Here is a 288,358-nt window from a genome sequence, read left to right as displayed (position 1 = left end):
ATTTAACTAATTGTAATTTCTCGTGAATTACGTAACAAATGTAAATAATATTTACATGAATGGGGAAACACTTGAAGAATTTCTAATAATAAATATAAGATCTTTTTGATATTTTATGAATGCTATAAAGTTTTGTGTGTTGTTCTGCTTGGCGTTTGTTCGCCTCTATACTTGGGCTGTTGTTACGAGTTTTCCATTTATTATCTGAGAATTGTAATGACTCAATAAGAGTGTTATACTTGCAAAACTTTTATTTGATACTTTTTTTTTAATATGCACATACTCATAAAAATTTAATAAAACTGTACATAATGATTAGACTAAAAGTATACGGTTAATAATTTTACTTTAGGTTTTCGACAAAATGATTGTGGTGGTTGTGTACACACAAATTTAAAAAAACTGAACCAATGTTAAATGATTTGTAAGAGTAAAGGCAAAATGAGTGTTTCACGATAACGAGGGGAGGCGAGTTTTGGTATCATCATTTTTTTTAAATCCTCGCCCGAGGTAGAATGTTCATTATCTGGCCTCGTCTCACTTCGGCCGAGGTAAAATTTTTTTGACTTAATTTTCATTAATGTACATAATATGGTAAAAAGAAACTTGTTTGAAAATAAATGTCTTAAAACACGGAATATAAGTTGCTTATTCTCAAAATTTATAAGACCCCTGGAATGAAAACAGAAATTAAAAAAAAAAAATGGATTAACAAAATAATAGTAACAAGCATAGTCATATATGCGGCTGTGGTATCTAGATTAAACTCCCTTTTTCTGTCTCATTGTTTCTGTCTCTTTTTATTATAAAATCTCAATCATGGAGGTTAGAGAGAAGCTACGCTACGCGCTAAAGCACTAGCGCGTCTGTCCCTGAAAATTTGTAGAATTTATAGTTCATTTTTCAGCCACCAGCCGCGCTGTCGTCGGTAAGTAGTATCTGCGAAGTTAGCTGTTTATGAGTACAAGTAGATGAAGTTAGTACCATTCAAATTTATAAAGTAGAATAGATAATTTTTAATTTATTCATTAGTAAATAATAATAATAATTAATTATAATTTCATTATTTGTTTTTTTTTCCTTTGAATGATATTATATACACGTATATTAAACGTTGAAAGATCATTTGAAATTAGCGCACAACAACCCGTTTTTAATGAGACAACTTAGCGATCCCAGCGCCTCACTTATTTTTTCCATATTTTGGGGACAATATTTTCTATAGCGATCGTTCTCCTTCTTTATAACCTCCATGATCTCAATACTAAAATGATATTAACTTTTGAATGAGATATTGAAATTATGAGAATAAACAACAATTCTAATTTGTTTTTTCTGTACATATTATTAATTATATTATTATAATATGATAATATATAATTAAATTAAATTATATTTTATTATAAAATTATAAAAAAAAAAAAACAATAATTAAAAAATTTTCTATAGTATTTATTAATTTTTATATCATGCATAATTTATTTATTATTTTCTATATAATTTTTAATATACCTATAAATATTTTGCTAAAATATTAAATAAAATTTAGAGGCAGGGGTTTTTGGGACAATTCACCCCGCCTCGCCTCGGTTTATGGAACAATGAACCTCGCCTCACTTCGGTTAGTAACGAGGCTTAACATTTTGAACCGTTCAACAAGGTTATATTTTGAACATTGCCGTAACCGAGACTGCCTCGTAGCCTCGATGAAACACTATGCAAAATTGGGGAGTCTGTATATTTAATTGATAAACTTTTTAAATTTATTCAAATGATAGAGTATCAAATTAAAATATGGATTTCTCTCTACGTTTCCGAGCAAAACATATTTTTAAGGAACTCATTACCCTCCTAAATGATGCTGGGGTATTTTGCATAAGGAAGGTGCTTTTTTGGTATGTTATTTGGATTCTTAGGGGAGTGTGTTTGCCTAGGTAAAAAATACCAATTTTTGATTTAAATATACTCAATGTTTTTGATTAGATGCGTTAAAGTATTAACAAAATATGTTTTTGTCTACTTTTTTCTGATCCTAAATTTTTCAGAACCCATTTCCAGAGTATAACTGAACACAATTCTTACTAAAAATTATGATTATCGTTGAGAACTCTTTATTTTTTCTGGTTATATAAGAAACTCTATTCATAGAACGAAGGTTAATAAATTATTTTTGTAAAGGTTTTGAATTATTTGAATAAAGGTTTATGGTTATACAAGCCGCTAATATATCACACCAAAAAGTTTTCGTAAACCATCTTACTAATTCAACGTATCCGAACTGAATATTTTACTTAGAATTCGTATATAGAATTTATTAAGTATTCAATTCAGAATACCGTATGGTCTGTTTTCATTTTAATCATAACTATTTTACAAACTAGAAAGTTTTCAACTTTTTCACCTTTAATTCGTACTTTTATACTTTTATGCTGACATAACCTTGAATAAATCACTTTTAGAAAAACTTTTTATTTTAAAATAAAGTGATACCCACCCGCTTCGCTGGGTTTAAAAGTAAAGATTGATAAAGATTGCTCTTGCTTATCCCTTTTCTATAAAACTCGAAATAATGGTAAGGATGGTTTTACACAGGTAAAACATATGTATGGTTTTCTATTTTTTTAAATATATAATAGTAACTAGCTGACCCGATGAACTTCGTATCACCGGCAACTTATTTTTTTACAACTTTTGGTTCGTGATTATGTCAACCTTTAGACTCGACATATAGTTGTCCATGCGAGAAGCATGGAAATTCTAAATTAATCCCGCAAACTTCCAACGACTGGAATTGCGATTTGTTTATGGTCATCGCAAAGGCCAGGCGCACGGGTATGTTAATAAACATACACAATATAAACAATATGGGAATAAACAAAAGTAATGACAAACATTCTTCTTGAGTTTCTTCTTGAAATTTTTGGTTATGTTTTACAAACTGAATATAGATAAATAGTATAACTTCGCAGTATACTTGTACGCATCTTCCTATATATTGAACAATTTTGGTACACTCTTGCAATCTTGAGGATCAAGCGTAACAATAGCGATTCCGATAATAAATTTTGATTTGACTCACAGCCACACCCACACCCACACTCACACGCACACGCACACGCACACGCACACGCACACGCACACGCACACGCACACGCACACGCACACGCACACGCACACGCACACCTACACCCACACCCACACCCACGCCCACACCCACACCCACACCCACACCCACACCCACACCCACACCCACACCCACACCCACACCCACACCCACACCCACACCCACACCCACACCCACACCTACACCTACACCCACACCCACACCTACACCCACACCCACACCCACACCCAACCCAACCTAACCCAACCTAACCCAACCTAACCCAACCTAACCCCGCCTAACCCAGCCTAACCCAGCCTAACCCAGCCTAACCCAGCCTAACCCAACCTAACCCAACCTAACCCAACCTAACCCAACCTAACCCAACCTAACCCAACCTAACCCAACCTAACCCAACCTAACCCAACCTAACCCAACCTAACCCAACCTAACCCAACCTAACCCAACCCAACCCAACCCAACCAAAAATTACAAAAATTGTGATTTTTTGGATTTTTTATGATTTTTTCGATTTTTACAAATTGTAAAAAGTGTAAAAAAAGTTTTTGTTTCCGATTTCGATAAAACTAAGTTTATAAGGTAATTTTGACCCGAAAATAACAAAAATCGTGTTTATTTGACCATTAAATGAGTAATTTTCGAGATATTTTATGAATCTGACTGTAGAGCCAACATTTTCATTCCGTTCAGTCTCTAAAATTATTCCGCATTGAATCTAATTATTCCGAAATTGTCCTTTTCATTTCAATTACGATTCATTACTGTTTCGGACACACAGTAATAAGTTGGACAAAGACCCAAGATATTTGTTATTTCTATAGATATATTAGGCTTTGATCTGACTAAAAAAACAGACCTATAAATGAAATATAATATACTTTCCCTTATATTTTATTTTTATTAGAGATCGGATTTGATGATCTCGCAATGGAAAACGAGAGATATCCTGAACCTTTTCTCATATTCGTAACGTAAACTTTGTTTAAGGTTATATAATTATAGCCAAGTCTCTAAAAACATACATATATGTACACTATTTGTGACAACAGTGTACAACTGTGTGTACTTCTGTTGTCTTTATCCGTCCTCTAGTTATAAGCAGAAGTTTTGAAATTGAAATCGAATTTCTATTAATGATAGAAACGGGCCTATACCTGTTTATTTTTGAAAATTGATGAACCACCGCTGACAATTGAAGGGGTAAACGATCAAAATGAATCCCTTCAGTTGAAAGTATGACTAAATATTTACAAAAAAATGGTAAAATCAATTTTTTAAATTTACTTTCCAGACAGTAATAGCAGAATTTACATTGGGGCCTTTTTCAATAGTTTTTCCAAATTTTAGAAACATGCAGTTTTATAAAGTTTTAGATTTTTAATTTTTTTAAATAATTAGCGTGATCCGTACTCTTTCTGTAAAAGTACGGGTAGGTAGGTAGGAAGGTGGGTTATAATGGCTGTCCTCGAAGGACATACTTGTGATACCAGTATAATAGTAGGGCTATAAAGCCCATTGTGATACCATATATATGTTTTACCACCTTTCCGCTGATGATTTCATTTATCAGCTCCTCAATTTCAGAGGGTGAGTCCACCTCCTTCATGCATATACATGCACTACACCAGTCCATCATAACTATTAATTAAATTAATTTTGTTTCGAAGGCGGGAATCGAACCCGCTACCCTAAGCATACCGCGGACGGAATTGGTTACACCTTAACTAACTGAACTAATAGGGCGATAAAAGTACGGGTCTCGAATATTCTTTTTAAAAATCCTACGTTTACAACTCAATGTTGAAAAACTGTCCGTTTCAGAATTGAACGAACCGAATTCCTAATTTGCTCGGACTATAATTCTAGAATACTTATAACGATAACGATATTTTTTCCAATTATAAATATGAAGAAATCATTGTATATGAAATATTATTGATTATAATAAAACTTCTCGTTATTTATCAAACTTTGTATTCAAAAGACAGCACGATTCCTGCTTTATTAAATTAATTTAAAAAAAAAGTTGTATATCGTGTCAAACAAAAGCGCAGAATGTATTATTACATACAGTTCGATTTAAATGATTGAATACGATATTCAAAAAACACTGCAAATGATTTCACTCCATTTTTTATCACCATGCATGTCGATAGAAATTGCTTGACTTTAATTTCCGTCTTGAAGTTGACATTCAAGGGTATTTAAAAAACAATTTGTGGCTATTTTTTTTTTTTAATTGAATAATCATTTATTTTTATTATCTAAGGTTAGGTTAGCGTGACTGTCTTAAAGCGGGACACATTGAGACTATAAGATCCGTTCTTGGCTACTACCTTATGAACTATTTGAAAAAAGCCACAGAAATGTTGAATTAAATAGGTCCGACTACTCATGACAAGAGCTGGACAGTGGCAGAGAAGATGAGACTACGTTTGCTCCTCTTCCACACTGTGGCAGCTTCTGTAATAATCATGATGCGCTTGAAGGTCGTTTAGCGTTCCTGTCGCCTAGGCAGTGTTCTGTGATAATTGCAATGATTGTACTCAGACCATATCTGTCTTGTAGTATCACAGGTGTGTACCTCCCTCCATCTAAGATTGATCTTTCTTGAGATTTCCACATTCAAGAGTCATGTTCAGTTCGCAAGCGGAACTCTCGGATGCCTACTGATTTTTGTGCTCGACAGCCTTTCCTTCCCTACAATTCTTAGGAATGTTTCTGTGTCCTGGTATGCATATCAGGCTTACATTCATTTGTTCTTAAGCTTATTTAAGGATATTCGGCAGTCCTATGATACTTTTGAAAATAGACAGACTGAACTTAAGGATTTTTGCGAAACTTGGCTGTCGGTAAGGATAGTGATGTCGCTTTGTAAGTGTTGCCCCCTATCCCCTGTCCTGAGACATTCTTTACTTTTGCTCCCTAAATGTATAATACACTAGCTCTGCTCGACGGAGACGGAAAACGTCAATCAAACAAACTCCCCTCCGACTCCGAGTTGTTTTCTTTTGTTTTACACTAATCGACAACAAAATATAAAGAGTTTCTATTTGAAATTTTGAAGTTGATTTCCAAATAGCCTTCCATGGTTATTTCAAGGTCGTACTTGCTTTTGATCCTTGAAACACTTTCCAAAAAAATATCTTCTCCTCTCTGGAATCTAATATACTATTTCTGCTCGACGACGTTCAGTGGACAAAAATTTTACTTTTGAATTTTTAAGTTTGAATGTACGTTTTAGCATGAATCAAAATTTGAGGGGGTGTTTTTTCCTGAATTACAATAACTTCTATTTATCATTTTTTTGCAAAAATTATATTAGTATAATTTTTTTGATCAATATTTTTATTGAAACTCTTTTTTTTTTTTTTTTTTTTTTAAATGGAAAATGTATAGTCGAATGAAAAATGTAAAAATAAACGTAAAATAAATTTATGATAGCACAAAGGAAACTATTTTCGTTTGCTCGTTGAATTGAGGCGTTTTAAAAGTACATACAAATTCCTAGAAAATATTCTATTTTACATGATTGTATAATTTTGTTAGTTGATACGAGTATTTATTTTGTTGGGTATATAAAATATCATAATGTTTGCTTGTTTGAAGCTGGTAAGTTCAGTATTCTCAACATTTTGTGAATAGGGTATTATCGTTAGTCAAAAATAAATTATGAAATTTGAAAACAGTTGAAATTTATGCAAAAATATACTTAAATATTCTGATTTAATCTGTAATTTTTAAACTGTATATCACGTGACCTACAACGCGGGAAAGCCCTGATGTGATGTCATATCGGTATGAGCCATAGACCATCAGTATGTTCAGTGTAGACAGCGGGGTATAATATATACATATATAATAAGTATTTATATTTATTATAATCAGATGTCTATGAATAATATGCATGTCTATGAAATGTCTATGAAAGGTATGCTAAGCTTAGCCCCAAGTTTGTAACCTCTAAAAATATTGATGCTGCCAACAAAATTTTGGTATGCGTGTTCATAAAATCACCTAATTAGTCCATGTTCGATTCTCTGTCCATCTGTCTGTCAACACGATAACTCAAAAACAAAAAAATATAAAAAGTGGGGTAGTGTTTATAAATGAGCAGCTTGGGTCTACTGGGTCTTGTAAACAACTTTTGTTTGAAACATCACTGTTTGCTCTTGAGGACGCAAATCAGGTACAAATTATATAGTATGTATTAAATGGGAATATCAGTTCTGTGTGGCTATCTAAGAGTGACTATCTTTCTTTACCCACATGACGTACAAAACAATCGATTGCGTAGTCAAAACTGTTTATTCATGGTAGTTTAACAATTAACTCAGTCAATTGTTCGTTTTTACTTGTTTTAAATGATTTTCTTAAAAAATTTAATGAATTTAATATAAATTATTATAATAATATTTCTGAATGTTTTTCATAACTTTGTATTGAAATACAAAAAAAAAATTACAAATACATTTAACAGTCACGTCACTGTTGGCATCGAACTTTTGTTCTGGAGCACTTCTGACAGCTCTTATAATCAATAACTGAAACTTTTGGTTTCCCTTTTCTTCGTTGAAATTTCGACGAAGTAAAGACTACTTTGAGAAAAATATTATCTTTGCAACAAATTAGTTTTCTGTTATTGTAAATTCAAAATACAAATCATAAATATTCGTTCTCTATAAATAATTTGCAGATTAGATTATACATATACATACGACAAACACCACCCGTTTCGATATCCTAAGTGGACGTTTTGCAGAATAAAGGCGCTATTTAAGGTTATGTACAATACAGGGGAATGTGTTGTACCTAAAATCAAAATTTATATTCATGTGTTCATTACAGTCATTTTGAAAAATATCACCATGAATTCGTCTCTGTTTATATTACGGTTATCGCAAAAAACTATGTTATTTTTCGAGAAGTAAAATACCAAGCAACTTTCAAGGTAGAATATCAAAATATATCAATACACTTATTACTCTTAGAAACAGAATCATAGAATGTAGGGGATTGAAATATTGGAGACTTTACACAAGCGCCCAGCAATATTATTTTAAACAAAGGATTCTTGTTAAGAATCTCCACGTCTCCACGAAAGTTTACAATAAAAACGAAAATTGTCTAACTTGCTGAAAAATTAACCTTAAGATAAATTTCCAACGATAATAAATTCTTCAGAGTGTTCAAGAAAGCACCAAAATTTTTTAAATTATTTTTATTAACATTTAATACCTTAAAACATATGTTTGAGAATTTAAAATTTCTTAAATATTAACATTCTATGAAATATTGATGAAAAACGAAATAGATTTTCTTTCATCTTTATTTGTTTATAATTTTTCCAATTTTTTATGTGTTGTAAAACACTTCTGTCAAATTTTTCACCAATTAAATTAAATTAAATTCAACAATCTCTATACTTTTTGAACTCTACACCAATTTGAACTTGTCGCATAGACAGTAGAATTATTCAAGGTACATGTTTTGTACGTACAACATCTTACCCTATATAACAGTGACGACATCATTAAATATCAAAATTTTCGTCGAATTGAATGGCTTAATTAAAGTTATATGTTAATTTGTATGCTCATTTTAATGATAGTCATATATTGTTTAAATGCTATTTGACTCTTACATGACACACGAAGTATACACTGGAAAAAATGAAAATAGTGACAATCTCATCCCGAAGTTGGCCGTTTCATACTCAAATAAAGTAAAAATATACTTTCAAACAATTTCCTAATGATTGGAATAAGTGCAGCTAAATATTTGTATTTACAATAGAATGGGGTTGAATTTAAAATATGAATTCATTGATACAAAATCAATGAAGCTAAATAAACAAAATCATTACTTCTATGAAAGATATTGATTTTAGTTTAAAGTCATGCATTTTATTCATGAAAAATAACTTACTTTCATACAAACCACTCATACGGTTGTGTCAACTTCACCACTCAACCCCGTCCGGTAGTTGTATCACATTCGTGGTCCCATTCGCCATATTTGCTCTCACGACGAGGTTATGACCCGCGTTGCCAACTCTACCAACTTTTAGGTAAATCTAAAACATTGAATATCTTTAGAATAGAAAGTTGGTAGATTACTAATTTTGAGTAACTCGAAGTAACTAGATCTAAAATTAGATGTACCAACTTTTAAGCAAAATTTGCTGAAAACTACCAACATTTAAATCAAATCTACCACCGAGACAGATTTTGGGTTGGCAACGCCGGTTGAGACAACCACATATCGGTTGATATTAAGAAATTTTTTTTCAGTGTAGGAATATGTTGACGGTACACAATCTCATATAGGTGAATTATTATAGTTTTAGGAGCTGATATCGACGAGATCGGGTGTCATGCGATAGGGTGTACGACTGAAGATGGTGCATGGTGCGAATCGACGAATCGAAATGTATCGTATACTAAGTTTTATGTTTGGGCGTGTGTATATATGTGATGGTATGCCATGGTTTGAATATTATTATTATTTCAAACTTTGTAAATTATATTGTTATTTTACTGTGATTTAATACAAAACTTATTCCATTAATATGAATATACAGAGTGTTTGGGATTTGCATTTTGTGTGTTTTTACACTGTTTAATTTTTCTTTCATTTGAAAAAACACCACAATATTATTTAGGAAAGTGCACTGAAAAAAAAAAGTTAAAATACTTTCAAACAATTTCCTAATGATTGGAAAAAGTACAGCTAAATATTTGTATTTACAATAGAATGGAATTACATTTAAAATATGAATTCATTGATACAAAATCACTGAAGTTAAATAAACAAAATCATTACTTCTATAAAAGAGATTGATTTTAGTTTGAAGTCATGCATTTTATTGATGGAAAATAAAATTGTATTTAGTTGGGATATATAATCGTGTAAATAAAGCGAATCGATGAATTTTTCTCGGAACGGAAAATTTCTTTCCGTTTGCTTTAAATAGAGTATTTGGTTATTATGATCGCATATTACTCATGTCTAGTCCATATGTGATTTGATTAAGCTGTAGACTTAAGACACTAAAATCAATAGTAATTCATAAGTCGCTGGTTCAAAACCGATTTGAAGAATTTTTTTTTTAATAAACCTTTAGCAGGTATAAACTTTTTATTTTTTTTAATTGCTTGTGTACTTGTGACAATCACATCAGTATTTTGTTATAATATTAATATTATTAAAAACAACAATATTTGAAATTTGTTAGACAGTATATTACTTTCATACAATCATGCGTTTGTGTCAACTTCACCACTCAACCCCGTACGGTTATTGTATCACATTCGTGGGACCATTCGCTATATGTGATTGTATTAAGAACTTTTTTTACAGTGTGACTTTCTTTGAATCTTTTTCTAAACCACACTAAAATGTTCTTTGAATCATTCTGATAAAAAAAGAGCTCACGGCCTCAAAAATTTTTTAACAAGTAGTTTCGAGCTTTTTGAGATTAAAGCTACGAATATTTTACAGTTTTAGTATATGATTAGGAAGATGGTTTTCTGTGAAACTTTTTCAAATCGACTTCAAAATCTTCTTCAGATCCTTCTGATCAAAAGTTCCAACGGCCACAAAATTTTTTAACGGATAGTTTTCGAGCTACTGGTTATATAACTATAATGTATGTGTAACTTTGATTTCCTGTAGCTCGAAAACTATCCGTTAAAAATTTTTGTGAAGAGCTTTTGATTAGAAGGATCTGAAGAAGATTTTGAAGGCGGTTTAATATATGTAAATTTGCTCACCTGTCTTTATGTCAGTTGCCAATATCTGATGCATCCTGTAAATATTAACTACTGAACCATATATTTAAATATTGCATTCATGCTACTTGAAGTGGTATTTGTTTAACGTTAAAATTATTATATAAATATAATATGTAACTATTATATAATAATGTTTCTTCTATATTTGTTAAATAAATATAATGTTTAGTACAATATACATATGATACATCGACGGGAAATTATTGTAATTATAATCAAAACCGGTTATTACGAAAATGGTTATTACGGAAATGACGAATCGATTGTTACGTCAAATCGGAACTGAATATTTTGGATAAATGGTTAAAGCAACACATCGCACAGTATTTATACCAAAAAGAGTATTATCGTTAGTCAAAAATAAATGATGAAATTTGAAAAAAGTTAAAATTTATGTAAAAATATACTTAAATATTCTGATTTCGAATCATAAAAGCACATTTTTCTTTTAAAATATTAAAATTAAAAATCGTAATTTTTAAACTGTGTATCACGTGACCTAAAACGCGGGTAAGCCCTGCTGTGATGTAATAGTGGTATGAGTCATAGACCATCAATTAGTTCAGTACAGACAGCTGGGTATAATATATCCATAGATAATAAGTACTTATATTTATTATAATCAGATGTCTATGAATATATCTGTCAAACTTATTTGTGTTATTTCGTATAGTGATTATCTAACTACACCCAAAAAAAAACTTTCAATGCAAAACAAAAGAGTTTAATTTTAGGACCGGTTTACGAGGCCTTCGTAAATTAAACTGGCCTGTCCCTGTAGCGCCCTTTCCTTAAAAATTTGTCGGGTTCCTGAATCGTTGCCTATTTCACCTAATGGCTAATCCATCATTGACTATTGTATATAACGACGTAATTGTACGGCCCCGTTCAAAGTCATTATAAGCAATTTTGACTGTAAATATGTATTTAGTTACAATGTAAATATGATACATCAATCGGAAAATATTGTAATTATTATTTTCAGATAAAATATTCTTTACTTGATTTTATAGAAAAATATCTCTTGGATGTTTTTACTTATGAAAAGATGCATTTTTCTTTATATATAGTGTGTCTACTTAAGTTGGCTCCATATGTAAAACTTTCTTATTATAAGGTTTACGGGAAAAATATCACAAATTGAATTAACGGTCCGAAACATCGGACAGACTTTATTATATTATAAAATTGATATATTATTCTTGTAATATTTTTATTGAAAGCAGCCAATTGTAAGAATTATTTAATAACAAGTAATAAGGAACAGGCTTAGGTATTTATTGGATTTAATATAATATTTAGAAGGATGTAGCTTGGTAAGGGCGAGGTTAAGCAAAGATTACTAAGTTACAAAAGTTGCTTAAAAAGACATTTTAAATAATATTTGATCAATTTGGGTAGGGTTCATTTGATCACTTTTGACGATTTCATCCCCTCCAGCTCCACGGCTCCAGGGGGAGGGGTACCAGAGGGGAGTTATATCAAACCTAGAACCTTGTTGATATAAGCCCGGATACGAAGTTTCACTGCTGTCCCCTCAGCCTCTCCCTAGAAAATCCCATTTGCCTGTATTTGGAAAGGTTTCCCTAGGTTGTGGGTCTTCTCGAATTTTTCCGGATATGTTAATATGATAATAATGAAATCGTTAGAGCCGTTTTTGAGAAAACCCCAAAAATCCTGTTTGTTTTGGCCTAGAGGGAAGTACACTTGAAAAAAGGCCTAGGGAAAAAATGAAAAATCGTCTGGAATTATGACCAAACTGAACCTATGTACCGAATTTGAGAAAAATTGGTTGAAAATTGATTGAAGATCGCAGGCTCGCTTATTCCATCAGCTATTTCTTGATTGATTTTTTTTGCATTTTTTTGCACATTTTTTAAAATTTGTTTGTTGGGGGCCCCCCGAATACTCGGGGGGAGGGGGCAAGTCGGTCTCTTTGATATAAAACATTCCTATCTTTTTCAATTTGTGTGTTCAACTCTGTACATTCTATGTTAAAATTGAATGGTAATATAGTCGAAATCAGAGATTTTTATAAACAATACCTTTTTTTGTATGCCTTATAATAAAAATTTTTCCATCTGGAGCAAACTTAACTAGGTTGACACACTGTATACTGTTTCATTTTCTTTATTAGGAGGTATCTGCGTAGTTTGGAAAGCAGAAGCTTTTTGTGATCGAAAAAAAACCATGCAAAAATGTTATTTGAATATGATATAAAAATGAATATAATTGTTTCCAAGAAATAACGCTCGTTTCAATTAATGCGAAAGATTTTTTAAAATTGTTACTGATACAAGAGAAAGAAAATCATTGTTACTGAACTGTAAAATAAATGCAAGTTTTTCTTGACGTCAATGAATTTTCTGCACATTCAATTAAGTAAGTTTTTTTAAATTTTCTTCTTTTTTTTAAATATAAGTAAAAATTCTCTAATTGGAAAATGATATAATGGTACTCTTATAAAGCATACACATTTCCTTTTGTATTTTCCGTAAAAGTAATAAGTTGAAATATTTTTGAAAATCAGAAATATTCGTAAAATTGCATTTTACTATTTATTTAAATTAATTTATTTTAAATCATTTTAAACCAGAAGAAAATTTTGTTAAATTCTAAAAATTTAGTTGATAATTAACTATATTGTAAATTCATAAGTTGTCGAGTGAAATAAATAGATAATAATAATAATCAGGGAAGTTATTATTAATAATCGCTATAAAACTTCAATAATATTATTCTATTCATCTATTAATACTTTCACACTGGCTTTTAGGCCGGGAACTTATTTTTACAGTAGCATTTGGGTAAGAAAACACGGAAATGGTAGTGCTTTCAAGTTAGATCTATTTTATTATCAATTTGCCTGAAATGCGATTACATTTCTAATATTAGATTTCTAAATTACATCTTTAAATAAAATGAATAAACTGTGAATTATTTTTGAGAATATCTAGCGGGGTATTGCCTTGCCTGTTTTTGTATTCCGAATCCAATGAATCTTGAATTAATTTGTATAATATTGTCTCTTAAAAATTAATGTAATATTTACTGAAAATTATAAAATTTTTAGGCTGCTATCCAGACTACATGATATTATTATAACTATGGCAAATTTTTTCTGTTCTACACTTTTATTTCTTATTCTTTTATCAAATTCCATGATTTATCCATCATTTTCAAGTTTAATATGTCTAGGACGAAAAATATACTCACGGTCTAAAAATGTGGCGCTTAGGAAAAAACACGCTAGAAAAATATCATAAATTTAAATAATAAGCTTATTAGACGAACATGTTAGTTTCTACTAATACTTACTCTAGACATATACCATGTGTGTTTGTACCATCTAGGCATATACATATCTGTAGTATGACAGAATACATCCGTTAGTTGGAAGACACTTGGAGAGTGGGAGTTTTTTAGTTAATTAACAATATTTGTATGCAACAAAACTCCCACTCTGTGCATACATACAACAGAAGATCTGTCGTATCGTATCTCTAGTCTTACAAAACATGTATATAATACCTCTCGCTTAGATGCATTACTAAACGGATGTATTCTGTCATACTACAGATATATATTTATATGCCTAGATGGTACAAACACACATGGTATAATATTCAAAACATTATTGGGAAAACATGTTAGTTTTTACAGATGCTTCCTAATATTCTAGTCATATAATTACTATTTTTAATAAATGTTCTTCTAATATTAATTTAAGAATGTTTGATTTTTTTCACCACTTTTCTACGAAATCTGTTATTTTTAGCCACGAGTTGCGGTACCTGCGGGAGCAAAATTCCGCACGGGTCGAACTACTTGAAATAATACTTCAGAGAATCAGTGAAATTACGAACAGTATTGAGGTTTAGCTTGACTTTTAACATGTAATATTATTGAATTCTCTTTGTATGTGAAGTATAATCAGTAATGTTTAGTTGTGATAAACACAAACTAGGATTTCTCCCTATGCTATTTCTTAAAATAAAATATAAAATGCAGCGTTTATGATTAAATTTTCAAAGAATTATTTATTGTACGATGTACTGTGAATTTTCTAAATAATTTACTCAATCGTAATATATAGATATATATAAAGGCTGACCAAAAAAAACCGAAAAAGTCTTTTAATTTAATTGACTATCCAATCAAGGATAGTCAATGGATGCATCGAGGAGCTGAATCACTTGGCACTGAAAAACACAGTCAAGCTGATCTGGGTTCCGAATGAAGCAGCAGACTCGTTGGTCGACAAAGGTCGTCTCAAACGGCCCCTTTCACCTGAGCCTGTCATTCCCATAGCAAAATGCTCTGTAATTTACCGAATCATAGAATGGCTTCGACAAGCCCATCTTGATTACTGTGACTTTGCATAGGGCATGCGACAGGCCAAACTGTGTAAAACTACAACTAGGCCATGTGCTCGTCTGAAATTTACTAGAGCACAGTTGAGAAGGGTGGTGGGACTCTTGACAGGACACTGTCAATTTAACTTTCACCTTCATAATTTCATGGAGATCTCCAAAGATCCTTTTTATAGAGCCTGTATGGAGAAATCTGCATGTTCGAGTCCGAAACCTGTGGGCTTTTTGCCGGGCGTCAGGCCTCGACATAATCCTTTAGCTTCATCCGATTCTAGTAGTGCCTCCTTCCCGAAGACGCCTTGTTTTCCGATGACAGGTCGTTCTTAAGGAGGGCACAGGATTCTTGGTCTATTATTATTAATACAGTAAAATTAATTTAAAGTGTGAAGGCTACATTAATTTAAAGTGTGATTACAGATTAAGGCGTTGCTGGAAACTAACTCTGCATAAGAATTCGAAAATTACATAAATTGCTTTAAAAGATCGCTAAAACAACGGGGTTATACGCCCCTCCCCTTCCCCCTATTTATTCTATAATTTAAATACTCAAGTCCAGTTTATTATGTCGAGATTAATTAAAATTCTTTATAAAAAAATCTGTATTCCGTTAAAATTAATCCTTTTTGGCAGACCAGCCAATATGTAGAGCATTCTAATAATATATAGTTGCATACTTTTCGATTCGCATAAAAATTGTGAAATTGTTCAAGCGTGATTCGAATTGTCAAACAGTTTCACTGTCAATGTATTTGTGTAACTTCTTTGTATACAGTCTGTTTCATTTAAAAAGATCCTCATTAAAAATATATTCAAGAATAAAATTAGATACACTTAAATCAGAGCTTGAAAACGTATGCATTGTTGAAACTTTTCATTAAAGTATTAAACAAAGTCTTAATGAAAAATATTAAATGTTACTTGCTTTCATATTTAAATATATTTGAAGTAAATTTAAGAGCGTTCATGACTTTTAAAGGGGCAGAGTATTTTTCACTACATTAGTATAGATACGTAGACGGCAAACTGACTAAACCTTGTGTTTCTAAGAAGAAATAATTGAAAATTTAGCGACGATTATTATTTTATTTGGTTTGTATGTTTAATAAGAATTTGAAGTAAAAATATTAAAACGAATCTGAATCCTCCTTCAAAATTAGCCTTTGTGTTGGTATATTTTCATATATCTGTAGAGGCTGATTGAAAGAATTATCGTCTAATATTTGTCGAAAATCAGGAATATAAGGTCTCGTCTCTTGTCTATTGGCGGTCTATCATCCCTCGCCCAGACCTAATCTTTGTTCACCAATTTGTCCTAATTGCCCACGTCAATAAACAGTTGGTATATAATCTTTTTTTAATCTCATAAGTGATAGTCACTAATATTCGAACAGTCGATATATGTAGATACTTTTGTAACTTCATTCAATGTAGAACGTTCGAGTATTGAATATGAATAAATTAGTGTTACTTGTTTGGTTTTTAATAGTATAATACCGGCGCTTCAAGTCAGATTTTCTATGGCACTTCTTGATTTTTATAGTTGATGTAATCAAGCGACCTTGAAATTTTTGAAGCATGGTTAAGCCTTATTCATTGAATTTTTATAAGATATAAGATCTTTTCATAAGATATCCAAAAATGTTCCTTTGTTTTAGAAATTACATATTTTGCCTTTCACTTCGGACTGCAGTTTTGGGTTTTGCATAATTTCTCGTCTCAATTAAGGTAAGATTTAAGGACTCAGTCCGTTAAGCGATGCCCGTTTTATTCGTGGATGGTACATTGTCCAACCGTTTTTGCTACTTTCTCGAGATCTATCAGAAAAATGTAACCCACTTTGATGAAGCCTTTGTTAAATTGTTTCGTCTTTGATGTACACCCTTCAGTAATCGTAATCTGTGACTTTCACCTTTGGAGGTTCACTCCACCTGAACAGTTTCACAGTTTCATTGTATGTATTTTTCGACTTCTACCTAAAATAATTCTACCCAAGATCTTCTATAAATATTTGATCGAAGAACGGATCAGTATATGATCTTCGTCCTCATATTTGTCCACTTGTTGAATGGCTAATTTTAAATAGAGACACTGTACAAACAACTTCAATTCCGTAATCATGTATGATTCTTTCGATATGCGTACCAATTTAGTTGAAGCAGACGGTATTCGAGTATTCTGCTTGGAGTATTTTTTTAATGAAACTTCTAATAATAGTTATTAAATTAAAAATTTTTAACAATGATATTTTTACATTTCATTTTCATGATAATAATAACAACTCTCTCTACAACCAACAAGTCAAAGAAATACGTCATTATTTTCTCGTCGGAGCAAATCATATTTATTACGTGGACGTTTTAGCACAAAAACTTTTGAGTATTTTTCGACGTAAATCGTCTAGTAAACCAAAAACTGTTAGTTGTAGAATGTCCTGGTACAGTTTATCTCTCTTCTGATACTTTTCTTTTCTGGTAAACTTACAAGGAAAAGACGATGAAAATTCGACTAATATACTACGGAACTTACCTACTAAATCAACTTAAAATATTAAAATTAAAAATTGTAATTTTTAAACTGTATATCACGTGACCTAAAACGCGGACAAGCCAAGCCCTGCTGTGATGTCATATCGGTATGAGTCATAGACCATCAGTTAGTTCAATGTAGACAGTTTGGTATAATATATACATAGATGATAAGTATTTATATGTATTATAATCAGAAGTCTATGAATATATCTGTCAAACTTATTTGTGTTATTTCGTATAATGATACCGATATTACATCACCAAATTGGATGCCCGCGTTTTTGAAAGTATAAAAAAGGTTTAAAATTTAATTTAAGTTTTTGGCAAGAAAGCGAGTGTATTTTTCCGAAATAAATTTTTGGTGGCTTTTTATTAGCAAAATCAACATTTTGAAGTACTTTTTCAAAAACAGTGGAAACCCTATTCACTTAAAAATTTTATTGATGTAGTTTTCTTAAATGCTTTTTTATGTTTTTTAATATGGTACAAAATTATTTGGAAAATTTAATGTGTTTCTGTTTTGTAACGCTTTCAAAATTGCACACTTCTCTGTATATAGATTGGACCATGTTGTTCAGTTGTTCCAATGAGTCAAATACATTTTTGTGTGTCAAAGTTATTGTTTTTCCACTGAAAAATCTCACTGTTAAAATTTTGCAAAGATAGCTTTTAATATTTTTCAGAGATATTTACTAATCTACATAATTATTACATAATTTTAATACATATATTATGTAATACATTGGCAAATAAAACAACCCAAATAAATTCAGTATGATTATTTTAATACTAGAGGCGTATATCGCTTATCATGTTTTTCAATAAAATTTATTATACACAACGAAATTTTACTCGAAATCGATACCCATTTCTCTTTTCAAAACAAACAAAAATACACGCTGTATGTGCATGTTTGCCATTTCATGATCTTTCTAGTTGAATTACTTCGATAATTCGTCTTAAAATTTCTATTAAATAGTAGAAAGCACGCTTTTAAAATGTATCTCATATATTTTAGTTTCTTTTTTTAAAAAATTCGAATTATTTTCTCTAGTTTCTAGATTGTATACTATCAAGAAAGTTGAAACTGTAAATCATGCCATTTATTATTCATAAATATTTTTCGAAAAAACAAGATTTTGGAATGAACACTCATATGACCTCCATATATCCTCCATACCTCCATATAAAATCGACTCTTAAAAAAAGGTTTTGATACTAAATTTTCGGGGTGTCAGAATTTATTATTATGGTAGGGGGTACTTCCCACATAGAAAATAATTCCTTAACATGATGGGGGATATCATCTTCTGCCATCAGATTGGACCTAGTTTTTCGTTTAGATCTTATAGAATAACACGGAAACAACCTTTTACCAGACAAACTAGTAATCAATGAATAAAAAATTTTGTTGTTAACCAAATTTTATAAAAATGTGGGCTCCAACGTTTAATTTTCATACCGTCGATAGACAATGTTTAGCGTGTGCATAGATAGGGAATATTCATGAAATATAAATTTGGTTCAAATATTTTTTTTCCGTAACTTTATTGGCTGGACACTTCAACTAAACCATTATTTTAGTAATTAATATTAATTACATAAAATTAATTAATAAAAGTACAAATTCAGTGAGAGAAATTCAAATTTCTTAAACGGAAATTCAAATTTTAAAACGGACGTCACGTCATAGTATGTGGCTTGTCAGATTTCTTGACATACTGTATGGTATTAATTACTTATATTTTGTATGGTATTCCATTAATTTATATTATTCTACGGCTTTTTATTAGAAAAATTAATAAAAACGTGTGTAAATTCTGTGTTATTAATTCTGTGTTATAAATTCATTTTTTTAAAGTGTAAATTAAACATTGAACTGTCACTAATTGACAGGTCACATATTAATACGTCATTAACAGAGAGCTCCAAAAGGACTGCGTTTAAGCATCTCAAAATTATCTATTTTAAATATTTTTTTACACTCAATTACAGCAGTTTTAAACAGTATTTATATTTTTTACTGTGTTATAACAGTGTAAACAATGAATTAAAAGTATTAAATAAATACATGAATATTCCCTATTTATGCATTACCTGACGAAAAACTACAGAATGAAGTTTGTCGTTTATATGGAGGTTGAAAAACAAATTTCTTTATTTTTTATGAAAATCATTTTCATACCAATTTCCAAAATACAAAATTATGGATGAAAATGAATTGATCTATGAAAAATGACACAACATATTTTACAACCGCATTGAAGAACATGCATGTTTTTTTATGCAAAAAAAAAGAAAATTCCACCATAATGAAAATATCTTATATAGTGATGAATTTTTTAACACGATAAAATATTTTTTTGTATAGAAATTTTTGCGATTCCAACTTACCTTTGTTAACGTTAATGTATGTTGGAGAGAATGTCTGTTAAGATAGCATAACACGTTCTCAACGGTATAATAATACAAATTATATATTGTATTACATATTATATACACTGACATCAAAGCTGGTACGTGCATTGCTCCACTGAACTGAAGGCGATTCAATTAGTTAAGCATGTTTGTGTCGGGTTCAAAACAAAATGTTATGATGTTAATTTTTCATATCCGACATGATAATGCACACAAAGGTAATTTAATTTGTTTAAAGTGAAGAAGAATTCATGGTCGAGAAAAAAGTTAGTTTGTTTAAAATTTACTTCATTTTCGTTTTAATAAACTTATCTCCTCCATCATACAAATTAATTTGAAATAAACAAGTGAAAACAAACAATTGACTGAGTTATTTCACTGTTGATGACGCAATCGTTGTTTTTTATGTTTTGTAAGTAAAGAAAGATAGTCACTCTTAGATAGCCACACAAATAACTAATATTCCCATATAATACATACTATAAAATTTGCATCTAATTTGCGCCTTAGCAGGTAAACAGTGATGTTTACGAAACAATGCTTCAAACAAAAGTTGTTTATTTTTTTATAAGGAATATTTTTTACATTTAAACTTTTTTTCTATCTCTAACACTTTACAAGACCTAATTGAATCTCTTTTTGTTTTTGAGTTATCGTGTCGACAGACAAACGGACAATCGAAAATGAACTAATTAGGTGATTATATGTACACCTATACCAAAATTTTGTTCTAAAAATCAATATTTTTAAGCTCTAGGTACAAACTTGGGACTAAGCTTAGTATACTTTGATATACATGGTATAACAAGTGAAACTAAATATTTGATTGAGCTAATTGTTGGAATATCCTGTACAGGCAGTGTTGGAATACCAGTGTCTTTATCAAAACTATGTGTCCTCGAAAAATGAACCTCTGAAGACTAATCAGATGCGATTGATATGAAATTGGAATCAAAAGACTCCCTAGTAGAAGCACCCTTATTTGAACCCTCACGCGAAAACAACCAAATTAAAAAAAAAGAAGATTTTTAACAAAAGTTGTTAATTTTTTAATCAGGGACAATTTTGGCATAAATTATTGTTGTATCTAAAACGGTTTACAAGATGGGCCTTATGGACCCATGACTGAATTCACCTATGTTGCTTATTTATGAAATCACTTTTACGCGATGCGAATTGACTTAATAATTTTTTATTTTTGTTTTTGAGTTATCATGCTCACGGACGGATTAACGGAAATGGACTGATTAGGATGATTTTATGAACATCTTTTGTTTGTAACATCAATAAGCGTCGCAAACTTGGAACTAAACCTAATATACCCCGGTATATTTAAAATATAAATATATTTTCGAATTTCGTTTTGATATCAGGTAGATTTTTTTTTGGTATGTATGGTTTTTATTTTTAACTTAGGCCAGAATGAGGCTTTCGAAGCATCCAACACTATTTGGGGTAAATGTATTTAGGCTTTACTAACTTACTGTTTCTTTCAATACATCCAATATCTTTGATAGATTGAAACCTCGATTAAATTTATTTGTAACGCTTTATCAATAAGCGATCATTTTGTATACAATAAGAAAATGTGTGACAAAATAGCTTCATATATGTAAGTGTATAAATTGTCAAGTTACACTGTAAAAAAATATTTTTGGATTTCCAAATATTAAAGTTATTTGCTTACAGAAATCAGTAAACTCTTAATGGAAGAATTTATCATGTTTGTCGAAGATTTTTTTCTGTTTTACTTTTATGTTCCTCATTCCTTTATCAAATTCCATGATTCACCTCTCATTTTCAAGTTTATTATACCTAGATTTGGTGTAAAAGTACTTGCTACTTTTATTCCTGAATACTAAAAATCACTTCTTGATTGAAAGGAATGAAATTTAAAAATAATTTTTAAACAAAAAATACTTATTGAGATCGTTGACTAAAGAAATTTCTTATTTTAAGAACATCAATAATCAATTGAACGCATTTTCTTCAATTCGGTACTTTTTTTTTATAGTGTAGCCATGCATCGAGGAAACATATTACGGGTATAGAAGTAATACATAAACAACTAATTGTTATTCTCATTTGTGCTTCGAAAAAATTTTTATAGGGGTGTTATCTTCGTGGATATCACATTTTTGAAGAAAATACAAAATTCGATGAAGTTGATTCTTCTTCCTAAAAAACAATCAAGAGTAGAGCAAATTCCAGTGTTCAGTTAACAAATTTTTTATTAAATTAAAGAAAGAAACTTTGGTTTTTGACGTTTAAACGGAAAAATTAATCAAATTGACGTATAAATTTTATCTTTTACGATATTTTTAAAGCATTAAAAAATATGTACGTGATACAAATATTATTTTTATACATAACTTCAATGATTATAAATAACTTGCTAACTTGACTAGTCTTGTGACTGCCGAACTACTAATTGTGTTTATTTAATACTCATAGTGGCTAATTTAATTTCGTTATCGACAATTATTCGAACAATTAAATTTTCCAAATTTAAATCATGTTAATTTTTAAAGGCATATTTGGAAAGCTTAAACGAAGATATTACATTTTTCAAACCGAAAATTATTATTGAAAGTATTTTGTTGGGAAAATTATTTTGATAGTTCTTTTGTTGGTAAACCGATCAACCGATCATAATTTGATGAGTAGTAGAGCGCGATAGAAATCAAAAGGGAATATGCATTGACACGTTCACAAACATGATAACTACAAAGCCATCTCACATATCATATATAATTTAGAATATTGATTAGACGCCACATGTACCAGAGGTCAGGGATAAAGTTCACAGTAATATGTTCAAAGATATTGATATATGTATATTTGTATACATATCTTCATATATAATTGTTGGAGCGTCTGCTGTATGTAGGGAAGATAAGGGGAAAATAACCCATAAAAAATGTCAATTGTAGCCACAATATTCAAGGTATACGTAACTTCGAAATGTTTTTAGATTCTTTATTTATCTGTTGTCATGTTGTCATCCAGGAAATAGCAAAAGAGTGGGGGGACAAATCTTTAAAATATTATACACAGTAGTCTCGATAATCGGGACTCAATAAGACAGACCTTTTCCAGAAACTGGGATTGCATGAAACAATTCATTATCATCAATACATAGTATAAAACAAAGTCGCTTTCTCTGTCCCTATGTCCCTATGTCCCTATGTCCCTTTGTATGCTTAAATCTTTGAAACTACGCAACGGATTTTGATGCGGTTTTTTTTAATAGATAGAGTGATTCAAGAGGAAGGTTTTTATGTATAATAAATCCATATTATAGTAGAATAAGGGGTTGAAATAGGGGTTGAAAGGGATATGCTTCAAAAACTAAAAAAGTTGTGCATCGATTAAGCTCAAATATTGACACGATATACAACTACCTTCAAAGATCTATTGTTTTTATCTACTTTTAACCTTCGGAGCGTAGAAAGGTGTAGCGAGAAAGTGGGAAGGAATTATCGAATATTTACAAATATACCTAAGTGGGGTACCAAATAAAAGAGCATGACGTGTACATTACAAAACTGTTATCCCACGCAAGGAAATGTGGAGGGAGGGGTGCAAGTGGAGATGTTGCCCAGCAAAGCGGGTAGTTCACAGCTAGTTTATACATAAAATAAAACACTGAAAACTATGTTTCCAGATCAGTCTACTTCATAACTGGTAATCAATAACTCAGCAAATTAGAAAGTTGTTATTGATTAAAAAAGTAACATTTTTTGTTGGAAACGTTTTGAAAAAAAAAACACTGGCTGAAAACCTGTACCTGTATTGTTTCTGCGAAAACTAACAAAAAGCTTGATTTTTGTTATCAATTACTGTCTAAACTATTTGGTTTACCAAAAAAGTTTCAATCAAAAAATGTTTGCGTATTTATAAAGAACAACTTTCGTGAGGTTATAATTGAACCTGAAATCTAAGATCGAATCCTATTTTCTTTGTTTAAATTTGTTTATTGAGTTTGAAGTATACGTCAACTTTAAAAAAAACAGCCTGTATATGGTATGAGTGTAAAAGGGCGGCAAATATTTTACCCGGAGCAATTAAATAGCTAAATCGGTCCCTGATTGTTAGATCAGTTCAGCGAAACAGACGGGGAATGGCTTGTGTAATATATATTTATATTATAGGCAGTGTAAAAAGCCTTTTGATGACAATCAAACGATGAGCGTTCGTTTTCGTGTTCGTTGAATTAAATTGTATTTTTCTTTTAATATTTACTAACTTTTTGGTTGTACGATGAATAGCTAGCTCTGTTTGCCTGATTATTACACAAAATTGTTTGCTGAATAGTTTTGTGGATATGTTGTTAAAAACCAGAACCTTTACAATTTTTCTTGTTTCAAGAAAAAATGTTCTTAACATGAAACCAAGTAAATATTTTTAAGTTTCCAAATATTTAAATTACTTGTTTACAGAAATCAGTAAATTCTCGTTTCAATAATTTATCACGTTTGTCGTTGAAACATATTTTCTTATTTTATATATTTTTTGTTCTATATTGAAGAGTAACAAGTGAAAAAAACAATTGACTGAGTTAATGGTTGAAATACCATGTATAGACAGTGCTGATTATGCATTCGTTTGTTTTTTACGTCATGTAAGTAAAGAAAGTTATTCACTCCTCGTACACACAAATACAATACGTGAATACATACTATATGTCCCTAACCTAATTTGCGCCTTCACGGGTAAACAGTGATGATTACGAAATTTTTACATTTGAATTTTTTTTCTCTGTCTAAAGGTTTAAAAGATGGGTTCTACGGACCCAAAACCCAATTGACCTATGTTCTCACTTACGAACTCCACCTCATTTTTTACGTCCTAAGCACGCTACAAAAATTTCAGCTTAATGTCTCTTTTCGTTTTTGAGTAATCGTGATGACAGACGGACAGACAGACAGACAACCGGAAATGGACTAATTAGGTGATTTTATAATCACCTATTCCAAATTTTTTTTTGCATCAATATTTTTAAGCGTTACAAACTTGGGACGTAACTTAGTATACCTTGGAATATTTCATATACATGGTATAATAATATATCCCCTTAATTTACATTCTTTATTTGAAAAATTAAACCATTCATATAATACAAAATCGAACACCCAAGAGAATTTCAACAATAACTTACATTATCAAAAAATTTCGATCTCTCAAAGGTGTGGTTTTGCATATATGTTTGACGAAAATATTATTTGTTTATGTAGGTATATGTGTACAGTCGAAGTTGCCGTCTAGAACAGTAAAAAGAGCCCAGAAAGCTTTTGTGCCACTGTATGTGTATAACATGTATGTGTGCTTTTATATAAAGTTCTTCTGCATATGACAAATATATAAAGCGGCATATATAGTGATGCTCCCTAGTGTTTATTTGTCAAACACATTATCAACAAATTTATAAAAGGTGATTTCTGTTTGTTTGTCCCAATTGAATTTGTTGTGGTAACAAGATTTCCGGTTTGTATAATTTTTTTTTTTTCAAAAAATAATACCAACAAAAAGTACTCAAAAAACAATCAATAGTATAATACGATCCTAGGCTAGAAAGTAGGTTTTTTTCGGCTTCGTCCCGGTTCTTTTATCACACACGCCAGGGCATCCTACATTCTGGCAGTGCGTTGTGTAATATTTTTCTGTATTTCATAGCCGAAAAATTGAATTGTCAATTTATAATGGAGGAGCTAATAACATAAATTTTCGCATACTTGAACAAAATTGAGAACAAATTTTAGCGATTATACTGACTCATTACATTATTAACCTATTAGTCTGTCAAGCTGTATACGTTTAGGGACCCGAAACGTCGTAAAAAAAATTTTCAATGTACAATTTGACCAAAAACGAAAAAGGCAAAGCAATGAACCAATGTTAGTCTTGCATTCGAAAAATGTTGTAAAATGCGTTTTCCCATACATTACCAAAGTAATTTTTAAATGTACAAATTGAACTAGATTAAGCTTCTGTTAGTTGATAGCTGGCGTAATAAGTAAACGGAAAATCATCGTCTTCCATTAAATTACAGTTGCAAACATCAAGCGGTATACGTTTTGTAAAGTCGGCATGGAAGTTAGCTTACTTCGTATTGGGTCAGTACTATCGAAAAAATTTGTTCATAACCATGATGACTTAATGATGACTTAAAAACTGTCACCAGCTCCCCTACTATAAGAGTATGTAATCCTACTAAATTTTGGTTATATTTTTCAAATTTGTAATAAAAATTAACCTAGTTCTAGTTAATTTCAAGAAAGTGGAATCTTAGTCCGGGAATTCTGTCCGGGAAAAACTGACATCACAGCTGAAAAGAATGATCCAAAATTAGTGGGTTTCACAAAAAAATTTCAAAGAGATCGGATCAAATTTGCCTGTGTTCTCAAAAAAAAATCGAATTTTTTAACATTATGACGTCATCAAAATTCAAAAAAATTAATTTTGCCCTATCACATCCAAATTTTATCCAATTTTGATAAACAAAAAATGAATCCTACTAAATTTGGTCCATACTTTTCAAATTTGGGATCAAAATTAACCTAGCTCTAATATATATCCAGAATGTGGTGTCTTGGTCCCGGAATTAAGCAAATAAGTGATAGCTAGCGAAAAACAGACATCACAGCAAAATAATGACCCAAAATTAGTAGGTTTCAAAAAAAATTCTAATGAGATCGGATCAAATTTGCCTGTGTTATCAAAAAAGTCGAATTTATGAACTTTATGACGTCATCAGAATTCAAAAAATTTAATTTTGCTCAATCAAATGATTTAAAAAAAACGTTCAAAATATAATAAATATATTTCATAAAATAAACCATGAGTGGGAGAAAATCACCCATTTGAATGTGAAAATCTACCGTTTTTGGAAAATTTACATCCTAACGAGGTAAAATAAGAAATGCAAAATTATTAATTAAATAAGCACTTCAAGTTCATTAACTTTAGCAAGCCACAAAAGTCGCTGGTTTTGAAATCAAATGCGGCCAGAAAGTTAGTACTTTCTGCTAGGGGATACAGTAAAAATAATTGTAATGATATAAAAGTATTTTAGCGCCACTACTGAAAAGATATCTAAGTAGAGTTTTTTGACACACTATGTATAAATAGTTACACAAAAATATATATAACTACAAAACACCATACATTTCCTTTATAAACTGGCCAACTTTCATAGAACAATTTACACTTAAAATATTTTTAATACAAAAAAACTTTTTTCTTTTATCTCTGATGTCATTTTTATCATCGTTGTGTTTTTTATATGCCTTGCCATCATCTCCAAACGAAAAATATATAAATAAAAACAAGGAAAAACCACACAGAAAATATGATCGGTTTTATTTACTTAAACAAAACTTAATATCACTTTTATAAGTTTTAAAAACCATTCAACCTATAATTTTTTAGTCATGTTTCCCCCGAAAATATAGACGTATATTAGGATGGACCTTTTTAATCTATTATGGCTAATAACCAAGTTTTTTAGTGAACCAATAAAAAATAACTTAAAAACAAGTGAAAACAAACAATTGACTGAGTTAATTGAAATACCATGTATAGACAGTGTTGATGATGCAATCGTTTATTTTTTGACGACACGTAAGTAAAGAAAGATATACACTCTTAGATAGCCACGCATTCATTCCCATATAATACATACTATAAATTTGCGCCCTGGTGGATTAACAGTGATGTTTACAAAAGTTGTTTATTTTTATATAAGGGACATTTTTTAAATTTAAACTTTTGTTCTATCTCTAACGGTTTACAAGATGGGTCCTACGAATTCAAGACCAAATTGACCTAGGTTGCTCATTTACGAACTCGACCTCTCTTGTACTGTTTACCCGCGAGAGCGCAAACTATGCGCAAATTGTATAGTATGTATTATATAGGAATATCAGTTATATATGTGTAACATGTATGTTTGTGTAATGTGACAGAGTAATCAACACTGTCTATACATGGTATTTCAACAATTAACTCAGTCAACTGTTTGTTTTCACTTGTTCATACTACAAAATCATATTTTTAAGCAGTTTTGTTTGAAGACATTTCATGTTTTTGACAAAAGACAAAATCTTATTTAAATTTAAAAATCCATCTAATACTTATTACAAATATGGGAAAAATATGACTTTAGTGCTGGTGTTCTGCTCGCAAGTTTTTTTTTTTAATATATGATAGAAATATTAAACATTTCGAGTAATTTTCGTGGTTCATATCAAATAACTTTTCTGAAAATATGAGTTTCATGAAATTATTTGATTTTTCGATCCTTATTTGCGATCTTTAGCGATGTTTAAAATATTCTTTATAGAAAATTTTATATATATAACCATCTTCTTTTAAACAATGTATTTAGCTTTCACAATAGAATTTTGGCTTGCCTACACGTTTTGAGGTAAAAAAATGTATTTATAATGAAAATGTATTTTCTTTTTCTTATTTGCTAAAATAAAAAAAAAACTACGTTTTTAGTAATCAATCAAAAACTAGTCCTTAGTAATCAATTAACCTCAATAACTATAGTCAAATGGACGTATAAATTTTATCTTTTACGATATTTTTAAAGCATTTTATTACATTTACGTGATACAAATATTATTTTTACTTATAAACGATATAAATTATTTGCAAACTTGACTAGTCCTGTGACGGCCGAACTACTTTAATGAAGTGTTTGTATATGGCTTAGTTATTTTCATGCATATATTATATGACTATTCATGTATATATTTTTGATTCAAAAGTATTTTTTTTTTGTACTTATTTGATCAAATAAAACTCATAACAACTTTTCTTTTTTTTTTTCAAATGTTTTCATTATTTGACTTTTAATATATGATTTTGTATGTGGAGAACATCAACAAACGTTTTTAACTTTTCAATATTTGATTGCAACTTTTTTTTTGAATATTATTATTTATTGAGTTGAGAATACACATGCTAGACAAAAGCTTTTGCCTGACAAAATTTGTCGCATCTATGTGGATTAATTTTGAGCTATCCAGGATGTTCTATAATTGTCTGCAGAAAATTTTCTTTACCAAATTTGAATCTGGGGCCTAATTTACGAGATAATTAATCTACTCTTATATTAATCAATTAATAAAAAGTACATTCATCAAAATAAAATTCATCCAATAAAACACTATTTATACAGAGAATCTGTTTTATCATAGTGTGAAGGAGTGACCTAAATGATAATAATAAACTTACAACTTCAACACAACATACATAGTGTTGTTTTTCCGTGAGTACACAGTCCGTTTCGAACAACTACATGCTTAAGGTATATGATATGCGCACGTTGCGTCCAAAAGTTAAATTTTCAAAGAAAGGGAGTGTAATAAAACTTGGTTTGTGTGGGTTAGTTTTGAGATCGCGAATTTTTTAACATATTTTATAACGCATCACAGGTGAATTTCTTGAAATACATATAATTTGGATTTACTTTCAAGACCTATTATTTGATATCAAACACGATATAATTTGTTTAAACTGAGTTCGCAGCTTTATCACAACGGACGCCATGTTATTTTTTGTCTTGAAAGCCTATGACATCTTCGCTGTCTAGATAAATCCAACGAGCTCTTATACATTAAAATTTATTGATTTGTTTCGGTTCATTGAAGGAACACACAAACATAAATAGACTGTTAAACAGACAACAAATTTTTTTATGTAGTGATGTAATTAGAGCAGCATTTACATCGAAATTCATGTCAAATTTGCGTAATTATATATAAACTAGAGTGATACCCACCCGCTTCGCTGGGCTTAAAAGTAAAGATGAAGATTACACCCGCTTATCCTTTTTCTATAACACCCGAAATAATGGTGGGGATTTTAAACAGGTAAAATATATTATTTTTTTAAATAGTAATTATTCATTGAGTATATCAGAGATGATGGCCGTGAAATATTCTTTACTGACTATTTTTACAGAAATCTGTAATTTATGGTAATTTCAAATCTCAAATTTAATTAAATTTTTTATATTTTTTTTAAATATATCTTTATAAATTATAGTTCATGTGTTATTCTGAAGTATGAGCTATATTGGTGTACAGTTTCATTAAAAACCATTCGCTAGTTTAAGCGTGAAAGCGTAACAACCAAACAAACAAACAAACATGCTTACTTTCGTATTTATAATATATAGAGAATAACAGTGATGAGTAATTAACTTCAATTAATAATAATTATGATAATAATATTATTTTATTATTAAAATATTACACATAATAATTGAAATATTTGAATGACAATTTTGAATTTAGTTCATGGCATTGACAGGTACCTATCATCAAATTTGAATAACAAAAAGTTATTTTTCAATTTCATGCATGAATTAATTTTTATAGAAAATTTTTGTATGTGATTTATTCGTTTCGGAATTATAATATAAGATGATGTTGATAGATCTTATATTCATTTTGAATAAAAATCCTTTCGAAAAATATTGTATCAAAATACTAAAAAAACACACACATGAGAGCATAAAATACAATTGTTTATAATTGAAAATTGTAAAGTAAGAAAAAAAAAATTCACACGTCGCATCGAAAATCTAACCACGGTTTTTCGACTGAGTTCCCACGGTGTATCGTACTTGTGGTACTACAAGACAGATATGGTCTGAGTACAATCGCAGGCGTTCTGAAGATCTTTTATCACTTCCAAGGGACTCTGTTCGCAAAGTTGTTGCGGCTCTTATAACTTGCGGCTGAACGCCTGGGTTTGGCAGTGTATCACGACTACTGCAGGAGCTGTCACAGTGGTGAGGAGGAGGAGACAACGTCTCATCTTCTCGGTCACTGCCCAACTCTTGTCATGAGGAGATGGACTTACTTGAGCCAGCCTCTCTTTGACGACCTTTCCGACCTGGAGTCCGTCGACGTCAAAGCTCTCTTGCTGTTCTTAAACAGCTCCAAATGGTTCATATAAATGTTTTATTTACACTTTAATCAAAATATTTAACCGACAATTTTTGGGGTAATTAAAACATAATTTTTGACATATATGTTCATTTGTTTTAATTTTACTAAATCTTTTTTTGCTAATAGATGGCAGAAACAGCGTTCTTATTTCAATTTATATATAAGTTCGAAAACAAATTGCATATAAATTTTATTTTTAATATGAGTGGCAACTTAAATATATGGGTCATGTATAAATATATCATTCGCTTTTATCCCACAGGGACATGACATAGTACCTTTGTTTTGGTCCAGAGTAAATATATTTATGTAAAGGATACAAACAAAAGAATATAACAATATATATAATATATATAATATTATGTATATAAATATAAAGCAATTTTTAGTAAATAATTTAAACGAAAATGTTTACAGTTGACAATAATTCAGGTAATACAAATGTAAATAAAATGGATTTTCTGAAAATTGTGTTGGGTAAAACCACAAAGCTTAATAAATATAGTTAAGAATAAAATGCGTGCGCCTTGGGTATGCAGAGGTTACCATTTCAAAAATAACTTTGACCTTGGAATGACCTTAAATATTCTGATCATATTTTTGCGTAAAATTTTCCGTTTTTTTCAAATTTCAAATAAAAATAGTGGGTTCTCTTTTGAAAAATCGATTTTTGATTCGCTGTAGCTTTGAAGTTATGTTCAAATCCAAGGTTATCATTGAATTTCCAGTCAAAAAATACGTTGGATATGACATTTTTCTTTTTTCCCCGCTGACTCTGCGAGATCTTCAGGAGCTTCCACACTTTTGGGACACCATGGATATTTCCTAGAAGATGAAGAAAAAATATGGTGTCTTTCCTAAGCAAATTTTTATATAATGACGGTCAATATTATTGATTCAATAACGATATTGATCGTTTGAGGACATAATATTGATGGAAAAAATATTGAAGAATTTATGTTGAAAATCTGTCAATTAATATGGCGAACATATGGTTTCCATATACTGTGCTCTTTATTCAGCAAGTACCGTCTCTGTTCTAGTCATGATTAATTGATCAATACTATTAACTCATGTGAGACTATCCGATGTTACCATATTTTAAATCAATTAATGATTGAATATTCGCCAATTTATTGAGCGACGGCGAGTATATAAGTATAAATGATATTATTTCAAAAATATTGACCGTGTGAGGCTAGTCTAATAGTTGCCAAAACTATAAACCGTCGGTCGACGACTGATAATATTATTCATAATTGCTCATCACTATTTTGAACACTAGAAATAATATCTGACTATATCTATCTAGAATTATCTATATCTTTCCTTATTGTCGACATATCTCGAAAGGGTATAATAGTTGAATAAATGTATATATTATGTTAATTTTGTTGTAATCGAATTGGTTACCATAAAAGTGTTGAAAATGGTTATCTAAACTTTTGTACATACTCAATGATAAAATCTTGACGACTCTATTCATTCAAATTCGTTGGAAAAACTACTGAAATTTGTTGGTTATATCATGCTTATTAAATAGTCAAATAATTTGCAAAACTATTTCAACAATTTTTTGTTCATTCTGAAATTTAAATAAATTATCAGTTAGCTAGAGATAAAAGATAACAGATTTGTTTAGAGCTGACTATACCTTTATAAAAACTAATGTTGTGTTCTTTTTATATTTACGTGTATAGAATTTCTTTTTTAAGAGTTAATATTGTTGAGAAAGAATCTCTGCACTGTAAAAAAAGTACTAGTACACTGAAAAAAACAAAAAAAAATGACAACCTCATTCTGAAGTTGGCCAGTTAACAGAGAGTGACATATTCATCATTTTTATAGCATTTACTACAACTTTTTGGTATATTTAACAACAAGTATCGATAGCACAGTCGGTTAAACTGTAGGCTTAGGACACTTAAATCAATAGTAGTCCATATGCCGCAGGTTCAAAACCGTCTTGAAGAACCTTTTAGCAGGTATAAAACTTTTATTTTTGTTTACCTGCTCGTGTAGTTGTGACAATCACATCAATATTTTGAATCATATTAATATTATTCAAAACAACAATATTTGAAATTTGTTAAACAGTATATTACTTTCATACACAACAACTCATGCGTTTGTGTCAACTTCACCACTCAACCCCGCATGGTAGTTGTATCAAATTCGTCATATATGCTTCTGCTAAGTTGAGATATCGGTTGGTACTAAGAATTTTTGTTCAGTGTAGCAATAGGATTGTTAACTCCAAAATTTTTCAAAACTGGGATTTCATCTATGATTTACTATTATAAAATTTTCACCATAAAAGATTTTTATAACTCATTTTCAAGAAAAAATAACAAGCTTTCAAGTGGTTTAAACGAAATTGTTGTAAAATAGTTTTTAAAATTTTGGTACGCTTCTAAACTTAGGAATCTATAAAGAATTTAGGGAAAACTATTCACCCTTTCAACCATCCGGGCAAAGCGGCAAGTGATGATGAAAATTTTCGATTAATAGATGCCAAAACAAGGAAGTGCAAGTTTTCAAATGAGTTCCAAATTCGATGGAGATACAGCTGTTTGAAATCTAGGTTAAATTTTGTGTAAAAATTTTGTTCTTTTAATAAATTGACGGAGTATATTAAAAAACAATTTAGCGTTTATTATTTTGTAATAGTTTGCAAATGTATAAGTTTTTTTATTAACTATGGAATGTAATTTGAAATTTTATACATAATGAATTCCTGAAAAACCCCAATAAAACTTGGTATGAAGGTAATCGGATCAAGAAAAAACTACCATCGAAAACCTTGAAATAAAATCTATTTATAAGAGGGAAAAGAATGGTTATGGAAAAAGTAATATTTACATATTAAATGGAAATGTAAGAATATTTTCTTTTTGATAAGAAAAAACAATTTTTCTGAACAATTGTATTATATTTATTGTCTTGTACTTATTTTTTATTGTAAGAGAATTATTGTATTTAGTAAAGGACGGTTCTGTAAAGGAAAAACTAGTAGGGAAGGAACACACAATTTTCTGTGACTTACACTTAGTTAATATTTAAATAATGTATTCTTATATACATTGCTACTTTTTTGCCACTATTTAAGGGTTAATTTTAAAATGTATTTTAATAATGTTCCAAAAACGAGGGAGAAAAAAATTTTTAAACTTGCACGGCATGGGTAAGTCGAGTAACCTTAAATTTATTTACATTTACATGAAAAGCATGTTTGTGTGTGTGTGTGTGTGTTTTTTTTTTTTCAAAATTTTCATATTCAATACATGAATATGTGCTTTATGAGTATTCAAAACTTTGCTTTACTTGTTTAAAAATGATTACAGTGATTACCTTTTACATAATTATATAGCAGAAAATTTATAGTTGAAACCTCTAGCGACCTCTATAAACAAACTAAATTAATTAAAATGACAAAATAATTATTAAGAAGAAAGGCTTTACTATTTCTACATACAAAAAATGGTGTCAGAATTTTCTGTAATCTCCCAAAAAGTTACCTTTATGACGTCACCAAAGTCCAAAAAATATAATTTTGCTCTATCACATCCAACTTTTATCCAATTTTGATAAACCAAGTATGTAATCCTACTAAATTTTCTTCATACTTTTCAAATTTGTCATTAAAATTAACGTAACTCTAATAGGCTTCAAGAATATGGAGTCCTGGTCCCGGAATTAAGCATATGAGTGACAGCTAGCGAAAAACTGATATCACAGCTGAAAAGAATGACTTAAAACTAGTGGATTTCAAAAAAATTTCAACACGATCGGATTAAATTTGCCTTTGTTATCAAAAAAAAAAATCGAATTTTTTAACTTTATGACGTCATCAAAATCCAAAATTTTTAATTTCGCTCTATCATATCCAAATTTTATCCAATTTTGATAAATTAAGTATGTTATCCTACTAAAATTGGGTCAAACTTTTCAAATTTGGCATTCAAATTAGCATAGCTCTAATAGGTTTCAAGAATTTGGTGTCCTGGTCCCGGAATTAAGCACATTAGTGAAAGCTAGCGAAAAACTGACATCACAGCTGAAAAGAATGACCCAAAATTAGTGGGTTTCAAAAAAATTTCCAATAAGATCGGATCAAATAAAAAAAAATCGAATTTTTAAACCGTTTAATATAACCGATTTTCTTGAAACAGGATCGATATAGAGCAAACTATTGGTCGTCTGACGAGTTTATTGTAAAAATAATATTGAAGGAAATTGAAATGATTTAATTTTTATTGAGGATCTGTCAATATATTTTTTCAGTGAAAGCTGTCTTGTTTCAAATCATAACTTTATTTCAATAATATTATTGACTCGTGAGACAGCACCCAAATTTTATATTGAATCAATAATATTGCTACAATAATATTGACTGTTTGAGGCTAGCCTTATAGAAATCAGATCTATCAAGTATCACGAGGAACGTAGACCTAGAATATTTCTGGCATAAATCGGCTCTCGTTCTAAATAGTTAAATAATTTTTTCAATGTATGGGGGTAAATATAAATAGTTTTTTACTTGAAATAAATTAAAAAAGCTGAAGCTGTTCTCTTTTCATAATTTTCTTTTCTATCTATTAAATAGTACGTAGATAATAAAAAACATGTTAAAGTTGTATAATATAGAGATTTTCTTTCTTTTTGTTATATATATATCCAGTAAGTATAGACTTATGGAACTGTATCAGAAGCCGTTAATGGATTAATACTACTGTAGGTGTAGTATTAACCCATTTCATGACCCTTAAAATATACACTAAAAAAAGGTTCTTAATACCAACCGATATGAGGTTATGTCAACCTCATCGCGAGATCATATATGGCAAATGGTACCACGAATGTGATACAACTACCATATGGGGTTGAGTGGTGAAGTTGACACAAACGCATGAGTTGTTTGTATGAAATTAATATACTGTCTAACAAATTTCAAATATTGTTGTTTTCAATAATATTAATATTATAACAAAATCCTGATGTGATTGTCACAACTACACGAGCAGGTTAAAAAAACAAAATGTTTATACCTGAAAATAGGTTTATTTAAAAACAAAAGATTTCTTCAAGAAGGATTTGAACAAGTTACTTATGGAGTTGATTTAAGTGTTCTAAGTTTACATTATATAGATTTAAGTGTTTTAAGTCTGCAGTTTAATCAACTGTGCTATCGATGCTTGTTACATATATACCAAAAAATGTAGTAAATGTTATAAAAATGATCAATATATTTATTTCAAACTCTCTTTTAACTGGTAACAACAATCTTCATGAAGTTGCCTCAATCACATATGGACTAGACATGATAGATATGTTTTCGTACTAACCTAATTCTATATTTAAAGTAAACGTTAAGATGATATTTTAATTGATTATATATTCCAACTAAGTACAATTTTATTTTCCATCAATAAAATGCATGATTTTAAACTAAAATCAATCTCTTTCATAGAAGTAATGATTTTGTTTATTTAACTTCAGTGATTTTGTATCAATGAATTCATATTTTAAATTCAATCCCATTCTATTATAAATACAAATATTTAGCTGCATTTATTCCAATCGTGACTGATAGAGGGATGAGATGTACGTTATTTAAATCTGTACAGCCCTTCAATCAAAATTGAAGTAGGGGGTTGAAAATGAAGTGTAAGCTGAGGTAATGTCAACAAAATTCCTTTTGGGTCTGTCAACTGTCCAGCTCTCCTTTACCCCCCCCCCCTGTTATGTCGGTATTTCTAAATTTAAAAAATCCATTGAAAAATACTTTTAATCTTTTTAGCGTTTTTAATTCTATACAAAACATCAACTAAAAGTATTAAATGAGGGGGAATTATAACTTTAGTGATGGAGTTCTGCTACTCATGAGTTTGTTTTATAATAAATTGTAATACACAGTTTAAATAATATGATTGAAATGAAATTATAAACGAATGATGGAAATTAAAATATAAGACCCCAATACACACTCATCGGTATCGAATTACGTCCAAATATAATTATAAAAAAATAATTTATCTGTTAGATTTTATATTTATAAGTAAAAAAATGTTGAAATAATATCTCACAGTATGTTCAACATTGTGGTTTTTCGGTAAAAAAAATTGTCGAGAATTTGATATTTGAACTTGTATGAATGACTTGACAAGGTAGTTTAGAAAAATTGTAATGGTAATTAGAAATTATTTGTAGATTTTGACGTCTTTTTAGGCCAAATGTAGCCAATATGTTGGTGTGTAATAGCACACCAACATATTTTTGGGATATAGCCTTTATTTATAGGATATAAGACCGGAAATTTTTGAGCATTCTGTATATCAAAATTGATATTTTGCTTATTACAAATATTATTTGACTATGATTCCATACAATTTTGAGAACATCAATAAATGTATAGAATTTCAAATTGTATCCAATCATTTTCAATCAGTTAAGAAAAGAAATATATTGATATTATTTTTATCAATTTTTCTTTGCTTTATTGATTCATTTATATAGGCAATAAGAAAATAGTTTTTCTCTTTCGAAATGTACGGTGACATCTGGTAAAAATGATTACTGATGATCTCTTCGAAATGTCATTGGAAAGAAGTGTTTTTACGTTTTTTTACTTTTGCTACGCAAAACGTAAATTTAATTATCATTTATTTCATAGGATATCGTGAAAATGAAAAAATTTTCGAAAGTCCACAACGTCCTGTGATGGTATATTTTAGAAAATTCAAGAGTATGCAAGCTCATTCTGGTGCATTCTCGAATTTTTAGCACCAATTATTCACAATTAATTGTTTATATTAATTAATACAAAAGAAGGTCATTTGTCAAAATACATTTTGAATTTAACCCCAAAAATGAATGTTCATTTTATTTTTAAGGTTTATAATTTTTTTAAACGAAAATTCAAAGACAGTTTGACTACCTTTTAGGACAGTCTGTTGTTGAGAAAAGGTGAAAAGGAGTTACATTACAGGTTTTTTTTTGTATTAATAAGGTGATTTTAATTAAATAAAACACGATGCTCTAACGCTTGGCTTATTGAAAATGCTAATATATATTAATCGATTCTATAAATAAAGTTTCTTTACACTTCTTTTTCATATTGTCGTTCGTATACAACAAAGAAAAATCCTTTTTAAATAATTTTCTTTAACACATTCATCAAGAAAAGAAAAACTTTGCGTTAAGAAAATTGTTCACAAAGAATAAACATACTTTCACATTAGAATACACTTTTTTTAATAATTATTTTGTTATAAGTTTCTTGACTAAAACGGAACAAGAAGTGTAAAAATGAGTAGGGGAGAGTTGCTTGCCACTTAGCACTAAAAAGAATTTGCATCTATCTGATTTACTATAAAAAACATAATTTTAATACCATTATGCTGTTGACTATACATTTTGAATCCTTTAAAAATATTGATGCTACGAACAAAATTTTGGTCTAGGTACATAGATATTCATAGAATCATCTAATTAGTATGTTTCCGGTTGTCTGTCCGTACTTCCGTCTGTCAACTCGATAACTCAAAAACGAAAAGAGATATCAAGATGAAATTGTATAGCGTACTCAGGACGTAAAAAGTGAGGTCGAGTTTGTAAATGAGCAACATAGGTCAATTGGGTCTTGGGTCCGACCCATCTTGTAACCCTTTACAGATAGAACAAAAGTTTAAATGTAAAAAATGTTCCTTATCAAAAAATAGACATTTACCCGTGAGGGCGAAAATTAATTATAAGAATATCAGTTATATATGTGTGACATGTATGTGTGACATGTATGTATGTGTAATGTGATAGCTTAATCAACACTGTCTATACATGGTATTTCAACAATTAACTCAATCAATTGTTTTGTTTTCACTTGCTTATAATCAAATATTATTAATATTTGGTTTTTATTCAAACGTATTAAAAAGTATGTTTTCATTTGTTTTAGGTGTCTCTAACTTTTTTTTTTTTTGCTTAATAGAAATACTTTATGGCAATAGATATTATTTAAACTGTATGATGTATTCCACAGATGCAATGACGTAAGAAGTAAGTAAAATATTCACTCCGTTAAATTCTATAAATACGGAGGTATAAAATAAAAAAATATATACAAAGTATGTCTTTTTATTACCAACACATTTTAATTATAAATGAGTAACAATTTATTATTAATTAATGAATAAAACTATATAAAGTTCTAATTATGTCATTGACTATAAAAATATTTACAGTAGAACCTTGTTAATAATAAATGAGGAACCGAGTGGTGGAGTAAGGTCTTACTTGATAAAAGTTTCATCACGATACGCAGAGGTAGATTAAGAAATTTTGCTCCCCTAGGTAGTTTCAAAAAATTAGCACCCTCCGTTATAAAAATTCATCAAGACATTTTTTTAGATCTTTACTTTCAAGTTCTTTATTTCTTAAAACCTGTAAGTGGCGTTGGTTAAGTAAGAACGTAGATGACTTCATTCATCAACAAAGTACTTTTCTAAATCATCAGAATACATCGTTACTAACAAACCTGCTCTATTTTGAACTTCTTTAGTGTTCAAATGGTTCAAATTGCTTAAAAACGTCTTACTGTGGAAATTGTTGTGTAATTCTCACCTCATTTGAGGTTCAACCACAAGTCTGTCTATAATAAGGTATTAGATCTCAACCCTAGTAGCTCAGTTTGTTAAGGCGTAACCTATTCCGTGCGCGGTATGCCTAGGGTAGCGGGTTCGATTTCCGCCATCGCAACAGATATTTTATGAATAGTTGTGATGGGCTGCTGTAATGCATGGTATATGCATGAAAGAGGTGCACTCAGCCTCTGAAAATAACTGAGAAGATGATAAATGAAATTATCAGCGGAAAAGGTGATAAAACACATATATGGTATCACAATGGGCTATATAGCCTAAGTGTGTCCTTCGTGGACAGTCAGTATAATCTAACCTGTCACTCTGAATGCTTCCTCTCCAAATAGTGATGAAGTAAAATTTTACCCATAAATACAAATTTCAAGCGAAAAATATTTATGAAAAAGTATGTATTTTTTTTATAGCCAAACTTTCTCTTGTGATTTAAATCAGTTTTAACATCAATTTTTTATTTAGAAGTGCAGAAACATGTAAATGAAAGGAAAAAATTTATTGAAATTTGTTTTTCTGATAATATGAGGCAAGATAAACGTACGCTACGCCCCTGTTTTCTTAGTACGTATTTTTCCACAGTGACCAATTACTTTGTGGTCAGAATTCATTGAACTGGTTAAGGTTCTACTGTATATTTTAATAACATTTATAATTACATTCGCAATATCAATATTTAATCAGTGAAATGGAAAATTAACTTGGAAATATAATGATAGAATAAAGACTCTTCTGTACCCTAACCTCATAGTCTTAATAAATACATTTTTTTAGTAATATTTTATCCTAAAATATAGACTTAGGGACATGGCGAAAATCCGGAAAGTATACTAGGCATTTTTTTATTTCGAAAACTAATGTCATAAAAAGGTTGTTCTAAGCTGGTTATAAATTAAACACTCCAGCAGAATCTGGAAAAGTGTTTCAGATTTTCTCAAGTTACAAATAGTATAAAGTTCTCTATTTTATACCTTTTTGATGTGAAAATATAACATTTGATTCTTGTGCACTGTGAAGAAAAACAGAAAGGGAGTATTGCTGATCTAAAATTGTTACTTAAGATATCTAAGCATTAATTAAGCAATATATAAGGATCTCGCACTTAATTATCAAATTAAGGCTTTTTATTTGAATATTTAAAGTATTATCCGATATCTGACAGGATAATATGACCTCAGTAACAGAGCATTGCTGCTTACGAGTTTTTCTATAAATATATATTTTTAATCAGAATATTCGAATTTAGGAAAATTATGGTTTTCCTAGCTAACGCCGTTTTATGACGTCAAAAGCCAAAGTTTTGAAATGTTTTCTTTTTGGAAAGCTCTCTAAGGTAATAGTTTTTTGCATAAATTTTCTGTGATAAATTTTCTTCATAATGAAAACTTTTTTTTAAGTTCAATCACCGATTAATTTTGATACAAATATAATAGGGTATTCTATTATTTTTGAAAACGTACTTCAAAATGTTGATTTTGCTAATAAAAAGCCACCAAAAATTTATTTCGGAAAAATACACATACTTTCTTGCTAAAATCTTAAATTAAAAATGCGGGCATCCAATTTGAAGACGTAATATCGGTATCATTACACGAAATAACACAAATAAGTTTGACAGATATATTCATAGACATCTGATTATAATAAATATAATGATTTGTTATCAATGGATATATTATACCCAGCTGTCTACACTAAACTAACTGATGGTCGATGGTTCATACCGATATGACATCATAGCAGGGCTTACCCGCGTTTTAGGTCACGTGATATACAGTTAAAAAATTACGATTGTTAGTTTAAATTAAGAAAAAAGTGCTTTTATGACTCAAAATCATAATATTTAAGGATATTTTTACATAAATTTTAACTTTTTTTCAAATTTCCTGATTTATTTTTGACTAACGATAATACTCTATTATTGTGAGTTCTTCTTGACTCGCAAGAGGCTCCAAAATTGGGTTTATTGTGATCAAGGGACTTTGAACTATAATTTATCGCAAAAAAAAAAAGTGAACATTCATCGTACTTGCTCAAACTGCAGAGCTAGTTTAAGAAGATTATTAATTTCGAAAAATTTAAGACATGACTAACATTTCCAGATTTCATTTTTGGCTTAACGACTTAAATAATTTATCTAATTTTGTCTGAGTGTTATTGTTACATCTAATAATAATAGTGAGTTTTTGTGTGTATTGATATTATAGTTAGAATTTTCTAGAAACCACAAATATTGGATGCCTACCTACACAATTCAAAATTTTTATGAAAACGTCATTTTAGACTACTATTTTGGACCTGGCGAAAGCAATACAGACATTTAAAATTCGATCTGAATTGCGATTCTTAAGATTGTCAGCCTCATAATATGTAACTGAAAATAATAGAAATCGAGGGCCTGAAATTATAAAATAAAATTTGAGTCAAAATTACCTTGAAAATAATTTGCACTATTATATAATCGACAAATAAAATTTCCAGCATTTTTTAAAACGAGTGGTGGGAAAAGTGGTAAAACGTCATTTTATATTAAGTTGGACCTGGCGACAATGATGCCTCCAGATAAAATTCAATTTGATTTGTCCCTCATTTGTGATTAAGATCGCCGCAGTCATGCAATTGAAAATCGTGGAAATTGAAGGCCTGATATTGTAATACGATGAAAGCCCGGCTGCTTTTCATAAATCAAATTTTTGGTCATTAAAACAATCAGCAGAATTTTTTAAAAATTATTACACCTGGTCCTTGACTAAAACAGAAAATATATTAAAAATATGATTACGCAAACACACAATCAAATGAAAAATATTTTCGCTATTGATTTTGTCTACTCTAAGGTACCATCTTTTAAGTTTCCAACTCATTATTATATAGAAATAAGTTTTCCACCTGAATAAAACAATAATGAATAAGTTTTGTGAAAAATGTATACAGTGATGGAAAAGAGTTCGGCATAACCCCTTCATTACAACCAAACGGTTCAAGGATTGAGGGCAAAAATTTATATGAGTTCAAGGAGTGATACAGATTGTCAGCGTTTTTTCGTTGACTTTATGTTAATCGACGTTATTTCTACGGCATTTATTTACTCCCTCTGGTGTTGGTACTTTTGTTTTTGTTGCACAAAATGTAATAACAAGTGAAGTTTACAAAATGTAAAAAAATCCCCGACAAATTTTTCGGCTACGGAACCCTAAACTCGCACTTGAAACATAGCTTAGAACACTCGCCATTGAATAACGTTTTTCCTTAAAGCATTTTGAAGATCGTCGCCAATTTTTTAGTTTTTCGGGAACGAAACCATAAAATCGCAGTTGAAACAGACAGACAGACACACATATAGCGGTCAAACTTATAACATCCCTTTTTTTAGTTCGGGGATTAAAAAATAGTGAAAACCAACTCATTTCAAATCACCGGAAGTCCGCGGTTATCATTATCCGACCCCAATTTATCAACAACAAAACATTAATCTGGCGCCGCTGCTTTGCCTAAAGCTGGCTGCGTATCGTTAACCCATCAAACTTCAAAAGTTTTAAAAAAATTTAAGGGTTGTTGAATTCTTTTTTCCATCACTGTATACTTGTGGAAATAAATATAAATTTGTTGAAATTGTTCTCCAATTGTTTTGGTATTGGAAAAAATAATCATAAATAGACGATACAAAGTATTTCAAAAGTAAATTAAGTTTCTTTCTAGTACCTACAATGGCATCAATAAATGCACGGCACTATCAGAAATCATCTTAAAACGCTCCAACATTGAGAGGCGAAAATATTTCGCGCTGTTTTCCAGTAAATTGAAGAAATTTTTTAGTTGTGTTGCAGTGATTTTTGTCAGCCAGTAAAAAATATCACTTTCATAAAAAAAACTTTTGCACAAATTTTAGATCATATAAACAAACAATTGACTGAGTTAATTGTTGAAATACCATGTATAGACAGTGTTGATTACTCTATCACATAACACATACATACTTGTCACACATATATAACAGATATACCCATATAATACATCCTATACAATTTGCGCTCTCACGTCTAAACAGTGATGTTAACGAAAAAATGTTTTAAACAAAAGTTGTTTATTTTTTTTATAAGGAACATTTTTTACATTTAAACTTTTGTTCTATCTCTAACGGTTTACAAGATGGGTCCTACGAATTCAAGACCAAATTGACCTAGGTTGCTCATTTACGAACTTGACCTCACTTTTTACGTCCTCAGCACGCTATAAAAATTTCAGCATGATATCTCTTTTCGCTTTTGAGTAATTGTGATGACAGACAGGCAGACTGACAACCGGAAATTTTGTTCATAGTATCAATATTTTTAAGCGTTAATAACTTGGGACTAAACTTAGTATAGCTTGGTATATTTCAGGGTAAAAAACTTCAATCGGTTATAAATGATGACTAGTCATGTGGCGGCCAAACTACTTAAATTTATTATCAAAAGTAGATTTTCAGGAAATTTAAAGTCTTTAATTGGAAATATCTCAATTAAATATTTGTGTGAATTAGCATGTTCTTCCCCTCTACCCTTCATTTATATAATATTCAAGAGATAGAGATATTAATTTAATTTCGTTGCCACTTTTGTATTTGGTACGTAACTATGAAATATTTATTGTGTAGACAAAGTTTGTAGAACTATAAACACCTTATTTCTAGTAATCACTTCAGTTATTATTTGCGATTATTATTTTGGATCATTGTTTGTGTATTGAATTTATTAAGATAACATATTATAGTAAATATCCGAAATTCGGATTTATGTCAAGTGGAATAATATAAGTCGGATCATGTGATATGTTCATTATTATGAATGGATCATAGTCTTTAGGTTATTTAAAACTTTTAGATATTGTCTATATTATATAGATTCAATGAAACACTTATCAGTGTCATTTTAGGTGATATTCCCTAATTTTTTAGGGTTGCCACCTGCTCGGACCCGGAAGTGATGAGCTTTTGTTTTTGCCAGGTGGCCGGGCTACTTTGTGATCAGGGTCAATAAAGCAATAATTAGAGTAGTAAGAATTGATTTTGTCCATGATTTTAGTGTTTATAGGACTTTACAGCTTTTGTTTTGTTGCATAGTTTCTGAGAAAATCGCTCATTGTGTCCAATTTTTGATTATATCTCAAAAGCCAGACATCTAATCATTAAATAAACCCTTTTTTTGGATTTTTTGGGTCAAAATTACCCTTTATTATGAATTTTATCGATATCGAAGGCACAAAAAACTTTTCGATTTTTTGCAATTTTCTGAAGGGGTACCCCTTGAAAACAATCGAAAAAATCGGGTAAAAATATTTGTTTCTGATTGTGATAAGACTTTGTATAAAAGGTAATTTGGACCCAAAAAATACAAAAATCGGGTTTATGTATCGATTGGATGCATAGTTTCTGAGAAAATCGCTCATTGTGCCCAATTTTTGATTATATCTCAAAAGCCACACATCTAATCATTAAATAAACCCTATTTTTGGATTTTTTGGGTCAAAATTACCCTTTATAATGAATTTTATCGATATCGAAGGCAAAAAAAATTTTTCGATTTTTTGCAATTTTTTGAAGGGGTATCCCTTGAAAAAAATCGAAAAAATCGGGAAAAAATATTTGTTTCCGATTTTGATAAGACTTTGTATAAAAGGTAATTTGGACCCAAAAAATACAAAAATCGGGTTTATGTATCGATTGGATGCATAGTTTCTGAGAAAATCGCTCATTGTGGCCAATTTTTGATTATATCTCAAAAGCTACACATCTCATCATTAAATAAACCTTATTTTTGGATTTTTTGGATCAAAAGTACTCTTTATAATGAATTTTATCGATATCGAAGACAAAAAAAAAATTGTCGATTTTTTGCAATTTTTTGAAGGGGTACCCCTTAGAAAAAAATCGAAAAAAACGAGAAAAAATTTTTGTTTCGATTTCGATAAAACCCTCTATGTAAGGTAATTTTGACCCAAAAAATACAAAAATCGGGTGTATGTGTCGATTGGATGCATAATTTCTAAAAAAATTGCTCTTTATGTCCAATTTTTTATTATACCTCAAAAGCCACGTATCCAATCATTAAATAAAACCGATTTTTTAAATTTATGTTCTCAAAATTATTTTATATTCCGTAGGAGCCATCTTGTCAACCGTTAGAGATAGAACAAAATGTAAAAAATGTTCCTTATAAAAAAAAATAAACAACATTTTTTGGTAAACATCACTGTTTATTCTTGAGTGCGCAAATTTGTTTGAGAGTGAAACTATTAGAGAAGAGAAACAATTTAAATAATTAAATTCAAAATTTCACCATATCTCTTGCACAAATTTCTTTAATTTACTGAGTACGACTTATATTAAACTAATGCAAGCACAAAAACAGGCTAGAAAATTTCCGAAGTTAATATTTTTTTACTTACACATTTACTCTCACAATTTCTGAAAGGCTTGAAAAAGGATAAAATTTCTGATGAGTATTTCCTGAGTAGTTGAATTCTAGATAAAAATTGAATACTCTAGGAAATTTTGTGGTACATACATAGCAATCCACAATTGTAGGTATGATAAGATTCACTGTGGTATATAAATTTCTAGTCCGTAAACCTTAAACGTAAGTAAACATTGATTTGAATATTTTGGTGTTATGTATGTATTCCTGTTGGACGATATCTTAAATTTAGTAACTATCTTTTACAGGATGTTTCATCCCTAAATATTATAAATGTGAAAGTAAGGATGTTTATTTGTTTGTTTGTTTGTTACGCTTTCACGCAAAAACTAGCGAATGGTTTTAAATGAAATTGTACAGCAATATAGCTCATACATCAGAATAACACATGAGCTATAATTTATAAAGATATATTTAAAAACTATAGTAAATGTCAGATTTTTTACAGTAATCTTTAATTTATGGTTCAAATTGAAGATCATAGATGGAGCAGATCTATGATCATGATTTGGAACCATAAATTAAAGGTTTGTGTAAAAATATAAAATAGTAAATGTCAAACCATGGCCACCTTTTCTGATATACTAAATTGAAAATTATGCATATCTTTGAGCTGTGTAAAATAATCCCTTTCAAGTGCTATGGAAGGGTTTTAAGTGAGATCAAGAGAGGTGGAGGTTATAAAGCGTTGGTTTGTACCTTTAGGCTCAGTGAAGCGGGTGGGTATCAATCTAGTTGGTAAATAAATTTCACCCTAATATATAAAATTGAAAAAAGGATTTTTGGATTCATGCCAAGCACCTTAACCAACTGCACTGTAAGAAATGCATGGCGTTTACTACAGTGCTGGTATCATATAAAGACAGATACATATATAGTATCTAGGTTAGCATTAGTAATATTACAGTATTGAATAGGGCTACACAACAAGTATTGGGGATATTGCAAGTTGCTCTTCAAAGAGGATACCTTAAAAAAGGCCAATCTTAGGTAGAGGGAGGCTGATTCAAGGCACTTGTGAAACTAAAACATAGTTTTGGGCTTATTCCAAGTAAGTAGTCATCATCAGAATCTCAAGAAATTATAACCATTTCCGAAGCCATTGTCCAGCGAAGGAAAACAAAGACACCTCAAAAATGAAATTCGGGACACAGGCCAACAAAAAATTAAACAATAAGTTATTTGTTTGAGAATATCAAAGTATTGCTCAGTAGATTACAGGTCTTCGAGTGAAAGGGAAGCTTGTTGCCACCTAATTATATAGTATAAGAGATTTTTAGAGGCGGTAAGTACAACTGCCAACCATCGTTAAAAAAAGAAAATTGCAATGAGCTAGATTAAAGTAGTTGCGCCAAGAATCTTCTTGATAAGAATCCTTGCAAACTTTCTTAAGAATGAGAACTTATACCTTACTCCCGTTTTGATAAGACACGCTGTATAACATTGAAATTCTCTACGATAAGATTGTTTCTAAAAATTTGGTACGAAGATATTCAAATGTTATAAGTAAATATTTGATTTGGTATTTATATGAAAATTATATAAAATTCAAATGAATATTTTAGTATTACATTCTCAAATATTATTGCATGTTGATTTGTACTTTCTTATCCTTAATAAATATTTGTCTAAAGAAAAATTACTTTTCAGTTTTTTTTCTTCAATATACCTACAGCTTGTCTCTTTCAAAAGTTCTCATTCTGCTCCAACGAAAAATGATTTTTAGTGAAAGTGTCTACAAATTATCTCTTACTAGAGTGATACCCACAAGTTTCGCTGGATTTAAAAGTAAAGATTGCTCTCGCTTATTCCCTTTCTATTACACTTGAAATAATGGCAAGGATTGTTTTACACAGGTAAAATATATGTATGGTTTTCTATTTTTTAAATGTATAATAGTAATTATTCATTGAGTATATCAGAAAAGAAGGCTGTGAAATATTTTATATTGACTATTTTTGCAGAAATCTGTAATTTATGGTAATGTCAAATTAAATTAATTTTAAAACTTTGTTTTCTTTATTAATATATCTTTATAAATTATATCTCATGTGTTATTCTGAAGTATGAGCTATATTGCTGTACAGTTTCATTAAAAACCATTCGATAGTTTTAACGTGAAAGCGTAACAAACAAACAAACAAACAAACATGTTTACTTTCGCATTTATAATATAAAGAGATAGAGATAGAGGTAGAGATTGACATTTCTATAAAGAAATAATTTTTCCAGACAGATAAAATATCGTTTCTCACGACTATCGGATATAAGGACTAAATTATAGGGGTCATCCATGTTGTTATAACCGGTTGTGACTTTATTTTTGTTAAACATACTTAGTCTTACGAAATTCCATCTTTATGTTCTTTTGCTTGGCCTTCTACTGTGTAAAAGCCAACAATAAAAGTCAAAGCGTGCAAGACAAAGATGGTTAATTATAGAAGAACCAAGCCTAATGGATGGAAGAGCAAGATCAAAATAGTAAGTGAGTAAGATTAAAATCAAATTAGTCTTGTTTTGGTTTGGAGAAGAGTTTTAATTAATTATTACACCTTGTATATATGTAATATACAGGGTGTTCTGTATATTACATATTATATATTGCCTACTGAATAAGCTGAGAAAAAAAAGAAGAAAATGTTCTTTACCAAATTTGGATCTGAGGCCAAATTCACGAGATAATTATCCTACTCTTATTATAATCAATTAATTAAAAATACATTCCTCAAAACCAAATTCATTCAATAAAATACTACTTAAGCAGAGAATATGTTTTATCGGAAAGGAAGTAGTGTCGAAACGCAAATTTTATCCTTGACATACTACTGATAAATATCACTCTGTATTCGTTTTTGAAACATGTATTGAAAAAGTTTAATACAAAATATGTAATAAAATTCGATGCAGTTGAACAATACACTTCCTGTTATGTTTTTTAATAGAAACATTGCCCGATATAATAAAATCGATTAAAATTCTCACTGAATTATTGAGTCATTGCAACAGTTTTTAAAAATTTAATAACTACTAAAAAAAGTAATACAATGAACAGAGTCGTATCAACGAAGAGGATTGTATTCTCATTATCATTTCTATTTCACTTAGTTTTAATGTTTTTTGTTCCAGAAAATGTGATCAACCAATTTAGTATAGGATACATGGGCGTAATCGTTAGGAAATTTTTCCTCACTCCACATGATCCTTATGGAAAATAAAATTCTTGAAAACTATTAGAGATAGGTTAATTTTGATCACAAATTTGAAAAGTATCACCCAAATTTAGTAGGAATACATACTTGGTTTATCAAAATTGGATAAAATTTGGATGTGATCGAGCAAAATTAAATTTTTTGAATTCTGATGACGTCATAAAGTTCAAAAATTCGATTTGTTTGATAACACAGGCAAATTTTATCCGATTTTATTGGAATTTTTTTTGAAACCCACTAACTTTGGGTTCTTCTTTTCTGCTGTGATGTCAGTTTTTCACTAGTTATCACTTATGTGTTGAATTCTGAGACCAAGTCTAGATATTCTTGAAACTTATTAAAGCTAGGTTAATTTTGATCACAAATTTGAAAAGTATGACCCAAATTTAGTAGGATTTTATATTTGGTTAATCAAAATTGGATAAAATTTGGATGTGATAGGTCGTTCAACTTCTCAATTAATAAAAATGTAAAAGCAAACTATAACACGAAGATAAGCGAAGAACATTTTGGAAAGAATGGTAGGGTCTTATCTAATCTTATCTAATACCATCACATTACCAATCGAAATAAATATTTTGGTAAATTTCGTTCGATGGACGTTTCTTAACGTTTATACCCATCTGACCTGTACTATTTAACGTCGTACAAAAGTGTAACAACTTGTGAATAATTTCAATACTAAAGTATAAGTTCACTTACACGAGAAACTCGGTCACGTGAAGTATATAATTCTACGGTCATGATAAAATGCTCACATGCATAAATGCTTATGAGATATCTAGTCATCTAATAAAATGAATTTTATTGTCACTAGAAAATTGAAACAATGCCAGCAAATACAAAATTTATACTATTAAAAGTTTTTTTGTCTATATCAAAAAACTTTTGTTATAAGGGTAAAACGTTAAATATGCCATTGAGGTTCTGTTGATAAACGTTGATATAGTTTTAAATTGTGGTTTTTACGTACTTTGAAACCGATTTACAGGCTTCAGATTTGATATCATGTTGGTTTAAGTGAAGCACCTTTTCTCACAGAATCAAACTTTATGCTAGCATAATTGTATAAAACAAAATTAATCCGTCAGCCGTAAATATTTCGCTCGTTAATCTTAAATATTTAAAAAAGGAATTTAGGCCCGAAAATACCTGAAGTTTTAGTTTTTTTTTCTTACACCCTTACTGTCGTTATGAAAAAATTCTCACAATTACTGAAGGAGGTGTATTCCATGATAAGTTTTCAAATCCGCTAAATCTGCACTTCAACCCATGCTCATATTTTTAATTCCTTTTAAAATAAATCAAAATATTTCTTACCTGTTACTAATTTTCTTTTTTCAGTTTTGACTGAAGTCAAAATGTATCTTGGTATGCTTTACGATCTATTACCCGAAGACCTAAAACAACTGGGATGTAGGGAAAAAGTTAGCCCGAAACATGTTTTATATTCATTGAATTTAAATGTAGGTTAGGTTAGGTTAGGTTATATTGACCTCCCACGAAGGATACACTTAGGCTATAGAGCCCATTGTGATACCATATATGTGTTTTACCACCTTTCCGGTGATAATTTCATTTATCAGCTCCTCAATATCAAAGGCTGAGTGCACCTCCTTCATGCATATACCATGCAATACACCAGCCCATCACAACTATTAATTAAATTAATTTTGTTGCAACGGCGAAAATCGAACCCGCTACCCTAAGCATACCGCGGACGGAATTGGTTACGCGTTAACCAACTGAGCTAATAGGGCGATAATTTAAAAGTAAGTAATGAATAAAATTAATGAACACTGGCAATGAAAATATTCGTATCAAGGAAAGATAATAAAATGCTTTAAAATTTTTTTGAAAACCCCCAAGTTACGGAGCTGTGTATGTAACTGAAAAAACTTTTGTTCTTCTCATTAAGAGTTTCAGAAATTTCGATCGGAAGTTGTTGTCCATAAAAATTGTGTATTGACTTTTGTTTTCCGCATTCAATTCCTATAAAAATTAAATGTTTTTTAGAACTAAATAATTATCTGAAATATAGAAGAAAAATGGAATTAAAACAACAACGACATTGTATTTATTATTTGAAAACAGAATTTTTATTTGATATAATATGAGTACATCGATAACGCCATTAATATTATTTTTATTTTTTCTTTAAATATTTTCTTTTTTGGTCACAAAATATTTGATGAGTCAGTTTTTATTATTTTTTTTTTAAATTTATTTTTTGGTTGTTCTCTAAAATGAACAGAAAATATGTATTATTTTTCTTGTTTTTCTTTTACTAATAATCTATTGTGTGTGGTCATTTCACATTGAATACAAACATACGTTAAACGTATAATAATATAGGTGTGAAATGATCTTTCATAAATTATAATATAAAGCATGAGTTTTTTAATTTTTTTAAATTGTTCACAATTTGGAACAAGTTATATAAATTGTATCTCGTATCATTATTTACAATTTGGGTACTACATATAAAATATTGTGAATATACAGTTCGTAAAAATATAAACGCGACTCTCTTTGTTTCGTTAAAAATACACAATATTTCCAGACATATGATCCGTTTGAACTCTACCAGCTTCATTCAAATAATCCGATCATCTTAGTCAAAATAAGGGGTCAACCTCTGAATCGAACGGAATAAGCTAAATTTTTGTACAAACCTTTATTTTGATAGTACACACTATCACTCAAAAGTCACATATGGTCACGCATGTGCGTCCTTAGATACTCAAGGATAAAGGTCTCGAAAATCAGTTTTTTGGGAACAAATTTTGTCTGAAACTTTTTTTTTGTATGTTGAACCGCTTTTGAGACTATATTTGCACCATCAAAATATAGGTTTGTACAAAAAATCAGCTTATTCCGTTATATTCAGAGGTGAAATCCTAAAATGATTGGAGTAAGGAGTAAAGAAGGAAACTTGCAAGAGGATCTAATCCAATATACTCAAAGTGATCATGACAATCGTTCATTAAATTTATAAAAACGGTCTTGAATTTTGAGTTAGGCATATTTAAGTTTTTTACCCTTAAATTGAGTCCTGATAAAGTCCAAAGGGACAGACTGTAACGGTAAGTTACTTACCTGTAAATATTGTGTAATTTTAATAAAAATGTTTTTATTTTTGCGGGGTGAATAATGACGTTGTTCCTAACAGCTTATATCTGTCAGCCCTCAGTTAAAAACTGAGCATATCTAAGGAATAACATCTACACTTAGTCTAGATATATTTTATGCGACTGCAGACATTCACGCAACAATTTTGTTTGTTTGTTGCGATTGCATAAATGCGAATACACTTTAAACCGACTATTTCTGCTGAACAAACTCATTAACAAGTCATTGGACAGTAAGTTGTTCGGAAGAAAATCATTCTCAATTTTGGAATTGGATTATAAGAATAAAGATACACGAACGTTAAATTCATTTGAGTATATGTTATCGCTCATTTAATAGATATCTTAAAAATGGACGTACTTTATTTTTAACGCTCGTTTCAATACGAACAGTTTCATTCAATACAGTGTAATGCATAATTATCTAATATTGTATACGTACACTCTTTGTCACAAAAATTCACTGTTTTATCATTCTAAGCGGTATAGCTCTAACATTATATGTGAATTACATGTAGTGTTATAGTAATATTACTTAGAATGGTTGAACTTTCGCGTTTATTTTGACTTAGAGGTACAATTAAAATGATGTTAAGCTGAATTACTTCTTTAGTCCTGTCAGACATGAATAATTGAAAATTTCTGCATTACAATAAAAAAAAAAAGTGAAAATGACTTAAATAGTAAAGTAAAATTAATTGTAATTTTAAGACAATTCAAAAATTATTACAAATATTATATGTAAATAGTGTCCAGAACGTATTGGCAGAGGAGTACGCAAAATTTTTAACTTAAAGTTTTATTTGAAATTTACAAGAGTTATCGAAATATATAAAAAAAATCTACTTTTTCACTTTTTAGAGGATTGAAAAACAATTTCGCACATATTATTACTATTTTTAAATATAGCGTGACAAAAAATTTCATAAGTTTTAACAAAATTGTTAGACTTCTGGAAAATTGAGGTCAAATCAAAGTCTTATCCATCATTTTAATATTTTATTCTTATAATGCATACATATTTTCGTTTTTATTTTCACTACTAGATGGCGTTCATGACCAATAATGTAAATAATTGACTATAAATGTATTTTTTTCAATTTATTCTTATTTCAATGTATTTTAATATTTTCAAATCATTGATTTTTGAAAAAAGGACCTACATTTCAATTATTCACCAAATTAAGAGGACGTATCTTACAGTGAAAAAAAAAACCAAAATGTGTATGCATTAAAAGAATATGTCATTTTCTAATATTATAAACACTTTAATGGCTTTTTAAGAAGAAAAATAAATAGTCTTTGTTAAAAATTTCTGGTACTTCTGTGGTAATACACCCTCGACTAACACATTGCTTTTATACGTATTTTATAAAACATGTTCCAAAAAATGTATACGTGTCTTTTTTTATGTCACGTATCAGTGATGCACGATTAAAATACACTAAATCTCTATATGTTTTTATTTAATTTTTCAAAAAAGCTTGCTTGTAAAATATAATACATAACTTACACTTAAAAATTATCTTATACAAATTATCTTAAAAGACTGTACAATTATCATCTTTGCTTTATTTTAAATTCAATTTTTAGAAGTTTTACAAAAAACCGTAAAAGATATGTGTTTATTTATAGCCAAAAAGAATTCGTTAGAGTAGAAGTTTGAGATAACAGTTTTTGTTCGTAGATAATATTAATGACGAAGTTTTAATTGAGAATTTTTAATACTTATCTATTATAGTTTTCTTGAGTAACTAAGATCCAATAGAAGGCAATAGAATTTTCGTCGATATGGATATCAGGAGCTGTGACAGTGGTGAGAAGGAGGAGGCAATGTCTCATCTTCTCTGTCACTGCCCAGCTCTTACCATGAGCGGATGGACTTACTTGAGCCAACCTCTCTTTGACGACTTCTCCGACCTAAAGTCCGTCGACGGCAAAGCTCTCATGCTGTTTTCAAACAGCTCCAAATGGTTCATGGAGTAGTGACTGGGAATGGGCCAACCCATTTTTCGGTATCACAACGGACCCTGTGGTCAAAGTGTGTCCCATCCCAGGACAGCCACTCCAACCTGTCCTAACCTAAACAAAGTGCCTTTTTTTTTTATCAAAATTGCCATTTAAAAGTAAATATGAACGAAAACCTTTTAATTTGAGAATCAACTTCAATTTATTGACTGATACGACGGAAAAATGTATGAAACTTCTACTCTAGTCGAACTATCCATTTTAAATTTAACAAAATTTTTCATTTTATAAATTTCTTTTTATTTTATCCTTATTAGTAAAAGCAATAGAGAATTTAATTTCGTGGTCACGTGGTACATTTAGAAAATTCGCAAATGAAAATTGACAAATATAAATACAGTTTTTCTCGAACAAATTGAAAGCTATACATTAACTGAAAAAAGTTAAATGTAAAAGCACTTACCTGACGTGAAATTCTTTATTTTCTTTCCGACAAAATAAAAAATGGGCTAAGAATGCTATTTGACATTTTTTAGAACTTTCATACAGAATTAGTTAAACAAACAGTTACTATTGAACTATTGAAGTAGCTGATTTCCGTCAATACGATCATGCGCATTCAATATCATGCTCTGTTATTGTGTTTCTCTGTCAGCTGTTTGAATATTGTATTGTTGTCTTTGTTAATCTTCTCTGTGAAGGAAAAATGTACATACTTGATACACGATGGGCAAATCTAGTAATATATTATCTAAGAGTATGCCAATTGACGGGGCTGTGACAAGAATAAAATTGCTTACTAGCTTTTTGGGAGACAAAATAAGCTCGAAAAGTGAATTTTAACAGAAACCAAAAGCAGTTGAATCTCCAGTGTCAATTTTTGAGCTTTCTAGAATATCATACTTTTCTCGATTGAATGTACGTTTTCGAGTTATCGTTGAAAAACTGCTCAAAGGGTTTTCATACATATCAAGTTTTATAGTAAAATGTTAAAACTATCATATTTTAGTCAATTTTAATGCTAGAAAATTGAATAAAAGTCGAAATTATGGAAATAGTTGGTACAACTTTTGCATTTAATTTTTATTTCAATTGATGTAGGTATGCCTTTCAAGTTTTTGGAGAAAAACTGATCTTTTTAAAATTTCATTACGTTCTCAATTTTCCAAAAACTCAACGTGACAACAACTTTGGAATGTAATTTTACATTCTTTAAAATACCTGTAACCAAATTTACAGCGAATGACTAAAATTTTTGAGGTTAGGTCTGTATGACTTGTGCTATATTTTTTAAAATATGTTGAAATAATAATTTATTATTCGTAAAAGTTCTTTAAAACAAAATTTACTATACATGAACAGTAATTTACTGTAATTTATTTGACTAAATATTTAACTAGATGAATTTTAATAACAATAAAAATTTGTGTATAAACTTTATGTTACAATAATAACATGAACTATGAAAAGAACATGATTATAAATATAATCCGATATATTGTAACGGTATGTGCCTAAAACAATGCGTAAAAAAGCAGTATAAACTAATAAAGCATTTCGGCCATCTCACACTGGAGTATTTATACCAAATTTCCTGAACAAAAATATAATGAAGAGATTTTTATGCTTAAAATTAATTCAAAAGACTATTTCGACGCAAAATACCTATTGTTTGGCTATAATAAAAAATTTTTTTTTGGTCATATTCGGCGTCATCATATTCGTCTTCAAACCCAATTATTATTTTTTCTTATTCAATTTTTGAAATTGTTTTTGATTCTGAGTCACTTTTTTTCTTATCTGCGCTTGCTCTTGTTTCCACGTAAGGTGATTTTGGAATTATAAGTTTCACTGGAAAAGTGCTGGCTGATTTAAGCTACCTATTTCTCTATTCTTATATTAGTCTTAAAAGAAAAGGCGCAAGTTCGCGCAAGATTTTTTTCATAAACCTGTTATACAATATTTAAACTTTGCTTTGTTTCAAATAATTTTACTTAGCAAAAAGGGGCACATTAACAAATATCTTTGAGTTTGAGTTTTTTAGGCATAATTTTAGGTCTAAACCGTTCATCTATCATAATTCGTTTCGTTGTATTATTATGATAACCACAATTTGAGTATATTCCGTATTTATCGTTTGAAAATCTAATATTATCGATATTTAAATTTACATTGGGTGCTTCAAAACTATGCGCGATACTATTTTAGATGCGTATTCTGAACTTAAGCAAAAAAGTTCATATGTCCAGAAATGATTTATTACTGAGATGTTGGTCGTTTTGTTGAACGAAAAATTTATACTTGTTGGGGACCTAGTGCAGTATCAGAACAATTATTGATAGTTTTTGCGGCTTGGGCGATCCAATTTCTAAACTTTTTCACGGTTTTTTCATCTCATAAGTTAAAAGGCATGTCTGTTTGTTCTGTAAAAGTAGAAAAATTTGAAGTGTGTCCTTTGATCTATGTATTTAAAATGCTTCGTCCTGAATGATTGACTGACGAATCAACGCACAGCCTAAGCCGCTGATTGTAGAGATCTGAAACTTGGAGTGTATGTTCTTTGTATGACGTAGACATCAAATAAGAAAGGATTTTCTGGAATTCTTCCCCTTAAGGAGAAAACATTGGGGCAAAGTGACAGCAACGGAAGTGAAGGTTATTACGTGTTGGTCTTTACCAAGCTAATTATAAAATATTGCACATTCAGTACTAAACTTCTATACCTCAGAATAAATTATTTTCGAATATATTTTAAATTATCTCTAAAATAAAGCCGTACAATTTTGAAACACGTTGTATTTATTATTTTGAATGATGTTTTAGTTGTTTCTGTAATATTATCATATCACACACCAAAAAGTTACCAGTCACTTGTCTGTTATAAATCTTGACGAGTGAACATAAAATCATGTTCTAAACATAATAGATTAAATCATATTTCTATAAAATAATATCGACAGATTTTCTAAATAGTAAACGATTTAACGATACATCATTTAATTAATTTATTCATAATTCTAATGTAACAAAATTATACAAACTAATTTTGGTAATACAAGTTCTGTACCTAACCAACCACAGGTTCACTGTTTTTAAGTGTTTTTGTAAAAATTTATAATAGTAAATGTCAAACAATTCATGGCCTTCTTTTCTGATATTCTCAATGAATTATGACTATTTTACACTTACAAAATTGAAAATTGTGCATATATTTTAACTGTGTAAAATAATTCCTTCAAGTGTTGGAAAGGGGATAAGAGAGATCAAGAGAGGTGGAGGCTATAAAGCGGTGGCTTTTATTTTTAAGCCCAGTGAAGCGGCGAGTTTCAAGCTAGTAAAAGTAAATAGTTTTGAAGGATTTAAGAAAGAAAAAATATATTGTTATCGAATAAATTTCGTGGAATTTTTATTTTAAAAAGTGACCAGAAGCAAAGTTTAACATGGGACTAAATTTACGTTTTATCTACTATATCAAAATTATTTAGAAGCATACTGTTTCCCTATGAACGAGAGTTACGAGAGATTCCAAAACCGTTTTAAGGGCCTTAAACTCCTCCAAATTGGGCAGTAAGAAGTTGCTATTCGAGCTGTCAATTATCCCCCACTTTCATCCCCTTTTTTTAAAATAGAAGTATAATGTGGTTTGCAACTTTTAAGGATTTGTCGTGGGGTTTTAAAATATTGTGACATTTCACTGGTTTTTATTTTTTGTATGCTATTTAGTAAAATCAATGGCAAAATGTCTTTAACTTTTTTAAAACAGAATACATAAAGTTATTTCTAAGTATTAAATTACAGTAAATTCGAAATTACGAATAGTAAATTATAATGATACATGTTACCATTAATATTAATTATTTACAAAAAGTAATTATACCTCATAAAGCATAATTAATATTTTAATTCATATTATGATAGCATTAATTAAAGATGGGTAAATTACATTCGACATTTCTTCTTTTTCAATTAAAAAATTTTTTATTTTTCCCATCTTTAATTTTTTTGGTATAAGTATGTGGTATGGTTTGGGAGTTGACAACATCGTAACATAGGGTATTCTACTACATTTGAAAAAGTACTTCAAAATACACATACAAACGCATGGTATCGGTGTATATTAGACTAAGCGTTGTCATATTTTCAAAATAGTTTTTTAACTTCCCGCTAAGAAAATAGGGAAGTTATTGTTTTCACCCCGTTTTGCCAAAATCGAGTTTTCATCAGATCTCGACGTTTTAAGGTGTCAGGAAGCTTCCCTGACTACTTCCGCGAGGGTGTCTGTATGGCTGTATGTATGTATGAGTGTGTGTGTGTGTGTGTGTGTGTGTATGTAAACCTCTCATAACTTTTGAACGGCTTGTCCGATTTGATCGCGGTTGGTGCCATTCGAAAGGGCTTGACCAAACTTAGATTTTGAGGAGTTGGACCTATTCGAACCAATAGATTTTGAGAAATCCGAGAAATCTCAAAAAAACTGAAAAAAAAAATTTTTTTTAAGTGGTTTTTTTTTGAATAACTTTTAAACGGCTGTATCGATCAATTCCAAAAACTAATCAGCTCTCAACATCAAAAAACCACGTCGATCACCACCAGTCCGGTCAAAATCGGTTGATTCGTTCGTGAGTTATCGTTGACGAATAAAAACCCAAAAAAGCGTTTTTTCGGAATAACCTCAAAATTTTTGAGGTTTATTGAGATTTATCAATTGAAACTTAAAGATTCTTCATGAAGCTTCAAAAACTGCGTCGAATGTCACCAACCGCGTGAAAATCGGTTTATTCATTCTAAAGTTATCGCGATTTGAAAATTTAAAAAATAGTGTTTTATCAAACACTAAGATTACATCTAATTACAATAAAATGCGAGTGGATATAACATCAGAATAGCTAAAATTTTTTACACGTTATGAGTCAATACTTAGCGGGAAGTTACAGGGATGACCTGCAGGGTCAACCGTTTTCCAAATTTTTTTTTAAGTAAAACTTATTTAGGCACGTTTGACTTGGGAAGTAATCAGGAGAATGTATGATCAGAATGTTACGAAAATGTGTGATCAAGTTGAGAGGGAGATATAAGTAAATGAAGATAGAAAGAGAAAGTGAGTTACGTTTCAACAACATAACAACATCCATGTCATACTACAAGTATATAAAATATTATATATTTACACAGAGTCCCAGTAGCTTAGTGGTAGAACACTGGATTCCGATACCGGAAACCAGCGTACAAATCCAGCTCATATTTGTTTATATTAATTATATTTATTTTTTTGTAACATGTATTTACAACAAAAGATGGAGCTAAAGAAGTTTTACTTAAGTTGTGAGGTCTAAAGCACACTCTTTTTTTTTTCTTATAGAATAGTAGCAAAAGATTTTGAAACTTGTGAGTGCGTATAATTTTAAAAGTAATTAAAAAAATAACATATGCTCTAATATATGCTCTAATAAATATTTTAAGTTTCAAAAAATTGTATAAAGAGTTGCTAAACGGCGTTAAAGTAGTTCGGCTGTCCCTTGATCACAAAAAACACAGTTTTGGGACCTCTTACGGAGCAAAAGTGTGAATTATTTCATTTTAAAATTGCGATTTTTTAGTGCGGAAGAACTTACAATAATGTTAACTGTACAAAAATTAATCTATGATTGAACTTAAAAAAAGCTTTCATCATGAAGAAAATTTATCACAGATCCTCTTTATTCACCAAAAAAAACATTACTTTACGACGCTTTCCTAAAAGAAAACATAAAAAAACTTTAGTTTCTGACGCTTAAACGTCAAAAATAAGTCAAATTGACGTATAAACTTTATCTTTTATGATATTTTTAAAGTATTTTATTAAATTTACGTGATACAAATATTATTTTTATTCATAACTTAGATTTAAATTCAATGAATATAAATTAGTTGCTAACTTGACTAGTTATGTGACAGCCGAACTACTTTTAGTTAAACCGAAATCGGCAAATAAATGTGTAACAGCAAATTAATTACAACGATATCAAATTAACAAACATTTTACATATTTATAACAACTTTTCAATGTTGTCGACTTCCCAATTATAATGTTTTTCTTTCATGTATTTAAACAAATTAAAAATTTAAATTGCATTGCATTGCAATTTTAAAATTTATACTTAACTTATTTATGATTATTCAATTTTTAATTTACCATCTTTTTAAGTTGTAAATGAATTATCTATTATAATATATATTTAGTTAAGTTAGTAAAAGTAAAGAAAATTGTGTTTACATATTTATATACAGTACGTATTTTTTAGAATTGTATATACACTTTCAAAAATAGTTGTTTTGAGAGTGAGAATACATTTATTTTGTTTTAAGCAATAAAGTGAAACAACATATAAATTCAACATCTATAACACTCATAACATTCTTGACCAATTATCTGTGGTTATGTATTTACAAAAAACACCAATATAGAGAGGTTAGTTACACAAAACCTAAAACTTTTTTCCGGAGATAGGTTAATTTCGTACATCAATTGCAGAACGCAGCAGGGATTTTTTTCTATCCCGGGTTTTTCTAGCACTTCATTACAAATATTTCCGAAAGTTTGCAAAATTAAAAAAAAATGTAATATAGGTATCAAATTTAAAGAACATAAAATTTTCTAGCGAAAATAATTTTACTAAAATTTTTTTAGTTATCTCAAAAATCTAACAAAATGCAAATGAAAATTGTAATTTGTTGTATGTTTAAAATTCCTATCTTAAATCGTCTTTTGATCATTATTCATATTTTTTAGGATACAATGCCGAAAACTATAAACACACACGTATCAGGGACGCGGGATTTCGCTAACCTCGAAAACTTACCACTTTTTCGAGGTTCAAATTTTTCTCAGTTAGTTCAGCTTAGTTTCGAGGTAGAAAGTTTTCTCGGTTCGGGGTATTGACCAAACTTACAATGGATGGTATTTTAAGGTTATACTGACCTAAATCTACAAGACCTATCTTGATTTTTTTTAATAACTGCATTTTTGGGCCTAAGGACTCAACTTTACGATTTTCTAGTAATAGTTGATTTTGGAGAGCATAAAGACGACTATCTTTCCCGGCATTCGTTTTGTTTTCAGAATCTACCTCCAAGGGCCGTACCTTAGGCCCATGACCTTTAAATGACCTTTAGTGTGCCGAAAATTGTGCGCATGTACTCTAGGTAAAACTGTTGTCTGAAACTCTTTGATCTGACCTCTCTGTTCAGTCGAAAATCGAATTAAATTTTAATATTTAAACAAATTTGTTGATGGCTATATTTTGTTTTTATCACTTTAGGTGAAGCTGCTTTTTAAAAATCTTTAGAATACACGAAATATGAATGTTTAAAAGTTTTACGTAATCAAAGAGGAAGCTCATTGTTAAGTTTTGGCACACATATTACAACTCAAGAAAGAGATGGACAACAATCTTTGAACGCATATAACTTTTTTGTTTTTTAATAAATAATTTAACTTTCAAATTTTGTTATGTTACCTAAGTAAGTCCACTTTTTCATTTTTATGGGTAATATGGTAAAATCGATAACAGACAAATATAAAAATTATGTAAAGAATCTATTCTTTAGAAAATTTTATGATCTTAAAATTCGATATTAACAACTTTTACACATTTTCTCTCTTATCGTGTTTTACACATTTTCTCTCTACAAGTGTTTTTCCACCATGGTAATACTCAACAAACGGACATGTACTTTGAGTGTACAAAAGTACAAAGTGTGGGAAACGGTTTTAGGAATTGTGCAATTTACTTCGCTAGTAATAATATAGTAAGAGAACATCTATTTTTTATATACAATTCTAAAAAATACAATCTCATTATGTATATACATATAGGGGTGTCAGAAAAAAACTGGAACACGTAAATATCTTCTAGAGATTCGAATTTTATATCAAAATTTTTTGATAAATATTTCATACCAATGTTGTTGAACTCAGTAGGGGATATATGATTGCAAAATTTAAGCTACATAGAATTTTCACGGAATTTATACGCCTTTCAACGAATCCTGGTTTAATTTGGATAACTGGATGGATCCGCGGACACTCTGGTTGGAACGGTGATGAGAGAGCAGACAAGCTGGCCAAACTGGGAACCACCATGGCTCCCACTCAAGAAAAGCTTGCGAGGATGGAGATGGAGGAGATAATCTGAAAAACCAACAATTAAAGGCATGGACCAGCTATGAGGGAGGGCGAATCGCCAAAAGCCTGTTGGGTGAAGGAAACTCGCTCGGTAACAGAGCCGAGGAGATCTTGAAACTTAACAGAGCTGATATTAGAGTCATCGTAGAGTTACTCACAGGGCATGATAACCTGAACAAGTTCCAATATCAGATTGGAAAAAGACAATCTCCCGCGTGTGACAGATGCGGAGAAAATTCAGAAGGAACATCGATCCACTTTCTCTGTTACTGCCCGGCGCTCATACAGCAGCGAAGGAAATGGTTTGGTCCGGCTATAGTCGAACCAAAAAAATTAGAAAACAAAGCGCTAGGCAGCTCCTGCGTTTCAGTACATCAGTTGGTTATAATAGCCACTGAAAAGCGTAGCGGGGATAGAGTACAAGGGTCTATTTGGCTAGGTGCTCTGAACCATTGCTTCGAGGCCCGATGCTCGAGCATGGCCCGCTAACCTCCATACCCATACCCATACCCAATTTGGATAACTACAAATTTATGATAGTTGATGATATTTCTTAAAGTTTATGATAGCGTAATATGGTCTATCAGTTACTATATAAAGCCTATATGGCGCCTTTGTTTTCCATTTCAGCTTAGGTATAGGCTAAAATTGATAATAAAATTACAAATTCGTACCAATTCCTAGATTTTTTTGTACTAAAAATACGTATTTCAACTATAATATAGTCATCATCGATATGAATCAACACTTCGTAATTGTCCTACTGAAAGATGTTACTCGTCGCTAATTTTTACTTCGAGATTCATTTAAATCAAGCTAGAAAATCAATTAAAAATTGTTTTTTCGGAACATTTAATGATTTTCAAATTTTTGACGAAAAGTTTTAACAGTTTAATTACTCGGTCAAATCTAAGCCATTTTCAATATTAATTGAGTATTATACAAATTTTCTCTAAGTCTCTACTGTAGCAAATCGTAAATAAATTATTATAAAAAGTAGGGAACAACTTTCGATTTAAATTGTTCTTCCAACTCTTGACAGTTGTGTACTTCAGATGATTTTGATACGATTCTGATGTGAAGAATCAAGAAAAATTTTTGAAACATTTTTTCAAAAAAGTTAATCCCAGAAAGATATTTCTGTGTTCCGATTTTTCGTATACACTTAGTATAAATTATAAAATCATCACTTTAAAAAAAAAAAGAAAAATTCAGCAAGAAAAGAAAATCATGTTTCTAACAGTTTGTTGTAGTTTCTTTAAAGAAATATCCATATTAATTAAAAACTTAGTAATGAGATTTTTTTTATTAATAATCCTTATGCTCCGACGGTGTTGCTACTGGCTGCTACTGCGTTCTGCTTAGTTTGCGTACTTTTATTATACGTACTAGCACACACAAGCATTTCACGTTTTCCTATTACGTCACGAAAACTTTTCAATTTTTCATTACTTCCCGTTTAGTTTATATAACTAAACACTTTGATTAATGTACAGGTTGAGACAATGTATTTTTACTTAAATTCACTCTAAAAAGAGAATTATGTGTTTAGCAGTTTGGTAATGTTTGTGGTTATGCCTCCTCACTGTGCCTAAACCATTTAATGGATTTCAATGTATGTGGTCCTAATAGCGTGAGTGTCACAGAAGAGACGATAGAAATATTAACAAATAGAAAACAACTTAACAATCCTTATTCAATATCAACATCATTAAATTAAAATGTATTTTGACGTATGACATTCTCTTGTTTTTTTAAGTAGTTCGCCTGTTTGAACAAGTACGGTGAATGTTCATTTTTTGCGGTAAATAACAGATCAAAATCTCTTAATCACATCCTATTCAGAGTGTATTTTAAACAAGTGAAAACAAACAATTGACTGAGTTAATTGTTGAAATACATGTCACACATATACAACTGATATACTCATATAATATTATACAATTTGCGCTCTCACGGTAAACAGTGACGTTTACGAAAAAATGTTTCAAGCAAAAGTTGTTTGTTTTTTATAAGGAACGGTTTACAAGATGGGTCTTACGGACCCAAGACCCAATTGACTTATGTTACTCATTTACGAACTCGACCGCACTTTTTACGTCCTCAGCATGCTATAAATTTCAGCTGGATATTTCTTTCCGTTTTTGAGTAATCGCGATGACAGGCGGACAGACGACAAACAGACAGACAGACAACCGGAAATGGAATAATTAGGTGATTTTATAAACACCTATACCAAAATTTTGTTCATAGCATCAATATTTTTAAGCGTTACAAACTTGGGACTAAACTTAGTATACCTTGATATATTTGATATATACATGGTATAAAAACAAAGTGTTCTCGATAAAGGATAAACTTAAAATAGTGGGAATTGCGTTCGAGAGCAAGAAATCGCGAATGAAATACAGAACCTTGAACTGTCGCTTAGCCAAGTTCGACTGTATGTTTCTTTGAAGTTTCCCAAATCTGTTTTTTTTTTCTCAATAGCAAAAATACTTTATTAGTCTATTCATAACTTTTGGGACATTCTGTGTACCTACTGGATGTTTAAAAAAATTGAAACCCCCCTGAAGACCTTAAAGACATTTGTATGGTGAAGGTTGGGGTCAAGTCAAGGACCACAATTGGATTGTACGAGCGAATCTTACAGATTTTGCGTCGGTAATTTTTTTTTGCAGCCATTATTTTCTAGAATTTCAGAAGATTTTTGAACTTCTTGTACACTCTGTTTGATATTAGAATTTCACTTGATTGTCTTATAAATGCATATTCTTTATTTTATTGAAATATTAAAATATTTGGTTTTATTACCTTGATTGCTTATATATTATATTTTATTTATAGTGTGTACCTTACCCCCCCCCCCCTTCCTCCCATCTCTTTGCCTTCTTACCACTTTTATGGGTCATTGTAAAATTGAAGTCATTTCAATAAAAACCCATATTTATCTGTTGGTATGCACAAGGAATAAATTTTAATAAATTTCAAAAGTTATTATGAGAAATCGAGAAATAACGAGTAAATGAAATGCCGCTGGTAATCTGTAATTTAATTAAGTTAGAAACTTTATGTATAAAACTACTTTAATTCAATTTGAAAATGCTAGTCTGAGGGCTGTTAGACTGAAAATCTATAGAATATTTTAAGGTAAAGATTTTACAAATCACTTAAAACAAATGAATATATCTGTGAAAAATTATTTTTAAAATTACCATTCTCTTTAATGAAGATATAATGAAGTGTTTTTAAGTTGTATTAGAAGTTTACAAGAAAAAAATATCTATAAAAGTTTAAAAAAAATAGTGATTGTTCACAATCATGTATGTATTTAAATGTTTTATTATCAAAAACATTTAAATACATGAATGTCATGTGTCAAAATACATTTTATATTTAAAACTAAAATAGTGACAATCTATAAGAAAATTTTTTTTTTATTGGTTTTTAATTGGTGGTTAAAATTATAAAAAATGGCCAGACTACCGAAAATATGCACTAAAGGCTATTATTATAGAGCCTAAATGGCCGAGCAATCTAAGGCATTAGACTCTGACCGGTCGTCTATTTACACTTAGGTTGCGGGTTCGAATCCAGGCAGCGGCAGTGTGAACAATTTAATAAATAATAATAATGAGGGCGGTAGAATTGATCACATTGTCGTCGCTTGGATAAGATCGAAGCAACCAAATCCACCCACATCAAATTGTAATTGTAAACATGCATGAAGTTAAAAATTTTTGGCTTTTGCTAGAATCGTTTGATGAATTCGAAAACTTTTTAAAACGATGGTAGCTCTACAACTACGTGTTTATTTTAATTTAAATAACTATTTTATTACTTTAACGGATTAAATTAAAATAATAAATTAATAATAAGAAATGCATATTCAAAATTTATCAATAAAATTGAACTTACAATGTAGAAAAATGTTATATATTGTATAAATTTTACAGTGTTAAAAGTCACTGGTTGGTATGAAAATTTTACACTAAGTGTAACTCGGTTAAAGGAAAAAAGGAAATGCACGTGATAAAAGGTTTCAGGATCTTTTGTAATTTAAATCCTGGATTAAATTTAATTTAAAAAAAGGTGAAAACAAACAATTGACTGAGTTAATGGTTGAAATACCATGTATAGACAATTTTGATTACGCTATCGATTGTTTTTTATGTCATAAAAGTAAAGAAAGATATCCTCATATAAATACATGTCACACACATAGCTGATATTCCCATATATAGTACATACTGTATAATTTGCGACTTATTTCCGCCCTCGCGGGTAAACATGTTTACGAAAAAAAGTTTGAAATGCTTGAATTTTTTTTTTTGACTTATCGTGTTGTCGGACAGACAGATAGACAGACAGACGGACGGACAGACACTCAACAGACAACCGCAAATGGATTTTATGAACACCTATAAAAAAATTTTGCTCGTTACATTAATATTTTTAAGCGTTACAAATTTGGGACTAAACTTAGTATACCTTGATATATTTCGTATATACATGGTATGAAAATCGACTAGACCTTGAAGTGATCTTCATGGTTAGGGTCACAGAATAAAATGAATTTTTCAATTACCTTAAGATACCTGTCGGTGTGTCGTCTATTGGTAGGTGTGCCACACTGTATGCCCTATTTTCTAACGTATTTTGAGCGTTCTGTGAGTCATACTTAACTCATAAATTCAAAAGTTTTTTAAATTGCAACAAGTTTAAATGACTTTCCTTTACAATCGTCGATAAATTGTGTTGTAAAATTGAACACACTTAAAATCTTGTCTCTCGCATGTCCGGTCATAAAATTTTAATTAAATATTTTTAAATTAAAAAACTCATTTGAAATTTATTAATCAGTAAGAAATTTCGATCAAATTGTTACAACCTTGTTTTGAAGTTTTTTTTTTTTGGCTTTCGATAATGTTTACAAATATGTATAAAAACTTTACGGTACAGTCAAAACTAGCTACAACGACCAATCGGTTGTTACGGCGAATTGACCAAGTCAAAACTGGAGCCAAATATAACATAACATTTTGCTACACTTCTAAACTTCATTTAAAAATTTGGGCATAGCATTTCTTACTTTTCAACTCTCCGTTCAAAGTGTCAAGGTTTGATAAAAATTTTTAAGCCGTGAATTCCAAAACTAGAATGAACAAATTTTCAAATAAACTATTTCTGATTCAAATTCGATGATTTTTCGCCAAGATTTTTCGTTAAAGTTTTGTTCGTTTAGATATTTGCGAACTTCCTTATCGGAAGATAAATGAGAACCCGCTCGAACATCAAAAATTGTTGGTGGTCTGTTATGTAGTTGTCCGAATGATATCTACATAAAATTTTCTAATAATTTTCTTTTTGGAAGAATATTATATATAAAGTCGGTTTAACAGGTTTTGACTGTAAATATAAAGAATTCAAAACATTTATAAAACAATAAGTCCCTTGATAAAAATTTTAATGAAAATTGTTGTCAATTTTCTTTTGCGCAATAATATTATGGAAAACATAGAAAACAACAATAGACAATTTTCCATTGTAACGTAATTAATAATTAACTGACTAATTTTAACAAGTTGTGTTATAAAGTTGTTTATGTTAATAGGAGAGTTGCCTTAAATGCTTTGTAAATATTTGAGAAGTTAACGATTTGAAACAGTGATTCCTAAAATATATAGTTTTGATGTGTAGAGAAGTTTATTAAATTTGTTTTTGGTAACTATAAATTTTGTTGTTATTGAAATAAATACTACGATACTCGAAATAAAATTGTATATTAAGAAATTCTATTTAAAAAATATAATTAAAAGACATTTAATAGACTTACATTTCGCTAAATTGCAAAGCAACCATCGTCAGTAGCTAAATTTATTCATATAAGAACAAATTATGCTAAGGACGATGTTTGCGTTGCAATCGAAATATCGATATTTCTCGAAAGTCTGTTGTATGTTTTTTAACTAAATTTTTTAAATAGAATTTCTTTATAATTAAAATTTGATTCCGAGTATCGTGGTATTTATTTCAATAACTATCTCTCAAGTCGGAGTCAACAAAAATTCATCCTTATATAAATTTTGTTATTTGCTTTACGGGCGAGTCCTGCCCCTGTTAGATTATTACATATGTGTCAAGTGGAAAAAATTTGATAAATGTTTCCCAAGCAGCACATTGACCCGCTTGTGTTATTAAATGAACAATACTGAGCAACTTGTTATATGTTGTGTTTGGGCGAAATTTTTTTGACGTTTTTTTTGATAACGAATATTTATCACACACAAGACCAGGGTTTCAAATTGGCAAATTTAAAAAAAAAAATTCTTTATAGAATTTGGATGTTGATTTTCAATTTCCTGAAAATTAAAAATTGAAGGGTAGACGAAGAACATTGGCCGTGAATATTTCCTCCTCAATGGTAATGGATACGATTATAAGTTGAAGTTCCCATAATTCTATGTCATTTTCCAAAATAAAGAGAAAATGAATTACGTATGTCCATTTCTTTTTAATAAATAATGCGCAGATGAATGTTAAAAGTAATATTAATGAATTATGAGATCATGGTTTCATGTTTATGGAAAAATTAAAGAAAATTAAAACATAAATGATGAATTTGAATGAGTTTCTTTTTCGTGCAAGTGGAAATAATGTTGGATATCGAGGGATTGACACCATTAAATATTTACGTCTGACAATTATCCTGTCAATTAAATGAGGTAGCAAACGGTTTATGCTGTTGAATGCGAAACTCAATTAGAAAATGAATTGATATGGTACCGTAGAGCAGGCGCTACATATATTTGAGTGTGTTTGAGTTGTTCACAGTTTAATGTTTGGAAAAGCTCCAGGTTATTGCCAAAGCTAAAAATTAAAAATCTTAGAACCAAGTTCTGAAGAGTAATTACATGATGATGTTCAAAGATGATTTTCAAATTTTGAAGTTTAAAACTTAATTTATATGCATTAATTTGCAGCATTGAAAATAATCTTTCTGGAGTTTTTCCTAACATTAAACTGTTAATAACTCAAAAACGGTGAATTTTAGGAAAAAATCACAAGCCTTTTTTGACGTAAAATTAACCAAAAAAGACCTCGAGTAGCTTTATTTTTTTTTAAAAATTGACATTTGACTGCTTATGTGGAGATGGAAGAGGGACTCACAAAAATTGGATCAATAAAGTTTCTGGCAACATTCGGAATATTTATCTTTACTGAAGATGAATCAATCGACAAAATATGCGGTCCCCTAGTTTTGCATACTCAAATCTATCTAGCGCCTGTTCTAACGGTTATAACACGAATAAAGGATGAAGTTAAATTAATGGAAACACTAAACTGACCAACAAACCATATAACACCGATCAAATTGTGTTTGAATCGTGTATGGGTTTTCGTTGTGTCAGTATATATCACAGAAATGGTTCTGCCGTTTTCTATATCGAATGTTTCTTTTAAAGTAAACCAGGCTTGCTTTAACTTACGACGGGATCATGTTTGGAAAAAGTTAGATTAAATGACGGTTAGATTAATTTTTTTTCCTTGATTTGAATTATTGGAAAATTGACTAATCCCAAAAGCACTCTTTCTGTTTCTCAACAAAAGTTTCATAGAGAGTAGTGATTGGGAATTGGCCAGCAACTTTGTAATTTCGAAAAAAAACTGATATTGAAAAATCGAATCGAAAGAAACTATTTTCCCAAAAATAAACCTTTCACAAGACTATATAGTACCTGGTTTGTTTAAAATATAGCATCGATTTTATAAGAAAAAACATCTAACAAGAATGGTTAAAAATTACAATTGTGCATTGCATGTGCATTGCTTCGAAAATACGCTAAAAAATAATTTTAGTACAGACATGACAGACAAGAGGTTTCTCAAAAATTTGAGGGAGTCGCTGAATATTTAATTATCAAAGTTAATACGCAATTAAACATAATTTTAATGCAAAAACTCTACATAAACATAATTTTAGCAATTCGGTATTGGTACGATTTAAGAAATCAAAGTAACATCTTTAATTGAACATATTGTCTGAAATCGATCTTATTAAATAACAAAATAGTCGTAGTTTTGAAGATGTAGAAACGTTTAGAAAAAAATGGCGGGACAAGATTTAAGCCCCGGTACGTATTAGGCTACTCTATAACCAATTATTCAACGATTCTCTAAAAGTTTTGAGGCCAATATTATCCTTTATTTGTATTGCTTGTACCAAAGAATATAAAACAGAAGAGAAGGTCACGTATAACCAGGTGCCATTCGTGCCTGTATTTACAAGAGAATCAGTACATGTTACGATATTATTACACAGACCAGAGGTCCTTAGAGGTCTAAATTACGCTCTGCTAACATAAATTTGTTTAAACAAAATTATGGAAGTGAAGAACGTTTATAACTGGACCAAATCACAAGAGGCGTTGAAACTCGTATACTCTTTTCCCAGTAATGGGAGCCTTCTGCTCTATCTTATTCTCTTTGGATTGTACTAATAAAAAGAAAAAAAAATTTTCTACATAAAATTTATATTTTACATGTAAATCAGTTTATCCTAAAAATGTAATCAAATACGTTTGAAAAATTTATTCATGAAAATGTTGAATACTACTCATACAGAGTACTAGTAATAAGACTATAAAATAATGCTGATGCGATAGTTTTGAGTTGATTTACAGTTAAAATACATTATTGATTAATCTAAAATCATGAAGAAATTTTATCTTGATGCTCAAAACACCAAACACAACACATTCGAATGTAAATATTTAAACGTGGAATATTGTTATTATACAATGTATATGATACAGATTGTAACAGAATATACGTGTCCAAATTTTTTGTCACATCAGCCATAGGAATTTAAACACAATGTAGTTTCTACAAAAATAATCCATGAATCGGAATTTCAAAATTTCTGTGAAGGTTCATCAAAAACATTTGCAAATTGAGACACATTTTAATAAAAATTTAGATAAATTCGTATTAAAGTTAACATCCATGATTTTCACAGGATTGTGGACAAATAATAATGTTTAGTTTTATTTCAACAACGTTTCGGTCCAAATTTTCCTTGATCAGACGTCTAAAATATAATAAAGCACATGTTAGCTATAACAAAATCATTTAAAGATTATAATACTGTGTCCAAAAAATAAGATGCATTCCTTCCGCCCAGCCAAACAGTCAACAAGGAATATTATTTGAATGTTATACGTCATTTGCGTAACGCTATCCGCCTAAAAAGGCCGGAATTGTTGAAAGACAATTCATGGTTTTTACACCACGATAATGCACCATCCCATACTGCACTCATAAGTCGTGATCATTTCGTCAAAAACTCAACCCATATCGTTCCACAACCACAGTATTCACCTGATCTGGCGCCGTGCGACTTCTGGCTGTTCAGCAAGCTCAAAAGACCGCTCCGGGGACACCGTTTTGATACGATAGAAGAGATTCGAGCCGCAGCGAAGACGGAACTGAAGGCAATCCCGTAAAGTGACTACAACCAGTGTTTCGAAGATTGGAAAATCCGTTGGAATAAGTGCATTGCATCGGGAGGGGGTTACTTTGAATGCCACCTTATTTTGTGGGAACAGTATATGTAATACTAATTCATGCGCTTTGCTATATTTTAGATGTCTGATGAAGGTAAATTTTTGATTGAAACGTTGTCTGAAAAAATAATCATTATTATTTTTCTACATTCCTGCGAAAAAAATATTTCGATAAATTTGGAATGTTGAAAATATCCCCACCCAACATGCAAATTTTTGTATGTAAAAAAGGGTCTACTTCATCAATTTTGGAGAGCAGATTTTTAAAAATTGAGGTTTATCAGGCTGAATTTCAACGGTTTGTTATCGACTACATTTAATTTTTAGGCAATCCAATTTAAGAAAGAAATTTATTCGCCATAATGAATTTCGTGATATCTTTTACTTAAATGAGGTGGGTTTAAATGGACAGTTTACGCGGAAACCTGGCAAAGTTTTAGCTTGTAATTGATTTTTTCCGAAAAAAATTGCTGGAAAATTTGTAAAAAACATAATGCTGGTGTGAATTACTTTTAAGAAACGATTTGCGAATTACAAAATATATAAATTCTAACGGCTTACGTTAAAAAAAGACTTGGTATATCTGAAGTATGCTAATAGCACCACATAATTCAACTCTAGTTTCAGGTTTATTGAGTATTGCATAAACAGTTATAGACATCAAATATTATTTGCGCCAGCGGAAAAAACTGGAATTATTATTATTAACCAACATTAAAATTGTATTCATTATTGCCTTTGTTTGTGAGGTGTATACTTAAATTTAATCAAACGTTTGCAAAACATTTATCGATTTCGGTTGCGGTAACATAGAATATTTATTATTTCGTGATTATTTCGAATACGTATAAAAAAATGACCTGAATCTACAATAATGAATGATTGTGAAATTCGAACGATTGTCGATGCTTATCTTACAAAATTCCACATATATTGACATCAAATACAATTATTTGAACAAAACACTTAGTTTGGGTTTGGTTTACGTTTTGGAACTTACTTTAATTGTTTTGGATTAGGATGTGCTACAATTGTATGAATTTTGAAAGATGCAAATAATGAGACCTGAAAATGATGAGTTGAAAGAGATGAAAATGGTTTTTACAGTTTGTTTTTTATTAAGTCAGTGTCGATTCGTAATAAGTTCTGAGTTTGGGTGCAGCAAATCTCATACTTTAAAATACGGCACTGACTATCGATTTGAATTGAAAATTAAAACTATTGAGAATCATATAGATAACCGTCAATTAACTCCAAACTCCCGCATGATGTACCTATTGTAAGGCGAAAATATTCTTTTACGTTTTATCAGGCGCGTAGCTACCTGATACGTATCTACGTATCAGCCGTATCAATGATACGGGGTCCCCGGGATACAGAGGCCCCTAGCGGGTGTAAAAAAGTATCTAAGGACTTCGATAGAACAGGAACGGCTATCCAGACTTGTCACTGTTGTCGCTATAGAGGCAAAAGTTTTATAAAAACTGAAATCGTCTTCGAAAAAATCGAAAAAGGCAAGAAAAGAGTATATTTAATTTGTATTTGGCTAGCTTAATTTCTGGAAGGAAGTGATAACTGATAATCAAGAAATATTTATTGTGATTTAATGCAAGCATTTTTGTTTTTTTGTGAGAAATTTTTAGCCTTCATTTGAACCTCACAGCTAATTATGATACAAGGTCCCTCCAAGGCGAGCTACGCCACTGTGTTTTATGCATGACTTGAAGCATCGTTATCTGAAGTAAAAATACCAAAATATTTTAACCAAACATTATCGAAATTAAAAACTTCAAAAAATGATTTAAATTCCAAAATTAAAACTCGTTTCGTTGGATATGCGAATTATTACAAGAGATAAGACACGAGATCACAAAGTCTTTATGTACGAGATGTTGAAGTTTACCATGAGCAATCTTTGTTATTGGATTTTAAAGCTAAGAAAGACTCATTCTACCGATAGAAAAAAGAACTACAGGTGTTAGCTCACATAGATATATAATATTTAACGGAAATTTAGAATAAAATCTTGTAAACCAAACAAATGTTAAAGAGGTTAATGTAGCAATTTTTGACAACACAACTTGTTAAAGAATTATATAAAGTATTAAAATAATTGTTTATATTTTAATTTGGGTCACTACGTCAATGGATAGTTTTTCAAAAAAAAAGTAAATCGCTAAAGTAATCATAAATATGCAAACTGTATTCAGGCAATAAAAAAGGAATATAAAATGATTAACAGAATTAGCAAGTATGAATAAAAGAACTTAAAATTCCGAGTATCCATTTAGAAATAGTTTCCATTTATAAATTCCGAGTATCCATTTAAAAATTATACATGAAAAATTTATATAAGAACACAAAGTTTATATTAAAAGGTAAAATGGTAATTTTAAAATACTAAGGGAAAAAATAGGGCACAGCACATTAAAATGTATAATGATGTCAGTATCTAATGACTTTTCATTCCATGAAAAAATCAACTAAACCTAACAAGCATGATTTACATTTTTTTTACTCTTTGCGCTGATATCTTAGCTTTAAGGTATTTTCAGTATGAATGTAGTTGTCGACAGATTTCGCCCATTTTTTTTTCACAGGCTCAGAATAAACAATCTATGAGATATCAAAGTTGCATACTTGTTGGTCGTTTAGATCGCAAGATAATCAGTTGCAAGTTCTCGATTTCCCCATTCAAACCATGTAAAACACACTGTCATCCCAGCTATTTATTAACCCCCGAACCAAAAAAAACGGGGAGTTATAAGTTTGACCGCTATCTGTGTAGGTCTGACTGTCTGAGGCATTGCAGCGCCTAAACGGATGACCAATTTTACTTTTTTTGTTCCGTTTGAAAGGTAATTTAATGTAGACTGTTCTTAGCTATGTTTTAAGTACGAGTTTAGGGTTCTGTACCCGGAATAATTAAAAAATTGGCTATGATTCCTCAAATTAGGTTCAGTTTGGAATAGGCTCTACGAAAAAAGGTAATTTAATGGAGAGTGTTCTTAGATATGTTTCAACTGCTCATTCTCGCTTAAAGAGGTTTCTCACTAACCCGAGTTTCTCGCTAATGCAGATACATGGGTAGCGTTTCTCTCTTATAGATGTAGTAAATATGTTATATGAGTAGCTATAGTTTAATAATATAAATAAATAAAGCTCGACTGTCGCTTATAGAGGTAAAGATAAGTAGCAGTCTCACTTACGGAGTTCCATGCGGGAAAAACGACTATCTCTTACAGAGGTTTCTGTTTCTCGCTAATAGAGATTTTGGGAGCTTAAAATGACGGGTCCTGGCTATTACTCTCACTTATAGAGTTTTATCATTTATCCAGTTCTAACTTACCCAGGTTTGACTGTAGTTTGATAAATGTTAGGATAGAGATCGTGTATTTGATTTCTCGCACACCCTGTAAAATGTATGTTCATGATACTTTGTAATGTACCTATAACTTTGAAAACATTAAAAATGTAAGTTTCATATATGAAGATCCCATATAAACAGTTACCCTATCTTAGTTTAGTATTTATGAAAATATTTTCAGTTCCCATATGAACAATTTCATAAGGTTTAAATTGTCGTTCATTTTTGAAATAGACGATTGTGTATACATTACATATGTTACCGGATTGTTGTTGATTCAGTCAAATTAAACATGAAAACGGGGTGAACCTTGCATCAAATCAGATATTTTTGTTTTTTGCAATGTGAAGGCAATGTTAAATCCAAGTTTTCGACCTCGGCAAACGGCCGGATCATGTCGAACAATAAGAATAACCTCGAAAATTTTGATCTTATTTCAGTTTTTGCCGATTTTGACTCGGAAGAACTGGTTTTTCATCAAAAATTGTGGATTAATTTTTAAAGTAGATTAAATTTCCAACAATTTGAGATGAGACCGATAGTTTCGGAGATAGAACTTTTCAAATTTTGTCTATTTTGTCAAGTAACGTGATTTTACGCAAAATTGTAAACCGTTAGGGATAGAACAAAAGTTTAAATGTAAAAAATGTTTCTTATAAAAAGATAAACAACTTTGGATGGGAACATTCCTTCGTAAACATTACTGGTTTTATCCACATTATAGAAAAACATTACAGCATTTTTTCCAGAATGTTCCACAAGACCACCAGCTACCTGTAAATTTTCAAGTCTCTATCTTTTATAATTTTAGAGAAAATGGATACTAAAATTTGGTCTAATTTTCAAGCAAAAGTTTTTAATTTTTTATAAGGAATATTCTTTACATTTAAAGTTTTTTGTTTCTCTAACGGTTTACGAAATGAAATTTTGCGAAAAATCGTAAAACTTGAAAAAATAGACCAACTTTGAAAAGCTGTATCTCCGAAACGATCTGTCCTATAAGAACCGACTTGAACTCAAATTGTTGCCAAAGTAACCTTCTTTAAAAATAGAAACTACAGTTTTTGATGAAAAACCAGTTCTTCTAAGCCAAAATCGGCAAAAACTGAAATAAGGTCCAATTTTTCGAGGTTTTTCTTCCAGAATTTATTTTGATTGAATTATAAATCGTTAGCTTATAAAAAAAATTACTCAGATAATTAACTGACGATAGATTTTGAACAAAGAATACGATTTTTCAATCTTAAGCTTTTTTTTTCGTAAAAATTTTGTCAAATTGTTATTAGGGCATGACGAAATATAATTTCGTAGACACTTTTTCTAACAATTCATTTTGATTTCTTACTCCATAGATACAAACACCTTTAAAAATAAGTCTATAGAATTATTAGGCGATACCACGCATGTTCCTTCATAAGCAAACAGCTGAAAATCGTTAGATTGCAAATGAAACTCCGCCATTTTTAGTCCATAAACTAAAAAAAAAAAAACTTTATATTTTAAACCTAATTGTTCATTCATAAACAATCGTTGGTTTACAATTTGACTAGATTTATTATAAAGTAACGATTCTTACAATAGTCCGATGAAAGATATATACAATTTTCGATTTTCTATACATATGTGTTGGTTTAGGAAAAGTGAGGAAAAATTTGAAACATATTTCTCGTTTTGCTCTTATTACTCCGTCTGAAGTAGGTATAAATTAAAGAAGTTAAAAAAGCAAGAATGGTAATTTTTAAAGAAATAACTTTTGACATATAAAATAAAAATTTTCGCACGGGAAAAAATAGGATTATTTCGATAAATTTTATTCCCGCATGTTTTTTTTTTTACATTTTGTGCGATTTACTCAAAAACTGTGTATTCTTTTTTGATGCGATGTTGATCTGATTATTCCAATCTTTCGTATTTTTGAAAAACTACTTTTATATAAAATTTTCTTAATGAAAAACAAAGTTCTAAAGTTGTAGAACGTAAAATTTTCTACGGACCTGCAAATTTTGATTGTTCTAGTCTTCAAGACGGAGGAAAATTATTTACTTACAACTTTGGACCGCAGTTTTAGTATCCTTAAAAGTGCAAACTTTCTGACTCAATTGCAAAATATATATGCTTTTCTAAAATCACCGAAATTGTTGCGCATATGAAAATGGAAAACTTGGTATAAGTGGCATCGTTGCATTTTTTATTTAAAAAAATCACGGATATTTCATCTAGTTCGAACGGAGTATATGTTATGTTATTGTAATGATATTTATGAATGCGGGGGAAAATTTCCTATGGGAAAATGTATTACAATAAAATAAAAATGATAAGTTTTTTAAATAGCTTTTCAACTTTCTTTTTCTTTTTTGAATTGGTAGAGTGCAGATATTTGTGTTTGATTAAATTTTGAATCGAATTATATCAAATATTTATTTTCAAGATGAAATTATATCGATTTATTTTTTGTAATTATTTTTTTGTTAAACAAACACTTATTGGCCGGTGATTTGGGGTGTAAAAAGCTTTCCACCGTAATCTGCAAATGTTGTTACCACTTCTTAAAAGCAGTTTTGTAAAGACTGTATTCATGATGATCTCAGCCTCACAAAACCGGAGGACATTAGAAGATCTAGTCATAGATGATATAGTTCATAAGGCGCTAGCGCAATTCAAATATCTTGGAGAGCAGGTAAACAACGAGGGAAAATGAGTGCTGCCATAAGAAAAGGATTGCAGAGTGAAAACAGGGCATACTTTGCAAATCTAAATCCTGGCGAACAAATTAATTTCACGTAAGACCAAACTGACCATTTACGATAGCCTGATTCGACCCATCATAACATATGGAAGTGAAAGTTGAAACCTGGCATAAGAAAATCAGGAGAAAATATGAGCAAAGAGCAATGGCGCATGGCAAGTGAGCAAGGAAGAATGGCGCATCCGAAGAAACAGAGAAATACAGGAGATTCTTAAGGGAGAAGATATTGTGAAGATCATCAAATTATAGAGGCTCACATGGTTCGGACATGAACAAAGAATGGAGGAAGGAAGGATGCCCAAGAAAATATTACATGCCAAAGTGTCCGCCACACGAAGAAGAGGCAGGCCTCGACGTAAATGGTTGGACCAAATTATCGACGACCTGAAAGTGATGCGAATCACTGGATGGGGATCCGCTGTCAAGGATCGAGCAATCTGGAGAAGAGTTGTCCAAGAGGCCAAAAAAAAAAAAGAAAATGAAAAACGTCATCAATATTGTTTTGGTTATTTGAAATAAAAATGGAACCAACCAACTAAATACAAACATTTTCAACAATTACGAAGATCGTAAAGTATGTATTCGTCTTGTTAGAATTTTCTGTGTTTTATATTCGAAATACACTAATCCACTAAATCGTCAACACGTCGTTAAAAAATCCGTTAACAGAAATAGGATTTTTAATGTCTGTCAAATATACCTCGAATATCATTTTAAAAAAAAAAACACACAGACAGTGAATTTTGAGTTAAAGCTTCATGTAAATTTATCCAGGATTTAAATAAATGTCGCCAATAATTTTTTTAATAGTTACAAAAACGGTATTTTCAAATATGAATAATTTTATGACTAAGCATATCATTCAAAAAATTTCAGATGTGAAGAATTTCAGATAGATATGAACAAAATCTTGGCGATGCAGTCTTTCTTTTTAACTTTTTAACATATTTATAATTAATTACTGACACAGTTATTTGTATTTTCAAACAATTTTTATCTTGTTGTATTTTTTTCTTGTTTATTTTAAAAAATAAACAGAAGAAAAAAGCACAAAATGATCTTACAAAATTGAACATGTGCATAATCAATCATTCAAACCAGCAAAAAAATTCAAAGATACTATAATACGAAGATACTATAAGAACATAGTTCCAGCCGGGTCTCCCACGACATCTCTCGTTTATTTTTTAAATATTGCCCATTGCGAAAAACAACAGTTTTTTTTTCAAAAGTTTGCGTTTTTGTGAAAAATGAAAATATTAAATGAGCTACGTTAAAAGAAAGGGTGTGATTTTTTTTTACGATTCCCGTTTGCCCATTTATTTCAGATGATCCAGTCCAAAATAACGATGTCCACCTTTTTTTTTGAAGTTTCGCTTATTTTGTATATTTTGTTATAACGTATAACCGAAATAATCTTCAAACTTGATTTATTAATAAAAAAACCTTTAATAACCTTAAAAATAACCTTAGTTTTACACTTATCGACTGAGAATATCCCCTTAACAAATTCGTGAGTATATTTTTAATATAAAATATTGTATCATTTTGTCGAGCAGAATGAATATTTTTTGTTTAAAAAGTGTTAGAAAATTGTAGAGCATGTTTTTAGAAACCAAGTGTTACTGACTATGCCATGTAGCATCACCATGTAGCAACGAATTGAGCATTGGATAGAAGTTTTTACGATCAGAGATTTAGCACATATATAATATTCCCATTATTATATTTACTATAAAAATGATGGATATTTTGTAGAGAAAGAAAAATCATATTATATTTATAATGTTGCAGATAAATGTTAAGTACAGCATGTTCCAGGCAAATACAAAAATCATTACATAGACACAAAAAGTTTGTAATTTAAAATGTCACATTTATTTATAGGTTAATATTTTATAATAGATCTATACAAAAGATCGACATTTATTGGATTTTAATTCTAAGAAAGACTCTATCTGGCGATAGAAAAAACAACTATAGGTGTTAGCTCATATAGATACATAATATTCAACGGAAATATTATTTACGTTGAGGAAATTTTATTAAACTGTGAAAATTTGAAAATACACTAATTAATTAATAGAAAAAAGATTATTCGCAGAGATTACCGATGGAAAAATAGTATCAAAGTTGAAAAAAAGTGTAATTTATAATTTCTAATATTTAGTTTTGCAAAGTCTACATGTTACGTGCATGTGACATGTTTCGGCGGTATTTTGTTTTTATTTTAAGTCTTAGTGGCATGTTTCGGCGTCTTTAGCTACTATTTTTTCGTTTTTTTATATATATAAAGTGAACTCTACAAAAATAAATAGTCCAAACTATAAATTACAAATAGAGTGCTTGAAATGCTGTGTCCAAAAAATAAGGTGACATTTGAATTTAAACTGCGTGTGTTTGTTGTGCATTATGAATTCCTTCCGCCCGGCTAAACAGTCAACAAGGAATATTATTTGAACGTTATGCGTCATTTGCGAAACGCTATCCGCTTAAAAGAGCCGGAATTGTGGAAAGACAATTCATGGTTTTTACACCACGATAATGCACCATCCCTTACTGCACTCATAATTCGTGATCATTTCGTCAAAAACTCAACCCATATCATTCCGCAACCACCGTATTCACTTGATCTGGCGCCGTGCGACTTCTGGCTGTTCAGCAAGCTCAAATGACCGCTCCTGGGACACCGTTTGGTACGATAGAGGAGATTCAAGCCACAGCGAAGACGGAACTGAAGGCAACCCCGGTAAGTGACTACAACCAGTGTTTCGAAGATTGGAAAATCCGTTGGCAATAATTGCATTGCATCGGGAAGGGTTTACTTTGAAGGGGATGAAACTGATTTGGAAGAATAAATAAAAATTTTCAAAATAAATACAATGTCACCTGAATTTTTGGGCACAATAGTATATAATGTAAGGAAAATAATTTCTTTGGAACATGCTGTATATTGAACTATATTACTTTATTGTATATGATTAGATCAAAACCATTTCTTTAATAAATATTACTATTTGTTGAGGTTTATTTTCCCTTTACCTCAAACAAAAATATATTTTCCACATAATATTTTCAATTTATGTACATTTTATAAATATGTTATTTACATTAATTTAATTAAAAAATTATCACTTTTCAATAATTCATTTTTATCAATTTTCTTTTTTTATTGTTAAACAATTTTGTGTGTGTTTTTCCTCGAAAAACGGAACTGAGAAAATGAACAAAAAATTTTCTGATATATTTTTTTTTCTCCTTTTTAATAATATCTCTTAAGTTTAATTTTTTCTTTATACATTAATACCAACAGAAATAATGAGCCATCTAAATATTTTATAATCAAAATTAGTACGGTCGCTAAGAGTGGTTTTAGGCGTATATAGTGTACCCTTCCCATACAAGTGCTTCCTTTTTTAACTCTGAACATCAAAACAAATAAAAAAATATGGCAACACCGCATATTATATTAAATATTGATTCAAAATCAGTTTCTTGATGATCATAAACTTTTTCAAGAGAAATGTTTAGTAGTAAACTAATCACAGCTTCTAATCCTTTAATGAAAAAATTAACACTTACAAGTAATAAATGTATTTCTTATCATTTTGTTTCCGAATATAATATGTTTTATGAACTAAAATAATTAACGTTTTATCATAAATAACCACTTTTGAGCTAATTTCAATTTCTTCTTTCCATTTTAAATTTGGTTAAGTTTCTTGCGAACTTCACCTTTCCTTTGATGAACAACTTTTGCAGACACATTTTTTTATATCGAAACATTTTTTCTTTATTCAGATTCATTTACTCCAAGTATAAATAAATAAAGTTAGGTTAGAATAATTTCACAAATACTAATTAACTGTAGAGTTGGTTCAATTTGTGTTAGATCTTACCGAGAGAACCAATGATATAAATATGTATTGTGGAATGAAGTAACTATATATGATTTCTCTCATATTTTGAACAATAGGTAGTGCCAACCTTGATATTCGACATTGCAATGTTGTCAGATTATTTTATCAAAAAAAGTACTACAAAAAACCAAATATTATTTATTAACTTTTTTTAAGGTGGTAGTGGAAAGAAGCTCCATACATTTGGCATTTAATGCTTCCCCTCGCCCCAGCTTCCTCAAGTGCATAACCTTACTCCCTTAAACATTCCGTTCTCAAAATTCGAAGTCAAATGGTCAAAGTATCAAGAAAACATTTGGATGGAAAAAGTCACAGCAAATACGGACCGAATCACCGTTGGCTGCCGTACTAGAAACCCCAAAACATAATACATAAAAAATAAAAGCAAATATTATTTGGATTATGATTTTTTTTCTGTGTGTTGCTTGTTTTATCCGACCTTATTTACTAAGTGCGTCATATTTTTATATCATTACGTAAATTTACGAGTAGTTTGAAATTACTTTTAATGTTTTTTCTACATTAGTGTTCGATTGAATGAGTCTGATGCGGTCATCACAAAAATGAGCCATTACATTCTTTGTCTTTTATGAGCCTTTTTATGCTGATTTTAACCTTCAATTTTCTCTAACCTTAAAAAAATTACGTCGTGTTTCGAAAACAGCACATACTTTTAGGGTTCCTTCATCAAAAATTAAAAAAAGACCTTTAGAATACTACTCTAGATTTATCTTCCATTCTCTGGCAGAAAAAAAGATGGAATTTGATACATAACCCAATTGCGGATGAATGTGACAATCGATTTCTAATTTTAAACGCAGTTTCGGGAGGGAGGGAAGAAACAAAGTGGGAAATATATATTTTGTATTTTGTAAAACATCAAGACAAATCCTTAAAATATAATATACAGTAATTTCGATGTCGGGACTCAGGAATAAAAGGGTGCTTAGTTGACATATGCTTGAACCTCGAAAAATATGTTTTATCGATAAAAATGCTTAAAGCGAAAAATGTTGAGTGTGAAGGTGCACATTTTACGCAGACCATAAACGTAACCTATGTTTCCATCTCACTCTACTCCAAAATTTTCTGCCAAGAAATGAACTAAGTCAGTTATAGGCTTAGACTATTACAGTTAGTCAGTTAAACTATTATAGTTAGAATTTTAACCACCAGCTGTCATGCCCAAGTGGTCAGTTGTAAGTAGGACCATTATACATAAAAATAGAAGAATCAATGGCTCATTTTGATGAATTTATATCTATTGAATCAATTCATGAACTAATCCAACACAATTTATTAAATTATAGCCCAAAAAATAAAGATTTTTCTGCTTAAAAAATTAAAGTGAAGTTTTTTCACAGGGATTATCTTTATTCGGACGCAAGAAATGATCTATGTAAAGTCAATTGCAAAACCATGCGCGCAAACAAAAAAAAAAATATTAAGTTAATTGTAGTTTTACCAATTACAAAATTTGTTTGCGAGTTAATTTTACGCAAAAAATCGGTTCATCCGTTTAGGCGCTACGATGCCACAAACAGACAGACAAATAAACAGACACATATAGAGATCAAACTTATAACACTCCTGTTTTTAGTTCGGGGGGTTAAAAACCCCTTTTGCGAGCTATGACCTTTTTTTTTGCGTACATGAAACTGTAACGGACTTTTCATAGGTCATTTCGTACATGCAAATAAAGATTATCCCGTTAAAAAATACTTTACTTGGATTTTTTAAGCAGATCGACTTTTTTTATTTTCTTATTTTTCTGGGATTATTAAATTGTACCTTAAAAGCTATAATTAATGTTCGAATATCTCGAATATTATGTTCTTGATATTCATTAAGGAGTTAACGCAATCTTACCGTTCAAAAAGCCGATACGTGATTTCAAGGCTTTAACATGCTTTGGTAAGTTGCAAAAACTCATTTTTTTTTAGATTCAACAAAAAATTTTATAAGAAATATTTTTATCGGGAAGGCATTTCATTGAGTTGACGTGCGTGTCTTACTTTTCAAACCTTTCAGAAACATGGATAGGAAAGATTTCGCACCATCGTTATGGAAAATGGTTGAAAATAATTTGAAAATCTGGGAAATGTCAGTTCTTGAAAAGCTCAAAAAAACATTTCATCAAAAAATTTCGAAAAATAAGAAATTCTTAAATCTCTCCAAGATCTAACATTTTGATTAATTTTAATTCAAAAAATTTGATCAGAAGTCATTTTCCATAAGGATAGTGCAGTGTCCTTTAACCTAACATCAACAAGTTAAAGTTAAAAGTTAAAGTTAAAAGTTTTATCTTAGTTTGAAAAATGCCTAAAATTTATGTTTTTAGACCAGAATACCCCCTTAAAAGCCAGAAAATTCGAATACATAAATAAGGGTCATAAAATTTTGAATTTTTTTATTGAAATGGGGGGTGCATGTTGATTTTCTTACCCCAACCTCCATTATAAGACGAATCCTGTATGCCGTGATAGTATAATCGTTGCTACAGAAAGATAATTGCGTTTGCGAATAACAAAAGAGGTGCAAATTAATAAAATCGTAATATTGTAAAGTTTTTTCGCTGTTTCGAAAGTAACATAATTATTGATTTTTATCAATATCTGCAACTTCAGATCGGATAAAAGAGATTTTACAAATCACTTATTGTAAAAGTCAAGAAAAGTGTCACACAATTCTTCTCCGAAAAATTGCTTCAATGAAAATGGCTGGATATTTAGAAACTTAAAGTTCGAATTCTCATCAGATAGATGAAACAGGGATTCTTATAGAGAATTTTCTATGTAATCTCAAACCAGATTACGAAATCTCAAACCATCTTGATCTTAGGATTTCGTGCAGATTGAGGCTTGTGATCTACTTATCAAGAAGTATTCGAATACCTAGTTTTAGAAACTTTGAGTAAAATCCACTTTCAATTGTGGAATCCTTTTAAAGTTTATTCAAATATTTAGAGAAAATACTTGAAATTTTCACCATTTGAGAGTTTCGATGAGGTTTTTCGAACTGAAACAATCTAAATTTTCATTGAGCGTATTTTCCATAGAAGTTATGCGGGATCCTTTCCAGTAGATTTATAAATTCTTCAAAAAAAGTTAACGATAAAATAAAATTTAATTTCACCTGGCCAGCAGGGAATAAATAAATAAATAAACAGGCTTCCCCAAAATCACCAATCTAAGCGGAATGAATTCCTTACTAAATTCCAAGTCAAAAATTTCTGGGGCATGTTTCGACCTGACGCACAGTTAACAATTAAGTTCTCGTTAATTATCGTCTCAGAATTTATCGAGTAGTAATAATTTATCATTAGATTTCTCGGTAAATATTAAACTAAGGTCTAATGATAAATTTTCTTACTTACTTGAGCCAGCCTCTCTTTTACGACCTCTCCGACCTAAAGTCAGTCAACGTCAAAGCCCTCCTGCTGTTCTTAAACAGCTCCAAATGGTTCATGGAGTAGTGGCCGGGGATGGGCCAACCCTTTTTACGGTATCACAACGGACCCTATGGTCTAAGTGTGTTCCCACCCCAGGACAGCCACTCTAACCTAACCGAACCTACTTACAAGTTTGCTTGTTGTTAAAATTTAAGTTTTCCTAATATCGAGTAATTCTTAAAACGATAATTAACGAAGCTTTAAACGTTAACGGTTCTTTAGCTTGAAAAACGCCAAAGGAATTTTTTTCCAATGATTTAGAGGACAGCCTTTATATTTAATAATTTAAAGTTATTTATTAAAAAGAGAACACGTTTTAAAATCTTACCTTGTTTCGATGTAAAATCTATTACAAAAACAAATCGAAAAGGTTTTAAAATTAATAATATTTTTAACGGTAAGGAGGTGTGATGTTATGAAGAACTAAGGATGTATCTTTTAATTTTTTTGTTTGATTTTTCATGAATAGGCTTTTTTGGCACTCAAAAATTCATAGCTTAAGGGAAAAAATTAATTCAAAATTTTCTTGTTTCTTCCAAACTAGAGCTAAACATGCTTTCAAAAATTTCTTCACTCGAATTATCCTCTAACATCACCACAGCCTTACATTTTTAAATCACATGTATATAATAAATTTTCCTAATAATCAATTTTCATTAATGTCTGTATGTACACTTGCATTCAAAAATAACGAAACATTATTATATAAATATATTTTCTTATTTATTAAACAGGGAGAAGAATTATTTTTTTAAATTTTTGGTCACAAAAATTTTAGCTACACACAAAATAACTTCCAATTTTAGGGTCGTACACTCAAATTTTGATTTGTGTATAGAAATGTTTAAAATATCATAAAAATTTCAGCATAATTTATATACAATTTTTTTTTTTTGGCACTAACCATAATTAAAACTCGTTACCAAATTTTCTTGATAAAAATGTGGATTTTGTGTTCTTTAGGACCTAAAAAATTTATTTAAAAAATTTGCGGTTCAAATCCCTATGAGGTGAGAGATAAAACTTAAATAATTTTAAACAGTGACTTCTTCCGTAAATCTACTTTTATCATCTAAATTAATTACAATCGCATGGGTGCGCGCATGACCCGATTTTAATATACGGTTACTTTTTGAATTTGTTGTTGCGTTATTCTTTGACGGACTCTCAGCGGTTGTGGATGCAGATTTTGTTGTGGTTGTCGTGTGCATTTCAATATCACTTGATTCGTTTTGATTTGCTGGGAGCTCGGTAATACCCAAATCTTTATCCATAGTGGTTGTTCCATTCGATTGGTGGTTTTCAGAGGGTGATGATACTTTCGAAGTTGGTTTTCCATCCTCCTTAATTTCTTCGGAAGTGCTCTATTACAGAAAAAAAAAATTGTTGAAATTATTGCTTATGATATGAGACACAAAAGAAGGTATTCTTAATGAATCCAAACAATTTATTTTTTTGGGGATTTGCCAATCACCGATACCAAATAAAGACAGGGCAATGGAAAATTTGGATGCATGAAGTATATTCTCAAAGCCTAACTGATAATATAAGGAAAGCCGTTGGATCTAGAGGAGATCGTTTTGGCACAAATCGACAGATATGGCGCAAAGACTTACTACCGCCATGATTTGAGCCTGAACATAATTTCTCTCCCCTTGATTGCAAAACAGCACATAGTTTCATCGCTACAGCCTACTTTCGCAATACAGCCGTGTCAAATAAATCCTTTTCCTCTCTTGAGTTCAAGAGAACGAGCCTTGATACAAAAGTTACAAAAAGACAATACCTACGAGTCTTAGGCTACGACTAGTATAAAAACTTTGATCGGATTTTTTTAAAGCTTTCCCATCCTGTTAAAGAAATATTTTCTCTAGATAGACCATAGATAGACCAATGATATCGTATTGACTTTTGGCCTAAATTGAAAAAGGAAATGGCCTATAGAGTTTAGGTTCCGTACCCGGAACAACTAAAAAATAGGCGTTCTTCAAAATGGATTCAGTTTGGAGAAGGCTCCAAGGAAATAGGTAATTTAATGGAAAGTGTTCTTAGATATGTTTCAAGTACAAATTTACGTTTCTATACCCGCGTAGATTGTTTTTTAAATTTTGTAAATTTCACTTGTTAATGTACTATACCTGAGATTTCGGACCAAAACTAACACTCAATCGTTTTGAAGATTTGCCAGCAGGAACTTTATTTTCTTGTGTCGAAGTTGATGGTAATTGTTCAATTTCAGCTTGATATGCAAAACTTGTTGATGGTTTAGAAATATCTGTTGATTTTGATAGACGAATTACAGCTGGTTCTTCAATAACTGTTGGAACTCTTGTAGCTGCATCTTGCATTGCAGTAATTTTTGCGCCTATATGACGATTCCCAAATCGCATGTTCTTCTCTTTCAATTGTTCAAGTTGTGTATATAATCGACGAAATTCTTCCTGATAAATAAATTTCAGATATTGTTCAGTGTTTCTCAATATTTCTTTTTTGTTTGAAAAATTATAAAACTAATCAATTATTTATTTTTCTTTGACTAATTGAATTTTCATGAAAAACAAAATAAAAATAATTAATTTGCATGCATTACGTTTTCTTCTTCATTTTTCTTGATTTTTCCATACAGTTTCATAAACAAAAAATAAAAATTAAGTTCAAGCAAAAAATTGATTTATAAAAAAGACATGCCAGAATAGTTTTAAACCAATATGTGCGGGGTCCTGAAAAAAATAATTTGACTTGTTTTATAATTTTTCATTTGTATTTATTTGCCAAAAATTACTGTACATATTTTTTTTTTGGTAATATATATACACAATTTGTTACCTGTATGTCAGCTTCTGTTAATTTCCCGTATTCTAGACATGTGGCTGAAGAATTTGTGCTTGCGTAATGTGAATTGTCGGAGCGTGATTTGCCAACGAATTTGCCAGTTTGTGTTTTTGGTGCAGAATTTTCTAGCTCGTGTTTACCATGCCCTTTGAAGACCATATATGCCTAGAAGGGAAGAAATAAATACGCATTGATTTTTTATTGTTACCAAATATTGTAATAAACTTTTGGTTTATTATTAGTCGATCAAGCTGAGTTGACAATTCATATATTTGTATTATTATCAGAGGCAGTCCAAAAAAGTTTTGAGAATGCTGCGAGATTTAACCTTTGTAAATTGAGCCTGAAAGTTGAAAATAAAAATTGATACTTAGGTTTCCTTTTCGCCTTGTTTTCCCGGCTACAGCCCACCCAATTTTCCTTTTTTTTATGTCATAAAATCAAGTTTTTCGCGGTTTTGAAAGCTTTGCATACCTCTATCTTTGGGACTATAAACTTACAAGCTCCCCCTCGCCCTTTAGTACCAAAAATATAAAAATAATGGTTTTTAGGTTTTGCACAGCTTCACAGCCTCTCCAAACTGAGCTACAGGGCTGAATTGGTATATAAGTTGAGTTGTCAAAGATGTGCCTTTTGGGTTTGGAAACTTCTTAGCACCTATTTCACATTTGACATACCACTAAATTTTTGATGATTTTGAAAGCTGGCGCCCTGGGAAACCTTAATTTTTCTAAACTAAAATAAGAAGATTGGTGACTCTACTTCAAACTTTTAGTTTGTATTCAAGTGTAAACTCATTTTGATCGAACAATACAAACCCATCATAAAACATTTTAAACGAAATTTCATGTCCATAAGTGTGCTATGCATGATCACCTAAGCTCGTTACATAAAAGGGTTATTACATAACTCACTATATCTACTTTTGTGTGTGTTAAAGAGGAAAAAAATGATATTATTTTTAGTACGAGCTTTTATCTTAAAAGTTTTAGTGTTATTATTTGACTTGAAGTTCTACACCACTGCATTGAAGAACAATTTTTAAAAGTACTTTAAAGATGGTCGTTTTGTTTCCAACTTGTACTCCCATTTTTGCAAAAAATAATAAATAGAAGTTATTGTAATCGAGGCAGTAGATTCTAAATAAAATTTTTGTCTTTCTTATATAGTTTTATTAGCTGGTAGACCGTTTTCTTAGAAAAAGTTAACTTTTACTACCTCAAGATAGTGATAGTATACTTTACTCTAGTTAGACTAGTATATGTTGATCAAATTCCAACGCCTTTCAGTTTTAATCAACTTTTACTGAGAAGACCAGTGTATTGGTCGACTTTACCTAGGCAGACTCAACTCTTACTGGAGGATCAACTTTTCCTGTCATATATACAGCAGGTTCTATTATTGACTGCAGAACTTTCACTTCCTGAATAAACTGAGCAAAAATAAGCATTTATCCACTATGATAAAACTCATCTCCTGTTTAAGTAGTGTTTTATTTTTTATTAATTGATTATAATAAGAGTAGGATAATTATCTCGTAAATTAGGACTCAGGTCCAAACTTGGTAAAGAACATTTTCTTATTTTTTTTTCTCAATTTTTTCAGGAAGCAAAAATTGTGCAGTCAATAATAGAACATCCTGTATACATGCTTTGAAACGAAATTTGATATACTTAATGTAGAAAAACAAAAAATATTTTTTAATGAATTTTACTTTGATAAATTCTTGATCAAAAAGTTGAAATTTGATTCCAAAACATTTAGCTAATACCAAAAAACATAATTTTTTTCTAAGAAAGAGATGATGCAAAATGGGGATAGAAGTTGGAGTGTAATCACTTGTTGTGCTTTTCCTTTTTTCTTTTTTATGAAAACTATTGAATATAATATAAAATAAAATGAGATAAATACATACCTTGCTGCCAAAGATTAAACAGAGAAGTAATGTAACCGTCAATTGTGTGTGACAGAAAAATATAATGTATAGTAAATCTGGATTCGCTGGTGATTGTAAAAAAAGCCTGGAAACAAAAATACAAAAGAATCAATGCATATTTTCAATGTTGTATTATTTACTACAGTAAATAAGCCGGAAAATACCATCAAATGTGGAAAAGTGGTGGAACAGCTCCGATTTCAAAAATTTTTTGTGTACGTGTTCCTTAGACCTCTAGGAACATTCAGCCGCACTAACCTTGGCATTGGAAAAAAAACTGAGAAAGTTAGAGTAGTTTTCCCATCCCCAAATAGTAACAGTGAAAACAAATCAATATTTCACCTCAAAAATCGTCTTCCGAGGGTTTTCGAGGTCACTGATCATGAATTCAAGGTTTAAAAACAACTGAAAATGGTTGCAACCCCATTAAAACTACCCCTAGAAGTGTCAATATTTAAAAAATTTTGAAAATTTTGAATTTGACCTCAGAAATTGTCTTTCTGCGGTTTTTGAAGTCGTTGATAATGAATTTGAGGGTAAGAAGCAACTGAATGTAGTTCCAAGCCACCCCTAAAAACCACCCCTAGAAGAAACAGAGATAAAATTTTAAATTTTTAATCGAATATCGTCTTTCGGGGGGTTTTTGGCATCGCTGATCACGAATTCAAGGTCAAAAAGTAACTTGGATGGTTGCAACCCTATTAAAACTACCCCTAGAAGTGTAAATGATTAAAAAATTTGGAAAACTTTGAATTTTATTTTAGAAATTGTCTTTCTGTGGTTTTTGAAGTCGTTGATAATGAATCTGATGGCAAGACATCTGGGGGTAGTTTTTTTGGGGTTGCAACCCTCTTCAGCTACTTTTTGACCTTGGATTCGTAATCAGCGCCCCCAAAATTACCCGAAAGTCGATATTCGAGGAGAGAATTCAAATTTAAAATTTTATCTCTGTCATTTCTAGGGGAGGTTTTAATAAGGATGCTGTGACATTCAGTTACTTTTTGACCTCAAATTCATGATCAGCTACTCTTAAAACCGCAGAGAGGCAATTTCTGTAGTGAAATTCAGTATTTTCAAAATTTATTTATCATTGACATTTCTAGGGGTAGTTTTAATGGGGTTGCAACCATCCAAGTTACTTTTTGACCTTGGATTCGCGATCAGCGGCCCCAAAAACCCCCCGAAAGACGATATTCGAGGAACAATTTTAAATTTTTTCTCTGTCACTTCTAGGGGTGGCCTTTAGGGGTGGCTTGGGACTACATTCAGTTGCTTCTTGCCCTCAAATTCATTAGCAATGACTTCTAAAACCAGAGAGAGACAATTTCTGAGGTGAAATTCAGAATTTTCAATTTTTTTTTATCATTGTCACTTCTAGGGGTAGTTTTAAGGAGGTTGAAACAATCCTCAATTGCTTTTTGACCTTAAATTTGTGAACACCGAACCTAAAAGCTCCACGAGACACGATTTCTGAGGCAAAATTTTAAATTTAATAAAGTTTTTGTCTCTATCACTTTAAGGGTAATTTTAATGGGGTTGAAACCATATTCAGTTGCTTTTTAATCTTGAATTCATGATCAACGACCTCAAAAACCCTCGGAAGACGATTTTTGAGTTGAAATATTGATTTGTTTTCACTGCTACTATTTAGAGAGTTTGGGGATGGGAAAACTACCCTAACTTTCTCAGTTTTTTTTCCAATGCCAAGGTTAGTGCGGCTGAATGTTCCTAGAGGTCTAAGGAATACGTTCACAAAAAATTTTTGAAATCGGAGCTGTTCCACCACTTTTCCACATTTTCCGGCTTATTTATTGCACTAATTAGGCAGTACTTCGTTTCTCCATTGTTAATTTGTGTGTTCGATATTAAATTATTGGTTGGCTCTTCAATATATCGCGTTATGTTTTTTAATTACGTTTTATGTTATTTAATGATTTTAATCGAACATGCATGGCTTATACGAAGGTTCAGATTTTTACAAAATATTCAAACACTATTTATAATACACTCCTGTTATGAGCATTTTACTCACGCTCGACTAGTGATGGAGCAAAATAAAATTTTTTGAATTCTGATGACATATTCAAGTTTTAAAATAACACAAGCAAATTTGATCCGATCTTTTTGGAATTTTTGTTGAAACCCACTAATTTTGGTTCATTATTTTCAACTTTGATGAAAGTTTTTCGCTAGTTATCACGTATATGCTTAATTCCGGAACCTGGGCTCCATATTCTTGAAACCTATTAGAGCTAGGTTAATTTGGTCACAAATTTGAAAAGTATGTCCCAAATGTAGTAGGATTAGATACTTGATTTATCAAAATTGGATAAAATTTCGATGTGATAAGTCGAGTCCTTCAGTGTCGTGAGTTGAAAAGGGAGAAATAATTTCCCGTTGAAATTTTTTAATTTTTCGCTGAAATTCAGATATTTGAAATTCAATTTTTTTGATCTTGACGAACTGAAATTTTCAATAAAAAAATTTCAACACAAAAATTTATAATTATACTTGTGGAATGTGAAACTGAATCCTAAACAAAATAAAAAAAAAAACAATAATACGAACAAAAAACCTATTGAAAACCATGACTGAATTCTTGATTTTTTTCGCGAAAAATCGTGACATAAATATTTAAAATTGTGTGTAATTAGTTTTATTGTGCTTTTAAAATCTGAATTTCATAATGCATACCTATATTACTAATTATAGACGAATACATAAATAAAACGGAACCGATAACGCACAATACTTTTATTCATCACTAACTGATTCTCGCTCGCTTCGCTGGACACACTAACCATTTGGATGGGAATCTATACTTCTTTTATTAACGAAATGTTTAATTTTGATTTGATATTTATTTTAAATTTTTTTTGGTGTATGTATAACCACTCCATTACAAACAGGTCACTTGAGTTACCTTAACCTCGCTTCCCGCCTGTTTTGTAAGCCGCTATCTTCCTGCTCTTATGGATGCATGTAATTATTGTTGTTGATCTCGATTTACCGTGCCATTCAATTTATGTTTACTGTGTTTCTTAGAGCAATTAAGTAAGGATTTAAGAAAAAATTGAATGCGAAGGTTTGTACTTTGTTTATTAGTATTTAATTTTAATGTTTCTATTAAAATAATTAAATATTTGTGATTCATATTTGCTGTTAAAAAAGATACCTTTTTTCATTTTTATGCTCAAAGCTTTTTGCTTATGTGCCGCTTTTTGCTAGGTAAAAACTGCGAAAAGTTTAAGTATTCAATAACATGAATATAAAAAAAATGTTGCGCGAACTTGCGCCTTTTTTTTTTTAGACTAAGATAAGGATAAAGATAAAGATAGCTTAAGGCAAAAGTTAAAAAAATTCCTTAATCACCTTACGTGGAAACAAAAGTAAGCATAGATAAGGCAAAGAGTGGCTCAAAGTTTGCAGGCTAATATGAATAAATTAATTTTTATACAATGCATATATGTAATATCTGAACAAAATTTTGGTACAGGTGTTTATAAAATCACCTAATTAGTCCATTTTCGGCTATCTGTCCGTCTGTCTGCCAACACGATAGCTCAAAAACGAAAATATCAAGCTGAAATTTTTACAGCGTACTCAGGACGTAAAAAGTGAGCAACAAGTTCGTAAATGAGCAATATAGGTCAATTGGGTCTTGACCTATGGGTTCGTAGGACCCATCTTGTAAACCGTTAGAGATAAAAAATAGTTTAATTGTAAAAAATCTTCCTTATAAAAAAATAAACAACTTTTTTTGGAAACATTTTTTCGTAAAAATCACTGTTTACCCGTGAGGGCGCAAATTATTCGTAACGATATCAGTAACGTGTGTGTGAAATGTATGTATGTGTAATGTGATAGAGTAATCAACACTGTCTATGCATGGTATTTCAAACATTAACTGAGTCAATTATTTTTTTCACATGTTTTTATTATTGTCAAATAAAAGGTACTTTTGAATCTAAATAGTTATTGAATCTATGAGCATAAAAATCCCTTCATTTGATTTTGTCCGTAAATTTGGTATAAATACTCTACTGTGTGCTGTACTAAAAATATAAACTAATTTTTGTCTTGAATCAAAATAAATATGTATATAACATGTATACAGTCTACGCCCAAAAATAAAATTTACATAAAAGTCAATTTTCCAAATTTGATTGACGTGACCTCTTATAATTTTCATTATAAACACAATCAACTAAATGTCTTAAATTATTAAATGTATAAATTAACAAGTGAAAACAATCAATTGACTGAGTTGATTGTTGAAATACCATGTATAACAGTGATGATTACTCTGTCACATTACACATACATACATCTCACACATATATAACTGATATTTCTCCATATAATACATACTATACAATTTGCGCATAATTTGTGCTCTCATGGGTAAACAGTGATGTTTACGAAAAAATGTTTCAAACAAAAGTTGTTTATTTTTTTATAAGAAGCAATTTCTACATTTAAACTTTTGTTCTATCTTTAACGGTTTACAACATGGGTCCTACGGACCCAAGACCAAACAATTGGCCTATGTTGCTCATTTACGAACTTGATCTCACTTTTTACGTCCTAAATACGCTATAAAAATTTCCGCTTGATATCTGTTTTCGTTTTTGAGTAATCGTGATGACAGACGGACACACGACAGACGATATAGAGACAGACAAACAACCGGAAATGAACTAATTAGGTGATTTTATGAACACCTATACCAAAATTTTGTTCACAGTATCAATATTTTTATGCGTTATAAACTTGGGACTAAACTTAGTATACCTTGGTATATTTCATATACATGGTATAATAATTATTTGGGTTAGAAGAATATTCACATATAATTGACAGTGTTGAGTGTTCAGACTGACATTTAATCCGCTACATAATAATGTCTAATTTGAATAATTAATTTCAATAATTACTTATTATTATTTAATTTTATAATAAAGTTTACTTAAATTTGTAGGTCAAATTTTATTTACCACAAGGAATATTGACACTAGTACAAGAAATCGAGATTGAGACTTCATTCAAATTTTGGGGACTCGCCAAAAATATATAAGGGCCCAGTTAGCAGGATTCATAACAGACAATTGAAATTCCTTGCCAGATCATATCATAAGAAGGTATTTAGAGTCCAGCCCCAAACCCAGACCCGTGCGCAGGAATTATCCAAGGGAGGCGTTTAAACTGTTGTTCATCTGTTAGGTCATAAAGTCAATTAAAACAAGAAAAGATTTTATTATGTCAAAATGTGGTATTCGGTCATTATTTTTCAATAATTTTACTCTGCGAGGTACAAAAAAATCCAAAAAAGTCCAAAATTCGGCTAGCCGATCTTCAGACATTATCGATCTAAGGTATGTTTTGATACCACGCAAAGTTGAAAAGGATCCGTCGCTTTTATCACAGGCAAAATTGCCTGTATGCAAGCATTTGGTAGAAATTTTTGACGTCCCGCTTAGCAATGTGTTTTCGCTAAAATTGAGCTTCATCGATCCAGATGTCACGGGAATCATCGTGCAAAATTGAAGGATGTAGTTCAAAAAGTCGATCGCAAGAGTCTTTTATTTTTTTGAGAAAGAGACAAGTAAATTTTGATAAAATGCTTCAAAAATCGATCTATAATCTTCCTCTTCTGTTATGGCTTCTGCAATTCTACGTCGTATTTATCGCAGATATAGCTCAGCGTTTTGAAAATTTTTCTAAACTCTTTTAATAATCAAAATATGTTTCGCGGCCAGTTCGATAGCCCCGACTCAAAGACGAAATCAAAGAATGTACCAATCCAAAATTTGCATGAATATCTGACTAGCCAGTGGAAATACGTTTCATAAATGGGTGCATTTACAGGGGGCTATTTTGCTAATTCAAATTAATATGGAGAATAACTCAATGAGAAGGGTTTCGACTCCCAAAACCCCACCCTTGCGTACGGGCTTGTTCAAACCAAAACTCAATGTATTGTGTTGCGGGATCCTTTCTTGATGTAACTAAAACTTGATTCAAATAATTCAATTGCATATATACATTCTTCACTAATTACAGGACAATTAAACAGTGAATAAACGTTGACTATTTGGCCTAACAGGAGGCTTTTGTTGTTACTAAATGGTATAGAATGGCCATTATTGTAAATTTCAATAAACCTACATTTACATATTGTGTATAGAGTCACAAATTACATTCATAAATCATAAATATATTGTTCGTTATTGTATAGAAATAACGTAAAACGCATCTGTGAGTTCTAATAACAGTTCAAGAACGTCTTCAAACAAAAGCATCTACTTTCGGTGAAAAAGTGAAAAATAAATTATGAAATTTGACAAAAAATAAAATTTATGTAGAAATATACTTAAATATTTTGATTTTGAGTCATAAAAGCATATAATTGCTTTATTTTATTAAAACTAAAAATCGTGATTTTTAAACTGTATATCATGTGACCTAAAACACGAGCGAGCCCTGATGTGATGTCATAAAGGCATTAACTATAGAGTTTTATACATAGATAACGCGAGAGATATGCTAGCCTATAAGTGGATGCGATATAATGAATGAGAGAGATGATTGCCAGTTAGTTCCTATGTGTCCTTGTCATAGTCATATATCATAATCATATGATGCACTATCTAGTCAATGACATATAGATTAGACAAGGACACATAGGAATTCACTGGCATTCTTTTATTAAGACAGATGATTTCCCGATTTAAATCAACCATCCGATATTTGGGTCATCTGCCCTACGTGAATATATGAGTACTTAAATAACGCCAACGCTGTACTCAGAGTTAAGCTTTGAACTTTTTGATAAACTTTTACCACTAAAAGTTGAGTAATTTTTGTGTTAAAAATGATAGTAAATATGTGTAATAAAGTTTATAGTAGAAGAATTACAGATAAGATAACATTGTTATGTTTTCTAGGTTGCAAAGAGCTCTCTTTCTCGTTGCTATAGCTATATTTACAACATCATCTTATGATCTTACAACAACAAACAACCCAACCCATTCAGTAAAGCTTTTTACCCGTATTAAAGACGTAGAGACGCTCCTTGTAAGTATCAATACATTTTATTAATCTTCGATACCATTCACACGATAACATTCAGCGCCAATATGCTTATACTAATAATCGCAACAATATTCATTTAGATAGTTTGCTGAATAGCTGAAAATTTTACTAGTTAGTAAAAGTGCTTAGCATAAATCCAAAAGACTCTTCGACTACTGATATGCGTGTATTTTTTTAAATTCTTTTTAATTAACGAAGCATGTCATTTACTCACGGGAATTTTAGATGAAATGTTTTGATCACTGAACTATTTTTTGAAGACCTTATCACACTTGTCTTTTCATAGCTCTTTCGAATGTATAGTATTCCTCGACTTTTTCTAATACTTTGATCTGATAAAGTTTCTACTTCTTTTGAATTTAACTTTAATTTTCTTACAGTATAATTTTTCTCTAAATTATAAAAGTAAAAATCCAATGTTGATTTTAAAAACAGTATTTTTTTTTTGCATTTTAAATTGACTGAGTTAATTTTTGAAATACCCGTTATCAGAGCTTATTTTTATTATAACATTAGATTAGTTTAAAAAAAAAAAATGTTAATAAAAAATACTTTTTAAGGGACAAGCTTTTATTGTACTAAAAAGTAGAAAATAATGTTATCTATGAGTCACTCATACCCGACTGTAAGTAAAAGCTTGAGCGCCTTATGTACTCCACATGCCTAATTATTTTTCGATTCATTCTTGATATTAAGCGCCTCAAGCTTTTACAAATAGTCGGGTCTGAGTGACTCATAAACAAAATTATTTTCTACTTTTTAGTACAATAAAAGGTTATCCCTTAAAAAGTATTTTTTATTAAAATTTTCAGCTCAATCGGAAATAGAAAAAAATCGGAAACCGGGAACTGGATCAAATTAGACTTGCAAGATTTGATTACAGAGAGACAACGGGACACGTGAAACTAAATTTTGACTATACTAATAAATAAATTGAATCTAAATTTTATTGAAATTAGATATGTTTACTCGCCTAGAATTGTGTCATTCACGTGTAAATAACCATAAAATACTATTAAATTGTTAACATGTAAATCTCAACAGTTCGTTTATTAATATCGATGAGATATTGCGGAAACTTAACAACATCCTAAACACCATATTGGCTGGTCATATATAGGAATTGTTACTAAACAAATATTACGATACTTTTACAATAGTCAAACTTTTCGATAACCATGAATTGTTGCATAGTGCACATTTGTTCCAATATGTAAATATAATAGCTGTTATTGTGTATAATGTTGTGAAAATGTTTAGGTAAAAAAATTTAAAAAAAAAAAAAAAAAACGTGAAAACAAACAAACGGGTTATCAGTGAAGTTTATGAAAAGTTCATACTGTTTTGTCTGGGCGAGCTTGGGCGAGTTTTGAGTTCCAAGTGTGATCCATTGCTAAATAATCTCCTACCATTATTCTCTTTGAGTAGGATAGGTTGCCCAGGCTGTCCAAATTAGGCACATTTAACCATACGGTCCAATGTGATTATTTCGCTTATTATTTCATATTATGATTTATTTTTGAGACTGACTGAAATAGTCTCTTGCAACTATAATGAATAATGGGGGTTTAACCTCCGTTTTTGTGACGCATGTCTAATCACAGAGGCCAACCACATCATTATTTGTTTTACAATGACATTTTTGATGTGGGTGGAGTCGGTTACTTCGTTCTTATCCGACCGAAGGCAATGTGATCAATTCTGCACTCCCATTAATTATAAATTGTTCACACTGCCGCTGTCTGGACTTGAACCCGCAACCTAAGTCTAAATAGTCCAACATTCTAAAACTACGGCCTTAGACCGCTCGGCCATTTTAGGCTTATTGCAACTATATAAATTAATTTTTGTTGAGACGAACAGAATAAAATCTACAACCTACGACATACCACTTACCAACTTTAGTATGCTTTAACGGAGCAATTTAATTGGCCATAAGAAGATTGGTCATTCTAAGAAAACTTTAGTTTAGTTTGTCAAATAAGGAACTATACTATTACATTATTTTGTAAATAGTATGAGGATTTTGGTGAGGTTTACTGTTCAAGTGGCCTGAATATATCAACACAAGTGGAGAGGGTATTGATTGCAATACTTGATATACGTGTACTAGTAATATAATACCACCTGCAGTTTCCGAAGAACTTAAAGGAAATAAGATAGTTTGCATTGAACATTTGACATATAAAATAGTTGTATATTTTAATAAAAATAATAAATCAACAAAAAACAAGAAACTAAGTACTTTAATTTGAAATAGAAAATCCTCAAATAAATAGAACAAAGTCAAATGCTTTTAACTCTTTTTTTAAGTCTATGAATATTGTATATGGTACATTGTTATGGTGGATTGATGTAGTCTATGGAAAATGCATGAATAAAGTGCACTCCGACCAGTGTTGCCAACCCAAATTCTGTCTAGGTGGTAGATATGATTTAAAAAGTTAGTAGTTTTTAGCAAATCTTGCTTGAAAGTTTGTAGATCTTTGTTTCTTTTTTTCTGCGAAATCCACCGTGGTGTCGGTTTCGGTCGCCCTGAAACAAAACTGGATCTTTCACGATAAAAAAATTTAGAACTGTTCCTCGGTAAATGTTTAATTAATGGAAGAGCAATAAAAACAAAGGAACATAATATTATGAGGCTTAAAATTTTTAATTTTTTATGTACTTTAAAAATTGGTAGGTTTTTCTTGCGAAGTAGTTCGGGATACTTTATAAAAATCGTTTTTCTCCGAGGCTACTAGTCCAATCACCAAATGAACCTGATTTTTGAATTTTTTTCTCAAAATGACCTCATAATATGAGTTTTATCCAAAAAGAATACACAATTTTTTTTTAATTTTTCGATTTTTTTCTAAGAAGACCCCTTAAAAAAAATGCAAAAAATCGAAAAAAATTTTTCGTTTCCGATTGGGATAAAACTCAGTTTATAAGGTAATTTTGACAAAAAAAATTCAAAAATCGGGTTCAATTAACATTTGGGTGGATAGTTTTCGATATAACGTCAAAAATCGATCCAAGATATCGTTTTTCTCCGAAACTAGTGGCCCAATCGCTTAATGAACCCGATTTTTAAATTTTTTGGGTCAAAATTACCATATAACATGAATTTTATCCAAATCGGAAACAAAAAATTTTTTGTTAATTTTTCGATTTTTTCTAAGGGTACCCCTTAAAAAAATTTCAAAAATTCGGCAAAAATTTTTCGTTTCCGATTGGGATAAAACTCTGTTTATAAGGTAGTTTTGACAAAAAAAATTCAAAAATCGGGTTCAATTATCATTTGGATGGATAGTTTTCGATATAACGTCAAAAATCGATCCAAGATATCGTTTTTCTCTGAAACTAGTGGCCCAATCGCTTAATGAACTCGATTTTTGCATTTTTTGGGTCGAAATTACCATATAACATGAGTTTTATCCCAATTGAAAACAAAAATTTTCATCAAATCATTTTAAATTTTTCGATTTTGGCAGGGACCGTGCTAGGTACCAAATGAAAGTATAAGGTTCTATTGACAGGAGGGGCACGATAAGGCTATTTGATTCATTGTGATACCAAGTTTTTACTGTCCAAACTTTTAAAATTAATTGTATTATTAAATTAATTTTTGTTGTGACGGCGGGAATCGATCTCGCTACCCTATGAAACAATCAATAAAATTGGCAATCGAAGGACCCTTCTGTGGAACAATTCTTAATCTAAGTGGTCACTTGATTAGAAATACAATTTTATTTCTTGTTTCATACTTTTTAGAACGTGATTTTTCAGTTTGTCGGGTTCTAGTTTTTCAACTTTATTTTTATTTCCACAAAGTATAAGTAATTGAAATTATTCACGTGAGTATCCTTGAAGGCATTTACTAGACGTCCATTTCGTAATTTCCATTTTAAATAAATAAAACACACTAAGCTTTCTCTAAAGCTTTCTATTCATTTTTAATACTCTTTGATCACGGATCTAAATGCAAGTAGTATCTATTTCAATTCATGATTTATGTATTGACACAGAGCTTTCAACATATAAGCTCATGTTTACTGCCTTTTTTTACAATAATATTTAATCATATAAATCTGTTACGTTATATGTATTTTCAGCTTTCATACTTTAAATATTTGTTTAAAAGCGATCGAGAAGCGATGAGATATCCGGCGGAAAATGATTTTCAATTTTCTATAAATATATTACAGTTAACTTCATTGTTACAAATTAAAATAGATTTACTTTTTTTCAATTTGTGTTATTTTTATCAATTAAAATTCTGTTATACACTGAAAAAAATTTTAAATATTGACAACCTCATTCTGAAGTTGGCCGTTTCATATTGAACTAAAGTAAAAATGCTTTCGAACAATATCCTAATGATTGGAACAAGTTCAGCTAAATATTTGTGTTAACAATAGAATGGGATTGAATTTAAAATATGAATTCATTGATACAAAATCACTGAAGTTAAATAAACAAAATCATTACTTCTATGAAAGAGATTGATTTCAGTTTAAAGTCATGCATTTTATTGATGGAAAATAAAATTGTACTTAGTTGGAATATATAAATCGTGTAAATAAAGCGAATCGATGAATTAAAAGAAAATTTCTTTGTTTTTGCTTTAAATATAGGATTTTCTTATTACGAACACATAGCTGTCATGTCTAGTCCATATGTGATTGTGTCAGCTACATAAAGATTGTTGTTACTAACTCACAGTTAGCTTTAGGAAAAAGGTTTAAATAACGAACGATTCTGCGGCTATAACTTATCTGTGTATGGAGGTAATTTATATATAATACTTTAAAGCTTGTACATGGAAGTTAAAAAAAAGCACTAAATCAACTTTAAATTCATTAAAACCGTTCATTGTTTTCAAATTAGCATGTAGAAGTGGTTTTGTTCGGATACGTTTTAATTTTTAAGTGTTTGAACTACTGAATGGACGACGATGTAAAACCTTCCTCTATGAATCGTACTGTGTTCAGAATAATTTAATATTTAATGACAGACGTTGCTCAGGTTAAGTTTTCAAAATTTTTTCAAACATTGTGTCATGTTAAATGTGTACATTTTGCTTATGAAACGGAGTTGGGGTATGCAAATTTTGGACCTTTCTGAAAAATCTAGCCTTTAAAAAAAGATAATTTATAAATATAATTTTTGCCGTTGAAAACTCTATAGGTATTTCTGTGAGAATGACGATCTCTATATATTATAAATGCGAAAGTAAGCATGTTTGTTTGTTTGTTTGTTACGCTTCCACGCTAAAACTAGCGAATGGTTTTAAATGAAACTGTACAGCAATATAGCTCATACTTTAGAATAACACATGAGATATAATTTATAAAGATATATAAATAAAAAATTTTAAAAATTAATTTAATTTGACATTACCATAAATTACAAATTTCTGTAAAAGCAGTCATTTGACATTACCATAAATTACAAATTTCTGTAAAAATAGTCAATATAAAAAAAGTCACGGCCATCTTTTCTGATATACTCAATGAATAATTACGACTATTATACATTTAAAAAAATAGAAAGCCATACATATATTTTACCTGTGTAAAACAATCCTTACCATTATTTAGAGTGTTATAGAAAGGGGATAAGCGAGAGCAATCTTTTTCAATCTTTACTTTTAAACCCAGCGAAGCGGGTGGGTACCACTCTAGTATAAATATATCATTTTAGAGTAAAAAGAAATAGTTGAAAATGCAAAGTTTTTTTCACATTTATATTTTATACATTTGTTTTTGAAGATAATTCTTTTTTAATTTTTACCTATTTGTTTTATTATTTTTTACAACGCCCACTCGGGAAGTAGACTTTTCGAGCGCTGTATGTCACCTTCAAAATACACAATAATCGCATACTTAACTATATGTGTTTCATAAACGCACATGTTCGGTTATAGGTGTTTCATAAACGCACATGTTCGGTTATAGACTACATAATTGTATGTACTACTGACACGCCATCTGTACTAAAAAAAAATAAGTAATCAATCTTAACCCTCATTTATTAAAGTTACCACACTGATTGTGTCAAACGCGAGTGTTACATACAAAAAAACAAAATTAAAAATTGAAATTAAAATGAACGAGCAATAAAAATTTGTATGCAATAAAATTTAAATTTAAAATAAGTAAATAAATCATTTCTCAAATTGATAAATTTCTCTCAAAGTCAACTTCCCGAGCGATTGTTGTAAAAAGTATTGAATGCTACTTGCGGAATAACTAGCAAATATGACAGTCGTGATTACGGCATTCGCTCTAAGGTTATGAGACATTCTTATGAAGACTCGTGTGGTTGTCGCAACTCGCCTACGGCTCGTAGCGACATCTACCACACTCGTCTTCATAAGAATGTCTCATAACCTTACGCTCATGCCGCAACACCACGACTGTCAGATTATTTGCTAGTTATCCCACTTGTAGCATTAATAACTATTGTTATAAAATTGATAATTTGTTGATGCATGTAACATGTGTAATTTTTTGTATTGATTACATATCAAAGTCAAATAAATATATTATCTATATATCAAAATATAAATACTAACATCGAATTTAATATGAAATGTCAAAAATTTCAAAAATTAAAATTCAATTAATTCTTGTTTTCAGTATTAAAAACTATTTAATCGATATAGTTTTTAGTAATTGCGACTTGTTTATAATGAGATGGAAAATTAAATTTTGTAACATAATTCAATATTTTTCTATAACAAAGCAATAAAAATTTAAAGTTAATTTCACAAGATAGATATATTTTTTTACTTTTATTTGATTTCATTCCCATCCTTTTTTATGTCTCAAGCTGATAGAGCAAAATTAAATTTTTTTAATTCTGATGAAAATTCTGTTTTTTTGATAAAACAGGCAAAGATCCGATCTTATTGGAATTTTTTGGAAATCCACTAGGGCTCCACATTCTTGAAACCTGTTAGAGCTAGGTTAATTGTGATCACAAATTTGAAAAGTATGACCCAAATTTAGTAGGAAATCATACTTGGTTTATCAAAATTGGATAAAATTTGGATGTGATAGAACAAAATTAAATTTTTTGAATCTGATGACGTCATAAAGTTAAAGAATTAGATTTTTTTGATAACACAGGCAAATTTGATCCGATCTTATTGGAATTTTTTTTGAAAAACACAAATTTTGGGTCATACTTTTCAGCTTTGATGTCAGTTTTTCGCTAGCTGTCACTTATGTGCTAAATTCTGGGGCTAGGCAAATTTAATAAGAGTACATCTTGTTTTATCAAAATTGGATAAAATTTGAATGTGATAGACAAGGTAATAGACGAGTTAATTTATCATTTTACCTCTAAAATTTCCAAAGTAAGATGTTTATAAACTTTGTGAATATTGCAAATTATTGGGGGATTTTCCTCATTTGTGCATTAAAAAATGCATTTTTAATTACACAAAGTTTGTTATTTTCTGTTTATTTCCACAAAGTTGATCTTGTTTCCATTTTTTCGAAGTGAAACCCCAAGATGATTATATGTAATACTTAGCAAATAAAATTTTAAAATCTCAAAACTAAGTTTGCTTTAACTGACAACTGTTTTATTTATTTTATAGTACCATGTAATCCAAATTATCAACGAAAGCTCATGTGAGGCATAAAATTGTTTGGTGTAGTTGTTACACGATCGACATGGTAAATTTCTTTCTTCATTCTCGATGTTATTAATTATATATTTCTTTTAAAAACACTCAAGAAGTTATTTTATATACCCTCTTGATCATTTTTAAATCTTTTTTGTTATTAATGTTCCACTCGTAAATGTAGACAGCCTATTATGCCAATTAAGAAGGGATTCGTTTGTTTCTCATTCTAAAGCTGCTCATACATTATGAGAAAAACTAGCAAACCGCCATCACTAAAGTTATGTTTCCCCCTCATTATCCCTATAAATTATAAATGTAAAAGTAAGGATGTTTGTTTGTTTGTTTGTTACGCTTTCACGCAAAAACTAGCGAATAGTTTTTAATGAAATTGTACAGAAATATAGCTCAAACATCAGAATAACACATGAGCTATAAATTAAAAAGATATCGATATTAAAAAAAAATTTTTTTTAATTAAATTTAATCTGACATTTACTAAATTTTTATAGACATCTTTAATTTATGGTGCAAAATGATGATCACAGATGGAGCAGAATGATCATTATTTTGAATCATAAATTAAGGATTTCTGTAAAAATTAAGAATAGTTAATGCCACATTCATGGTCACCTTTTCTGATATACTCAATGAATAATGACTATTTTACAATTTAAAAAATGGAAAACCGTGCGTATATTTCAGCTGTAAAAAACAATCCCTTCAAATGTTATGGAAGCGGTGGATTTTACTCTTAAATCCAGCGAAGGAATTTTTAAATACCATGATTTATCCCTCATTTTCAAGATTATTATGTCTAGATTTGATGAAAAATATACTCACGGTCTAAAAATGTACTGCTTAGGAAAAAACACGCTAGGCAAATAATATAAATTTAAATATAATAAATTTAAATAAATATAAATAATAAGTTTATTAGGCCAACATGTTAGTTTTTACAGATGCTCTCCTAATACTCCAGACATATAATTACTATTTTTAATACATGTTCTCCTAATATTAATTTAAGAATTCTTAATTTTTTTCACCACTTTTCTACGAAATTTGTTATTTGTTATTTTGAGCCACGGATAACAACGAGCTACGGTAACTACCAAAGCGGAATTCCACACGGGTCGAGCACGGAACTTTGAAAACCCCAAAAAACCATGATTATTTTGTATTTGTCATCTGAACCGGCTTTGTCTGAACCCTCTAAGTCAATTTGAATAGGCTGTACATAAGTTCAAAGTTTTTAAGAACAAAGCGGCTTTTCCCCTGGGAATTCCTCCAAATCGGTGAAATGAACACCCGATTTAAAACATCGATTCGTCCAGTACGCAACCTTACTTTCTAAAAATCAGTTCATTTGAACATCTCTATAAATTTTGTGTTGGGGGTTATAAAACGGACTAATAGCAAAGCACCGCCCGTCCCCGTTGTCCTTCGATACAGTGCATAAGTCTATATTATCTGGGAAAATATGACTAATAAGAAACGACATTAAAATGTATGTACAACCACTTTTTAAAGTGAATTCAAGGGACTATAAATTACATGACTGTGATCATCGCATCACGTAAAAACGATTCAAACCAAACGGAGAAAAAAGCACTGTGTCTGGGGAATTCTTATATAGAATGTTTTTCTTCTGGAGACACTAACTGCTGATATATTGACAAACATATGTCTTCTGACTAAAAATTGTCACAAAAAGAATTCTGTTTGTAATTGTTTATTTTTTCTATACTTTTTTAAAAGAGCTTCTTTTACAGACTTAAAAACCTTATTATTTTCGAAACCTCTTAATTATCGCATTGAAAATTTTTGTAGGATCCCGTTTTCAACATGCTCCTGACGCAGGTAGCCGGTGATTAACCCGGTAGGATATTTTTTAAACTAATTTTTCTACGCAAATAAGCAATTTTGATTTTTCATGTTCTTTCGGGCTACCCTGTACACAGGTTATTGTGATGCTATTGAGATTTTAGAATCATAACAATGAATCATCTCGCCCTATTAGCTCATTTGGTTAAAGCATAACTAATTCTGTCCGAGGTATGCTTAGGGTAGTGGATTCGATTCCCGCCGTCGCAACAAAATTAATTTAATTAATAGTTGTGATGGGCTGGAGTAGTGCATGGTATATGCATGAAGGAGGTACACTCAGCCGCTGAAATTGAGGAGCTGATAAATGAAATTATCAGCGGAAAAGTGGTAAAAACATATACGGTATCAATGGGCTCTATAGTCTAAGTGTGTCCTTCGTGGACAGCCATATAACCTAACCTAACCTAACAATGAATCGTATTAGATGTATATACAATTTGAGTGATTGCATAGACGGCGGGATGAAAAGCTTGGGCGGGGGAGAAGTGTTCTGATAACATAACGATCGTTTCCGATTATCGAGTGTTTCGATTATCAAGATTATATTGTATTTCAGTGAATAAAATTAATTATGAGATAGAGACTAGTTGTCACATCTTTAGATTGTTGTCAATAGATATCAACTTCAACAGAAAACTCCATTCTTATGAAAACTAGAGAGATACCCACCCGCTTCGCTGGATTTAAAAGTAAAGATTGATAAAGATTGCTCTCACTTATCCCCTTTCTATAACACTCGAAATAAGGATTGTTTTACACAAGTAAAATATATGTATGGCTTTATATTTTTTTTAATGTATAATAGTAATTATTCATTGAGTATATCAGAGAAGATGGCCGTGAAATATTTTATATTCACAATTTTTACAGAAATCTGTAATTTATGGTAATGTCAAATTAAATTAATTTTTAATTTTTTTTTATTAATAAATCTTTATAAATTATATCTCATGTGTTATTCTGGTATATCAGCTATATTGCTGTACAGTTTCATTAAAAACCATTCGCTAGTTTTAACGTGAAAGCGTAACAAACAAACAAACATGCTTACTTTCGCATTTATAATGTATAGAAGATAGAGGATGTACGAAGAAAATATGTGTGGAAAATTTTTATTACTTCCAACAAGAGAGCGGCAATTTATCATAAATAAAATAATAATATACACAATTATTATATTACGATATGGTTATATATGGCTTACAAACGAATATGCAAATGTATTTTTTAATTATAGTGAAAAATCAGCCTTATTTTAATTAAAGATATGTCAACCCGTTGACAGTTTTCCTCTGTTGTATATATTATGATAGAATATAAAAAAAAAAAAGGACGGAAAGAGTATTTTTATGCAAATTAAGTATCTCTCATCGCGTCTCCTGTGTTTTATTTTTAACCTGTATAAGCGTGAAATAATATCCGTTGGTTTTTTTGTTTGTTCTTTAGCATTCCGAACCGCTATTCAATTCCTTTTTTAAAGTCATACCATGGAGGTTATAAAGAAGGAGAACGATCGCTACACGCTAACGCATTAGCTCGTCTATCCGTGAAAATTTGTAGAATTTATAGTTCATTTTTCAGCCACTAGCCGCGCTGTCATCGGTAAGTAGTATCTGCGAAGTTAGCTGTTTATGAGTACAAGTAGATGAAGTTAGTACCATTCAAATTTATAAAGTAGAATAGATAATTTATAATATATTCATTAGTAAATAATAATAATAAGTAATAATAATTTCATTATTTGCTTTTTTTTCCTTTGAATGATATTATATACACGTATATTAAACGTTGATAGATCATTTGAAATTAGCGCACAACAGCCCGCTTTTAATAAGACAACTTAGCGATCCCAGCGCCTGACTTATTTTGTTCATATTTTGGGGACAATATTTTCTATAGCGATCGTTCTCCTTCTTTATAACCTCCATGAGTCATACGGTCACCTCCAGGATCGCATTAAGATTGTTGATGTCCCCGAGGCTAGTTGATCGTGAAGACTCGTTACTAACAAACGTGATAAACCGAGCAAACAAAATGAGGGAGGGATTATTATCTTGTCAAGTCAATGAGGACCGCATTAAGTTTGTTGGTGCCCCTGAGGCTAGTTGATCGTGAAGACTCGTTACTAACAAACTTGATAAACCGAGCAAACAAAATAAGGGAGGGATTATTATCTTGTCAAGTCAATGAGGACCGCATTAAGTTTGTTGATACCCCTGAGACTAGTTGATCGTGAAGACTCCTTACTAATGAAAAACATGAAACATGAAAAGCTGGACAAACAAAATACTTTAAGGGATATTTAAGGAAAAGCTACTTTCGCATCCTTTAACCTCGATAAACTTTTTTTGGCGCAAATGATTTTGTAATAGACTTTTTATAGGTCATTTTGCATGTAAATAAAGATAATTCCGGTTAAAAAACTAAATTGTTTTGTTGTCTTGTTTGGGTTAATATTCACTGATTTGAATAAGTTCTCATTTTGAAGTACTAATAAAATTGTAAATGATTATGTAATAAATGAACATCAAGTATCCTGGCTTGATACACGCTTGATGTTTTTTTGTATAAATTATTTGTGCTCACGCCGAGCTTTCTGCTATCAACTACCATCGTTTTTCAATCAGAAGAACACATTATACAACCATTTTCCATGTTAATTTCATTACTTGTCGTGTTTTATTAGTCCGTAGATAAAAGTCGAACGCCAGAATAATATTTTAACTTATTGAAATATCCATTTGTTATATTAAATAAGGTCCGTAATAAGGTGTATCTAATAATTTAAAAGCAAATGAATGTCATACGTAAAAATAAATTTTAAATCTAACCCTAAAACAGTGGCAATGTATAATATTGATATATTTAAATATTTTTGTACCATGTAAATATCTCGAGGTATACTAAGTTTAGTAACAAGTTTATAGCGTTTAAAAATATTGATGCTACAAACAAAATTTTAGTATAGGTATTCATAAAACCCATTTCCGGTTTTTCTTTCGTCTGCCTGTCTGTCCGCCTGTCTGTCAACACGATAACTCAAAAACGAAAAGAGATATCAAGCTGAAATTTTTATAGCGTATTGAGGGCGTAAAAAGTGAGGTTAAGTTTGTAAATGAGCAAAATATAACGGTCTTGGGTCCGTAGGACTCATCTTGTAAACGAAAGATTAAGTGTAAAAAATGTTCTTTATTCAAAAATAAACAACTTTTGTTTGAAAAATTTTTTCGTTAACATCACTCTTCCCCCGTGAGGGCGCAAATTAGTTCAAGAACATTATATAGTATCTATATACAATTACCTAATGTATATTTTTTAAACTTATACGTTACATATATTATGTATGTGTTTGTTTATTTTTCCATACTTACATGACGTAAAAAAACAAACGATTACGTAATCAACACTGTCAATACATGGCATTTCAACAATTAACCGAGTCAATTGATTTCAAAAGTGTAAAACACTTTTTATTCTTATACAACTGGATCCACAGAAGGATTGAAATAAAATGTTAACTTCCCCCATATTAGGTAACATCATATTTAGGTTAGGTTATATTGGCTGTCCACGAAGGACACACTTAGGCTATAGAGCCCATTGTGATACCATATATGTGTTTTACCACCTTTCCGCTGATAATTTCATTTATCAGCTCCTCAAATTCAGAGGCTGAGTGCACCTCCTTCATGCATATACCATGCACTACACCAGGCAAACCACGGACGGAATTGGTTACGCCTTAACTAACTGAGCTAATAGGACAACTAACATCATGTATGAAAAAAAGATATTTTACAGGAGTGTATAAATGTGTGGACTGTAGATATAACTTTTGGTGCAACTTGTAATGTAATAAAATTCACTAAGCATGTATGCGGTATGCATGAAAAATATATATTTTCATAAACCTAAAACGCTAACAGTAACAGTCGTTTAAATTACATTAATTTATATATAAACTGACTGTATGGTCTAACCTCAAAAATAATTTACACAATGCTGCTCAGTGCTCGTATAAATAATATATTGTTTATTTTAAAACAAAAATGCAAAATTTATGCAACATGGAAAATTTTGTAAGGAAAATTGGACGACTAACAAAAAGACACGTTCCTATAATATATACTAGAACTTTTCAAATATAAAACATAATAAACACGTTTTTTCAATTAAAATTTTCTTAAGTTGCCCGCGGTAATCAATTTTAATTTTACCGGTATTTTTATACGTTGAAAAACACCAAGGAGCAAGTTTTCATTTCGATTTAAAATTTTTCTTTGTGAGTGTCTGTATGTTATCAAATATTTTACTCTGATTATACTTTTGTAAGCTATCTATTTTTCAAATACCACGACATCTGGTGTTACATAGTTTAGGGAACACTAACACTTTCTATAATTTAATATTTTAATGCTTATGAAATTTTTCATTTCATTTGAAAGAAATAGTAGAAAACGAACAATCATTATACAATATCAAAATCGGTATGAGCAGACTCAACCTTTTCTAAAGGTTTTAAGGTTACTGGTGACGAATACCTGCTCGGGCCTCGCTTGACAGTGACGAGCTTAGAAAGTTTTCCTGGGCAGCCGAGTTTTTGAAAATTTTGCCGGGCCACCACAGAGTCGAAAAACAAAAATTAGCATTATGATTGCTGAATCGCCACCACGATAGATTTGATCTCAGCAACTAGAGTAGTACGAATTGATTTGGTTCATAATTTTAGTATTTAGAGGACTTTTCAGTTTATTTTGTTGGTATGACGATAATAAATCAGTTGTGAAACTTTTATATTCGTTCTATTTAAGTCACGTTTGTGCAGAATTTTCATGTTTGTTCGTTTTGTTCGAGCCATGCTTGTGTAAAATTTTTATGTCTGTACCTTGTGATTAAGAGTTGATTGATACTTAAGAATTAATGCCATAACAAACTGCCTTATAGTTTTTTTGCAAAATGATGCACACAATGTGCAAGTTTCTAATCACTACATAGTATAAAACAAAGTCGCTTTCTCTGTCCCTATGTCCCTTTGTATGCTTAAATCTTTGAAACTACGCAACGGATTTTGATGCGGTTTTTTTAATAGATAGAGTGATTCAAGAGGAAGGTTTATATGTATAATAACATCCATTAAATAGTGGAGAAGTACTGCTATTTTTGAGGTTTCTAATGTGATGTCGTAAATAATTACATTTTTCCGCATACATTGCAAACGCAGGCTGAACCCTACGAGTTTTATCAAAATAATGTACTAAGTATTGTACACATTGAAAAGGTCTACAGAAAAGTTCGTGATGGCATATGTTTATCTCTTATGGATAACCCGTGCGAAGCCGGGGTGGGTCACTAGTATATTTATATTACTTTAAAAACTGACTAAAAATCAACATTTATTACGACTTCATGATATACCATCATGGAAGAAGGGCTGTTTTTAATAGTTAATTTATCGTAAAGCGTACAGAGAATCAACTTGCTTTATCAGAAGACATGTTGTATTCTCATTAATAGCCACACAAAATTGGTAACACTTTCGATTTGGTATCAAAATGCCTAAATTCTTAATATTCGTACAAATAAATATATTTAAAAAAAAAAAAAATGATTTGTGCACTCTGTACAAATAATTCACCTGCATTTCAGTTATTTTTTGAAAAAAAGACTAAGGAAATAACAATGGTTGTTTATTTTTATATAATATTATTATTTTTTTTATAAAAGGGTTGTTTTTCTTTCACCATTTAAATGTAATATTTTAACTACATAACGACGAATTGGCTAACACAATACACCCCTTCTTGTATTTTGTATACCTTACACCTTTCCCCCACCCCTTGAACATACGTAAATAGTATGGGCCGTACTGTTTTTTCTATTGTCTATGCGCCAGAATTTATACAGAATGTACAATGTTTTTGGAAAATTATTTGGTGTTGGAAATATAGTCCGTCTCACAAGTAAAGTTTTCTGCCTACAACAATGATGGCAAGAATGGTTATCTTATTGCTAAACATGAGGATTTTTGCAAATGGCTACCATGAGGGTAGCTAAAAGAGGCAATAGTGAAAAATGTACCCTCAGGAAAGCTCCTATGCTGCGCCAATGATGGCTATATCTGCGTAAAATCTGTGATAAAAGTCATGAAATTTCGAACAAATTACAATTACCAATGAATATTTCAGAATCACAACAGGTTTTTCCTCCTTTGGCATGTAATTTCGCCGAACAAGGGTGAGATTGAAGATAATTAATCGATGGGAGAGTTTAATTTAATTTATCATAAAAGATTTACGCTGGAAGTACCTGGAATTTTTTTTTAACTCGAATATAGTCAAATAAGAATAATTATAATATACAAAAAAATGTTATGGAAATCGTGAAAACCAGGTAAAGTCAACATTCATTTAGAAAGTTTCCATGCTGTAAAACAAATGAAAATAATAAAGTATTTTTCATTTATATTTTCGTAAAGTTTGAATTTCCTTATGTCAATTTTTTGTTTTAAATGTCATTTTATAATTCCAATTAACAACGTGCTTCATTTTAGAGCTGTACGCAAAAGTGCAGCGTGCAGGCATTAGTTTTGGGACATACTGTAGAATGGGATAATACTATATATTGTTATATAACATACGGGGATAAAAAACAATAAACAAGTATTTTTGTTATAACGTGATCGTTAAAACAACTTTTATATATATATATATATATAATTTTTGTTTAATGTTTTGCCTTCAAGCTTTCACTGCTTCTCCATAAATAGAATCATTTTAATTGTATTATTGTTAAAAAACATTTAGCCTATTTTGTGGTATTAATTTAATATAATAATTTTTATATGATACATAAACAAAGCTCATGAAAGCTTGTGAAAGCTTATGTGTGTTTCAAGCGCAATGTGCTCTAAAATGAACTTTAATTCAAAAGGTAAATACCCATTTTAGTGTAGGCCGTAATAGCGCATGAGTTCGGAAAATTGTGAACGAATTTTTTTAAGGTATTACTCAGAAAACTCAGTTGCAAAAATGTTAGATTAACCTGACGACTTTTAGGAAGGGATACAATTGCAAGTTGTGCCGCATTGATCTGAACACCATCAGTATACGTAATCTCTGTTGCTTAAGTCGAAAGTTGCAAGAAGAATTTTTTTGCTAAACCGTTTTCCATTTGGCACCTTCAAGTTAAAAAATTCAAATGAAACCCACTTATTTTGGATCATTCTTTTCAGCTGTGTTCTTTGAAGCTATCACTTATGTGCTTAATTCCGGAACCAGGACTCCACATTCTTGAAATGTATTAGAGCTAGGTTAATTTTGATCACAAATTTGCAAAGTATGAACCAAATTTAGTAGGATTACATACTTGGTTTGTCAAAATTGGATAAAATTTGGATGTGCTAGAGCAAATTTAAATTTTTTGGATTCTGGTGACGTCATTAAGTTTTTTTGATAACACAGGCAAATTTGATCCGATCTTATTGGAATTTTTTTGAAACTAATTCATTTTGGGTCATTTTTTTAGCTGTTATGTCAGTTTTCGCTAGCTATCACTGATGCCATGTGCTTAAGATCGGGACCAAGACTCCATTTTCTTGAAACCTATTAAAGTATGGCCCTAATTTGGTAGGATTACATACTTGGTTTGTCAAAATTGGGAAAAAATTTGCATGTGATATCACACATCCTTAATTAGTCGAACACAACGGGTTTTTTTAATTATTTATTCAGGTTTTAACTAATTTAAATAGATTTTTGTTTAATTACCATCGACTACTTTTGGAGAAAACATGAAAACATATCATCCATCTACCGTTTATCCATAAGACTAATTATTTAAATAATCGTACAACTCCCCGTAAAACTTACAGGATTGATTTAGACTTAGTCCAACTTCATATAAAAAATCAGGTATTTTATCCAAAAATGCCCTGGCAAAAAAATTGTTTTTGATATATGTGCTTAAAGACCGAAATAGTTTTTCTTGTAAAGTATATTATATTTAAAATAAAATCCCTGTATCATAAAAGTTTTCAGAATTCAGCTTAAATATAATACAAAATTACATCATGTAAATTATTTTTAATATTTCATAACACTGATCTTTATATAACTGGATAGAAGATTTACATGGCGTTAAATAAATTAAAAAGTTTTTAATATTGAAGCATTCTCAGCGCTTCAGGGGTTAGGAACTAAATGAAATCATTGTACGGAGTATTTTGTTACGATTTCATACACTGTATAAACTTGTTAAACATGCGCTTGCGTGGTTTCATTTTGTTTGTTCTACACACTCGTTTGGAGGCGCTAGCTTCATACCGACTTCATATTCCATCAATTTCAACTATATATGTAATATTTCTTTTTTGCCATCAGAGTGAGAGGAACAGGCGAAAAGATTCCGATGCAGAACATATTCCTCTTACTCAATAATCAAAAGATCGCGACTGTTTTGTAAATGGGTCTCTTCATGGCCAAATGGCTTATCGTAAAAGAAGGCATGGTTACAGCACATGCGTATAACGCACTAAGTACTTTTGCTTTGTCTCGCTTGTTTTCGCCGGTTTCTCTCATTGACGAACATAGGGTGCTGGCAATATATGAGTATTACATATATGATTTTAACACATGGGATCCTCTATTCATTTGAAAACTCTACGGTAAAACTAATCGTTTAGAATATTTTTTCAGTGTACGTTTCAGATATATAAAAATTATCAAAGATAATAAAACTCTAGGATATTTTTTCCCAATTTCCTACATCATTTTTTTGTATTATATAAATACGTACTTCGACTACCAAGTAGTCATCATCAGTATGAATTAGCTAATCGTAATTACTCTTAGTTTACAAAATCAAGGTTGAATTTCTAGATTTAGTAATGGAATGTGAAAATAAAAGATTATTTACTTTCCTAATTTATTTATAGTTTTTAATTTAAGTTTGATTTTGTAATTTATTATTTGAAACGTCAAAAAATACTCGAATATCATTGCGCATAAGGATCATGCGCATTGACCAAGCACTAGTCACCCGAATGAAGCTGATTGGATGACGTTACTGACATTACAATTTGACAGATACTTAGAACAGTGTAAACTGTAGGTACATAAATTTATCAATTAGCCCCAACGATCTAAACCTTCATCCAAACCATGTCCAAATCATTTTTCCTCTCATCCCGGGAAAATTATTTACCGGAAATCAACGAACGGGGTCAATTTAACCCACATACGTTGCTTTTCAGGAAAAGATACCGCATGCCACACGATGTCGATTGCAACTAATCAGTGTAATCTTAATTGTATATACCTTCCTTAATTTCATTTATGGCGTATTCGTATTTTTAATATTGAGTTATCGTGTTGTCAGACGGACAGACAGATTGCAAGACAGACAAAATTTTGTTCGTAGTATCAATACTAGCTGAAATCTATTTATAGAAAAAAATTGGGTTTCATGAAAAGCTGATTGCTCGAATTATTCGAAAATAGAAGAAAGTTATATTTATTTATGAAAAAAATAAAATTTTATTTATGAAACCATCAATTTTTTTTAATTCGATTGTATAGTAAACCGATTTTAATGTATCCCAGGCCTGTCATACTACACGACGATAAAAACAAAAATAAATATAAAAGAACGAAACGAAACGCATTAAATAGGAAAAAACAAAATTCACTTCAGAGTTTTTATAAGCAATTCTTTTTTTTTTAACGAACGGGAGCAGCTAATTAATTTATTATTAAAACACAAATACGGAAATAATGAACTTTGTTTATTAAGTTCAATTCGAATAAAAAACACTTTATTTATGTAGGTCAATAAAAAAATATTAATTTACATGAACATAAAAGTGACATAGGCCTCCCTTCAACTTTTTTATAATAGGCTAGGTAGTATAGGTATTGTCAGTTCAAAGAAGGTTAGATTAGGTTATATTCACTGTCTACGAAGGACACACTTAGGCTATAGAGCCCATTGTGGTACCATATATGTGTTTTACCACCTTTCCGCTGATAATTTCATTTATCAGGTCCTGAATTTCCGAGGCTGAGAGCATCTCTTTCATGCATATACCATGCACTACACCAGCCCATCACAACTGTTAATTAAATTATATGGTATTACATTGCGCTATATTATTCTACGCTCTAAATGACCGAGCGGTCTAAGGCGTCAGTCTTAGAACGTTGGATTATTTAGACATAGGTTGCGCGTTCGAATCTAGGCAGCGGTAGTGTGAACAATTTATAATGAATGGGAGTACAAAATTGATCAAATTGTCGTCGCTTGGATAAGAACGAAGTAACCGACTCCACCCACATCAAAAATGTAATTGTAAATATGTTTGTAAATTGAATAAATAAAGATTAACAAATAATGATGTGGGTGGCTTTTGTGATAAGGCATATGCCATAAAAACGGAGGTTAAACCCCTATTATTATTATTTTATTCTACGGCATTTTATTAGAAAACTTAATATAACGTGCGTAAATTCTGTGTTGATAGGTCCAATTGATAGGTCACATATTTATACGTCATCAATAGAGAGCGCCAAAAGGACTGTTATAATATAGATTTTTAAAAGCATAACTATCTCCTGAAATTTTCCAGGTGAAAATTTGAATGACATTTCATTTCAAGGTGATAGTACCCATACAAGCTAGCCTATTTTAATGGTCAGGTGATATAAAAAATATATAATTAATTAAAAAGAAAATTAAGAGATATTGGTTTGTGTTAATACTTACATTGAAATATTCAAAAATACAGATAATAAAAATTCATTGTAGATTGCCATTGATATGAAACGACTCTCGTTGAATTCAGATGGTGCTTTACGGACCACAATACATAACCGTATTCCCCATACCAAAAAAATCACTTCTACTGTAAAAAATAATAAGATAAAAATCAAATTAATCATTTTGAACGCATGTGTATTCATGTGTGGTAAGTGATTAAAAAAATATGCTGACAATAAAATCATTTTTCTTCCAATTGTGAAAATTTTCGAATCAGAATCAAAGTTGTCTTATTTGATAATAGCAATTAATTTAATTATAATCAAATTTAATATGGGTTTTTCTAACAACTAATCATTCGAAGGTATAATGCTTCGAAATTATCCCATACAAAATTTTTGCATTTATCGATTCGGTATCTTCGAGGTTTCGTCTAATTATGGGGTATTATCGTTAGTCAAAAATTAATTATGAAATTTGAAAAAAGTTAAAATTTATGTAAAAATATACTTAAATATTCTGATTTCGAGTCATAAAAGCACATTTTTCTTTTGTAATATTAAAATTAAAAATCGTAATTTTTAAACTGTATATCACGTGATCTAAAACGCGGGCAAGCCATGCAGTGATGTCATATCGGTATGAGCCATAGACCTTCAGTTATTTCAGAGTAGACAGCTGGGTATAATATATCCATAGATAATAAGTGTTTATATTTATTATAATCAGATGTCTATGCATATATCTGTCAAACTTATATGTGTTATTTCGTATAATGATACCGATATTACGTCATCAAATTGGATGCCCGCGTTTTTGACAGTTTAAAAAAGATTTAAAATTTAATTTAAGTTTTTGGCAAGAAAGCGTGTGTATTTTTCCGAAATAAACTTTTGGTGGCTTTTTATAAGCAAAATCAACATTTTAGGAAACTTTAATGCTTCTTAATTTAGGTTTAATGCTTCTAAAATATGCATGCAAAATTTTTGAAACAATACACTTCGGTATTTGTAGGTTCACCGTAGTTACAAAAAGAAACTCACGAAAAAATTTTTACTTTGAACACAAAAAACTTTTTTTTATCAATCGTCGCGTCCCTAGGCACATGTCTAGTTTGCCTTGCGGATAATACGTCCCTGGTCGTAAGTGGAACATAAAAGTTTTGTGAAATAAAAAATCAGGTACTTACATGTGGTGAAAGAATGATCCCACCAATCTGTGGGACATAAATATGCCTTTAGGTCATCGGCTGTACGTCCAACAATCACTAACGGTGGTGATACCAATGTTCGTATTACTAGAAAAACTGTGAATATAGCTACAATTACTCCTAAACGTTTCAGTAGATTAAAATCCGTAATTTTCACTGCTTTAGCTGACCGGACTCGAAATATCACCGATATCCTATAAAAAAAAGACAAAATTAATTAGAGAAAATTAATTGAGTCATCAGGTTTAACCTCAACCTTCCTTCAAAAAACCTTGCGTTTTCTACCTTCGTGCATCGAAATTCGAAAACGTCATTTACATCTTTATATAACTTTTTCAGAAAATGAGTAAAGATTTTAAAATAAAAAGAATTCATTTTGATAGAAAATTTTTCGCTGAACAACGCGATACTCTAAAGATTTTACTGAAAAATCAATAATAAGTAATTTTTTCTGTTTATGAGGTACAATCTGGTGACAGACAGACAGATCGACAACGGAGTCTTAGTAATAGAATCCTGCTGGTTGCCCTTAGGATGCAGAACCTTGAAAAGAATCTAAAATGGGTCGTTTTCGACACAAGAGTAGATTAAAGATTAAGAACAATTTAATGATCAAGATTTAAGAGCAAAATAAGAAATCAATCGATTTAGTAGAAAACTGCAATAGATTTTCTACTAAATCGATCTTCCAAAACATTTGAAGAAAATGAATAGGAATTCATAGAGAAAAAACATCTTTTATTGAAATTTAATAAAATTTTTCAATGAGTAGTATTGAATCGGAATAAGAATGAATTGAAATTAATTGAATAGATGGATTTCCGGTTCACGGTGGCTCATACTGTTTATGCAATTTTCAAGGGAGCTTGTTAAACATTCTTTTTTTAACTGACGAAAAAAAATGGGGGTTCTTAAACAGTACTTATTTAACACTTTTCAACTATAAACAGTAAAAAAATCATAAATAAAAACTCGAGTAGTCTCTATCTATCATATTTAAAATCATATAATGTAGAAACATTGCGAATAATAGACATTCTTTAAATAAATAGACTATTATAAAAATATTTTCTTGATAAAGTTGTACTTTTATAGTTTTTGTTTCCGTATGAAAAGATTTGGAAAATATGAAGTATAGAAGTTGATACAAACAATACTATCTCGATTGTATGGTTTTACAGAAATCAGTGAACCATATTTTATCGAACGTTTTACATTGTTTTACCTAGTTGAAATTGTTGAAATCAAGGGAAAGAAATGGGAGCAAAATAATTGACAAAATTCAATTATTTTAAGATGGAAATTGGTTAAGCTATCCCGCTTGTCAAAGGGAAATCCCGCTTTCAATTCTACAGATAGAAAGAATGGCTTAGAATATTGAAGTCCTTAAAATTTTCTCAAAGACCATCGGCTTTGTTCTGTGGTAATGGGACAGAAAATGCGGAATTACAATTTTTAATTGATTCACGAAGAGGCTGGCTATATTATTTATACATTTCGAGTAACAACCAAAAGTGTCCAAGAAGAGTTAATGGGACTTTCTTCTTTGAAATTGCGAAAGAAAAAACACTTTTTAAATATTAAAAAGTGTTTGGTTTATATTGTATCTACACGCCATAAAGTTTACAAAAAAATTTGTATGGTGCTTTTGGGCCATTTTGACCGCCAGAGAAAGCGCATTCCAAAAGTTCAAGCTGATGGGACACCTGATGTTGGCCTCCTGTAAGTTTTTTCTTTTTTAACTCAAATGGGATTCGATTCGTGAAACTCAAATCTAGACGAAAATTCTTTAGAAAGTAAGTTTTTTTTACACCATTTTTTTGGGGTGAAATTTTCTATGTACAAAAATAATAAACAAAGTGGGGTGGGAGACCCTCGACCCACGAGAGATCAAACTCGGTTTACATTGAAACAAAATTTATATATATTATAATTTTTTAATTGATTACGTAGAATAACAGAAAATTGCCATCTGTGAATGGGGAAAAGAATCAAATATTGTTAAATTTTAGAACACAAGCCCCCCCCCCCCGGGGAATTAAAATTAAAGTTATCGGTAATATTAGACAATGAAAAGAAGCGGGGCCAGGATATCAAGTTTCGTCATAATCCAATCTGATGACGTTACGAAGAAGGTTCACTTCAAATGGAGGGGTTTTCTATCTTTTAAAAGGTTTTATACTACAAGAAAAACAAATTACCAGTTTGAAAAACGTAGTTACGAGTAAAATGATTAAAAAGCGTTTTTATAACGCGTCGCTTTTTAAGGAACTAATAGGAATTTCTTCATAAGGAAAATTTTATGTAAAAATGATTTTTTGGAAATTTTAACTGAGAAACGCCTCTAAATATAAATCAGCCTCTGTAAAATATTAGATATGTAAACGGACTTTGATGGAACATTGAAAAAAAAAAATGAAAAGAATGCCAACCTCATCCCAAAGTTGGTCATATTGAAATGAAGTAAAAATACTTTTCTAACGATTGGAACAAGTATAGCTAAATATTTGTCTTAACAATAGAATGGGATTGAATTTAAAATATGAATTCATTGATACAAAATCACTGAAGTTAAATAAACAAAATCATTACTTTTATGAAAGAGATTGATTTGAGTTTAAAGTCATTTTAATGATGGAAAATAAAATTGTACTTAATTGGAATATATAATTGTGTAAATAAAGCGAATATACAAATTAAAATAACGTATCTTTATGTTTGCTTTAAATATAGAATTAGATTAGTACGAAAACATATCTATCATGTCTAGTCCATTTGTGATTGAGACAACTTCTTGTTAATAGTTAAAAGATAGTTGGAAATAAACATATTGATCATTTTTATAATATCTACTATATTTTAAGGTGTAGGCTTATGAAACTGAAATCAATAGTAATCCATTTGTTGCTGGCTCAAGTTTTGAAGAAATCGTGTTCCCTTGCATTATTTCATGAACATAAATGTACAAGATCACATAACATGTTCACATTTAACATAAAAATATTGTAGAACTTTTTTTCTAGTTGCTTCGAAGCTAATGATATAGAATACAAAATGAAGATTTCATGTATCTATGGATATTACATAACATATCATATGTTTATATATCGTCATATAATACACCAGCATATCCCCATCGATAGTAACAATTTGCTTACTGCTTTCGTCTCCATGGTATGGATATTAGAAAATTTGTTTATCAAAGCCGGATGGTAATAAAGTCTTGAAAGCACGTAACAAGCAATCTTATTCATTGATATTGTTGTAAGAATCTACATCTTATTTGACGAAATTGCTTTTATCAGTGAATATATGTTTGACAATTTATGTCAATTTATATGTAACTCTTTCTTTAGTCCTTCGATTCTTTTATCGTAACACAAATATTTTGTGTTGTATGGTACAAGTTTTCTGAAAGTATTTGCTATTGGGTGGGCCATCAATTATTTTCTTTCGGAAATATAATGATATTAGAAATACAAATAAATCTACAGGGTCTGAACATTTGTACAACGCAATATCTGTACATATTTGTGAGCGAGTTGAAATTTTGAAATACTATTTTGTATGAGTGTCGCCAGAGGGGAGGAGGGCGCGTTTAGGGGCAGCTCTGCCCCCCTCTAGAGATTCATAAAACTAATTCAAAGCACTTGCTTTAAAAAACTAAAATTCTACTGTATTCAAAATTTCAGTTATCGGAAGGATTTAGTATGAAATTAGAATCATTGAATCTATCTAACAATTTTCAACTCACCATCTTTTACAGTTTTTGAGAAAAAGGGAACCAAATTTTTGCCCTAATTTGAGCCCCTCACAATACATATCCGCGCGTTAGTGCTCACAACTATCTTGTGCTCACGGAAACATTCATAATCTATAACATAAAAATGAATCGGTGAATGTGTTGCTAAGCGCAAGTCTCGAGAACAGCTGAACCGATTTCGTTAATTCGTTTTTTATAATATTCCTTGAAGTACGAGTATGGTTTTTACGAAGAGGAAAATTTTAAAAATTGCCTGAAAAAGACTAAAAACAACACTTTTCTATATTCCCATACAGAAGATTCGTAATAATAATTAAAAGTCAATTTGAACTTTAATACCATACCATAAATTTTTAGTAGAGGGGTTCCGAGAAAGAATAAGTATTAAAAAAAAGAATCGACTGTTAGGAGGTACACTCACTGTCAAAAAAAGTGCCACAGTTAAAACATTCTAAGCGTACTCATCATATGTTATGTTATAATAGTAACACTTAGAATGTTTTAAAACGAGCATTTTTTGTGACATTGAGTATACGCAGTTCGCCGAGTCAACTAGTATAAGATATAAATATAAATGTCATATATTGTATGTAAAATGCGCGCGCATATATTTCCCAGATGCAAGGACTAGAAGTAAGTGATGGAAGTCACTGTACAGGTTATTATGTTAACATTTGGTAATAAGAGACAAATAAAATTAAAGAGGGGAGGGAGTGTTGTATAAATAGAAGAGAATAGAGGGGAATAAGCATCATATTGTACATCCATGTTCATTCTTAACGTTAATTTTGATTATTATCTTTGAAGAAAGTTAGAAGCGGGCAGGTAACAGTTAGTTTTTATCATATCCCCCACATAGCATTACAATTACATTCATTTTTTCTTGAAAATTATTGTAACACTCTGTACATAGTATATATAGAAAATGATATCACTGTTTATATAAGATTGCATAAAAATTACTTTTTACATGGCTCTATTTTGATGTTCGAAGTTTATCAATAAATTTTGTATACCATATTGCTTTACACCCACGATCAAAGTCCGATTTTTTATTAAGATGGGCCCGAGTTCGTCGGACCCATCTTGTAAAGGAAATAGAACAGGAGTTTAAACATAAAATTTTTCCTTGTAAAAAACTTTTGTTGCAAACATTTTTTGTAAATATCATTGTTATCCCGCAAGAGCGCAAAATAAGGCAAAACACGGACGTAAAAAGATAAAAAAATATAAAAAAAATTCAAAACTATAAAAGATAGAGAGTTGAAAATTTATAGATCGCTTCAAGTAGCGAGGTTACTGATTCTAATTTCAACCCTAAGCCTTTAGACTAATTAAAAAGGTGGAAAGTGTAAATTTTCGTGAAAATTTATTTTATTTGTATATTTATATTAAATATTTTAGTCTGACTACAATCGTAGGCGTTTCGAAGATCTTATATCACATACAAGGGCTTCTGTTAGCAAAGTTGTTGCGGCTATTACAGGACACTGGTTGAGCAGCAGGCATGCTGAACGCCTGAGCCTGGCAGTGTATCACGACTATTGCAGGAGCTGTCACAATGGTGAGGAGGAGCAGACTATGTCTCAAATTCTTTGTCACTGCCCAGATATTGCTATAGGAGATGGACTTACTTGAGCCAGCCTCTCTTTGACGACTTCTTCGACCTAAAGTCCATCGACGTCTAAGCACTCCTGAAATGAAGTATGGGATGGGCCAATCTTTTTTCGGTATCACAACGGACCCTATGGTCTAAGTGAATCCCAACCCATGACAGCCACTCTAACCTAACCTAACACGAATACTTTTGCTTTTGCAAGTCCTGATATTCAACACTGTCTATACAGGGTATTTCAACAATCAAATCAGTCAATTGTTGATTTGTTAATATTTTAATCACTTTACAATATATTGGCCCAGCCCAAAAAGATTGCAAGTGTCTTGGTCCAAATAGCTCGTAAAGTAGCTTTTTATACAGTTCATTTTCAAAAAAAAAAAAAAAAAAGTTTAGAGTGGTTTGAACAAATTTGTCGAAAAATAATTGAAAAATTTTACTCAATTACAATAATTTCTTTTTCTGTATTTTTTTTTTGTTTCAAAAGTGGAAATAGAAGTTGAAGTACAAAATACAATGACAAAAATAATTTTCAACTAAAAAGAAAATTAATTTTTATTTGATTTAACTGAGAGAACCATAACAAAGTAAAAAGGAAAACTGTACAACACAAAAATATGGTTAAATGAAAAACTTGTTAAATATTTATTCAAATGTGTTTTTTAAAGGTGTGAATACATATAAATATACATGTAAAATACTTACCGCCATGTTTTTAACATAAGAGCACCATATGTTAGTGAAAAACCAATTTCCCGGAGCCAAACACGTGCTGTACAAGTGTATACACTTGGTCGTGGATACATCACAATTGTCTGCAAAAAACCATTGTATATATTACATAACATATAATTGAATCTTTCACAAAAATTTTGGTTGGTTAAAATATTTTAAAATCCCTTTTTATATGCATGGAAATCTTTTCTTTTGAAAAGCTAATTCATTTCGAATAGAATTTATTTATATTATTTAATCTAAAAAATTGATTCTCAAAGTTCGATCGTAACTAGGGCGTGGCAACGCATTCACGTGCCACAGGCGTAACTGATGTTTTATGTGTAAAACAAAAAGTCAATAATGAATCTCATAAAAACTCATTATTTGATAATATTTAAAATTTCATAATTTGTAGACTAAAATATTTTGGTAATTATAATATAAGCATGTGTCTTTTAATATTATAAATGCGAAAGTAAGCATGTTTGTTTGTTGTTACGCTTTCTTTACGGGAGTCTTGAAGCCGACCACTCTCATGGTGGTTTGAAGTGAAAAGTCAAGGAGAGCTCAAGGGGAATCAAAAGAATAGACCCGCGATACAAGCGGGTAACTCCTAGTAACTTATTAATAACCAAAAATACATGATAACGCGAAAACGAATTAAAAATTCACCTTAGTAATTCTTATTCTACTTATCTTGTTTTTTTGTATGTTTTTCGATTAATTTTACGCGCACGAAAATTATTATTCTTTCGTGATGTTAATAAAAGCTACATTACATAACCCGCCCATTAATTGCTTAATTAAATGACAAATTAACGTTTTTAATTGCATTTTATGGTAAGAATATTAATAAGTATAGAAAAACTCCCTTAAAATGTAAAATATACTAAACTTCGTTAAGCTTTGTCTTGTTAGAAAGATAAGCATCATATGTGCAGGACGGATCAAAAAATGTGTTTCGTTTTTTTTTTACCATAGACAATTTAGGTTGACGTAGTGTAAAATTAACGAGGGTCATAGATGAGACGAGTAAACTTTTTTACGTCAGAAATTTTTAAGAGGCCAGTTTTTTGACTACATTTATATAAAACGAGTGAAAACAAACAATTGACTGAGTTAACTGTTCAAATATCATGTATAGACAGTGCTGATTACCCTGTCACATTACACACACATACATGTCACACATATAGAACTAATATACCCATATAATAAATACATACTATACAATTTGCGTATAGTTTACGCTCTCACGGATAAAAAGAGATGTTTACGATAAAATGTTTCAAACAAAAGTTGTTTATTTTTTTATAAAGAACTTTTTTACATTTAAACTTTTGTTCTATCTCTAACGGTTCGAAAGATGGGTCCTACGGTCCCAAGAACCAATTGACCTATGTTGCTCATTTACGAACTTGACCTCAATTTTTACGTCCTCAGCTTGCAATAAAAATTTCAGCTTGATATCTCTTTTCGTTTTTGAGTAATCGTGATGACAGACGGACAGACAGACAACCGGGAAAAAAGCGTTACAAACTTGGGAATTAACTTAATATACTATGTATATTTCATATATACATGGTATAAAAATGCGCTGTAGATATAACTTTTTGTAGATAAAACTAGTCAATAAAAAACTAGCCTCTTTAAATTTCTGACGCAAAATGGCTAATCTTGACTTCAACACAAGCAGTTTAAAAGCACATATTATTCTACTACATACGAGTTACCGAAAGGGTTAAATTTAGCAATTTACTGCTCATCAAATAAATGAACAACAGATCATATGACACAGATAGTTCATAAGAATAGACGTGAGACTTTTTGTGTGCCACACTGCATTCACTTTAATCACATAATATAGTTATATGCGTGGCTATACCTAAATTTTCTAGGGATATTAAAAATTACACTTATATATACATTTTCCCAAATTAGTTTAATTGTATTTTATGAAAACTTTTAAACGTTTTCAGCACTTTTTCATCATGAATAAATTTTTGTGGTTAATTTTGGGTATTTTGTTAACACATTTATTTTTATCTTCAACCATTAATTTTAAACGGTTCAACTGAAGGTATTTGAAACTTTTAACTATAAATAATTTTTACTATAAATTTTCACTATAATTTTTCAACGGATGTCATTTTCACTCTAAAAATGAAGATAGTTTTTGAAGATTTATCAGAGGCAGATTTCCATAAGGCAAAGTAGACACGTGCCTATAGACGCCAGGTTACAAAGAGGCACGCGCGTTTTAAAACAAACATAAAATTAATTTTGTAAGCAACTATGCCAAAAATTACAGTCCTTTGATATTGACATTTGTACAATTATTTAAATGTATTACAGTTTAATTAATATATTCCTGCAGAAAGGGAAAATTTCAATGTAAATGAACAGCAAGTTTTTGATTTTTTTAAAAACACAGGCAAATTTGATGATCTCATTGGAATTTTTTTTGAAACTCACTAATTTTGGGCCATTCTTTTCAACTGTGATGTCAATTTTTCGCTAGCTATCACTTATGTGCTTAATTCTGAGACCAGGACTCTGCATTCTTGAAACCTATTAGAGCTAGGTTAATTTTGATAACAAATTTGAAAACAATTTTAGTAGGACTACATACTTGGTTTATCACAATTGGATAAAATTTGGATGTGATAGAGCAAAACTAAAATTTTTGGATTCTGATGACGTCATAAAGTTAAAAAATTTTTGATATTACAGGCAAATTTGATCCGATCTTATTGGAATGTTTGTAACTCACAAATTTTGGGTCATTCTTTTTAACTGTGATGTCAATTTTTCGCTAGCTATCACTTATGTGATTGATTCTGAGACGAGGATTCCACATTCTTAAAACCTATTAGAGCTAGGGTAAATTTGATCACAAATTTAAAAAGTATAACCCAAATTTAGTATGACTAATGCTTGGTTTATCAAAATTGGAGAAAATTTGGATGTGATAGATCAAAATTAAATTTTTTGGATTCTGATGACGTCGTTAGGTTAAAAAAATTGGATTTTTTGTTAACACAGACAAATTTCATCCGATATCTTTGTAATTTTTTTTGAAACTCACTAATTTTGGTTCATTCTTTTCAGCTCTTATGTCATGTTTTCGCTATTTATCAGTTATGTGCTTAATTCTGAGACCAGGACTCCACATTCTTGAAATTTATTAGAGCTAGGATAAGTTTGATCACAAATTTGAAAAGTATGACCTAAGTTTAGTAGGAATACATACCTGGTTTATCAAAATTGTTAAATTTTGGATGTGATAGAATATTCAACTTTTTACTTAACAATTAATGTATTTATTTTAGATAAAAATATAATTTAAATACTCACCGTACAGTAGATGAAAAAGGCTCCTAGCGCAATTACTCGTAACAATACAGGACTAGCAGCTCGCACCACCTTAAACAAAGCAAAAAACAATAAAGATAATAAAAAATAAGTCACTATTAAATTTGTGCATAAATCATATGAACGCAGTAAAACCTGTTTATACAATAATATTATTAATGACAAGAGTTGCAGAACTCAAATACAAACTATGGCGACAAAATTTCAGAAAGTTCTTTAAGAGACACTGTGGCAAAATGAATTTTTTAAGCCTACTGTAAATCAGTGTGACAACAAGAGATATGCTTGTTTTATAAACAAAGTTTTTTGCGGATGGAGGTTTAACTTAAAAATAACAATAATATTAATTAATATAATCGGGTTTTATCTCCGTTTTTCAGACATCCGTCTACAACAGGGATCACATTCGAATATTCAATTAAATTTATGATGTGAGTAGAGTCGGTTACTTCTTTCTTATCCAAGAAACGACAGTGTAATCAATTCACCGTCCCATTAATTATAATGAATCAGACTGTCGCTGCCTGGATTCGAACCTGCAACCTCCGTCAGTAATCAAACGGTTAAAGACGATATTTGATCTCATGATTACCAAATAACAATAAAGAATAAGAATTTCTAAATGTAAGATATTTTTCTTTCTTTATTTGTCAAAAAACCTGAACGGCTGATCCTGATTGGATACAAACTGTAGTAAGGCTATCAGTTGCGAGGCTAGACTTCCTTAATTTTTGAAGGGCGTAATTTCCCTCTCTGAATACGTACTTTTTGTTAACACAGTATTAAACAGTTTTCACTATATTTGATAAAATGTCGGTATGATTAAAACATTAATTAGAATTGAAATATTACAAAATTTAATTAATTGTTGTAAAATCATTAAATAATTATTCTATTTTCTTCATTCTGTTTTATCTACCACTTTCTTATTGATAACCTGAATATGTTAGAGAGAATATTTAAGTAGTACTTAAAATGTATCTATAGTAGATTTTGTGAGTCTGTGTTCAAATGTCTAACGTATTTTAAGCATTCGAGTTAGTCGGAGAAACGAAACACTGAAAATGATCAAAGTTCGAAAAATTTGAGTAGTAAAGTCGGATTTGAATGCGATTTTCGCTATTCCATTTGTTTGACCGTCAGGAAAGGAGGTCGCTGAAGACGAATATCGCAACATTGGTCTCAGAGGTACCTGGTGCCCAGAATAAACAGTTCCCGGTCGTCTCCTGGAGTTTTCGAGAAATTCGTTATATAATTGATCCAAACTCGTAACACGGGGGTTTTTGGTACCCAGGAAGTACCTAGGTACCTCTGATACCAATTCTGTCGCGATATTCGTATTCAGCGACCCCAAAAAAACCCGGGTAATGAGTTTGAAATCTTTTCCCTTACTTTTAACCGAAACGTGAATTTAGTTAGTATTTACGGTCAATTTAAAAAGCAATTATAAAATGCATATTATTAAATGCTAATTGCATATTTTGAAGTTCTTATAAATCAAATTAGTTTTATTAATTTATTAATAAATCGAATGCTGAAAACCGCATTTAAATCCGAATAACTGCTCAAATTTTTCAAACTTCGTGGCATCGTTTCTTCGACTAACTATAAAACAACCTTTTATGAATATGTAGGTACCAACTCCAAAACCTTTAATTACGCTACCTACCAAACACTCCCAGCCATATACACAAAATATCACAAAAACCAATTTACAAAATTGATAAATATTTACAAATATGGTTTTATTTTGACATATCTAATGTTGTTGTTTTATGAAATGACATAATTTGTTGTTTTCGAATAATATTTTACTTTATTTAAAGGTTATGTAATGGGAATGTGAAATTGACACATCTCAGTCTATACACAGACGCATGCATTTTAGGTTACTCAATAGCTCGAAATAACTATCTAAGGGGAAAGTGTCTTATAATGATCCCCCCAAGAAAAAATATTCTAGTTATGTATAACGTCGAAATATTTTTGTTTCTTTATTCAAGTATTGCAATATTAGCAAGCCAATTTCTTTTGATTTGACAAATTTTTCGAATTAGTTAGTATTTCTCAAAAAGGATCGTTTTACTAGCCTTGTAAGAATAGGTGTTTAATGATCCCATTGCATTTTTTATACCAAACCGCTCACACAAAATATTAATTGTTCTTTTATATTGCGTCAACGATTATTATACTTATTATAATTTTACACACAAAATAGGGATCATTTTATCGCATATAAAGGGGATCATTTTATCCAAAACGACATATTTGAATATCGTCATAAAAATTGACCTGAAAATTTATTATACGCCTATAAAAATATGTTCAAAGTTAACAGATGCCAAGAGTAAAACCAACAGCCGGTGAAAACTAACACAAATAAATTTTACGTTGAAATTTGTCTAATCATAAATCATAAGCATTAAAAGTAATATTTTTGCTTCGAAATACAAAATGGCTTATACATCGCCATAGGGCTTTGTTGAACGAATAATTTGATCACTTGGAAGCCATCTATCGATAAATATACTAGATGATATAAGTGGTTCCACTTAAAAAACGAGGAATCACTGAGTGATCATTTTAGAGCACTTTGTCCTATTTATAATACAAACGTATCAGGAAATTAAGATTCTATATTGAAATCCATCATAGTGGGCCTGACTAACTACTTATCTGTGGGTCCACGGGCAGGCTATGGCAGGGATAACATAAAGATTACAAGCAAGAAAGTAAACGTTAGTTCAACAGTAACGACTGAAAATAATTAGATACTGATGGTTTTTTTATTATAAAAAAATCAGAGAAAAACTTTAGTGTTTGTATACACTTCGAAATTATTTCAGAGGCTACAATTCTCCAATTAGGGCTTAACTCAACCCAAAAATCTCTGCTGGGAGTAATAAAGTTGAAGAGAATCCAACATTCTGTGACGCTTAGTTTCAAGAAATATAAAATGCCAGATTTTGATAAAGTGGATCTCTGTGAGCATCGAGTAACAAAAATATAAAATATTAAAATTCTTTGCGTGCTGTAATTTTTGAGGTGCTGTATTCACATATATGTAATGTTTTGTCTTATTTAAACGTATTTCAATCAAACTTAAATAAATCTTATGATTTGAGAAACAATTTCTCATAGCTTTTGACAAGAGATGGTAAGGCGTTATTTACATAACACGTCTTTCAAAATATAATTATGCTGTTAAAATTTAGGGAAATGTTTAATATATTGTGTATTTTAAACACATTAATTCTTATTTTATTTTAAAAACTTGTATTTTACTTGGAATGGTTTTTGAAGTTTGTTTGTTGTAAGTGACAAGCTTTTATTATGTTAAAAAGTAAGAAATAGTTTTTTCCATTTTGCCCTTTACAAAGTATCATTAATTAAAATTTTAAAGTTTTAGAGAATGTTTCAAATACTTTTTCGTTTCTTAAGATTATTTCTTGAACAAAATAGAACCAAACAATGTCTATAATGCAGAGATAACACATTTTACTTTAACAGGCTTATCCCAACACATTTGAAATCTATTTTCTAAATATCTACTTTTGGCATCATTATTTAAATTTGGGATATTTAATAATTTCAGTTTTTAAAGTTTGATAAAAGAATACATTTGGCATGGAACGTGTATCCCAAATGAAATTTTGCCACAATTTCTTGTTACGCCCAGTAAGTAGATAATAAATTCCCAAAAAATCAGTCTATAAACACCGTAATTCTTAACGCCAAAAGATTTTTATGTTAATTAGAAATAGAATATTTCGTCTGCGGTCATTTTTCGTCAACTATTAACACAACAACAAAAATCCTAACAAATAACAGTTACACAATAAAATACAAAAAAAAATTTGTTAACCAGATAATAAAAACCAGTCGAGTTGATTTTACGATTTTCTTTTTTTTCTCTAGAATATATGCGTATTTTAATACAGTCGAAACTGGTTATAACGATATCGCTTATTACTAACTAGTTATAGCGATATCGCTTAACGTACGTCTTAGCATAAGTAATGCAACGCAAATAGCATATTTAATGCAAATTAAATTCTATAATAGTCTTGTTGAATTCGGGATGATCTCTAGAAAAAACTATCGGAAGCGTTTTTCAGTAAATAAAAAATTGACAAAGTTATACAATATAATATAAAAGAAGTCACGTTCCCGAAAGTCTATCTCCATTATTTATAATTTTAATTTAACGCTGAAAATATGTCTTTGTGTGTCATTTTTAGATTATTGTTATCAGGTCCATAACAAAGGCGTCGCAAATAAGGCATCCGCCACTGGTGCAACAGAAAGTGAGGCGCAAAGAAAAGTATGATTCAAATTTAGTAGGCTTACACACTTGGTTTATCAAAATTGGATAAAATTTGGATGTGATAGAGCAAAAAAATTCGGGATTTTTATGATGTCATAAAGTTAAAAAGTTCGATTTTTTTGATAACAGGAAAATTTTAAATCAACCAATTTTGGGTAATTCTTTTCATCTGTGATATCACTTTTTCGCTCGCTATCACGTATGTGCTTAATTACGGGACCAAGACTCCACATTCTTTAAACTTATTAGAGCTAGGTTAATTTTGACCACAAATTTGAAAATAATTACCCAAATTTAGTAGAAATACATACTTGGTTAATCAAAATTGGAAAACATCTGGATGTGATAGAGCAAAATTAAATTTTTTGGATTCTGATGACGTCAAAAAGTTAAAAAATTCGATTTTTTTTATAACACAAGCAAATTTGATCCGCTCTTTGAATAAATATTATAAATAATAAATATCGGTTATAACGACCTTAATTGTAGATTTCTTTAATATCGCTACAACTGTTTTTGACTATATTTATATTATTTTGGAGTCTATAATACCCCCGTAATATTTAAAATACACGCCATAAAAAAAGAAAAAAATTTTTATTAATGGACATTAAAATTTCGTTTCGTTTCTTTTCCTTACGATCCGATATGTTTGAATAATATTAATTTATTACAAAATTTTATTACTTATAATACGACTACGTATATATGTGGGATGAATGTTTATCAGGGCGGGGGTTGTTGTTGTATTTTCAATTTTTAGTTTTACATTCTTTTTTTTTTCAAAATAATGTAAATTGAAAATTATTGTAATCGAGTTTTGATGTACGAACATTATTCCAAAACAGTTTGATTTGGTTCGCCTGGCATCTGAGTTCAAATAAAAGTTCTAGCTGATGTAATCTCTACCTCTTCTCTATCTCTACATATTATAAATGCGAAAGTAAGCATGTTTGTTTGTTTGTTACGCTTTCACGCTAAAACTAGCGAATGGTTTTTAATGAAACTGTACATCAATATAGCTCATACTTCAGAATAACACATGAGATATAATTTATAAAGATATTATTTTGACATTACCATAAATTACAGATTTCTGTAAAAGCAGTAATTTGACATTACCATAAATTATAGGTTTCTGTAAAAATAGTCAATATAAAATATTTCACGGCCATCTTTTCTGTACTCAATGAATAATTACGACCATTATACATTTAAAAAAATAGAAAACCATACATATATTTTACCTGTGTAAAACAATTCTTACCATTATTTCGAGTGTTATATCTTTATCAATCTTTATTTTAAACCCAGCGAAGCGGATGGGTATCACTCTAGTTGCGAATATTTTTGTTTTTTTGACTTTCCTCGCTTGAAAAGTGACCGAGGTATGCCAATTTTAAAATGGAGCATTTTTTGCTCGTTCAATCAAATGAAAAAAAACCACCCATTTTGTAAGAGATAGAACAAAAGTTTAAATGAAAAATTCAAAAATTTATCAAAAGTTTTTTCTAGATTTTCTTTTTCCTTATCAGAAATGTTTCACAAGACCACTTGTTGAAGTTACCTGCAAATTTTCAAATCCCTTTATTCTATAGATTTGGAGAAAATGTACACCAAAGTTTTGTCCTAATTTGAGCCCTCACTTGATAATTTATAAAACTAGCTTGGGCCGTACGGAACTCTGCTCCCGTGGTCACCATAACTCATGGCTACGCTGTACGCTGTAGGTGGTGAAAAAAATCAAAAGTTCTCAAATTAATATTAGGAGAACATGTTTTAAAAATAGTAATATGACTAGAGTATTAGGAGAAAGCATCTGTAAAAACTAACATGTTTGCCTATTAAACTTATTTAAATTTAATTTATGAATTTTTCTAAGCGGTACATTTTTAGACCGTGAGTATATTTTTCGTCAAACCTAAACACAATAAACTTGAAAATGAGAGATGAATTATGGAATTTGATAAAAGAATATGGAAGATAAGGTTAGGACAGAAAAACGTTGCTAGAGTAACAATATATAAGATGAAAATAAAAAGCCCTTGTAGCATAATTAGCAACTTTTTTAGGTATTTGTGTTTGAATGCTCGTTTCTATTCTGAAATAATTGTAGATATAAAGTCGTAAAATTTTGTATGAATGGTAACGAAAAGTTTTCACAAAAAAAAAAGAAAAGCAGAAACAACGACTTACAATATTTTTGATTGCATTATTAATTTGATTTAAAAACTAGATAATAGTTTTTCTAATAAAAATTTGATTGATTCAGGAGATACGATGTTTGTCGCATTGAGTTCATTTTTTTAATCTATTTTCTTTTATTGGCTGAAAACTATCGAAATTTAAGATATTGTTCCTTACCTTTTTAAATATAAGTGAAAAAAAGTGGAAAAAAAACAACTGACTGAATTAATTGTTGAAATACCATTTATAAACAGTGTTGATTACGTAATCGTTTGTTTTTTTATGTCTTGTAAATAAAGAAAGGTAGCCATTACACACAAAGTAATAGGAGTATCTTTCTTCTCACTTCTTCAGTAAACATAATTATATGCTATAAACAAACACATACATATATACTATATAATACTTAATTTGCTCTCTCACGGGTAAAAGCGATGTTAACTAAAAAATGTTTCAAACAAAAGTTGTATATTTTTTTACCTGTAAAATTTGGTTCTATCTCTAATGGTTTACAAAACCCAATTGGACTTTGTTGTTCATTTACGAACTCGACCTGACGTGTTACGTCCTGAGCACGCTATAAAAATTTCAGCTTGGTGTCCTTTTTCGTTTTGAAGTTATCGTGTCGAAAGACAGACAGACGGACGGACAGACAACCGGAAATGGACTAACTAGGTGATTTTATGAGCACCAATACCAAAATTATGTTACCATCAATATTTTTAAGCGGTACAAACTTGGGACTAAACTTAGCATACCTTGATATATTTCATGGAAGAAAAACATTTCATATCTTTGACAGGATAGAATTGATGAGGACTTTAAAATGACATTTATTAATGGAAAATTCTATACAAATGTCTTGTAAAATATCTATAGAATTAGATGTTATATTATTGACTTTTATAAAGACTTTCTTAATGGAAAACTCTATACAAATGTCTTGTAGAATATTTATAGAGTTAGATGTTATATTACTTACTTTTATAAATACTTTGTTATACTTTTTTAATACTTTTCACAATAATCCGTATTAGTTTTTATACCATGTCTATATGTAATATATATCAAGGTATACTAAGTTTAGTCCCAAGTTTGTAACGTTTAAAAATATTGATACTATGAACAAAATTTTGATATAGAGGTGTTCATAAAATCACACGTAAAAAGTGAGCTCGAGTTCGTAAATGAGCAATATAGGTCAATTGAATCTTGGGTCCGTAGGATTTATCTTGTAAACCGTTACAGATAGAACAAAAGTTTAAATATCAAAATAGAACAAAAGTAAAAATGTAATGTCCCTTATGAAAAAATAAACAACTTTTGTTTGAAACATTTTTTCGTCAACATCAATGTTTACCCGTGAGGGCGCTAATTAGACGCAAATTGTATAGTATTTATTATATGGGCATATTAGTTATGTATGTGTGACATGTATGTATATGTAATGGGACAATTTAATTAACACCGTCTATACATGGTATTTCAACAATCCACTCTGTCAATTGTATGTTTTCACTTGTTATTTATGTAGTTCTTAAAACAAACTTTATTTTTTTATGTTTTATGTATCTTAGACAGTGGGTGTAATAAGCAAAGACCGAAATTATTGGTCTATATGACGTAATTCCAATGACAATGAAAAATTCTTAGTCTAAGAACGGTGTTGTTAATCATTGTCAACATAATTATACCTCTTGCAACCAGAATTGAGACGTCCTTTCATCCACATAATCTCCATGCTTTTTCCAAAAAAAATTATTTTTTATTCTCTTTTAAATTTTGCGAAAGTAATCAATAATAGCAGAATGTCTAATGCGTTTCTTCACACTTGTTTGTCAGTAGCAATTCTCGAATTGTCTCCCACAATTTCTATTGTTCATTCTTGGTGTCCAGAATATAATTCACTTTGCCCATCGATCGGTTTTTGATTGTAAAATGTGTCCTGTCCAGGCCCACTTTAGCTTTTAGGCAATAAATTTTGCTGAGCGAATTTGTGTTTTTGAACGTATCTCCTTATTTCTAATTTTATCTCTTCGGGGTTCTATCAAAACGAAGTGGCACTGAGTAAGAGATATATATGTATGTGCACTCATATCTACACTCTCTCTTGCTCAGTGCCACTTTGGTTTGATAGAACTATAATATTGCAAATAGAGCGTTATAGTCTTCTCTGGTAGAGATCCAGTTTATTACTAATCATGTCTGTTAGAGCTCAAGATTGCCATCCATACGTTAAAAATGGAATTATGCATGTATCAATTACCTGAGCTTTCATCCTTAAAGAATAATCTCCCCTCAGGACTTCTTTTAGAGACCAGAATTTCTGCCAGACTTTGGCGCAGCGACGTTACATTTCTTTGTTATAACAATCTTTAAAAGATCCAATTTGACCCAAGTACATAAGTAGTCTTCTACATAAACGATAAAATTGTTTTTAAACAAACCTACTTTAAAAATAAAATAAAATAATACCATCTTTTGACACATTCTGTATACATTTTTGTTTTTTTGGACAAACAAATAAAGTATCGGAAAAAACTCAACTATTGAAAAAAACTCAATTTTAAATAAAAATAATAATTTTTACATTTGAAAAACTAATTATAAAGAAAAACAATGACAAAAAAATCTAATTATTATTCAAAAATTCATATTTTATTTGTACCATAATTACAATTAAAATATTTTTTTATCGTTTTTTCGAAATAATTATTTCAATTTTAATGTTTTTTTAAACTTTAAGTCATATTTTCCCGAAAATAGAGACTTATTCACTTTATCGAAAATCAACAAACAGGCGGGGGTTTGTTATAAATCCATTTCATGACCCTAAGAACATGATTTATGGGTATTTTGAGATATCTGATGAAAATGTGAGCTTTTCCAATTCATTTGCAGGGTTGATAATCGGTATAAAAGGTGTATTGATATATTTTTGAACTCTGATTCGATAAAGTTATTAACTTTTTATTAATATTATTTTGTTAATTATCTCGCAAAGTAGCCCTAAGATTCAAAATTGTTAAATAACTTTTTCCTTCGTCTTTATGAGCTTATTCTGTAGGCCCACGTTCTGCAGTCAATAGCATAACACTCTGTATTAGTTGAATCTTCCAATAATAAGGCGAATCTTCGGTATCGAAGATGTGCCTTTTGAGGGAGTTCTCAACCAACCTTCTCATTTTCTATGTCAAAATATTTTGTTTTTTCACGGTTTGAATGCTTTGAGCTTTTGTACAACTTTTCTAACCTAGAAATTAATATTGATACGCAATTGTTAGGTTAGTGTCATGGATGTACTTCTTGAGGTTCTCAACTTCTTAGCCGCTTATCCCATTTTTATACCAAAAAATTATGTTTTTTTGCGTTTTTCAATACTTTGCATCAATATTCCTAAGCGTTACAACTTTGTGACTAAAGTTAATATTCTCTGATATATTTTAAAACGTAAAATGAGGGGGAAATATGACATTGTCGATGGAGCGATCTGCTATTAACGAGTTTTTTTGTATTATAATTACAATTAAAATTTTTTTGTTCGTCTTTCCAAAATAATTGTTTTAATTTAATATTTCTGTTATTTGTTTGAATAAAATTAAATTGCAAATAAATAGATAGACAGATAGACCGGGCCTAAAGTCTAGACATCATATATAAAATGCTATAACTTATATCAAAATAAATAGTAGGTGTTTTAAACATCCTGATTGACGTATCAGAAAAACCGGTTTCAGTTGATTGATTTATTGAAAATATATTGGACAGTATTTGTTTATGGAAAATAATGTAAATCAATTTATGTATATATAGAATAATTCTTGCGTACATAAAATACAATTGTGTGCGTAGTCATGGTAGGGACAATAAAATCGATGCCAGCGCTTCCAGTGAAAAATTTTAGCGATAAAGGAGGCTGTCATGATTAATTTGCAATTCTTTACATGTTAATGTTATAGAAAATGTCAAATTAAAATTATGGAAAAAACACTTATTAATTAAACTTAAGGAGGATGACTCGCCAGTAATAGAAAAAAAAAAATTAACAGTTGATAATGCCACGAATTTTTAGTATATTATAATTAATGAAACATATTATTATACAGTGTATCGCATTTAAGATGAAGAAACCTTCACACTTTCGTCACTGAAGGGGTACTCCTTCAAAAAAATCGAAAAAACCGAAAAAATATTTTACTCTCAGAATTGGATAAAACTTGGTTTATAAGGTAAATATGACCCAAAAAATCCAAAAATCGGGTTCATTTAACAATCGGATAAGTAGTTTTGGAAATATGGCCAGAAATATAGGGCGAATTTGCAATATCTCGAAAACTACAACCCCAATCATGAATTTAACGTGATTTTTGAATTTTTTGGGTCAAAATTAGCTTATAAACTGAGTTTTGTCAAAATCGGAAATAATGTTTTTTTCTCAATTTTTTGCAATTTTCTAAAGGGGTACCCCTTCAAAAAAATCGAAAAAACCGAAAAAATTTTTTACTCTCAGAATTGGATAAAACTTGGTTTATAAGGTAAATATAACCCAAAAAATCCAAAAACCGGGTTCATTTAACAATCGCATAAGTAGTTTTGGAAATATGGCCAGAAATATATGGCGAATTTGCAATATCTCGAAAACTACCGCCCCAATCAGGAATTTAACGTAATTTTTGAATTTTTTGGGTCAAAATTAGCTTATAAACTGAGTTTTGTCAAAATCGGAAATAACATTTTTGTCTCATTTTTTTGCAATTTTCTTAAGGGGTACCCCTTCAAAAAAATCGAAAAAACCGAAAAAATTTTTTACTCTCAGAATTGGATAAAACTTGGTTTATAAGGTAAATATAACCCAAAAAATCAAAAAACCGGGTTCATTTAACAATCGGATAAGTAGTTTTGGAAATTTGGCCAGAAATATAGTTCGAATTTGCAATATCTCGAAAACTACCGCCCCAATCATGAATTTAACGTGATTTTTGAATTTTTCGGGTCAAAATTAGCTTATAAACTGCGTTTTGTCAAAATCGGAAATAATATTTTTTTCTCAATTTTTTGAAATTTTCTTAAGGGGTACTCCTTCAAAAAAATCGAAAAAACCGAAAAAATTTTTTACTCTCAGAATTGGATAAAACTTGGTTTATAAGGTAAATATGACCCAAAAAATCCAAAAATCGGGTACATTTAACAATCGGATAAGTAGTTTTGGAAATATGGCCAGAAATATAGGGCGAATTTGCAATATCTCGAAAACTACCGCCCCAATCATGAATTTAACGTGATTTTTGAATTTTTCGGGTCAAAATTAGCTTATAAACTGAGATTTGTCCAAATCGGAAATAATATTTTTTTCTCAATTTTTTGCAATTTTCTTAAGGGGTACCCCTTCAAAAAAATCGAAAAAACCGAAAAAATTTTTTACTCTCAGAATTGGATAAAACTTGGTTTATAAGGTAAATATGACCCAAAAAATCCAAAAATCGGGTTCATTTAACAATCAGATAAGTATTTTTGGAAATATGGCCAGAAATATAGGGCGAATTTGCAATATCTCGAAAACTACCGCCCCAATCATGAGTTTAACGTGATTTTTGAATTTTTTGGGTCAAAATTAGCTTATAAACTGAGTTTTGTCAAAATCGGAAATAAATTTTTTTCTCAATTTTTTGCAATTTTTTAAGGAGTAATATCTCGAAAACTGCCTACTCTCCTAAATGAATTTCTCTTTCAAAACTCTCATGAAATGAACTCTGCAAGACTGTGCAAGTTTTCAAATTGATCTTATAAATGACGAAAGTAAGAGGGTGTCTTCATCTTAAATGCGACACACCGTATAAAACAAAAATTTGGGTACCTTACCGATCAATTAAGAAATTTAATTAATTAATAATACACTAAATAACATAAACATTCTCATAACAGGTTATGTTATTTAGTGTATTTTTATTTAATTAATTACTCTCTTAATTAATCGTTCATGAAAGTTTTATTTCCTAAACAAAAGACTTCTACCCATTTTCATGTTCCAAACTATATCATCTTGAGAACGAAAAGTCATTGAACCAAAGATTTATTTGAATTTTTTTACGTAATATTCAGAAAACAACCTGTATATTTATTGGAATGATTTTCAAATAAAATCAAAATAAACGAATATAAAATTAATATAAATTTCACGTAAAACCAGAAAACCTAATTTGATCGTATATCAAGCAAACACAAGTATATTCATTAGGGACATATGAAAACTGCAATCCACCATTATATGTGACAAATAGTGAATCCCAAATGTTAATTGTTGTATCATACAACGTACAGAATTATACTCCAAAAAGGGTAACGTATATTCACTTGGGAGAAAACCTTTTCACGTCTTATATATACAATTGACCGTCACCTGTAATGGGACCGTATTTATGTTATATTAACGATCGTTTTAACTATTGATTTTAAACTACAAGAACCTGTTCATGTTTATATTTTAAATATCGAATTCAAAAATAATATTATGCGAAGACTTTTCAAGAATTTTTATTTCCAAAACTAACCGTCTAGAGAAAAAATCACAAGGGGACTTTTTTGCTTAAAACTGATCAAAAAATACAAATATATTTTTTATTTGGAAATAATTCAAAATTTTGAACATTTGAAGAAATTTTATGAGATAACAAATTAACATATATTTTGCCTAGCGTCAGAGATGATTAGAGATATCGAAAAAAACTATTCAGAAAAGAATAGCTTAGAATATTTTGTTTTACACCCATACATCGATTTTCGAGTTTATTGAAATATTTCAATACTATGAAATTATCAATTTTTTTACAAATCAGAGCACACAAGTTATTAAAGTTTATTTTTTAGTTTTACAACTAGTGTGATACGGAATGTAACGATGTAAATAAACGACAAAATATTATTCGACGAGGATGGGATTCGAACCCACGCGTGCTGAGCACATTGGATTAGCAGTCCAACGCCTTAACCACTCGGACACCTCGTCTTCGTTAATCTGAGCGTATATGTCACAATAACGGAGGTAAAACCCCATTATTATTATTATTATCATTGTTATTATTAATATAATATTTCAATAAACTTGTAATAAAAGGGTATTATCGTTAGTCGAAAATAAATTATGAAATTTGAAAAAAGTTAAAATTTATGTAAAAATATACTTAAATATTCTGATTTCGAGTCATAAAAGCACATTTTTCTTTTATAATATTAAAATTAAAAATCGTAATTATTAAACTGTATAACACGTGACCTAAAACGCGGGCAAGCCCTGCTGTGATGTCATATTGGTATGAACCATAGACCATCAGTTAGTTCAGTGTAGACAGCTGGGTATAATATATCCATAGATAATAAATATTTATATTTATTATAATCAGTTGTCGATGAAACATATCTGCCAAACTTATTTATGTTATTTCGTATAATGATACCGATATTACGTTATCATGTATTTAGCTTTTCGTAAAAAAAACTATTCATTTCAGAATTTAACGAATCAAATTCTTACTTTATCTGCCTTGAATACTAAATAATAGTGGTAGGGTGCAAACATGACCTTTGAATTTAGCTAGATTAATTGTAACTACAGTTAAAAATTTGTATTATTTTACGTTTGAGCGGTTTTCGAACTTAATAATTCAAGTTGCGTCATACAAACCTTTTAATTTTTTTAAAACTCTCCATATAAGATCCTAAAAAAAATCCGTCATCCGAAAATTACATATATACAGACTAAAAAGAAAATGTGAAGTGAAACATACACAATCGAAAGAACACATAGTATGGGTAACATCTTCATATAACTCTCAGAATGTCAGTTTGTGATTCGGACCATAAAATCTTGAATTATATCATACATGAAAATGAAACAGAAAATTTTTCCTTATATACATAAATAAATATAGGGTGTAAGAAATACCAAAACTCCGTTACTCCGAAAATAACGGTTTAAGAAGAAAAGTTAAATACTAAAGTTGAAAGGTTCAATAACAGGTACTAGCAGGTGACATTGAACTTGACCTAATTTAAGTGTCAGCAGGCCAATGATCGAGAATCACGTGACTTTTTTAGACTAATGATATTCGAGTATTTTGACACAATAAAAAATAATAAGTATTAGCTCAGTTGATTAAGGCGTAACCAATTCCGTACGCGGTATGCTGAGGGTAGCGAGTTCGATTCCCGCCGTCGCAACACAATTATTTTAATTAATAGTTGTGATGGGCTGGTGTAGTGCATGGTATATGCATGAAGAAGGTGCATTCAGCCTTTGAAATTGACTAGCAACATAAATGAAATAACATAGGTCAATTGGGTCTTGGGTCCGCAAGACCCATCTTGTAAACCGTTAGAGATAGAACAAAATTTTAAATGTAAAAAATGTTCCTTATAAAAAAATTAACAACTTTGATTTGATATATTTTTTCGTAAACATCACTGTTTACCCCTAAGGGAGCAAATTAGGCGTAAATTGTAAAGTACGTATTTTGTATGGGAATATCAGTTCTATTAGTTATGTATGTGTGACATGTATGTATGTGTAATGTGATAGAGTAATCAACACTGTTTATGTATGGTATTTCAACAATTTACTCAATTAATTGTTTGTTATCACTTGTTTTTTTTTTATTTTTATTCGATCATCCTTCAAAATTTGGTGTTAAACTAGTATTTCTACTACCATGAATAATTTTTTAGTACCATTTTTTTTTACACCCTGTATATATAAAAATATATATGTATGTATCTTATACAATTTTTATGTGATATTTGTTGTGAAAGTGTGTTTGTTGTGTTCGAATAGAAAAACGAGGCATATCTTCAATTATTTAAGTATAGTATAAGATGGAAAAAGAAAGGAGTACTCATTCGCACATATTTTTCTCTAACATATTTTACATGTAATTCTTCCGATTTTGTCTTTTATTTTCTTTCTTATACGTTACCACCCATATTTAGGATTTTGTACCCCAAATAAAATAATTATTTTCATGGAATGTATGTGAATGTATGAGACTGAACACTCTTAGGTGCAAGACAATCTTCACCGACAGCCAAGTAGCTCTTAAATCCTTCAGCTCAGTCTATTTAAAGTCAAAGGTAGCAGAGGACTGCCGTACGAGCTGGCAGAACAAATGAATGTAGACCTGGTATGGGTACCGGGACACAGGGACATTCCAGGAAAATTCGAAGCCGACGAGCTTGCAAGAAATAGCACAATGCTGCCGGACACGAGCATCAATAAATATCTGGGAGTTCCATTTGCGAACTGCAAGTTGCTCCTCAAAGAGGATATCTTGAGCCAATCTTAGATGGAGGGAGGAACGTCCAAAGCTCTCCTGCTGTTCTTAAACAGCTCCAAATGGTTCATGGAGTACTGCCTGGGGATGGGCCAACCCTTTTTCGGTATCACAAGGGACCCTTAGGTCTAAGCGTGTCCCACCCCAGGACAGCCACTCTAACTTAACCTAACCATGGACTGTTTTTATCTGTCAGAAGCTTCTACTTTATTCCTACTTTAGCGAAAACTGTACTAACTCGTCAGTACTCCCGTTATTAGCATTTTGCCATCATCAAAAGACTAAAAATGTAAACAAAAAATTTTTATTTAAAATTGAAGTTGCCCAGCAAAGCGGATAGTTATCGTAGAACCCTTTTAAAACTTTTTTTTAAATGTTCAAAAATAGAAAAATGTTAATAAAAAATGAATGAAAAAGATAGGAAAAAAATTTTTGAAAATATTTGTTTCCTTTAGAATCTTTATTGTGATGATTCGATGCGCACTTTTCGAATATAGTGTAAAGTTTTAGTATCACGATGTCCATTTCTCTTTGCTTTGTCAAACAATTATTTATATTTGTCCAGCCTTTATTGATATACACCATTGAGAAAATGAATTTTTTGACAATATGAGAAATTTTAGATTATTTTTATTACTTATTGAGACGTTTTCAGTATAAATTTTCGAAAAAAAAGAATGATTTTTTTGACAGCATATTAATAAATATTGTAATTTCAAATTTCAGAACAGTTTTTTTATAATCAAAAGAAAATCTTCTCTTAATCTTACTTTGGTTGATTTTTTCAGCTCTGTAAAACCGGAATAATGAAAAGTATAACAAATCACGATTTTGTAGTGACCATTCACAAGCAAATAGTGAATAGTCACTATTTGCACTATTTCAAACTTCATTATCAGTTTTAGTTGAAAGTTCTAGTCAGCATTTTTAACAATTTAATTATCAGGTTCTATTAGCATAAAATTTCGATTTTCTCAATGAAATAGGAAAACTTTAATTTGACTTCCATTTATTTAGTCCCACCAACTTTGTTAACTATTCCCTTTTTGATATCTGCCAATCAATACTACTAAACGCCAATTCGAGCTTTATCCGTATCGAAAAAATTCAATATTGTATGTATTTATTGTTAATTATCGTTAACAAAGAAAAAATGTCCGAGATATGGATTCAAATCTGGATTACTGTCAGATAATATTTATATCAAATACATAAAAGAATTTTTAAGAAGAAAATAATCTGGAAAAAGTAATGCGAAAAAGATATTAAGTTTAATTATCACATCTTCGTTTTCAACTCTCAAATGAAAATATAAAACATTTTCACGGTATATTGCACAAAGAAATACCTACATACATTTTAAGACGGATTTCTACAGAATGAAAAACTGGTGACAAATAATAATGTACGCTAAATCGATAATTTTCGTTTTTTCAAAATTTAATTACATTACACAGGACCCATTTTTACGGGCTGTAACAGTTTTGATATTTTTCACTACAATGAATTTTTATTCTGTAACTTCAGAATTATCGAATAATCTCAGATTTGTAGAAATATTTCATTCCCCTACCTTTAGGATATGGCACGTAAAAAATCCATGAACCCTAATTCTCTGCCGCGTAGTAAATGAGCTTTTGAGTCGATGTGGAACATTACCTCTCATAGGGCATATATGTGGCAGAACAACCATTTTTTAGATAGAGGGGGAAGTAGAAATCTGGGGAACAAATTTTAACGGTTTACAAGAAGACCCAATTGACCGATGTTGCTCATTTACGAACTCGACCTCACTTTTTACGTCCTGAGTATGCTATAAAAATTTCATCTTGATATCTCTTTCCATTTTTGAGTTGTCGTGATGACAGACGGACAAATGACAGACAGACAGATGACAGACAGACAGAGAAATAACCGGAAATGGACTAATTAGGTGATTTTATGAACACCTATACCAAAATTGTGTTCGTAACATCAATATTTTTAAGCGTTACAGACTAAAAAACGTTACAAGCGGGACTAAACTTAGTATACCTTGCATATTACATATATGCATGGTATAAAAACAAAGATTTGTTTGAATTAAGAATGATACTGGATACGTACGACTTGAACACCCTGTACTAGTTATTTAATAAATAGAAGGATGCGATATGATCATATTTATTTCAAAACAAAAATGAAATGTCAAAGCATATTTTCTGTTATTTATAAAGAAAAAAAAATTGTATTTAATAAATTTTTATGTACAATAAGTATTTATCTAATATTGCTTTCACATTCATTCCTACACAGATCTTAACTAACTGATCTTAACGCTAGTATAATGTAAGCCAACATGTGGTACAGCTAACTAGTAAATATCTTGTAGATAAAATCTGTTTTTTTCATTCAAGGATGTACGAGCGCCAGGATAATATTGGATAAAAGGATTGATTTTTTTAAATCTGAATTTGGACTAGGTTAGGTTAGGTTAGGTTATATTGGCTGCAATAGAAGGACACACTTAGGTTGTAGAGCCCATTGCAATACCATCTATGTGTTTTACCACCTCTCCGCTGATAATTTCATTTGTCAGCTCCTCAATTTCAGAGGCTGAGTGCACCTCCTTCATGCATATACCATGCACTACACCAGTCCATCACAACTATTAATTAAATTAATTTTGTTGCGACGGCGGGAAACGAACCCGCTACCTTAAGCATACCGCGGACAGATATCGATAAATAGTATTATTATATTTTTCGTCTACATTCATGAAGTTATAACAAAATTTATCATCAATTCTTATATTTTTCGTCTAAACTTGCCTTGGCGGTCGGACTACCCAGTTTTTGTAATCATTGTAAAGTTCAATTTCCATCAAGATTTTCTTTAAAATACAAGATATAGATAGAGTCAAATATTTACCTTGTGTTTCAAAATGATGGAAGATTTTGGTAGGGATTTTTTAGAAGGGATGTTCGAAGGGATTTGAGACGGGGAATTTTGGGGGACAATTTTCAGTTTACTTATTCCATTTGCGTTTATTTAATTTTCATTTTTAATGTTTAAGCAGGTAATTGATCTATCCTAGGGTTTGAAGAAAAAAGAGCGAACATTTGAATGACGACTCTATCCTATCTCGTGAAATCAGAGAAAAATAGAAAAATGGAAAATATGTATTGAAAAATCAAATAATTTTCTTAAAAAAATTAAGAAATAGAATCATTAAAAAGTTGTAGCAACGTGAACAAAAGTAGTTAATTTTCATTAGAGTAGGAATTTTAATGCTAGAAAAATGCTAAATCTCACTTAGATTCTGACGATTATACAAAATATGTTTATTTAAAAAATATTTCTCTTGTTGAACGATTAATAACAAAAACATATTTTTATGGTTGAAACATAAAAAAATTTGTCCTTTGAGTCGGAAGTGTATTTGATTCACAAAATTTGTTTTTATGACATGACCGATATATTTTACAATTGTAAATTATGAACTATGATTTTTACTTCCATATACAAACCGTGCGTACCTTTGAAAGCCAGCCGTACCAGTTGACAAATTCGAAGTCAATAGAATTATGATTCACACAAGTCTGTCGGAATCAAAGTAACTATGGAGTTCTTTTGAACCGAGTTTAAGCGAGTTTATATTCCGATTCACTTTTGAATGATTTTCGGGTGGCTGTACCATTTCCATCACCTTTTTTGAGAGCTGGATGCGCACCTGATCACATGAAATGATAAGTCCAGCATAACTCTTAGGCCATCTGATACGTCTCCACGAGTAGTAAATGTTACGACAAAAATTATTACACCGTTATAACATAGTAAAAATATATTGATGACGTATTAATATGTGATTTGTCAATTGGTGACAATGTATAATTTACACTTTAAAAAAATGAATTTACAACACAGAATTTACACACGTTATTATTAAGTTTTCTAATAAAAGCCGTAGAATAATATAACTCAATGTTATATCATACAAAATATGTTATTCATACCATACAGTACGTCAATAAATCTGACAAGCCACATACCACGACGTCACACCCATTTTAAAATTTGAATTTTTTATTAATTAATTTTAAGTAATTGAAAAGATATTAATTACTAAAATAATGGTTAAGTTGAAATATTCAGCAATAAAGTTACGGAAAAAAACTATTTGAACCAAATTTAAATTTCATGAATGATATGCCGGAATGTATACATATAGAGATCACATGGTCGTTTAAGTAGACCATAATTTTATGGAATAAAAATTCAATGACCGTAATATGTATGTGATGTGTTTATTGGCTGAAAATATTGTCTAGACATCAAAACATATGCTTTTTGTATTCAAAAGAAATAATCTTCGATATGACCAGATTCCCAGCGTTTTTATTAAGACACTATTTATTCACAAGGATTGAATTGTATTAAAATGGAATATGAAGGAACAGAGAACATTTTTCGGGCTGTCTCGCATATAGATAATCAATCAAAAATGTTATATATGGTTTGTTTGAAAGGTTTTCTAGATAATAAAACCTTTTTTTTTGTTGATATGTTCACCAGACAAAGGTAATAGTATACACATGATTTTAATGTTTGTACCTAGAATGCAGTGGCGGATTAAGGTGATTGTTAAAATACACTTTTGTAAAAAAGTTTTGGTTTATTGCACGGTACATACATATAAACCAAATACATGCTTTGCAGTCAGTTAATGAGTTGTTTTTTGGCTTTACAATACCACGTAACTACAAAAATATACAAATTATTGTGTGCAAGTGATGGAATTTTGTTTTTATATCATCAACAACCTTATATTTTTATGGTACCTACATTATAAACTACAAGATTGTCTAAATATTTTAGATAGTTTTTTATCACACTCTCTAGATTTTTTCATATAGAAATATCCAATTAAAAAGGAAAACCTATATGATTCATCAATTTTTCAGGCAACTTTGAACTATAAAATAGTAATAAAAAGCCCGGTGACTTAGTTCCTAGGTTCATTTCACAGTTAAAACAGGATAAAATTGGGATGTGATAGAACAAAATAAAATTTTTTGGATTTTAATGACTTCATGGAGTATAAAAGATCAATTTTTTGGATATCTTGGCCAAATTTAGTTCGATTGGAGTGAAACTTACTAACTTTGGGTCATATTTTCCATTTTTATTGTTGGTAAGTCTCTTATTACTCCTTGGACCAAACGTGGATACCATGATAGTTAAATTTTGAAAAATATTGTAATAACGATAAATTTGACCAGAAATTTGAAAAGTATGGCCTAAAATTAATTGGGATTACATACTTGGTTTATTAAAGAGGATAAAATTTGGGTGTGATAGACCAAAATGGAATTTTTTGGACTTTCAAAGTTCCGAGCAAAAGGAGAAAAATTTTTATGTATTGGTTAAATTAACAATTTGGGTATGATAACTTCTAGTGACATTTTACTATAGAAAATAATTATTAAAATTTGTCTACAAGAATAATCCGCCACTGCTTACCGTAATGTTATGGTCACTTTTATTTTGACAAAATTTTCTTTGTGTCACATAAACTTCAAATACTTACAAATGATTATAAATTTTATTTTTTGTTTTGACTAGTCTTTGCTTGGGTTTATTTTATTTATTTATTTTCGATTGATATTAGAAAGTATAATTTATTTAGGAATCACATCAATTAGTTTCAATCTTTGCTTGATTTTAAAAATAATTCTGGTTTTACTCGTTGGGACACTTTGCAAAACTAAGAAAATTTGCAAGGTATAAAAAGCCTGTATTATCTTGACTATATCATTATAGAGTTTCGATTTTCTAATTAGGGTCTGATATACACATATTTATAACAAAACATTTATTTGTCTATCGGGTATATACCGTTTCAAGTATAAACACCTCCAGGTTAAATTAAGTGTTTAAACATTCACAAATTTATAAAACCAAGAGGTACAAATGTTTCTGGGTGGATTAGCTTTATCAACGCATTTTTAGAGGACGAACAATAATGTTTTTTGTTTTTATAAGGAACAATTTTTATACCATGTATATGAAATGTACCAAGGTATACTAAGTTTAGTCCCAAGTTTGTAACGCTTAAAAATATTGATACTATGAACAAAATTTTGGTATAGATGTTCATAAAATCACTTAATTAGTCCATTTCCGGTTGTTTGTCTGTCTGTCGTCTGTCGCCTGTCTGTCTACCATCACGATTACTCAAAAACGAAAAGAGATATCAAGCTGAAATTTTTTATAGCGTGCTTAAGACGTAGAAAATTAGGTCAAGTTCGTCAATGAGCAACATAGGTCAATTGGGTCTTGGGTCTGTAAAAAATGTTCCTTATAAAAAAATAAACAACTTTTGTTTGAAATATTTTTTGGTAAACATCACTGTTTACCCGTGAGAGCGCAAACTAGGCGCAAATTGTATAGTATGTGTAATATGGGAATATCAGTTATGTATGTGTGACATGTATGTATGTGTAATGTGACAAAGTAATCAACACTGTCTATATAAGGTATTTTAATAATTAACTCAGTCAATTGTTTGTTTTCACTTTTCTAATTTTAAGTTTTCTTCTGGCTGTAACGAAATTGGGTGGCTTTAAGTGATCTTCAAAGTCCAGGTTTAATCCAGGATGCGTATGGAATGTCTATCTCTGATCTCTGATACAACTTCTGCTTGAAACATTTTTCTGTATTTGATTTCTGGCGCATTTTTATAATTTTGTTGATTGTTTTCGTATAAATCTAGTACCTACTCAAAACAAAATTAAATTTCTAAAATTAGATGGAAATTTTAGTATTTGTTTTTCATAGTTGGATTTTCTTTAACCACACTGTATCGCCTTTATCGATTCAAATAAATTACCAGTTAATCAATTTCTAGTTTCGAACGAAGAACGATATTATTATTAGAAATACAATAAACAAAATGTCGTAAATTAGATCTGAATGTTTTAATGGAAGAACAATAGTTAGAAAACACTCCTTCAAGTATCAAATTCAAAAACATAACCAAACTAAAAGTTCTTTAAGTGACATAAAGAGGTTATGTTTCTTCATCATATTTACAAAGAAAACTTACTAACGTAAAGAATCCTTATAGAAGAGCTGTATAAAAGTTGTATGTGAAGATATTTTCTCATACCACTTATGTGGTATAGAAGTTTATGGATGTTTTTGAAATTAATCGACAAATCATTGGATTTAGTTCCAATGTAAAGTAAATAAAAAACAAGTAATAACAAACAATTGACTGAGTTGATTGTTGAAATACCATGTATGGACAGTGTTGATCACATTACACATACATACATGTCACACATACATAACTGATATTCCCATGTAATACATACTATACAATTTGGGAATAATTTGCGCTCTTACCGGATAAACAGTGATGTTTACGAAAAAATGTTTCAAACAAAAGAAAGTTGTTTATTTTTTGATAAGGAACATTTTTTAGATTTAAATTGACCTGTGTTGCCTCACTTTTTACGTCCTAAGCTTATTATAAAAATTTCAGCTTGTTATCTCTTTTCGTTTTTGGGTAACCGTGATGACAGACGATAGACAGACGACAGACGACAGACGACAAACAGACAGACAGATAACCGGAAATGGACTAATTAGGTGATTTTATGAACACCTATATCAAAATTTTGTTCATAGCATCAATATTTTTAAGCGTTAAAAACTTGGGACTAAGCTTAGTATACCTTGGTATATTTGATATACATGGTATAAAAAATATTTGTCAAGAATTAGAAAGTTTTTACACCAATTATCGAAAAGTGAGTATAGAAAAGGAGTAAAACTCTCACTTGAGAAAGTTGGTAAAGGACGTGTGTTGACTGTTTTATTTCACACACATGGGAGCAAAAAAAAACACAACAAAAGGACTTGTACGGTTTTATACCATTATGCCATCCTTATTATCACAAAACCTGTAACCTCTGTTCTAATCCATTCGCTTACCGGTTCATTGGAAAATTGTCCGTTCCTTGTTACGGTTTTCTGTTTCTTGCTACGGTTCTTACTGAATCCTCGTCTATGATTTTGCACCTTTAAAGGTTCACCCTGACTGCATAGTTCCCTACCATCAGTGCAGGGATCCATTTCAATAACTGTCCTGTATTTCAATAACTGCATAGATATTTATCTGTTTAGTTATGTTGGAAAATAGTGTTTAAATTATGACTACCTTCCTCGTAAGTAAAATTTCTAACGCTTGATAAAGAGGATAAAAGCTTTTCCTTAGATTTTTTGAATATATTTGGAAATGGCCATCATAAAAATTTGGACTTTCTTCATGATAAAAATCTCTTTATATTTGCCTGATTGGGTGGGTTAAGAACCCAGTCAACTGCGAACTATATATTAGCGACGCCTGAAACCCGAATCTCATTAAAGTAGGTCGACCATCACATGACTAGTCAAGTTAGCAACTAAGTTATGAATAAAATTAATGTAATGAATAAAATTATTACTATAATATTTGTATCACGTAAATTTAATAAAATGCTTTAAAAATATCGTAAAAGATAAAATTTATACGTCAATTTGACGTTTAAATGTCAAAACCAAAGTTTTATTATGTTTTCTTTTTTGGAAGCGCCCTAAAGTAATGTACGTACTTGCTCAAACAGCCGAACTATTTTAACAAATATCAAAATTTTAGTAAAAAAAGTTTCTACATTCAAACATACAACCTGTTAAAGAATTCAATTCCTTACATAAAAAAAATAATGAGATTGATAGATATATTTATTTAAAAACAGATTCAAACGAACTAAAGTAAATGAAGGTAGGATAGAAGAACTTTATTGATCTTCCTGATGGTCGACAACAAAGTGACATTTGGATGTATAAAGGTAACTATATGAAGAGTTCGACCGCTTCTGTGTCAATACTACAATTTTTTTTGTGCTTTTGTATATGTAATAAATGTTATAGTCAAGGTTCCATTAGCTGATTGAGGTCACTAGATTCACTCAAGCTTTTCTGTATTTTTGCCACATGAATTAACTAACTTTGACTCGAAAATACGCTCAAAAGTTATTAGAAAATATATATTTATAAACAAAAAATTTCTGTGCATTTATAGGTTATTATTAACAAAAAAAAAATTTTCTAAAGCCATTGGTTTTACGACATAATAGTGATGAAAATGATTTCAAACTTGTTACACGGTGGTTTTCGGGGAATATCGTGACAGAATTGGTCTCAAAGGTACCTGGTGGAACGGTATCCATGTCGCCTCCTGGAGTTTTCGGGAAATTTGTTATGTAATAGGTCCGAACTCGTTACTCGAGAATTTTTGGGGTCGCATAACACGAATATACATTATTTGCATCACGATATTCTTGTTCAGCGACTACCAAAATTCCTCCGAGAAACGAGTTTGAAATCATTTTCATCACCATTAACCGAATTGTGAATTTAATATTAACGGCCAATTTAAAATGCAATTATAAAATGCATATTATTTATGCAATTTGCATATTTGCATAATGAATCGAATGCGGAAAACCACATTCAAATCCGACTTACTGCTCAAATTTTTCGATCTTTTTTTTTTTGCTTCGTTTCTTCGTCTAATAGACTTAAACGTATTCTGGATAATAGACTGAATTTCCCAAACTAGATTGTACAAAAATTTCGAGCTAAAGTCAGACTCATTTTCTTTCTAATTTTGTAGAACCATGCAAGCAGGAAGGCAATTCATAAACCATGCAAGTTTCACATACTAAATCGTATGTTAACCTATAACCAAATAGTGTCAGTAAATAAATAAATTTTTAAAGACCCATTCATGTCAAAATAAAAATAATAAATATTTATAAATATCATCATAAAAAACATATAAAAAAATATAAAATGAACAAATTTTTATCAATCAACACACTAACTCAACATTTTTCTTTACTGGATAGGTATATTATTATATTTAGTGTGTGAAAGTTTACCACTTTTAATGTGATTTAAAATGTGTTTTTACAATCAATCTTTTTATACAGACATTATTATAGATACAGTCAAAACCGGTTATACCGACATCGCCTAAATGATGAAGGTTAGGTTAGGTTAGATATCTACTTTTCGTCTTATATTGTCAAGTTATAACATAATTCACCATCAAAATTGAAAATACTTATTTTTTTTTTTAAGTTCAAAAAATCAATTTAAGGATAACACAGTCAAATTTTATCAAATAAGTATTGAATTTTTTTTAAAACCCACTAATTTTGGGTTATTCTTTTCACCTATGATGTTAGTTTTTCGCAACGCAATTTATCAAAACGGACAATTGTCCGTCTTGCCAAATATATGCCTAACGTATGTGATATTCGCACGATTAGTTGGGTACAACACTTAATTTACCAAGAAACGTAGTGTAGGTTTTAATGGGTTAGTTTTTATAATACCAAAAGTAGCCAAATAGAGTTTTTTTGTAATAATTTTCCATTTAGAGACGCCTTCCACTATGATAAAACACATCCTCTCTTTAAGCAATGTTTAATTGGTTTCATTCAAAATGTTATTGAACTGTGATTCGCTAAAGATATATTAATTTATTTTGTTAATTATCTCGCAAAGTAGGCCTCATATCCAAAATTGGAAAATAACTTTTTCCTTCGTCTTTATGAGCTTATTCTGCAGGATAACGACCTGCAGTCAATAGCAGAACACTCTGTATAAATGTACTAATGGATATAATGACTATAATTGTACGTCGTTCCCTTTAATGTCGTCACAGACAGTTTTGACTGTATACACACTTATACGTAAAAAAAGTACTAGAAAGTCCAATAAAGTTTGAAATAAAATATAAAAAAAAGGGAAAAGAAAAACTAAAAAAGGAAATATACAGAACACATAATCATGTCAAATTGAAATATTTTCACAAAACAGAGGTACTAGTATATAGTTTATAAATAGCCATAAAACATACTTTTTGGTGTAGAAAATGAGAATGATGTTTGAAATAAAAAAAGATAAAAAACTCGTGAGCAACAGACCTCCATCACTAAGATAATATTTTTCTCCCATTAAATCTTATATATTATTGGGTATGGGTATGGAGGTTAGTGGGCCATGCTCGAGGATTGCGCCTCGAAGCAATGGTTCAGAGCACCTAGCCAAGTAGACTCTTGTAGTCTATCCCCGCTACGCTTTTCAGTGGCTATTATAACCAACTGATGTACTGAAACGCAGGATTTGCCTAGCGCTGAGTTTCCTAATTTCTTCTGGTTCGACTATGGCCGGACCAAACCATTTCCTTCGCAGGGTACCTGTTTTGAACGAAATTTAGAAAATTTGAACGAAAGGCGGTCATTGAAGATACCAAAAATAGCGAGAAATAACAAAATGTATAGCAGGCATCTCCAAAAACACATGCATTGTGTTGCGAGAGTTATGAAACGACATTAAAGCACACCTCCACTCTTTCCGATTAACCATCGTACAGTGCTCAGGTTTATATTTTCGGGGTAAATATGACTAAAAATTTTTGTTCAAGTATTATATACTTGCGTTTGTTTGGCTGTGCAATGCAGGATTCCATAGTCCTACTTTTATACTTTTCGGCCATAGTCGAACCAGAAGAAATTAGAAAACTCAGCGCTAGGCAGATACTGGGTTTCAGTACATCAGTTGGTTATAATAGCCACTGAAAAAGCGAAGGGGGGATAGAGTATAAGGGTCTATTTGGCTAGGTGCTCTAAACCATTGCTTCGAGGCCCGATGCTCGAGCATGGCCCGCTAACCTCCATACCCATACCCATACCCAAACATAAAAAAATGATTTTCTATTTTTTCTTTAAATGCAATAAAACTCAGGGTACCCCCTTTTCGTAAAATAATATTGAATAAAACTCTACCCAATTTCATTTTTCCGCTATATCCTGCACCAAGGGCCAACTATTATTGTAATTACTATATAGACGAGTATAAAATAGAGATGCTTTTTTAAAGTACAACGTAATCATTTCTTAAAAGAGAGACAAGAGAAGAATGGAGGAACATAAGAGTGAAAGTAGAAAAAAAAAAACAACGATGATTATTCGTTTTCGTATGTTGTATGATTGAACTAACAACTCACATCATAATGATTACGCTTTTCTTACTTATTACATACTTTTCATTTTTAGTACAAGAAATACGGATATTAAGCTCAAACACCTTCGCATCTCACTTTATCAAAAGCAATAGGGAATATTCACGTTTTTTTTAATATTTTTAATTCATTGTTTACACCGTGATAACATAGTAAATAAAAAAATATAAATACTGTTTAAAAAAATGCTGTAATTAAGTGTAAAAAAATATTTAAATTAGATAATAATTTTGAGATGTTTAAACGCAGTTCTTTTGGCGCTCGCTGTTGATGACGTATTAATATGTGAGCTCTCAATTGGTGACAGTTCAATGTATAATTTACACTTTTAAAAAATGAATTTACAACACAGAATTTACACACGTTATTATTAAGTCTTCTAATAAAAAGCCGTAGAATAATATAACTCAATGTTATACCATACAAAATATAAGTAATTAATATCATACAGTATGTCAACAGATCTGACAAGCCACACACTATGACGTCAAGTCCGTTTTAAAATTTGAATTTCTCTCACTGAATTCGTACTTTTTTTATTAATTAATTTTAAGTAATTAAAAGGATATTATTAATTAATATTCTAATGGTTTAGTTGAAATGTTCAGCCAATAACCAAAACTTTAGAACCAAATTTAAATTTAATGAACATTTCCTATAATGATGCTAGAAATTGGAAAATGGGCAGAATTATGTTGGGTGCAACTTCTTGAGCATAAGCATTACCAACGTTTTTATATCAGACTTAATTAATTACTCTATTGCTTGTGCTATTATTAATGATCTCACTTTAAGATCAAACAATCCATAATCATGTAAGTACATTAGAAAACACACACTCAAATAAAACTACACAAAAATAATACCAACATTAAAAAAAAAAAGAACAGCCGTGTTGCAGATAAGAGTTATCACGTTAATACTCACTTTATTACAACAACAATAGGAAAATTGTTTTCGAGGTGAAGTGAAAAAGTCAATAATGAAAATATGTCATATGAAATATTTGTACACATTTTTTTAATGTTTAAGAAAATAAGTCATCCTTACACACACACACACGTATTGTACAGCATGATTTATTAGAAAGAAAATAAGTGAAAATTGCTACTAGAAGAGAATTTATATCGCTACTTTGTCTAGTTCAGTTTTCCTTTAGCTAATATTAAAGGGAGAGAAGATCTCACTTGTAGTAGGTACTGCAAGACATATGGTCGGGGCACAATCTTAGGGGCTCTAAATATCTAGCCTCGCTTCAAAGCTCCATACATAAAAAATATAAATATTTTTATACCATGTATATGAAATATATCAAGGTATACTAAGTTTAGTCGCCAGTTTGTAACAAATATTGATACTATGCCCAAAATTTTGGTATAGGTGTTCATAAAATCACCTAATTAGTCCATTTCTGATTGTCTGTTTGTTTGTCGGTCTGTCGTCTGTCGTCTTTTTGTCTGTCCGTCTGTCATCACGATTACTCCAAAACGAAAATATACATCAAGCTGTAATTTTTATAGCGTGCTGGGGACGTAAAAAGTCAGGCCGAGTTTGTAAATGACCAACATAGATCAATTGGGTCTTGTAGACCGTTAAACAAAAGTTTGAAACATTTTTACGTAAATATCACAAAAACTATTCGACCAGTCATCAAATGCACCCCATTTTTGTGCTTTTTGGGTAAAAATTTACCTTTTATACTGAGTTTTATCGAAATTTGAGATTAATAAAAAATTTCTCGATCAATTTTTTTAGGTTTACCCCTTTTTTAAATTGAAAATATCGCAAAAACAATTTTTGTTTTGGAATTCGATGAAACTCGGTAGATGATGTAATTTTGATCCAAAAAGTATAAAAATTAGGTTTATTTAATGATTGGATGCAGAGTTTCTGAGATATCGCAATATTTGGATCGATTTATTATATTACAATAATCGTGATACACTGGTAGACCTAGTCGTTCAGCTTGTCTGTCCCATAACCAGTGTTCTGTAACAGCCGCAATGACTTGGCTTATAGATGCCCTTTGAAGCGATATAAGATCTTCGGTACGTCTATGATTGTACACATATCATAGTACCACAAATGTGGTCCTCCCTCCATCAAAGATTGGCATTTCTTAAGATATCCACGTTGAGGAACAGCTTGCTTTAAATGTTTAGTCATTTAGATTAAAATAACGACATTCGTAAATATTGTTTATAATTGTACCAAGAGGTCACAAAAGTTCATAACAATACTATTCAATTTAATTATATGTCTCAGACACCTGTTCACGTTACATAATAATAGAATGGAAATAATTTTAGAAAATAAAACGTTTTGGATTACAATAACCTACTTACTGTATCCGACTGTACAGGACTGCCGCCAAACTTGTTACACATCAAACACCAAACGTACATTTTGCGGAAACGTGCCCGAAATTACTTTCTGACAGCTGGAGATTATCATGATTATTCTCTCATTTATGAAACTTTTCACTATTTTCAAAAAAGTATTCAGTTTTTATATAGCTCTAAATTGCCAATTTTTCATTCTGATACTCCTTTCTCGACTGATCTTATGGGATGCTGACTGATCGGGGTGCTTTTTATCCCAAAATATTCGAGAAATTTCCGGACAAAATATAATGAAGGGCTTCTTATGCTCCAAATTGATTCAAAAAACTATTTAGATGCAAAAGTACCTCTTATTTGGCAATTATAAAAAATATTTATTTAAATTTGCTTCTCAGCCACCTTGTTTCTTATCTATGCTTGCTGTTGTTTCCACGTAAGGTGATTTTGGAATTATAAGTTACAAATTTTCACAGTAAAACTGGTTGCTCCTCTTTTTGAACTTTGACTTAATCTATCTTAATCTCTATCCTTATCTTAGTCTTAAAAGAAAAAGTGAAGTTCGCGCAATATTTTTTTCCATAAACATGTTACAGAATACTTAAACTTTGTCCAGTTACACAAAAATTTTACCGGGCAAAAAGGGGCACATAAACAAAAAGGTTTGACTTTGATAAATGTAAAAAAAAATTACCTTTTTTAACAGCAAATATGAATCACAAATATTTAATTATATTAATATAAACATTAACATTAATTACTAATAAATAAAGCACAAACCTTCGTCTTTAATATAAACAAAAAATCTTTACTTAATTGCACTTACAAACTCAGTAAACGTAAATTGAATGACACGGTAAATCGAGAGCAACAACAATAATAACACTTCCGTAAGAGCAGGTAGATTGCGGCTTACAATACAGACGTGGGTCGAGGTTAAGATAACTCAAGTGACGTGTTTGTGAGGAAGTGGTTATCTAACTACACCAAAAAATAACTTTCAATGCAAAACAAAAGAGTTGACTTTTCTGTCTTTTTGATGGACCACCCTATATATACCATAGAGTTCCAATAAAAGTGTAATTCGTGCAAACCTTTAATAATGTAGTATATTTTCTCTTTTTGTTTTGTATCACAAAGTAGTGTAATTATTTTGTACTGTTCAACATATGTTTCGCATATAAAAAAAAATACTGCCATTATGGAAAGTTTTTTATGGAAGTAGTATTAGTTAGTCTTTATATGTTCATTAAGAATGTCCGTAAACCTACTTTTTTTTTACAGAAGGAAATAAAATTTTGAGATGTCAAGAATAACCAAATTAAATTAATTTGTTGCGACGACGGGAATCGAACCCGCTACCCTATGCATACCGCGGACGGAATTGTTTACACCTTAACCAACTTAGCTAATAGGGCGACCAAAATTGAAAAGGATCACTTTACCCTATGCTATCATCTCGTACACCTATCCCCTAAATTATGTGATACAATAATATAGGAATATAATAATATCAATGCGAAAATTTATTGTTTTATGTGAAATAATTTTTTTTATTACACTTTGCTAAATACACGAAAACTAACTTGTTTAATAGCCTTATCCTGTAAAAACACACTACCTACAACAAACAGCACACATTAATGTTATAAAGTTTGCACGCTAGCAATTAAAGGTAAAAGTCATGCCAAAGTGTATGTTAAATTAAAAATGAAAAACCTTGCTTTTTAAAAGTTTTTAATCGGGAAAAAGGTTTTATAGTCATGTAATTAAAATCAGTAACAATTGTAACTCGTAACAGAAATCCATAAAATTTAACTGTTTTAAATAATTGAAAATATATTAATTTTTTATTTAAAAAAAAAGAAAAGTTTTTCATTAAAGCTGGACATTAGTGAAATTTTAATTTTTAAGAGAATAAAAAAATGGAATGCGAGTAATGCCTGACTCACATGTTCATTTAAACTGTTTTATATATTTTATTCTAGTTTCTTCTATTAAAAACCGCGCCGTTACTCGCTCGGCCACTGAGACAGTTTATCTGACCCCGAATTTAGTATAAATGTGTTTTATGATACATTATTCCGGTATAATAAGGAAAAACTAAAGCTATATTTATTTTAGAAAAATTTTAATAAAAAATACTTTTTAAGAGACAAGCCTAAAATAATTTTATCTATAAGTCACTCATATCCGACTATTTGTAAAAGCTTGAGACGCTCAGTTAAAACTATCAAAAATGAATCGGAACGCCTCATTTACTCCACATGCCTAATTATTTTTGGATTCATTCTTGATATTAAGCGCCTCAAGTTTTTAAAAATAGTCTGGTATGAGTGACTCATTTAAGAAAATTATTTTCTACTTTTTAGTACAATAAAAGCTTCTCCCTTAAAAAGTTTTTTTTTAAATTTTTACATGGTGAAAGCAATGGGAAAATCAGGACGCCCTAACCTAACCATGCATTGTCATACAAAAAAAAAGTGCATACAAAATTTCAACTAAATCGGAAACCGGGAAGTGGATCAAATTTGACTAGCAGGATTTCATTACATACAGACAACGGGACAGGTGAAACTAAATAAAAGCTTGTAAAAAGACGTTATAACGTCTTAGTCTTGAAAATTTCTCAGAGAAGCGGGTGGATAACTGCTAGTATTACATATGTAAGGAGTATAATAAAATCCCTATTAATTAGTGATGATCGTTTAGAAACAAATGAAAATTTTTTTTCAATAAAAACAAAAGTATAGAAAAAAAAACAAATGAATAAAAAATGAATACCCCAAACCCAAATACATTTTACCAACGGTTGAAAAAAATCATCATCATTTTTATTATTTTATAAAAAAAAAAAATCCCGTTATTATTATTATAATGTTGGTTGATAATCCTGCAGCAATAATGTAAGTGGAGTGAATCACTTCAGAAAAAATTAAATTAGCTTCATTTAAACCAAGTAGGAGAAATTATTGTAATAATAATTATTCTTCTACCATTCTAGTTCATAATTAGTAATTACTGAGTATGAAAAAAAAAAAATAAAAACTTATGTAGGGGAGAACAAGGACAATTTTTTTAGTGATGTCGCGAGAGACAAGAGAAATGCGACGATACGATTATACAAGGATTTGGCTAAATTTTTTAATTATTATAATTTCAATACCCGAGCTCAGTTTAAATGAATTCTGGTGGTGCACACATCCTCTAACATATACATGAGCTGGTTTTGAACGCTGGCCTTCAGTATCGGGAACCAGTGTTCTACCACTAAGCTACTGGATCTCTGTGTAAATGTATAATATTCATATTCTTATAGTAGCTTGATCTCTTTTTATTTTCACTAACTTATATCTCCCTCTCAACTTTACTATACATTTGGTAACAAGCTTGATCTCTTTCTATCTGTACTAACTTATATCTCCCTCTCAACTTGATCACACTTTTTGTAACAAGCTTGATCACACATTTTCGTAATATTTTGATCATACATTCTCCAGTTTACACCCCCAAGTCAAGCGTACCTTTAAAAGTTTTACCAATTTAGTTTACTTTTAATTTTATTTTTGGTTGCCAAATCGTAATTCTAAATTATCGCTCCAAAATAGGTGATTAGTGGATAAAAACATTTTGACTAAATACATTATTTCCGCTGTCATAACATTAGAGGTCATAGAGAGAATATATCGTAGAGTAGTAAAAAACACGAGCGCGTTTTAACCTGAATCGATCTCTGCGATAATCTGATATTTATTACGAACCAATAATATGCCGTAATGTCAAATGATTATCTGCGTGCACTAACCTTCTTTTTTTAAAATATAATAAAAACGAGACTATGCTACTAGCGTTTCGCGGCATGACTAATAATTAGATACTACGTGAAAATGGTGGATGGATCACGTCATATAAATTTAATCATGTTATAATCTAGCTAGACATATTTTTAATTAGATCAAAAATATTATTAATTACCTTTTATTTACTATACTTACATATTCATTCGTTCCTATTCGTTGTGTGCGTAGTCATGGTAGGGACAATAAAATCGATACTAACGCTTCCAGTGCAAAATTTTGGTGATGAAGGGGGCTGTTATGACTAATTTGCAATTCTTTACATGTTAATGTTATAGAAAATGTAAAATTAAAATTATTGAAAAACACTAATTAATTAAACTTAATGCATTAAAAATTGTGAAAATAAGAAATCAAATTACATAAATATTATTTTTCAAATGTAAATTATCATAATTATTTATTTAAATTTATGAGACAATAATATTAAATTTTTAATGTAAGTCATAAATGCAATCCATACAATTATATATACATCCATACAATGCTATAATTAAAGTAAGGTATCGTTACCATGGAAACGAAACTCGCGCACGGAGCGAATAGTAATAATATTTTATAATGCAAAAGTTTTTTTTGTAATACTGAGTTTAAGAAATTTTTTAATAGAACATAAAATCCCTAGCAAGAAAAAATGATAGTGAAAGGAATGGATAAAGCCAAAACATAGCCTTTAGAAATAATTCATTAAGCTAAAGTGTATTGATATGAAATCCCTACAAAAACTCAACTACAAAAATGAAAAACGAGTCGACGAGGATGGGATTCGAACCCACGCGTGCAGAGCACATTGGATTAGCAGTCCAACGCCTTAACCACTCGGCCACCTCGTCGTTATGATACCTCTTTTACTCGTGTATTTGTAAAACATTTTATTATATGAAAATTAGACATTCAATGTATGTTTTTTTGATAAATGTATATTCTTTTAAAAAATGTATTTTTTTGATAAATGTCCCTAACTGACCCAAGCAATTACCTCAGATGTTGGTGCACCTCTCACTAAGGGTCTAAGATTGAAATTGGTTAGCCAGATTTTCGCAAGTCCAATTTTCGATTATGATACAACCAGACATATTCTTGTGCAGACAATTTAATGGTATATTAACAAAGATCACTTATATTGTTCTATACAGTTTTCAAAACTTTTCATCTTATATCTTAGGAAAAACTTATTATTAACTGCGTTAGGTAGGGAAGTGGTGAGGGATGTAATTTGTTTGTGTTTATATACATAACATTACGCAAATAGAGCTTAACTTTTAAAGAACAAAACAAACAAAAGTCAAGAGAACAATTGATTAGGAAAAAGTTTTCCAGCTAATAATGTATGTATGTAGTTGATACGATAAGTAAGGAAGTTGGAAAAATTTTGAAAGTTGAAAAGTTTGTGGAAAAATATGAGCCAGAGTATTTTCATAAACTTAACTACGAGAATTTCACATGTTTAAACGTTCTCAGAATGAGATCGTAGGTAAGGAATCGTTCAGTAATCTTTAGCATTCAAAGTTGAAAATAAGATACAAATAATTTCAACCACAAGTCTAAACTTGCCTTGGAGCTTGTATTACCTGAAATAATATAATAAACAAGTGAAAACAAACAATTGACTTGATTGAGTTAATTGTTGAAATACCATGTATAGACAGTGTTGATTACTCTGTTATATTACACATACATACATGTTACACAAATGTAACTGATATTGCCATATAATGTATATTATAGAATTTGCGCCCTCGCGGGTAAACAGGTTTACGAAAAAATGTTTCAAACAAAAGTTGTTTTATGTTTTTATAAGGAATATTTTTACATTTAAACTTTTGTTCTATCTCTAACGGTTTACAAGATGGGTCCTACGTTGCTCATTTACGAACTCGACCTCACTTTTTACGTCCTAAGCACGCTATCAAAAGCTTGATCAGCTTGAAATCTTTTTTCGTTTTTGAGTAATCGTGATGACAGACGACAGACAAACAGACAAGCGGAAATGGACTTATGAGATGATTTTATGAACACCTGTACCAAAATTTTGTTCATAGTATCAATATTTTTAAGCGTTACAAACTTGGGACTAAAGTTAGTATACCTTGGTATATTTCATATAAATGGTATAAAAATTTTAACAGAAAGTCGATATCTGTTACAGATTTCAAATAAATCCAAGAATGAGGTCACCATCATTTTCGATTTCAATTTTACCATAGTTTAGCTGAAAAGAAATAAATTATTGTTTCAAGGGAATAAGTACTTGTTTCAAGGAAAAATGAAATTAAAGAAAAATTTTAAATGCTTATCAAGTAATTATTTTTATGATGGGGTTTGTAATTTACATAAATTTTTTTTCAATGGTTTAGAATATACAAATTTCATGAATAACTTACGAGAAAATAAATTTACAGAAATATATTTTCGTTAAAAAAAGGTACATACACGATTGTCAAAAACTTTTTAATTAGATGGTCAATGATAAGATAATCCTTATTTCTTCTACAAATAAAATTTATTTATTTGTACATAAACTAATTAATTAATGTAAAAAAGTTTTTAAAAAAACTTTAATACGAACATAAATTAAAAACTCCACCACTGAAGGCATTTTCCCCCTTTTATTACATATTTGTTATTAAAAGCTGTTTTTCATTCGAATGGGATTTTTAGGTATTTTTCAATTTTTGAAAACATGCAATATCCAAAGTACTTACAGCCATTCGCAATTTGTTTTGAAATGGGCTCGATTTTGACTTCCAAGATACTGGCTTAGTAGTATTAAACGAGTGAAGATAGCAACTTGACAGAGATATATTTTTTTTTCTGTCCGTTCAAATGTACAATAGCTACTTGTATAGTATACACTAATAGGGAATATTTTTAATTCATTGGTTACACCTGTAGGTAAGGTTGAGTAAGGTAAGTAACTAAGTATATTGGCTGTCCACGAAGAACAGACTAAGGCTATAGAGCCCATTGTGATAGCATATATGTGTTTTACCACATTTCCGCTAATAATTTCCCTTATCAGCTTCTCAATTTCAGAGGCTGAGTGCACCTCCTTCATGCATATACCATGCACTATACCAGCCAATCACAACTATTAATAAATTAAATCTGTCAATTGGTGATAGTTCAATGTTTAATTTACACTTTAAAAAATGAAATTACAACACAAAACTTATTCAAGTTATTATTAAGTTTTCTAATAAAAAGCCGTAGAATAATATAACTCAATGTAATACCATATAAAATATAAGTAAATAATACCATACAGTATGTCAACAAGTCTGACAAGCTACATACAATGACGTCAAGTCTATTTTAAAATTAGAATTTCCGTTTTAGAAATTTGAATTTCTTTCACTAAATTTGTACTTTTACTAATTAATTTTATATTCATTTCAACTACCAAAATGATAAACGAGTCGACGAGGATGGGATTCGAACCCACGCGTGCAGAGCACATTGGATTAGCAGTCCAACGCCTTAACCACTCGGCCACCTCGTCGTTAAGATACCAATTTTACTCGTGAATTTCTCTCACAAAATTTGTACTTTTACTAATTAATTTTATATTCATTTCCATGACCTCAAAAAGAAACGAAGTGTTTCAAATTATGTAATTTGAACTGTATAGAAATAAGTTTGCACAACAATCACTAAACGATTTTAGCGAAAAAAATTTAAGAGTCCAGTGAGTAGATTACCGTTCAAGTCAACCTTTCACTTGATCCGTTTCTAGTTCTTTTAAGAATAAAAGAAAATAAGTATCTTCTAGTAAGGAATAATAAAATTATGACTTAAATCATTCAGTAACGAGTTTTTTCAATTTGTTTCATAAATGTATTTTAATTATAGAGATCACCATTTTAATTGTGATTGTAAATAAATGTACCTAGTTGTAATTAAAGGGAATAATTATTTTTCAAACATATTGATCACAGAAATGTTATAACTAACTCTACGTGCCTATTTCTAATCAAATCATTTCAATCGTATTCTGTCTTTTTGTAATAAATTACAGTCAAAATCGGTTATACCGATATCGCATTTAATAACGATTCGATTATTACAACGATTTGGCAATTATCGAACAGAATTCAAATGAAAATGCATATGTGAACATACCGCTTATAACAACAACGAAGAAACACGATTTTTTAAGTAGCTGAACTAAAAAGTAGAAAATAATTTCTCTAAAATTAAAAAAAATTGAGTGATTGATAAAAAAATTATGTTATCGTAAAAAACGTGGACTTTACTTTTACAAATATCTCCTATCCTATTCCTATCGCTAATAACGAGTATCAAATAAAACGAATATAATGGTACGATACTTTTAATGTCGTAAAAAGTGATTTTGACTGTATGTATCTATTTTTTTATCGAATCATTTCAATCTAATTCTGTCTTTTTGAAATATCATTATCATGATACTACATAAAATTATTTACTTCGATGAATTATGAAAAATAATTTTATTTGATAACGAAATCATAACGAAAATTGTCAGATTTATTAAACGCTTTGATGTTATTTGAATTTCTTTTTTATTTACAATGAGGCGTTTATTTAATTTTTGGCAGTTTTTGATCCTCTATACAATTGAAGATTAGATTTAACACTCATCGATACAGAATTTCATAGAATCATAGTGTATCTCCTTGAAATATTATCTGACCTTCACGGTATACAGCTCTTTCGAAAGCATACGCTTTCAACTTTAAAAAAAAATATATTTTTTATTTTTATGATCTTCATGTGAACGTGGAGTGTAAAATTTCTTTTGTATTAGGATTGCCCTATTAGCTCAGTTGGTTAAGGCGTAACCAATTCCGTCCGCGGTATGCTTAGGGTAGCGGGTTCGGTTCCCGCCGTTGAAACAAAATTAATTGAATTCATAGTTTTGATGGGCTGGTGTAGTTCATGGTATATGCATGAAGGAGGGTGCAATCAGAAATTGAGGAGGTGATAAATGAAATTATCAGCGGAAAGGTGGTAAAACACATATATGGTATTACAATGGGCTCTATAGCCTAAGTGTGTCCTTCGTGGACAGCCAATATAATCTAACCTAACCGAACCTAGGGTTGCCACTTGCTCTGGCCTCGCCCGGCAGTGACGGACTTAGAATGTTTTGCCGAGCGGCATTGCAACTGGAGTGGTGAAAATTGATTTTGTTCATGATTTCATTGTTTGTAGGACTTTTCAGCTTATTTTGTTGGTATCACGATAAGAAGTCAGTTTTAAAACTTTTATATTCGTTCTATTTAAGTCACGTTCGTGCAGAATTATCATGTTTGTTCGTTTTATTTGAGTCATCCTTGTATAAAATTTTTATGTCTGTATCTTGTGATTAAGTGTTGGCAGATACTTAAGGATTAATGCCAAACCAGAATGACGGATACTTTTCGTGCTGCATATTTAGGAACTCAACCCTACTTTTTACGTTCTAAGCACGCTATAAAAGTTTCAACTTTTTGTTTTTGAATTGTCGTGCTGATAGACAACACACACTTGAGACTAAACTTGATATACCTTCATATTTTTCTTATGCATGGTATAAAAATACTGTAGATATAATCTAGAGGTATTCCAACTAAATGAACCAATAATATTTATTCTCTTCTGTTTCATTGCTAATGAGGAATATGAATAACGGAAGTAAAAATATAACTGAAAACTTCACATATATGAAACCAATTATAATTAATTCATACAATAATTGGATGCATGTGTTTTTTTATGATAATAGTAATAATAATTGAAAGTTGCTGACATTTTTAAGCCCATGGGCTAAAAACTTTCCGCCAGTATAAATTCGGGCTCTACAGTCTGTGAAACCCCAAAATTTAACTCTAGATCTACGCCTGTTTTCAGATAAATTTATGGATAAATAAGTCTAATTTTAAAATAAACAATTAAAATCAAACAATTGACTCATTGATTGAGTTAATTGTTGAAATACTACGTATAGTATATTAGATAGTCACACATTCAAAACTGATATTCCCATATAATATATATTATAAAATTTGCATTTAATTTCGCGCCCTCGTGGGTAAACAATGAGGTTTACAAAAAAATATTTTAAACAAAAGTTGTTCTTTTTTTTTATCAGGAACATTTTTTACATTTAAACTTTTGTTCTATCTCTAACCATTTACAAGACGTAAGAGCTATGACCAATATGAACCAATTAATTGACCTATGTTGCTCATTTACGATCTCGACTTCACTCGATCTCACTTTTTACGTCCTGAGCACGCTATAAAAATTTCAGCTTGATATCTCTTTTCGTTTTTGAGTTATCGTGTTGACAGACAGACGGACAGACACCTACACCAAAATTTTATTGGTAGCATCAATATTTTTAAACGTTACAAAATTGTTATTAAACTTAATATAATATGATATATTTCATATATACATGGTATAAAAATAAAATTTGCGATTTTGCTCCTATATTTTTCTTTGAACATACCTCTAGAATTCAAACTTTTCCTATTCTCCATAAATCAATTTGCCCCCGTATTTGCCATCGGCTGGCAATATAATTACAAACGTCTTAATGGCTTGGTCTCTTTCAATATAAGGATGTGGTTAATCTGTTCATGTTGATTGTAAAATTACGAAGTAAATTCAGTTTGATTATTTATGACCAGAGGTACGTCCAACATTTTACCATGTCCCTTATAGACACAATATATTTATGTCCATTGTGCCAACAAAACTTTGACAATATTCAAGACGAAATATATCGACGTCATGGGAGAGACATGATAATAAACACATTCCAAATGAAACACAACCTGCATAAATTCCATGACAACTACACTCTCGATGACAAACAAAATACTGCAGGTACGAGTTATCCTCTGTAGCAACACATCTCGTGTATATGACAATAAGAGATCAGGCGAATAGCTTTTTATACCTTGTATATATGTAATATATATCAAGGTATACTAAGTTAAGTCCCAAGTTGCAAATATTTTTTTGTTTTCATACTTTTAAGAGCGTGACTTTGTAGTCGTCAGGATTTTAGTTTTTGAACTTTATTTTATTAACCATTACAAACTTGGGACTAAACTTAGTATCCCTTGTTTATTTTGAATATAATATTATAAAGTAAAAATCCGGCTTATTTGACGGGCAGGTGGCTAGTATATAATATTAGATGTCCAGCGCCTTAACCACTCGACCAACTAGCGTTAAAAATACATATTTAGCATCGATGAATTACAAATATGTAATAATCGAACTTAAAGACAATAAAAACAAACACAAAATATTCATCGACGAGGGTGGGATTCGAACCCACGCGTGCAGAGCACATTGGATTAGCAGTCCAACGCCTTAACCACTCGGCCACCTCGTCCTTCTGCTCAAGACAAAAAAATTCCTCATTGGATTTTTATGTTTATGTAAAGGTTGGCGGAATCAAAATGGCAAGAATTGATCATTTGTAATATTTAGATGTAAACAATACCTTTCGATCGGGAAGGTAATAAGTTATAATAACCTAGGGGTATGCAATGCAACACCCTGTAAGTAGAAGAGTTGTGTGATGTTATTTGTTGTACAAGAATAATGCCTTTGGTTATAATTAATTTAAGAAGAAATAGGTACTACAAATTGTATTTCGTAATAATTTTATTTCTTTTTCATTTTACATTTGTTTGAAAAACAATTTTCATTTCAAATGAAAATTAAAAACCGCCCACACAAATCAGCGTCATTAGGGGGTCAACGAAAGTTTTTCTTTTTCTGTGAGTAATTTTGGGGTAAAATTAAAATTTGATGCATTTTTTTTGTTTTCTTTTGTAGTCAAATATCTGCGTGTCATTAATGTGTAAAAATCCTATGTGTATCCCTATATATTATAAATGTGAAAGTAAGGATGTTGGCTTGTTTGTTTGTTTGTGTGTTACGCTTTCACGCCAAACCTAGTAAATGATTTTAAATGAAACTGTACAGCAATATAGCTCATACATCAGAATAACACATGAGCTATAAATTATAAAGATATAGATATTTAAATTTGGTTCGACCACCCTTCATTTTCTATAAGTTAACTTCAAAATAAATAGTTAAAATAACCCTCTCCCCTTATGATGAAATCGTGGATCCGCCACTGGCTCAGAGTTATGATCCAGGTGTCAGGAGTTTTGGCATTTTTTTTTAAATCTATTATCTGAACGTCAAAGTAAGCAAACGCTAATCACTTACAAATTAAAAAAAAAATTAGCTTGTCGTAATGTAACGAACAGTGTTCTTAGCTATGTTTCAAGTGCGAGTTTAGGGTTACGTATCCGAAAAATTTTATCGGGAGTTTTTTAAATTTTGTAAATTTCACTTGCATAAAATTTTAAGAAAAACTCCAACATCGAATTATTGAAACTTAGGTATATACATATGTGTAAAAGTGTGAATTTAGAATAATAAATCGATTCAACAAGTAAAGTTGGTACAACATCCAAAAGAAATAAAAAAAGAAACTCGAATTGACAAAAAAGGTTAAAATTGATCACACTTAAATTAAACGATTTTGTTTATGTTCGAAAATCAATTTCAATTTTGAAATAATTTTATTTGTCACAATGTTTTATTCTTTAAAAAATGATAGACCATGTCTACATTACCAGAGTAAGAAATTTTTCATTATTGTTTACAACCGGAAATGGACTAATTAGGTGATTTTATGAACACCCATACCAAAATTTTGTTCATAGTATCAATATTTTTAAGCGTTACAAACTTGGGACTAAACTTAGTATACCTTGGTATGAAAACGTGTCTTATAGATAGATATACATGAAGAATATTTAATAATAAAACAGAGGAAAATGCTGGCACGCCAGGCAATGTTCCAATTCTCTGGCGGGAACAGAGAAACGTCTACACGAATATTGTTTCATTTTTAGTATGTGTCAATTGTGTAAATACTTAAAGATAACTTCGTTTTTTTTTTTTTTTTTTTTTTTTTTTTTTAAATAATAATCAATCATTTCATTCAATTGAAATAATGCTGCTTCTTCTTGTGAAAATACTTTTTTTGGTAACAAAACAAGAATACCCAGACAACACATATCATATTCGCAATTGAAGATCAATCATAATATCTTTTATTTTGCGTCTGTAAAAAATGAAAAAAAGTCTTCTCATGATAAATTGATTATTTAATTCGATATATATACAGGAAAATTTCCTATAAAAACTTATTCGCCATGGGAACTGATTCTAGCGCTGTCTGGTGGTAGAAAATAGAAGCTGCCTATGATAAGTCAAGCAAATTTGATCCGATCTTATAGGAATTTTTTTTGAAACTCACTAATTTTGGGTCATTCTTTTCAGCTGTGATATCAGATTTTCGCTAGCTATCACTTATGTGCTTAATTCCGGGACCAGGTGTCCACATTTTTGAAACTTATTAGAGCTAGATTAATTTTGATAAAAAATTTGAAAAGTATGACCCAAAATTAGTAGGATTACATACTTGGTTTATCCAAATTGGATAAAATTTGGGTTTGATAGGCCGTTCTCTACGATATTTTTTTGACCAAGTTTTGCACTGTCAAAAAAATTTGCATACTTTCCAATTTAAACTTAAAATTTCCAATTTAAACTTAAGCATAATAAAAAATCATAACAAGTTGAATAACTCAGTAAAAAAAATGAGTGTAACTTTATAAAGTTTAATTACCCTACAGCCACATTATATGAATCACAGAATACTCTAATACATGTCATGATAAATCTGTCAATGTTACATAACAAACATCACTTTTGTAATAAATATTATACTAATATAAATATTATACAATACATAGGGTAATGTGTAATACCTAGAATCATAATATAAATTTTTGTGTCTTTTAATGCTTTATTAAAATAACACAATTTCAACTTCAAAAAAAGACAAACGCTTCCTTTTTGTTCACAATTTCATAGATTTTAATTTTTCAGAGCATAGTTATAATACTTTTTCTCAAATAAAAGTAGCCGGAGTTTCCTTTTGATCCCGCGATAATGTTCCATAAAACAAATCTATAGCAAATTTCAAGTAGAAATAAACATTTTAATTAAGTATGGCAAATAAACTATCTGTATTTCCGCGATTGAGTAACAAGTATTCAAACATTCAAACATACAAACTTTTAAACTTTCACATTTATAAGTATAAGTAACAGGATGCATGGCTTTAAAAAAGCACGAAGCTGCATGGGTGTCGCTGAGAGAAAACAGTAAGCGGCAGCTGCTTGCTCTATAAATTCACAAAAATAATTCAGTCTAGTCGTTTACTTTAAAAAGTAAAATTATACTGAATTAAAAATTTCACTTTCATTTTCATTGATCAAACTGTATTTTCAGGTAGATTTATGGTAAAATAGGTTTAATTTAAAAAATATATTCTAACTGCCCTTGATATTTTTATTTTTCGAAAATTAACAAGATTTTCGAAAAGGAACAATACCCAGGGAAGGTAGAATATATCCAAATTTCAAATCGATAGAGTAACGGGTATAATCACAGTGCTTGGAATTCAATTGTAACTTTAACCATTCTTATTCGGAAAACCGCTTTTTTTTTATGAATTTTTTTTCCTACAAATGAACATTTCTGAGAAATCTTTAAAACATTACACTGAATGTTTCAAATTTATACATAACAGCCTTAAGCAAAATCATCTTTAAATCTATCAAATGAAGTGACTTGCCCACTGACTGACGACACTCCTGTATAGCTGTTAATGTTTTTCCCTGATTCTACACTCACTTCTATACATAATATCAGGGGCGTTGCCAGCCGATGGCAAAGAGGGAGCAAGTTGCTTAATGGAGAATGGGAAAAGTATGAATTGCAGGCAATAGTAAAAATATCGGATACAAAATGCGAAAATATATTTTTATTTTAAAATTAGATCTATTTTACCATAAATTAATAGAGTTAAATTTCGGGGTGATCACAGTCATTGGATACCAGATTTATACTGGTGAAAACCGTGGACTTTTTCTGAATTTTCGAATGGACCTTCTAAAAATTTTCTTTTTCTACCATTCATTTTTCTCCCTTTCATCGCATGGGCACCATTTTCCCAAAAACTTGTCGTAAAAAATGATTTTATTTCGTTTTTGTATCCTATATATGAAATATATCAGAGTATATTAAGTTTAATCCCAAGTTTGTAACGCTTAGAAATGTTGATTAAATAAACAAAATTTCATTATAAAATTGAACCATTTTCGTTTGTCTGTCCAGTAACACGATAACTCAAAAACGAAAAGAGATATCGAGCTGCATTTTTTTATATCGTGCTGCGGACCCAAAAAATTAGTTTCTTAGTTTCAGTTCGTAAATTGGCAACATGAGTTTATGGGGTCTTATAAACCGCAAGAGGAAGAACAAATTTTAAATGTAAGTTTCAGTTTTTTTTTCACTTTTTCGTAAATAACTTTGTTTTCTCGAGTCTACATTAGGGAAGATTAAGTTCCCATTTTCCCAAAAATATAAAAGATGGTTCGATGATATTTGTTGGTAGCTTGATTGATTCTAATTTCATCCGATAACTGAAATTTTGAATTCAGAAGAACTTTTATTAATTTTTAAGCAAGCCGCTGCTTTGAACCGTTTTTTGTGAATTTCTAGAGGAGCACATCTGCCCCTACCTTCCCTACCCCCTTGGCGACGCCAATGCATAATATTACAAATAATTTGTTTAATAATTTTAACATTGTTGTGATTTAACACCGTTTTGGATAAAACAAACTTCTACTTGATAGTAACTATGCTGTTGCTGTTTGATGCGATCATACAAATGTTGATTATAAATCAAAGATATACGTTATACTAATGCTTCATCAATTATTGTTATATTAGTTTCATACATAGTCATATTCATAGTCATATTACACTCTTTACCGTGCCATCAAAAATGGTTATTGCTTTTTTGAATTTCAATTTGAATTAATTAATTTTAATAATGGGGATTTAACCTCCGTATTTGTGACATACGCCTTATCACAGAGGCCACCCACACCATTATATGTTAATCTTTATTTATTTAATTACAAACATATTTTACAATTACATTTTTGATGTGGGTGGAGTCGGTTACTTCGTTCTTATCCAAGCGACGACAATATGATAAATTCTGCACTCCCAATAATTATAAATTGTTCACACTGCCTGGATTCGAACCGGAATTTCAATTTGAAAATGGTTAATATATTTCCATTTGTAAGTAGGATTTCCATCCCACAGTCATAGCCGTCTCTAGAATAAAATTATTCAGGGGGCACCAATAGTAGAAAAAAGGGATAATTAATTGAAAAAAATTTGTAGTTAAATAAACAAGTTTATAAATTTTAAGTGAATATATAATTAATAAAAATACAAAAAACATCAACCGTTTCTTGTAATTGTAACACAAATTATAAAAAACAGTCTTTCCTTTAAAAAATCAGTATTTCATTAAAATTATAATATTAATAAGAAGAATTAAAATTCAACAACAATAATAATAATTAAAAATCTTCCCATCTTAATGTAAATCAATTTTTCTAACATGCATAACAAATTTTTCGTTAAACATATCGAGTCCTGCATCTGACATCAGCTCAGCTGTCTTTTGTCTTTCAATGGCCATCAAAACCAATCCTGCTAGCCTATCCTCTCCCATTTTACTCTTGGATAGGTTTTCAGACGTCTGAGTGACGAAAATGTCCTGCTGTGGTAATAGGGTATTATCGTTAGGCAAAAATAAATCATGAAATTTGAAAAAAGTTAAAATTTTTGTAAATATATGCTTAAATATTCTGATTTCGAGTCATAAAAGCACTTTTTTCTATTAAAATTAAAAATCGTAATTTTTTAACTGTATATCACGTAACCTAAAACGCGGGTAAGCCCTGCTGTGTCATAGCGGTATGAGTCATAGACCATCAGTTCAGTGTAGACAGTTGTGTATAATATATACATAGATAAGTATTTATATTTATATTATAATCAGATGTCTATGAATATATCTGTCAGACTTATTTGTGTTATTTCGTATAATGATACCCATATTACGTTATCAAATTGGATGCCCGCGTTTTTGACAGTTTAAAAAATTTTTTTAATTTAATTTAAGTTTTTGGCAAGAAAGCGAAAATTTTTGGTGGTTTTTTATTAGCAAAATCAACATTTTGAAGTACTTTTTCAAAAATAGTGGAATACCCTATTGACCAGGAAAGACTTATCTCAAAAAAATGTAGTAGGTATGGAACAGTTTTACTTAAATCATATTTTAAAAACAGACCAGCATGCTTGCAAATGGACGGTTTTTCGATGGTATCTTGAGAGTTTCTAAAGTTAGTAATTGCAAAAGCTCTATTTATTTTGTATGCATTTAGGTAATTTGTAGGAAGAACATAATTCATTTGAATGTGTATGCTATTTGTTTTTGTGGTGTTAGATATTGTAAGACGTTCTTTATTATGTTAACGAATATGTAAAATTTCACATAATAATGTAGTAAATAAGTTGTTCCCATTTTTATGTGTTTAAAGAAAAGTAAAGAAGTAAATAAATTATCTCCATTTTTATACCATGTATATATGAAATATACATAGTATATTAAGTTTAGTCCCGAGTTTGTAACGCTTAAAAATATTGATGCTACGAAAACATTTTTGGTATAGGTGTTCATAGAATCACCTGATTAGTTCATTTCCGGTTGTCTGTCCGTCTGTCTGTCCGTAAGCACGATAACTCAAAAACGAAAACAGATATCAAGCTGAAATTTTTATAGCGTGCTTAGGACATAAAAAGTGAACTCGAGTTCGTTAATGAGCAACATAGGTTCAATTGGATCTCGGGTCCGTAGAACCCATGTAAAAAATGTTCCTTATAAAAAAATAAACAACCTTTGTTTGAAACATTTTTTTGCAACAATCACTATTTACCCACGAGGGCGCTAGTAAGATGCAAATTTTCTAGTATGTATTAATATGGGAATATCGGTTATGTGTGTGTGGCTATTTAAGAGTGGATATCTTTCTTTATTTACGTGATGTCAAGAAACAAACGATTGCGTCATCAGCACTTCAATAATTACTTGTTTATTATGTTTTCAAAAAATTATTGAGAGGGTGCATGTTTGTTTCATTTAAATCCAGAGATGTTAAACGTTGCACGGAGACGGTTCGAAAATCGGAGACTCCAGCCCAAAACCCGAGGAATGAAAACCCTACTTACAAATGGAAATTCACTACCAATTTTCAAATTGAAATTCAAAATAGCAAAAACCATTCTTGATGCACATATTTTTTGTCGGTAATTTTTGATGTCATGGTAAACACTATCATAGAAAGTTATAGTCTTACATTTGAAACACTCACAAAAGAGCATAATGCTGTCATTCTGTCATTCTGTTATAAGCTATTGTCCTTGTGTTTATGTTCTGTGTTTATGTTCTAATATCTCATTATAGTCATTTTCGATCCTGACATAATATCAATTATTTCACGCTTTTGATATCAGGATTATTTCATTTCTAGAATTATGAAAATTAAATGTACAGAATGCGGTACAGAAGCGTGGTAGGTTAGGTTGAGTTATATTGGCTGTCTACGAAGGACACACTTAGGCTATAGAGCCCATTGTGAAACTACCATATTCAGAGGCTGAGTGCACCTCCTTCATGCATAAACCAGCCCATCACAACTATTAAGTGTTTGTTGCGACTTCGGGAATCGAACCCGATACCCTACGCCTACTGCGGACGGAATTGGTAACGCTTTAACCCTAGAACTGTACCCTGGGGTACAAGTGAAAAAATATATTTAAAATTGGCTATAACTTTTTTGTTTTAAAACGGATCGAAACTGAGTTTTATCGAATTCTGAAACAGAAAAATTTTTTTGATTTTTTCGATTTTTTTCCAAGGGGTACCCCTTCAAAAAATGGTAAAAAATTGAAAAATAAATTATGTTTCGGAATTTGATGAAACACAGTTTATAAGGTATAAATGACCCAAAAAATTCAAAAATCGGGTTCATTTAACGATTGGAAGGATAATTTTTGAGATATCGCAAAAAATCGATCCCATTACTCGTTTTTTTCAAAATCTACTAGCCTAATTGTCAAATAAACTCGATTTTTGAATTTTTTGGGTCAAAATTACCTTATAAAATAAGTTTTATCGAATTCTGAAACAAAAAAATTTTTTTGATTTTTTTCGATTTTTTCCAAGGGGTACCCCTTCAAAAAATTGCAAAAAATCCAAAAAATTTTGTTGTTTCGGAATTTCATGAAACAAAGTTTCTAAGGTAGAATTGACCCAAGAAATTCAAAAATCGGGTACATTTAACGATTGGACGGATAATTTTTGAGATACCGCAAAAAATCGATCCCATTACTCGTTTTTTTCAAAATCTACTAGCCTAATTGTCAAATAAACTCGATTTTTGAATTTTTTGGGTCAAAATTACCTTATAAACTAAGTTTGATCGAATTCTGAAACAGAAAAAAATTTTTGATTTTTTCGATTTTTTCCAAGGGGTACCCCTTCAAAAAATGGTAAAAAATCGAAAAAAAAATTATGTTTCGGAATTTGATGAAACACAGTTTATAAGGTATAAATGACCCAAAAAATTCAAAAATCAGGTTCATTTAACGATTGAACGGGTAATTTTTGAGATATCGCCAAAAATCGATCCTAGGACTCGATTTTTTCAAAATCTACCAGCCCAATGAAACACAGTTTGGTAAATGTTCGTCCAATCGTCAAATAAACCCGATTTTTGAATTTTTTGGGACAAAGTTACCTTATAAATTGAGCTTTTTCGAATTCTGAAACAGAAAAATTTTTTAGATTTTTTTCGATTTTTCCAAGGGGTACCCCTTCGCGTGTGTGGGGTACTCCAGCATCCTCTGGGTACAGTTAAGATAATTATATAAGTTACTAATTATTGGATGCTACAAATAAGTATTGGCGGTATTTTAGAAAAAACACGACCTTCTAATGCTCCATCTTCTTCGGATTCAAAATCTGGTAGATGTTCATTATGTCCCAGGTCAAAAGACCGTAAATCACGCACTCGATGTGAAAAATGTAAAAGTTTTATATGTTTAGAGCACCAAAAAAAAATTTGCAAAAATTTTAGTTTAATTATGTAACATGAGACTGAAATAAGTGCCATAAAAGTCTATGCATGTTGATTATTAATAAATTGTCTATTCTTATGTAAAAAATTGTTTTCTTTAACGGGGTACACCAGACCTCCTGGGTACTGTTTAAAGTTTATTATGGGTGCGGTTCTACGGTTAACCAAGTGAGCTAATAGGGCGACCAGAAGTGTGATATATTCCAATGCTTTTCTATCACCCGGTATATCAATTAAAATAAAAATCACTTTCATTTCTATTTCATTAAAATTCTCTTATTTTTCCAATTAGAATATCATTTTTGAGTAAAACAGGGCCAGATGGTATGTGCAATAAACCGTTCTATTTATTTTATGAATATATCCATCATTAATTTAAATAATTTTGAATAAAATTGTTGAATAATTATCGTTCGTTAATAATCATTTTTCGCCGAAAGGGTTTTTTTCTTTTAAATGAAAACGCAACTTTCATAATTTATTTTAATACCCTGTATAAATGAAATATATCGAAGTATACAAACTTTTAGGCCCATGTTTGATGATACCAACAAAATTTTGGTCCATAAAATCTATATATAACAAGTGAAAACAAACAATTGACTGAGTTAATTGTTGAAATACCATGTATAGACAGTGTTGATTACTCTGTCACATTACACATACATACATGTCACACATGTATAACTGATATTTCCATATAATACTTATTATACAATTTACGGCTAATTTGCACCCCCACGGGTAAACAGTGATGTTTACGAAAAAATGTTTGAAGCAAAAGATGTATAGTTTTTTTGATATGTAATTATTTGTTCTATCTCTAACTGTTTACAAGATGAGTTTCTACGGACCCAGGACCCAATTGACCCATAAAAATAGGAACATACTATAAAAATTTTAACTTGATATTTTTTTTCGTTTTTGAGTTAACGTGTCTAGAGGTGGACGGACGGACGGACAACCGGAAATGGGCTAATTAGGTAATTTTATGAACACCTATACTAACATTTTGTGCGTGGCATCAATATTTTTAAGCGTTACAAACTTGAATTCGCCACATTGCTCAATTGGGACGTGAGTCCGTAGGATTCATTTTGTAAACCGTTATTATATAAACCACATTAGGACAAAACTTTGGTGTCCAATTTCTCCAAAGGTATAAAAGATACGAAGTTAAAAGTTTACAGATAGCTTTAATTATAGTATTCTTGTGAAAAATTCTCAAAAAAATGAAGAAAAAAAAACTCTATGGCGATCAAAAGGTCTTATAATTGTATTTGTTTTTTAAACATTTCTAAATTATTAATAATAATGTACGCAACTGACATTCAATACTTTCTATACAGGGTATTGCAACAATTAACTCAGTCAATTGTTTGTTTTTTTATTTTATAAATATAGCATTCATAAAATAACATTTTTGTCAACAATTTAAATATTATTTAAATAAATTTTTAAAATTTATTTTTGATTTAGAAAGAACTTGCCGAGTACGCTTAATTAAAAAGAATAAGAGAAGAAAATAAAAGAAATTAGAGAATATTAATGAGAAAAATATGTTCTTTTTTCAGGTTTTCTCCGAAACTATATAACAGATGGAAGGTTGTAAATTGGTATGTACCTTCAAAATGTTGGTCAATAGTAACTAATTTCATAGCAATCCTATCTGATAATGTTAAAACTACGAAAGGGCGTCATTTCCTCAAGTTTAGTTTCGAGAGATTTTTGTTTACGAAACTTTAAAATATTGCAGACTATAGAGAACATTGCAAAGCTATAAGAAGCTTCAAATTTTAATTTCAGTAATCATCATGCCTACTCCATTTAATAGTTTAAAAGGGGTGAAAATTCAAAGGTCAAAATGTTATCGCAATTTAAGTAAAAAAAAAAAAAAAAAAAATTGGCAGTACATAGTCGGTGTAATACTGAAGTCGTGTGAGTGCGACCCCTGTAGTTCACACGACTAACTTCCCAGAGGAGGAAAAATATTTAAAAAAATGTATTGTAAGCCTTCCTAGATTATTCTTCGAACATATAAACATATACTGCAGCTTATGCTGGAACGATCATTGTCTCCATAGAAAAACGATGTGTTCTATTCACTTTTCAGATTCTGTTTATTCACTTTTCTTCCAGTTGTTTTATTACCATTAAAAAACGGCTCAACTAATTAGAAAAGTTCTTAAATACAGGATTAGACGTCGAATAAGCCCAGTCACGTTTTAATGTCAAAACTGGTTCACGAGATAATCGAGGCGAAAGAATCCGAACGAACATACGCACATACGTACACACACACAGATATTACATTGAAAAGGTTTGATTCGGATATTGCGGCCTTAAAGCCGCGGAAATTTTAAAAAATGGAGTTTTTCAAAATCGACCCCATTACATGAACTTTCTCTGGCAATTTAAAAAAAAAATTTCGAAAGAAGATGCAAAACAGGGATAGAAGTTTGTGCGGAATCAGTTGCAATGTTTTTAGACAGTTATACATAATATTTGTTATAATCACATCGAATATCGAATTTATCGAACATATAACGATGGAAAAAAAACATACTTTTTATACTTTTACAAACTATACCAAAATGTTCCACATTAATAATGAGTATTACAATTTTGTTAGCATTTTTTTTTTTATTGTTTGATATTTTTTTAAAGAGAGATATTTTTTATCACATATGCAAGTACCGGACGGCTATAAAAAAAAGTTCATATTGAAAGCTCAAAATGAGTCTCTATCTTTAAAGGAGTAAGGACGATACACAAATGAAAAAAAAAAGATAAAAATAAACATTTTTGTCGTGAAATTTGAACACTTTCGCGACTATAGTTTTCGTTAAACAAATTTCAAAAGTTAAAAAGTTTCAAAAGCTAGCTAAAATCATGAAGAAAAACGTAAATAAATTGACGTAGCGATAAGCAAGTTATAAAAAACGAATGATATACAGATATAACGGTAGTGATGACTTGTACCAAACATCATTAAAATCGCGTATACAGTTCTTTTAATTTTGATTTTCAAAAGTTAAAAAAAAAATGTCAAATTGACTTGTCTGCACATTATACAAGAAGATATGGCAACATTGCTATATTATATTAAATATTGATTGAGAATGAAGTTTCTTGATAATTATAAACTTTTTCAAGACAAATTATCTTTAGTAGTAAACTAATCACAGCTTTTAACTGTTTATATGAAAAAATTAACACTTACAAATAATAAATGTATCTAAATCATTTTATTTCCGAATATACTATGCTTTATGAACTAAAAAATAATTAACGTTTCATCATAAATAACCACTTTTGAGGTATTTTCAATTTATTTTTCCCATTTAAAATTTGGTTGAGTTTCTTGCAAACCAAGTTTTTTTCTTTGATAGAACTTTTTCCGACCCATTTTTTTATATCGAATTTTTTCTTTATTCTTTCTTTATAAATAAAGTTAGGTTAGAATAATTTCAAAAATACTAATTAACTGTAGAGTTGGTTCAATTTATGTTAGATCTTACCGAGATAATGAATGATAAACATATGTAAGGTGGAATGAACTTACTCTATATGATGTGTCTCATGTTTTGAAGAGTAGTGCCAGCCTTGATAATCAACGTTGCAATGTTGCCAGATTATTATATCAAAAAAGGACTACAAGAAAAGCAAATAAAATAAAATAAATTTATAATAAGTATTATTAACTTTATTTTATTATTAAAAAGGAAAAGTTTGATTTTGAAGATTTGCGAACACAGTGTGTAAGATACCAGAATTCCATTCAGGAGACGAATGAGTCCGATTTACAAAACCAGTTGCTAAAATCGTTGTTGTCTTTTCATAAATAAGGGCAATATTAATAATATTTGATTCAAATTTTTTTGCTCGGGGACGTATTAAAAAAGTAAACCATTACAAGCGCATAGATTCTTTATACTTCAATGATACGATTTTGACTACTCTCTCATATTCATTCAGAATGAGCGCCACTCTGTATATGCACATTACGTGTGCTATTTTTAATCACAATTATAGATTAAACAAAATGTTCATGTTATACATTAGTTGAAGTATCTGATTGACATAGTAATCAATGATGAATAAAAATAGTTCTGCGTACTCTACGAGCCAAAGCCAGAGGCAGGCTACGTAATTTTACAGGTAATATTTATAAAGGATGCAGTAGCAAAGTGTGTGATTTTGAAAAAGCTGTAAAAAGAAATTGGAATTTTTCGAAATCACCTTTTTGCCATCTGTAATTACTTACAAAAACTATTACTTCGACCGCCATTTATTTGGTTTTCGAGAATATTGGAGTATTTTCTAGAATTTTTTTTCGTTTTCGAGAATGTTTTAAAAAAACTATTATAGTTGAAGCTACCTGCAAATTTTGAACCTTCTATCTTTTGAAGATATGGAGAAAATGAGCCCCAAACTTTTGTCCTAATTTGCGCACTCACGGGTAAACAGTGACGTTTATGAAAAAATATTTTAAACAAAAGTTGTTCAAAAGTTAATGGTTAACAAGATAGGTCCCACGGACCCAAGACCCACTTAACTTATGTTGCTCATTTACGAACTCAACCTCACTTTTTACGTCCTGAACACGCTATAAAATTTTCAGCTTGAAAGAAATTTTAAAAATAAATAACAATAAACAAGCATAGGAATCAATGTTAAATTTTTGTATGGTTTCGATGTAACGACGAGGTGGCCGAGTGGTTAAGGCGTTGGACTGCTAATCCAATGTGCTCTGCACGCGTGGGTTCGAATCCCATCCTCGTCGAATTTTTTTAAACTTAAAGACAATAAGAACAAACTTCTTATTTTCTTTAAGGTCGATTATTACATATTTGTAATATAAATATATATATATAGGACAACCCCCAAGATCGAACCCCTCCCCCAAAAAATATTCTGATTTGATTAAAAGTTGGTCCATCCTCATATTTAAAAAAATCAAGCCTTTTAGCCAAAATTCCCCTGGAACCTCCCACAGTTTGGGATGATAAAAAAATAAATGATTTTTATAGCGTTTTCAAAAACCCACCCTTGTCTGCCTCGCTCTTGTACTCACCGTTATATTACAACAAAAATCAAATCTGTGCATATATTTATGAAACAAAATGGTATGGATATTCAAATAATGACAGTATTATGTCTTTTGTTCACACTTTTGTACAAAATTTTTTATGAACGCCACACAACATCCATATACAAAATTCTGTACGATATCTTGTTTATTTAAATAAAACCCAAACAGCAAATGGGCTCGATAAGGTTCTACATGCTTGTTAGGTGGTCTCTTGAATTAAATACTTCACCGATTTCACCAATTAGCATGGGTTGAATTTTATTTTCAAAAAAGTTAGGATTCCGCAACAAACGCTAAAATCCAATTTTATTGTTTACTTTGTCAAATTTAAATAAATAATTATGATAATTTACATTAAAAAATTATATTTATGCAATTTGATTTCTTATTTTCAAAATTTTTAATGCATTAAGTTTAATTAATTAGTGTTTTTCAATAATTTTAATTTGACATTTTCTATAACATTAACATGTAAAGAATTACAAATTAGTCATAACAGCCTCCTTTATCGCCAAAATTATTCAGAAGCGCTGATATCGATTTTATTGTCCCTACCAAGACTACGCACACAACGAGTACTCTGTCCACGAAAGTAAGAATCTTATAATCCACAATATTATATTTATGGAGCTCAAGAGAAAATATATCCAATGAAAAATAGAATGCAAGAAAAATTTCATGAATATGATTGTTTGAAAAATATTTGGTATTTTGGATTCATGGTGTGATAATGCTCTTTGTTTTTTTTTTTTTGTTTTTGTTTTTTATTTTTATATTTATTTATTATTTGTTCTATCAAATGAAACGTGTTATGTTCGATGAATCGAAACAGGACACAGACATACAGGCCAACACAATATAACACCTATTCAAATAATGTTTGTGTTTTTGACAGTATTAACTGTAGTTTATGCTACATTTCATTTTATACCTCATGCTTATATTAATTGTTAGTTCGCTCATAAAGACGAAGGAAAAAGTCATTTTCCACTTTTGGATACGAGGCCTACTTTGCGAGATAATTACCAAAATAAATTAATATATCTTTAGCGAATCACAGTTCAATAATATTTTGAATGAAACCAATAAAACACTACTTAAAGAGAGGATGTGTTTTATCATAGTGGAAGGCAAAATTATTACAAAAAAACTCTATTTGGCTACTTGTTATTATAAAAACTAACTCATTAAAACCTACACTACCCTTCTTGGTAAATTAAGTGTTGTAAGCAACTAATCGTGCGAATATCACATACGTTTGGCATATATTTGGCAAGACGGACAATTATTCGTTTTGATAAATATATGCTGAGATCTCCTCTAAGTGACACCAACTAATTTCATGAATTTGATAGGTTTGTGAATTCATAAATCTTTCTATTTTCCCATAGGCACATCTCCCAAATCTGGCTTCAGATCGAAATTTGGTAAAGAGCTTTTTTGTTCGTCTTTATGAGCTTATTTTGTAGGCCAACGATCTGCAGTCAATAACAGAACGACCTGTATATGTAGGCAGGCTTACGCGGGGAGGAAAAATGTGACGAAATGAGACAGGAAAGGAATGGGGAGGTCTAAAAATATGGAAAATAGTGTATCGTAATTTATCGAAGACATTTTCTCGAGATGAAGGTTTTATTTGCAGTTTAACACAATCTTATTTGAGTTCGATCACAAACCTGTTGTCAAATATTTGATGCATAATATCAAACAAACACTCTATAAACTGCATATGACGATAAATTGACAGGTCCTCACTACTATAACATTATGAATTGGAATATATATGTACCCCTATATAGTTGGTTGGAAACCTATGGTAAGGGCTACATAGGGAGTGTGAGGTTTAACGGAAATTGAGCATAAACTAAATACTTCCGACCACTGTACATGTAACAATTCAATTATATTATATACTAGGGAGGTTAGTTAGACAAAACCTAAAACTTCCCTCCCCGCTCTGATTATGCTTTTGTACACTCAAAGTACATTTCATGAGGTTAGTTTTAAGGAGTACGAATTAATACTTGAATGCAAATATCCACGAAAAGATGCCAAATTTGAAATGTTTACTTTCTTACTTATAAATGCGAAAATAACTCTGTCTGTCTATCTGTCTGAGTATTGTACAAACACGCTTAAACTACTGTTTAAAAGTTTGGTGTGTACCGGCGAATTTTCTCGTTATTCCGCTTTCCATGTTAATATTGTGGAAAACTGACCTAAAAAACATATAGAAACCCACTTTTCTCGGGGGTTCTCGGGGGTTAAGCTTCAAGCTGAAGATCTGAGGTGTATTATTTTGAATTCGATCAAAACTCGACGAGAAAAATATTTTTTGAAAATGGCAATTTTTTAGCAGATTTTTTACTTTCAAGTGGTTAAAATCACAGGAGTAAAAAGTGTTTTAATTTGCGGTTTTACCCTTAAAAAACATTTTCGAAGCGAAAACAAAAAATTGACTGAGTTAATTGTTGAAATACCATGCATAGACAGTGTTGATTACTCACATTACACATACATACATATCATACATACATAACTGATATTCCCATATAATAAATACTATAAAATTTACAGATTACGAATAAATGTTTCAAACAAAGGTTGTTTATTTTTTGATAAGGAACATTTTTTATTTAAAATTTTGTTCTATCTCTAACGGTTTACAAAATGAGTCCTACGAACCCAAGACCCAATTGACCTATGTTGCTCATTTACGAACTCGACCTTACTCTATACGTCCTGAGTACGCTGTAGAAATTTCAGCTTGATATCTTTTTTCGTTTTTAAGTTGTGTTCACAGATGGACGGACGGACAACCGAAAATGAACTAATTATGTGATTTTATGAACACCTATACCAAAATATTGTGCGTAGCATCAATATTTTAAGCGTTACAAACTTGGGACTAAACTTACTATACCTTGCATGGTATTAAAACAATACAATTAATAGCCCACTCACACTTTGTTTTTTGTACCAATTGAATGCTTTTGGTCCTAGGTTTACGAAAAGTACAAACATGTTTAGTTTCGTATTCACATTTTTAGTGGTTGGTCAGTTATTTTAGGTTTTCAAGGAGATTGCCGCTTGCCCATGTCAAAAAGTATTAGGTTTAATGCAACTAACCTCCCTAGTATGTATAGGTAACATACAACTATGATGATTATAGCCTATATCGCACGCTTGTCGTAATCACGTTGGTGAATCTTCTAGTACCTACATGTAATAGTTGTTAATTGGAATCCGTTCATAAAAATGGCAATGGTTTTTTTTCTGTGTCATTAATGTCAATCAAAAAATATGGTATAATTGACGTGAAATTATACAACTGCGAAACTATTTTTAGTTTATCATTTACTATTCACTTCATCAATTATGTAAAAGTGTAATTATAGGTGCTCTGAAGTACCGGAACATTAAAAATCGGGTGAGATTATAATTAAAACACCTACAGTTAAATGTAAATATAGTATGGGTATCCCTGGTATACAGGGACATTCCATAAAATTGATAAACCGATGAGCTTGCTAGAAATACGCACAATGCTATTGGACACAAGCATCAATATACATCCGGGAGTTACATTTGCGACCTGTAAGTTGCTCCTCAATGAGGATACCTTAAAAAATGACAATATTAGATGGAGGGAGACACGTACTTGTGGTACTACTAGACAGATATGGTGTGAGTATAATCGTGGGCGTTACAAAGATCTAATATCACTTCTAAAAGCCTCTATTAGCAAAATTGCTAATTTGAACGACCTAGAAATGTATCATGACTACTGTAGGAGCTGTGGCAATGAGGAGGATGAAGAAACCATGTATCATCTTCACTGTCACTGCATAGCTCGTGTCACGACTAGGTTGATTAACTTGAGCCAGTCTTTCTTTGACAATCTATCTAACTTGAAGTCCGTTAACCTCGAAGCACACCTGCTGTTCCTAAACAGCTACAAATAGTTCATGGGGTATGGAACGGTAATGGATCATCCTATTTCGGCATCAGAAAGAACCTTCTAAGGTCATAGGACCGTAGGACCCTTCTTGTAAACCGTTAGAGATAGAACAAAAGTTTAAATGTAAAAAATGTTCCTTATAAAAACAAAACAACTTTTGTTTGATACATTTTTTCGTAAACATCATTGTGTACCCATGAGGGCACAAATTAGGCGTAAATTGTATAGTATGTATTATATGGGAATATCAGTTATATATGTGTGACAAGTAATGTGACAGAGTAATCAACACTGTCGATACATGGTATTTCAACAAATAACTCAGTTATTTGTTTGTTTTTACTTGTTTAAATCATATTTTCCCCAAAAATATATAAAGGTCTAAGCGTGCCCCATTCAAGGACAACCACTCTAACCTAACCAAACCTAAATGTACTTTAAACCAAAATTAAATGTACTGGATAGCATTTGTAGCTATGATAAAAATTTGGTGAACGAAATGATTTTTAACCCCCGAACTAAGAAAAGAGATGTTATAAGTTTGAGAGCTATGTGTGTCTCTGTCTGTCTGTCTGCCTATGGCATCGTAGCGCCTAAACAAATGAACCTAGCCTGATTTTTTTATTTCGTTTGAAAGGCAATTCGATGGAGAGTGTTCTTAGCTGTATGGCAAGTACGAGTATAGGAATCCGTACCCGAAAATCGGTTTTCAAAATCAGTTCAGTTTTGAAAGGGCTTTAAGCAAAAAGGTAATTTAATGAAGAGTTCTTAAATATGTTTCAAGTGCAAGTTTTGTAAATTTCACTTGTAATGTTAATTTCGTTATTTTGGACAAATTTTTACTACGGTATCATGGAAGTACCAGAATCTGAAAGAAAACAATTATGCAAACGTGAATTGATCATGTAAACAATTGCAGATGGATTACATAATTTAATCTAATAATTTACGTAATAAGTAGCATCTTTGGTCAATATATCTAATTGATAATTTAACCGTAGGCTCATATTAAACATATTGTATTTTAGGGATATATTGAATTTCAAAGATCCGTAAGAAAGTAGCCTACGACAATATTTGATATTGCCTGGAAGTTAAATCTATATTTACAATCGTTTGAACTAGAATAAACGTTAGTATTAGATGTTGATAGCATTACTAGCAAACTATAGTCAAAGTACTGGTAAAGTAAGACTACATATGACAGTTTGGCGGCAAAATATGTACCACAATGAAACTTTGTTAATTAATTTCATCTTGGCACTAGAAATAAAGATCTGTCGAGTCCTAACAAAATTAAGGTGCACCAGGAGGTATGAGCAGGGAGGAAATTGAAGAAAATGCAAATTACTTAAAAAACTGTGCATAAAACAAATTAACTATCTTCAAAATTGACCGACATATGCCAATTTTAAATTGTAATTATTTTGCTCATTCAATCAAATGAAGAATAATTCATCTTGTAAGCCGTTAAAGATAAAACAAAAGGTTAAGCGTAAAAGTTATTCCTTATAAAAAACTTAACAACTTTTCACAAGTAAAGAAAACAAGTAAAGAAAAATATCCACTCTTAGACAGCCACACACATATAACCATATACACACACTCATAACCATAATTTCCATATAATATATACTATAAAATTTGAAATTAAACAGTGATGATTATGAAAAAATGTTTCATACAAAAGTTGTTTATAGTTTTATAAGCAACATTTTTTACCCTTAAACTTTCGTTCTATCTCTAACGATTTACAAGACCCCCTTGACCCATGTTGCTGACTTGCAAACTCGACCTAAAAATTTCATCTTGATATCTCTTTAAGTTTTTAAGTTATCGTGTTGACAGACAGACGGAGACGGACAGACGGATGGACGTACAGACGGACAGTCGAAAATGGACTAATTAGATGATTATATGAATACCCTGTACCAAAATTTTTTTCGTAGTTTCAATATTTTTAAGCGTTACAAGCTTGGGACTAAACTTAGTATACCTTTATATATTTCATATATACATGGTATAAATGTGACATAATTGGCAGGTTTCTTTATGAGTAATTCAGCGCGTGACGTCAAAATATGAAACTTTCAAATTGTTGCCATGTCAATTTGTTAGTGAACGAATGACGTCTTTAGTGTACTGTATTAGATTAATTAAATAAAATTCGATGATATCTCATGTCCAAATACAATTCACCTAACTACGCACGAAAAAAAAGAAAAAGGGTTCTACTTTTTAATTAACAACAATCGTCAACCTTTTGTGGTTGCATTTAATTTGATGCAAGGTTTTTGTTTGATACCATAATTTCATTTAAAATGTGAACCATTTAACGTGACTTGAATTTATTAGTTAATTATTTCGGTAAAGATCGTATCAACTTGATATAAAAATACATTTTTATACCATGCATATATGTAATATGCAAGGTATACTAAGTTTAGTCCCAAGTTTGTAACGCTTAAAAATATTGATGCTACGAACATAATTTTGGTATAGGTGTTCAAAGAATCACCTAATTAGTCCATTTCCGGTTGTCTGTCTGTCTGTCTGTCAACACGATAACTCAAAAACGATAAGAGATATCAAGACAAAATTACAGCGTACTCAGGACGAAAAAAGTGAGGCTGAGTTCGTAAATGAGCAACATAGATCAATTGGGTCTTGGGTCCGTAGGACCCTTCTTGTAAACCGTTAGAGATAGAACAAAAGTTTAAATGAAAAAATGTTCCTTATAAAAACAAAACAACTTTTGTTTGATACATTTTCTCGTAAACATCACTGTTTACCCATTAGGGCGCAAATTATGTGCAAATTGTATAGTATGTATTATATGGGTATATCAGTTATGTGTGACAAGTATGTATGTGTAATGTGACAGAGTAATCAACACTGTCGATACATGGTATTTCAACAAATCACTCAGTCAATTGTTTGTTTTTACTTGTTTAAATCATATTTTCCCCAAAAATATAAATTAATAAACTTTATGGAAGGTCTACAGACAGGATTGGTGGTTCTAACTCTGTTTCAACGCCCATAACTCGAAAATGGTTGTATTTGGATCATAATGCCCATTGAGACAATTTATCGAAATTCCAAGAAATTTGACCGTGGATCATAAGAATAGTGCGGGATTCTTTGTTTGTCTTCAAACAATTTTTTGGCTAGTGTATTTGCTTTTCAATGTTTGTGTTACTTAAGTGTTATGCTTACAAAAATTTTAGATTTGTTACAAATAATTTCAAAAATGTAAAATGGCGTTATACTTACGTCGAATCGAATAACCTCAAAATTCTGTTAAGTTTCCTGTAAAGTAATTTGTGTACATAGCTATTAAAAATAAGAATGTAGAAATAAAAAAATAAGTGTTCTGAAACAAAAATTTGCTTTCTTTGTTCACCAACTTCTTAATTACTTGTAAACATAATGTATACACTACTGAGGACAGTCTGTAAACAAAAGACCTCGATGTTGTTTATGATCTGGGCACTTAACTACCTGGTTACTAATTTCATGCTAATACCTAAGGTAATGACTTTGAAAATGATTTTTTTCTTCAAAACGATCGATTCCAACGAATTGCAGTGCCCTTTAACAAAATTGAATATTTCGTTTCTAATTATTTAAAAAAAAAAAAAAAAAGTGAAAACAAACAATTGACTGAGTTAATTTTTAAAATACCCCGTATAGAAAGTGTTGTATGTCAGTGCATGCATTATTTTTAATAAATTAGAAAAGTTTAAAGAAAGCAACACAATTATGGCGACTTTTCGGTCACACTTCGATTGGGTTTTCGAAAATTTTCAACCGAACTGTGGCGCCAACCGAACATATAGCTGTTAGTCGTTTCATATGCAAGATATTAGAACGTTCCCCGCCGACTTACTTTCGTATAACACTGTTAATGTGTGTACACAACACATACCTTAAAATATTCTTATGCGCCCTCACGCGAAAACAGTGATGTTTATGAAAAAATGTGTGTAATACGGAAAATTTTTTACATTTAAACTTTTGTTCTATTTCTTTTTGTTCTAACGTTTTATAAGATCTCATTGACCGATTTTTAGGTTCTAATGTTGCTCGTTTACGAACTCAAACTTACTTTTTACGCCCTGAGCTCGCTATAAAAATTTTAGCTAGATATTTCTTTTCATTTTTGAGTTATCATGTCGACGGGCGGGCAGACAACCGAAAATGGACTAATTAGTTTATTGTATGTACATCTACACCAAAAAAGCGTTACAAACTTGGAACTAAACTTAGTATACCTTGAAAATATTAAAAAACTTAAAAAATGGAAAAACAAGTTTTGCTAAATCGATTTATTTTGAACCGTCTTGACGAGATTGAGAAAGACTCTATAAAATACATTTTAGAAAATTCGACAAAGTATTGTAATTCTCTCGAATTGATCAAAAAAACAGATTGCCCAAATTATTTTACACCCTCACAAATTCTCAGGTAGAGTATTTTTTTTTGTAATGCTACTTATTTATACTGGGTGAAAAAAAGTGAAATTGTTTGAAACGTGTAATTAATTTTTCTTTGTTTTTGATGTTTTTATTAATTTTTCAATTTTTTTTTAAAGTCTTATCCCGTGTTAATACCACAAAGGTTTTTTTTTTTTTTATTTTAAATTAATATATGGAGAATAAATTGTTTTATCAAAAAAAAAGAGAGTATTAAATATTGTATTGTTCAACATACCACCGGTCCATAAATAGAATACGCTGTATCCGAAGCTGAGTATGTAAAAACCGACGAGCTTATTCTTTTTGAGTAAAGCGAAGATATTTTTATAATCGGACGAGAAAGAAAGAATTACTGAAGTCAATCCCTTTTTACTGAGTAGTTCAATTTCTACGCGATATTTATTTAATTGTTTTCCTTTTGAACCATATATGTTTTCGCCAAGTTAAACATTTAGCCAGATGCATACCCAGATATTTGACATTTTCGTTTTGTAGTATCATGCCATTTTAAGAGTAACTGATGATAAAATTGGCAGATTCTCCTGCGAAAGGTGAAAATTACTTGGAGCGATTTATTTGTATTAGCATGAATCCACCCCTTATGTAGCCATTTCTGAGTTTGGTGTAGACTCAAAAGAAGTTTTTCCGATACTACATTTGGATCCGAGTCTGATACTAGGTTTGCTGTATCATCTGTAAAAGTAGCAGTAATGTTTTCTGCTTTCACTTGCCGATCGAGTATAAATGAGATACAAAATTGGAGCTAGAACAGCTATCAAGACTAATATTAGCCATAAATATGCACAAGAAAGTGTGCCTTTTTTTAAAAAAGAACGTAAGTCGTAGGCTATAAATTATGCACAGAAAATCGATAATCTATACTTAATGTCATGATCGAATTGCGATAAAATATTATTCTATGTATATGCATAAAAACAGATATACATTTATCCCCTCACTTTTACAATTTCACAAAGTGTGAAAGTGTAACATTAAAATATTTATACTGTAGAAAATCAGGATCGGATTAACCAAAAGACAAATTTGATTAAATTGAGCGTATTAATTTCGTAAATAATTTGATCGATTAACAAAGAAAATTTCAAGATGGCAGTAGTTTTCAAAATTACATATTTGTGTCTAAGCGCCAAAGAAAATTTTGTAATACAATCGCAAAAATATTGGAGTAATTTTTTGTTACTAGTCAAAGAAAATTGTGTCCAATTATTGATGGCATATTTTAAAACATTACCTTTTGTATATATACGATTGCGCTTTTCAAAAAAGCAATCAATTGTTTACAAAATAGATTTAACGACTCTATTTACACTTTTACGCGTTTTTTCAGCCACTAAAACGGATTTCCCCAATTCTCTTCGATAATTTGCTTAAATATAAGCGATTCCTAAATTTTATATTGCTATTAACCTTTATATGTTCAATAAAAAGAAATTTTGAGGCTTTTCGAGTCACCCCAAAATGATTCGAGGTCGAGACGTCATACTGGCGTCCCTACCCTCTTTTTTGAAAATTTATGGTAACAAGCAACATATTTACTCTATACTCTCAAGAATTTAAGGGGAAATGCTATGGCATATTTTTGGAAAATGCTCCTGATCCCTTTATCGCACAAAACTAGATGATAGTCCGGTAATCCGGTTCTGTTCTTAATGTTCAGTATTATGGAATTATAATAAAAAACAATCGTGAGTAATAGTGCTCCATCACTAATGTCGTATTTTCCCCTAATAAGGTAATTCTTATTAAAAGATATTGAACGCCAGGGCTTGACAGTGTTTCATGACTACTGCAAGAGCTATCACAGTGAGGAAGAGAAAGAAACGATGTCTCATTTTCACTCTCACTGCATAGCTCGTGTCATCGAGGAGGTGGATTCCCTTGAGCCAGCTTTTCTTTGACGAGCTCTCCGACCTGAAGTCCGTTGAAGTAAAAGCACTCCTGTGGTTCCTAAACAGCTCCAAATGGTTCATGGAATAGTGCCCGAGGATGGGCCAACCCTTTTGCGGTATCACAACGGACCCCATGGTCTAAGCGTGTACCATCTCAGGACAGCTATTCTAACTTAGCCAAACCTAATTTCTTCTCTAATAGCATTTACGAACATGGGTTGAATTTTCAAAGATTCTCAATGTCTGGCTCCGGCTATAGCAACATCAGACATCCCCATGAATAGTGTTTTAAGGGTAAGGGTTGCCGAACAGATTTATAGCACAGCCGCACTCTTCCTTGTTGATCTTCGATTGAGTACATAGGTCTATACCTTCGTGGAAAATATTACTAAACAGATAAGTACAAACAAGTTGTTATTTCTTTGACTGTGTCGTGTCACACTCTTTAAAGGATATTTGTGACATTGACACGTCAAATATAATAAATAAATTTAATTACATTTTTTTTTCTTTTCATATAATACAAAAAAAAAATTCAAATTTTTTAATTTGAACGCTCAAAGATTATATTATTTCCAGTGTGAATTAATATCACATTCTTTATTTACAAAACATTAATATATATTCAAAAACTAGAGTCATACCCACCTGCTTCGCTGGGTTAAAAAGTAAATATTGATAAAGATTGCTCTCGCTTATCTACTTTCTATAACGCTCGGAATAATGGTAAGGATTGTTTACACAGGTAAAATATATGTATGGTTTTCTATTTTTTTAAATGTATAATAGTCGTAATAAGTCATTGAGTATATCAGAAAAGAAGGCCGTGAAATATTTTATATTTAATATTTTTTCAGAAATTTGTAATATATTGTAATGTCAAATGACTATTTTTACAGAAATCTGTAATTCATGGTAATGTCAAATGACTATTTTTACAGAAATCTGTAATTTATGGTAATGTCAAATGACTATTTTTACAGAAATCTGTAATTTATGTCAATTTCCAATTAAATTGATTTTTAAATTTTTTTATAAATATATCTTTATAAATTATAGTTCATGTGTTATTCTGAAGTATGAGGTATATTGCTGTACAGTTTCATTAAAAACCATTCACTACTTTTAGCGTGAAAGCGTAACAAACAAACAAACAAACATGCTCACTTTCGCATTTACAATATATAGAGATACATATTCGCAAATTGAGATTTACAAGATGTACAAGATGTAATTAATCATTATAGTGAAGAAAAATGAAATAAACCGCTCGTTTTTTGGTAAAACCCAGTTGAATGTGTTTCTTAGGTATCAAATATCATAAGTAAGCCATGAGTTAGTTGCGCAAATAGTCAATGTGAAAGCTTTCGAAAATTTCGAAAGTATTTTTTAGTTTTTTCGTTTTTCGACCTAACCTAACCTAACCTAACCCATATTTAATTATTTCGAAGAGTTTTGATAGTCAAAAATCTCTTTTTACGTATTTAAAAAAAGTTACAGAGTGATATATAAAGTCTCTAGAGACTGCTGTGCAGGTGCCCTATTTTTTCTCTTTATACAGGGTGTCCTGTCATGACTCGATGGTCATAGCTTAAGGGTGTATTCTCTGAAAAATTTTCTTCTTTGTTTAATAATAGTTATCATCCTAATCCATCTCAATTGAATTTTTATGAGATTTCATTAAGCTTAAATACCCGTGTAAAATTAAATTATAGTGTTTCTTATTTTTGAAATACTTGGTAAATAAATTTTATTATGCATGATTAAATCCTCAACATAAACCTGAAAAGCTTTATTTATTTATACAATTTATACAGTACATATCAAAAAACGGAATACAACTTATTAAAAGTACTGGATGTCTGAAAATTCAAGAGAATATTGATTCATATTGACCTGATTGACATTGAAAAATTCAGAGTACCTACCGCAATTGAGTAATTTATTAAAAAGAGACACATACTGGTAGCAGCAGAAAAAGGTATTATTTTAAGATCATTTGTTTTTTATTTAAAAAATAAAAATGTGTTTGCTACTGAGAAAACAATTTTTTCAATTTTGGAAACTTACGATTTTACTCCAAGCAGAATTACTTTTTTTCTTAATCAATTTTATATTTCAGAAGGATTTGGTTCACATACCTGGAACAAAAAACGAAAAAAATATTATATTTCACTCAAATCAATGAATAAATTTGATAATATAGATATCGCTCTTCAATCATCAATACTCTAGCTATAGTCATCTCTGTTTATCAAATGATGAACACATAATTAAATTAAAATTTTGTTGTTATATCAATGGCAACCTTATAATTTTATGGAATTATTTATTATAAACTACAAGATAGTCAAAATATTTTAGATAGTTTTTTTATCACACTCTCTAGATTTTTTGAAGAAATATCCACTTGAAAAGTACAACCTATATGATTCATCATTTTTTCAGCCAGCTTTAAACGATAAAATAATAATAAAAAGCCCGGTGACCTACGAATTTTTTGTGATTTTTGGAAACTTTGTTAATGAAAAAATGTATTTATAAAGTTTTATTGAAATCCCTAGTTTTATTCAATCCTTGCATATATTCTTAAGTTCCGAAAAAACGAAGACTACAATTAAACCAAAGTTTTCAAGCTGATGTTTGGAAGTCAATTTTAGTTAAATTATATTCTTACTTTACGTCAAGTTATATCATAATACTCAAAATTGAAAATAAAATTTAAAAAAAATTGTATTCCTGAAATTAATGTCTTAACTTTTAATTAGTTTTTTTTTCCAGGTCCAACCGGGATGAAAATGATCAAAATATCCTTTTCTTTGTTTTTTAATAATCGGATAATCCTCTTCAAAATTTCGTAATTCATTTAACTGGATTTCATTTACATTCAAAACAAAATAAACCTTTTACTAAAAGTTGTTAGTTGGTACTCTGCTCGGAAGATTTCGTAACCTAATCGAAAGTATCATATTTTTTAAGCGCAGGATATTCTGTACCTATTTACAAGTACAATGAATGATTTCAATTATGTAAATGCTTGGTGTTTTCTGAAGACTGATGTGATGTAGATGTTACAATATTTAGAAATATAGTAAGCCATCTATTGAAAATGAGTATGAACTAACTGGATAGTATTTATTCTATTTAGTAAACTCATTGAATCGAATCTTAATTACAAAACACAATATAAGTTTATACAGACGTATAGTTATATAGAATACAGCGGAAAGATATCTACGTAGGTATCGTACAGTGCCGTATTTAGAACTGTTATGGCTGTAGGCCCGCTTTTTTTTAGTCTTCGTAAGTTTACCTGGGGCCCGAACGGGAGCTCTTTAACCAAAAAAACAAATATTTTTTTAAGTCCTTCGGAAATGGAAAGAATTTCTGTCACCACGAGAGTGTAAGCAAAAACATATTACTTCGGGAATTTTCGGGCCTCTTCGTGTACTTTTGGTACTTGTGGTTGAAATATGGTAAAATTAGTTAAAATGAATTTAATTATTTGTATTATTTCTTTGCTCTAATACCTTTCATTGCTAAAAAGCATTCAATAATCACGTAATCAAAGTATTTTTAAAAATTATGTAGAGGTTATGATTTTCAAAGTAAAGAATAGTTTGACGTGTTTAATGTGCAGAACGTGTGGGCAAATCTCTCATCACTCGACTAAAGATGACATGAAAAGTTTAAAGTATAGCCGACTTTGACGACCTTCCCATATATACACTTACATTATTAATTCATAAATCAACACTTGAAGGTGTTACACTACTTATTTGTTAATTCTGTTACATTTTAGAGATTACAATAAATAATGAAATATTAACAAGTTTAAACAAATACCAAAGCATTAAACAAAAAAAGTATAAAATAAGACATTTTTATACCATGTATGAAATATACCAAGGTATATTAAGTTTAGTCCCAAGTTTGTAACGCTTGTAAAACCACCTTATAAGTCCATTTTCGGTTGTCTGCCTGTCTATCTGTCGTCTGTCTGTCATCACGATTGCTCAAAAACGAAAAGGGATAACAAGCTGAAATTTTTATAGCGTGTTGAGGACGTAAAAGGTGAGGTCAAGTTCGTAAATGAGCAACATTGGGTCTTGGGTCCGTAGGATCCATCTTGTAAACCGTTAGAGATAGAACAAAAGCTTTTCGTTAGCTATGACTTATGTGCTTAATTTCGGGACCAGGACTACAACTTCTTGAAAAATATTAGAGCTAGGTTAATTTTGATAACAAATTTGAAAAGTATAACTCAAATTTAGTAGGATTACATACTTTGTTTAAAATTGGATAAAATTTGGATGAGATAGAGTAAAATTAAATTTTTTTGAATTCTGATGATGATGTCATAAAGTTAAAAAATTATATTTTTAGATTATACTGACAAATTTGATCCGATTTTATTATAATTTTTTTTGAAACCTCCTAATTTTGGGACATTTCTTTCAGCTGTGATGTCAGTTTTTCGCTAGCTATCATTTATGTGCTTAATTCGGAGCCAGGACTCCACATTCATGAAACCTATAAGAGCTAGGTTAAGTTTGATCAAAAATATGAAAAGTTTGACCCAAATTTAGTAGGATTACATACTTGGTTTATCAAACTTGGATAAAATTTGGATGTGATAGAGCCAAATTAAAGTTTTTGGATTCAATCACCGATTAATTTCTACACAGTTATTATTGTAAGTTCTTTCATAAAATACTATGTTAAAAATCACAATTTTTAAATTAAATAATCCACAACTTTTCCCCGTAAGAGGCCCCAAAAAAAGGCCCCTGTGTTTATTTTGATCAAGGGACTTTAATTTATCAATTATCGCAAAAAAATGAACATACACAAGACTTGGTCAAACAGCCGAACTACTTTAATTTACAGAGAGCCGTTTGGTAGGCTTATTTATTGAAAAATTAAAACATTGATGCTTTTTTTGTGTCTGCCGTGCTCATACATCCTTCAACAGAGATTTTAAATAATTATACGTCTTGTTCAAAAACAATAGTTGAAAAACAAAACCATTATTTTCCAGCATAAGCTGCTTATGGTCATTGGTTCAGTTGGGTTTATTAATACCCATACATACTACTTCATCATTCAATAATACTGTTTTATTTGTAGGGTAAACCATGATATCTGTAAGAAATCAACTGAACATTACAACTAACTGAGTTACTTGTTTAAATACCTTGCATTACAGTATCGATATTTAATTCTATGTCCAAAAAATAAGGTGACATTTGAATTGAAACTGCGCGCGTTTGTTGTGCATTATGAATTTCTTCCGCCTGGCCAGTCAACAAGGAATATTATTTGAACGTTATGCGTCATTTGCGTAACGCTATCCCCCTAAAAAGGCCGCAATTGTGGAAAGACAATTCATGGTTTTTACACCACGATAATGCACCATCCCTCACAATTCATGATCATTTCGTCAAAAACTCGACCCATATCGTTCCGCAACCACTTTATTTACCTGACCTGGCGCCGTGCGTCTTCTGACTGTTCAGCGAAAAAAAAAACCTTTAAACGTCAAAAACTAATTAAAGTGACGTATAAATTTTATCTTTTACGTTTTTTTTAAAGCATTATAAAACATTTACGTGATACAAATATTATTTTTATTCATTACTTAGATTTAAATTCAAAGAATATAAACTAGTTGCTAACTTGACTAGTCATGTGACGGCCGAACTACTTTAAGTCTTCCAAATCTGTTTTTTCTTCTTTTTTGCTCAATGGATGGCGGAAATACTTGATTAGTGTATACCTCATTCTTTTCCCTTTCTCCAGAATAAGAGGTGATCTGTTGCTACATTACATAGAGGTTAAATTGAAAAGATTGCTTATGAGGTCAATTATTATTTAGTTTGTTGACATTTTTCCAATGATTTAAGTGTGTTTACAAGCAACTTGTTACATAATGTATGTGGTACCTCTAACCAATTACCACCCATGGTGATATACTTTTTAACCGACGAAAAAGGAGGAGGATTTATAGAACCGATTTCGATGATACTTTTTTTATTGAATAGAGTATACTCCGAAATTGTTACCATATAAATTTGAAGAAAAAAAATTGAGAAAAATAGGGAATGATTGATTTTTCAAAAGTACTCCTTGAGAGTAATAATGCTTTGAAGTCGTCACTGATAATTCCTTAGCTCAAAATCGAATAATTGGCTATGAATTCAAGGCTTAATTGCTTCAAGAAAAATTATCGATAGAAGTCATGTACTTCACAAAATTTTTTTCCTTTTTTTGTACATTTTTCATCGGTATTATTTTTTTTACAAAAAAATACTTTTTTACCCACCTTCCCATATATGGTACAGCATACATAAATATATACATATACAGTAGAGTTTGTTTTGTGTATATATATGCTTTTTGTGCAACACCCAACAGAGTGTTTTCCTGCTGTTTCAATAAGTAGCAGCAGTAAACGCATCATGATACTAAATACTACGAGTTGACTTGTCATGCAATCCATATTCCATGATATAATCGAGCCTGTTCGTATATTTTTCATTCTACAGGATACGCCAGTTAAGGTGTTTTTCTCCGTACAATGTTGCAAAAATCTTGTGTACTATATAAACATCAATAGTACACATGCTTAGTTTACATACATAGTCAAATAATGTATATTTTTAAACTCTAATGTACTAACGCGAGGTATTCTCGTAATCAATCTTCTGTATTCTCGTATTAAAGAGTCTATATTATAATAGACGTCTCTTTTCAGCTACTTATATTCTAAATATAATTGTTTCTGTTCAACAATAAAATTTAATAGCTTTGAGTAATCAAGAATCTCAAGAATGAAACGATCGTTATTTTTTTTTAGAAATAAAAAACTTGTTTTAAAACCCAACAGAACACAACCTCTCCTCTATGCTCTCCATGTTAAATATTCGAACTTTAATTAAATTTTTCTCGAGTTACAGAAGATCAATAGATTTCAAATTTTTATGATAATTGTATTATTATATTCTAAATAAAATATTTTATTTTCTGTCGATATGCTCATAGCGAGACAACAATCTTAAATATCTTAATTAATTGGTAAATGATACACAAAAAAAAAAATTAAAATAATGACAATTTCATTCTGAGTTGGCCGTTTTATATTCAAATAATGTAAAACACTTTCAAATACTTTCAAACAATTGCCTAAGGATTGAAACAAGTACAGCTGAATATTTGTATTTACAATTTAATGGGATTGAATTAATAATATAAATTCATGATACAAAATCACTGAAGTTAAATTAACAAAATCATTACTTCTATGGATTGTTAAATATAGAATTAGGTTAGTAAGACAACATACCTTTCATGTCTAGCCTATATGTAATTGACGCAACTTCATGAAGATTGTTGTTACCCCTTGACAGAGAGTTTTAAATAAACATATTGATCATTTTTATAACATTTTTTTAATAACATATATTTTTTGATATATATGTAACACTAAAATCAATAGTAATCCATATGTCGCTGGTTCAAATCCTACTTGAAGAAATCTATTTTTTTTTTTATAAATCTTTTAGCAGGTATAACTCTTTTATTTATTTTTACCTGCTCGTGTAGTTGTGGCAATCACATCAGTATTTTGTTATAATATTAATATTATTCAAAACAACAATATTTGAAATTTGCTAGGCAGTATATTACTTTCATGAAAACAACTCATGCGTTTGTCAACTTCACCTCTCAACCCCGTATGGTAGCTATATCACATTTCTGACACCATTCGCCATATATGATCTTGGGATGAGGTCTCATATCGGTTGGTATCAAAAAATTTTTTTTTCAGTGTAATGTAATTGCCTTAAATACAAATTAATAATTACATAGTTAAAAAAAAAAAAACCCTGCGAAACGGATGTTTGCAGTTAGTACAGAATAATTTTTCGAATAGTAAGGATACCTCTTTTTTGTTACAAAGGATATATATTCCGTATCACCTCGTACAGATGACAGCCAGAACGCAATAAGTATATACACTTTAGTCATTGAGTCGACAGTTGAAATAAACTAAATATAAAAATACTGTGTGTTGTGGAAGGACAACAAAAATAGAAAATAAATTGAAAATCATTGAAACCATTTTATAAAAACCGTTTTGATTTCCTACTTCCGTTTTTTTAGTAGTTGTTCATTGATTTTGTTAAAAAGAAGAAAATAGTAAATACTAGTTATACATATACATGGATGGTATGGTGTATCTTTTTAAAGCAGATATCTATTATTACTTGAACATTACATATATTAATAGACTAGGAGATGCAGGCAATTAAATTTGCAAATCATATTGGACACAATACGTACCTCATTTGTGTGTTTATATAATTTCAAATTTTTATACAATGTATAAATGAAATATATCAAGGTATACTAAGTTTAGTCCCAAGTTTGTAATGCTTACAAAAATTGACGCTACGAACAAAATTTTGGTATAGGTGTTCATAAAATCACCTAATTAATCCATTTTCGGTTGTCAACACGATAGCTCAAAAATGAAAAAAGAAATCAAGCTGTAATATATATTATAGCGTGCTCAGGACATAAAAAGTAAGATCGAATTCGAAAATGAGCTTCATACGTCAATTGGGTTTTGGGTCCATAAGACCCATTTTGTAAACCGTTAGAGATAGAACAAAAGTTTAAACGTAAGGAATGTTTTTTTGTATAAAAATAAACAACTTTTGTTTGAAATATTTTTTCGTAAACATCACCCGTGAGAGCGCAAAATAGGCACAAATTATATAGTATATGTATATTATATAGGAATGTCAGTTAAGTGTGTATGTATGAATGTTTGGCTGTTTTTTTTTACTTAGATGACTTAAAAAATCAAACGATTGGGTCATCAACACCGGCATAAGTGGCCAAGCGGTCTAAGGCATTAGTCAATGATCGATTGTCTACTCAGACTTACGTTGCGGGTACGAATCCAGGCAGTGTGAACAATTATAATTAATGGGGGCTGTAGCATATTGATCACATTGTCGTCGCTTGGATAAGAACGAAGTAACCGACTCCATCCACATCAAAATGTAATTGTAAATATGTATGGAAGTTAAATAAATAAAGGTTAAACAAATAATGATGTGGGTGGCCTCTGTTATAGGCGTATATGTCAGAGAAACGGAGGTTAAACCCCATTATTTCAACAAATAACTCAGTCAATTGTTTATTTTCACTTGTTAAATTAATATTTAATACCTCATATAAATTATTTATTGTGAGATACTCGTTTTTGACTATATTACAACAATAATGGATAGCCAATAATGGTAGCCATAGTCGTTTATTGGAAATTTCCTCCTCTTTAATTTTCCATCTATTTCTATTTCTATTTTTTAATATGTATTAAGATTTTATGAAATATTGGCGAAAAACGAAATTCCTCTTTTTTCATCTTTAATTGTTTATGATATTGCAATTTTTCGTGTGCTGAAAAACGTTTCAGGCACATTTTTCTCGACATCATGCCGAATTCTCCAGCCACGTTTACGACCATTATTTTTTATATTTCACCAATTTCAAGTTGTTGACTAGACTAATAGTGTTACATTTAATGATTGGCAGGCAAATCACTTAAAGTACAATAAACGAACTTAGAATTTTTTGATTCCTTTGAAAAAATTGTTTGCTGGGTGTATCGACTTGCGGTTTTTCATTGGGCTGAAGGGAGTTCGAAGGGAGATCGTAAAGTAAATCAGATAGAATAAAATAACGTTTAAAAGATTATAAAAATGTCCAAAAGCTAAAGTGACCCGAAATTTAAGATATTTTTATTAATAAATTCTTTTAGGCACCACCCTCCTCCCCATTCGAAGGTCTAAAAGACTCTCAAAATGAAAAAGACTATTTTTTTCGTAAATTAAGACTTTTAATGCCTTATAAGAGGGTTTTCAGGATCACTGAACTCGAACTCTGACCTAAGTGGACTCGCGAAATAATAAAAAACCATTTTTTTTTTTTTTTTTGCAAATTAAGACTTGTAACGAGGTATGAAAGGGTTTTTGGGGTCGTTGATCTCTAATTTTCAGTTAAAATGTTTAATTTTTTCAAAATTGAAAGTATCATTTCGTCGGCTGCACTTTGACAATACAATTTTCGTAATTCCTAGTCTAAAAAATATATACATTACATGTTTCTAAATAATTATATTTTGTTGCAATAATATTTATAAAATGGAACAACGACGTGTACCAATTCAAGTCAGTTTTGTATTGATTGTTTTTTAAATATAAGTATATCTACTAAATAAAAAGGAAAAAATACATCACAATTCGTCTTTAACAGATGTTTATTATGTTGTAGTTAAGATGATAGTATATACGACACACCTTTAATGACATACATTAAGGATGTATGAGCATGGTAGTGGGGGCACAAATTTAAAAATAGATATTTTCAATTTTGATGATAAATTTATATTATTACTTGACGATATTTAGCTTTCGATATTTCGAAAACCAAGACACATATCGAAAAATTTTATTCTTATTTTTCGTCTACATTCATGAAGTTATAACAAAATTCATCATCAAAGTTGAAAATAAGATAAAAATAATTTCAACCCATAATCTACCCTGCTCTTACATCCCTTATATGGACGGTGACACTTAGTTTTTTTTCTTTTCTAATTCATTGCTAATATGTTTACTTTCTATTAAAAAGTTTTTTTTAAATTTGTTTTCATTCATTCCAAACGAAAATTATCAAAAACTTCCAAAATATGTCGTTTTTTGAGATTCCTCCATAAGAGCCAATGTATTTTATATCGATTTTTAATGACTTTTTTCTTAAAAATTTGCACGGATACCTAAGCTGAAATTTTAACCACATATTCTTTGAGTAAAAGACTACCTACAAACAAATTTTGAGCCTTTAAATCAAACATTGTTGTCATGCTCATACATCCTTAAAACATCTATTGTCAATAAGTTAGTTGAGGATGATTTTACCATTACTATTAAGGAAGGTCATTAAAAAGTCTATCACATACAAATTTTATCCAATTTTGATAAACCAATTACGTTATCCTACTAAATTTGTGATCAAAATGAATCTAAGTCAAATAGGTTTCAAGAATGTGGAGTCCTGGTCCGTGAATTAAGCACATAAGATATGGCTAGCGAAAAACTGACATCACAGGTGAAAAATAGGACCCGAAAATAGTTGGTTTCAAAAAAAATCCAATAATATCGGATCTAATTTGCCTGTGTTATTAAAAAAATCGAATTTTTTAACTTTATGACGTCATCAGAATCAAAAAAATTTAATAATGCTCTATCACATCCAAAAATCCAATTGTGATTAACCAAGTATGTAATTCTTCTAAATTTGGATCATACTTTTCAAATTTGTGATCAAAATTAACCCAGCTCAAATAGGTTTCAAGAATGTGGAATCCTGGTCCAGGAGTTAAGCATATAAGTGATAACTAGCGAAAAACTGACATAACAGCTGAAAAGAATGACAATATTATATCATTCTATTCATAAATTCATACTTTCTCACTAGCCTTTAGGTAGCGAACTAAGCAGCTGTTTCTATCTGCCCCCCTCCTGACGACTCCCATGTGTGAGAGTACGAGTCTCGAAAATCCGTTGAGAAACTGTTCATTTCAAAAAGTAAGTAACTAAATATATAATTTGCTTGGACTATATACATAAGAAATAGAAAAAAAAGGTGAAATATTATGAAATTAATTGAAAAATTATTTTCTGAACATGTATAAGAAAAATGAACTTAATAAGATGTTCTTCTGTTCTGTCGATGGTGTGTTGAATGCAGGAACAAGTAATGATGAAGTATGCTGTATGAGTCTAGTATCCTGACCTAATTAATATTTTTATTGGGCTTTTATATTATATAACACTAAGGCATGTATTTAATACGTTGAAAAATGTTTGTTTTCTTCAGGTATCAGATATTTATACCATGTATATGAAATATATCAAGGTATACTATGTTTAGTCCTAAGTTTGTAACGCTTAAAAATATTGATGCTATGAACAAAATTTTGGTATAGGTGTTCATTAAATCACCTAATTAGTCCATTTCCGGTTGCCTGTCTGTCTGTCGTCTGTCTTTCCGTATGTCATCACGATTACTCAAAAACGAAAAGAGATATTTAGCAGAAATTTTTATAGCGTGCTGAGGACGTAAAAAGTGAGGTCAAGTTCGTAAATGAGCAACATAGGTCGATTGGGTCTTGTAAACCGTTAGAGAGAAAGTTTAAATATAAAAAATGTGCCTTATAAAAAAATAAACAACCTTTGGTTGAAACATTTTTTGTAAACGTCACTTTTGTAAACGCGTGAGAGCGCAAATTATGCGCAGATTGTATAGAATACGAAAGGAACCTAGTTGCAACCGGGTGTCCCACGACACCTCTCGTTTTTTTTTTAGTTTTTCATGATAATTTTAAAGTTACAGACAGTTTTAAAAGAACTTTTCAAAAGAGAAACAAAAACGCCCGACAAAAAAAAATGTTTTGAAACAGACTTTGAACTAGCGGGTAACGGCTAGTAAAATGATATGCATATGATAGTTGATTGTAATGGCATTGTTACTATAATTATCTATCTGAAGAACATACATTAATTACTCGTTATGACTCAAGGGACCGAAACCTGCATGAACATTCTATTTCCATAGGGTTTTTCAAGAAGAGTGATACATTTGAATATAAAAACACAATTCAATTAACAGTAAATTGTGGTTCATTATTGTGTAGAAAATAATAACTACAGGTTTTTGCAAGCCTTTCGAAGTTTTGGAATTCTAATTCAAAAACTATGTATTTTAGAGTAAAAATACTCCTGAAGTTGGAGTATCGTTTTTGATAGATGTCCCTGTATAATATTATATGAAATATATGACTATAAGCCATCTTATTCAATGTCTTTGTGGTCATGTCTACTTTAAGGGTACTAAATACACTCAATCCATATTACTCGTGTTAGATTTAAGTGTCTTAACAATGTTCTAGTACAGTGGCCAAGGGCGGTTCACTACATATTCATATTTTCTCTGTACTTGAACCCGCTGATTTCGAATTTGGAATACAACCTTTTCAAAAGTCATAGCATTGATATAGTCCCTATATATTATAAATATGAAAGTAAGCATGTTTGTTTGTTTGTTTGTTACGCTTTCAAACTAAAACTAGCGAAAGGTTTTTAATGAAACTATACAGCAATATAGCTCATACTTCAGAATAACACATGAGATATAATTTTTAAAGATATATTTAAAAAAAAATTAAAAAAATTAAATTTAATTTGACATTTACCATTTTTTAAATTTTTACAGAAATCTTTAATTTATGGTTCAGAATAGTTGGTCATGATTTATTTGACATTTACTATTTTAAATTTTTACAGAATTCTTTAATTTTAGGTTCAAAATGATGATCATAGATCTGTCCATCTATAATCATTATTTTGAACCATAAATTAAAGAATTCTGTAAAAATTTAAAATAGGAAATGTCAAATAAATCATGACCAACTATTCTGATATGCTCAAAGAATTATGACTATTTTACATTTAACAGAATTGAAAACTGTGTATATCAAGAGAGGGTGGAACCTATAAAGCGGTGGTTTTTACTTTTAAACCCAGTGAGGCGGGCGGGTATCAGTCTAGTAGGAAATAATTCCTATTGTTTATAAATATTTGCTACAATAAGTAAGAAAAATTCTCTTACACTAAAATGGCCATAGCTTAAATTTACGTTTTTTTTTTTTTTATACATATTAAGAAAATGAGAAAAACTTGATGTTCTTGTTTAAAAGATTCGCTACATCTCCGCTATAATAAATTATTTTTCTACCGAGATGTTTAAATTATGATTTAATCACATTTTTTGAAGACTTCTCAATAAAATAAGTAGTCATACCTGTGGATTGTATGACTCTATTAGATGAGACGCTATCAGCGAAAAAGGGGTGTTGGAAATGGAGGAAAGTGAGAGGATTTTTAAATAATTCGAAATACTTCTGGGTTAAAATTTATATATCCATCAATTCTAATTTCAAGATTTGTCTAGAAACCAATTAATGCTGCGTCTTTTGAAAATGTAGATTTACAAATTCTGAATCAGCGATAAATTCAGAATATTGATCGAACCGCCCATGGCTGTTGTACTATTAATACAAAATTGACATAAGTAAAGGTCTACCTAATTTCGTGACTACATTATACATAATAGCATATAATTTATTCATATTAGCAAGCATACGTTTAAAATGAACAGTCAAAAATGTTACACCCAGTTTGTAATGGAGTTTATCCCAGATTTAATATTTTCGGACAAAAGTAAAATGATAACAAATTTTATGAGCAAAATTTTGTCGATATAAACCATAGTTTTTAAAAAATGGATGTCTAAGGATTTAGAGAAAATCACTTAAAGACGAAATAACACACAAATGGCATTCATTTCATCACTTTAAATGTAGGGATTCTATGCAAAAACGAGTGCCGCTTGCTATAATTTTCTTTAAAGGAAAATATTTTTCTTCATGAATTTAACTAATGAATATTCAGATTTCCAAATTATTCTTAAGAAAATTAGCGTTGTTATAAAATAAAACATACCTTTAAAAACACTTCAATAGTAGTATAGACAAAGAAACGAAGTAATAAAGTTCGAAAAATTTGAGTAGTAAGTCGGATTTGAATGCGGTTTTCTGTATTCGATTCATTAATGCATTTTAAGTTGACCGTTAATATTAAATTCACATTTCGGTTAATAGTGATGAAAATGATTTCAAACTTAACGGTCAACTTAAAATGCATATTAATTATGCTTATTGCGTATTTTTAATTTCTTTTAAAACAGACTAGGTCACAAAATTTCCTGATCACTAAATAATCGAATGTAGAACACCGCTTTCAAATTCGACTTACTGCTCAAATTTTTCCAACTCTATCCTTCTTTTCTTCGTCTATACCACTATACTAGTATCAGTATTATTTATTGTTTTGAAAATTATTTCATACAATTTTTAACAGTTAAAATTTTTAACAGTAAAGGTTGGTATTTATAACAGTCTATGAATTTAATAATTATGCTAAAAGTTTATAACAATTTTAATAAAATTTATATAGTAATAATAACAATAACAAGAAATATTTATATATATTATATATTAAAAGAAAAATTTATGCTAAATTTTACTCATAATACTAATAATTGCGATATTTTAAATTAGGATTTTGTTTTCAAAATAAAAACACTTCAATTTAGAATGAATATGTTAAAAATACAAACTTTAAACCGCTGAAATTTAATTTAACCCCCGTAAGGGATACTAAAAATTATACCTGCTTATAGAGGGCATTCATGAGAATACATGAACCAAAACGATTTAAAGATGATAATCCTAAGAAAAACGTGATTAAGTCATGTTACATCCTTAAGCATAAACATTGCGAGATTATTAAAAAAATAAATTAATACAATATAAATAAAGAAATAAATAACTTTATCGAATCATAGTTCAATAAGATAGGTATTGCGTTATTACATAAACTAATTAATTATAATAATTAGTTTAGGATGTGTTACATTGTACATAAATACAATCATTCCTGCTACTTTATTTTATCAGTAAATATACAATAAACTAAACTGATGGTGACTCAGTCAACTGATTCAGACATTTCATGTTGATTATTTTATTTTATGTACCTATGAATTTATACAGATATACAATAATATGTATTTTTTTATGAAGTTTTTTCTTTTTTATTAATATTATATTAATTATTACTTATTTTTGTTGTTCACATTTAATTATGCACACAATATTTACATCATGGTCTGTTTGACTAATTTTGATATATAATATGTTACATTCAATCGTAAACTAATTATTGACAAATGCTTGTCTAGTAATCTTAATTAAAGAGAATTGAAAAAAATACACTCGAACCAGGACACGAACCCGGACTTCTTGGATTCATGTCCTGGTTCGAGTGTATTTTTTTCAATTCTCTTTAATTATATTAATTTATTTTATTAATTATCTCGCAAAAGATACCTCAGATCCAAAATTGGTATATAACTTTTTCGTTCGTCTTTATGAGATTATTCTGTAGGCCCACGTTCTGCAGTGAGTAACAGAACACCCTGTATATTGATCATCCTGAATTTGGTTTTGGAGCAATTTTACTCAGGCTTCTTTTGGAAACATTGTGTTCCAGAGATCATAATAAAATCTTTAAAAAATGATTTTTTTGTGTAACTGGCAAAATTTATTTTTGTAGGTTTATGAACATGTCAGCCGTTCTGCAGGTAACCTTTTGAAACCCACATATATACCTCTGTATTTGGTGACACTTTATCGTTTTGCAACGAACGATATATACACCCATAATAATGTCCATTAACTTTAACGTAAATGTCTTCTGTTATAAATGTTGTGACGTATGAATTATTACTAAACAAACACAGCATATGTAGTACCAACATAATAACTAGAGATAATAAATAAATATGATCATCTCATTTTTAATTGGTTCAATTTTTTGTTTGTTATTGTGGTATGCTTGAAATCGAGACAGGTAACGTCATAAATTAGAAACGAATTTATATTTTGTGCCATTAGAACACCGTAATGTGCTCAAAACTGCGAGTACAGTATCTTAATAGACTACTGGGAAAATCAAATTATGTTGTCCTGGTGGCTGTATGGGACCAAAAATTTATTTATGTAAGTCTTTCTTTAATTGTAAGTTGGTTGGGTTGAGTTTATCAAATATAGAGGAGTTGGTTGGATTTTGAAGTTTCTAGCCCTTGCATTCAAAAATAGGACACTATTTCAGAAAACGGAGATATAATAAATCTTACACAAAAAAAAAAAAAAAAAAAAAAACGAAAACGGATATATTATAAATATTAATAATAAATATAAACATAATTATATAATAAACTAGCTGTGAACTACCCGCTTTGCTGAGCAACATCCCCACTTGCACCCCTCCCTCCACATTTCCTTGCGTGGGATAACAGTTTTGTAATGTACACGTCATGCTCTTTTATTTGATACCCCACTTAGGTATATTTGTAAATATTCGATAATTCCTTCCCACTTTCTCGCTACAGCTTTCTACCCTCCGAAGGTTAAAAGTAGACAAAAACAATAGATCTTTGAAGCTGGTTGTATACCGTGTCAATATTTGAGCTTAATCGATGCACAACTTTTTTAGTTTTTGAAGCATATCCCTTTCAACCCCTATTTCAACCCCTTACTCTACTATTTAATGGATGTATTATACATAAAAACCTTCCTCTTGAATCACTATCTATTAAAAAAAAACGCATCAAAATCCGTTGCGTAGTTTCAAAGATTTAAGCATACAAAGGGACATAGGGACATAGGGACAGAGAAAGCGACTTTGTTTTATACTATGTAGTGATAATTATTTTTTTAAATTTTATATAATAAATATGAAAAATAAATTTAAATCTAATAACATTTGATTATGTCATAGTTGGTATGCTTGGTTCGGTAGCCATTGATCATACTGTTGTGAGACGTTCGTTTTTTTTCTATTCTATCCATTTTTTCCGGTCTATTTTTCCAGCTTTATTTAATTTATATGATTATGAATCAAAATTGGGATCTTTTTTATTATCTATTTTTTCTCGGTCTATTTTTTCCGGATCTATTTTATCCAGCATCTTTTTTCCGAAATCCACTTAAACGGTTTAGTTTTGATCAAAAGGCCAAGATCTACATAAGTCTGCGATATAAAATCCTTTAAGCAATTTAGACAATTTTATGTTAGCAAAGATATATAATTCACTATTTGTTGTGTTTTATAATAAATGTATCATAAAAAGTAAGCTGCAATTCTCTGAGGCCATATAAAGTGCAGTCATGTAGAAATTATCTATAATTATTATATACATACATACGGCACTCCCACCCCCCGTCACTTTTCACTTCAAGCTCATACAGGAATTGTTTTAAAATTACATGTTCGTAAAAACCAATTTACAATGTTTATAATCTGTGTGCTGGCCAGTGAGTTAATAATTTCCAATTATAACTTAAGATTAAGTCATGTATGAATTAGAAAACCAGGAACGTATTTAAAAGCGTCCTAAGAAAGTTCTGCGGCATAAAATTCATTATAGTAAAATTTCAAAAAGAGCAGTAAAATCGCGGGAACGTGTGCTGGAAAGTTGATATCCCCCAAAAGCACATCCTTGACCCAACCTATATTTTTTACCTTGGCCCAGTCTTCGAAAATAACTTTTATAACATTGATCTGACTGGTAAAAGCAACCCTGCATACAGAATTTTGATACCAATTAGTTGTATAATTCACCGGCAAAAAAATAACGTATTTGTACATGGTTTGTAAAGGGTTTGAATTTACTTTTTCAATTATAAAATTTTAAATCAAATTTATTGTAAATAAAATTCGTAATAAAAAAAAAGTTAAACGAAATTATTCAGAAACTTTTTTAAATCAACTTATGGGTAAATACAGTCAAAACCCGCTATGGCGACATTGAAGGGATCGTATAATTATGGTACTGGTGTTCGTCTGTCGTTCAAGGCTATCAACCCTTTGGTTATCAGCTTGCATGTTGACGCCCTCCAGACTTATTTTCGAAAAAGAGCCGTTGAATAAGTTTCTAACATTATAATAATGACATTCAACAGTAAATTTTCTGGTTTTTTGGATTTTTGATAATGTTGCATTCGCCATTCGAGGTCGAAAACTAGTATTCATCTTTAGACCAATATCACAAACAACTCAGTAAAAAATCAGACCTACCAGATTTGATACAGGGATAGATTTGTCACAAATTCGTCACAGTAACCGATTCGTCGTTATATACGATGTCACTATATCCGATTTTGACTATAAATAATTTTTTCTACATGGTATATGAAATTTTCACAACTAGGGTTCAGTAAAATTTAAATAAAAAATTATTAAAATACTTTATTTTTATCAGTTCGAAGTTATATGAAGAAATAAATCAAATGTCTGTGGTTAGTTAAGAAACTATTCCGTTTAAGTGAGTGAGAAATATGGAATAGTGAACTCGTTATTTTCAAACAAAGTGTCAATGAATAAAATTGGTGTACGAATCACTCAACCTGCATATACAGAATATTTCTTTATAGACTAGTAAAGTATTTCTGAAATCTAATGAGCAAAACAAACATATTTAGGTTACTTCAAACAAATGAACATAAATGATAGCTAGCGGAAAAACTGACATCATAACAGAAAAGATTGTCCCAAAATTAGTAGGTTTCAAAAAAAATTCCAATAAGATCGGATCAAATTTGCCTGTGTTATCAAAACAACAGAATTGTTTAACTTTATGACGTCATCAGAATGGAAAAAATTTAATTTTGCTCTATCAACGATTGTGAACCATTAGCACATACTCTTACTTTTTACCTTTACATTTAATATAACTCGCAAAAACCACTCGATAATTTGAACAAAAATTTAAATGTAATTTTTTACATGTATGTTCATTTGTTTTAAATTTACCAAATCTTATTTACTCAGTAGATGGTATAATATTTTATTAGTCTATATAGGTAACGCACCGTTCACATGAAAGTTTTTTTCCTACATTAAAAGTTTCTATTAAAAAAATTAACGAATATTCACATTAAAAAATAGTTAAAATACAACGTCGAATAAGTCGAATAAGAAATGTGAACGAGAGGTTTTACTTCTAAGTAAATAAAAGGTTAATATAAGTTTCACTTATTCAAATAGTCGCCAACGTATCTGTAATGGTAACATAAGGTACAGGTAACCTTATTTAGTCTAGCAGATAGCGGCGCATAATTAAAGAAAAATAAAACCAAAAATCTTTCGTTATTTTTACCTGACTGAGCAACGCAAATGACTGGTAATGTATTTATCAGTCTATATATGTGGGTTCCTTTATAGCACACTAGAGACCAAACACGAGGGCCGATTTTGATGATTTTGAAGTCAATCGATTTTTCTTAACCTTGCCAATGCTAAAAGTACACACTCGTTACGCGGAGGTAATCAGAGGTACCTGGTGCCCGTTTATGCTGTGGATACGGCGGGGATATCGTTCATCCTGTACACCAGGTACCTCTGAGACCAATTCTGTCACAATATTCGTGTTCAGTGACCCCAAAAACCTCCGTAAAACGAGTTTGAAATCATTGCCATCACTACTAGTCGAATTATGAATTTAGCATTAACGGTCAATAGGATTTATAATTCACGAGACCGCAAACGCGGGCAAGTCCTGATGTGATGTCATATCGGTATGAACCATAGACTATCAGTTAGTTCAGTGTAGACAGCTGGGTCCATAGATAACAAATATTTATTATAATTAGTTGTCTATGAATATATCTATCAAACTTATTTGTGTTATTTCGTATAGTGATACCAATAGTACGTCACCAAATTGGATGCTCGCGTTTTTGGCAAGAAAGCGTGTGTTTATCCGAAATAAATTTTGGTGGCTTTTTATTAGCAAAATCAATATTTTGAAGTACTTTTCAAATATAGTAGAATGCCCTATTATGTTAATTGCATACTTTAAATTTCTGATAAATCATATTGGGTTACAAAATTTCCTGACACACTAACGAATCGAATGTAGACAACCGCATTCAAAAACGACTAACTGCTCAAATTTTCGAACTTCATTGCATCGTTTCTTGGACTAAAGATAATTCAACATTAACTCTGAAAGACTTTTCGCAGTGATATGTTGATACACGCTGGACTAATTTTATTCAGTACAATGATCAGTAACATAATGAAAACTGACAATAAAACTTTCTACACCGTCGAGTACACATATACATGTAATATTTGAGTATAGTTTTGTTGAAAAACTTTTTGTTATTTTTTCGTTGTCATTATTAAATTTGTGATTCGAAGTGTATTTAAGCAACAATTTTTAATTGATAACAAGTTTTTGAGATTACTTTTATACAATTTTTTTTTTTTATGTTACCATTATTAATTATTATAGACTGTAAAGTTGCTTGTTTTAACAGTTTCTATTCTTCGCTTTACTCTCGTAACTTTATAATGTGACATACTTTGTTGACGGTTTATATAGTGTGTGCACATATGGCGCGTATTGTTTCACGTCTAGACTGTGGTACAAACACCTACACCCTTTTTAATTAGTGCTTATATTGTCGTGAATAAGAGTAATTACTTATAGTACAGCGTTTGAAATTTCAAGAATTATTGTACTTGTGAATATTGTTTTAAAAGTACATCGATCCTACCTGGTAGTTGTAAGAAATCATCCAAGTGTACAAGCTATCAAACGCGATATACTTGGCTCTCAGAATTTGTGGTTTGATATCTCAACAACGGCAGTTTATTTATCATAATTGGTTGGTAAAAACCAATAAGAAACTGGTGGTAATTCGCTAACCTTCGAAGGTTTCCTGCAGTCGAGCTTTTACTTCTTATTCTATTATGTACATAAAATGATTGTTAACCAATTTTAAAATTTGCATCTGTGTAAATGACCATAGTTGTTAAACACACAGTATAAAAATATATTTAAAAAAAAAAAAAAAATTTGCATCATCAAGCACTGTGAATATAGGGTCAACGAACACATATGAATCACAATTCGAAATCGAATAACGATAACAATACTTATCGAAAAATATCGAAGATTGAAATATATATTATGACTCAATCAAGTAAAATAATTTTGTAAAAATAGGCAAATAAAAAAAAAACAGTTGAAGAAAACATAACACACAGATTGTGTACGAATTTTTGTGGATATGGGAAAAAAATTATATGCCAAAAGCCATTGGTTATACATACCGTAACACAACCTGAAGAAGTCTTCGAATTTTCTATATACATAAAAAAAATCCCTTGCACAAGAAAGTAGCACGTAAGCTATGTAAACTTAACGAATTTACTCTTAATAATTTTATACATAAACATTTAGCATCCGTATCCTTGTGATGACATTGACGGGAAACTCGAAAAGAAATCGATTGATTCACTTGAAATTTTGACAGATCATTGAATTTATACCTTAGAGTGTTTTTACATACTTGGTATCCCAAAGATCCAATGGGAAGGGAAAGTAATTAAAAATAACTAAAAACAAGCAATTGACTGAGTTAGTTGTTGAAATACCATGTATAGACAGTGTTGATTACGCAAAAGTTTATTTTTCTAGTAAAGATATACACTATACATGGTCTTAATCTAATATGCGCCTTCACGGATAAACATTGATGTTTACGAAAAAAAGTTTCAAACAAAAGTAATTTGTACTAGTTTTGGAAAATTCAAACAAAAGTTGTTTATTTTATTAAAAGAATCATTTTTTACATATAAACTATTCTTCTATATGGAACGGTTTACAAGATGAGTCCTAAAAGCACTGAGCCATGATAGCACTTGTCCAGATTTGGCCTTTTTTCTCAGAAATTAGCTGTGAGACACCGAAGTTGCGGAATTTTTTTTGTCGTTTAGATCGCGACAAAACCAACTGCATAGTTTGCAATTTCGCAGATTTAAACATGTAAAACTGAAGCAATTTTTTACGAATGAAACGGCCAAAATCTTTGAAGTCTTGGGATTCAATAATATGTATTCTTAGCCTGTGGAAAAATTCGTTAAATTCTGTCGAAAAGACGATTTAACCACAATTTTAGCATGGGAACTGCAAATACCAAACTCAAAATACTTTAATGCAAAATTTCTTCATTTTTTAAACGAGCTGTTCAAGCTAAGTTTCATCTACCGGAAATGGTATCCAAAAAGCTTTTCCATTCTATATAAATGTTTTCTTTTTTAATCCTTATCTATTTTATACAAATAATGCAAAAACTGATAAAATCAACTAAGCCAATTTATTGTATCTTGTTTGGTTTAAAATTCATTAAAAAACCCAAAATAATTGTTCATGAAAAAAAATTTCAATTTTTTGCTTTGTTGGAAACTTACTAATAAAGGTCGATGGTAAAGAGTTGAGTTGAACATAAAATTTTTCGAAATTTCCTTATCAATACGTAATACAAAAACAAGTAATACAAAACCTAGTTCCATTTCCTTAGAAAGGAAATTCGCTAAAATATAAAATAAAAAAATTATGTCATGACATTTCGTATTGTATATACATGACGACTTTCTTGTATGAAACGATGTATACGAAACTCTAGTTCGAACAATTGTTAGAATTATTGAAGTATTTTTTTTTTCCTGTTTGTATAAAGGGGATTTTTTCAAAAGTTACCAGCTAATTTTTTCAAAAATTGGAATGTTTGAAAAATTGGAAAAACAGTTAAACAGAGGTCTTTTTATTTATAAAGAGGGGGAGAGTCTTTGTTGGCTAGTTTCATTTTCCGAGGACGCTTTCTTTGTCAACTTAATTTGTGTAGCAGATTGTATTCCTTTTTACGTTCTCAGAACGCTTTAAGAATTTCAGCTTGATATCTCTTTCCGCTTTTGATTTATCGTGTCCTGATAGAGCAAAATTAAATTTTTTGGATTCTAATGACGTTCACAAATTTTAAAATAAAGTTCAAAAATTCGATTTTTTTGATAACACAGGCAAATTCCGAACTTATTGGAATTTTTTTTGAAACCCACTAATTTTGGGTCAATCTTTTCAGTTGTGATGTAAGGTTTTTGCAAACTTTCACTTATGTATTTAATTCCGGGACCAGGAATCCATATTCTTGAAAGCTATTAGAGCTAGGTTAATTTTGATCTGCACGGATGTCACCAAGTATATAAGGCGCAACCTACATACATCGCTATCACCAGCGCTATGTACCCTCGTTACGGCCCTGTGTGTACGGACGGATAGACAGACAACCAGAAATGGACATCTAGGTGTACCAAAATTTTGTTGGTAGTATCAACATTTTTTAGCTTTACAAACTTGGGATAAAACTTCAAATATCTTGATATATATTTTTCGGTATCTGATTTTATGATTTTTTAAGGCAGAAACTTGAAGGAATAGAAGTCTTCTAGGTGAAAATTAATAATTTTGCAGTAAAAAATAAAAATTTATACAAAAGTTATTATTCTGGAAATTTCTATGGTTCAAAAATTTTCTTTGTGGAACCTTTGTAGCTTGATAATAATATAAATAAATACCTAATAATTGGTGTAAAAAATTTATTTTTACATTCATCAGTTGTTTATAAAGTAAGCCTAAATGGCCGAACGGTCTAAGGCATTTGCTTTGTCTGATTGTCCTTTTAGACTTAGGTTGCGGGTTCGAATCCAGGCAGCGGCAGTGTGAACAATTTATAATTCATGGTAGTGTGGAATTGATCACATTGTCGTCACTTGGATAAGAACGAAGTAACCGACTCCACCCACATCAAAATGTAATTGTAAATATGTTTGTAATTGAATAAATAAAGATTAATAAATAATGATGTGGGTGGCCTTTGTTATAGGCGTACATGTCAGAGACACGGAGGTTAAACCCCATTATTATTATGATTACATTATTATTATTTATAAAGTAAGCTTGAAACTTTTTTAAAAGCTCCCCTGTATGCGTGTTATACCTATGTCATTTTCCTCTAGTATATATTTTGTATGCCTAGATAGAAGGATAAAAAAAGTTTTGTTAAGAGAAAAATTCGAAGAATTTTTTGATAAATTTTCTCAATATCTCATACAAACAATATAATGCACATTGTGTCACATAAAAATGTTCTTATTTGTCATATTTTCTTTTCAAAATTGAAATAAATTCTTTATTTATGTCCATTTTATCACCAAGAGTCCAATTAGTTTCGATGGGATTTCATAAATAAATAAAACTTGAAAATTTACGTTTAGGTAAGATTAGATTTGAGGAAGGAGTTTCTATTGTACCAGTTCTAGTTTCTATTGTACCTCCTCGAAGCATGTATTTATTATAAAAAAATTAATCTAGAAATTAAGACGAAGTAGAAATTTTATTCTAAATCCTTCTGTAAGTTATCTTTTGTTAATTTTACATCAAGTTTAGAATATTTTACAGACGTACTTTTCACTTGAAACATACTGTACTATTGGCTTTCATTATATATTAATTAACACTAGAAGAAATTACAAATATGCCGTAGAAGAAAATTTGTATGCAAGGAAAATACCTGTTCTAAATAGTTCTTTAAATATGGGGTGTCATTTTATAATTTTCCTATTAAACTTTGATAGACTGCATAGTTTTATTTCTACGAAATTCTAAAAACATTCTAATTTAAATTTATTATAATGTTAGGCGTGATTTTTATGTTAATTGGTAAGAAAATTTCGACCGAGATCGTAATAGGAGACTCTGTTTAGGGAAGTACGCGCGGGATAGTAAATGGTTGAATTGATAAGTTTATAAGTAAAGAAAATTGTTTCAAAACATTTTTTCTAGGAAATAAATAATCATAGCCAGACAAATAAACAAAAATTGCATGGTCTAAAGTGCAAAAGAAAGATTTACTTGCGCAATACATTTGTTTCATTATGATGCTTAGAGAAAAATTGAAAGTAAATCAACAATGGCGTTGTATACCGTTCACTTTTTTTAGTGATCTTCGTACGGAAGTTACTAAATGGACGAGCGGTCTAACTCGTTAGTTTTTGACCGTTTGAATACTTAAACATAGGTTGCGGGTTCGAATCCAGGCAGCGGCAGTGTGAACAATTAAGAATTGATCACATGGTCGTTGCTTGTAATTGTAAAATATGAATATAATTGAATAAATAAAGATTGACAAATAATGATGTGGATGACCTTTGTTATAGGCGTATGTCATAAAAACGAAAGTTAAACCAAATTATTGTTATTATTAGTATGTCAGTTACACGTATTTATCCATATTTTAAAAACTATGAAACTTACTGAACCGATTTTGATGAGACAATTATGGAACCCCCTGGAGAGTATTCCCCTTTAAGCCAAAATTATTTGATATATTTTCGTACATAAAAGGCTATTCAATCGTCAAATCTGGAACCAGATTTTCGCGTCTATGAATTGCTTGAGGTAATCATTCGGCGATTAAGAGTAGATCAATTTTATAAAAAAACGGAGGCATTTTTAAGGATGTGCACACCTTCACAGACCCTACAAACTAACTTAGGAATCCCTTAAATAAGATGAAAAATATGATATCATTTTAATTTTAAAGCTCTACTGCACACGATTTTTTATACCATGTATTTATGCAATGTATATCATGGTATACTAAGTTTAGTCTCAAGTTTATAACGCTTAAAAATATTGATGCTACCAACAAAATTTTGGTGTAAGTATTCATAAAATCACCTAATAGGTCCATTTTCGTTTGTCTATCTGTCTGTCGACACGATAACTCAAAAACGAAAAGAGATATCAAGCTGAAATTTTTCATGCTTAGCAGGTCAAAATCGTAAATGAGCAACAAAGATTCAATTGAAACTTTGGCCCGTAGGACTCATCTTGTAAACCGTTAGAGATAGAATAAAAAGTTTACTCGCGAGGATGCAAAGTAAGTGCAAATTTTGTAGTATATATTATATGGGCATATCAGTTTTGTGTGTGTGACTATCTAAGAGTGGATATCTTTCTTTTCTTACATAACGTAAAAAAAAAAAACAAACGATTGCGTCATCAACACTTTCTATACATGGCATTTCAACAATTAACTCAGTCAATTGTTTGTTTTCACTTATTCTTTATAAATGTGGTAGATTTAAACTGTAAAATTATTGGACACGTAATTTTGAAATAAAAAAATTACATGTTTTATTGGAAAACAATTGTGTGATAAATTTAATTTAAAGAACTTTTTAAAAAATTGCTTTTATTTAATTTAACATATATTTGGAACAAGTTGTGTTAATAAATTTCTTCGTGTGTACACACATACCCGTACGTACAATGAATAAATTCAATACATTTCGTATTGTTAAACTAATCTTTATTTATATTTGATACTTAAACGAGCTTTACACAGTGCATTATTATCAGTGAATTTGTACAAAGAAAATCTCTATATATTATAAATGCGAATATCAGCATGTTTGTTTGTTTGTTACGCTTTCACGCTAAAACTAGCGAATGGTTTCTAATAATACTGTACAGCAATATAGCTCATACTTCAAAATAACACATGAGATATAATTTATAAAGATATATTAATAAAAAATAAAAAAAATTTAAATTAATTTAATTTGACATTACCAAAAATTACAGATTTCTGTAAAAATAGTCAATATAAAATATTTCACATCCATCTTTTTTGGTATACTCAATGAATAACTACGACTATTATACATTTAAAAAAATAGAAAACTATACATATATTTTACCTGTGTAAAACAATCCTTATCATTATTTCGAGTGTTATAGAAAGGCTTCCACAAACGTGACAAAACACGAGTTATGGAAATAGTTTTCTGAGAGTGATGAAACGGTTTTATAACACATTCCGAATCCCCGTTTACTTTCTATACCATGTATAAGTCTTTATTTTCGTGAAAAAATGAAAAAACTAAAAATTGAATAATTCTAGGTATAATAGCTCGTCAGTCATCTTCTATGTATATGATCATCATTGTGTCACTTGAACACGAACATAAAAAAACAAGATGAATGAAATATATTACAATGAAAAATGTATCATGTAAATGATTCTAAATTAGACTCAAGTGTTCATAAAAAATAAAGATTGTTTCATATAAAATTGATACAGTAGATAAAGAGAAGCTGATAGAGCAAAATTAATGTTTTTGGATTCTGATGACGTCATAGAGTTCAAAAATTTGATTTTTTTGATAGCACAGGCAAATTTGATCCGATCTCATTGTAATTTTTTTTGAAACCCACTAATTTCGCTTCTTTCTTTTCAGTTGTCATGTCAGTTTTCGCTTTCTATCACTTATGTGCTTAATTCCGAGACCAGACCTCTATATTCTTGAAACTTATTAGAGCTAGGTTAATTTTGATCACAAATTTGAAAAGTATGACCCAAATTTAGTTGAATTACATACTTGAATGATCAAAATTTGTTGGACAATAATATTAAATTTTCAATCTAAGTCATAAATGCAATGCATACAATTATATATGCATCCATACAATTCTATAATTAAAATAGTGTATCGCTAATATGGAAACGCCTCCAATAAAACTCACGCACGGTGCGAATACATATGATGGCATACATATAAAACAGTATAATGTAATAACCAATTGATTATAAACATGTATAATCAGGCGCGAATCAAGAAACATATGGAAAAAAATTAACGCGGGGTCATTGATAACGATTAAAAAAGTTGGAAGAGTTGTAATCGATTTTATGGATGGACATATAATTCTATGGCTTACATTGAAAATTAAATGATATTTTCTAACAAATTTAAATCAGTAATTAAGTGAATTTACATATAAAAAAAATATTATTTATACAATTTCGTATTTTCACAATTTCTAATGCAACAAGTTTAATTATATGGTATATTTCAATAATTTTGACTGGGAATTTACTATACCATTTATATGTAAAGAATTGAAAATTAGTCAAAACAGCCACCTATACGCCAAAATTACTCACTGCAAGCGCTGGCGTCGATTTGATTGCTCCTACCATGGCTACGCACTCAATGGATATATATAAGTAAAAATTGTACATATGTAAGTTACACTGACCGATAGAAAAATATTTTTACTTGTATTACAGCTTCAGTGATGTACGTGGCGTACTTATACATATTATGACGATTGCAACTCTTCCAACTTTTTGAATCGTTATACTTCAAAAACGGTGGCTCTTAAAAACAGTATTGATACACTTTAAAATATCTGATACATAAATTTTATGGTAAAACTGTTCCTAAAAGTCACGCAAAATCCGTTTTTGTGACCTTTGACCCCGTGTACATTTTTTCCACGTCTCGGATCGATTAGAACTTTTTATAAGAACAATACTAACAAATTTCATCCGAGTACTAATTTTAATACCTTCACTCATATTTTTTTTTTAATTTGACCGTGTAATTAAATTTTCAAAGTTCAATTAAACATATTGAAACTGCGTATATTAAAAAAGCACGCCTTTCACTGTTACCCTGTTCGTACACCCTTAAACCAACTCTGTGTTTATCCTTAATAACACATATAATAAGGCCATACAAATACGTGAATGTAGAACAAAGATAGAAAATAATTCAGGATATGAGATATCATCTTGTGTGTGTGTGCTCGAATAATTCACATTATACAGGAATAAATGCTGTGATATATACTTTGGCTAGATATGTTGTCAAGGGTTCCCCATTAAGATTGGTAGAATTTATGGAACTTAAAACAAACCATTTATATACAATATATTATTATCTTTTTTTATTATCTCTGTCTTTATAACGACCCTTGCCTCGTCTCGGACTCAGCTGAGGTAGAATGTTGACTATCCTCGCCTCGCCTTGACCTAGGCCGAGGTAGAATATTGATTAACCACGCCTAGGCCGAGGTAATATTTTTACGATCTTGGACTTAATTTCCATGAGTGCACATAACATGACATAATATGGTTACAAAAAACTTGTTAGAAAATAAATGTCTTTAGAACACGGAATATTAGTTGCTTACTTTATATTCTCTAAATTTGTATCACTTCTGGAATGACAACAGTACATTCAACAAAAATTTGGTAACAAAATTAAAGTATCTAGATCAAACTCTCTCTTCCTTTCTGTCTCATTGTTTCTCTGTCCCGTTTTATTATAAAATTCTCAATACTAAAATTATATTATCTTTTGAATGACATATTGAGATTATGAGAATAAACAACAATTCTTAATTCTATTTCTGTAAATTTTATTAATAGGATATTATTGTTAGTCAAAAGAAAAACAAAAAATTATGAAATTTGAAAAAAGTTAATATTTATGTAAAAATATACTTAAATATTCTGATTTCAAGTCATAAAAGCACATTTTCTTTTATAATATTAAAATTAAAAATCGTAATTTTTAAACTGTATATCACGTGGCCTAAAATGCGGGCAAGCACTGATGTGATGTCATATCGGTTTGAACAATAGACCACTAGTTAGTTCAGTGTAGACATCTGGGTATAATATATTCATAGATAAAAAATATTTATATTTATTATCAAAAATTAAACAACTTTTGTTTGAATCATTTTTCGTAAGCATCACTGTTTACCCGTGAGGGCTTCAATTAGGCGGAAATTTTATAATATGTACTATACTTGATTATCAGTTATGTATGTGTCACATGTTTGTATGTGTAATGTGCTAAAGAAATCAACACTGACTATGCATTGTATTTCAACAATTAACTCAGTCAATTGTTTGTTTTCACTTATTTTACTATAAAATTATAAAACCAAAAATAATTTAAAAATATTCTGGAGTATTTCTAATTTTTCTATCATTTATAATTTATTTAATATCTTCTATATAATTTTTAATAATTTATTATTTTTCCTAAAATTTTATATAAAATTTAGGGGAAAGGCGATCACCTCGGCCGAAGGGAGGTTTTTGGCACAATTTACTTTGCGTCACCTATGTTTTTGAAACAATATACCTCGCCTCACCTCCACCAGGTTTAAAATTTTGAACCTCGCCTAGTGCCACAAATAAAACGGTTTTTTTCTCATACATAAATTGTTTAATTTAAGTTGGAGTTTCTATGATTCTCAATGGAAAACCTTGTATATATATGTATAATGTACTTCGTATTGTATACAGTCGGTTAGAGGTTCAAGCTGCCAATTAAATTAAAATACTCATTCGATTTTGAGCTAGGATATAATTTACTCATTAACCATCTGTAGAATAGTGAAATAAATTATATATACCTCTCTATACACTATTTACAGGAATACCAGATGGCTATTAAAAACCTTGTTTTATTCCTCGTTTCCCCAAGTTTTTTTGGAGTTACTCTTTAAGAATAGTAAAAACGCATTCGCCTTAACTGTTTGACTACTTAGACTTTCACCTCAGAAATTGTTTTTCGGTCACTGATCATGAATTTGAGGTCAAAAAGCAACTGAATGTGATTCCATCCCCGTTTAAATCTCCCCTAGAAGTCGCTGAGAAAAATTTCAGATTTTAATTCTGTTCGGATATCGTCTTTTGAGGGGTTTTTGGGGTCGCGAGGTCTAAACGTAGCTAAAGATGGTTGCAATCCTTTAAAAACCATCCTAAGAAGTGAAAATGATAAAAATTTTAAAAATTCAAAAATTATTTTTTTTATTCAATACTAAAATTATTTCGAAAAATTGGAAAAAATTGGAAAAAATTTTTTGTTTCAGAATTGAATAAAACTCAGTCTATAAGGTAATTTTGACCCAAAAAATTCAAAAATCGGGTGCATTTTATATTTGGATGAATAAATTTCGAGATAACGGCCAAAATCGATCAAAGATATCGTTTTTCTCCGAAACTACTAGCCCAGTCACCAAATAAACCAGATTTTTGAGTTTTTCGGGTCAAAATTACCTTATAAACTGAGTTTTATCAAATTCTGAAACAAAAATTTTTTTTTAATTTTTCGATTTTTTTCTAAGGGGTACCCCTTAAAAAAATTTCAAAAAATTGGAAAAATTTTATTGTTTCAGAATTGAATAAAACTCAGTTTATAAGGTAATTTTGACCCAAAAAATTCAAAAATCGGGTGCATTTTATATTTGGATGAATAAATTTCGAGATAACGTTAAAAATCGATCAAAGATATCGTTTTTCTCCGAAACTACTAGCCCAGTCACCAAATAAACCAGATTTTTGAGTTTTTCGGGTCAAAATTACCTTGTAAACTGAGTTTTATCAAATTCGGAAACAAAAAATATTTTTTTAATTTTTCGATTTTTTTCTAAGGGGTACCCCTTAAGAAAGTTGCAAAAAATTGGAAAAAAATTTTTGTTTCGGAATTGAATAAAACTCAGTTTATAAGGTAATTTTGACCCAAAAAATTCAAAAATCGGGTGCATTTTATATTTGGATGAATAAATTTCGAGATAACGTCAAAAATCGATCAAAGATATCGTTTTACTCCGAAACTACTAGCCTAGTCACCAAATAAACCAGATTTTTGAGTTTTTCGGGTCAAAATTACTTTATAAACTGAGTTTTATCAAATTCTGAAACAAAAAAAAATTTTTTAATTTTTCGATTTTTTTCTAAGGGGTACCCCTTAAAAAAATTGTAAAAAATCGGGGAAAATTTTTCGTTTTCAATTTGGATAAAACTCAGTTTATAAGGTTATTTTGACCCAAAAAATTCAAAAATCGAATACATTTAACATTTAGATGAATAATTTTCGACATAACGACAAAATCCAATATATCGATTTCACTCAAACTACTGGCCCATTCGACTTACCTTGTGAGAAGAATTTTATCCAAAATATAATACTCTATCTGGTAATCCCTCGAAAGACGATACCCGAAGAGAAATTTAAAATTTAAAATCTTTTCTCTAGATTCAATTCTAGGGGAGATTTTAACTGGGATCGAACCACATTTAGTTGAGCTTTGACCTCAAATTCACGATCAGTGACCGAGAGACAATTTCTGAGAACATAAATATAATACTCTATCTGGTAGAGCGTTGTACAGACCTCTCAGAAGTTTTACTGTATTTATTTCTATGAAGAGGGCTTAAAATGGTTGTTAGTGTAATTATAGACTTCTTGAAATGCACATAAAACACACGGTAGAATCACATAAAATATCAATATACTGTTAGTACTTATCGGGATTTTCAATAAAATTTGTGTATGCATTTCTATTCAAGAGAGAGATTTTCACAATTAAGTACAACATCGTTATCATTATATTTAGGTCTTTGGCCTGGCTTAGTTGACAGTCAGTTCGGAACGGCTGGAAATCGACTTCAATGAGCGATGGTGGCAATCTCAAGCGCCTTACAACTTTTCTCTTACGAAAATTTTCATAGCCAAGTATACGAGATACGAGCAAGGTACCAACTTTTAGCAAAAGCCTTATTTTATTTTATTTATAGTTTAAATCGATTTCTTCAGGCGTTTTCGTTTCTCTTTTGAAAAGCTTTTTAAAACTGTGTGTCACAACTTTTCATCTTGTATGTCGTTTATTGTAAAGATAAAAAAAATTTTCCAAATATTTTTCTAAGCCAATTATTTCCTTATTAATTCGTAATATTCGAAACTTCATGTTAAATAATTCATCAAGTTACATTCTGTTCAAAAATTATGGAAATTTCCAAATACAGTCCTAAACGAAAAGGCGGTAACAAACCGTTTTAAAATGGTTGTCAAATACTTCGCCTGGACCTAGACCTAAGAGAAAGTCTAATTCCATTATATAATGTAGTAACTATTGGATATATACAGCGTGTTCTGTTATTGATAACAAAAAATTATAATAATAAATTTAGCTTATCAAGATAAATGAAAAAGTTGTTTGCCAAATTTCAATCTGAGGCCTGATTCACAGACAGAGACGTATCAAATTCATTAAATTATTAGGTGTCACTTTAGATATAGAGGGGACTAACATAGAACAATAAGTGATTGTAAATTGATTTAATTGGGTAGCGAATACTAAAAAAAATATTTTGTTCTTTTTATTTACAAAGAAACCAAAAAAATATTAACTATTTATAAAATTATTTTACCAATACAGAGACACTTAAATTGTGTAATACATATTTATGGATGCATATTTATGATCAGATTTATAGTGGTATCATCAAAATTTGCATCTTCTTATAATTTTTGAGCTCTAAAGAAGTCTTTTAATCTATTGTCTGTATTAATGGTTGATTCACAATTTGTAATTATTTAAAATATAATTAACATCGTTAAATAATAATCAATTAACAATTGAATTACCTGATAGTACCTTCAAGCAAATCTCATTATACAAAAGCAAATATTTATTAATATTATTTTATATTAATTGGTTGATAATATAATTTGATTATTTTTGATTTAAATTTAAACGTTATTTGCTCTCAAATTAAATCAATTTTCATATCAAATAATTCACCTGTCGAAGAATTTCCAAACATAACATTTGCAATTAATCTCACTTTTTGCACACAAGGTTAGCTTTTGGTGACATATGGGTAGTTCTACAGCCAAAAAATATTGGCTAAATGGATTTAGATGAAATTTGGCATACAGATAGTTTCTAACCTGGAACAAATAGAAGACTTTATTCCTTTCTAGATCCCATTCGATGCAGACAGACACTTTCAGTTTTCTGTCGCTTCTGAATATGACAATAATACAATTATTCAAATCCCTCGAAGTTTTTCCTCTTTCGTAATCTATATACCGAGGTAAATACATAATTCTACTAAAAATAGCAATTAAGTAAAATTAAAATAATTGAAATGACAATGACGTATTATCCCTTGTTATGTCCTCAACTTTTATATTCAAAGTTTGAAACTTTTGCACACATACATATGTATCAACTTTTATATATAGGATGCAAAATAAATACTGGTACCCCAATTTTCCTCGCAAAATAATGGTTTTCTAAAAAAAATTTTAATTGAAAAGTAGAAAGATTCAAAAAAGGAACCAATTGAGGATCTTTAACATGACTTTGAGGTGGATTTTCAAGGTTACCTTGAGAATTTCATACGGATATATCCAGTTTTTCATGAAACAAACACAAAATTTTACATGGAAATATATACAGAGTGAGCCATTTTAATCAATACATCTACATATCTCGTGTACAGTTTGATGGGGGGACATCACGTTCTGACAACAGAATGAATCTAGTTCTTTGAGTTTCTATAATAGCCAATTTAGATCCCAAAAGTTAAGAGATAGAATAATACTTTAAATTAGAAAGTTTAACATCATAAAAAAGCTTACAATTTTTGCTTAAAACATTTTTTCGAAAAACGTTGGCTTTGGGAGGAAATGCGTCTTAAAAATATGTCATTATTGCATTTAATAGAAAGAAAATACGCTAAAAGTTTATCGATAATTGTAGGTCAAAGTAATCGACACAGGGGAATGTTCTCCATTACCCTTGGCAACTTTTGACTTAAGCATTTTTACGTAGTTCACGTGTTTTGGTTCGTATGAATGCAATAATAACATATTTTTCCATTTCCTCCGAAAGCTAACGTTTTTTGAAAAAATGTTTTAAACAAAAATTGATAGTTTTTCTTAGGATGATCAACTTTCTTTCTCTTAACTTTTAGGATCTACGTTGACTGTTAAAGAAACCGAAAGAACTGAGGTTCAAACTGAAATTCTCAAGTTGGACTTCAAGTTCAAGATCATTACCTACTACAACTCTTGCAACTCTTCAACGTTTCTATTTAACTTTAATTTTCTAAAACCATTATTTTCCGAGTAAAATTGCGGTAGTGGTTTTTATTAACACTTTGTATATACATACAAAGTAACAAAACAACTGAGTTTAAATATGTTTTAATTTTATATGTAACAAAATTTTGAAACTGTTGCCAACTCAAATGAAAACTGGATCACGTATCTTAATCAAAAATAAGTTATGAAAACAAGTTTAAAATAAAAACTCTCTCTGGTGCGAACAAGCAAACAACCTCTATGTACGGAATAATTTGGTGCAAAACCATTTCGTAGACCTTATAATAAAAAAATTCCATTTGGAGTCATCTTAAGACACGCTGTATACGTACATTAGATCCAAAAATAATTAAAATGGGAACTTTTTGGAGATTGAACGAGCAGGTTATATCAAATTTGAGTCGATATTTTAGAAACCTATTATTCAATCGCCGAATGAACCAAATTTTCTTGTTTTTCAAGTGAACCATGGTTTTGAGGCATAGCTATAAAACTATTAAAAATGCTCATGAAAAGTTTATATTACCCCCTCCAAAAAATTGACGATACCAACTATTTCAAAAAATAAATGTTTACAGGTGAATACCTGAATAATACCCATAATTAATTTACACCGAAATAGTTGTAAAGTATACATTTTAACGTCCTACTAGCTACAATATTTGTTCGAACGCCAGAGGCATGTTTGGTTTTGGCTATTTAATCAGTCAATATTTGAACATGTATATCAATTAATACTCCATCCAAAATAGATATAAATTAAAGAAGTAAATAAAAAAAAATAAACAACAAGTGAAAACAAACAATTGACTGAGTTAATTGTTGAAATACCATGCATAAATAGTGTTGATTACTATATCACATTGCACATACATATACAATTTATATAATACATACTATACAATTTACGCCTAATATGCGCCCTCGCAGGTAAACAGTGATGTTTACAAAAAAATGTTTCAAATAAAAGTTGTTTATTTTTTTATAAGGAACATTTTTTACATTTAAAATTTTGTCCTATCTCCAACCGTTTACAAGATGGGTCCTACTGACCCATAGGTCAAGACCCAATTGACCTATGTTGTTTATTTACGAACTCGACCTCACTTTCACGTCCGGAGTACGCTGTAAAAATTTCAGCTTGATATCTTTTTGCGTTTTTGAGTTATCGCGCCCACAGACCGACGGACGGGCGGACGGAAATGGATTAATTAGGTGATTTTATGAACATCTATACCAAAATTTGTTGGTAGCATCAATATTTTTATGCGTTACAAACTTGGGACTAAACTTAATATACCTTGCATATTACATATATGCATGGTATAAAAATTGAAAAAAATCGTCTGAATAAAAAGAGAACATATCAAAAAAACCAAACTGAAACAATTGACTGAGCTAATTGTTAAAATACAAAATGTAGAAAGTGTTTAATGTCAGTGCTGGCATTATTTTTATAAATTAGAAGAGTTTAAAAAATCAAATTTTCGATTCACAAGTTCACTAGTTGAAGCTTCCTGTAAATTTTCAACTGCCTATCTTTTAATGCTTTGTAGGAAATTGAAAATTGACGTTAAAACGTCAAAAATAAGTCAAATTGATGTATAAATTTTATTTTTTACGATATTTTTTAAAGCACTAACAAACATTTACGTGATACAAATATTATTTTTATTCATAAAATTATTTTTATTCATAACTTAAATTTCAATTCAATTAATTCAAATTAGTTGCTAACTTGACTAGTCATGTGACGGCTGAACTACTTATCTAATTAATAAAAAAAAAAGAAGGCACTGAAATTTCTTCTCTGTCTACACAGGGTAGTTCAATATTTCACCTACTCAGTTGCTTATTTTCACTTGTTATTCGAAAAATCAATGATACTTTATCTATTTTGAGTGGGTCATTGAAGCTGTTACATAACTAAATAATCTACATTATGTAATATAACTACAGTTTACACATATAAGATTATGATAATTTCATCTTAATTACTCTAAATTATTAACATGGTTCAGTTCTCCAACAAAATAATCTCTCCTTACTTATCAAGATATATAAATGTTCCTTTAAAAAGAGAGATTTCAAAAGGATTTATGATATCAAAAATTATGACTAATTTCATGTTAATATTTTGTGGTTGGTAATAACATAGATTATCAAACATAAATTTACCATCGAAGATTATAATTATGCCATTATAATTTTATTATGTTACTAGCTGTGAACTACCCGATTTGCTTCTTTTTCACCTCTCCCCCGATATTCCCTTGCGTAGGGGTTACAGTTTTGTAATGCACAAGTCATGCTCTTTTATTTGATACCCCACTTGGGGTATTTGAAAAAATTCGATTATTCATCCCCACTTTCTTGCCTTTCCACCTTTTCACCTCCCGATGGTTAAAAATAGCGTTGAATATTTGAGTTTAATCGATGCACATTTTTATAAGTTATTGAAGCACATCCTTTCCATACATAGGGACTGGACTATGTATTCATAAGGTCTGCATTTTTGATAACTGAGTTCCGTTTGTTTGTGGACACGAAAACTCAAAATAGAAAAGAGATATCAAGCTGAAATAATTGAGTCTTGAGTTTGTAGGACAAAATAACAATTTTAAACAAAAATTTCAATGTAAAAATATGTATCAACTTTTGCTGGAAACATTTTTTCGTAAAAATCACTGTTTATCCATGAGTGTGCCAAATAAGGTTCGACCAAAATATATCTAATATGTATTATATGAGAATATCAGTTGTATGTGTTAATGAGACCACTGTGTTATATACTCGCAACTGTGGCTATCTAAAAGTGGCTGTCTTTCTTTACTAACACGATGTAAAAGAACAAACGATTATGTAATCAACACTGTCTTTACATGGTATTTCAATAACTAACTCAGTCAATTGCTTGTTTTCCCTTGTTTGCTGTATTTTTCAGTCTTGAAAATGATGCTTTAGTACGTTTTTTAAACGTTAAACTAATCTGACTCGATAGGTTTTTGATTATAATAAAAGCCACAAGTTTTTTTTTTCTTAAGAAATTATATTCTTCGATTTAAGTCTGGAGAATTTATACTTTTGTCTGAGGATCGGATCCACATTTTTTAAATCAAAGACTTCAGCTTGAAAATGGAAAGACGGTATCCCTATATGTAAACCATTGAATAACACATTGTGCTTAGAGCACTTATTGTCTTGGTGGTTTAAGGTAGATCCGGGCTCGATTCTGGTACGTGTTTGTTTTTTTTTGTCAATTCTCTTTAATTAAGATTGAGTCGACAAGTTATTTGTAAAAGGTATCAATAATAATCAAAAGACTTTGACGTTTAAAGTTTGTATACAAAATTTATTAAACAAGTATAAATAATGAATTGGTGACATACTTTGTAGAACTTTTTTCGAAAAACTTTCTGTGTAAGGTTTTGTTATGAATATTTATTTCCAAAAATAATTATTAAAACATTTTTCTCCATGTAATTTAATTAATGAAATAACTTTGTCTTCCTCCGCAGAGAAGGTACCTCTATTCACAGCAATAACACTCACTGAATGTTACCTACATATTTAATTATCATTATCTGTTTCACAAAGTGTTAAACTGTTTTATATCATTAATTAAGAAGTTTTTGTATATTTATACAGGGAAAAGTTGCCTACGTAGCCTCACCTATCTCTATCTCGTACGACTCTGTAAATTTTAAGTGTCTCACATAGAAAAAAAATTCTGAATATCAACCGATATGAGGTTGTCTCAACCTCATCGCGACATCATATATGGCGAATTGTGCCACGAATGTAATACAACTACCATACGGAGTTGAGTGGTGAAGTTGACACAAACGCATGAGTTATTTATATGAAAGTAATATACTGTCTAACGAATTTCAAATATTGTTGATTTGAATAATATTAATATTATAACAAAATACTGATGTGATTGTCACAACTACACGAGCTGCAAAAAAAACTTTATACCTGCTAATAGATTAAATTTAAAAAAAATTGATTTCAACTGCGCTGTAATATATTATAAAAGTGATACAAAATATTATAAAAGTGATGAATATATTTATTTCAAACTTTCGGTTAACTGGTAACCACAATCTTCATGCAGTTGCCTCAATCACATATGGACTAGACATGACAGATATGTTTTCGTACTAACTTAATTCTATATTTAAAGCAAGCGTAAAGACATGTTATTTTAATTTGTATATTCGCTTTATTCACACGATTATATATTCCAACTAAGTACAATTTTATTTTCCATCAATAAAATGCATAGCTTTAAACTAAAATCAATCTCTTTCATAGAAGTAATGATTTTGTTTATTTAACTTCAGTGATTTTGTATCAATGAATTCATATTTTAAATTCAACCCCATTCTATTGTAAATACAAATATTTAGCTGTGCTTGTTCCAATCATTAGGAAATTGTTTGAAAGTAGTATTACTTTATTTCAATTTGAAACGGCCAACTTCGGAATGAAGTTGTCATTATTTTAATTTATTTTACATGTTTTACTAAAAACGTTAAGAGGGCGGTAATTCAGACTTGAATTTGTAATTTCGAGAAGAAGTGTTTTAATTGGACATTTAATCATGTGTTCTATAAAGGATAAAAATGTAACTATTTTTATTGCATAAGCTCACGATAATTGGGAGAACTTATTTTTTATAATTATTATACATATTAACTCTTTCCGTAGAATGAGCCATATACGTTTTTTGTTTTTGCTTACTTTAAATTTTCAGTAAACATGAATGATTTTAATATTTTACACAAAAAAATAACATTTTATACACAATAAATTTATATACACTTGAGTTTATTACATTGTCGACGTAAAGGATACTAATTAGTAAAGTTTCTGAGAAATAAATGTTTATATCCTTTATGTTGTACTATACAACTTGTTTAGTTTACATCTTGGCATAGACATCTGTCACGAATATGAAAGACTACATGGTCCGATTGTTTTTAAGCTATTCGCTGTGTGCGTAGTCACGGTAGGGACAAAAATCGATGCCAGCGCTTCCAGTGAAAAATTTTGGCGATAAAGGAGGCGTTATGACTAATTTGCAATTCTTTACATATTAATGTTATAGAAAATGTCAAATTAAAATTATTGAAAAACACTAATTAATTAAACTTAATGCATTAAAAAATATGAAAATAAGAAATCAAATTGCACAAATATTATTTTTTCAAATGTAAATTATCATAATTATTTATTTAAATTTGTGAGACAATAATTTTAAATTTCCAATGTAAGTCATAAATGAAATCCATACAATTATATATGCATCCATACAATTCTATAATTAAAGTAGTGCTTGTAGAGAGTGGGGTCTTTTGGTTGAATGCAAATATTCAAATATGAAAATACATGCCTATAACTATAACACCTCTTTCTTAGATGCATTGCTTATCGCATGTACTCTGTCATATTTGTGCCAACATGTAAACTAAACAAGTGCTATATGTAACTATATATGTACAAGGTGGAGCAGGGAAGTGTGCGATCTTGATAACGCTATAATATAAAAACTCTTAAAATTTTTTAAATTATTACCTTTCTATATCTTAAGGCGATTGTAAACTTACAATATTGTAAAAAAGTGTTGGTTTATTGCACGGTATATACAAATAAACTAAATGCATGTTTCGTAGTCAAGTAATGAGTTATTTTTAAATGCTTTTTCATGTATTTTAGGATGAAAAAATTTTAATTTGGGAAACTTGAAGAACTATTGTTTTACACAGTTTTCAAAATCGCACACTCTTCTGTCTCATTCTGTATATTTGAATCTTTTTAGGTTGTTTTAACAAAATAGTACAGGTATTATTGTGAAACTTTGTAAATATACTTTCCTTACAATAAAATAGCAGTATCAGAAAAACTTGCAGTGAGAACAAATTTTATATTATTAACAAGTGAAAACAAACAATTGACTGAGTTAATTGTTAAAATACCATGTATAAACAGTGTTAATTACGCAATCGTACATTTTTTTAAGTCATGTAAGTATAGAAAAGTATTCACTCTTCTTACGCACAAATACAATACGCGTATACATACTATATGTTCCTAACCTAATTTGCGCCTTCCGAGTAAACAGTTATGTTAACGAAAAAATGTTGCTCATTTACGAATTCGACCTCACTTTTTACGTCCTGAGTACGCTATAAAAATTTCAACTTTAAATTCTTTTCATTTTTGATTTATCGTGATGACAAACGAACAGACGACAGACAGACAGGCGGACAACCGGAAATGGACTAATGAAGTGATTTTATAAACACCTATATCAAAATTTTATTCGTAGCTTCAATATTTTAAATGTTACAAACTTTGGACTAAACTTAGTATATCTTAATATATTTCATATATACATGGTATAAAAACAAAATAATGTCATACATCAAAATATATTTTAAATTCAACCCTTCACATAGTGGCAATATTGTGGTAATGTATACGAATAATATATAAGAATAATTTGATTAAAGTGTTAATTAAAACTTTTATCGCGGTTTTATCACGATGTCTTATTTCCTTCATAATGTTACCAACATCTTTAAAGAAGAAAAATGAAAAAAATTCAGAAGATAGAAATATTTTTCCGTCAATTCTATCTATAAACTTTCATATCAACTAACTTAGTTTTTCTAAAATTGTTCTACAAATTGTGAAAAGTTTATAAATTTAAAGACAAAGTGAAAATACTTTCTAATTTGAAGAAGTAAAACTATTATTTCATATTGCGTGGACCGAAACGAATTTCTTGACGAAAACGATTTTTTCAAATTTGCAAATCTTGATTAACAACCCCGAAATAAAATTGGGAAAGATCAGAGACCAGGGAAAAAACGAACTAAAAAGCAAAAATAAACAAGTTTTAGTAGTTATTATATATTTACTATATTTACAAAACAGGTTATTAAAATTGTTAACCTAAGTCGTCCCACGGCTTTAATGAAAATTGTATTTATCCGTTTAGTAAAATTTTTTTAGTTTTCATTAAGTAATTCTCTTTTCTTAGGTTAAGTTAGGTTAGGTTATATTAGCTGTCCACGAAGGACACACTTAGGATATAGAGCACATTGTGATACAATATTTGTTTTACCACCTTTCCGCTGAGAATTTCATTTACCAGATGCTCAATTTCAGAGGCTGACTGCACCTCCTTTATGCATGTACCATGCACTACACCAGCCCACCAGCCCACAACTATTCATTAAATTAATTTTGTTGCGACGGCGGGAATCGCTACCCTAAGCATACCGCGGATGGAATCGGTTACGTCTTAACCAACTGGGGGGCTAATAGGGCGACTTCTCTTTTCTTATAAACAAATAAAAAAATTATATTTTTCGAATAGGTATGTTTCTAGAAAATATTACACTCAATATAATGTGATGAGTATGAGACTACAATATTTAATATATTTCTAATTAATTGAAAATATGTCATATTATTATGTAATTTAACAAACAAGAAAGATATTATTTTAAAATTTGATCAATGAAATAATTTAATTATGTTTGATAAAATATAGGTATCAAGTCATATTTAATAATACGACAACATATACAGGTTTTGTTATTAACTGCAGAACGTGGACCTACAGAATAAGCTCATAAAGGCAAAGGAAAAAGGTATTTACCAATTTTAATTTACAAAAATGCTACCGAATTCAAAACAAATTCGATCAAAATTTTTATTTAAATATAAATTTGGACATTTGATGAAAAATTGTTATTTGAAATTAAAATGATTTTCTGTTATAGCTTTACTACTGCATAAAAAGTCATAAGCTAGGAAAATTGCCTATATACGAAATTTTTTTAACATTAATTTTCATTGGCCTCATAACATATTTTAACTAGTGAAGCTTTGGTATAAAATTTTCATTTCATTTTATTAGTAATCAAATTTTAGTGTTTTTCATTACTAAATAATACCTCTAATGTTTTAATTATCATAATTAATATTATATAATAATTACAACATAACTGAAACTCAGCCTAGCCATAAGTGAATTGAGTGAATTTATTGAAGCATCAAATATTATTTTAATATATATAGAAATACCCATGGAAATATTATAGTTTGTTCCCTGGTCAAAGAGAAAAAATGAGAAGTTGAGAGAGAATTTGTAAATTTTGAAACTAGGGAAATCTTTCAGGAATGTTCACTGTTCGTAGAGTTCGTATAACAAAGTATATTGTTACATCAACTTTTTAAAAAAAATATATATAGATTTCTTGAACACCTTTCTTGAACGTACAACAAGCATGCGGTCAAGACATGTGCTCTTGCAGGAGTAATAGATAATTAAAAATTGTGGTTTGTTAGATTGGAATATCAGGTTAGTGTGTAGTATCTCATTACAGTTTGGGGATGTAATGTCAGGAAAATAATATCTTAACGTAAGACACACTAGTGTCCGTTTGTCCTTACCATTAAAAAAACAACTATTGGAAATTACGTTGCACTGCTGGTAACAGCTGAATGAAGCTTCGGGCGGAGTCGGAAATTACGGGAATGTCAAATTCTTTTCGAGAAACTTTCAAAGTCGACTTTCAGATCGACATTTTTCTTTTTTTTCACGGATGAATTTGATTTTACGAAGAAATTTTCATGGATAACCTTTTGAAATATTACTTATTTATCACTAAATTCGTAATAGGCAGGTTATGCTGTCACTTTCAAAGTGATCGAAGTGTCATCGGCAGCGGGTGAAAGAGGGGCAGCGATCCGACTTTATCCTAAGATTATTATAATCACTTCTCTCATAAGTCAAATTTACGTATAAATTGCACGTTTTACGACATTTTTAAAGCATTTTATTACATTTCCGTGATGGGAATATTTTCATTGTCAGTGTTCATTAATAATACCCTGTATATATGGAAATATATATCAAGGTATACTAAGTTTAGTCCCAAATTTGTAACGCTTAAAAATATTGATACTATGTACAAAATTTTGGTATAGGTGTTCATAAAATCACCTAATTAGTCCATTTTCGGTTGTCCGTCCGTCCATCCGTCTGTGAACACTATAATTAAAATACGAAAAAATATATAAAGTTGAAAATTTTACACCATACTCAGGACATAAAAAGTGGAGTCGAGTTCGTAAATGAGCAACATAGGTCAGTTCTGTCTTTGGTCCGTAGGACCCATCTTGTAAACCGTTAGAGATAGAACACAAATTTAAATGTAAAAAATGGTTCTTATACAAAAATAAACAACTTCTGCTTGCAACATTTTTTCGTAAATTATGCGCAAATTGTATGGTATGTATTATATGGGAATATCAGGTATGTATGATGTATGAGTAATGTGATAGAATAATCAATACTGTGTATAAATGGTATTTCAACAATTAACTTAATTGTGTGTTCTCACTTCGTTTTTTCATAACTTTAGTTGGAAACTTTATTAGTCACGTGACGACCGAAATACTTTAACTCTATGAATCATTAGATAACAAAATTAAATTAAAAATATACTCATTCCAATATACTGTGAAAACTTTTCAACTTACATTTGGTAAATTTATTTAAAAAAATCCACTATAAATAATGCGAAAATAATAATGTTTATAAAAGTAAAATAATGATAATGATGATAATGACGGTTGTTGTGTTTTTTGTCCCTTGTCGAGTCCAATTTAAAATACACAATTTTTATGTAAATCTTTTGTTGACAATATTATACATAAAAACAGATAAATACACACAAAATTCACATAACCTATATTATGTTTGAATCCATCAATCATTGTGCCTAATCCAAATTAATGAATTTACCAAATTAATATTAATTATTGTTTACATTTTCTCATACTACAACGTATAATTTTTCTGTTTGTGTTTTTTTTAAAACTCATCATGGAGAAAAACTATACAACGTGATTCGAGAGAGACGAAAGGATTTGAGACATTTCCTACTCCAGGTACAGTTAAAATCGTAGTGCCCTTTTTCTGTTAAGTTATTATAAACTATCACAAATAGGCAGAGAAATCATTTTCTCAATCCGATTTTTTTTGAAACCCACATATTTTGGGTCATTCTTTTAAGCTGTGATGTCAGTTTTTTGCAACTATCACTTATGTGCTTAATTCCGGGACAATGACTCAAAATTCTTGAAATCTATTAGAGCAAGGTAGATTTTGATCAAAAATTTAGTAGAATTACATACTTGGTTTATCAAAAAGTATTTCGATAGCTATTGTACTTAATTTAGGGACCAAGACTCAAAATTCTTGATACCTTTTAGAGCTGGGTTAATTTTGATCACAAATTTGAAAAAAATTACCCAAATTTAGTAGGATTACAAACTTGGTTTATCCAAATTGGATAAAATTCAAAGTGATAGAGGACAATTAAAATTTTTTCGATCTGATGACGTCATAAAGTTAAAAAATTCGGTATTTTTTCGTAACATAGGCAAATTTGATCCGATCTTATTGGAATTTTTTTGAAACCCACTAATTTTTAGCCATTCTTTTCAACTGTGATGTCAGTTGTTCGCCAGCTACCACCTATGTGTTTAATTCCGGGACCATTTAAATCCAATGTGATAGAGGAAAATTAAATTTTTTGGATTCTGATTACGTCATAAAGTTAAAAAATTCGATGTTTTTAGTAACTCAGGCAAATTAGATTCCATTTAATTGGAATTTTTTATGAAACCCATTAATTTGGAGCCATTCCTTTGAGTTGTGATGTCAGTCTTTTGCTAGCTATTACTTATGTGCTTAATTCCAGGGCCAAGGCTCCAAATTCTTGAAACCTATTATAGCTGGGTTGATTTTGATCACACTAATTTTGAGAAAATAATATAGGATTTAAAAAAAAAATATATAATTTTAGCATTTTATACTCATACCCTGATTCATCCTGTATAGTATTAACTGGAATTCAATATATCAACTCTTTTTTTCTAAATGATTTTAACAAATACATGCACGATAATGTAATCGAAAAAAAGTATTTGCTGATGAAATGGACAAAATGAAAAATTAGTTGTTTATTGCTGAATATCTTGATGAATGTAAAGGATTTATAACTTGAATATTGTTATGCTCTGTTTGAATTTTCCATGTTATAATAAAATGCAATTAGTTAACGACACACTTTTAATTTATATTTCCATGGACTTTAGACTTTCTACACGGTAAGAAATGCATGGCGATTATTACAATGCTGCAGTATAGGGACAGATACTCAAAAAGTATCTGATAATCCTCTATATAATATTGCCGTTCTCGAAAAAACCAAAAGTTGGCGATGATCTTCCAAAACGACTTAGATTGGAAAAAGTTTTCAGGAAAAAGACAATTTAATAGAGAGTGTTCTTAGAACTTGTTGGGTAAAATCGAGTAATTACCCGCAATATAGTATTCTTGAAGTGGATTTACCTTGAATGAACAGCAAATTAAATCTAAATAATGAAATCCATTTGGTATATAAAATCTAATCTTCATGGATAGCTACATCCATGATATTATGTAGCACCAATTTGAATATTATTATAACCTAATTAATGCTAATAATCAGACAAAGCATATGCATATTTGTAATAGTTGATATGTGTCCAATAGTATACAGTGTACAGTGTCTTTTAAAACTAAGTACCTTCAATTCAATTCAATTCAATTCAATTTATTCATTCTTTTTTTAAACAATTCAAAATTGTACAGAGCATGTCATTAAAAGGGATAGGGGAAAAGAAAAGAAGGGGAGGGTATGCAGCAATGGCTGACTTGGAACTATCCTGGTATTAACCGCGTCCAAATCAAATGGAAAACCGTATAAAACCAAAGGTAGGATAGCCGACATCTGATACAAAAAGATCAAATGCCTCTCGAGTATCACTCAAATTGTGATTCGGTTAAGGATTTGTACTGTAAATTACATAAGTTAAACATTTTCTCACTAAAATAGATATGTTATAATATAAAAACAAGTGAAATCAAACAATTGACTGAGTTAATTGTTGAAACACCATGTATAGACATTGTTGATTACTCCATCACATTACACAAACATTCATGTCACACACATATAACTGATATACCCATATTATACATACCATACAATTTGCGCATAATTTGCGCTCTCACGAGTAATCTTGTGTTCTATCTCTAACTGTTTAAAAGATGGATCTTACGGACCCAACATCCAATTGACCTATGTTGCTCATTTACTAACTCGCCCTCACTTTTTATGTCCTGAGCACGCTATTAAAATTTCATCTTGATATCTCTTTTCGTTTTTGAGTTTTCGTGATGACAGACGGACAGACGACAGACAGACAGACAGACAGACAGACAGGCAGACAACCAGAAATGGACTAATTAAGTGATTTTATGAACACCTATACCAAATTTTTGTTCATAGCATCTATATTTTTAAGCGTTACAAACTTGGGACTAAACTTAGTATACCTTGGAATATTTCATATACATGGTATAAAGATACCATACCTGGTACCATATGTTTATATACATGGTGCCATCCATACCTTTAAAATGAGTACCTTAAAGTACCAAAATATTATTAATTGGCCAATCTACGGATGTTTAAAAACCAAGCGCTGCGCGCCGACCTTGTACCGTACCGTTTTTGTTTAATTTTTTAACCATATCTCCGGTTTTATTGGTAGTATCAAGACGAATAAAAAAATGAAATATTTTGTTTTTTCATGTAGTATAAAATTGTTCATTAAATTTCCAGTAGCTTAGGAACTATGGTCGTATAAACAATTAACTTGTTTAAAACAAATTTATCCACACTCAAGTGCAATAAGCAAGTCGAAAATTCGGATTCAGCGCGTCGAAAAACACTTCTTGTTTGATAGGACCTGTAAATGCATTCAACCCACTCAACGCCTACATGAACATTGGTATTAATAAATTTTAGGTACTACTTTGGGTAAGTACTTTAAGCCAGATTACCGATACCTTTGAAGATTACCAAGCATATTACTTAAGACTCAACTTACAGAAGACATTGTATAGAATATAATTAGGAGTTAGAATAGTAAATTTGGTTAATGCAGATGGTTACTCTAAACTGCTCATACATTTGTATTAAACATTTAAATCATATTAAATATGATATTGATTAGGTGACAGAATCAGTCAGCCAATTATTACGTACACAAATCAGTTAACATTATTACATATACAATATTCTACGCATATATGATCATCAATTCATTGTATACATTATATTATTCATTTTGTTACGACAGTCAAAATCACTTATAATGAAATTAGTACAATAGGGTATTCTACTATATTTGAAAAAGTACTTCAAAATGTTGATTTTGCTAATAAAAAGCCACCAAAAATTTATTTCGGAAAATTACACACGCTTTCTTGCCAAAAACTTAAATTAAATTTTAAACTTTTTTTAAACTGTCAAAAACGCCGGCATCCAATTTGATGACGTAATATCGGTATCATTATACGAAATAACACAGATATATTAAGTTTGACAGATATATTCATATACAACTAATTTTAATAAATATAAATATTGATTATCTAGGAATATATTATGATCAGCTTGACCTATGTTACTCATTTACGTACTCGACCTTACTTTTACCGTCCTTAGAACGCTTTAAAAATTTCAGCTTGATATCTCTTTTCGTTTTTGAGTAATCGTGATGACAGACAGACAGACAGACGACAGACTGGCAATAGACAGACAAGCAGACAACCGGAAATGGACTAATCAGATGATTTTATGAACACCTATACCAAAATTTTGTTCATAGTATCACTATTTTTAGCGTTACAAACTTGGGAATAAACTTAGTATACCTTGGTATATTTCATATACATGGAAAAAAAATGTTCCTTATGAAACAATAAACAACTTTTGTTTGAAGCATTTTTTTGTAGACAACACTGTTTACCCGTGAGAGCACATATTATGCGCAAATTGTAGTATTGTATGGGTATATCAGTTATATGTGTGTGACATGTATGTATGTGTAATGTGATAGAGTAACCAACACTGTCTATACATGGTATTTTGACTATATGTAAATTATACATATATGATCAATTCATATTGTATTTATTATATTCATTTCGTTATTACTTATTCGATAACGTGTTATTATAGTTATTTACAATAAATTTATTATATAGAGATGGATTGAATTGGATTGGATAGATGGTAGATGTTTGGTGTTGTAAAATGAAACGATCCGATCTGTTTTATAGTAGCTATAATTCAGTTTGTTTTGTATTATTACGCTTGTTTTTGTGAGAATGCTATTACTAATATATCAATTATTATTTGAAAGCTATTCAATTTGAATTAATATTATCAGAATATTGTACCGCATGTTTTAGAAAAGCATTGCAAAATCTTGTGTATTACTAGTGCATTATAGATTAAATAAAAAATTTGAAGCTGGAGGAGATAAATTATGAAATTTGAAAAAAAGGTTAAATTTATGTAAAAATATACTTAAATATTTTGATTTCGAGTCATAAAAGCACATTTTTTTCTTTTATAATATTAAAATTAAAAATCGTAATTCGTAAACTGTTAATCACGTGACCTAAAACGCGGGCAAGCCCTGATGTGAAGTCATATCGGTATGAACCAAAGACAATCAGTTAGTTTAGTGTAGACAGCTGGGTATAATATATCCGTACATAATCAAGTATTTATATTTATTATAATTAGTTGTCTAAGAATATATCTGTCAAACTTATTTGTGTTTTCTCGTATAATGATACTGATATTACGTCACCAAATTGGATGCTCTCGTTTTTAACAGTTTAAAAAGGGTTTAAAATTTAATTAAAGTGTTTGGCAAGAAAGCGTGTGTATTTTTCCGAAAGAAATTTTTGGTGGCTTTTTATTAGCAAAACCAACATTTTGAAGTACTTTTTAAAATATAGTAGAATACCCTATTACCTCAGAGATTGAAAAAATAACTAATAAAAATAATCGTAACAAAATTAATTTAATTAATAGTTGTGATGGGCTGGTGTAGTTCATGGTATATGCATGAAGGAAGTGCACTTAGCCTCTGAAATTGAGGAGCTGATAAATGAAATTAACAACGGAAAGGTGGTAAAACACATATATGGTATCACAATGGGCTCTATAGCCTGAGTGTGTCCTTCGTGGACAGCCAATATAACCTAACCTAAGTATAAACAGTTTAAATATTGATACTCTATTGCAAGGTATTTAAACAAGTAACTCAGTTAGTTGTAATGTTCACATGATTTCTTACAGATATCATGGTTTACCCTGCAAATAAGACAGTATTATTGAATGATGAAGTAGTATGTATGGGTATTAATAAACCCAACTGAACCAATGACCATAAGCAGCTTATGCTGGAAAATAATGGTTTTGTTTTTCAACTATTGTGTTTGAACAAGACGTATATTAAATTTCATATTATTAAATAAAAAGAATGTAATATGTCAAAATACATTTTAAATTTAACCCTTAAATGGTGCTATAAGAATGATACATGTTGATATTATTACTATGACATAAATCACATAACGTTCGCCTGCCCACTTCTTAATCAGCATAGACCTATTCTTCTGAAGTTCCCTAGCCCATAGGGGCGTTTTTGGTCCGTATTATATTCCCCATCTCTTATCTTTAAATAAACTTGAAATCCTCTCTGCAATTTGCAACTTCCTCAACAAGTCCAAATTTCAAATTTAAAGTGAAAAAACGTCCATTTAGTTTTCAAGGGGGAAGTTCAAAAATGTTACCTAGAGAATTTTAGGTTTTATCGCTTTACTCCAGCCGCCCCACTTAAATTTCAAATAGCGCCGCTACCTCGTGATACATAATTCGAAAGAGCTTTAAATTCTCTTTTCAACCACGATAAAAAATGAATTAGATCGATTGGATCTTAAGGTTGACTAAACAGAAGATGGAAGATATGAAATCAATTATTATAACCTAACCATTGCGAATTGAATACACTATAGAATTAAATTACTGTTAAAAAAATTATTTTATGACATGTTCGAAAAAAAACATAATCAAATAAAGTTTCCCAAGTCTATTTTTGCTAAAAAAATATCAAAAATACTTCATTAGACAATAGAGATAAAATTAAAACAGATTTGACTGTTGATCAAATCAAAATTTTATTTACGTTGTCGTTAATACAAACAAATCACCCGGTATTTACTAAAAATAGAATTTTAAAATTCTAGATAGTACATTATTATTACATACATGATAGGTATATTTATGTCAGAAACAATCAATTCATAATGAAATCAAAATCAAACTCATGTTCTATTTAAAAATGTATTAAACACAATAAATATTAAATAAAATACCGTAGAGCTGAACTTTACCGAATCCAAATTTTCCCCATATTAGATGTTTGTTATCATTTACTGTTTTTTTTTATTGAAAGGAGTTAAATACAACCTGGAAAAAAGAAAACAAGCCCGGCAGTTTACGTAGCGACTTTAACAATCGAGGCACATTATTGAGACGATTTGAGGCGGTGTAGATTTTGATGGGCCCGACAGTGTAAACTGCTTGGCTTTTCTTCTTTTCAATTTATATTTAATTCAGTCGGATTTTTTTACTTTTTAAATAACAATTTGCTTTATTTCACCCTTTTCATTTTTAGTACGATTTTCAAATACCTATTTAACGATACCCCACTCACCATAGTTTGTCGAATTTCATTATCTGGTTTTTCACAATATGGCGTCTGATGGTTGCCATATTGAACTTTCATTACTGTCATATATTCGGTAGCACTCGTAAGGTTAAGACAAATCGATTCACGTCAGAATCATCAAAAACGGCCCACACGTTTGATCTCTAGTGTGCCACATAGGAACACACATTTTCGCAATATGACGTCTGGTAGTCGCCAAATTGACTTTTCATTACTGCCATATCTTCAGTAGCACTCGCAAGGTCAAGTCAAATCGATTGACTTCGGAATTATAAAAATGGGCCCACGCGTTTGGTCCCTAGTGTGCCACATAGGAACCCACATTTATAGACTGATAAACACATTACCACCCATTTGCGTTGCTCAATCGGGTAAAAAGGTTAAAATGGATGCGACGACCATAAACTTCCAAAAAACAAGAACAATATTAGCTAAATTTTCAGACAAGTTTTCTATCCGCCAGCTCAATTTGAGGGAATTTTGCAGTTTTACAAATTTAACCTAAATACAGTTTTTTAACGATTTAGCTCAATTTACAAAGAGAAAATGGGAGCACAAATAAGAGGTCGAAGTGTTGGGAGCTGAGACCATAAAAGGCACTTCTTTGACATTAACGCAACCAGCATTCCAATTTTCAATTCACTTAGGCTAATTGGGGGACCTTTAGATTTGTAGAAACTTAGTAATTTTCTAGCCCAAGTTTGAAATGAGCTATGCTTTAAATGCCTATGCTATGCTTTAGAAAAGTTCGATTTTTCTCGAAATCCCCATCCAAGTTTCAGCCCATTTGAACAAATAGATACCATGGAACCTTTCCTTTCTCCGTTGACATTCGATACAGTACATTGCTCTATATTTTTGGGGAAATATGCCTGTAATATAATATGGTCACTAACATCATATCCATTGGACGGTTCTTTCTCTTCAATTTGTATTTATTATGCATCAGTTGTTTACTAGTTATTTGGTGGTGTGAAGCTGGGAGCTTGGAGCTTTGAACTGGAGCTTGATTGTCATATTATTCACATTAACATGCATATAAGAAATTTTATTTCGTTAGCAAATTCATCAAATTATAATTTAATTCTGTAAGTAGTTCCTAAAAATTTTTTTTCTTTTTAACGGACCATTAAGGGGGCATTTTTTAATATGATCTTTTTTGATACTTTAAAAATAAAAAATATTGTAAAAAAAACAATCAAAAATTCTTTGAATTACAGATCGGTGCACAAAAACACGGTGCACTCAGGTTGACACGATACCAGCCCTGTAATGGTCTAAAGCAAAAAAATTTGTAAAATGTTTAGTCAGTAAACATGTTGCTATCGTCTGGACCTTCGAAAAAGCTGGAAAAAGTTCTTTTATACCATATTATCATCGTATTTTTATACCATGTATATATGAAATATTTCAAGGTATACACAGTTTAGTCCAAGTTTGTAACGCTTAAAAATATTGTTCCTTGGAACAAAATTTGGGTACAGATATTCAAAAAATCATCTATTTAGTCCATTTTCGGTCGTCCGCCTGTAAACACGATAACTCAAAAACGAAAAGACGTATTTAGCTGAAATTATAGCAAGCTCAAGACGTAAAAGTGAGGTCGAGTTCGCAAATGAGTAATCTATTGGGTCTTTAGTCCGTAGTATCCATCTTGTAAACCGTAAGAGATAAAACAAAAATTTTAATATAAAATACATAAAAAAATAAACATCTTTTGTTTGAAACGTTTTTTCGTAAGCATCACTGTTTAACCGTGAGGGTGCAAATTAGCCGCAAATTATAAAGTATGTATTATATGTTAAAATCAGTTATGCATGTAAGAGTGACTACTTTTCTTTACTTACATGAATTAAAAAAACAAACGATTGCATAATCCACACTATCTATACATGGTATTTCAACAATTAACTCTAAATTGTGTGTTTTCACTTGTTTAAATAATATTTAAACGATAAATTGCGCATATTATTTATTTCGCAAGTAAATATCTGTCCAAGATTCTAGGATGTCGCCTGACTACGATACGACTTCCTCCGGGGATTGTGCCCGACTGATTCTTTGTCTCATTTTCTTGTACAATTAACTCAGATGAACGGCACTGGTACAGTCTCTCAATTTTTTTTTTTTTGCATTCACAGTCTCTCGTGCCAAGAATTCACTTGAACCGGAGGCCTCTAGTATTATGCCAGCCCTGTCACTCTATTGTTACGCCACTGCTCAAAACTAAAAGAAAAAAAACAACAAGCTAAAAATATCAATAAATTTTCATGCGTATTTTTGATTACTTTAATAAAAATTTTTTGTCACATTATAAAATATTTTAAATAATTAATGAACTCAATAAAATTTTATATGCCAATAATTTTGAATATTTATTATCCTCCATAGAGACTTTCACACACACACACGTACACCCCCACTTTAATAGGTTCCATTATCAATACACATAGGTATAGTAAAAACCGTCTATAACGACATTGCAGAGACAATATGTCATATTATCCGAGAAACATAACTAGGAACTAATTTCATGACTCTATTACTAAAAATTACCCTTCTACCAAGAATCTAGCCCTACTAATTAGTGTTAGTTCAGACTGTACGGCGCACGAGTTTAGGAAATCTTAAAATTTTTGATTCGTTGCATTTTAAGTTACAATGCTTTCTGGTTAATCACTCTTCAAATACTCTTGGTACTTATGTTAAAAGAAGCCAAAATAATTCTTCCTAAATCAAGCGGTTTCCAAAATATTACACCCTAAAATTTAGAAGCACGATTTTTGGGTCTTTATTCTAAGCGATAAATATTTTGAAATAAGTTGAAATTAGGTAGGTATTATATAAAGGTGAGAATTCTTTCTTAAGCTTGATAACTCGATAACAAAGTTTTTTTTTAAGACCACTTGACTGCTTAAGGAGGTTCTTGCATCAGTGATATAAATAGTGAAGTAAAAAATTATGATAATATAATAGTTTGAAATAACGCTGTGTTACTCAATAACGAATTTTTCCGGATCTATATGCACAATCCTGACATGGCACGACATCGATATCATGATTAGAATCAAATTCTCTTGTTTACAAAAAGTGTTGCAACATTTTTCAATCGATTTTGATAAACCGAAGCAATAACTGTAAGAAAGTAATTGTTTTTGAGTCTTTGTTACATAAAAAAGACGTCAAACTGTAAAAGACATGAAAAAATGTGCTAATTTGTTTGTAAAAAGTATAGATAAGTATGCATATTCCGAAAGCTCAATGCTTCTAGTTTTCAAAACCGTTGCGCAATCGAAAATCGGAAAAATTAACGAATTACATTTGTTTAAGTGCGTGGAATACAAGAAAAACGAGCTTTCTACGATAACTTGAAAATTTGGGGATGCTAGACAATTTCGACACACATTTTCATTATGTACACATCAAGACCTACAACATACGCTGGGTCCTTTGAAAGGTGAAAATCACTGTAGCACGGTGTAACTTGTAATAAGTTAAGAAAAAAAACTATTATCTAATTAATTATTACAAATGACAAAAAGCAGGGTCATACATACATGAGTTATCATTGCGAATTGCTTGTAATGTCGCTATAACTAATTTTGACTGTAGATGTATAAATAATATTTCTAGTTCGATTAACTTTGATAAATATTATTTTAATTATGTTAATCAAAATCGCTCTTTATATTTATAAAATAAAATCAAACCCCTAGACACGAAATGAATCATAACATCCAATATTGTTATATAATAATATTTGTCATACCGTACTCCAGGGTGAGTGATCTGCCCCTTAATTTTTATCCATGATTTTCCCAAAATAATAATTTTTTTACAGATTATTACTTCGAAAATTGTGGTTAAGGGAAAACATTAATCAAAAGTTGCTTTTTTGCATCAAAAAAAGAAAAAAAATATGACAGTAGAGTCTCGATAATTGGAGCCATACCGCTATATTGTACATTGTTTGGCTGGTTGTAAAAAAAACAATAGGATCACAATAGGGCGTGTTTTTATTGTGTGTGAAAAGCAACGTAGACTCCTGGATGACCATAGGGACGTTCCTGTATACACTCTATTCTCGAATCCCCTAAATACGACCCTGTATACACGTAAAACTTGTTACTTGAATGTCGTCTATGTTTAAACTAATAGGTGCTATTAAATTTGATATGAGGTGAAGTTTTAAGTCGAGTAAACATTTGTACTATATCAACTTTTTGGTTTCGCTAGTTATAGTATTTCGGCTTGAAAAGTTTAAATTTCTGATATAACAAAAGGATAGGTATCAAAATGGCACAAGGGTTAATGTTTACTTTTCAAATTTTGTTTTGTACTCTTTACCCAGAGTACAAAAATTTTTTTCATGTGGCTGTTACTTTTGTAATTTTCGGGCGTTAGATAATTCGAAAACACTTCTTGCCTAATTTTGTCAAGTTATATCATCTGCAAAGTTGAAAATTAAATTTAGTCATAAAGTTTTATACCTGAAATTACTTTAACACTGATCGTGACAGTTGTTCATAGTCATAGAAAATTTCAAAATTTTTTTCGTATGTTCAATATTTCTAAGCGTTACAAATTTGGGACTAAAATTAGTAAATCTTTCATATACACAGGGAATAAAAAATCGAGTATTTTACTGAAAGTTTTTACTCTGTTCGTACTTTCTTAAAAATTTAAATATATCCAAAATTTTATGCTTTCAAATTTAATCTAACCATCCGTATTTATCAACTTTACAAAACATACCAATCTGTAGCTTTATATACAGGGAGGACCATTTTAAGCTATTATTTCTAATAGCTCGTTTTAAAGGACGTTGCTGGAGTTTCAAAGTTTGATGAGGGTCATCATGTTCTGACATCAAATTGGATCAAATTCACCAGGTTGCTTTAATAGTCAATTTAGATTAGAGATAGAACAATTTAGATAAGTGATTTTTTCGACAATCTTTAGCTTTCGGAAGAAGTGCAAAAGTCATAGAAAATTATATTTCAAAAATTGTCAATTGCAACAGAGAACATTCTCCTGTGTTCATGACTCTCTTACTAAAAAGGGTACCCCGAGTAGAAATTTTAATCCGGTTCTGATTAAATTGGCCGTAGGTTCTATCCGGCTTCGATGTGGTAAACCTGATCAGATTCGAACAAGTATTGTAACGCTTGAGTCGCTCCGAGCCGGAGCTGGTACACTCATCCGGTACTCACATGACCACGGCCGGATAAAACCATGTAAGGTTTTTCTTATTCCGACCTTACTCAGGCTAACCTGACCAAAAATTGATCAGAATTGCACATTTAAGGCTTCATTCAGTCAAATAGATCCGGCCCGGATGAATTCAAATCAAGATCTTCTTACTAGGATTCCACTTAGGTTATTTTGATCCGATCCTGACCTTTAAATCCTTAATTACTTTTTATTCATCCGGCCCTGATCCGTCCCAAATAAAATTTTTCATGTAGGAACTGCCGTATTGCCACCGGACCCGGCCCGGGACAACCTCCGGCCTGCCTGATTTGCATTTCTACTCGGGGAGTTAAATATAAACTGAAAAGAAAGAAACAAGGCCATCAGTGATTTGAACAGTCGGGATTCATTATTGTGAAGATTCGAGCCGTGTAGATTTTAAATGATTCCCGACTGTTCGCTATGTAAACTGCTGGACTTGTTTCTGTCTTTTCAGTTTATATATAACTCAGTCGGGTTTTTTGCTTTTTAAATAATTTTTACAATTTTACTAGGCAGTTTACAATCTGACGGAAATTATGTTTTACCGTAACATATATAAATATCTTTAGATAATAATATTACTTAATATGTTACAACTTATCTTTATACATATATCCGTTTCTGTCTAATAATATCTCATTCAATTATAATGTTTTGTTCCACGATATGTTCTATGTTCCTCTATGCTTATCCTTAAATATTTGTACAAACAATCATTTTGTTGTCAAGTTATATAACATTTGTTTTGATTATGAATACAATGAAAATAAAACACTTTTACTATTATGTTCATGCCACACATTTACACACTAGAGTCATCTGTGACGGGGGTAGAAGGCGTGTGTGACAACCAGGCGCAGGAATCTGGTTGCGCAAGTGGATTGCTTTACACACACCATGCGTAATCTGATAGTTTTGAAAATTGCATACATAACAATATATTTATAAATGTTGATCGAGTATTGATACTCTGAAAAAAAATTCTTAATACCAACCGATATGAGGTTGTCTCAACCTCATGGCAACATTATATATGGCGAATGGTGTCAGAAATGTGATACAACTACCATACGGGGTTGAGAGGTGAAGTTGACACAAACGCATGCGTTGTTTGTATGAAATTAATATACTGTCTAGCAAATTTCAAATATTGTTGTTTTGAATAATATTAATATTATAACAAAATACTGATGTGATTGTCACAACTACACGAGCAGGTAAAAAAGATGGTTTATACCTGCTAATAGGTTTATTTAAAAAAAAAAGTAGATTTGAACCAGCGACATATAGACTACTAATGATTTTAGTGTCTTAAGTCTGCAAGAAACAAGTTTATTTCAAACTCTCTGTTGACTGTTAACAACAATCTTCATGCAGTTGCCTCAATCACATATGGACTAGACATGATAAATATGTTTTCGTTTTAACCTAATTCAATATTTAAAGCAAAAGTAAAGATATGGTATTTTAATTTGTATATTCATTTACACGATTATATATTCCAACTAAATACAATTTTATTTTCCATCAATAAAATGTATGACTTTAAACTAAAATCAATCTCTTTCATAGAAGTAATAATTTTGTTTATTTAACTTCACTGACTTTGTATCAATGAATTCATATTTTAAATTCAATTTCATTCTCTTGTAAATACAAATATTTAGCTGTTCTTGTTCCGATCGTTAGGCAATTGTTTGAAAGTATTTTTACTTTATTTCAATAGGAAACGGCCAACTTCGGAATGAGGTTGTCATTTTTTGAATTTTTTTCAGTGGACAGTCGAGGAAATTTTATTTCTGTAAAAGAAGTGAACAATTTAAGCGCAGAACGTTCGTTGTTGAGCGTTAGCTAAGCGTAAATGAAATATTTCACCCTACCCTTAGCCTTATTTAGTCCCAATTATCCAGATTACTGTATATCATACTTTAAGGATTTGCCGCCCCACTTTTTAGCCGTTCCGAGTGGTTACCCGGCTCAAACCCCCCTGGATCGAGGCATGATTGGATCCCCCTTAATATACCGGTGTGCCAATGACATAAAATATTTTGCTCTAATAACAATCGATATGTACAACAAAGAATAACATTTTGTAGTGTGTTTGAATGTGTTGTGTTTGTTACAACGAAACTCTATACGGAATAAATAAATATTTTTGAAATATGTGCATAGAATTATTTTATTATTTGATTTATGCATAATTTAAGCAGAAGGTATACAAAATTTGAATGGAGATATTACCATTTTATTGTTACCTTGAACAAAATTTATTCATTCCTAAATTTACCGCATATACAATCTGAATTTTTTTCTTTTCTTGTCGAAGTACTAAAGGACAATATTTTTTTTTTAAATCTAAATAAGCAAACGATTACTGTCGTTTGTGTCGACCGACTTTATTGGGGTTGTTGTCTTCTTAAACCATTGTAAAAAAAGTTTTAGGTTATATGCACAGAAGAGTAGAAATGATAAAAATAATAGAAGAGTATCTATCATTTATAGAGAAAAATTAAATTTTTTGAATTCATAAAGTTATAAAATTCCATTTTTTTGATAATAAGGGAAATTTGATTCGATCTTATTGAAATTTTTTAAAACCCTGTAATTTCGGGTCATACTTTTCAGCTCTGATGTCAGCTTTTCGCTAACTATCAAATACGAGGTTCATTCCGGGACGAGGACATCACATTCTTGAAACCTGTTAGAGCTAGGTTAATTTTGATCACAAGTTTGAAAAGTATAACTCAAATTTAGTAGGATTACATACTTGGTTTATCAAAATAGGATAAAATGTGGATGTGATAGAGGAAAATTAAATTTTTTGAATTCTGATGACGTCATAAAGCTAAATAATTCGATTTTTATGATAACACAGGAAAATTTGATCCGATGTTATTGGAATTTCTTAGAAACCCACTAATTTTGGGTCAATCTTTTCAGCTGTGATTGAATACTTGCTTATCACAATTAGATAAAATTTGGATATGATAGTATCAGGATCTAATTAATATAATTTCTGCCTACGGGTGCAAAATTTCTTAATCTGCCTTTGCTTAGCACTGATATTCAACACATATCTACAGAGAGTATTTCAACAAATCTTGTTATGTTAAAATCCAGATTATTTTTACCATCATTTTCTGCACAAATAAACAAAATGTATATAAAATAAATAATAAATCGTAAATGTGTTATCTCTATATATTATAAATGCGAAAGTATTTGTTTGTTTGTTTGTTACGCTTTCACGCAAAAACTAGCGAATGGGTTTTAATGAAACTGTACAGCAATATAGCTCATACTTTAGAATAACAAATGAGATGTTATTTTTAAAGATATATTAATAAAAAAATTTAAAAAAATTTAAAAATTAATTTAATTTGGCATTACCATAAATCACATATTTCTGTAAAAATAGTCAATATAAAATATTTCACGGCCATCTTTTCTGGTAAACTCAATGAATAATTACGACTATTGTACATTTAAAAAAATAGAAAACCATACATATATTTTACCTGTGTAAAACAATCCTAACCATTATTACGAGTGTGATTGAAAGGCTATAAGCGAAAGCAATCTTTATCAATCTTTACTTTTAAACCCAGCGAAGCGGGTGGGTATCACTCTAGTTTCTAATAAATTATATCATCAAAAAATTATATTTATATTTCTTATATTATATTATTTTAATGAACAATAACAAATCAGTCGATATAAGGTTCTTTGAATTGGAACGAAATAAGATTCATGATAACGCAAAAGACTTTATTTATTTATATAAGTATCTAATAAGGGGCGGCTGGTTCATTTATTTCATTAATTACAGCCTTTTGTGCTTTCGTACAGACAATAGAGTTGAATACTCACCTTGAACTCAAATAAATTCAAGAGTTTACTTTATCTAGAAAATAGTTTCAAATCAAATCAAGTCAAAATATGTCTGTGCAAACACTCATAAAACTTTAGTTTGGTATACTTTAAATAATACAAAATATAACAATATCAAATTATCTACACACAAATTAAAATAAGACAAGTGAAAACAAACAATTGACTGAGTTAATTGTTGATATACCATGCATAAATAGTGTTCATTGCACATGCATATACAATTTATATAATACATACTATACAATTTACGACTAATTTGCGCCCTCACGGGTAAACAGTGACGTTTACGAAAAAATGTTTCAAGCAAAAGTTGTTTATTTTTTTATAAGGATTTTTTACATTTAAACTTTTGTTCTATCTCTAACGGTTTACAAGATGGGTTCTACGGACCCATAGGTCAAGATCAGCATCAACGAACTCAGGAGTTAATTTTTTTTCAGTGTGATGTGGCTTGGCCTTAACTAAGAGCCCATTGTTTTGATATCAGTTTCCATTGATAGTAAAGCATTGATTTCCTTTATTTTTATTCTAGCAAAATTTTCTATAGCAGACTATATCCGTAACTGCACTTTGAATTAATTTATTATTATTAACTGTATATGGTAAGAAAAATAAGTTTTCTTGAAGATGTCGTCGGATAATCCAATATTTTGAAAAATGTTTTTCTTGAGAAGTATTTTATTTATAAACAGTTTTATTAAACAAGAAGTAAAACTTTAATACTGACAAGGATTCAGTACATAGCTTAGTAACATTAGTAACAACTTACTCAAACCGAGCGTATTATTATATAAAAATAAATTAGTTGCGAGCAGTTGCGAGGCTGATGTGAAACATCGAAACTAATTTCTTATAGAAATCTTCGTAACTTTTTATGACTCGAGGAGTTTTTTCATCTATAACGAATGTTAGCCTACCTAAAAGTGCTCTAACGTTGAAGTTTTGTTGCATTTCTCTCTTTAATTTCAACTAAGCCATTATTTTAGTAATTAAAATATTTTTAATTACTTAAAGTTAATTAATAAAAGCACAAATTCAGTGAGGGAAGAAATTTCTAAAACGGAAATTCATCTTTTAAAACCGACGTGAAGTCATAGTATGTGGCTTGTCAGATTTGTTGACATATATTATGGTATTATTACTTATATTTTGTATGGTATTACATTGAGTTATATTATTCTACGGCTTTTTATTAGAAAATTTAATAATAACATGTGTAAATTCTGTGATGTAAATTCATTTTTTTCAGTGTAAATTATACATTGAACTGTCACCAATTGACAGCTCACATAATAATACGTCATTGACAGAGAGCGCCAAAAACACTGCGTTTAAACATCTCAAAATTATTCCCTAATTTAAATATTTTTTTACACTTAATAACAGCATTTTTAAACAGTATTTATATTTTTTACAATGTTACAAAAAAATACATTAATATTTCCTATTGCTCTACCCCCAAAGAATTGAATTTCTTTAGCTTTATTATTTAAAAAGGAAAAAGGTCGCTCAGATTCCCCGAATGAGTCTAATCTTATTAATCTGTATTTGAATAAAAAGTTTGATGTAAAAAATAGACTTTTTCGATATTCAACAGGATCTCAGAGCTTTCATATACCTTATTAAATTACCTAGAAGAAAAACTTTTAATATAAATTATGTAAGAACTAAAACTTACGATTGAAAAGTACCTACATCTTTATGTTTATATTAAACCATATGCACTTTTATATAATCTTAGGATACGAACAGCAGTATAAAATTATAATACTTTTTTCTGAAGGTAAAATAATAATTGAGGATTTTATATTAAAAACTAGATTCATACCCGCCCGCATTACTGGGCCTGAAAGCATAAACCAACGCTTTATAGCCTCCACTTCTCTTGATCTCACTTATAAACCTTCCATAACACTTGAAGGGATTGATATTTACGCAGCTAAAGTTTATGCACAATTTTCAATTTTTTAAATTGTAAGAAAGTCATAATTCATTGACTATATCAGAAAAATAGGCCATGGTTTGACATTTACTATTTAAAATTTGTACACAAATACTTAATTCATGGTTCAAAATCATGATAATAGATTTGCTCCATCTATGACCTTCAATTTGAAACATACATTAAAGACTTCTGAAAAATTTAAAATAGTAAATATCAGATTTAATTTTAATTTTTTAATTTAAAAAAGAAAAATATATTTTTATAAATAATATCTCATGTGTTATTCTGATGTTTGAGCTATATTGCTGTACAGTTTCATAACAAACAAACAAACAAACATCCTTACTTTCACATTTATAATATATAGGGATGTCATACTTCAAAACCATATATGAAAATATATATAGCAAACTCAAACGACTAATAAAGTATCTCTGTTATTTATTTAGAAAAAGTTGAGAGACATAACCCTTGAACATATACTTAAAAAAAATAAACAACAAACAAGTGACTGAGTCAACTATTGAAATACCATGTATAGACAGTGTTGAGGGCGCAATCGCTTGTTATTTTACGTCACGTAAGTAAAGAAAGATATCCACTCTTAGATAGCCACACACACACATAACTGATATTCCCGAATAAATCATACTATAATATATAATTTGCACTTACTTTATACTCGCGGGTAAACAGAGATGTTAACGAAAAAATGTTTTAAACAAAAGTTGTTTATTTTTTTATAAGTAACATTTTTTACTTTTAAACTTTTGTTCTGTCTCTAACGGTTTACAAAATGGGTTCTACGGACCTAAGACCAAATTGACATATGTTGCGCGTTTACGAACTCAATCTTGCTTTTTACTACTGTCAAATTGATATCTCTTTTCGTTTTTGAGAAACCGTGTTGACGGACAGACGGATATATATATGAACGATCTCGGAAATGGATACAACGATTTTCATGAAATGGGATATAGAGGGAGTTTTTGAGGCGAAAAGTCGATCAAGCTAGGTTTCATTTTTAAAAAACGTCGTTTTATCAGTGTTTTCAGGAAAAACTGAAACATAAACTGCAAAATAGGACTCTTCCTGACATCTATTGGTGTGTATTGTAGTTAATGAAATGAAATACATTACTGAGACATTCAAATTGGTATTTTTGTGGAGACATTTTAAACGGTCTTATATTAGTGATAAAATTTGTGTCAAAAAATACCGAGACACTGTCTGTATAAAATTTTTTAACAATTAACTCTAATACTTCTTATACAATGCCTTTTTTTGTCTGTTTTGTGTTGAAAAAAAAACCAAATCGTTTTATCAACACCATATAATAAAAAGAAATGTGTCAATTGTTGTTTTCTGTATTCAACAACATTGTCAACTATAAAATGTGTGTAATTGAAAAAGTTTTCTATTTAAAAAATAAAGAATGAAAATTGTTAATTCATGTATAATCTGAAGTGTGAAAATTGAAAAAAAGCTTGGAGTGTTCATGCGATGTGGTTCTTTTACCATGATTTTTAATGGAATGTATGAATGAGAATGCATTTATAAAAATTTTTATTTTTTTTAGGAACTAAATGTAAAATAATGTTTTTACCATGTATATGAAATATACTAAGGCATACTAAGTTTAGTCCCAAGTTTTTAACGCTCAAAAATATTGATACTATGAACAAAATTTTCGTAATAAACTACTCAAATTATTCTGAAAATAAGATACATAAAATAAGAGGACATCAAACATCGATCAAAGGAGAATAATTTTATTAAGTGCACTTGAAATGCATACCTTTTTGACAATTTTGGAGTGCATCAAAAATGCAACAAAACATCAAAGACACCTTAATTGTGTTAGTTTTATAAGTGCTTATTTATCTAAACCATTCTGTTCTGCATTTCATATTATACAGTGTGTTCATTTTAAAAGTATCCAGCCTTAATAACTCTTGACTTGATTTGATTATTATTTTGAATGAAAAAACGTCGATGTAGGTATCAAGGGTGAAGTTCAAAAGTGGTACCTAGAGAATTTGAGGTTTCATCTCTTCACTCCCAGCCACCCTCCATAACTTTGAAAATTTAAATTACATCCCTTACCTTATGATACATAAATTGAAAGAGCATAAAATTTCAAAAGAGCATAATAAAGGAAGGGAATGCCATTTGCTTTCAAAGTTGTGGTGGCTGGGAGTAAGTCAAAGTATGAAAACGGAAATTGTACCAAAATTGAACTTTCCTTCGATATCTAAATTGACGTGTTTTCACTAGATAGTTATTAAGAGTGGATACTTTTAAAATGAACACACTGTATGTGATAGTTTTAATTCAGTATGCATTCATGAGCAGCAAATTAGTTTAATTGTAGGAAAAAGTTATATACCTTGAAATATTTCAAAAAAAAAAATTATTCGAAATTATTAAAATTTATTTTACGCTTAAAAAAAAGTACTTAGAGATTTGATGTTTAATTCAATTTATAACGCATTCTGTACTTTTGGGATGTTTCACGTCCTAGAAGTTTCTTTTTCCAAAGATACATCTCCTGCATTTACCTTTGGACAAGCATGATAGTACTTTTTATAATTTTCATGTACAGTGTGAAAATAACAAGTGAAATTTACAAAATTGAAAAAATCCCCGACAAATTTTTCGTTTACGGAACCCTAAACTCACACTTGAAACATAGCTTAGAACACTCGCCATTGAATTAACTTTCAAACGACACAAAAAAAAATCCAAAATTGGTTCAGTCGTTTAAGTGCTACGATGCCACAGACAGACAGACAGACATACACAAATAGCGGTCAAACTTATAACACTCAATTAAACTCACAAAATTTTTAAGAAATTTATCGAAGTTTTCACCAAAAACTCTCTATCGAGGCATGTAGTTTCTATTTGTTAAACATAAGATGTATAAACAAATGACTAAAGCTGAATAAAACCCTTAAGCTATTTTATATCTTGATATGGTTATACCGGATGTAAAGAGATACCGATACCCCAAAATTATTTGGAAAATAATTTTTTCAGAAGTTAAATTCAGTAGTTGAAGGGTTCATCGAGTTAAACTGGGCGCTGACTTTGAATTCGATTTTGAAGGTTATTTTGCGACCAAGTCGAGAATTTAAAATGTAAACATTTTTGACGGAAATGAAACAAGTATGAAAAATTTGAACCTGAAACCTATTTACATAATATTGAGTCTAACGGTCTTCAAAATCGACTTCATGATCTTGATGGAAACTTGAAATTGATTTCCAGATTTTTAACCATATTATAACATAGTGCAATTCTTTTAAAAATAAATAATAGTCTTAAAAATAAGAGAATTGTACTAAGTGATTGCTTTGAAATATAGCAAGTCGATTTTGATGTTTTTTAAAGTTTTTACCGACGATTATTCCGACTTTATTTTCGGAACATACACATTTTGAAATAAAACTGTGTGCTCGATTCACTTCCGCCAAAATTGAGTGTTTCAATCTAAAAATTTCGAGCTAAGAACAAAATAATCTTGAAAATCTACTACAAGGACATCATAAGTATGCCTTTCATTGTATTCAACTCTCTCAAGAAATTTCTTTACGAGCCCCACTCAAACAATGAAATACAGACAATGAATGAATTGGTAATAAAAACGTCACGTCGTCACACTGGAACATAAAGAAATTTGAAGTGCGGTCACTTTCTTCTTCCTTTTCCCATTTGCAGATATCGCTTGTGTACTTAAATTGAACAATAGTTCTATTTTCCATTCATAGATGGCGAAGAAGCTATCGTAACCCGTAGCTACCCTGTATCCGATAGGTCAATTGGGTTCTTGGGTCCGTAGGACCGATCTCGTAAACCGTTAGAGATAGAACAAGAGTTTAAAAGTAAAAAATTTTCCTTATAAAAAAATAACCAACTTTTGTTCGCAACATTTTTTCGTAAACATCACTTTTTTATGTTTTTTAGTGTGTATTATATGGGAATATCAGTTATGTATGTGTGACATGTATGTATGTGTAATGTGATAGAGTAATCAACACTGTTTATACATGGTATTTTAACAAATAAGTCAGTCAATTGTTTGTTTTCACTTGTTTTTCTAAAGATATTATTTTCTGTGTAAAATTGAGGTATCAGTTTCTTTTTAACGTCCTGTATATGTGTCGTTTAAGCAAGGAGGTATCATCAACCACCTCCTCATTTACTCTTTTCACAACGTAAGATTTCATTTTATGTATGAATTCGAATATATTGAATTCAGTCGCAATTATTGTACAGTTCATAAAATCTTTTCTCGCTACGAATTTGATTTGTTTGAGTTTCATGTCATTGATTATTTATTGTGTTTGATTTTTAACAAAATGTTCCACGTTATCATTTACAAGAAAACATTTCGATATTATCAATTATTTTCTATTCTAGGTATAAGAAATAGAGAATCTAACCTCAAAAATTTCAGACGATGAAAATTGGTAATTGAATAAATGTAAAACAAAATGTCAAGTTAAGTTTGAATTTATTGTGTTTAGTTTTAACATTTTAATTATGAAATTTTTTGTTCTTCTTGTATGGATTATATTAACAATAAAAATCGAACAATCTTTATACAATATAATTTTTTTTTTTACAAACCACGGATGTAATCCTACTAAATTTGGATCATCCTTTTCAAATTTGTGATTAAAATTAACCTAGCTCTAATAGAATTTAAGAATGTGGAATCCTGGTTTCGGAATTAAGCTCAAAATTGATAGCTAGCGAAAATCTAACATCACAGCTGAAAAGAATGACCCAAAATTAGTGGATTTCAAAAAAAAATCAAATAAGATCGAATCTAATTTACCGGTATTATCAAAAAATCGAATTTTTTAACTTTATGACGTCATCAGAATCCAAAAAATTTAATTTTGCTCTATCAAATCCAAATTTTATCCAATTTGGATAAACGAAGTATGTAATCCTACTAAATTTGGGTCATACTTTTCAAATTTGTTAGCAAAATTAACCCAGCTCTAATAGGTTTCAAAAATGTGGACATCTGGTCCCGGAATTAAGCACATAAGTGATAGCTAGCGAAAAACTGATATCACAGCTGAAAAGAATGACCCAAAATTAGTGGGTTTTACAAAAAATTCCAATAAGATCGGATCAAATTTGGTTGTGTTATCAAAAAATCGAATTTTTTAACTTTATGACGTCATCAGAATCCAAAATATTTAATTTTGCTCTATCAAATCCAAATTTAATCCAATTTGGATAAACGAAGTATGTAATCCTACTAAATTTGGGTCATACTTTTCAAATTTGTTAGCAAAATTAACCCAGCTCTAATAGGTTTCAAAAATGTGGACATCTGGTCCCGGAAGTAAGCACATAATTGATAGCTAGCGAAAAACTGATATCACAGCTGAAAAGAATGACCCAAAATTAGTGGGTTTCGAAAAAAATTCCAATAAGATCAGCTAAAATTAGCCTGTGTTATCAAAAAAAATCGAATTTTTTAACTTTATGACGTCATCAAAATCCAAAAAATTTAATTTTGCTCTATCACATTCAAATTTTATCGAATTTTGATAATCCAAATATGCAATCCCACTAAATTTGGGTCATACTATTCAAATTTGTGATTAAAATTAACCTAGCTCTAACAGGTTTCAAGACTGTGGAATCCTGGTCCCGAAATTATGTACAAATTGGGTAGCTAGCGAAAAATTGACATCACAGCTGAAAAGAATGACTCAAAATTAGTGGGTTTCAAAAAAAATTCCAATAAGATCGAATCAAATTAGTTTGTGTTATCAAAAAAATCGAATTTTATAACTGCCCTATAAATAATAATTTGCATCTCAATATTCATTTAATTTTTGGTATTTTAAAAAAAATATAAAGATCGATTGTGTTTAACATTTCATACAAAATTATTATTCACCAAAAATATCTATCACACACTAAGGATTTGCGTGTTGGTTTGTAGCGATACGTTAGTGCGATGATACATCATTCGAATATATCGATATCCAATTTCCGAAGACTATAGTGTGTAGACAATTGAATATTCATTACATGTTTCCATTTCGCGATAATCCTTGAGCCGTTAAATTATATATATATCTACGATGAATCTAAATTATGTACCAGAATCTGTATAGATATGTACATAGAATTTCGAACAAACAGCTATGACGTATTCATCGGTTCTTTTTGTTTTATTTTATTAATGCGAAAATCATGATATTGGGAAATTTGATGTATGAATCTTTTATATTCAGAGTGGAATATTCTCTAGAGAAAACCGGCCTAGAATGCATATTTATTGTCTTATAAATCATCTTATATACGAATAGTTCTACAAACAAAGAAATTTTTACCGGATCAAACATAAAACATTTTTCTTGTCTAGGAATTATCCTATTTTCTACGAAGCGAACATTCAATATCCTTTTAGTGGTGCATTAAAGTAAACGAGATGAAACCCGTTGAAGTAACGTTCACTTTGAGAAAAGAAGCGTGTCCAGCTGTTATAATGAACGGTGTCAGTTTTCCACAGTCAAATGAAGTCAAATATCTGGGTATACACACACCTTGATAGAAGACTTACTTGGCGTAAGCACATCTGGTTGAAAAGAAAACAGCTTAACTTGAAATTTTCTAATTTATACTGGCTCTAGGGTCATAATTTTAAGCTATCATTGAACAATGAAGTCGTATCGAATTGTAGTGATAGATACCTGGCACGCATTGAGCAGCATCCAAACTCTGAAGCATCAAACTCTTGGACAATTGTGCGAACAGACTAAACAGATAAAATGTGTTTCCGAAAGACGTTGTCCTTAGGCTAAGTCAATTGTACACGAAAGAGATAGAGAATAACACCTATCTTTTTGTACCTAGTATTAAAAAAATATCGGACCAAACTCAATTTCGTCCACAATTTTTAGAACAAACCATACACTTATGCATTGCGTTGTTGCCAGTTTTATGTGAGGCAGAAGGCAAGTTGAAATGCAGTTTGGTGAGCTTCTGCAAATGGAAGTCTTTTTTTCTGTGGTGACACAGTATTTTCGTAGCAGGCAGGGCTCTTTAACGCAGTAATTTGAAGACTATTCAAACTATGAAGGCTACCTTGCAAAGAAAATAATAGGTAAGATACTACAGCTTAGGAAACTAAGACAATGTGCCTTCAAGAAAACATTTTGAGGTCAAATCCACGAAATGTAGTTCAATTTATTCTTTAAATAATTTGAAAAAATGAATTAAAAGTAAGCACCGACCAAATGACCCCTATCGTAAAACAACATTATTAAAGTCCTGTTACAGTTTTTTTTGTTGTTGAGATTTTTCTTACAAGTCAATTTATAAATTTCTGTTAAAAAATGTAAGCATAAAAAAATAAATGAAATGTTTCCTGATGAAATTTGGCATAATGCCGTAACAGATTTTTTATTATAACCACACATACTTGCAAAACATAAAAACAGTAATCTACTGAGTGACTGTAAAAGTAAGCTAAAAATTACTCTGGCAAGAAGACGGCTGTGGATGACAGACCAACGTTGCACCAGATTCCTCTCTCCTCTGTACTTGTGAGACTCACACCTAGTTGTTTCACATCAGAAAGTGATTTCGACAAGTTTAATTTGATTACTGAGATTTGACGAGAGGCAAGCAACAGTCCAAGTTGTGGAAAACCATGCCTAGACTATTTTATCGTTGTTGGTTCATGCTAACAATTAAAACTGAGAACTCACTGAGTTATTAACGCAAAAAAGACATCGTCGGTTCAACTATCTTAAAAAACTAGAAGCAAGGTTTTTATTTAACGATACAGTTACAACTGTACACGAAGGACACACTTAGACTATAGAGCCCATTGTGATACCATATATGTGTGGAATATGGAATCCTGGTCCCAGAAATAAGCACATAAGTGGTAGCTAGCGAAAAACTGACATCACAGATGAAAAGAATGAAACCAAATTAGTGGGTTTCAAAAAAAATTCCAATAAGATCCAAACAAATTTGCTTGTGTTATAAAAAAAAATCGAATTTTTTAACTTTAAGACGTCAACAGAATCCAAAAAATTTAATTTTGCTCTATCACATCCAAGTTTTATCGAATTTTGATCATCCAAGTATGTAATCCTACTAAATTTGGGTCAAACTATTCAAATTTGTGTAGCTCTAATAGGTTTCAAGACTGTGCAATCTTGATACCGGAATTAAGAACAGCAGTGATAGCTAGCGAAAAATATTGTCATCACAGCTGACAAGAATGGCCCAAAAATGAATGATCAAAAAAATCGACGCCACTACTGGACAATTAAAAAGAATTCCATTTTATTACTCTAATATTATTCACCATCCTGTATTATCTTTTAAGTTTTTTCGACGATTTCACTGTGTGTAACATCTCACTACAACCCCACTATTTTTTTCGTCATGAGATTTGTAGAAATTTACATAAATATTGTTATAATAAAGTTTGATATGAAAATATTATGCCAAGAAAAAAATTTCTTGCCAACATAATAACTATTATTGCATATAAGAAAAACTTGAATGTGTCAATGGAAAATGAAAAACAAGTCGTTGTTAAAAATGACTTATCATTTTTAAAAGCAAGCATATTGTTCTTATGATGTGCTTGGGTAATACTGCTTTCTCTCTCTAAAACGGAATACATTTATTATGTAATTCTGTCAACCATTTTTTTTAAATAAATGTGTTTTTTTGTTCTTTATATAATTAATTAAAAACAAAAGCTCTTATTAATCAAAATATTTGAGAATGAAAAGTATACCAGAGCATTAAAACCAAGCGAAAATTCCACGGAAAATTTTTATACCATGCATATATGTAATATGCAAGGTATACTAAGTTTAGTCCCAAGTGTGAAAAACGCTTAAAAATATTGTTGCTATGAACAAAATTTTGGTATAGGTATTTATAAAATCACACCGTCCTTTGACAATTTCGCTTGTCTGCCCGTCTGTCCGTCTGTCTGTCAACACGATAACTAAAAAACGAAAAAAGACATCAAGTTGAAATTTTTACAGCGTGCTCAGAACAAAGTGAGGTCGAGTTCGTAAATGAGCAACATAGGTCAATTGGTCTCGACTTATGGATCCGTAGGACCCATTTTGTAAACCGTTAGAGATAGAACAAAAGTTTAAATGTAAAAAATCTTCCTTATCAAAAAATAAACAACTTTTGTTTGAAAAATTTTTTCGTAAACATCAGTGTTTACCTGTGAGGGCGCAAATTAAGCGTAAATTGTATAGTATATATTATATGAGGATATCAGTTACATATGTGTGACATGTATCTATGTGTAATGTGATAGAGTAATCAACACTGTCTATGCATGGCATTTCAAGAATTAACTCAGTCAATTGTTTGTTTTCACTTGTTTTTTCTTTAGGTTTTCGTCGATAATATTCTCCTGCACTCTGGTGGTCGATAGCTAAAATCGATCGGTGAATAAGTGAGAATATATTTTATTTTGCTCATGTAATGAGGGCCTTTTTAAGAGATTAATTTTATTTATCAATTGAATATTTAAATGATGGATAGAGTTAATCCCGATCGTATCAGTATAATTATTATTTATTAAACTCAAATATTGGAATAGAGACATTGAAAAGCTTACAACAAACACAAATGAACAACGCCACATAAATATGCATATTGTGAAAATACTCCACTGATACAGGACCGGTTTAACTAATTCATTGTATGCGTAGTCATGGTAGGGACATCAATACCAGCGCTTCCAGTAAAAAATTTTGGTGATAAAAGAGGCTGTTATGACTAATTTGCAATTCTTTGCATGTTAATGTTATAGAAAATGTCAAATTAAAATTATTGAAAAACACTAATTAATTAAACTTAAAGCATTAAAAATTGTTAAAATAAGAAATCAAATTGCACAAATATTATTTTTCAAATGTAAATTATCATAATTATTTATTATGTGAGACAATAATATTAAATTTTCAATGTAAGTCATAAATGCAATTCATACAAATATATATGCATCCATACAATTCTATAATTAAAGTAGTGTATCGTTACCATGGAAACGTCTCCAATAAAACTCACACACGGTGTATAAGTAAAAATGTCTACCAACGTTGATGCATTTAAGAAACAAAATTAATTGTTTCTCTTAAACACACATATCCGTTACCTTGGTCCGCTAGTCAATTCTCAGGTCCCAGGTGCTACCGGTACGTAAAAATTATTCTCACTTTACTTACAATCTGAGAACTGATTCTTACAAAAATTGTAGGGAATGTAGTAAAATACTTTAAATTAATACTGCCAGTTGCCAATTGTGCCTATTGACACAATTTTGATGATAACCATCCGAAAAAACCTTCAAAAATTAAGTTTTTCAGATCTAAGCATGCTTGAAACGTGGGATTTTCTATAACGGACTCAAAATAAAGTCAAATGAATAGATTTGTTCGATAAATTCCATAACCCACATCGAAACCGTCCGGAAAATCAGAAAAACCTCCCAAAATTACATTGAACAGTTATATATAAATGCTAGAGAGATGGAATTTTCAACAATCGACTCGAAAAAGAGTTAAATTAACAGAATAGTTCGAAAAATTTCGTTACAAACATCGCAACCTTCCGGAAAATCAGGAACAAACACAAAATTACGGTTTTTTGTTCAAACAAGAGCTTTGTTTCTATTATCAAGAATTCATTAGAGACTTAATCCAGCCCTGTTTTGATGTGTGATAGACACAAGAAGGTAAAATTGATGAAAACATTCATATAATATTCATAGTGTAACCAATTACGTGACACTTTGTCGTAACGAGGCGATAAATGGTATTTAAATTATATAAAGTAATGAATATAGTTAAGTTTTCATTTAAATTAGTTAATAAATATTTAAGTTTTACGTTGGTTGATTTTACACAAACACACACAACAACAAAATTCAGTTCATTTGAGATGTTGTTTTGTTGTAATCTGAGCATTGGTTTTTATTACGTTACCTGAAATGAGGTTTTATTATGTAATTTGAATACTAAAACTATTGACGAAGAATGAACATTGAACAGCATTTTCATTCTGGAATAACAACAAAATAGTGGGATACACATAATAAACTAGTGAAAACAAACAATTGACTGAGTTAATTCTTGAAATACCATGTATAGACAGTATTGATTACGGAATCGTTTGTTTTTTTACGTCATCCAAGGTTAAAAAAGATAAACAGTGATGCTAACGAAAAAATGTTTCAAACAAAATTGTTAAATTTTAATAAAGGAACATTTTTTATAATTAAACTTTTGTTCTATCTCTAACGGTTTACAAGATGAGTCCTACGGACTCAAGATACAATTGACCTATGTTGCTCATTTACGAACTCGACCTCACTTTTTACGCCCTTAGCACGCTATAAAAATTTCAGCTTGATATTTCTTTTTTGTTTTTGAGTTATCGTCTTGACTGACAGACGGACAACCGAAAATGGACTAATGAAGTGATTTTATGAGCACTTTTACCAAAAATTTTTTTGTAGCAGCAATTTGTCAAAGCGTTAAAAACTTATAATTTTCTTTAATTTTTCATTTCAGTTTCCAAGGTAATGATACTAACGTCAGAAAGTTTTATAAAGCCATGGTATTTATTTTGTTATATTTATTATAAACAAATTTTGTATAAATTAATTGAATCTCTTGGGAATGAACGCAAGCAAAATTTTGAGATAAAATAAAAAAACTTGTAGCCATGCACCAATAATAAAATTATTATAATTAATTATAAAAAATATGTTAATGCAGCATATTTCCGATTTGATAGAACATATTTTCAGTGTATTTCTGAAGTCCTTGTTATCAGATATTCTTGTTTGTTAGAAATCAAACATCTATGTAATACTAGAGTGATACCCACCCGCTTCGCTGGGTTTAAAAGTAAAGATTGATAAAAATTGCTCTCGCTTATCCCTTTTCTATAACACTCGAAATAATGGCAAGGATTGTTTAATACTGGTAAAATATATGTATGGTTTTCTATTTTTTTAAATGTATAATAGTCGTAATTATTCATTGAGTATATCAGAAAAGATGGCTAGGAATTTTTTATTTTGACTCTTTTCACAGAAATCTGTAATTTATGGTAATGTCAAATTAAATTAATTTTTAAATTTTTTTAAATTTTTTATTACTATATCTTTATAAATTATAACTCATATGTTATTCTGAAGTCTGAAGTATGAGCTTTATTGCTGTACAGTTTCAATCAAAACCATTCGCTTGTTTTAGCGTGAAAGCGTAACAAACAAACAACCAAACAAACAAACATGCTTACTTTCGCATTTATAATATATAGATATAGTTTATTATTGATTGAAATAGATGTAGCGTTGCCATACAATAATTTTATTTTTATGATAATAATATTTTATCGAAAGTTTTTCTATTATTTTTTTATAAACAGTTTTATAGAACAACGTTATGTAAATAACTAATTGGATTACAAATCTGTTATTAATATTTTAATTATAGGTAGTTTAAATATTGATACTCGAACAAATATGTAGTTTTTCTCTTTTTTTATACCCTGTTTATATGTAATATATATCAAGGTATACTAAGTTTAGTCCCAAGTTTGTATCGCTTAAAAATATTGATGCTACGAAAAAAAATTTTGGTATAGGTGTTCTTAGAATCATCTAATTACTCCATTTCCGATTGTCTGTCTGTCGTCTGTCTGTCCGTCTGTCGTCACGATTTCTAAAAAACGAAAAGAGATATCAAGCTGAAATTTATAGCGTGCTGAGGCCGAAAAAGTCAAGTTCGTAAATGAGCTACATAGGTCAATTGGGTATTAAGACTTATCTTGTAAACCGTTAGAGATAGAACAAAAGTTTAAATGTAAAAAATGTTATAAAAAAATAAACAACTTTTGTTTGAAACATTTTTTCGTTAACATCACTGTTTACCCGTGAGAGCGCAAATTATGCGCGAATTGTATAGCATGTATTATATGAGTATATCAGTTATATATGTGTGACATGTATGTATGTTTAATGTGATAGAGTAATTAACACTGCCTATACATGGTATTTCAACAATTAATTCAGTCAGTTTTTTGTTTTCACTAGTTTTTAAATTTTATTTAATAGCAAAATTAATTTTACTAATTAAATTAATTTAATTTAATTAGTAAAAATACAGAGTTGGTAGATTTAAAACAAATAAACCCGTATGCGTATGTCAAAAAATGATATTTAAATTATATTTAAATTTTTTTTAAATATATTAAACAACCACTTTTAAAAATTAATGAGGTGTTTCTAAAAAGTTAACAAAACAAAAACCTGCAACGTTACGTTGAGACACTGCCTCTAACCCAGTTTAAATCAGGCATGAGCAAACGTGGCCTAGTGAAGTCCCTCAGACTTCTGTATCTAAAAAACGAGTAAGACAGTGACAACCTACCCAGTGCCAACCAAAAATATGAGTAAGAAAGGGAGACAACATTTTTTTTCTACCTATCCCATTACTATAAGAGAAACTGAGATAGGTAGAAGAGTCGGATACGCGTCTCGCTTCCTCCTCTAAGAGCAATACGGACTTCGATAAAGAGATACACAATAAAGTTATAACAATGGTGACTTCGTCTTTATACACGACTATGGATGATTTTTCAAAAATTAGCTCAGTCAATTGTTTGTTTTCACTTATTTTTTTATTTTTATTTTTTTTTTTTGTAAATAAAATGTCTGTTATCTAAAAAAACATTTGTTCTGTTGGCGTGGGCGAAAATATGATAACGTATCAAAATAAAATTTGATATTGTAAAAAATATGAATTTAAGATCAAAAGTCAATATCCTGTGAGCTCCTCAACTAAGCCCTGAAGGCTAAACGAATGATACTTCAATCGTGTACTGTTTTTTAGGCTAGAAGTAAACTACTTTATGAAAAAATGTGGATGGGGATATCAATATTTTACAGGTAATTGCCTTGAATGTCCTATGTTAGATGCCAGACATCATTATCAACATTTCTTAACAAATTTCTGATTTCACCTGTAACGGAATATTTACAAATAGTAAAAAAACTATCAATATTTATACAATATCTACCTTTTTGTTTGTAGGTTAGGTTAGGTTAGAGTGCCTGTCATGGTGCACTTAAAATTGTTCAGTCTTATACATTCACATACCTCGTGAAGTATGTAAATGTATATATTTACGCCATATTGCCACTATTTACAGGTATAATTTTAAATTGTATTTTGACATATGGCATTCTTTTGTTTTTAGTACTAACAAATGTCAATACTACATTTCGAGTTAAAAAGATTGACCTAAGGGTGAACTAAAATTAATTAAAATTTCTCAGTTTAACGCGTTTGATGTAGGCACGATGTATTAATGAAACGTTACATGAATGAATAATTATAAATCAGTCTGCGCAATCAACCAGATAATTTAAAATTTTAAATGTCGATATTCTCACTATTCTTATTTAGATTGTAAAAGTAACGTGGCAGAATTGGATGGGAATAAAATAAAGTGTGATAATAATAGTATCATAGAGTAGATATACCGATTGTAAGCCATCTCGTTAGCCATTTAAATATATGAAGTAAGAAGAGTTTTTATGGACGCTCTCATGTATAAAACAAAAAGAGAATGTGTACTTTTTGTTAGGGTGTGTTAGAGCATGCATGGACAAACGTGGCTTACAGAAGCCACTCAGGCTTCTGTAACTAACATACGAGTAAGACAGTGATGTCCTAATCAGTGTCTACCAGTTATACGAGTAACAACAGAGAGACAACATTTTTTTTCTTCCTATCTCATTACTATTAGAGAAACTGAGATAGGTAGAAGAGTCGTATATTCGTCTCGCTTCCTTCTCTATCAGCAATACAGACTTGCATAAAGAGACACACAATATGGCACGCAATAAACTTATAACAATGGTGATTTTGACTTGATGTTATGTGATACTGTGTGTTATTGGTATTGCATGTGTACAACTTGAAGTGATGAGTCTGACAGACTGCATGTATACACATACCTCTTTGTTTTATACACAAGAACGTCCATAAGAACTTTTCTTACTTCATATAACATAAACGGCTAACGATATGATTTACAAACAGTATATCTGCGAAGAACATACCGTATTAATTCTCTCTACCGTGGATGTAAGCAAGCAATGGAATTTAATTTTAATGAAGGAAGCTCGTGAAGGTTTATATGATTAAAAGCAACACAGCTCGGCTTCGTGACGACTTTCTTTTATAATTCGTATATATATTATTGATAGAATAGTTACTTCCACCAATAACGACCGAAATTTTGCTACAAAAATTAATGAAAAATTGATCCTTTTGCTCGGTCTTAAGGTCGAAAGAAAATAATACACGCGCAATGTTTTTACGAAAATGCGAAATTTTTGGTTAAAAAAGTTACAGTCGATATTTTTACGAGGTTTTTGTCTCGAAATGAATATAAATTTATATTTTTATACTTTTTTTTTATTGATGACATTTTAATTTTGAAAACGTAAATATTTATATGAAAATATGCCGACGGGTTCAAAAAAAATCATATATTGAAATATTTATGTTATTTTAAAACACAAATCTTTCACTTTATATCACTATGCTTCCGAGACAAATATTGAACATAGGAAATGAATTTTCATAACAGAAGTACAGTTCTAAGTAGTAACATTGAACTTTATTAAAATTTTATTTGCGTTAGTACGGTTAGGCTGTCGTGGTGCTTCAGATATATTGAATTTGATTGTACATTTAAAGTTCAACAAAACATAAATGGAAAATAAAATTTTTCCAACTTTTCTGTTCATTCGACTCTATTTTGAGTCGATTAGTGAAAATCCCATCTTTTTAACAATACTTTAACGTATCATTCTGCGAGTACTAGTAGAAAGTATACAGACGAATACAATATTTTACCCAATCAGAAACATGTTGATCTGATTTCTGAAGTTCATCTTCACCACAGATTGAGTAAGATTTGTATACAGGTTTATACATTAATTTACGAATTAATTTATGTAAATAATTTAAGGTTGTACTAAGCGTTACTAAAAACACAATTTCTTAACAGTATAACAATTGTAATTATAACGATTAAAATCTTGAAATCAGTGTCTTTGTTCGAATTTAATTATCTTGAAGATGCTCATATGGGTGCATAATTCATTATATTTAAGGATGTTTGAGACATTTATGAAAATGCTATAAAACGAATGAAAATTTAATTAGATGCTTGCAGTTTAGTTAATGCTAAATCTACCTTCTGTGCATTTTATTATTTCATTATACCAATTATATAATGTGAATTCTATAAACGGTAGCTGAGAAAAATGAGTTAATACAAAACAAGTGAAAACAAACAATTGACTGAGTTAATTGTTGAAATACCATTTATAAACAGTGTTGCTTACTTTGTCACATTAATCATACATACATGTCACACATTTATAACTGATATATTCCCATATAATACATACTATACAATATACGCATAATATTCGCCTTGGCGGGTAAACAGTGATGTTTACGAAAAAATATTTCAAACAAAAGTTGTTTATTTTTTTATAAGGAACATTTTTTACATTTAAACTTTTGTTGTATCTCTAACGGATTGCAAAATGGGTCCTACGGACTCAAGACCCAATTAACCTTCGTTGCTCATTTACGAACTCGATTACTTTTTAGGTCCTGAGTACGATGTAATTAAGGTGATTGTAAACCTACAGTATTGTATAAAAATTTGGTTTATTGCACGGCACACACATATAAACCAAATACATGTTTTGTAGTCAAGTAATGAATTATTTTTGGCTTTACAATACCACGCAACTACAAAAATATATAATATATTATGTGCAAGTGCTGAAAGTGCTAGGAATTTTTGTGATTTTTGGAAGCTTCATTAATCAAAAAATGTATTTATAAAGTTTTATTGAAATCTCTAGTATTATTCAATCCTTGCATATCTCCTTAATGACTTTTTGATATGCTAGAAAGCGTTTTTATTTACGAACTACTGTAATTTTCTAGTTTTCTCCGATTATACGTTCCAAACATCCTTAATTTGTACAAACAATTCTACAAGAACATTTATTTGATTTTAGTATACAAGTAGTTTATTTCAATTGAAAAGAAGTTGAAACCTTTAACGTTTAGCTGATGCCATTTTAATGTTTAAAGGAGCAGATTCAATGCACGGTCTTATAAACACTTTGTTTAAAAAAAGAAATAGTTTTATAGTAGCGAACTTTTACACGTCATCTTGTTTATCGTTATATATTTATACAATTGTAAAATTACAAGCTCGACCCGTGTGAATTTTGGTAGGGCGATACCCATGGGTAAAAACAGGTAAGAGAAATGATATTTAACTGATAAATATCAACAGTAACTTACTTTCTTTTTATTTATATACAATTTTATTACATATATGATATACAAATTACATACTGAACAAAATGATATATTATTATTACATTTCTAGACCCATTTTTGGTCATTGGTCAGCACTATAAGCATTATAATGATGGAAATTGATAAAGGAATACGAAGGATCTCACGATGTAACAGAAAATTCAGAATTTTCTTTGTAATTATTCATTAATTTAGTATACTTAATAAAGTTCCAAAACAGTGCAATTTAAATTTATAAAATTGCCCTGCTATATAAGACATGGGAAAAATGTTCTACACAGGACGTTAGAGCACAGAGTTGAGAGTAAAAACTAAGATCCATATTGAAAATAATTTCTGTATGCTGTTTTGAAATTTGTGTACAAGGTAGCGGAAATCGCTTAGTAACCCTTACAAAAAAGCTCTGATTTTTATCTGAGTCTCTGCATCACTCATAGTGTTACTAACCCATTCTCGGTACTTTGAACACAAATTCCAAAATAGCAAACGAAAAATATTTTCAATATGTTTCTTATTTTTTACCCTCAGCTCTGTAAAAATTTCAGACTCATCCGATCAATATTGACTAAGACATACAACATTTAGGAAAGCGGCTTCAGACGTTCTATTTAGGTATTTTAAAAATTTTAAGCAGGTTTTTTTCGAAGGAATCCTCTACTCTTTCTCCTACTTCCTGTTTAGGTGTGCAAATCAAACTATACTATGTTCGAGAGAAGCGATCTCTGATGCAAAAACTGAATTCAAATGGAGCCTATAAGGTAGTTAGGGAAGGGAGTCAGAAAGGACTTGTTAACGCCAAGGGGTAGTGGAGATAATTGTTGATTATGACGTTGGAATCGTCCTGAGTTAATAAATGTTAATAATTTAATAAAACTGAAAGAATTGTCTGAGACACCTTCCTTACCATTTTATATGAAATCTTTTTATTATATTCAATTTTTCTTGCAATTTTTTTGTGACTGTCATCGTTTAACCATTAAAGCAAACATGACACAGCTACGGAACCGATCTAAACTTAATATAAATCAACCATTAAAAAGTATAAATAATCATTACAAATCACTCAAGTCGACATATCTAATAACGTCCTCTGACACACACACAAAAATGTTCAATTATCTTTATGAGAAAAATAGACAAAAATATAAATTAAACGATCTTTTACACGATAGAAGAAAATATTGTACAGTTTGTTCAATGTATACTACAGTCATGTAAAACAAGTTATTCCACCAACCTATTTTCACCACTCTTTTCCCAAACAAGGTAAAGTTTTGGTGTTATATAGAGTTGAAAATAACCCAATTAAAAGAAATTTAGATAAAAATACTTTTTTTAATTCATACATGACTATTAGTAGAAGCTGTACGCGCTTAATTTAAAATATCAAGGATGATTTGAACCGCCTCAAGCTTTTACTAATAGTCATCATTTACTCATAGTTATTCGCATAATAAATTCTATTAAGTTTTTCAAAGAAAAGTACGTTTTGCAGCTTCCTTAATTGCAGGTTCATTTATTTATTTTTATACCATGTTTAAAAATTTTTATACCATGTTTATTTATTTGTATAACGATTAGAAATATTGATAATACCAACAAAATTTTGGTGCAAATTTTCAAAAAACATCCATTAAGCCTATTTTGGGTTGCCCGCCTGTCCTGTGCGTCTGTATGTCGCCACGATAAATCGAAAATGAAGAGATATCAAGCTGAAATTTTTATAGCTTACTGCTTAATACTTAAAAAGTGAGGTCAAGAATTAGTTGAAACAGGAGAGGCTCAAGAATTGAGCCTTGAAGAACATTGCTTGTTATAGCTTTGCCATTCCGATGAGCTATCATTAATGATGTCAAGATGGTATTTTCACACATTGCAATGTGTTTGACATAAACAACTTTAATTATTGGTCCCCGCAATGTCGTTATAACCGATTTTAACAATATCTCTAAAACTACAGGAAAAAAGTAACATTACCAATTTCAAGACTGTTAAATTCTTTGTAAAATTAAATTGTTTCAAACTTTTGTATATTTCACAGAAAACGAGAAATGATCAAAATGTCACCAGAAATTTACCTTATTTGCAAAAAAAAGTGAATAGATTGGTGAAATAATCTATTTTAAATGGCTGTAGTAGGATATGTATATGGACAGATTTCACAGTTCACACATGCATACAATGGTGTGGACAAAACAGACAGACGTTACACGAAGTAGAGAAAAGCGTTATAAATACGTTGTATGAACTCCTTTACTTAAATTGCTTAAAATACGACATATACTATAATATCCATTTATCAAGTGTATATTTAACTTTTGTAAATAATCGTTTGGGGCTATTGTTATACACACGGGTTATATACCATTCACAAATATAACTGTTTAATAGTTTTCTATACAATACGAGTGTAAAAACATCCCGACTAGAAATTGTCCCAGTACTTATATTGGGGCCCGCTTGGGATTTGTTGGGGCATGGCCCAATAGGTCTATCCCAATTGGGATCCGATTGGGAACCTTTTGGGATAGCCCAATGTAAAAATAGGCGATTTTATTATAGTTTTTCCCAACTGGGCCCTATTTGGTAACTTATTGGGAAAGCCCAAATTAAATTAAAATAGGTCTATCCCAATTGGGATCCAATTGGGAACCTTTTGGGATAGCCCAATGTAAAAATAGGCGATTTTAAATAGTTTTTCCCAACTGGGGCCTATTTGGTACCTTATTGGGAAAGCCCAAATTAAATTAAATGATAAACACAACGGTTTTGTTTGAGTGGGACCTGGTTGGGAACACGTTGGGATAGCCCGGTGTAAAAATTAAATAATCTTTACTCTATTTTTACCTGATTTTGAAAAATTTGATTATTTTGAATAAAGCAAATATATATGTTCTTAATCTTAGTACAGTTAATTGATTTAAAAAAATTTCCTACTTTATTAAAAACAATCATAATTTTTCAATTAATTATTTTTGTTTAAGTTATTTTTTTATAGTAAGTAAATAGTTATAAATTTAGAAAAAAATAATTTCCCTAAAAAAGTTTTAATTCAAAACGCTTTACTTCACTTTTAACTCTGTACTTTGAGTATTTATAAACTTTTCGTTTTTTACATAATCTATTTTTTTCTCTTAATATGATTCTGTTATTAATATTTCCCTTCTATTTGCATCAAAAGTATCAGTTGTTCATTTTTGAATTATCCGCGTTTTATTTATTTAAAACATTTCACCAGATGGCGCTACGAGAAGTTTTTTATTTGTCATAATAAAAACACATTATGTACGGTTGAGTGTGAATCGAAAATAAGTGATTTTTTATAGTTTTTTTTTGGTATTTTAATTTATAAAAATTCAGCATCATACTATATCATAAAATTTTTTAAGTGCATTTACGTTTAATTACATTTTAAGTGCATTTTGAGAGTAATTGAAAATGTCAATTGGAGATTGAGGTTATGTAAAATGTGAACTTGGACGTCTACGGATCAGAAGATTTCGTGAAAATACTCCGCACTAGTTTTTATTCAAGTATACAAGGTAAAAATTTCGATCACAAGTTACATTGTGATTATTAAAAAAAATAGTTCTTTCATTAATAATTTTTTTTTTTTTTAATTATTATAGATGTCTTTATTAAAAAACTAGCTTAAAGTCCCGAAAACCCAATAGACGATAAAGAAATTTTGAAGGCAATGACAACAGTGATACAAGGTGCTCGAGATTGGGATGGCCATCGTCTTCTTCGTTTAAAAAAATGATCATTCTATTGACTGGATCTATTGTATTTTTATAAATTTATAAATAAAAAAATTTGCTTGGTAATTTTCAGTTTATTTTTAATTTGAAGCTACATCATGATTGTATTGATTAACAAGGGGCAAATGATTTACAATAAGGTAAATTAAGCGGGAACAGACCGAGATTATTCGATTGGGAACCCATAGGGCTTGCACATTCGGGAACCTATAGGGACTGCCCAATCGGGAACCAATAGGGATCGCCCCACCGGGCCCCAAATAAGTTTCTGCGTTACAGCCCAATTTGGGATCCCAATTGGGCAACCAAGCTGGGTCCCAAGTGGGAGCACGTGAAAATTTCTAGTCGGGATGTCCTTATATTGTGTTGTTATTATAGTATTTAACAAGTTATTTAAAAATTTAATCGTCTAATAAATCTGAGCTCTCGACTTTCTTATCCTACTTCGTTTAATATGTTGAGAAAACAATCCTTTTTCCAATATTCTAATCAAGTATTTCTTCAAGAAATACATAATTTTTGTTAATATACTCAAGAAAATAATTAAAGGATATAACCATAAAATATTCAACAGCTGTATCTCGAATTTGGAATCTTAATAGCTCATTTGAAAACTTATACTTTCCAGTTTTGACACACACTGAAATGAACCTTGGAACAAAAATTTATAAAAACTATTTTACTAAAAATGTACTAAAACCATTCAAAAGCGTTTATTATTCTTGAAAATAGATTATTAAAAGTTCCCGTGCAAGATTTTTGGAGTAAGATATTCGCTTTCCAAGTAAAATAAACACTTCTGGATTTAAAATCCGATATCTTTTGAAATAGACATCGCACTATAATTCTTGCCGAGCACATTATGAAAGTGGTGTTGTGGGGGGGAGGATTACCATGAGAAACGGGAAATTTAAAAAAGTCCAATTTCGTTATATTTAATTTATTTCATCTACATCTGAAATATAAATATATTAGAAATTTGCACATTTTGTCTATCATTTTGCACAAAAACTATCAGCCAGTTTGTTTTGGAATTAATTCTTAAATATCTATCAACCCTTAATCACAAGGTACAGACATAAAAGCATGAGTCGAACAAAACGAACAAACATGCAAATTCTGCACAAACGTGACTTAAATAGAACGAATATAAAAGTTTTACAACTGACTTCTTATCGTGATATCAACAAAATAAGCTGTAAAGTCCAATAAACACTAAAATCATGAACAAAATTGATTCTCACTACTCTAGTTGCTGAGATCAAATCTATCGTGGTGGTGATTCAGCAATCATAATGCTAATTTATTGCTTTTTCAATCCTGGCCACACGGTGGCCCAGCAGTGAGGTGGCAACCCTAAAGAGCATTGAATTTGAGATCAATTTTCAAATATATTTTGAAATACAATGTAGTTGAATATTTAAGTATAAAAAGTATGATATATTTTTCTATGTATCCCCTATTCCTTCCCTATATATTATAAATGTGAAAGTAAGGATGTTTGTTACGCTTTCATGCCGAAACTACCGAATGGTTTTTAATGAAACTGTACACAAATATAGCTCATATATCAGAATAAAACATGAGCTATAAATTATAAAGATATAGATATTTAAAAAAAAATTAAATTTAATCTAACATTTACTATTTTAAATTTTTACAGAAATCTTTAATTTATGATTCAAAATAATGATCATAGAGCAAAATCAACATTTTAAACCATAAATTAGAGATTTCTGTTAAAATTTAAAACAGTAAATGTTAAACAAATCATGGCAACCTTGTCTGATATACTCAATCAATTATGACAATTTTACAATTAAAAAAATTGAAAACTGTGCATATCCTTTAGCTGCGTAAAACAATCCCTTCAAGTGTTATGGAAGGGGGATAAGTGAGATCAAGAGAGGTGGAGGGTATAAAGTGTGGTTTTTACTTTTAAGCCCAGTGAAGTGGGCGGGTATCAAGCTAGTACTATTATACTTCGTATGTAATGTTTCGATGTGTTCGAACAATTGTCTTACACGATCATATTTTATGAGAAGGTGTATTATATGTTATGTTATATGAACGATATAACATTGTATTATATATATTATTTTTATTATAGTGTAGAGCTTTCGTTCTGTTTCATTCTATTTATTTGTTATAGAAAGAAGATCACAACGCCATGTGTGATATAATTCATAAACCTTTCACATGTGAGATATATTTAATCTTGTTTTTAATTTGTGTGTTGAACCAAATAATAATATTCTATTTATATTTCTATATCTTTATATATAAAAATTACGTGTCACGTTGTTTGTCCGCTATGAACTCCTAAACTACTGAACCGATTTTAAATTCGATTTGCATACGGTGTAATATTATTTTATTGCAAATTATTTGTCTATTATTTAACAGTCACAATTATCTGTTAGTTCCAAACGATTCTAACAGATGGCGATATCTGTTGACTGGATTGAGTAAGTGTTCAATAGATGGCGCTATGTTAAACATACAAACGTTTCATATAAGTTACAAATTAATAGCATAATCACCACATGTTGCTGAGGTTAAGGTATAACTTTGATTTATTTTGTAATAACCGAAATATAGTGAAATTCAATTAGTCTAACTTTTTTCAATTTTTTGTGTTAGCATAGCCGGGAACGTGTTACTTAGTAAAAATCAAATTAACGTTTCCGCCTTGTATTAAGGGGTAACGGTAGTAGAAAATCAGTCAGGTAGGTCGCCACGTTCTTTTACAAATGGCATCTATGTAAAAAAGCATGATGGCCTTCATGACTGATCTTATCCTACTATTCCCCTTGAATAGTTTACTACAATGTAATATAACAAGGACTTTAGCCACAGTAACGCGTGGCCAGGTCTGCTAGTTGTATATAAAAAAAGAGACATTTTTGGATTATGTTCATGTGTCAAATTGGTTAATTGGTCAACATGAAATGTGAATCTACTTTTATAAATGATATAAAAATACGAAAATTTTATCAGAAGCACAAATACTTTTATGAAAATGAGAAAACCAAATCCATACGTTCTGGCTAATAAGTACGAAAATGAAGGCTCTGATTTTTGGCTTATATCGTGGACAGCCAATATAACCTAACCTAACCTAACCATAATATGGATCTCTCACTTGACTTTTTGACTGTTCCTGACAATATTTTGACTGTTACACTTGACTGAAAGACATTGTATTCTTGATAAGAGACTGAATTTCGCGACTGGAATATATAAAAACTATCGAGGCAAAACCAGACTCATTTTTAGCTCCCGAATTAAAAAAGGGGTGTTATAATTAAGGGGTTTCATTTGAAAGGCAACCGAATTAAAAAAAGGGTGTTATAAGTTTGACCGCTATGTGTGTGTCTGTCTGTCTGCCTGTCTGCGCCATCGTAGCGCCAATTATAATTTTTTTTTGGTTTCATTTAAAACCAAGTTTCAAGTGCGAATTTAGGGTTCCGTATCCGAAAAAACCTAAAAATTTGGTGACGATTATCAAAATGCTTTAAAGAAAAAGGTAATTTCATGGAGAGTGTTCTCATACATGTTTCAAGTGCGAGTTTAGGGGTTTTATAAATTTTGTAAATTTTACTTGTTTTACCATGTGTGTATGAAATATATTAAGGTATACTAAGTTTAGTCCCATTGAAAGAACGAATCCTGGATAAAGAGGTTTGATTCGTCCCACTAACAGAGGTAATTCATTGCCAAAGTTTCGGGCCACTTATCCAGGTCCTACTTAAACAAGTTACATTGTAAAAAGAACTATATAATGAAAGGGATAAGATAACATAAGTGATGGAGCTCTGCTGCCCACGAGTTTTTAAACTTGCTGCTAAACTGGCTGTTAAAAACAGGATTATAACATTATTATTAATCTGAGTCATAAGAACAATGTTAACTTAACAGACATTTTAATATTATATTCAAAATCTACTAAACAACAGCTCTAAAAGCATACAATAATTATTACTTTAGTACGGGCAATGTAGATTTTGAGCTCAAAAACTACGTCAAGAAGACAAAAATTTGATGATAGGTAGTTTACAGGATGTAAAAACAAATAACCTCGAGAAATCAGTTTTTCTCAATAAAAAAAAAATATACGTTTTAAAATATTTCAGCCGTCACATGACTAGTCAAGTTAGCAACTAATTGAATTAAATCTAAGTTATCTTAATAAAAATAATATTTGTATCACGTAAATGTTTTTTCTAATGCTTTAAAATATCATTAAATATAAAATTTAAATTTAAACGTCAATTTGACTAGTTTTTGACGTTTAAATGTCAAATATAATTTTTTTTTTTAGTTTTCATTTTGGAAACCCCGAAAGGTAATGTTTTATTTTTTGCATAAACCGAATATGTGATAAATGCTATCAACTACCTACACAAACCGTTTATATCGTTCACGTGATTTTTGAGCTTAAGGAAACTACTTGACTGTACTACTTTGGAAAGTATAACTTTTGTATGTTTAAATCTGTGTATGTCTACTAAAATTACTCTCCTAGAGATTCACTTTGAATTAAAGATAATATAAACACGGTTCCCATAGGATAATTTATATTGGTCTATAAAATCATAGGTGCCTTCAGAATGACTTTCAGGAAACAGGAAAGGCCAACCAAGTTTGGAAGTGGTACGGAACTCTTATGTACCACCACATGAAATTTTATGTTCCGCAACTTTTTTAAATCTGAGTTCATCAAACAGTAGATTTTTCCACACAGTTTCCCGTTACTTAATTTTTTTGGGAAATGAAATGTCAAGATGAATGTTTAATATTTGATACTATTTTGTTAAAATAATTTGGAATAATTATTGTCGAAGCTATCATAAAAAATTGGGAATAATTTTGAGATGTTTAAACGCTTTTGGCGCTCTCTGTTGATGACGTATTAGTACAGTGTATAATTTACACTTTAAAAAATGAATTTACAACACAGAATTTACACACGTTATTATTAGGTTTTCTAATAAAAAGCCGTAGAATGATATAACTCAAATGTAATACCATACAAAACATAAGTAATTAATACCATACAGTATTTCAACAAATCTGATAAGCCACGTACTATGACGTCACATTACTAAAATAATGGTTTAAAAATGGTTTTTTTTAAAAAACATTTGAACCAAATTTCAATTTCATGAATATTCCCTATTGATTGCGAACATTTTTTTCAATTGATGAGTAAAAAAAGTTTGAAATTAGCAATTCTAAAGAACATGGTTATTCTTAACAACAGCACAAACTTTTATTTCATTTTGTAAAAAAGTGGGTTTACAAATATTCTACCTTAACTTTCATCCGAGAATCGGTCTGTATACATATTTGAAAGAATTTATTGTGTAAATACGACGATGATTTTAGAATTTTTAAAAAGAGAATCACATAATGCGATCATAAGATATTTACCATATACGTTTGCAGTACACAAAAACATTTTTATGATAAGCAGTTATTATATGCAAAAATATCAACATTTTCTATTGTATATACTAAAGCGGGCGCTGGATGGAGTTGAGTGTGCAAAATATGAGTACCGCATTTTGTCAATTGATTCTTGGTCAGAAAAGCTTATAGATTAATATTTTGGATCGTACAGAAATCTCATTGGTCCAATTTTTGCATCCCCCCCCCCCATCCACAGAAACAGTTAAATGACATTTTTTTGAATCAAGTAAAAGTTACTCTAGGTTCTATGTGTTATTTAACGTCAAAAAGGCTCTTTGTGATTTTTTCGTTTTTGAGATATTACCAGTTTAATGTTTGGAAAAACTCCAAAAAGGCCATTTTAAAAGCTGAAAAACGGGGCTCACAATTACATTTTTGAGATTATCAAAAGTCAAAAATAATGTTTGAACATCTTTTAATAAGTTCTGAAGAGAAATTACAGATTCTTTAATTCTAAAGCCTCAACTTTTAATTCTTTAAAGATGTTATAATTCTTATTAATAACAGTGTGTAAAACTGAATTCAGTCTTAATCATTGTTAATAATGGGTTTTAAACATCTTCTTAAGAATTGAAAAATGAGCCTCTAGAATGAAGTAACCTGTATTAGTCTACAGATTTTTATTAAAGGATGTTCAAACATTATTTTAGAATTTTGATAAGGTCAAAAATTTAATTTTATGCCCTGTTTTTTTAGCTTTTAAAATGGTCTTTTTGGACTGTTAATATTTCGAAAACGAAGAAGTTTACGAAAAAATCACAAAAAGCTTTCTTGACGTTAAATAACCCATGGAATCAAGAATAACTTTAACTTGATTCAAAAAAATGTCATTTAACTGTTTCTTTGGAGGAGGGAGGGGTATACAAAAATTGGACCAATGGGTTTTCTGGCAAGATCCAGAATATTAATCTAAGCTTTTCTGATCAAGAATCAATTGACAAAATGCGGTACACATATTTTGCACACTCAACCCCCTCCAGAGCCTGTTTTATACTGGAAAATATACATACAGTAATTTTCGTGAACATTGTTACCAAGTGTTATCATGTATGAAAATTAACTACATTTTATTACAGTAATAATATACTTTAGTAAATAATATTAGTTTTGTAAAAACTAAGGAAAATGGAATGGACTGCTGCACATTTCTCTTATTAAGTAGAAAAGTTAGTTCATAAAAATACAACAGAATTTTATGGGTCAGTTTTAAACTAGAATCTAGATGCATAATGACTAAAAACGGGATTGTAGTAAAAAATCCTGCACACATTTTCCTACCCAAACTGAAAATGAAATAAATACACTGTTAAATGAAATTTCTTTGGTTGATTTGTAGTTATTGATCATATATGCGCGCCTTTTTATGCCCATATTTTGCAATACCTAACCCATCAGCGGTATACCGTCCACGGTATACCGTACACGGTATACCGTCCACGGTATATTACATTTCTGTAGAATACGCTTTACCATCTGTATAATGTATACCGTGGTCGAGAGTATAGCGCACACGGCATATTTCATTTGCTTCAAATAAGCCTTCCAATCTATATTGTGTATACCGTGGACGAGACTATACCGCACACGGTATAAGGGCTCGACGGCATAAAGAGTATACCGTGAAAAAGTATACCGTGCACGGTATAAGGGCCCCACGGTATAAAAGGGCAAAAATAATTTCATATCGCGTCTAAATAGACCGTATACGGTATACCGTGGACGGTTTAGACCGTAGACGGTATTGTGCGGATAGCCACTTCGATTTCTATAATTTAACTAAATCTTCATCATTTTCTCATTACGTAATTGTTTTATTGTAGATAAGCTAACTATTATGGGGACATGTAATTTATCAACTTCTCGTTAATTTGAAAAAGCAATTCCTGACCAAGATATTTTAAATTTACTTGAACTGATTGAAGATGAAAGTAAGTGACCACAACACAGATACTGAACATTCTCATTTAGATAATTCTGACGACGATGATCAAACGATGAAGCGTGCGGTTTGTTCGTTTTGCGACGCCGAAAAAATCATAAAACTAAAAAAAGAGCTGGCAGTGTTAGTTACCTATTTGTGATGAGCATGTAATATTTTTCTGTCTGTGAAACTAAGATGTCTGATAATTTTAAAAGAATGTTAATTTAATAAATTTTTACTAATGTTATCCAGAATAATAATAATTATTTATTGATAATTCGATTTTATGTTAAAACCTGTGATTGAATTGATGGTCATTACAATTCAACTAAATTATGAAATGTATCAATTTTTGTGTCTAATAAAGTTACTTCCGTTTTGAAATATGGTTTCTTTTTTCGATTATTTCCCTGCTCTAATATATTCACTCTCAAACACCATTCAATTAGCATGTTATGAAACTATTTTTAATTAACTAGTGAAGAAATCTCAAAAAAAACGACATATTTTGAAAGTTTTTGATAACTTTCGCTTGAAACGAATGAAAGTAAATAATAAAAAAAAAAACTTTCTTTTACTAGTTTTGGTATCTAGGATTGAAAGTATGTTTGAAATAATTATCTATAAATAGTTCAGAAAAGTTTTATCACCCAATTTTGTGTGCATGTACTAACAAAAACGATTATAGTCCTTCTTTCCAAGACAAATAAATCTTAATCAAAATATTTAATCTAATAAATCTCTATATATTATAAATGCGAAAGTAAGCATGTTTGTTTGTTTATTTGTTACGCCTTCACGCTAAAACTAGCGAATGGTTTTTAATGAAACTGTACAGCAATATAGCTCATACTTCAGAATAACACATGAGATATAATTTATAAAGATATATTATTAAAAAAAAATTTTTTAATTAATTTAATTTTACATTACCATAAATAACAGATTTCTATAAAAATTGCCAATATAAAATAATTCACGGCCATCTTTCTTGATATACTCAATGAATAATAACGACTATTATACATTTAAAAAAAATAGAAAACCATACATATATTTTACCTGTGTAAAACAATCCTTACCATTATTTCGAGTGTTATAGAAAGAAAATAAGCGAGAGCAATTTTCATCAATCTTTACTTTAAAACTCAGCGAAGTGGGTGGGTATCACTCTAGTAATAAAATAAATTTTCCTCAACACATTTTAAAGAACATTTTCATTCCTCTCTTTTCACACATTTACAAAACTATTCAAGAACGTAACCGCATACATTTGTACAAATTGTGTTTAACAAAACCATAAAGATAGTGTCCATATGAACGGTTATGTCCATATATATGAACGGTTGAAATTCACACCAAATACTTAAAAGATCCTCAACTCACATAAATTTTGTATTGTTAACGAGAATTTATTATGTTTTCTAATGTAAACCAAGGACCCCACTCTAACATTATGGAAATTGAATCTCGGTCAAATTTACTTATACAGAGGGTCGCATTTATGATGAAGACACCCTCATATTTTCGTTATTTATCAGAAAATCGATTTGAAAATTCGCACAGTCATATAATGTGATGGGTCACTTTAAACTCAGGCTACTACAAATTGACAAATAGGGACAACAAAATTCAGCTTGAAATGTCTTTTCGTTTTTGAGTTATCGTGTTTTCAGATGGACAGGCAGTCAACCGGAAATGGACTTATTAGGTGATTTTATTCACCTAATTAGTTCCTTTATTCCAAAATTATGTTCGTAGCATTAATATTTTTAAGCGTAATACGCAATAATATAATGTTTACTCAATATAAAAAGTGGGATAATTTGACCAAATCCAATTAAATGATTCATCCTTTTTTTTAAATCCCTTCCATCATGAAATGAAACCTACTAAGGTCTACTGATTATCATTGGCTACAAGTTATCGAATGATAGTTTGTGAATGAACAAATTTATCAATTTTTGCCCTACTCGTATCTCCCAAATTATGCTTCAGATCCAAATTTGGAAAAGAGTTTTTTTGTTCCTCTTGATGAGCTTATTTTGGTAAGCTGGATTTCTGCAGTCAATAACAGAACACGCTGTATACCTGGTATAGCTAATGTGCTATGGAGTGTAAAAACCGAACAAATTGATAATTTTTATGTATTCAA

The 288,358-nt window shown here is 30.1% G+C and overlaps 1 protein-coding gene and 5 non-coding genes across 6 annotated transcripts; 1 reads left to right on the top strand and 5 right to left on the bottom strand.

Moving 5' to 3' along the window:
- Window positions 1–86,868: 86,868 nt before the first annotated feature.
- LOC123303040 (probable G-protein coupled receptor CG31760) lies at window positions 86,869–246,555 on the bottom strand. Its single transcript, XM_044886137.1, has 9 exons — window positions 246,484–246,555; window positions 128,623–128,691; window positions 125,254–125,363; window positions 119,150–119,364; window positions 117,967–118,105; window positions 90,582–90,687; window positions 88,661–88,831; window positions 87,973–88,275; window positions 86,869–87,198 (listed from the first exon to the last, which is right to left on the bottom strand). Exons 1-9 carry the CDS (start codon window positions 246,553–246,555, stop codon window positions 86,869–86,871), a joined length of 1,515 nt encoding a protein of 504 aa, XP_044742072.1.
- On the bottom strand, window positions 142,076–142,157 carry Trnas-gcu. Its single transcript has one exon. It is a non-coding gene; the product is annotated as a tRNA-Ser (tRNA).
- Window positions 163,543–163,624, bottom strand: Trnas-gcu. Its single transcript has one exon. It is a non-coding gene; the product is annotated as a tRNA-Ser (tRNA).
- Window positions 166,212–166,293, bottom strand: Trnas-gcu. Its single transcript has one exon. It is a non-coding gene; the product is annotated as a tRNA-Ser (tRNA).
- Window positions 170,085–170,166, bottom strand: Trnas-gcu. The gene has a single exon. It is a non-coding gene; the product is annotated as a tRNA-Ser (tRNA).
- On the top strand, window positions 183,641–183,722 carry Trnas-gcu. Its single transcript has one exon. It is a non-coding gene; the product is annotated as a tRNA-Ser (tRNA).
- Window positions 246,556–288,358: the final 41,803 nt, after the last annotated feature.

Source organism: Chrysoperla carnea, chromosome X, assembly GCF_905475395.1.
Source record: "Chrysoperla carnea chromosome X, inChrCarn1.1, whole genome shotgun sequence".
In the NCBI taxonomy this organism is placed as follows: Eukaryota; Metazoa; Arthropoda; class Insecta; order Neuroptera; family Chrysopidae; genus Chrysoperla; species Chrysoperla carnea.
Note: the sequence above shows the minus strand (reverse complement) of the source record. Positions and strands in the feature narration are given on the sequence as shown.

What these genes read in the sequence shown, in the direction of transcription:
- LOC123303040 (XM_044886137.1), bottom strand. Translation starts at nt 246,555, where the DNA reads ATGAAAGTTCAATATGGCAACCATCAGACGCCATATTGTGAAAAACCA. An exon ending in ATGAAATTCGACAAACTATG is followed by an intron (nt 128,692 to 246,483) that starts GTGAGTGGGGTA and finishes GCTTTGTTTAAG; the next exon opens with GTGGTGCGAGCTGCTAGTCC. An exon ending in GTTTTGGTCCGAAATCTCAG is followed by an intron (nt 87,199 to 87,972) that starts GTATAGTACATT and finishes TTTCTGTAATAG; the next exon opens with AGCACTTCCGAAGAAATTAA.